This window comes from Odocoileus virginianus, chromosome X (assembly GCF_023699985.2).
Source record: "Odocoileus virginianus isolate 20LAN1187 ecotype Illinois chromosome X, Ovbor_1.2, whole genome shotgun sequence".
Classification (NCBI taxonomy): Eukaryota; Metazoa; Chordata; class Mammalia; order Artiodactyla; family Cervidae; genus Odocoileus; species Odocoileus virginianus.
Window position 1 is genome coordinate 2,144,499 of NC_069708.1, and position 288,358 is coordinate 2,432,856.

Below are 288,358 nucleotides of genomic sequence, written 5' to 3' on the forward strand. Positions count from 1 at the left end.
ATTATTTTGTCAATCTAGGAATTTTACCACTCTATTAAGAAGGAAAGGGGCTTCCCTGGTGGCTCAGATGGTAAAGCGTCTGCAATGCAGGAGACCCGGGTTCAATCCCTGGGTTGGGAAGGTCCCTTGGAGAAGGAAATGGCAGCCCACTCCAGTATTCTTGCCTGGAAAATCCCACGGACAGCGGAGCCTGGTAGGCTACCGTCCATGGGGTTGCAAAGAGATGGACACAACTGAGCGACTTCACATCACATCACATTAAGAAGGTAACAGAACTCCAGTTTTCAAAAGCGTAACAAAGACTCAGCTTTCCAGAAAGTGTCCAATTATGAATAGGGACTGTGAAACTGGAATATAGATCTTAGAGAACTGCAAATATGTGCCACTTCTCTATGTGTGTGTGTGTGTGTGTGTGTGTGTGTGTTTTTAAAGATGGAACCAAACTGTGTGTGTGTGTGTGTCTCAGCAATATATGAAAACATTTAACATCATGGTCATAGGAATACAAAGAGGAATTATTAATATATCTCCCTGTATCTTAATATTACATAACTCAACTTTAACGGATTCAGCTTTTAGAAACTTCATTAAATCCAGTCTTCAGGAGTGAAGTACGTTCTGGATTTATCTCACAAGTACAGGGCATTTACAGTTAAGAAAGTCTACCAATAGATTATTTAGATGATGCAAAGCCAGCCTCAGGAGCCTACTGAGTTTAAGATTCACAAGGGCAGGCATTTTAGACTGTCCCCTGATTTCTGGTGCCTAGTACACAGTTTTCCACGTAGTAGGTGCTAAATAAATATTTATGAACGAATGAATGGATGGAGGTCGAGGCACTTTTAGGTTCATTTTGGGTTCTCTCCGGGCTTCCTCAAGGGAAAGAGAGAATGGTCTTGACCTAAGGAGATAAGAAGCCACTCTTGCAGAAGGAAGGAGGAAGGGGTGTGGTCAGCAGAGAGGACTAGACCGAAGCTGGCAGCTACAGAGGGCGAGGGCAAGGAGACAAGGCAGGACACTCTCTCATTCAAAGCTCCAACAGTTCTTTGAATAAATCTAGGACCTCATGTGCTAACTGAACTACAAAAGCATTTTAAAACTTGAGTGATAAAAGTCAATGAAGTTCAAACAGTGTCTGGCAATGTTAAGTTTATAAGTAAAAATATGTATAAACAAAATCCAGAGAAGAAATTGTCTACCCTAAAGGATTCCTCTTGGAATTTTTTTTTTCCTTCTAAAAAGAAAAATGGGATGGTTAGTCAGCAGAGCAAGGGCATTTATAACAATGTCCTTTCTCTAACCATTGATTTGTTTTCATTAGGTAAGTAGTTCGTTTTCTAAAGCTCTTTCGCCCACTTTTGCTCTTGGCGGTAACAAAATTGGTGGTTCTGGCACTGTCATTAATTCCATAGTTGCGAAATTCCCTTAGGGAAACATAGTAACTTTAGTTTATTGAAAATACTAAGGGAAGGATAGTTTATTAGGTATTTGGATGACTGGATGTTGAGAAACATATCATTTATCACTTAAAGTATCTCTAGTGCAAGGACACTGTTAAGTGTGTGCATATAAAACATAGAACATCTGGATTAAAACAGAAAAAAAAACATTTAACAAAAGGCAATGAGATGTGCTATCTACATTCTACCATATAACTGGATACCTGGGGACACATGGCTGCATTTTTCATATTTCAATCAGCATGTTTGTCAACCTACAGAAAGAGCTTAGGTGGCTCCTGTCCTGTCACAGAAGATGAACATTTTTTCTTCTATCTTATACACTGGTAACTTTTGGGGACGATCGGGGAAATGTCCCATGTCACAACTGTATGAGATTCAATCAGGAACAGACACAAGCATGTCTAAACTGACAAATCATAAATAATAGCCCAGCCACGTTGATGACCAAACCAGACCAGTCAATACCTATGCACTTTATCATTAAATATTGACTAAAATGTCAAGTCCAAGAATTATATTTATCTTGAAATTAAGAGCTGGGAGGAATTTCGGAGATCATCTCATCTGATCCATCGATTTTGTGGAAGATGTAGTCAAAATGATTATAATAACACACACTCCCTGTTCTCAGGAAGCCATCAGTTTCATAAGAAAAGAATCCCTAAACAGAAAATTCTAAGATACTATAAAGGAGGGAAAATAGGTATAAGCATGGAATATTAGAGGATTACATGGAAATGACATTATGTCTTGCTTTGTGGACCATGTGAGGATCAAAAATAACCTCCCTGAAGAGGTGACTCTGAAGCTCAATCAATATAGAAAGAATAAGGGTTGTGCAGGTCACGGGAAGCAGGGCATTTTGGGAAGCAGAGATAGAAATCACAAAAGGAAAGAAAACCCATATATGTTTTGGGAGATACAAGCAGTCTACTTGGGTTGTCAGCACAGAGAAATGACAGAAAGATGGAGGATTCTGGGTGTCAGGACAAAAACTAAATTTTCCATCTAGAGTCTCTATGTATGTACTGAATACATGTATAGGTGTGTCTATGTATGGATGTGTGAATCAAAAGGTCAAGACATAATACTTAGCCAGACTACAAGCAATGCACTTTTTTCTTGTCCTTTGGTTCTGCATTTAGAAGTGTCAGTCAACACCCAAAACACAAAGGTCATGAGATACCATGGTGTCATGACTTACTGTTTGAAAGACAAGTGAAGGCTGAGGGGGTGATAAGCAAAGGTCAAATCACAACCAGCTGTTTAGATTAGACATGATAGACCAAGGAGTGGGGAGTCATGGAAGAGTTTTGAACTGGGAAATGAAGTATTATTATCTGGATTTAGAAAGATCATTCTAAACTGTTCAAAAGGGAAATTCTCTGGCAGTCCAGTGGACTCCACACTTCCACTGTAGGGGGGCATGGGTTCAGTCCCTATTCATGGAACTAAGATCCCACAGGCAGTGTGGTGTGGCCAAAAAAATTAAATAAAATAATAAACCATTCCAAAAAAGACTGGAAATGTTACAGGAAAGAAGGTCAATGTCAGGAATTTCTTACACAATAAACTGGAAAATTCTGAAGGAGATGGGAATACCAGACCACGTGACCTGCCTCTTGAGAAACCTGTATGCAGGTCAGGAAGCAACAGTTAGAACTGGACATGGAACAACAGACTGGTTCCAAATAGGAAATGGAGTTTGTAAAGACTGTATATTTTCACCCTGCTTATTTAACTTATATGCAGAGTACATCATGAGAAATGCTGAGCTGGAAGAAGCACAAGCTGGAGTCAAGATTGCCGGGAGAAATATCAATAACCTCAGATATGCGGATGACACCACCCTTATGGCAGAAAGTGAAGAGGAACTAAAAAGCCTCTTGATGAAAGTGAAAGAGGAGAGTGAAAAAGTTGGCTTAAAGCTCAACACTCAGAAAACTAAGATCATGGCATCTGGTCCCATCATCTCATGGGAAATAGATGGGGAGACAGCGGAAACAGTGTCAGACTTTATTTTTTGGGGCTCCAAAATCACTGCAGATGGTGATTGCAGCCATGAAATTAAAAGACGCTTACTCCTTGGAAGGAAAGTTATGACCAACCTATATAGCATATTAAAAAGCAGAGACATTACTTTGCCAACAAAGGTCTGTCTGGTCAAGGCTATGGTTTTTCCAGTGGTCATGTATGGATGTAAGAGTTGGACTGTGAAGAAAGTTGAGCACCGAAAAATTGATGCTTTTGAACTGTGGTGTTGGAGGAGACTCTTGAGAGTCCCTTGGACTGCAAGGAGATCCAACCATTCCATCTTAAAGGAGATAAGTCCTGGGTATTCATTGGAAGGACTGATGCTGAAGCTGAAACTCCAATACTTTGGCCACCTCATGTGAAGAGTTGACTCATTGGAAAAGACCCTGACGCTGGGAGGGATTGGGGGCAGGAGGAGGAGGGGACGACAGAGGATGAGATGGCTGGATGGCATCACTGACTTGATGGGCATGAGTCTGAGTAAACTCCGGGAGTTGGTAATGGACAGGGAGCTCTGACATGCTGCAATTCATGGGGTCGCAAAGAGTCGGACATGACTGAGCAACTGAACTGAACTGACTATGTATATAACAGATAACTAATAAGTACCTGTTGTATAACACTGGAAACTATTCTCAATATTTTGTAATAACCTATAAAGGAAAAGAATATGAAAAAGAATATATATATATATGCAACTTAATATATATATGTGTGTGTGTATAATATATAATTGAATTGTGCTGTACACCTGAAACTTACAGATACTGTAAATCAACTATATTTCAACTAATTTTTTTTAAATGTTAAAGGAGTTTCTTGAGGCTATTTAAGCAACTGCTAATGGTAACTGAATCAAGATAGTTGTTTTCAGGATGAAACCACAATGAGGTATCATCTCACACAGGTCAGAATGGCTGCCATCAAAAAGTCTACTAACAATAAATGCTAGAGAGGGTGTGGAGAAAAGGGAACCCTCTTACAAACTGTTGGTGGGAATGCAAACTGGTACAGCCTCTATGGAAAACAGTGTGGAGATTCCTTAAACAGCTGGGAATAGAACTGCCATACAACCCAGCAATTCCACTGCTGGGCATATACCCCAAGGAAACCAGAACTGAAAGAGACATGTGTACCCCAATGTTTACTGCAGCACGCTTTACAATAGCCAGGACATGGAAGCAACCTAGATGTCCATCAGCAGACGAAAGGATAAGGAAGTTGTGATACATATACACCATGGAATATTACTCAGTTATAAAAAAGAAGACATTTGAGTCAGTTCTAATGAGGTGGATGAAACTGGAGTCTATTATACAGAGTGAAGTAAGTCAGAAAGAGAAACACAAATACAGAAAGAGAAACAAATAATAACGCATATATATGGAATTTAGAAAGACAGTAACAACAATCCTATATGCAAGGCAGCAAAGGAGACACAGATTTAAAGAACAGACTTTCAGACTCAGTGGGAGAAGGCAAGGGTGGGATGATTTGAGAGAATAGCACTGAAACATGTATATTACCATATGTAAAATATAGGACCAGTGCAAGTTTGATACATGAAGCAGGACATTCAAAGTCAGTGCTCTGGGACAACCCAGAGGGATGCGGTGGGGAGGGAGGTGGGAGCAGGGTTCAGGATGGGGGACACATGTGCACCCATGGCTGATTCATGTCAATATATGGCAAGAACCACCACAATATTGTAAAGTAATTATCCTCCAATTAAAATAAATAAATCAATATTTTAAAAATAAAGAAATAATTATATATATATACATTAACCAAAAAAGATAGTCATTTTGAGGATGAAGAAGAGCAATTAAGAAGCTGTAATTAACATACATCATTACTGTTTGGAAGAGGGGTTAAATGAGAGAGGAAAGATAGTGGTTCAGTTCTGAGGAGTCTGTCTTAGGAAGTATGTGGACAGTAATATTGTTCACAGAGAGAGGGGAAAATTAAGAACAGGCAGAAATAACTGAGAATAATGATTCAGTTTAGGACATTCTGAATTTAGGTATCTGTTGAATACCCAAGTAGAGATATCAAGTGAGAAATTAAGTCTGATTCTGAAGAAAAATGAAAGTCATAGCTGGACAGATGTGAGAACTAGCAGCATACACAAAATAATTGAAGCCATCAATTAAAAAACCCATTTATGAACTGTAAACAGTTATAATATTTTTTCTGACCCTTAAAAACACATAAAGCACCACTGATGTGTGTGTAGTAAATTATTATCCTTGTCACATATACATCAGGAGCATGAGACTCAGTTTAAATCATGTGCACAGCTGACATTGTGCTGCCACAACTCAAGACTCAACCCATTTTGTATACCACATCTCTCAAAGCTTCTCCATCCTACCAGGATGCCCCTCGCCATCATGCCACGTGCTTTACTTGAGGTCATGAAAACAAACAAACCTCCCCTTGTTCAAATGACACCTACTTGATCTGCATTTATAAGTCATTAATCATTAGGTTGTTTGTTTTTGATGTGCATGGGTTTGAATTAATCATACTCTATAATTCATTGCACATCATCATCGTTCCTCCCTGGAAGACCCATCTCTTCTTGTATCGATTCTCCTTTATCCCCAATATACTATTTCCATCTCCTGCCATTGACTCATTTCCTAATATGAGACATATTCATTCTTTTCTCTGTATTATATTATATGCATGCATGTTCATTTGTTTTCTCTTTAACTCAGCACTATCCTTTTTAAGAGCTATTGATCACTTGGTAGGCTTATCTAGTTGGATCTAACTGCTACACATACCATTCCACATGGTACTTATCACTTCCCTCTGGGGCCTGCATCTAGTAGTCTCCAGCTTTTTTTTTTTCCAGTTTGATCAAGATATAATTGACATATAACACTGGGTAAGTTTACAGTGTACAATGCGATGATCTGATACACACACATACTGCAAAAGGATTAATTATCATGATAAGCAGCTATCTCTAACTGCCTGTTACCAAAAACAACCATGTGACAAATTTCTATTTAAATATCTTCTTGATGGACTTGTATGAAACTTCTCTGAGCTACACATCCTGGATACAGATGTAAGGACATAGGGTATGTTAACACTTCATTTTACTAAATGTTATCAGATTTTTCTTCAGAATGGCACATGAACTTTAGGAATTTTATTTAAGAAGCTCTTTTCATCCCAGGTTCCCAAAATAGTCTTCAATTTTTCTCCTACTAATTCTAAGTTTTACCTCTCATATTTAGTTATTAATCCACTTGACTATATATATTCATGATGTTTTACATAAAATAAGCTAGTTTTAATGTCATCTACAACCCAATCCAATCTATACTTTCTCCGTTGATTTTCAGTCACACTATAATCATATATTAATTTCTCATATCAACATACTCTTGTCCTCTCTGAAGCATGTCTCCCAAGCCTTAGAAAGCATCATCTACCAGGTTTATTGGGCTTCCCTGAAGGCTCAGGCAGTAAAGAATCTGCCTGCAATACAGGAGACCTGGCTTCAATCCCTGGGTCAGAAAGATCCCCTGGAGAAGGAAATGGCAACCCACTCCAGTATTCTTACCTGAAGAATCCCATGGACAGAGGAGCCTGGTGGGCTACATTCCATGGGGTCACAAAGAGTCAGACACAACTTAGCAACTGAACAATAACAAAATGGGTTTATTATTTAGTTCAATCACTTTATCTCAAGTTTTCACAATTTCACATTTTCCTGAAATGAGCCCTCTATGGAAATGGTTAAGACATCTTATTTTAAAACAAAAGTAAATGATTCAATGCAGTTGTGTCATGCCTCCATGAACCTTTGAATTTGGCAAAGGTCTCTAAAACCGGAGAGATACAAACGTGTTCCTGAAGAATAGCACAGGAAATGAATATGAGTGGACACAGAGCTCTGGGCTGTAATACCACAACTGTTTCACTGATTTAAGGGGTGATATTCAGCTAACAACTTTCTTCCTGGGTAAAATTAATACGATAACTGCCACCTCTGTACCTAAAAAGATTTTCAGATTTCACTGACTGATACTTACGGTAAAGTACCACAAGACATTTCCTGGCATAAAATCTCATGATTTCCAATGGAAGAATTAGACATTCTGAACAATTACTAAAGATGTTTGATGACTCTTTCCCCTAAAACAAATCCCAGTAAAAATAAACACCTAAAATTTTTGTACATAATGTTACTCGATGTTTTCTCTTTTCTAAAAGTCTACCTCTCTCATAAGAGGCTTTTAAAATTTTCATTTAACTAACAAGATGTCCCCGAGCTATGGATAAACTTTAAAAGCAGAGTTTTACATATTGTCCTATGAACATGTTCACTGTCCGAAAACTGTTTTGGACCAACAGGAAACATTGAACCTTCCTTACCTTCTTCTCTCACCACCAGTGGCCCCAGTAGTTGCTAGTTCTCGTGAGTTATCTCTGTTTGTAAACACTAGCTTAATAGTTGTTAATCCCCAGTACTCGAAGAAGCCTATGCAAATTTATTCCAGATGAAGGTGGCCAATAGCTACTTCTAATGCTGCTGTTCTCTGTTTGCTATCATGATGCCCACCTCAGTTCTGCATAACAATTTGAACTTTTCATTTGCCATAGGCTGCTAGAAACATCTGTTGATTTATTTCTCCCCAAATAGCTCTGGGTATCCAACCTTAGTCACCTCTGTTCCAAAAGGTCAGCCCATTTCCACTTCCACTAACTGCCATATTCTCTCCCCCAGTCAGCATCACTTCAAGACAAACTATCCCTTCCTCTGCTCTCTTTATCATAATCCTTTGAGTAACTTTCATCCAATTTTTGAATCTTTTCAAGTGATTGATAGTATTCATTTGAAGAGGAATCTCATCCCCACTTTCAGACATTTCTCAATACTCCAGTTTTAGAAAAGTGAATGCAAAAGATGACACAAGCTGATTAATTTCCCACTCCTTTTACCTCTTTGTAAACATTTATGCATTATTTTTCCTAGAGAAATTCTATCACATGACAATTAATTCAAAACCACTCTCATTTTCTCTGCTTCATATCCTTATGAGAACAGTTGAGTTAATATCTCCCCAGCCAAACTTCAAATCTATCAAAATATTTATAAGTTATTATTAATAAAATGAGTTATCTTCCAATTATTTTTTCTTGTCATCACTCCTTTGAAAACATTATTTTAAAAGGGTTTTTCATTTTTATCCTTTTCATGGTGCTTGTTTTGGTTTCCTCAAGCACAGTTATGTCTGAAAGCTACAGGACTCTAAAATGCTGAAACAGAGTAAGACAAAAAACAGCAGAGGAATGGCAAAAAAAAAAATCACATCTGCTTTCCAGCATTGTGAGCAAATTTACTGATCTTCAGAATGCATGGCTGCTAGCAGATAAGGATGAAAGGCTTGGGTCGTGTTTGTTACAAGACAGGACCCAGATTACTGTAATTAATGTCAACATCCAAATGAAAAAAAGCAGTAAGTTATTTGAGAGATCGATTCAGCATTTTAGTTGTTATGTCTCCAGTAAGAGGGGGAAAAAAAAACTAAGGAGTTATCTCTTGTGGAAAAGGAACAAATGACCTAGATGATTATAAAGGGAATGTTTAGGAAGGAGGATTATGGAAACACTGATGAAAATACTAGGAAGAAGAAGAATTGGTGAAAGAGAAGGAGAAAAGTGGAAAAGCCAGAGTGTAACAGAGGGAGGGAAGAGGAGAAGGGAAAGGGGGAGAGAGAGGTGAAGAGAAAAGCAACAATGCAGGGTTGAAAAGAGTATTCTCGGAACCGCTGGGCAAGTCACAGTCCTGCTCACCAGACAAATGTCCTGCACAAGGATCCTGTCAGAAGAATCTTAAACATCCTCAGTCATGTTCTAAACATACATCATTGACTGTATGCATGCGTGTGTGTGTGAGAGAGAGAAGACTGGGTGGATGGGGGGCAAGCTAGATGCAGCTCACAACATCTGCCATGCAATTCTACATCTCATGGATTCAATCAGAGTGGGCTATCTGAATGCTTAAGGGATTTATTTTATTACAATAATTATCAACTAGGGCTATGACCTCAAGCACAATGCTCGATCTCTCTAAATTTCAACCCCTTCACCTATAACAGGGGGATTATGATGAATCTATCCTGGAATCTTTGTGAAACTGAAATTAGCTAACATAGGTAAGTAATTGAGAACAGGGCCTGACATATAGTGTGCGCTTTATCATTGTTAGCTAGAATTAGTAGTAGAGGTAAACAGTAGTAATAGCAGCACTGAAGAAGCTGTGGATGAACTGGGGCTTAGAATTCAGTGATTTTCTTCCCAGGGAATGGAGAGAATGATAAATACAAGAAGGATCCAAGAGGAGGAATCAGGGGATAAGGATTAGGGTTTGAATTTTCTACTATACCGGTATGTGACCTTTTACTTTAATTACCCTGAGCCTGGCTTTCGTCTTTTCTGACAAGAATGTACTGGGCTGATTTATCCCTAAGTTCTTCAGATAGTGATCTTCAATGGTAGCTTTTATCTGTGATTTACGTTGTCCTGGGCTCCACAGTGTAGCAGATCCATCATGAAAGGGAGTGCTGGATGCTCCACACAGCCCGGGGCTCTGGTTTCACAGGGTGGAATGGCACTTGCTCACCCAGATCACAGGATGAGCCACTTTCATGGACTCTCCCTATGATCACTGCACAAAAGCCTTTTGAAGAGGGTCCTGCCTAGACAAGATGTGAAAAGAACTCAGATATTCCCACCGAAGGCATGGATCAAGTCTTTCCAGGAACCGCCACCTCATGCTCCCTGTCCTGCCCTCTTTGCCTACCTCTCAGGCTTCCCCGGAGTGCATCCATTATGAGAGTTTGAACACTTTTTCAAAAGAGCTAATAATTGAGTATCTTTTTCCAAGTGTCTGAGATGAGTCAGATGTGATTTAAAACTCAATTGTCAGGACTTCTCTGGTGGTCCAGAGGTTAAGAATCCACTTTCCAATGCAGAGGACACAGGTTCAATCCCTGATTGGGGCACTAAGATCCCACATGCTGTGGGGCAACTAAGCCCATGTGTCACAACTACAAAGTCCGCTTGCCACAACTAGGACCTGAAACAGCCAAATATAAATAAATATTTTAAAAAATAAGAAATAAAGTAAAATTCGATTGTCCTGGGGATTGGGGAAGCTCTTTTAAGCCACCAGGCTGTATGAACCAACCCCTTTTAACCATACATCACTATTTCTAAGGCTCTGAAGTATGTGCCATATTTTAAGAGTTTCCGTTCTGGTGTTCCAAATTACTTGTTAAAAATGAGGCAGACCAAAATGAATCCAATATCTTATCCTTGGGTTAGCTTTGACTAGATAGCTATGAGTAGATAGGTGATATTATTGTTAAAAAGCCCATTTGTAAGGTTATAAAAAAGGAAATGACTTTATTTTAAATTATACCATTGTTGTAAAACACCAGCTTGACAATAATTTTTAGTGACAACATTTATTGATGAAATCTAGCAGTAACAAAACCATGGAGAGAAAATTTAAGTGAAACTTTGAAAAAAAAAATAGAACAACTACTAAAACCCTGGAGTGGCGCTAAAGATTTGACTACCATGATCTCAGAGGCCACCCAATATCTAATTATATGAAATTTCCATACTTAGTTTTAAAGTTCATAGTTTGATCTCACTCATAAACACACACACACACACACACACACACACACACACACACACACGGGCTTCCCTGGTGGCTCAGATGGTGAAGAATCCACCTGCAATGCAGGAGACCCAGGTTTGATCCTTGGATCAGGAAGATCCCCTGGAGAAGTGAATGGCTACCTACTCCAGTATTCTTGCCCAGAGAATCCCATGGACAGAGGAACCTGGCAGGCTATGGTCCATGGTGTCACAAAGAGTTAGAAATGATTTATGTGTATATATGTATGTATGCATATGTCTGTGTGTGTGTATGCCTTATTTTAACTAGGCTTTCCAATACATATTTCCCATTGGACTTGAGAAACAAAAATTTTTAATAACAATATATAGAGCTATGACTAGAAACATATTTTATAGCCCTCATTTCCCTGAGTTATTCACAAATGAGTAACATTAGTAAGTTTTTCTTATTAACTCAAGCAACTTTTAATATTACAACCTTAAATTATATTCCCATGAACTACACAATATATTGTATTTGTTTTCTTGATATCACACATTGAAATTTAGCATGAGTTATCACTTAATTTTCCACTTTGCCTTTGTTCACTCTTTTATTCTTCTCCTCCATCAGTACTGAAACTATGAAAATTTATTTTTTTTCATTCAATAAGCATATATTGATTCCTTAGTAGTTATGTAATTTTCTGGGAACCTTTATACATCAGACATCCCAGCCTTCTCTATGTTCTTTTCTTGACTAAGTCTGGAATCTGCTTCACCATTTCTTAAGCTTAATAAAGCAGAAAAGTGTTTGATGAATTCACTGTACCCCTTCAAGATAATCAATATTAGGAAGTATATTCAACTGTCAGTAAGTAACTTTCCAGATAATAATTAGCACAATAGCTCATTCATCAATGTAAAAAAAAGGTCCAGAGGAGGAAAAAATATCTAAGCACGTGAGATTCTTCTTCTGAAACATACTTTTTTGGACACATACCAATTAGTTGGGCTTAGTTGGGGAGGGTTTGCTTGCTTTGTAACAAAACATTGATGCCATTACAAGCAAGTGGTTCATTATGTCAGTTATTGCTCAGCAAAATGACTTCACAGATGACAAAGGATTTGCTCAGACTGTTAATATCATAGTTTATTACCATCCTTTGGTGAGGGAGTTGTTACCATATTAAGAGAGTTTTTTAACTCTATTTTTCCCCCAAGAGTAGTATCAGAGTTTTGGGAAAATATTTTGTCAGACATAACCGAGTGACAGGACAACAACAACAAATTTATTTAGCAAGCCTATATTCACATTATTGACATATTGAACACAAGTCAAAAATATATACCAAATGTTTTAAATGGAATAAATCAGAAAAATATGTTTGGTCACAAGGAGAGCTGAGCAAATGCGTACAGCTAGTTCCAAGCTACTCTAAATGCACATATCAGTGACTATGGCAGAGCATCGTCTTTTTTTTTTCCCTTTGGTTTTAAGGATCACAGTTTTCCCTTTATTGAATTTAACAGCAAGAATATTAGCTTTCTCCTCTTTCCAAAGCAAGACATAAAAAGTCTCTTATAGTTTATATTCTCTCTTTTTTAGAGCACTGGAATTATGAAAAATTAAACTCTTCCTTATCAAAATTGTATGTCACCTTGTAGATCACAGGAAAAGCATAGAAAATAGAAGAAAATTCACACAATGAACTTCATTAAAAATGACTATACGACTTAGCTCACTGTCACAGAACCACTTCTTTGCTAACTTCCTTTCACTAAAACTGGGATCTAAATTTTAAAAGTAAATGAAAAGTCAATGAAAAAAGTAGAAAGAAAATAACAAAGATAAAAAAGCAAAATTCAATTAGGTTGAAAACAGATAAAATGGAAGCAATAAGCTTTTCTAAAGAAATTTACAGATCAGCCACTATTAACCTCATCTGGAAAATAATCCTTCCCTGGTGATTCAGTGGCTAAGACTCCAAGCTCCCAATTCAGGAGGCCAGGGTTCTATCCCTGGTAAGGGAACAGGATCCCACATGTAGCCATGAAGATCAAAGATCCCATAGTGCCACACCTAAGACCTGGTACAGTGAAATAAATGAATAAAGTTAGTTTTTAAAAAAAGAAAGAAAGAAAAGAAAACACAATATATACAAAATAAGAAATGGCATGGATAAAACAATAACTCAAAGACTAAATTTTAAAAATTGTGCTAGATTGCTCCCATCACCCCTCCCTACTTTCTTTGCCCTGCCCTGTGCAGAGGGAGGGCTGACTCATGAATGTTGCAAGCTTTTTTGCCCCCCCCCCCCCCCCGGTTTCCATCTGGGTTTGGTAAATGGAGAATCAGAGAATGGTAAGGAAATGACATTGGGCTATTTATTCCCCTAAGGGCCCTCCCACTAGGCTGCATTCCTCTCAAAAGCTCCCACTCATGCCAGGTGGTCCACACTAGAAAACCACCCTCTCTGGGCTCCAGTAATCAGACCTTCTCTGTACCCCATCCCTGGATCACTGAGAGTTCCTCACTGTTACAAGCCCAGAGTTCTATACTCTTCCTCTTTGATTTTCTTAAACTTTGCCCACATATTTGTACACTGCCCTTCAATTTAACTTTCTTCAAAATTGTTTGTTTAGTCACTAAGTCATGTCCGACTCCTTTGTGACCCCATGGATTGGAGCCTGGCAGGCTCCTATGTCCATGGAATTTTCCAGGCAAGAACATTGGAGTGGGTTGCCATTTCCTTCTCCTTCCTCAAAATACTCAAGTTAAACATACCATCTGTTTCTTGCCAGGATTAGAACTGATGGAAAAATCTTAACTAAGGTATTCTTTGCAAATATCGGAGAAACTTAGGTTAAACTTATAATTTTTAAGAAATATAATTTACTAAAATTAATCCTAATAGAGAAAGTTTAGGAGACCAACAAAAGTAGAAGAAATAGAGAAAGACATCAAATAACGCCCCCTCCCCAAAAGATCTGACCCAGATACAAGGGAATACAGCCAACTCAGCAAAGGCTAAAGAGATGCAATGCCACTTAATGGTTTCAGAGCACAGAAAAAGAAACATTTACAAGGTATTTTTATGAAGGGAATGAAACATTGATACCAAAACTTGAGAAAGAGGACAATAATGAAACGCATAGATCACTGTCACTTCTGACTACCAAAGCAAAATTTCTAAATAAAATATTAGCAAACAGAATTCATTAAGGCATTAAAAAATAGTATGTCATAGATAAGTAGAGTTTTCTCAAAAAGTTTAACTTATTAAAACAGCTCACTGTATTAACAGGGCTTAGTAGGAAGATTATGTGATAAACTTCACAGATGCCAAAAAGGTACTCAACAATACTCAGCATCCCATTAATGATTAAATGATTATTTTTCTAAATATGATTATACACAGGGTCCAAATCCAGTGTTTTATTTAAGAAAGAAACACTATGAGCATGAAAGCTATAAGGAATAAGGCAAAGATGTCTGCATTCCCTTTACTATTTACACTTTGAGGTATTAGAAACTTCTACAAAGCAAAGGAAACAAAGAACAGAGTATAAAGGCAGCCTACAGAATGGGAGAAAATATTTGCAAACTATGTATCTGGAAAGGGGTCAAGATCCAAACTAACAAGGAACCCATAAAACAAGTAACTCAATAAAAAAAAATGGTCAAAGGATCTGAATAGACATTTCTCATATGGCCAACAGGTACATGAAAAGATGCTCAGTATCACTAACCATCAGGAAAATGAAAATCAAAACCACAGTGAGTTATTACCACAAACCTGATTGGATCACTATTATCAAAAAGACAAATGTAAGAAGTAGAGTTAGGGATGGCAAGTGAGTAGAAAAAGAGAACCGTTGTGCACTGTCACTGAGAGGGTAAACTGGTACCAATATTATAGAAAACAGTATGGAGATTCCTCAGAAAATTAAAAACAGAGCTACAGTTGGTTCAGCAATCCCACTTCTGGGTATATATCCAAAGGAAATGAAAACAGAGTATAAAAAAGATACATGTACTCTCATGTGCAACATTATTCACAATTGTCAAGATACCGAATCTACCCAAGTGCCTGTCAACAGATGAGTGGATTAAGAAGATGTAGTTAATAGGTACAAGGGAATGCTATTCAGTCATGAAAAAGAAGAAAATCCTGCCATCCATAACAACATGGATGAACCTTAAAGACATTATGCTAAGTGAGATAAGTCATACAGAGAAAGACAAATACTCTATGATCTCACTTGTATGTTGGCTTTAAACAAGCTGAATTCATAAATACAGAGTAGAATGGTGGTTACCAGAGGGTCAGGTGAGGGGATAAAATGGATGTTGTTTAAGGATACAAACTTACAACTAGTAGACAAGTAACTCCTAGAGTTCTGATGCACAGTGTGGTGAATACAGAAAACATTGTTATAATCAAAGTTGGAAAGCGACTAGATCTTATAATAATTATTCTCACTACAAAAGAAATGATAAGTATGTGACATGATAGAGGTTTTAACTGTCAGTACAACGGCAATGATATTACATATGCTGCTGCCGCTAAGTCGCTTCAGTCATGTCTGACTCTGTGCGACACCGTAGACGGCAGCCCACCAGGCTCCTCTGTCCCGGGGATTCCCCAGGCAAGAATACTGGAGTGGGCTGCCATTTCCTTCTCCAATGTGTGCAGTCGCGTCAGTCATGTCCAACTCTGTGCAACCCTACGGACAGCAGCCCACCAGTCTCCTCCGTCCACAGGAGGCAAGATTACTGGAGTGGGTTGCCATTTCCTTCTCCTTTATTACATCAAATCACTTTTTTTAAAATTTTAAATACATTTCCAAAGGCAGGAAAGAGAGGGAAAAATACTAGGAAATTCTATCAAAGTTCGGATTTCTGAGGCTATGAATAGCAAATCTAAGGTTTAAGATAAGACCAAATAGAAGTTATCACTAGAATTGTTCATCAAATTTATCACTAAGGAGTTGAACAGACAAATCAATAAAATTTAAAATAAATTTTGGGTGAGTCTTTTTTCCTTGAAAATAAATGATTAACAGACTTGTCTGACATTTTAGAATAGATGGATGTTAGATTACTTGACCTCAAATACTGAAAGAATATAGTCACAGCATCAAAGAGATGAAATTTTTTTTATAAATTATAAGACTAGGGCCAAAAAGGGGTTACAAAACCTCACTAATATTTTTTGGAATAGTTACATAACTTTTAAAATGATCAGCAATGTCTGGGTTTATTCCCCAAAAGATTTTCAAAGCAGGATCTCAAACAGATCTTTATGCACCCATGTCCAAAGCAGCATTATTCACAAATCAAGAGATGAAAGCAACCCAATGTCCATCCTAGGATTAATAGATAAAGAAAAATGGTACAATACATCAAGAGAATGTCATTCAACCTTAAGAAGGAAATCCCATCTCATGCTACAACACGGATGAAACTTAAAGGCATTGTGCTAAGTGAAATGAAGAAATAAGTCAGTCTGAAAAAGACAAAAACTTTATGATTCGATTCCTATGAGGTATCTAAAGTAGTCAATCTCTTAGAAACAAAAAGTAGAAAGGTGGCTACCAGGGGTTGGGGGAAGGGGGAATGAGGACTTGGTGCTTCATGGGGATAGAGTTTCAGTTTTCCAAGATGAGAAAGTTCCAGAGATCTGGTGCACCATGTGAATATACTTAACACTGCTAAACTGTACCCTTCAAAATGGTGAAGATAGTATGTTATGTGGAGTTTTTTACTATAATCTTTTAAAAAGATAAGCCATGGATTTGGCTCACCGCATTTACTATAGTGATTAAAAATAAGGACTTTACGATTGATCAAAACTGGATCTGAACCCTGGCTCTATTGCATTCTAGCACTGTGACCTAGAAAACATGACCCAAGCTTTTCTTTTATGTTATTTCCGATGATACTATCTATAAAATGGACCATTTAACAGCCCAGACTTGCAAGACAGATTGTCCAGATTTCAGTTCCATCTTGACCACTTTTTGTAATTTTGTGAAATTTACTTAGCTTATAGCTTCAGTTTTCTAACATGTAAAATGTGCATAATAACATGATATTTTCTTTGTGAGGATAAAATGAGATAATGTATTAATACCATATCACAGTATGTCGGGCACATTGTATTCATTAATTAAACAAATACTTATTAAACATCCAGTATGTGCCAGGCACTATTCCAGTGCTGAGCATGAAGCAGTGATTTCCATCATGTCACAGAGCTTAAGAAAGGAATAAAGCGAGACATTAATAAAGCTGACAGTGATAGATGCTATGGGGTAAGGGCACAAGGAGGGAGCAGCTGGTGGCAAGAGAGTGGGGGCTGCTTTAAGCAGGTTGATCAAGGCAGGCAGGCCTCTCTGTAAGGTGACATTCATGCAGAGACCTGAATAAAGCACACATATTCCTGGCTGCTGTGCAAAGGGCCTGAGGCTGGAACAGTCTTGGCAAAATCCAGAAACAGGAAGGGTGGTGGGAGGGGGGCAGTGTGACAGCAGCAGGAGAGGAAGTTTAAGGAGTAACAGGGGCCAGATCCCTTAGGGTCTCAAAGCCCATGGTAAAGAAGTGGATTTTGATGCTGAGTGAGATGCAGAGCTATAGGAGGATTTTGAGCAGAGGACTAACAACTGACATATGCTTTAAAAAAATCCTTCTGGCTGCTGGGTTGAGAATAGATCATAGAAGCCACTGGTAGTGGCAGGGACTTGATTAAAAAAATAATAACAACAATAGCTGCCCTCGATGCTGTATTTTATTCTCTTATTATCATGTCTTAGCGTTACTGTACAACAGGCCTGAAATGCTCAGTAAGACCACGTTGCAAACCCCGGCTTGCACAGAAGATCACAGGCAATAAATGCAGAGTCATTGTGGACAGAAAAAACGGCCCATGCCATAAGGACATTCTTTGCACTGGGGATGGACTCTTGAGTGTTTCCCCTCCAGGCAGAAAAGGAACCTATACACAATAAACACAGGCTGCATGAAAGCACTGACCTGGCACTGTGACCTGGAATTCTGAGCTAAAAGACTTCTACCTTCAAAGGCAGAAGACAGACATGGGAGCTGATCTGCACCTTCCGAGCAGGGGGCGGGGGCGGGGGTGCTTATCTTCCCTCTTCCAACTGAAATACGAGAGGTCCAAAGATGCGCTGGTGAACGGTGGTGATCTAGTCTAGAAGTGACTTAGGAAAGCTGTTTACCTTCTCAGTTTGGCCTGAGCTCCAAATGAAAAGCACTACAGTTTTTCAGCCTTGATGAAAGCTGAAAGGCACACAACTAAACATTCTAGCTGCTTTTCCCCAATTTTTTAAAACTCAAACTTGTCAAGCAATCAACTCCTAATGAATAGCCCATGTTAGAAGAAATCTTCTAACTCAGAGTGACAGCCGGAGCCTGGCCAGAGGTCTCTGAGGCCCCATGTTATCCTCACTCTTTCTACTTGGATTCTTTTGCAACACCATCTCCTACTTTTCTTACTCGTTACATCTCCAGGCCAGCCCTGCAGACCTCCTTCCTGTTGCCCAAACACACACACACAGTGGGTTGAATGGTGGCCTCAAAAAGATGTATCCCCCATCATCTGTAAATACAGCCTGATTTGGGGGGGAAAAAAGGAAAAGACTCTTTGCAGATATAATGAAGGCAAGCATCTTGAGGTGCGATCATTCTGGATAATATGGGGAGACCCTAAATCCAATGATACATCCTTATAAATAACAGAAGAGGAGGAGACACAGATATACAGAGGGGAAGGCCAAGCCAGAGACACAGAGGAGAAAATCATGTGAAGACAAAGGATAAGATTGATGCAACCACAGGTAACAAACACCTTGAACCACCAGAAAGCTGGATGAAGCCAGGAAGGCTTCTCTTATGGAAACTTCAGTGAGCATGTGGCCTTGCTGACATCTTGCTTTCAGACTTCTGACCCCCAGACCTGTGAGAGAATATGTTTCTGTTGTTCTAAGCCACCCTGTTTGTGGTCATTTTTACAGCAGCCCTAGGAAACTAATACAACACAGAAACTTTCTTGCCTCAGAACTTTTGCACCCGCTGTTTCCTCTGCCTGGACCAATCAATCTTTTCAAATAATTATATGGCTGTCTCCATCAATTTCTTTAACTCTTGGTGCAAATGTCACCTTCTCAGCAAGTTCTCCTCTGACTACTCTGTTTAAAATTGCAACTTGGGACTTCTCTGGTGGTAGAGCAGATAGGAATCTCCCTGCCAATGCAGGAGACACAGGTTCAATCCCTGGTCCAGCAAGATTCCACACGCCCTGGAGCAACTAAGCCCACACACCGTAACTATTGAGCCCGAGTGCTGCAACTACTGAAGCCCGCGCGCCTGGAGCCTGTGCTCCTCAACAAGAGAAGCTGCTGCAGTGAGAAGCCTGTGCACACGACAGAGTACTAGTGAAATCCATGTGCAGTGATGAGGCTCCAGCACAGCCAAAAATAAAATAAAATTGCAACTTGCCAGATACTCTCTATCCCCCTTCCTAGCATTATTTTTTGAAAACTACCTCTTAATATGTTATCTAATTTGCTACTTTTTTCTTACCTGTTGTATTAGTTTCCCAGGCATGGTGTAACAAATTACCACAAACTGGGTAGCTTATAACAAGAGAAGTTTAGCATCTCATCTTGGAGGCTACAATTCCAAAAGCAAGGTGCTAAGGTACTCCCACTGAAGGTTCTAAGGGTGGATCCTTCCTTGCCTCTTCCCAGCCTCAGGGGTTGCTGGCAATTCTTGGCGTTCCCTGGCTTCTAGACTCATCACTCCAATCTCTACCTCTGTCCTCACATGGCGTTTTTCCCCTCTGGTTGGTGTCTGTATCCAAATTTCCCTCTTCGTGTAAGAACACCAGTCATTGGACTGCAGACCACCCTATTGCAGTACTACCTCATTTTAATTTGATTACATCTACTCGGAACCTATTTCCCAATAAGGTCACATGCATGGATACTGGAGGTAAGGACTACAACATATCTTCCAGGGGACACGATGCAACCCACGATTCCTGTCTTCTTCCACTAGACCATACGCTCCATTAGAGCAGGGATTCTACACTATGTAGAACCTAGAACAGTGCCAGTCATGAAATAGCCATGAAATAAATATTTGTTGAAAGAAAAATGAATGACTAGAAGCTAGTGGAACCAAGACATCTGGTAAGATACCATCAAATTCACTGGATATAGATTAAAATGTATCAAATTTTTAAAAAAGATGTGCCATGATGTGGACATCAATATTCATAAAAATATCCAGCATATTGAGTAATTCATGAAATTAAGATATTTAAAAAGCAAATGTACCACCTCCCTGAAGCATTCATAGTCCATTTGTTTCCAAGCCTCTTATTTTAGGTAGAAATCACTTTTTGTCTTGATTTCATGTCAGTAGTAAATGTTTAGTCTCTATTTCCCTCCATTTTATTTCTTCATGGCCTCACATGAAAGGAGAATGGGGGAAGACTATTACAGCACTAGTTAAGAGGATTTGATCCACTGCTAAAACATCCAGCACCTCAACAGCTGAATACCAAATTTTACATTTCAGTGTGAAGTTTCCAGGCATCAAAGAATGTTCAACCTCTGACATTTATTGAATGTTTCACAGTATTAATGTGGTTTAGAAGAAGAAGTCTTTAAAACGTAAATAATTTAAAGGCATAAGCTCAAGTTTCAGTGGATGACAGTGTGCATAGTTCATGCATTAAGTGAAGCCATTGGTGACATCACTGTTTAAAGCAGAATCACCTATAAAGGTAAAGAAACTGAAAAAACTAGATGCATGCATAACTGAATTGCTTTGCTGTAGACCTGGAACTACCACAACACTGTAAATCAACTATAATTAAGAAAAAAGTAAAAGCAGTTAAGACAGCTTCTGCGGGGCATCTGTGTCTCTAATGTCAGACACTGCGGCCGTCTCCTCAAAAAGTATAACTATTCAGTTCAGTCGCCGACTGAGCCCTGATGTTGACAACAAGAGCAGCACAGAGGGTCTCCACCCCTCCTGCCTCAACACAATTCTTTTAATGAGTGAGCTGTGATTTCTTCTATAAAACTAAACATAAGGAAGCAAAGTAATACAGTGCGTATTTTCAAATGTCATGTTTTAAATATATTTTTGCCAATATGGATGCCTGGCGTATTATTATGAAACGCTAAAATAGCCACCGAGGCTTTCTGTGTCCTATTTTACGACGCTCTTTTGCTGGCGAAGCAGCAGCAGCGCCATCTTCTGGAATAAGTGGAGTAGGACATAATTATGATTGCAAAAGTCACGAGTCCTTAGGAAAAATAGATCTCAGAGCATGCAGCAAAATGAGAAGCCGGCATAAATCTGAGTTGTTAACCATCAAGGAATAAATTAACGTGGAATCAATTTCTGACATCAATGAGCAACTGCATGCACAAGGGCAGCAAACCTCTCTATTCCGGCAGCAAGATTATGTGGGTAGCTCATGCCATTTTGGAATTGTTTTAATGTATAAGATACACACAAAAAGGAAGGAGAACTAGAGGGGAAAAATATGTACCACAAATTAACTGAATAAAAGTGAATTGTAAGATCCAGTAAATGTGTCCCAGAGATGGACAAAAATGTTTTAAATGTTCTTCCTGCCTGCCAGGTGCAATACACATGTAATAGAATAAAGCAGCAGACAAAAGAAAATTACTGCAGCAGACCATACCAAGAGTCACTAAATGATAGAGCAGAATTCTGTCTGGAATAGGTTAGTCAGGGGTGCTGGGAGATTAATGTGATGAAGAAACAAGAGATGCTTATGAGACAGTGCTACGCATGGCTCAATGGGACAAAGTCTGTGAAGCCGCCTATTGGACATGGCCACTCTGGTAGGCAGAATTCGGAGATGCTAGTGCCAGATTCCTGGCTGCTGATGTTTGCTCGCCTTCACTCAGTTACTCCAGCAAACACTAATGCAGGCACTGCTGGAAAGTAATTTTGTAATGAGTAGATCTTAAGATACAGAGAGCAGGAAATCCCCTGGCAGTCCAGTGGTTAGGACTCCACAGTTAGACCGCCGAGGGCCCAGGTTCAATCCCTGGGGAACTAGGATATGGCACAGGGAAGTCTCAAAAGAAAAAAAAAGAAGATACAGAAAGCACTGAAGTGGATCTGACATAATGACATGAGCCCTTGAAAAGCAGAGTTTTCTTTGAGTGTGGAGGAGTCAGAGATCTGAGGTGCTGTTGCTGGGCTTGAGGATGGAGGGGGTCACATGTCAAGGAATGAAAATGCGCTTAAGAACAGAGTGGCCCTGCTGACGGTCTGCATTGGGATGGGGATCTCTGCTTTCCAACTGCGTGGAACTGAATCCTCTGCCAGGGACAAGAATGCACTCGGGAGGAGGTTTTCCCTCAGAGTCTCCTGGTGACACAGCCTGGTGGACATCTAGACCTCAGCCTGTGATGCCCGAGGCTGGGAACCCTGCTGTGCTGTGCTGGGCCAAGACCACCATGAGACAATACATGAGGACTGTTTTCAAGCCACTAAGTCTCTGATAATTTATTATTTAGCAACAGAAAATTAAGAGTCAGAGAAGAACAATGTGTTAGTCACTCAGTCCTGTCCAACTCTTTGTGACCCCATGGACTAGCCTGCCAGGCTCCTCTATCCATGGGATTTCCCAGGCAAGAATATTAGAGAGGGTTACCATTTCCTTCTCCAGTGGATCTTCCTGACCCAGGTGATCGAACACGGCTCCCCTGCAGGCAGACTCTTTCCTGACTGAGCCACCAGGGGAGCCCTGGGTCACCAGAGAAGCCCTATATAAAATGACTTTCAAGAAGTGTAGTGTAGGTAAGTCCAAAATATGGCATGGACCCCACAGAAAGCAGCTTACTTCCAGCCAATCACCAAATAACACGAGACAGATTTTAAATGGCAGGAACAGTTACTGTTTGGCTGAAATTCACACTGCACTGAGCAGCCTGTAATCTGTTGGGCAACTCTATCATCTTGACCTCCTCTTCCTCCTCCCACAGGTAAGTTTTTACTTAAAACAGATCTAAGTTTCAGGTCCTTATCTCTTCCAAGGCATATTACATAAACAACCCCAGTCTTAACCATCCTCATACCTGGGCACTCTTAACTCTGCAGATGATTCACTTAAAGAGTCGGCTTCCCCACCCGGGACCTGGATTTCATTCACGTTACTTTCTTTGACTGGGAGAACAAGGCAGACATGACAGCATGCCATTTCCCAGCTTGAGTGGTGCCAAACTCTGTGGGCGTTTCTCCTGTGCACTCGTACCTTGGCATCACCTTGATTCCCAGAAGGAGGAGGCTGCTACCTGCATTGAGCCCAGTCTAGACTAGCTGCCTTGCAGCATATCATCAACTCAGAGCAAAATCAATGCAGACTTGTTGGGGAGATTACGAGGGTGCTTGTTACACAGCATGGTTGCTATCACAGCAACTCATACTTAGCTTCTCACTTCATGGTTAAGGTCTTAAAAGAGAAGTTCAGGCAGTCCCCTGGTGGTCCAGTGGCTAAGACTCTGCGTTCCCAGTGCAGGGGGCCAGGGTTCGATCCCTGATCAGGGAACTAGATCCCACATGCTGCAACTAAGACCTGGCAAGTTATGTATATATATATATATATATCAATAATCACAATGCCACAAAAGGAAGCAAAAAAATTCAGTTCCTGGACACATAAGAATAAATTGTATTACCCCTTGGTTCTCTCAGGTGCCTTGGAGAATCCCAGGGAAAGCACTGAGAGGAGAAGAGAAAGTTACTGCACCTACCACTCCAAGTTACTCTACCACTCCAAGAGTTACTATCTTGTCACATCCCCGTTTTTATTTTGAACTATCATGCTGAGCTTTATTGAGAATTACAGTGCTGGTAGGGAGGATTTGATAAAGCTTATAGAGCATTACTTTCCTTGAATTCTAGGTTTTCTTTGTCCTTTTCATTTTACTGGGCATCTATCTGAATCAAGTACTTCTGATTTTCGTATATCCATCCAAAGATTAGAGCTAAATAACTTTATTAAAGGCCAATGAACTGTAGTTCAATTTTCTCACACTCAGATATATTCTCCTACATATCTGAAGGCTTTACCATACACAAACACCCCCATGGTTTGATTTTTTTTTGTAGTACACATTTTAAGAATGTGTGCAGTTGAGCATTTATTTTTAATATGATTTTTGATACTGAAGTGGATACCCAGTCAATCTCTACACCACACAGCCTTTCAATTACAGATTGAAGGAATAGCTTGTACTTGTTCATTTGGCTTTTATGACACAGAATAGATAAACCGTGAATCTCACTGGATGGCTCAAAGACTGCTAATGGGTATTGGTCCATGTATTCCTGGTGTGGCACCTCTCCAGGTGCACCTGGATATCATCACCCAAAGCACCCTGAAAGCTGCTTTACGTAGCATTCTATCAGTTGGACATCTCTGTTAACCAGCTCTTGCTCTTTGCCAGGGTAATGATTGCAACATATCAACAAGACCGAAAAATGCCTCCACACCAGTAATATTAAATTATATCCAGTGTAGTTTTTGTGCTACACTTGTATTACTGAACTTCAGTGCTCCAAACACTGGAAGATCATGCATGGTGCATACAACAGCATTCAGTTTGCTTAATTAGAACAAGCTGGTCTTTCACCACATGGATAACAGAGTTTACTGAGGCTACATTGTCTGTCTCAAAAAAATCACTCATATTTGTTCCCAGGAAGCAAAGGTCTACTGCCCTGTGGGGAGTCTTCATAAGCCTAAGTGCAGCTCATATGCTGGATGTACATCTGGGATGTTAAGATGCTTAAAAGAACGCTTTGCTTTTCAAAGTGTGGTCTACAGGGCAGCCCTGTCAGCATCACACGAAGTCGTGAGAAAGGCAGGATCTCAGGCCTACGTCAAACCTACTGAATCAAAATCTGCATTTTATCAAACTCCCAGATGATTCCTATGAACATTCAAGTTGGAAAAGCACAACTCAGTGCTTACTGTCATTGTGTCATCACCCCAAGCAGTGAGACACACTCTAAGATTTCCAGCTGGACACTTCAGAAGAGCTGGGGAGCATATGTGAAGCTCAAATTCTCAGACTAAATGGCCTTCCCATGGCCCAGGTCTCAAAGTTATGAATGTGACATAAGATCACACATTTTAAAACCATGAAGGACCTATAGAAGAAATGTTAGGTCTTGTTACTTCTCATTGAGTGTGCCCTCACAGTTTCATTCCTGGTAGAGAGTTCAAAAAACATCATAATGATCACAAATAGTGATTAAATGTTTAGCACGTGCTGGACACTCTTCCAGTGTTTTACACAAGCCCAAGAGTCAGTGATTTCTCTTCCCATTGTATAGGAATGAGGACGAAGGCACAGATTCGAACCCAGGCAGTCTCCAGAGCCACTGTCTTTGGCCCTACCCTGTCATGCATTCTGATACGCCTACGAAATATTTGGTATATAAGGCCAAATTATGCTTGGCCGATTTTTGCTTTATCTTCAGTGTCACCTGACACACATACAGAAAACATCCATCGAAAGCCTCCACCCTAGATGTCTGGACTCAGGCCTAGGAATTCATATTGTTAAGAAGAGTTCAGGGGATTTTTATGATCACTCGGGTTGGAGAAATAGTGTTCCAAATTAGGGCTCCCTCTGCAGAAGCAGCTGTGGCTGCAAGCTGACAGCACCTCGGTACTCTTGTTAATGTCAAGGCCGTTGCTGCACACGTTCTAAGAAGCCGGCCCATGCAGCGCAGAGCCCGGCTCTCACTTGGCTCTTGCCGTGGACCTTCATTACCTGCACTGTTCTACTTGGTGACACAGGCTGGGATGAAACTTGCTTCGTCTGCCTTTCAAATGAACAGAGGCCACAAAGACAGACCTCGGCCCACTGTGTGTCTTTTCTCACACACACGCCAGCCATGGAGGGGCTCATGCTAAAGACAGTTCTCTCCCATCTCCTCTGTCATTGCTTCTGTTCTAACTCGGAAGAAAATCTAAATCTGACTGTATGTTCAGCTTTATTCCAAACATACCCCTCAGGTTTCAGGTCCCTGGACTGTGTTTCTTCCCAAGCAGCATCCCCAACTCCAAACTAACTCTACCATGTCACTCAGGATTTAAAGTCACCTTCTGAAAAATAGGGGGACTTCCTTGGCGGTCCAGGGATTTTGACTCCACGCTCCCAGTGCAGGGGGCACGTGTTCAATCCCTGGTCAGGGAACTAGGATCCTGCACCCCGCACAGTGTGCCCCCCCCAAAAAAATTTTTTAATTAAAAAATAAAATTTGTAAAAAAAAAAATAACAAGTAAATAGACAAAACATCCTGTGATTCCCTCAAGCAGGATTCTAACAAGGAAGAACTCCTAATTTGACCCAAATTTGAGAATCACATGCACATGAAACTGTATAGGGAACATGACGAGAAGGGTTAATTCTCTGGCTGGCTGGTCAGATTAGCCCTTGGCACTGATGAATGTACTCTACATCAGGTGGTCTACTGAGCCATTCACCTTCTGTTTCCTTGTTTTATCCACAACAAACCTTGACTGCATTATTCTTACCTCTGCTTTTTCAGGGGAGAAACATAACTAGTTGGTAGAGGTGATGGGTCTCGAATTCACAACCGCCATGTTCTATTGCTAATGAGGCAATGACGACTGCCACAAGCAGACTGCACTCCCATTTAAGGGGCTATTGGATCTGATTTGGTGCCCATATAAGAGCGAAGTCTGTATGAATCCACCAGGGAAGCACACCTTCTAAGTTTACAGAGGCATCATCACCTGATCCACCATTTGTACAACCTGGAGCTCCTGATCTATCTTGGAATGATGTACATGGGAGACTCCTTTTGAGGGCAATAGATTATGTACATATTAGTAGGTATAAAATAGAGAATTCATATTAAAACAACATTGTGATACAATACATTATCTTTCACCTAAATCTAAAGTTGAAATTTGAAGGTATCTAACCTACCTGATGTATCTCTCCCAAGTAAATCTCAGGTCTATAACCATAAACTAAGACCAGAAAGACAAACTCATATAAACTGAACAGGTAACAGGCTAAGACAAAATTCAAGCTAAACAGTAAATGCTTATATTATAAATCAGCTCATTTCATCATTTCATTCATAATATCTTGCCAGCTTCCTATTCTATTGACAACTATTTTCATTCCAAAAGCTATCACCATTACATCACAATTAGCTATGTATGGAATTGAATCCAGTTAGAAAGAGGGTGGCCTATAATTCAGTTATAGGCTCCTTTGTTTCTGGCCATAATCGTTGCTTTTGATAAAATACTCCTTATGGGGACTAAATGACTAACTCTTTTGTAACACATAAAGAAACACAACTTATGCCTAATTGGAAAAATATGAACTAATGCTTAAGCGTCACCTACCCCAGCCCGTGGGGCCCATGGTGCTCGGTAATGGCAGTGTTTCAGCCCCACACACAGCATGAGCTTCTTTCATTGCTCTGTTTTCCTACATTTCAACTCTACTTGCTGAGCAGAAAAGATCTCCATAAGAACACTTCATTTCCCCGGCCAAAACGAATTGATAATTATAAAGTAACTAAGTTGCCTTGTGTTGTATTTAAAGTGCTTTGAGAACTTGTGTTGCCCTAAAAACAAGCCCTTTCAATCTTGATGTGAACTTGTTTGGTTTTAATCACCCGGATTCTATTTTCCTACCTTATTCCCTGTGGTCTCTCTCCTTCTGATGACTTTCCCACTAGAGAAATAGAACACTTCCATATTTAATTACTCAATACTCATTGCAAAGAAATGTTAGGGTAATTTCACCATTGCTGAGACACAAACAGAATACCTTACAGTACAGTTTAACAGGAACCAAAGGAATTCAGCTCCTTGACTATTTTGTAGACTTTCAAATTTCCTCCAAATATATATATGTGTGTGTGTGTGTGTGTGTGTGTGTGTGTGTGTGTGCAGCAGCAGCATGTATATATATATGAACTAATGCTTAAGAGTCATCTACCCCAGGCCGTGGGGCCCATGGTGCTCAGTAATGGCAGTGCTTCAGCCATTATATAGGTCCTGTTCACTGGTGTTTCGTTTCTGATTTAAGCGGACTCATAATTCTGTCTAAAAAGCCACCTACAGACTGTCTTATTCTCATTGTGAGGATGCTTACATTTCAGCTAGAGATACAGAGATTTCAAAGACTGAATAACATAATCCTCTCATTTTATAAACCAGGAACTTGAAATCTGAGAAAGTCCAATGGCTCTGTCAAGATAACTCCACAAGCCACAACTCTTACTTTTCTTCTGTGGTCCATTCAAGTGATTAATATTCCTGTCTTAATTCCACCATCCAGTATCCCATATCAGATTTCCAAATTACATATTTAATATATTTAATGAACATGTGTAATTATTACTTTATGTGCCTGCTCAGTTATTCAGTTGTGTCCAACTCTTTCCTACCCTGTGGACTGTAGCCCACCAGGCTCCTCTGTCCATGGGATTTCCCAGGCAAGAATACTGGATGGGTTGCCATTTCCTACTCCAGGGGATCTTCCTGACCCAGGGATCAAACCTGTATCTCCTGTGTCTCCTGCATTGCAAGTGGATTCTTAACCCACTGAACCATCAAGGAATAATGGCTTTTAGCTTCTCAAGGAAGCACACACAAAATACCTGCTTGCTTCAGTAGACACATTCTCTTTAGGATAAACAACTGTGCAATGACACCCATTAATGTAGAATTTACTTTCAAAAAAGTCCTCAGAGGCAGAGTGACTTTGCAATCTGCAACATTCACCAGCTAAGCTACAACTCCAGATAGTCTGATAAACTGCTACACCATGCTTAAAAGTGTTAGAATTGGTCCTTTGCCTCCGTCAATACCTATTTTCTCAGTTCTATAGCAATTTCATAAAAATATGGGGTATACGTATGGTTTATAGGTTACATTGAGGAAAATGAAAATTATTATTTTTTCCCAAAAGTATAGCCCTTCAGAGGTTCACAATTGAAAGGCACTGTGTGCGTGGAGATGGTTGCTGAATGGGGACTGAACTATGGTTGGGTGGCAATTCAGTTCCTTGATCACAAGTTGAAAACTGCTGGCAGTTTCAACCTCTGTCAGGTGGAAGGAGTCTGGCTCCAAATACAGATAATCTAAAATTATCAAAACTTCTTCATCATTAGCCCCTCCAAACATGTCAACTATTCCATTTTCTACACACAATATTTCACTGAGGAGCTGAACAAACATTGTTTTAAGAAATGAAAGTACTTCATTTCCTCAGAAGATTATGAAATATGATAGCATACTCAAAAATTCAACAGCTACTCCCATGCATTAGGAATAGCCAAAATGATTTGTTCATTTATTTATTAACTATTCATTAAGGGTCTATTCTACGTGAGACACTGCTGTTAGTGTTGTGGAACCATTAATTGTGGTGAACTGGATACAGTGCTTGCCCTCATTTGAATCCATTTGCTTTGCAATTTGATGAAGAATTCTCCTGCCCCACTTTTGGGGAGAAGTCCCTGTTACAAAAATTGCCTCAATCAAGAAGTGATGTGTGAGAAGACCTTAATACAGGTGCTGATCTTTCCCCTTGACTGTAAATTTGGCTGACAATTAGCTTCTCCTTATTTGGAATTCCATTGTGCAACTGCCCCTACAGAGCTCATTAGGAGTCTCGCTCAAGTTTCATGCATTCTGGTTCATAACTGGAATCTTTTCTAACACTACAAGTATGCCTTATTAAGCAGAATCTTGCTGAATGAGGCAGACACCCAGTCTCTTCATCATTTTTATAAGAGAAAAAGAAGATGCAATTGAATTTCTAAAACATAGGCCTAAGCAGTCTATTAAAATGTAAAGCCAGCCTACACCATGACCATAATTTCTGAGGGTGATAGCAAGTATACTGTGAAATACCTTGAAAGTTGTCTATGTCAACATTAGACACTTAAGGGGGTTGGGAAGATCCCCTGGAGGAAGGCACGGCAACCCACTCCAGTATTCTTGCCTAGAGAATCCCATGGACAGACGAGCCTGGCAGGCTACAGTCCATGGGGTCACAAAAAGTCGGACACAACTGAGGGACTTAGCACACAGGCATGTGTCCACTAGAAAATCTAATAAAGCAATGCCTTTCATAAGCATTAGTATTGGTTTATTGTTTAATGAAAATAAGTAATTTATATGAACTTAGAGAAAGGCAAAATTAATGTGTGGCAATAAAATCTGAATAATGGTTGACAGAGGTAGACTGGAAGGGGGCATTAGGGAACTTTGAGGGGTGATTATAAATGTCTTATATCTTGATGGGGTGCTGGATAAATAAGAGCAAACATTTGTCAAAACTCATCCAATAGTTCAATAAAGACCTGTGTATTTCACTGTATATACATTTTAAAGATGAAAAGAACAGAGAACTGAATATTTGAGGGGGAACTTTAGGGAAGAATAAAACCCAATATTCAAGAAAGGTTTAAGAATAGTTTCCTGGAGAAGTAGCAGCCAGTAAGAGAGGTAAAGAGTGATCCCAAATGAGAGAAAGGAGGAACAGCAAAGGCTAGCCCAGGTGCTGAGGGAAGAACGAACACCAAGGCAAGTTTCAGGTGAGGAACGATGAGAAAGGAGGCTGAAAGTCACATAAGTGCAAAGTCATGGTGGGTTTTAATGTCCTATAGGAAATTAGACATCATCCTGAAAGAAGTCTGGAGGAAGTTTGAAAGATTTTTAACTGAGGAGTGATATAAATATTTACATGCACAATCTATAAGCAATGCAAAGAATGGATTCAAGGAATTCAGGTCAGAAGGTCTGCAGTACACTCTTTAATTGGCTATTTCCTAAGCCAGCTGAGAAACTGAGAGCCTCAACTAAATCAACAGCGACAGGCATGGAGACATGGACCCAGGGGACAGATTCAGAAGTCTTTATTAAGGGAAACATATGATGGAATTTGGTGACCCATAAAAGAGAAGGTGAGGGATCAGGAAAAGTTATGGCTACTGACTGTATTTCTGGCTTGGGCAACTGGAAAGATGACTGTGTTGAGATGGAAAATACAAAAGGAGCAGAAATGGAAGGGCAGGAAGTGGAGTTCACTCAGCTCATCAAATTTAGTGCTTGAAAGATATCCAAGTAGAGCTATCCAATGGGCTCCTGGGGACATGTGGGGTGACCATAGCTACAGATTTGCCCAGGATGCTTTTTGTTTATGGTAACTGCCTGAGAAAAAAAAAATAACAGCACTGGTTTTCAATCCCCCCAAATGTTCCAAGTTGTGTCAATAAATTCTATGGTCACCCTAGTCATTATGGCATGGAATTTTAGGCCATTTTTCAATTTAGAGATAAGACTTTATGTGTCATCTGTACATGGGAGCAGGATCAGGCAAATGGAGATTTTTAACTGAACCTGAGAAATATCAACAGCAAGAGAAAGGTGGAAGAGGAGGGCCCCTCAAAGAGGAGAATAGCTAAAAGTATCTAGAGAGCCAGAAAGAAAATTTTAAAAATAAGAGCACTCTGGAAAAGAAAAGAATGTTTGTTCAAGTAATCCTCTCCAGACAACAATAAATCCCTCAAGAGGAGGTGGGCTTTCTAGGGTCCTTGAAAGAGGACCAGGGCCGGCCATCAACCCTCATGTGTAGGAAGTACTCAGTAGATGGCTGATGATGAATTAGGGGAAAGATGCAATTTCTGTTCCTAAGTGGCAAATATTCTTACAGATGCCCAGTTTCTAAAATGTGAAATTCTTTTCAAATAAAACTTTACTTTCAGGAGCTATGATACAAATCAGCTGTCTTTTTCTGAAAAAGAGCACAGACGCATTGCAGCTCCAACAACATTATATTCTCTGTGCAAGCCTCCCTTGCTTCAAATGATATACAGGGAGATCTGTCTTTGTCCATAATTCCTTCAAATACTGCCTTCTCTTAGCTTTTACTGCTCGGTATCATCTTTGAGAGTAGCGATTTCAATTTTATAAGTATTGTCCTTCCTATTGTTTGTATGTGCCTAACAACTACAATTATTTCCCCCTATCATTCTTACATTTTTCTGTCATTTCCACTGCAGCTTGCCAAAAACAAAAACAGCAACCAAATCGTCTTTTCAGGAGATGCTCATCTCCCGGCGGTGGGGGGAGGGGGAGATCTAGAAATTAACTGTTTGCTATCCATCAGTAAATACAAAGCATGCATAAAGACTGGCGAAAAGAAAAAAAGAAATGTAGAGTGATATAGCTAACTAAATCCTTTTTCCTCACTCTCAAAAAATGAACAGCCAAAATTTACTTGACCAGGTCTATACATACAGACCTAAACACTCCCAAGAATGATAATTTACATACATCTTCTAAGATTTGGAAGCTTGTCATGATTTGAAGAAGGCAATGGCACCCCACTCCAGTACTCTTGCCTGGAAAATCCCATGGACGGAGGAGCCTGGTAGGCTGCAGTCCATGGGGTCGCAAAGAGTCGGACACGACTGAACGACTTCACTTTCACTTTTTACTTTCATGCATTGGAGGAGGAAATGGCAACCCACTCCAGTGTTCTTGCCTGGAGAATCCCAGGGACGGGGGAGCCTGGTGGGCTGCCGTCTATGGGGTCGCACAGAGTCGGACACGACTGAAGTGACTTAGCAGCAGCAGTAGCAGCATGATTCAGAATGTAGACTGGCATTTCACAATCTAAATCCTAAGTAACATTCATCTATGATCAATAGCTAAACTGTGCTGAGAGCATCCAGAAGAGGAAACATAAATAAGAAAAAAAGAAGGGGGACTTCCTTCAGGGTCCAGAGGTAAAGATTCCCCACTCCCAATGCAGGGGACACAGGTTCCACCCTGGTCTGGGAACTAGTTCTGGTATGTGGCATCGAAGATCCCAAGTGCCAGAACTAAGACCCGGTACACCTAAATAAATATTTTTTTTAGAAAAGACCCAGTACCTACCTAAATAAATATTTTTTTTTTTTAGAAAAGAAAGACCCAGTACCTACCACTAACAGGAAGCACAATGAGGATAGACTCTGTCAAATCCACGGCGTTGAAACTGTCATTCAGTCAGTTCTCAATAAATGTCAGTTTCCTTCCTTGTTAGAATAAGTAAAAATGCTTCTGACAACGAGAAGAATCTTGTTGGTTGACCAGCTCACGTGAACAAACTAGCTTGAGTCACATGATTGGAGGCATCCTGGGAAGGGGTGAGCAGTTGTGAGCCCGGGGCAATGAAGAAAAGTTACCCAAATGCACTTGTCTGGATTATTCTATGAGCAACGTCATATCCATACCTGCCTTCTGTATCTGTTAGGGCTGGCTTTAACATAGGGTGCATTCTAGAGTGCACCATGTGCTTCTGGGACATCTTTTACTAGGTTCAATACCATATTACCTACCTCTGGGCCACTTCACATCCACGTCATAGACTGAGCTTCATGACAGCCCACAGTAAACTTGTTACATGGAGGTGGTCAAAACAGAATATAAAGAAAGAAAGGGTGTCTGGACCATTTTGTAGCAAATCCAAATAAACTTTCTGGCTAACCCATTATTTAATGGGTAATAACTGATATACTTCTGGTTTTCAGCCAGTGGCCTGCTATTATGTAAAACCAGGAAAAGTTAATCTGACATCCTTCAAAATAGATCAGAAAAGAAAAACAAAGTAGGTAGAGCACCAGAGATGATGACAATAATTGTGGGACTAGATTTGGGGAAACAGGATACATAGGTAATTTAATCTATTCTTCATGTGTACTTGTAGCTTGTTTTAATATAGCTATTGATATTTACCCAGTAATTCAGACTGGTGTTTCCTTCCATTAGTGTTCATGAAATTTTACAAAAGGGAATAAGAACAGTGACAACATAAGTGTGTAATTTTTGACACTCAACTTAGTGCCCTTTCATCCATTACAAATGAATTTAGACATGATCTTTTTGCCTTAAATTCTGAAAATTGAAATTAATTCAGTGAAATTGCTTGGCTCAGCTAAACTTTCAATCTTCCAGGCAATCATCATAATCGGAATCGGCTAGAAATGGCAAAGTTTTAACTTGTAAAGCAGAGTATTATTTTGAAATGCTAATGAATGGGTTTTCTTCTGTGTAAGTTGGACATCCAAAAGGAACTTGGTGTCAGGCTAAGGAGAACACAAGAGTATGCAGCCATCATGATCAAAGGGTTTCATAGGAAGTTGAGCCCCCTACTACAGATCTAGGTTGAATAACAGGGGGCAGGGGCGGGGGCGGTGTGGGCAAAGTACATTAGAGAGAGGTGGGCAAGGATGGGAGTGTTTCACAACAAACCCGAGTCTCCTCCCCTAGGGCAAGTGCAGTTAACTGATTGTAAAAACAGTCACAATACTTCACCTCTCGCTATACTTACACTCTTTGCAATCTGCTTTTGTAACAACTCCCATCCAGAGGTGGAATTTATTCCCCAACTCTTGAAACTGGTCTGGCTTTGTGACTGACTTTTGGTGGCTCAGTGGTAAATCTGTTTGCAATGCAGGAGACTCGGGTGCGATCCCTGGATCAGGAAGATACCCTGGAGGAGGAAATGGCAACCCACTTCAGTATTCTTGCCTGGGAAATCCCATGGACAGAGGAGCCTGGCGGGCTACAGTCCACAGGGTCGCAGAGTCAGACACACTGAGCTACTAACAATTGAAATTGGCTCACTGAATGAAGGACATAGGAGCGAGTGATTCTGAGCCTGAACCTCAAGGAGTTATTCACTCTTCTATGTATTCTTGAGGAACCCTGCCACTACCACCTGAAGAAGTCCAGGCTACCCTGCGGGAGGATACAAGATCACTCCCAGGAGGGCCCAGTTAGCCCAGCGAAAGTCATCCTAGATCAAACAACTGACAAATGTGTAGGCAAGCCCTAGCCCAATGGGGCTGCAGAAACCTAAATGAATCCCTGAGACCATGAACAAGTAGCTAATGGCTTGTGAGCAACATGTTTATCATATCAGACACTGACTTCCAGGGTGGCTTATCTCATGGCAATAGCTAACTGATACAACCAAGAAAATGTAACAACTGTCTGTAAATTCTCCAAGGCCTTAGAATATCTGTAAGCAGAGGTGAAAATAGGAACATGGAAAATACTAGGGTAACTAAGTTTAAAACCTGAGTTAACCACACTTAAATCAGTCCTGGGTGTTCATTGGAAAGTCTGATGCTGAAGCTGAAACTCCAGTACTTTGGCCACCTCATGCGAAGAGTTGACTCATTGGAAAAGACCGTGATGCTGGGAAAGATTGAAGGCAGGAGGAGAAGGGGATGACAGAGGATGAGATGGCTGGATGGCATCACCAACTCGATGGGCAAGGGTTTGGGTAGACTCTGGGAGTTGGTGATGGACAGGGAGGCCTGGCGTGCTGCGATTCATGGGGTTGCAAAGAGTCAGACACAACTGAGCAACTGAACTGAACTAAACTGAAATCTGGAAGGAATTAAGTTACTTTTGATTGGAAAAATTAGTAGAAATGGGGGTTTGCAAACTAAGGTTCTGCACAAAAGAAAGTCACATACACATATGAGATGTGATTGTAAATTACAAACCGGTGACACTTCTGCTAAAATAATTTCAGTTATACTAGTCAGGCAACTTCTTCAGAGAAATCAATGTTGTTATTAATCAGCTATGCCCTTTTGGGACCACAGTACAGGGTAGACCTCAAAGTTTCTGAATCAAAATGTAATTATTTCAAGAAATCTGTTACTGTTGCTTCCAAAGCACATTGCTTAATTTTTTTTTTTTGTTTGTTTGTTTTTTTTTTTTAATTTTTATTAGTTGGAGGCTAATTACTTTACATCATTACAGTAGTTTTTGTTATACATTGAGAACCAAGCCGGGAAGGCGATTTTATCACGTCTGCTTTACACATTGCTTAATTTAAAAAGTGAGAGTGCTCTTTCTATATATAATGGATAACTTCTGGGAGGACAGTGTGAAATTCACAAGACTATAGCAAAGATCTTGCAGCTTCCAACTCCATCAACAAGGCTGTAGATGTCCTCATCCGCAACCACCATGTGACCTAGAGTAGGGGTTGAAAAATAGTCCTCTATATGTTTACTATTGCTTATACAAACAAGATTCTTGAGAGTTCCTTGAATAGCAAGGATATCAAACCAGTTAATCCTAAAGGCAATCAACCCTTAATATTCACTGGAATGACTGATGCTGAAGCTCCAATACTTTGGCCACCTAATGAGAAGAGCTGACTCATTAGAAAAGACCCTGATGCTGGGAAAGATGGAAGGCAGAAGGAGAAGGAGACGACAGAGGATGAGATGGTTGGATGGCATCACCGACTCAATGGACATGAGTTTGAGCAGACTCCAGAAGATAGAGGACAGGGAAGTCTGGCGTGCTGCAGTTCATGGGGTCGCAAAGAGTTGGACATGACTTACCAACTGAACAACAATAATAAATACAAACAATACTTAAGAATCTACTATCCTTGACCTAGAATCTTGATAAAAGGGTAAGAACTGGGAATGAAGGAGGTAAATTGGGTTTCCGATAGTATTCAATACTACATGTTAGAAGTCGATGAATTAACAAGACTAGAACCCAAATCAGGATCAATGATTTGAGACAAAACAAATGGAAGGAACAACAGTAGAGAAAATTGGGATGACTTTTCTGAATAATATTGCTTCTTTTTCCTTTGTTTCCTTAGAATAGTCAGGGCCACTGTACTTCACAACTCCAGGGGGCAATGCTCACATCCTGGTCTATGCAAACAGCAGGACTGCCAGTATGCCATGTACAGCCCAGACTGTGTGTGGCTGCCATGAATAAAGGACTGACCTTGCTGGTATGTCACTTCAGGAGAATATCTGGGTTGACTAAGGATTTATAAATGAATTATTTGTAGCTTCTATGTGCTGCTATTTTCCTCATGTTATACCACTCGAGTGTGCAACTATTAGCAATTAAAGCTGTTATTTATTAATAACTATATTATAATATATGATAATATCTCTAGCAATAGAAAGATCCATAGCTATGATAGGGGAAAGTGCCTACATTCCTGTTGCTCAAAGTGTAGCCAACCTCAGACTGGTAACAGCAGCATCACTTAGAAACTTGTTAGAAATACAGACCCTCAAGACCAATTCCAGGCCTGCTCTCCACCCAGACCTAGTGATTCGGAATCTGCATTTTCACCAAGATCCTCTAGTGGTCTGGACATACAATAAAGCTTGAGAAACACCAATCTATGTAACATCAAGCAGTATCATCTATCATACTAGTCCTTAATTTCCAAGACTGTGCACTTAGGTGGGTGGTAAATAAGCCTACACCTCCCCATTGGGTCATGAAAATTGTTTCCATCTCTAAATTACTTTGAGAATCCCATTAAGTTATGGAGGTTACCCATAGGAAAAAGGAAATAAAAACAAAATCGGCCTATAAATTCAAGGTGACTCAAGAGCACTCATCCATTGCTCATAAAGAGGTCGGATAGATGGCCCCTACATTTGAATCTCAATGGGATCGTGACTCCCAAATCTGTCTTCCAAATTCTGTCTTCCAAAATCAACAAAATGTACCACCTCTGCCTTGTTCTATAAAATCAATTTCCATGATATATATTGCTTCTAAAAAATGGATATGATCAGCTAGACATTGGCTAATCAAAATTTTCCGAGATGGACTCTGATGGCAAATCACTAATGTTTAAGGAAGAAGAAATGTCAAGAAAGGATCAAGCATCTCTAAGTACATTGACTGGATTTATGACAATTTCATTTACAGAAAATCAGGTTGTAAAATAATTCTTCTAGAAACAAAGGCAAAGCATCTTTCTTAGAAATCATCTCTTCAAAGCCAAAGAGGGATTTAGGAAAAACGTGTCCCTTCTCTTTTTTCAAAAAAACATGGTTCTTAGCTCATTTTTATTCAAGAGAGCATGGATGTCAAAATGGACAACTCAGTCAAGATATATTCTTCCCATCACATAAATCTGCAAGTCTTAACAGCTAATCAAGGTGAAACAAGTACATCTCGATCCTGCATTTTAGGGATAATCCAAGAATTTTTTTATTGGTTAAATTTATATAAAAGTGATTATGCTATAATTGACCTTTCATACCAGTGGTGCAGGTTATATCTTCAATTCTTAAAAACATTAAGATCAGAAAGGAAGCATGAACAAATTGTCAACTCATTGTCTTTATGTTATTGGGGGAGGGGAGGGCTTATATAAGGAATCTCTGAGAATTCAGTTCCCAAATCATAGTGTTTCTTAGCCCAGTGGAAAGAAAACTGTTAGGTAACATATGTGGAAACAAAGTAAATATCATAGAATTACCTTTTTTTATGGTGGTACTGAAAGGGTCTTTCTTTTTTCTTGCAATATTACCACAAAAGTCATTTCACTCATAAAAGAGTAGCACTCTAAATCTAAAAACTACAATGGTACACAGGTCATAAGGCCCTGAAAATCTACTTAAAACTATTTTTTAAAGTATTAAGTATGTAGATAAAGAGAGGGGTTTTTTTAAGTGATCTAAAGATTAAATAATAATATAAAAACTAAAGTAAAAATATCACTATGACATAAGGCAGTATTATAATGGTATTTACACTATGAGTATCGCTTCCATTGTGTCCAACTCTTTTCGACCCTATGGACTGTAGCCTGCCAGGCTCCTCTGTCCAAGGGGATACTCCAGGCAACAATAGTGGAGTGGGTTGCCATTTCCTCCTCCAGGGGAATCTTCTCAACTAGGGATCAAGACCACGTCTTTTATGTCTCTTGCACTGGCAGGCAGGTTCTTTACTATTAGTGCCATCAGCGAAGCCCTTAGCACACACACATACACTATGAATGTATCTGTATCTGTATTTTGGTTAAGCATTCAGTTCAGAAGAGTCTGTGTAATTAATCATGTCTGTGTTTATACATTCAACACTAAAATAGTAAAATCCCCTACTGAAGAATACCAATAGAGGCCTTTTAACCTTTAATACGTGGAGAGTTGAAGTACTCACAGTAAAGTAATGAAAATGACTAAAGATTTATGATAGGATTGAGGTATAACAGTTAAATGATTTGACATTATTTAAAACCAAAGAAAAGCAGGAGGTGTTTTAATCATGATCTCCAAAATATGAAGGCTTATTGCAAAAAGAGTGAGTCTCCATCTCTGGTATTGACAGAATAAAAGGAAATGATGAAAGATGAGTTAACCTCCTATTTCCTGGCAGAATGCTGTGACACATTCTGTCACAAGCTTAGAAAACACTGCTTTCAGATCGTATACTGGAATTTTTTTTAGTTACATAAAAACAAAAATTACTATCAGAGAAGAGAGGCAAGCTCCCCTACAGAGCCCCTTCCAGTCCCTCCTTACCTTGTAGTTTCATTTTTTGCCACTAAGAGGAGATAACAGTGATATCCTTCCCTCTCCAATCCTAGTATCATGCACACAAAATATCTTAGCAAACTATCCTCGTCCTCACCATAACCACCAATCCATTTTTCACCCAGTAAAATTTATTAAAGCATGGAAGAAAAAAGGAGACAAACAAGTCATTAGGGAAAAGACTAAAATATCTGTCTACAATACATAAAAGTTGAACACTGGACAAGTGATGAAAACATGGAATGGTACTGCAGTTAGATCAAACTGAATTTACATTCCAATCAGACAGTTACTAAATGAGTGACCTGTACTCAACATTACCTTTCTTCACTCAATCAACAAATATTTAGTGAGCACCTAAAATAGTATTTGGCATCGTTCAGGCCCTGTGGAAATACCAGTGAGCAAAATATAATAACTCTTGTCCTCGTGGAACTTATATTCCACTGAAGAAAGATTGTTTAGAGTCTTGTATTCCATTGCAGGAACCTTTAGTTTTATCCTGAGAATGCTTTTCACAGAAGAGTGATATGATTTAACAAATATTTTTTAGAAGATTACTCTAGGTTCTATGTTAAGAATCAACTGCACAGGGACATGAGTGAAATTGACCAGGTTACATAAAAGACTAATGCAGTAATCCAGGCAAGAGGTGGTGCTTTGGACAAGGGTGGTGGCAGTGGATGTGGTGAGAAGTGATCTGATTCTATAAATACTACAAACATACATTCAATAGGATTTCTTGATAAATTGGATTTGATGTCTGAGAGAAAAGTCAAACACAGCCCCCAAGGTTTTGTAGCTGAGTAACTGGGCAGATAGAACTGCCATTAACTGAGGTGGGAAGACTATGGGTTGAACAGGTTGTAGGGGATGAGGGTGGGTAGAGACAAGGCACTCGGTTTTGAATGAATGTTTGTGATGTCTGTAAGAACACAAGGTGGAGATGTCAAGCAAGCAATGAAATGATCATGTCTCTGAACTTCTGACTTATCACTAAAATAGGTAATAATTATGTGAGAACCAGAGCTAGCATATGGAATGAACCTTGCACATAGCAGGGAACAGAGTGAATGCTATCGATCATTACTACCCAACAAATATACACTAATGTTGGAAGGGGTGACTAAGATGAAAAAGGCAAGGGGCAGTTCACTGTGGTCATAATCATGCTGCAAACCAAACCACCATCATCTTGTGGCATAGCACAAGAAACATTTATTTGACTGACTGAACGTTGGTCTAGGTTGGGCTCACCCATGTCTGCTGCCAGCTGGAAATTCAATTGATTTAGGCTGGTGTCCACAGGGAATGTCTTTTTCATCATGGGGACTGGAATGCAAAAGTAGGAAGTCAAGAGATACCTGGAGTAACAGGAAAGTTTAGCCTTGGAGTACAGAATGAAGCAGGGCAAAGGCTAACAGAGTTTTCCCAAGAGAACACACTGGTCATTGCAAACACCCTCTTCCAAAAACACAGTCAAGAAGAATCTACACCAGACATTACCAGATGGTCAATATCAAAATACAATATCAAAATACAAGTGATATTCTTTGCAGTCGAAGATGGAGAAACTCTATATAGTCAGCAAAAACAAGACCAAGAGTTGACTGTGGCTCAGATCATGAACTCTTTATTGCAAAATTCAGACTTAAATTGAAGAAAGTAGGGAAAACCACTAGACCATTCAAGTATGACCTAAATAAAATCCCTTATGATTATACAGTGGAAGTGACAAACAGATTCAAGGGATTAGATCTGATAGAATACCTGAAGAACTATGGCAGGAGCTTTGTAACATTGTACAGGAGGCAGTGATCAAAACCATCCCCAAGAAAAAGAAATACAAAATGGCAAAATGGTTGTCTGAGGAGGCCTTACAAATAGCCGAGAAAAGAAGGGAAGCAAAAGGCAAAGGAGAAAAGAAAAGATGTACCCATTTGAATGCAGAGTTCCAAAAAATAGCAAAGAGAGTTAAGAAAGCCTTCCCAAACGAACAATGCAAAGAAATAGAGGAAAACAGTAGAATGAGAAAGACTAGAGATCTCTTCAAGAAAATTAGAGATACCAAGGGAACATTTCATGCAAAGATGGGCTCAATAAAGGACAGAAATGAACCTTTCAGAAATGAACCTAACAGAAGCAGAAGCTATTAAGAAGAGGTGCAAAGAATACACAGAAGAACTATACAAAAAAATCTTAATGACCTGGATAACCCTGATGGAGTGATCACTCACCTAGACCCAGGTATCATGGAGTACAAAATCAAGTGGGCCTTGGGAAGCATCACTATGAACAAAGCTAGTGGAGGTGATGAAAATCCAGTTGAACTATTGAAAACCCTATAAGATGATGCTGTTAAAGTGCTGCACTCAATATGCCAGCAAATTTGGAAAACTCAGCAGTGTCCACAGGACAGGAAAAGGTCAGTTTTGATTCCAGTCCCAAAGAAAGGCAATGGCAAAGAATGCTAAAACTACTGCACAATTGCACTCATTTCACATGCTAGCAAGGTCATCAGAATCCTCCAAGAACTTCCAAATGTTCAAGGTGGATTTAGAAAAGGCAGAGGAACCAGAGATCAAATTGCCAACATCCCTTGGATCTTAGATAAAGCAAGAGAATTCCTAAAAGACATCTACTTCTGATTTACCGACTACACCAAAGCCTTTGACTGTGTGGATCACAACAAATTGTGAAAAATTCTTAAAGAGTTAGGAATACCAGATCATCTTACCTACCTCCTGAGAAACCTGTATGCAGATCAAGAAGCAACAATTAGAAGCAGATATGGAACAACTTACTGCTTCCAAATTGGGAAAGGAGTATGTCAAGGCTGTATATTGTCAACCCACTTGCATGCTAAGTAGCTTCTGTTGTGCCCTACTCTTTGTGACCCCATGGACTGTAGGCTGCCAAGCTTCACTGTCCATGGGATTCTCCAGGCAAGAATACTGGAGTGGGTTGCCATTTCCTTCTCCAGATCTTCCTGACCCAGGGATGGAACCCATGTCTCTTATGTCTCTTGCATTGGCAGGTGGGTTCTTTACCACTACCATCACCTGGGAAGCCTTGCTTATTTAATTTATATGCAGAGTTCATCATGAGAAAAGCCATGCTGGATGAAGCACAAGCTGGAATCAAGATTGCCAGGAGAAATATCAATAACCTCAGATATGCAGATGACACCACCCTTATGGCAGAAAGTTAAGAGGAACTAAAGAGCCTTTTGATGAAGGTGAAAGATGAGAGTGAAAAAGCTCACTTAAAACTCAACATTCAAGAAATGAAGATCATGGCATCTGGTCTCATCACTTCATGGCAAATGGACAGAGAAACAATGGAAACAGTGACAGACTTTACTTTCTTGGGCCCCAAAACTACTGGGGATGGTGACTGCAGCCATGAAATTAACAGATGCTTGCTCCTTGGAAGAAAAGCTATGACCAACCTAGACAACATCTTAAAAAGCAGAAAGAAACATTACTTTGCTGACAAAGGTGCGCCTAATCAAAGCTATGGTTTTTCCAGTAGTCATGTATGGATGTGAGAGTTGGACCATAAAGAAGGCTGAGCACTGAAGAACTGATGCTTTTGAATTGTGGTGCTAGAGGAGATTCTTAAGAGTTCCTTAGACTGCAAGGAGATCAAACACGTCAATCCTAAAGGAAATCAACTCCGAATATTCAATGGAAGGGATGATGCTGAAGCTGAAGCTCCAACACTTTGGCCACCTGATGCAAAGAACTGACTCATTGGAAAAGCCCCTGATGCTGGGAAGACAGAAGGCATAAGGAGAAGGGGATGACAGAGGATGAGATGGTTGGATGGCATCATGTGACTCAATGGACATGAGTTTCAGCAAACTCTGAAAGATAGTGAAGGGCAGGGAAGCCTGGCATGCTGTAGTCCATGGGGTCACAAAGAGTCGGACATGACTGAGCAATTTAACAACCACAGGGAATTTTTTTTACTCTGTGTGGCTCTCATTCACCTCCTAGGCCTAGCTGTGTATCTCTTCCATAAAGAGAAGAGATGAGAATAACAAAAATACTGAATAGTTAAGAAAAGTAACTTCATTGTAACTTCCAATTGATTTCTTACCAACTAAAACTAATTCCAGTGTGAAATGGCCTTAGCAATCCACCTCTAAAGCCCACTCATCTTTTAAGAACTTCCCACACTCTTATCGCCTCCTAGTGACAAGGATTCACCCTGGAGACACATGCTCTAGGGCCATCTTGCTCAAAAACTGACTTAAATTGCACATGATATAATAGGTAATCACAGATCTTCAGAACATTTCCTTATTACTTACAATCACTCTTACCCTTAGCTTGATATCTTAAAAAATTTGGGCTGATGATATATATGAGAAAGCAGGGGGAGGACATTAAGAATTGGGTGATGTTTCTTCAATGACATTTTTATGAGCTGATGTTTTCACTGATGGAATAAATGTACCAATGAGTATAAGTTAATACTAGGGTATGAAACGTAAATGCAGTTATCTGAGATACAAAAGATTTTGTTATCTCTGTTTAGTCCCACTCATATTATGTATACATACATATAGCATATAGACTTAAATATAGTTTATGAGGATGGAATTATGGTTTAATCATTAATTAAGCAATATGTGGCAAGGCAATCGTTCTGACATTTATGAGAAAATTAAATTTCCAACATAGAAAGCATAAGACACAGTTGGGTGCGTCCAATCCCCAAGGATGTGATTATCTAATGATAAGCCATGTTTCCTGCAGCTGCGTGATTGCCGTGACCAAAAAAAAAAAAAATAGTTTATTATAAGACTGTGTTCTTTTTGTATGACAAATAGATGAAGTTTGTTGCACAGAATATCAAACAGATGTTTCAACCAAATTGTGTGTCTTCAATGGATGAATTCCCGCTATTTAAACTGGACAGCTTCTGAAAGCAGATAGTCTATATGAGGAAAATGTAAATACTTCTCGAGCAAACTGTGCATCACTATAAAATAACAAACCACTAGTAAAGGTACAGATGCAGGCAGTTTGCAGCTTTCCAGCTTCATTTGGTATGTACATATACACAAAAGGCAGTGGCAATAATACTGACTCAGGATGATCTGGGACAAGTTTTCCCAGCAGCACTAGTTCTGCTGTGGCTCCATCATCTGTGGAAGGACTTGAGAGGACTGGCAAAGAGAAAGTACATGGTTTTCTTTTTTTTACTTAGTTTAGAAAAAAAAATCTAACCTTTTTAAAAAAATACATAAAAACATGACCTCTTCATCTTATTAGTTCCACTCTATGTTAGACAATTTATAAGGCACATATATATGTACATCATTTAATCTTAATCATAATCTCAAAGAAGCATTGTTATGATGACTATTGAAGTCTAAACACGTAAACATGTTACCCATGATCACGCAGCTAGAGAGAATACAAACACTTGGATCTAAAGTTAAGGATTGGGAGACTTCAAAAGCCATGCTTCTCTTCAGTATGTCATGGTGCTGGGTATTTTCTAGTTACCTTGTCCAGATCTACTTTCCATCCTTCATCCTAATTTTGGTCCGTGGAGCCTGATCTGTGGGGACTACATCAACATGCTTCATTTACTTCCAGGTTTTACTGTGTTCAGCTGAAGGGATCCCCTGCAGGAGATCTGACCGCTACCGTCTAGAAGCTGCCTCTCTCATTCTTCCATTAATTAATTAATTTATTCTCCCATTTATACTCCCTTCTTCTGTCTCTGTCTCTCTACCCCTCACTCCACACCCCCTCCCCCCATTCCTAGGTTCCAGTAACAGCTTCCACCCCTTTCTCATTCAGGCCACAGTGGTATCACCTCCTGATATAGCTTGCCCAAATTCACTGCACTTTCTCTCCTGATTTCTACTCCTACATATAAAGTTCCCTCATTACATTATCTTCAAATTAATTAATCTCCAAGTGTTGCATCTGGTTCTGGCTGACACTCTGATATAGCCTTTTTTTTCAATTTGTTAAGTAATAGTCTATAAAAATAAATAACTAATGAGAACATACTGTATAGCTCAGGGCTTTGTGGTGACCAGAGTGGAAAGTAAATTTAAAAAGGGGGGATATATGTACATATAGCTGATATACTTTGATATACAGTAGAAACTAGCACAACATTCTGAAGCAAATATACCTCAATAAAAATTAATTAAAAAAAAAAAAAAGAAAAGGGTATTGGGCTGAGCAGGAACAGGAAGAATGATCAGCAGGTTTGCAGATGGCCTGGTGTCCTGGGAAGACAAAGAGTTTTTGAAGACTAAACCACCTTCACAGCCCAGCCCCATCTTTTATACCTGAGACATTTTTATTGTTAATTAATGGGGCCATTTTAAACAGTGAATTCACCAATTACAAACAAAAGAATAAATTAGAAAAATAAAGATGTAAAACTAAAAAGATAAATAAATATTAGTTTGATTCTATTCTTTTGACAAAGTACAATTACTGTGTTCCAGACACTGCTAGGTTCTGGGGACACTAAGATCTAAAATACAGCCCGGCTTCCAAGAAGTTCACAATCTAGGATACCAGTACTTTTGCTATTTTTAGGGGCATTGACAAAGAAAAGGTATTTACTCTACTCACAGAGTTACAGAAAGCTTCCCAAGCAGGCAATGTCTGAGCAGGACCTGAAAAGGATGACTGGGAGTTTCTGGGAGGGCATATCCGGATGTAAGATGGCCCAGGGTGCCAAAGGAATGAAGACTTGAGAAAGTCAGGGATAGGAAGGGCACTCAAGCAAGGCAGGCCTTCCAACATGCCTGGAGTCTAGAGTGCAAACAGAGTTTGGGAAGAGGTAGTCTTAGAGAGATGGCCTTGTGGTTTCTAATGTTGAAGGCCTTTCTGGAGTCTGTCCTTAGCAGTCTTCATTTAATCTTGAAATACTATAAGTCGATACATTTACAGCCTTTCATGTTAGGAAAAGTAATTCTGAAAACAAAAAAGATTATGGATTAGAAGGAGCAAGTTACGAAGATTCTTTCAGAGGAGATTGCAAACGTTGGAGGCTATAGTTATTTTGGCTTGAAATGATCATGGAAAGTGAAAAGGATGAGTAGATCAAAATTTTTCTCTTGCTGGGTTGTCCTGTATATAGAATCTATATATCATGGAGGAATCGAAGGAGGAGGAATCAAAGATGCCACCCACGTTTCTGGCTAGGTCTGGTTTAGAAACCCTAAATATCAGGGTTTCTCAATCACAGTAGTACTGACATTTGGTGCCAGAAAGCTCTGTTATGGGTGTGGGGGCACTGTCCTGTGCATTGTGGGAAGTTTAGTAAAGGAGTTCCCCTGGCCTCTACCCACTAGGTAACCAGTAGCACATCCCTCTACCCTGAGGGTGACAACCAAAAATATCTCCAGACAGTGTCAGATGCCCCCTGGCAGGCAAAGTCACTCCTGATTAAGAACCATTGTCTAATGTGGTAGCATAAGGCTAACTGACTCATGCAGCAAAACAATAAGTGCTTGTTTTGATCAATGCACATGGGAAGATTGTATGATAGAGTTGTTGGTAAAAATGAAGGGGACCTAGAGGGATCCTGGCTGTAGATTACCACTTGGAAGACATCACCAATTAGTGATCGCATCCCTTAGAGAAATTCAAGTTTCCTTGGCAGGGCATGGCTAGTCCTTTAACATATCTCAATCATGAAATTTATGAAGGCCATCAGAAGTTTCATGAAAATAAATCAATCATGTTGTTGTGGTTTAGTCACTCAGTCATGTCTGACTCCTTGTGACTGCATGAACTGTAGCCCGCCAGGCTCCTCTGTCCATAGAATTCTCCGGGCAAGAATACGGGAGTGGGTTGCCATTTCTTCCTCCAGGGGATCTTCCCAACCCAGGGATCGAAGTCATGTCTCCTGCACTGGCAGAAGGATACTTTACCACTGAGCCACCAGGGAAGCCCTAAAGCAATCATATACCCTAGCAATAGAGACTTTAAAAAAAAATACTTCTCAAGATCTGTAATCTTTGATAAACAGATTTAAGTCTAAATACTGAATCAGCTTTTGGCTTATCTGTGGAGAAAGTAACTTCTCCAATCTCTGTGTCCTCCTGTATGAACAGTCTCGACCTCCACTGCCTTCACGGTCCCCAGAACATTTCTGTTTGGAACAGATCAAGAGTTGACACCACTGAAGTCATTTGAATAGAAAGCAGCAGAGCAAGAACTAGAGCTTAACAGTATATGTTTGGTTTTTCTTTTAATTTTTTGGTCAGGTGCTTTAAAAGAAAAACCACACCATGCTTGTTTCTGTATTTTAGAAAGAATCCAATAGTGCCTTCAATGTGCATTATTATCCTGGTAATAATAGGTACTGCCACTGAGAACTTATTAGGTGCCAAAAACCCTGAGAATCATATAGACACTGTCTAATTTAATCTTCCCCTCAAACCCTGGGGGTACTATTATCATTTTTTTTCACCAACGAGGAAGGAAAGGCTTACAGAGTTAATGAACATGGCCCAGGAGACAGAGGTGATACACACCATAAACACCAGGACACCAGTCTCTCTCTCCACCATGTAACACATTCTCAGTCTCATATACAGAGAGATACATGGCAAATCAAAACGTAAGATGCAAAGCATTTGACTTAGTAAAACAAAATGACAGAACACAAACTGTCAAGCTTATCAGATATTTTATGCATGAGTATACTCAGTACTCAAAATACAAATTGTGCATCAAAAAGATGCTTGACTTCTTTCTCTGTTTCAGGTCTTATTTTATTCTGACCTGTACTTCATTTAGTTCTTCACCCAGTTGTCTTTCCTACTGGATTTTAAACTCCTTGAGAGCAGAGGCAGTGTCTTTGTAACTCTTACAACACAAAGTTGCATTGACTGATGCACAGTAAGTGCCCCACAAATCGTTTCCTGATTTTTTAATTAAAACAAAGGAATGGATTTGATTCTCACTGTCTGTGGGTGAGCTCATTTCTGCAGATTGTGGTAATACCCCATTGTACTCAACTGTGCTTCCGCCACTTGTTTCTCTTAAACAGGAAATGTTTTACTCTTACAGGCAAGGACAGTTTCCTAAATTTTAATTATTTGACCTGCTAAAATATTCCCTATAGAAAGGAAAATTATTCCTTTTCTTTTCTGTTTTTGGCTTTGCTTTTTTTTTTTTTTTTGAGCTGAGCTCTTTGTTGGGTAAACTCCTTTGGAAAGAAAAGAGGTGGGTAGATATTTCGCTTTCCCCCTCCATTTACATGTGCAGATAACCGAACAGCAAGAGGTGGAGTATGCAGGCTTTAGGGCGAACAAAAGTGGGTTCATATACCATGTGTATACTCATCCCTTAAGAGCTGTGTCATCTTGAGCCAGTTATTTAGCCATGCTAAGTCTCAGGGTACTTTTCCCTCATATTAGCAACCTCCCTAGGGCTTCCCTTGTGGCTCAGCTGGTAAAGAATCCGCCTGCAATGCGGGAGACCTGGGTTCGATCCCTGGGTTAGGAATATCCCCTGGAGGAGGGAAAGGCTACCCACTCCAGTATTCTGACCTGGAGAATTCAGTCCATGGGGTCCATATACAGTTCATGGGGTCGAGAAGAGTCGGACATGACTGAGTGACTTTCACTTCACTTCACTTAGGTTGCTATGAACATCATGAAATCAGGTGTCCAGAGCATGTCCCCTAGCCTGGCACTCTCTCACGTAAGGTCCACAGTTCTGGGGACACAGTGATGAACCAGGTGGAACACAGCTTCTGCCTTCACAGAGCTGATATCATAGCAGAGGAGGGGAAGATAGCTACAAGACACTTCTTGAACAAAAATAATGACTGACTGAGGGCAAAAAAGGAAATAAAGAAGCTCCTGAGACAGGGAATCACAGGAGAAGTGTGTGTTTTATCATGAGGAAGATCAGAAGCCATGGAAGCTACCAAAGCAGAGGTTCACTGGGACTTCCTTGGAGGTCCAGTGGCTGAGGCTCCAAGCTCCCAATGCAGGAGGCCTGAGTTGATCCCTGGTTGGGGAACTAGATACTGCATGCTGCAACTAAGACCCAGCACAACCAAATAAACAAAAATATTTAAAAAAAAATAAAACAGAGACTCATTCATATCTGATTTACATGGTTAAAAGTTCTCTGTGCCTACTGCATGGGTCATGAATTGGTGGAAAGGACAGAGGCAGGGAAGGAAAAATAAAAATACTGTAATAGTCTTGATGATATGTGATCATTGCTTTGTGAAGGCTTGTGGCAGGAATAACACCAATGAATGGATGAGACTAATACTTATTTTGGACATGGAACCCATAGGATGGAGAGAGAAATAAACGAAGACTCCTAGAATCCGGCCCGAGCAATCAGGGAGGTGGAGATGAACAGTCCTGTGAAGAGTAACGAGTAGACAAACACATGCTGATACCCTGCACGTGCTGACCCTGACCTGCTAGCCATACATCTCAGTCATAGAAACAGAAGTGGAAAATGGGCCGGCTGATCTGACCAAGAAAGCCTGAAGGTTACGACAGGACTATATATTTTCTGTAAACAAATATACAAGCACTGGCTTTTATGACTTTCTAAGGCACTAGAGCATTGAGTCCCACCTAGTTTGTTCTTCTTGGAGCATCCCCAGTTGGCAGGGATATGCCTCCTCTGGATGGAATTGATTATGAGATGGCTGAGCTGAGACAGTTTCTAGTACAAGACTCAAAAGCTAGAGTGGGAATGGCAATCAAACTCAGTCATCTTATAGTTAGGAAGAAACTGAATATGAAATTGTTTAAGTTAAGGGAAATAATTTGTGCTATTATTAACTGTCACCATAGTGTCAAGTAGACACACATGGGGCCTTAACCAACTTAACAACAGTTTTCTCTTTTTCAGAAACAATGATGTAGCCACTAAATTTTATGCCTGAAAGACTACACTGTAGATAGAAGGACATTATTTGATCCCTAGTCTCCTTTATTGGAGAAGGCAATGGCAATCCACTCTAGTACTCTTGCCTGGAAAATCCCATGGATGGAGGAGCCTGGTAGGCTGCAGTCCATGCGGTCACTAGGAGTCGGACATGACTGAGCCATTTCACTTCCCTTTTCACTTTCATGCATTGGAGAAGGAAATGGCAGCCCACTCCAGTGTTCTTGCCTGGAGAATCCCAGGGACGGGGGAGCCTGGTAGCCTGCCATCCATGGGGTCGCACAGAATCAGACACGACTGAAGTGACTTAGCAGTCTCCTTTATGGGCAGAGATGGTTCTTCAAGTATTTTAAATTCCCTAAGACTTTGGGTCCCCATGGGAGTGGGGATTGTTGCAAATTCTTTGTTGGGAAATCTGATCATCAGTGAAGGAAGTTCAGGAATCAAAAGTGAACACAGATCATCAGAACTCCAGTAAATGTGGAAATTAGTCTCACCATACATGAACAACTTCTTAGCTTGTTTCTTTTTCTTTGGCCATGCCATGTGGTTGTGGGATCTTAGTTTCCCAATAAGGCACTGAACCCAGGCCCTTGGCAGTTAAAGGGCTGAGTCCCTAACCACTGGACAGCCATGGAATTACCAGCAAATTCTTTATCTGTGCTGCTCAATACGGTGACGACTAGCCACATGTGGTCCAAAAATATCAAATGTGCTAGTGCAAATGAAAAACTGAATTCTGACATTTACTTAATTTTTATTTATTAAAGTTTAAATTTAAATAACACTTGTATTAGTGGCTACTACATTCAGCTGCTCAATTTTGGATTATTCAATTCAATGATCTTGGTTTTTTTTTGAATGTTAAGGATATGATATTTTCTTTTACCAGTCAGCTGACTTTAAATAGAATGAATCTCAGTTTCCTGCCCAGACAGAGAAGGACCTGGGCTTAAGCCTCCATTACAGGTGGGACCAAGACATAGAGCAGAGAGAGCACAGAGTCCCGTGGCCTGAAACTGTAATTTCTTCTCTATGATCCTGATCTGTAATAAATCAGCTAACTTCCCTTTTGAAATGTCTGTCTTTGGTTCCCTCTCCTCTGTCATAGCTTTCTGATATCTGCTGCCAGTAGCACTCCCTGGGAGGTGGACCTAAGCTGGCGTGGAGATAATATTGACAGACATTAAAGTATTTTCATCTCAGGTAATCCAAGTCCTGAGAGGCCCTTGGACTGCAAGGAAATCAAACCAGTCAATCCTAAAGGAAAGCAGTCCTGAATATTCATTGGAAGGACTGATGCTGAAACTCCAATACTTTGGCCACCTGATGTGAAGAATTGATTCATTAGAAAAGACCCTGATGCTGGGAAAGATTGAAGGCAGAAGGAGCAAGGGACGACAGAGGATGAGATGGTTGGATGGCATCACCAACTCAATGGACATAAGTTTGAGCAAGCTCCAGGTGTTGGTGATGGACAGGGAAGCTGGCGTGCTGCCGTCCATGGGGTCACAAACAGTCGAACATGACTGAGCGACTGAACTGAACTGAAAGATGTAATTAAGGTAAAATGAGACCATTAGGGCGGGCCCTAATTCAGTCTGACAGTTGTTCTTATAGGAAGAGGAAATTTGGCCACACAGAGACAAGATCATGTGTGGACACAGAGGGAAAAATCCACCCTGCCAGCAACTTGACCTTGGACTCCAAAGTCATGAGAAAATAAATTTCTGTGATTTAGGCCACTCATTCTCTGGAATTTTGTTACGGCAGCCTCAGCAAACTCATCAACCACCTCGCAGTCCTTGACAGATTGTGAAGCAGAAGAAAAAGCCTGGGCAACAAAAGTCTCTCATGTACACCCACCCCAGCCTCTCCTCCCAACTCAAGCTAAATTCGAGGCAATGGAGAGAAAGACAGGCTTTCAAAACATCAGGAGTTGCAGCTATCTACTCCAGATACAGGATGGAGTATGTGGGAGGCTGTAAACCATTACGAGAGCCTCAGTGATGACCTGGGCTCCACACCCTCGATGATGCGGGGTGGATGACATGAAGAGAAGAAAACTGCAGTGCAGCTTCACTGTCTTTCCATAACCTCTCTGCATAAACCAGAGGTCTCAGCAGAGATAATTCACAGTACACTCCTGCCCTAAAGCAGCGAGCCTGACAACCAGCATCCTAATCCTATGGGGATCATCTCTATCCAACAGGGAGAACTTCACGACTTAGGGTCCTTGCAGGGTGTCTCTTGTCCTTGATGCTCTAGGATGACTCAGAGTTAAGGATGACAAAGACAGAAAACAGACTGGTTCAACATCTCCAAACCAGTATCCCACCTCAAGCTATTAATAGGAAGTATCTATCAGGAGAGTTCCAGGGAATTGATAGTAGGCAAACAACATAGGCTACTTAATTAAAACTTTAAGCTTCCGTTGTTTATACTGAATGGGCAGGTATTGTTCAAAATGTCGAAGGCATTAACCAGTTCATTAAAGGGAGATGCCTGTGATTGGAACCTGGGTAGGAAAAGTTGTTCAGAGGTCAGAAACAAGTCCCAGTAAACATATAAATCCAGACACAAAAAAGGAACAGCATGGCCTACTGCATGAACCAGGTGAAGTCACACTCTACGGCATCAAAGAAACTCTGTTCCCCAACGAAAAGATGACTGAGAGCCATCCCTTGACTGCTTAAAGGAGGCAATGAGCCATTTAACTGACGCTTTCTGACCCCACAGGCCAGTCCCCTGCAGTCAATCCTTCTATACTCAGTGGCTCAAAACACATGCCCTTTTTTCCCTTCTGTGTCTGACTCCTTACACCTACTCTGCACCACAAATATTTTGACCTGGCTGTTTTCAGGTCAGAGCTGGGTTTTGCATGTGCTTGCACTGCCGCTGCTGACTGTCGCCCTGGTCTTGAGCCTCATCTAGGCCCTAAGAACCTGCTGGGCTGCACCTTGCAGGCCTGCAATGCCTGCACTTGCCCAGCTTCGAAACCAAAGAAATCGTCTGGAGTCAGCAACAGAGACATCGGTGGCTTAATGGATGGGGGAGCCTACCTGTCTGAAGCAAGGTCCTAGAGGACACCTCAGAGCTTGCAGCAGACGGCAGGCAGGACAAGACAGCAGGAAGTCTTCACTCCTGAAGTGGGGAAGGAGAGGTTAGCAGTTAGAGGGGAATTGACCTCAAGTGGGCTCACTAGTTACCAGGGAAACCAGTAGAGGGCACGCCCCTCACCGTCCCTTTGATGAGAACAATCGCCAGCTGGGAACTGGGGCAAGTACCTTCCTAGAATGTCAGTGCTTTGCAGGGTGAAGCAGGCTCTGGTGGGGCAGGGGGTGTACACAGAGCAAGACAACAGCCATTTGAGTGGCCTGACTATGCAGAGCCTCATTAAATATCAGGTAATCCTCAGGGCCACTCCCCCATTTTAGAAACATCTTCATTTTTCCATTCTTAAAATGTCTCACTTTAGCTGACTGTTGGCAAATGTGGTGTCTCAAAGTATCTAATAACCTTCCATGGTGTTATTTTATTCAAACAGAGGACAGTAAAGAATTCAAATATCTGAGCTCACTTCTAGAAGTTGTAGACAAGAGGGATAATATTTAGAAAGCCCTGTCTTGTACCTCCACAAATAAAAGGTAAGTCCAAAGAAATCTGAAGAAATTCAAAATTGGCCACACTTGGACACTGGTTTTGATTTTTAGGCTACCTCTGAGCTACAGAGGCTGGGGGAGTCTATAAATGTGGTCCACATTTTCAATTACCCTAACTATTAACAGTTGAAGCCACTTTGTCAAATTATTTCCATGGCAGCTGAATTTCACAGGAGATTAAGCATCTGGCAGGAGATTAATTAGATCAAACATCTAGTGCATGATTTTTAAATATTGCACACAACTCTGCCAGGGTAAATACAGTCAAAAAATTTATTGTATTATTCCTCCCAAGGTCACAAGGTTAAAAGTATATCAACACAAACAAGAACCTGCTGTATAGTACAAGGAACTATATAGAGTGTCTTGTACTAACCTATAATGGAAAGGAAAATATGAAAAAGAATATATACATAAAACTGAATCACTTTGTTATATACCTGAAACACTGTAAATCAACTATATTAAAAAAAAAACACAGGATAATGCAGTAGTAAGTGTGGGAAATTGGTAACTGGACAAAAAACCTAGGTGCTGATCTTTCTTTTCCTTTCTTTTTCCAGTTCCAAATATCTATCTTTAAAGGTCACAAAGTATCCTTTGTCTATTTGGAAAGAATTTTAAAGTTACAGAAGAGTTGCAAGAACAGCCCCCAGCCAGACACATCAATTGCTAACATGATTTCCCTAAAGCATTTGAGTGTAGGCGGTACACATCAGGATCCTGTACATGTGAGTGTTTCAGTGCATATTTCCTAAGGGTGAGAACATACTGATACACAACCACAACACAATGATAAAACTCGGGAAACTTAATACCTCTGTAATGTAAATATATAATACAGAATCTGTCCTCAGTTTTTGCCATATATCCTAATAACTCCCACCAGGATCATTGATATCCAGTTTATATATATCCTAGGTAAATTTTTAGAAAAACAGGCAGATACTTATATATTTTATTACTTCCCTTTTTTTAATGCAAAATGCAGCATTATCCATACTTGTTTTGCCCTTTGTTTTTATTTCACAATAGACATTGGAGACTACTTATCCATCTACAAACATATGAAATGCTTTATTTTTTTCCATATCATTTCAGTTTTAGAATAAGTGTTGCCAAAGTGAGCACTAAACAAGGTGTTTTATGAGAGGGCGATAATTGTATAGGATGGTTGCTCGCCCAACCATGGAATTTTTCAGGCAAGAGTACTGGAGTGGGTTGCCATTTCCTTCTCCAGGGAATCTTCCCCACCCAAGGATCGAACCCAGATGTCACACATTGCAAGCAGACGCTTTTACCGTCTGAGCCACCAGGGAAGCTATTGTATAGGATAGTACTAGTTAAAGTGACTTCATGAAGTAGTGGATTGATTTGGGTACCCTGGTGGCTCAGATGATAAAGAATCTGCCTGAAATGCAGGAGACCTGGGTTCAATCCCTGGGTTGGGAAGAGCCCCTAGAGAAGAAAATGGCAACCCACTCCAGTGTTCTTGCCTGGAGAATTTCGTCAACAGAGGAGCTTGGTGGACTACAGTCCATGAGGTCGAAAGAGTCAGGCACGACTGAGTAACTTTATTACCAGTCCTCAAGGAGACAAGGATATAAATTGAAAGTAAGTGTACTTACAAATTTTCCCTAGTAATTTAGCAATTCAGTTTGATGTCTATCTAATCAAATAATCTTTTTTAAAACTCAGATTGTATTTTCTACCTTTGTTATTTTATTTTTCTAGTGATTCACTTTCATTGTATTTTACAAAAATATCTGTCCATGATAAGTTTCAAATTAAAAAGACACATCTTCTGCTACTGTTTAAGAGGAACTGTGTGTTAAAAGAGAAGAAAAAGAAGTTTAAAATTACATATTCTTCCAGAAGTAATTCTAGTAGAAAGTAATGTGGAAGTGTGAAGTGTTAGTCGCTCAGTCATGCCTGACTCTTTGTGACCCCATGGACTGTAGCCCACCAGGCTCCTCTATCCTTGGGATTTTCCAGGCAAGAATATTGGAGTGGGTGGCCATTTCCTTCTCCAGAGGATCCTCCCGACCCAGGGATCGAACCTGGGTCTCACGCACTGCAGGCAGATTCTTTACCGAATGATCTATGAGGGAAGCCCAAAAGTAATGTAAGTAGTATAGTAAATCAGCCAAGGTGATAGATATTGAAAATACATACATTTAATTTAGTTCAATTTAATATACAACTGCTTACCATCTTCTATATATGGAAGATAGGATATGTCTACTGATTTTTAAGGGAAACTAGCAGTAAGCAATGGAAAGAATATCAGTAGGTCTTGAGTTCAAATCACAGCCTCACCACTCCACCAGCTCAGAATGAATGCTTACTTTCTTTGAGATTCAGTTCCTTCTTCTAGAAAATAGGGGGAAATTATCAAATGTACTTAATTGATGTAAGGATAAAAAGTCTTTATGTTCCAAATTAATATCTGTAGATATGATTTATTTGCAGATTTTTTTCACTATTATTCTTAGTGTCTTCAGAAGAAGAATCCTTCAGAAGTTTAGACTGGCCAACTAGCTCCCACTGAGTTCTAGCTGGATTCCTTCACTAACATGTACCATTGCAAAGCTCCCTTGTGAATTATCAGATTAATATTTGGTGAACACCAGCCTGAATAAGAAGGTGGTATGAGAGGACACCAAACGAAGGACTGAATCTAAATATGTATTTTTAGATCAACATGCTAAGACAGAGAGCCAAAGTATTGATGCTTTTGAACTGTGGTGTTGGAGAAGACTCTTGAGGGTTCCTTGGACTGTTAGAAGATCAAACCAGTCAATCTTAAAGGAAATCAACCCTGAATTTTCATTGGAAGGATTGATGCTGAAGCTGAAGCTCCAATACTTTGGCCACCTGATGCAAAGAGCTGACTCATTGGAAAAGACTCTGATTCTGGGAAAGATTGAAGGCAGGAGGAGAAGGGGACGACAGTAGACGAGATGGTCGATGGCATCACCATGGATATGAGTTTGAGCAAACTCCAGGAGTTGGTGATGGACAGGGAAGCCTGGCGTGCTGCAGTCCATGGAGTTGCAAAGAGTTTGACATGACTTATCGACTGAACAACAGCAAGCCAGAGATCAAGTCAATATAAGTCATATTCAGGCAAATGAGCTGATGGTATGGTTTTCTTGCTTTTCTAAATATACATTTCCAGAGCAAACTTTTTAATCAAAGTTTCTGAGGTATCTAGTGATAAACAAGAAACCATCGCAGGGGAAAAAAAGGCACCTCGGAATAAGAGTCCCTCTTGAAATTCTTATTACAGTTCTTCATCTGCCCATTTTTAATATAAATATAATGTCTTCGTTTCCTTGCCTCTTCAAAAACTGCTTTTCTGGCATCCAAACTGATTTGGAGATTGAGTTTCCATTTAAAAAGCCTAAATTGGAAGTTCGCATGGAAGCAGAGCACAAATAGAAGCTCAAACTTGAAAGCTGCCTGGGCCCCCTGTTGAACAGCTACGGAAGCGAGGGTGGCGGGCGTCTGGGCTGCGGCTCTTGCCCAGCAGCGCCTTGCTGCTCTGCCTGCTGCGGTCAGCAATTCTCTGTTGATGGCTAGTCCACAGGCAGTTTTTGTTTCTTTTAAAAGGCTAATTTAAGGATTTTATTTTTGAGAGCAATCTGGTTGCATAGTCTCTAAGACTTACTGGTGTTTCAAAGAGCAAGGGGCAAGAAATCAACATCACTGTCTTCATTCTGAAGCATGCTACTGGTCTGTGTGTTCCCCATCAAGGATACTGGGTTTCTGCTAGATGACACAAAATGTGTGTGTGTGTGTACTGGAAAGGACAAGAGTGACAGAGAAGATGAGGTAGATGAGGTGTTAATTTGAGGACCTGGAAACAAAAAAATTCCAGAAAGAAAATATTCTCCAAACAATAGCAATTTTACTGATAGGATGTTGCAATAATGGCCCACGATGTGATGTCTCTCCCTCTGTACTTTTTGGCCTCCCCCTCTCATACAATCTCTGGACTGCATCATGTGACTCGCTTTGGTCCTTGGGAGATTTGAAAGATGCTTGTGAATCAAGAATTTTCCTTTTGTTGGAAACTGCTGCCATGTGAACAAGCCTGGGCTAGTCTGCTGGGCGATGAGAGACCCATAGCACAGTTGTTCCCTACCACCCTGACTGAGGGCCAGCCCACCCTGAAAGCAGGACCACACAATGGTTGTTGTTCAGTCACTCAACCCCATAGACTGCAGCACACCAGCTTGCAGCCACACAATGGACCTGCATCTAAATGTAGATGCTTGGGGAAGCCCAGATAAGACCAAAAGAAAAAAAAAAACATTACTTACACAGAAGGACAAATGCTACATGACCCCAGTTATATGATACATCTGAAATAGTCGAATTGTATCAGCGGAGAGGAGAAGGCAGCTATGGTGGTGGGGAGGGGGGTGGAGCTGGAAGGAGGAGGTGATGCAGAGGCATTAATCAGAGCTTACACAGTTTTAGTTATACAAGACCAGTAACTCAGAGAGATATACTCTACAGCACAGAGCCTATAATTAACAACACTGTATTGAAGGACTTTCCCAGTGGTCCAGTGGTTAAGAATCTGCCAGCCAATGCAGGGGACATGGGTTTGATTCCTGGTCCAGTAAGATTCCACATGCCTTGGGGCAACTACTGATGCCCTGGCACTCTAAACCCTGTGCTCCACAACAAGAGAAGCTACGGCAAAGAAAAGCCCATGCACTACAGCTAGAGAGTAGCCCCTGCTCACCACAACTAGAGAGAAGTCTGCACACAGTAATGAAGACCCAGTGCATCCATAAACATACAAACAACATGGTATTGTATACTGAAAATTTTGCTGGGGATATATCTTACATTAAATGTACTTACCACTATAAACATATGCATAAATATATAATTTTTTAAAAAACTGAAGAGGGCAGAAGGAAAAAATATTTACCCAGCTTGGCCTGGGCCAGATTACCAATTTACAGCATCATGAGTCAAATTAATGGTTGTTGCCTTAAACCTGTAAGTTTTAGGCTGCTTTGTTACACAGCACTACCTAATACAAGTCCATTTCAGTTTTGTTTCTTAAAAGCATTAGATAAATGTAAGATGACAGTTTTTTTATGTTTCCAATGTCAGTATTACTGCCTATTGTAGAAGTGCTGCAAAGAAAAATCACTTCTATTCACTGTAGCAAGTGAAAGTTATAGCCACCTATTTTCACTTCTCTGAAGACTTTAATACCATTATCTTAAAGGGCTTCCCTGGTGGCTCAGATGGTAAAGAATCCGCCTGCAATGTGGGAGACCTGGGTTCGATCCCGGGGCTGGGAAGATCCCCTGGAGGAGGGCATGGCCACCCACTCCAGTATTCTTGCCTGGAGAATCCCCATGGACATAGGAGCCTGGCAGGCCACAGTCCATGGCATCGCAAAGAGTCGGACATGAATGAGCAACTAAGTACAGCACAGCAAAGGTTGTGAAGGGGAGCAGAATGTGTCATCCCAAAATATGCCACTTTGGCATGAGGATGATTTTGAACTAGATGATCAAAACCAAGAAGATTCAGGAAAAGCTCCTCACCTCCCCCTCATCTGCCTAAATTTACATTGGAAAAAGACCCTGTACCAGGAAGAGAGCTATTATCAGAGATTCCTTTTAACCTAAGAAACTTCCTTGTGTAACAGGGCAACCTTTGTTTTCCAAACATCTCCTCTTCCAAAAGGCTTCCTTCCGTTTGTATTCCTGGAAAAATGACAGAGAAGATTTGAGAAAGAAAAGTTAAAAAAAATCTAAGCCAAAAAAAGGTAACTTCACCCAAGTATTCTCCAGAAAAACATCTACTTCATAGACTAAGCTAAAGCCTTTGACTGTGTAGATCACAACAAACTGTGGAAAATTCTGAAAGAGATGAGAATACCTGACCACCTTACCTGCCTCCTGAGAAACCTGTATGCAGATCAAGAAGCAACAGTTAGAACTGGACATGGAAAAATGGATTGGTTCAAATTGGTAAAGGGGTATGTCAAGGTTGAATATTGTTGCCTGATTATTTAACTTATATGCAGAGTACATCATACAAAATGCCAGGCTGGATGAATCACAAGCTGGAATCAAGATTGCCAAGAGAAATATCAATAAACTCAGATATGCAGATGATACCACCCTAATGGCAGAAAGTAAAGAGGAACTAAAGAGCCTCTTGATGAAGGTGAAAAAGGAGAGTGAAAAACTGGCTTAAAACTCAACATTCAAAAAACAAAGATCATGGCATCTGGTCCCCTCACCTCATGGCAAATAGATGGGGATAAAAATGGAAACGGTGGCAGATTTTATTTTCTTTGGCTCCAAAATCACTGTAGAGGGTGACTGCATCAATGAAATTAAAAGATGTGTGCTCCTTAGAAGAAAAGCAGTGACAAACCTAGATAGCTTATTAAAAAGCAGAGACATCTTTTGTTGACAAAAGTCCGTATTGTCAAAGCTATGGTTTTTCCAGTAGTCATATATGGATGACAGACTTGGGCCATAAAGAAGGCTGAACACCAAAGAATTGATGCTTTCAAATTGTGGTGCTGGAGAAGACTCTTGAGAGTCCCTTGGATGCAAGGAGATCAAACCAGTCAATCCTAAAGGAAATCAACCCTGAATATTCATTGGCAGGACTGATGCTGAAGCTGAAGCTCCAGTATTTAGGCTACCTGATTCCAAGAGCCGATTCATTGGAAAAGACCCTAATGCTGGGAAAGATTGAGTGCAGGAGGAGGAGACAACAGATGACCAGATGGTTGAATTACATCATCAACTCAATGGACATGAATTTGATCAAACTCTGGGAGACAGTGAAGGACAAGGAAGCTGGTGTGCTGCAGTTCAAGTGGTTGCAAAGAGTTGGATACATACGACTCAGTAACTGAACAACAACAATGCCATTCATATATTTGATATTCATTTTCCTGTTGATACACGACTGCTCTTTCAGGGTTAATTTTTACTAATAGCATGATGATGAACATTTTGGTTTAAGAGTTATGAAGCACAGGTACATAAGTATATATATATATATGAGAGAAATGACTAAATCATATACCATGTATATATTCAAAGTTACTAGATGTAAAATTTTCCAAAGTGGTTGTATGCAAATTATACTTGCACCAATAAACCAGTCGTGTCCCCATTGCTCATGATCCTTGCCAATACTTAACATCACTATACATTTTATTTGTTGCCATTCTAGGAGGTGTATACTATTATCTCATTGTAGTTTTAACTTACCTATCTCTAATCATCAATGAAGTTTAGCATGTTTTCATGTGTGTAATAGCTATTTAAATTTCCTTTTTCAGAAATACCTAAGCATTTGCTCATTTTCTATCAACTGTTGACATATTATTTGATCATTCAGCAAGACCACCAAACCTGCTCTCAATGTCACAGCTGTTTCTTCCAGACTGGCAAATGCTCTCAATGCAAAAACATAACCGAAGGTCACTTTTAACTTTCTGCATTCTCCACTTTCACTCATTTGGGCCTGGTGGTTCTTCACTAACTTGTTTGCTCTCCAGTGTACTTAAGAGGTTTTTGTTGTGATTTATTTTTATTATTTTTAGTTGTCCTTAATTAGCCAGTTGGTCTGCTTTGCTATCCCATAATTCCAAAAATAATAAATGTAGGCAATCTTAATTTCACTGATTTATTTTTCATACAGGGCTTTGTTGCCTGGGATTGATGTGTACAAAGATCATTCCATGTAAAAACAAACTACATGGATTTCTACTACTGCCTACAAAAATGAGCTGCTGTAACAATTACTCTCCCATAATCAACAATGATAAAACTGAGAAAAAATATAAGAAATACCTGCTTTACAATATTAAACAACAGACAGCACAAGAATGTGATCCCTGTGAAAACGGAAATGAGATGAGCTCTATGACTGACTCAGCTCTCTGCCAGGAGGAAATTTCTGAGCTAATAAAGGGAGGGGGAACCAAACAATGTTTTTTAGTCTCAGTGAGTTGAGGAGACAAAAATGTAATTTGGAGAGGTTGAGATGGCTAGAATTTGGCGAACAAAGTACCAAACTGGGATTCCCAGGAAACCCAGTGGTGAAGAATCCTCCTGCCAATGCAGGAGATGTGGGTTCGATCCCTGGACTGGGAATATCCCCTGGAGGAGGAAATAGCAACCCACTCCATTATTCTTGCCTGCAGAATCCCATAGACAGAGGAGCCTAGCAGGCTATAGTCCATGGAGTCGCAAAGAGTCAGACTGGACTCAGTGACTAAACAACAAACCAGAAAGTGCTACACAGATAACATCTTCTAGAAATCTTTGTGTTTGTCCTCTTGACTCTTAATGTGAATACTAATCCGAGTACACACAAGACAAAATTCCCTGAGGTCAGGCAAAGAATAATTGCTACCAAAGAACAATTATGGTAGCTGACACACTAGGGGCTGAGAATTGTTCAATTACCTACAAGCCCAGGAGGAAAGATCTTGTTAAACACATGAAAGTATTTGCTATAAACCCCGAAGGATTTAGTAGTGGGGCTAAACAAATTCTAGAAAAAAGGCAACTTTTAAGACCTGTCCAAAGAAAAACTTAAAACAAGCCTTTAAAGGATCAAGCGGATATGCAAATGCCAAAACTGCCTGCCAGAACAAATCTAACACTTAACATAAAATCTTAAATGTCTGGAATTATTTAAAAAATTAGTACTTATGTTAAAAAAATTAGTACTTATGTTAAAAAAGCATAAAAATAGAACATATGACCAGGAGAAAAATAAGTCAAAATAAGCAGATCTAGAAATAATAGAGATGGTAAAACTAATAGACAAGGACTTTTAAACAGTCATTATAAGCATGCTCAAGAATTTTAAAGAGAATATGAACATAATTGAGAGGAGTAGAAGATAAAATAATGAGCAAGATGGAAATTCAGAAGATTAAAAATTCAGCATCTGAAATGAAAATTTAACTGAAAAGGATTAGCAGCAAATTAGACACTGTAGAATACAAGATGAATAAACTTAAATATCTGGCATCAGAAACTATTTAAAATGAAGCATAAAATGAAAAAGACTAAAAATAAACATAGTTTCATTGCTCTGTAGGACAATATCAAGAAGTGCCTAGCATCTGTGTAATAATAGCCATAGGAAGAATGGGGGCTTGGTAAGTCAAAAATAATATCTGAAGTAATGATGGCCAACAATTTTTCAGTTAATTAAAATTATAAACCCATATATCCAAGAAACTTAAAAAGCCCAAAGAAAAACACAAAGAAAATAACATGAAGTCACTTCATCAATTGATGGAAAGTCAAGGGACTTCCTTGGTTGTCCAGTGGTTAAAGCTTCACCTTCCAATGCAAGGGGTGCATATTGGACTCCTGGTCAGTAAGTTAAGATCCCACAGACCTTGTGACCAAAAAAAAAAAAACAAAACATAAAACAGAAACAATATTAGAACAAATTCAAAAAATATTTTAAAAATGGTCCACATAAAAAAATCTTTAAAAAAAAAGAGAGTAAAAAAATCAGCTAGAAGAACAAAGTCACAGAATTCATTGACTTCTCATCTGAAATTAGGCAAGGAAGAAGAAAATCAGATTTTTTTAAATGTGGGAAGAAAAAATATCAGTTTTGAATTCTAGATACTATGAAAATACCCTTCAAAACGTAAGGTGAAATAAGAAAGGTAGCTCAGCTGGTAAAGAATCCACCTACAATGCAGGAGACCCTGGTTCAATTCCTGGGTTGGGAAGACCCCCGGAGAAGGGATAGGCTGCCCACTCCAGTGTTCTTGGGCTTCCCTAGTGGTTCAGACAGCAAAGACTCTGCCTTCAGTGTGGGAGACCTGGGTTCAATCCCAAGGCTGGGAAGATCCCCTGGAGGACAGCATGGCAGCCCACTTCAGTATTCTTGCCTGGAGAATCCCCATGGACAGAGGTGCCTGGTGGGCTACAGCCCATGGGGTCACAAAGAGTGGGACATGACTGAGTGATTAAGCACATACATACACATAAGTAAATGTCATCAGACATATAAAACCTGAGAGAAATGATCACCAACAAACCCATACTACAGGAAAATGTTATCTCAGTTTTAAAGGCAGAAGGGAAAGAATAACAGATTAATTCTTTGATGGTTAATTTTGTATGTCAATTTGACTAGGCTTACCAGATGCTCAGATCTAGCTGGTTAAACATTTTTGGATGTGTCTGTGGGGGTGTTTCTAGAAGAAGAAGAGATGAGCATTTGAAACAGTACTAAGTAAAGATGATCACCTTCACCAGAGCACATAGGCAACATACAATCGGTTGAGGGCCTAAAAAGAATGAAGAGGTAGAGAAAGTGTGAATTCGCAATCTCTGCTAGAGCTGAGAAATCCATCTTCTGCCCTGGGACATTGGAGGTCCTGGTTCTCAGGCCTTTGGACTTGGACTGAATTAACCATAGGCTTTCCTGGGCCTCTAGCTAGCAGATGACAGATCATGGGACTTGTCAGCCACCATAACGCATGAGTCAATTCCTATAATAAATCTCCTCTTATATTTATATATCCTTGGGGTTCTATGTCTCTCAGTTCAGTTCAGGTCAGTTGCTCAGTCATGTCTGACTCTTTGTGACCCCATGAACTGCATCAGGCCAGGCCTCCCTGTCCATCATCACCTCCTGGAGTTACCCAAATTCATGTCCATTGAGTCGGTGATGCCATCCAACCATCTCATCCTCTGTTGTCCCCTTCTCCTCCTGCCCTCAATCTTTCCCAGCATCAGGGTCTTTTCAAATGAGTCAGTTCTTCATATCAGGTGGCCAAAGTATTGGAGTTTCAGCTTCAGCATCAGTCCTTCCAATGAACACCCAGGGCTGATCTCCTTTAGGATGGACTGGTTGGATCTCCTTGCAGTCCAAGGGACTCTCAAGAGTCTTCTCCAACACCACAGTTCAAAAGCATCAATTCCTCGGCACTCAACTTTCTTTATAGTCCAACTCTCACATCCATGCATGATAACCAGAAAAACCATAGTCTTGACTAGATGGACCTTTGTTGGCAAAGTAATGTCTCTGCTTTTTAATATGCTGTCTAGGTTGGTCATAACTTTCCTTCCAAGGAGTAAGCATCTTTTAATTTCATGGCTGCAATCACCATCTGCAGTGATTTTGGAGCTCCCCAAAATGAAGTCTGCCACTGTTTCCAGTGTTTCTCCATCTATTTGCCATGAAGTGACGGGACCAGATGCCATGATCTTAGTTTTCTGAATGTTAAGCTTTAAGCCAACTTTTTCACTCTCCTCTTTCACTTTCATCTAGAGGCTCTTTAGTTCTTCCTCACTTTCTGCCATAAGGGTGGTGTCATCTGTATATCTGAGGTTATTGATATTTCTCCCGGCAATCTTGATTCCAGCTTGTGCTTCCTCCAGCCCAGCATTTCTCATGATGTACTCTGCATATAAGTTAAATAAGCAGGGTGACAATATACAGCCTTGACGTACTCCTTTTCCTATTTGGAACCAGTCTGTTGTTCCATGTCCAGTTCTAACTGTTGCTTCCTGACCTGCATACAGGTTTCTCAAGAGGCAGGTCAGGTGGTCTGGTATTCCCATCTCTTTCAGAATTTTCCACATTCTCTAGAGAACCATAAGACAAACTTGGAGCTACTCAAAGGAATTAAGACTATTAGAAATGGTAAACATATGGGTAAGTATAAAACAATTTTTTTCTCAATTTTTAAAATGAAAAAAAATTCTTGAAAAACAATGAAATAAGTTAGTATTATAGAGTTTTAAACACACATAGAATAAAAAGTATGAAAGGAAGAGCACAAAAGACAGTAGGGCAAATCAAAGTGTACTACTCTAATGGTTTTATATTATTTGTGAAATGGTATATTGTTATATGAAAGTAAACTATGATAAGCTGATAAATTAACATGCAGAAAAAGTAGGAGAGGGAGAACTCCCTGGTGGTCCAGTGGTTAGGACTCCACACTTTCACTATCAAGGGCCTGGATTCAATCCCTGGTCAAGGAACTAAGATCTTGTAAGCAGAGCATTTTGCAGCCAAATTAAAAAAGCATACTGTATGCCCTAAAGCAACCACTGAGAAAATAAACCAAGGAGTTGCAGCTAAGAAACAGATAGTGGAAATAAAATGGAAAACCAAATCATACTCTACTTATCTAAAAGAAAATGTGGAAAGTTGAGGGAAAGGGACAAATTGCAGATGGGACAAATAAAAATGAACACGATGGCAGATTTAAACTAAGATGGATATGTAATTACATAAAATTAAAATGACCTGAATATTCCAATTAAAAGGCACAGACTGTCAGACTGGATAAGAAAATGAAAGGATCAACTATGTGTTTTCTTTAAGAAATGCACTTAAAACATATGGATTGACTAAAAGTAAAAGAATGGAAAGATACCATGCAAATATGATTAGGGATTTACCCAAGAGATTATTTTGAAGCTCCAATACTTTGGCCACCTGATGTGAAGAGCTGACTCATTGGAAAAGACCCTGATGCTAGGAAAGATTGAAGGCAGGAGGAAAAGGGGGTGACAGAGAATGAGATGGTTGGATGGCATCAACCAACTCAATGGACATGAGTTTGGGCAAACTCCAGGAGATGGTGAAGGACAGGGAAGCCTGGGGCGCTGTAGTCCATGGGGTCACAAAGAGTCAGACATGACTTAGCAACTAAACAACAATGAGAGATTATTTTAATGATTGATTCTAGAGAAGATTATTGGTGGTATTTATTTCCTTCCAATTAGTACAGAAACACATGATATTTTATAGGTATACGCTACCATCTTTTAAAAATGCTAGATCTCTTAATCTCTTCATAATATAAAATACTCATCTTTTTATATCTTCTGAAGAGAGACTGAACCAGTAGACAGAATTTTCTAGCACCTTTACATTAATGTCAACGACCTTGTGTTTTCTTTCTTCATTTTTCTTAAAAGCCGCCTATTTTGGTTTGACAAAACCCAAGGTTTTGGTATTCAAGGCTGACACCATAAAACAGGGGCACAAACATCTGGTGGGTGTGGGAGAGAGTCATCATTTTGTGCAGGGCAGTGGCAGTTGGAGGAGAGAAGCAAAACGACAGCTGTGAGGAGGTTCTGAGCAAGTTCCTATTTTCAGGATGTGCTGAACTCATAATTCAGGCCTAATGAATGTGTCTTTGAGATGTAACAGCCTGTTTAGAGCCCCGCTTCCGCCACTGCAGAAAAACTGAATACAGAAATGGTAATGATTTCATGTAAAATTCATAAATAAAATGCAAAGACAAGGGGACTGTTGCGCCCTGGTGCTACACAATGGATTGTCATGTGCTTTGGGGGCTGAGTCAATGGAGCTGTTTTTAAAGACTTAACAGCAGTTTATTTCAGCTGAAATATATGTAGAGCCAAAATATTTGTAAAGGCCTCTGACACCATGCTGGATAATAAACAGATATGTTCTGTTCTTCCTACAAAAGTACTAGGTTAATGTTGCCATCAATATAAGAACCTGGTTAAATCACAGAGGGCAGAGGCCAGTGATCCAAGTTCATGATGGATTGCATGGAGAGTATACTATATGTAAATCTTCATTTAGACCAGTATCTTCCACATTACAGGTTTGGTTGGACATCAAGTACATATATAGGTCAACATTCAGAAGCCCATAAATCGTTCCTTTCTATGAATGGTTTCCATAAGGAGTTTAGGAAACAATATTAGTATGCTGGGACATTGGTTGATAAGCACTAGCAAACCATGAAAAAAGAAACATAATGAAAACCTCACCAAATTCTTACTTGTCCAGTTAGCTGGCTATAGACACAGATGTGGAAATAGATGTAGATATAGATACAGATGTTGATATAGATGAAGGAAGTCCAATACTGGGAAAATTTCTCACAGATACTTTCTCTTTATTCTAGTCATTTGCACAAGTGATAAAAAAAATGAGAAAAAAAATCATGGAGGCAAAGGACATACCAATCACAGATAATGATGTGGTTCATAGAACAAGAGAAAGCTCCCCATTTGAATTTTAAATCACCGAATGCAGCAATCTTTGACCTTTCTCATTTCTTGAAAATGAGAAAGTAGACAGACTAAGGCAGTATACTGCACCTGCCTGAATACTGTCACAGGACCACTAAGTTATACAGTGTTTTCTGCACTGCAGCTGGCATCAGTATTGAGTGAAAGGTCATTTTCCAATGCAAATAGGAGAATAAACACATTTATGCAAAATACAGCATAACTTTATTCAAGGTAATGAAATCGAAATGTGTAGCTAGTTCCACACAAAAATTGTCACTTGAAACTCTTTGCATCCATACTTTGTCTAGTTTAATAAAAATTTGTATATACACAGCAAATTTAATCCTGGAGTTATGTCTTTTTTCTCCCAATTTCCAGTGAGCAAATAGGACAGTAAGTGTGGCACTGGTGAGGGGAAAGTTGGTGACCTGACAGAAAACAAACCTTGACTTAGTGTTAGAAGTGGTCCCTCCTTACAAAGTAGACATTTTCAGCCCTTACTGACAGAGACACTTGTATTTACATTGTACTGAATTATGGCCTCAAAGGAATCTCTCACTGAATCTGTCCTCCCGTCCCAGAATGCTTGAACTCTTTCCAGCCACAGACAGACTGATAAATGGCTAATAAAGGGCAGCCCTTTTAGGCCTTGCGGTCAGTAAATTTCTACCTCAGGGACAATCCTTTTAACTGAGTCTTAACAATAGATAATGAGGTCACCTTGATTATGAACTTTAAGGATTTTTAAAGCCTAAGAAACATCAGACAGCCAACATTCAAAATTTATCTATTTTACCATAGTTTCCAAATGTAGTCTCTAAATTGTATCTTTCATTAAAAGGTTCTAAGGATTTCTTGAAGAAATGGCTGAATTCAGGAGTGGAACGGGAAATGTACAAGATTAGCTTAGGATACTACTGTGTCAGCAAGCAAAAAAGCTGTTAAAAACCAATGAGTTAATATCAAGATGAAAGAGCTAGTGGTGGACTAAGATGGGATAATTAGAGCATCAAAGAGAATAATGACTTCAATAGATTTGAATACGACACATGTATACAAATCCATAAGTTCATAGTGGTACTAAAAATAATAATTAGAAGTTGCCAGGGTAGTAAATTCATCACTCTAAAACTTGATAAATTAAGAAAAGAAACATTTGTCTTGCCTTTCTGATGCTAACTATATTTCAGGGTAACCCAAGAGCTGATGAGTCAAGTCCTTCTGTATGTAAACCTTCTATCTAATAAATGCAAAATAAATTCTAAAATTTGAATATCACTATTGTGCAGTCCTTAATAAAAAAATGAATCTAGAGAAATAGCATGAACGGCCATTACAGCCGTTAGATAAGAAGACGATGGCGAACTGTAATGGTTGGAGAAAGCTGATAACACCTGAACTCACTGATCAAACAAGTTGCTTAAATTAAATAATGCCATTTGCAGCAATGTGGATGGACCTGGAGATTATCATATTGAATGAAGTAATGAGACAGAGAAATGCCATATGACATCACTTATATGTGGAATCTTAAAAACAAATGATACAAATGAACCTATTTACAAAACAGAAACAGACTCACAGACCTAGAGAATGAATTTATGGTTACCAGGGGGAAAGTGTTGGGGGGGGGGTGGTTAGTGACAGATTGGGAGTTTGGGATGGACATGTACACACTGTTATATTTAAAATAGATAACCAACAAGGACCTACTGTAAAAAAATTAGTTTGAAAAAGAAAATATTAAATTTGTTAACTCTTTTACTAGAATACTGATATTAAAAACAAAAAGATCAGTTACACATACACCAAGAAAAACTCTTATTTTTTTATGGTGGGAACACAAAATTAGAACCAGTTTGACAGTTTTTACAAAATTAAACATAGTTTTTCATGTAAGCCAGCAATTGTGTTCCTTGGTATTTACTCAAAGGAGCTGAAAATTTACACCCACACAAAAACCTGTATGTGGATATTTAGAGCAGCTTTGTTCATAACTGCTAAAATGCGGAGGCAACCAAGATGTCCTTCAGTTAGTAAATTTTTTATCAAAATTTTGGTCTAGATGTGGTACATCTAGACAATGGATATTATTCAGCACTAAAAAAGAAATGAGCTCTCAAGCCATGAAAAGATATGGAGAAACTCCAAATACATATTACTCTGTGAAGACACCAATCTGCAAAGCCTACACATAATAGGATTTCAAGTATATGACATTTAAGCAAAGGCAAAATGATGGAGACATTTTAAATGGATAAAAATCCAAGGGTTGCCAGGGGTTGGGTGGAGGGAATGAACTGGCAGAGCACAGAGGATTTTTATCTCAGTGAAACTTCTCTGTATGATACTATAATGGCAGGTAAATGTCATTATACATTTGTCCAAATCTACAGAATATACAGTACCCGGGTGAACCCTAATGTAAACTATGGACTCCGGATAATAATGATGTGTGAATGTAGGTTCATTGATTTCAACACATGTACCTTTGGTCCAGATGTTGATAATAGGGGAAGCTATGCATGCGTGGGGGCAGAGGGTACATGGGAACTCTATACCTTTTGCTCAACATTGCTGTGAACTTAAAACTGCTCTAAAGAATAAACTCAATTTTCAAAATAGCAGGAACAACTCCTCATTCCCCACACGCCTCTATGCAATGTGACTCTGCCCTGTTCCCATCTAGAGATGGAATCTATTTCCCTACCCTTGACTGTGGGCTGGCCCTGGAAAATGCTGTGATCAATAGAACCCAGCAGGAAGTGGTAGTGTGTGATTTCCAGTGCTAGAGCTTAAGAGATCTTTTATCACTCTTTTGGACTCCTGAGACAACTTTGCAATGAAAAAGCCAGGTTTAGCTTACCAGAAGGTGAGAAGCCATGTGGACAAAAGACATTGCCAAATGCCAGATATGTAAGTGATGTCATTTGGATCCCAAAGCTCAAATTTAGCTGACACCCAACTGAAAAGGCAGAAGTGAGCCCAAAGATTGAAGGCAGGAGGAGAAGGGGATGACAGAGGATGAGACGGTTGGATGGCATCACTGACTCAATGGACATGAATTTGAGCAAACTCCAGGAAAGGGTGAAGGACAAGGAAGCCTGGTGTGCTGCAATGAGGTCACAAAGAGTCAGACATGACTGACAGACTGAACAACAACAAAGTCTAAATGACATGACATAGAGCAGAGAAAAGCCACAGTGCTGAAGCCAGATGAAGTCATTCACTGGGACAATTTGTTACACAACAACCAATAACTGTAACAGAAATATAATACTGAGGTATTCAATGGAGAAATGGCAATAACTATAAATGCTGAGGTATTCAAGGGTGAAATGTCACATTATCTGAAATTTAAAATATGCCTAAAAAAGGAGGGAGTAAACGAAAAGGCAAAATATTGAAAAATGGTGAAGCAAGTTTCATTGGATTTTATCATATTATTCTCTTTTGTGTATGTTTTAAACATTCTACAATAAAATGGTTTAAAATTTACTTGTGCTTGAAAAATGATTATAATAAAATTATTTATCATATAAACAATAATAAAACACAAATTAAAAAATAATGAATTCAGTATAATCTTGTCCGAGTAGGACAAAGGAAAATAAGAACATCTTAAGTTTCCAAAAAGTTCATTTAAAATCTTTTGATCTATGCATAATTCTAGTTTCAACTGGCTTCATTAAGTCAGAGTTGTTCCATATACAAAACAACTTAATATTTTTGTAGTTTCTATACTGAAGACTAATGCTGGTTTTTTTGTAATTGAATCTACCTGTTTATGACATTTTAGGTACCTTAACAATAAAGAGGTCAAATCATAAAAAAATAAATAAATAAAATTAAAACTAAAAAAAATGAAGGAAGAAGCAACATTTTGAGCACCTTCAAAAATCTCATCTTCAAATCTCACCTTCAACTGCCTGAAGCTCAACCACAGCTTTCTAAAAACAAAAAAGGTCTTCCCTTGAATCTCCTAGGGAAGAGTATCCTCTGGCTGTTTAGTTGATCAGTCAGTTAAAGAAAGAATTTGCATGAGCAAGCATATATGAAATCTTTCTATTAAATTCGAGATATTGACATTTTCTGCAGAAAGCCAATCACATCCGAATATGGATACCTCTCAGAACTCAACATCATCAACAGAAACAGAGAAGAATGATGATGTGAGTTCATCATCACCTGCGGAGTCTGAAGTTAGAAGAGCGCCAGCAGATGAAATGGGGGATACAAAGGCATGTTACATACACATGTAACAGGAGATAGAGATGGTAGTGAACTTATCTTGAATTGTTAGATTCACTCTCATTTCAACCTGGCTATTTGGGGATTTGAAAACCAACAAGAGACAGTACAGATAAAAATATTCAAGCAACCTAGATTTATTCACAAGAACATAATTAGAACCATCAGAGAACCTTTTAAAGGCACAGGAATTTAAAAATAAAACAGTAGAAGTACAGATTAAGAATGGCCATGGATAGCTATAATTTTTCAGAACTCAAAATGTGACTGATATTTGGCAAGGTTGAGAACTCCTGTAAAATAAACAAGTTAAAAAGAAATAGAAATAATTCAATTCATAGAAAGCCAAGACTCCTAGGCAAAATTAAAACTTCAATTTAAAAAACTTAATTTAATTGAAGCATAGTTGATTTACAATGTTTTCATTTCTGTTGTACAGCAAAGTGATTCAGTTATACACACACACATATATTCTTTTTCATATTCTTTTCCATTATGGTTTATCATAGGATATTGACTGTAGTTCCCTGGGCTATATGTTGTTTATCCATCTTATACATAACAGTTTGCATCTGCTAATCCCAAACTCCCAATCCATCCATCTCCCACCCTGCCTCCCCCTGGGAAACCACAAGTCTGTTCTCTACATCTGTGAGTCTGTTTCAGTTTCATAGATAGGTTCATTTGTGTCATATTTTAGATTCCACATACATTTGTCTTTCTCTTTCTGACTGATTTTACTTAGCATGATAATCCCTAGGTCCATCCATGTTACTGAAAATGGCATTTTTTTTTCTTTTTATGGCTGAGTGATAGACCATTGAACATATATACCACATCTTTGGTGGACATTTACATTGTTTCCATATCTTGGCTATTGTGAATAGGGCTGCTATGAACATAGGGATGCATGTATCTTTTTGACTTAGAGTAAAGCTTTTAATTTTTTTAAAAGGCAGTATATTTCATATTTCAGGGAATTATCTAGTGCCCATATGTGCCAGTCCCTGAACAAGCCACATTTCAAAACTGTGTCTTTTAATGCAGAAATCACTTCAAACTAGATTAAGTTACTTGCATTTGAGAAATGAGAAAACTAAGGTTCAGTGGTAGAAAATGATCTCAGATCTCTTTGATCCACTGTCCTCATTGTTCTGAGGACACTGCACAGACTTTTGTGCTCAATTCAGAAATTACTATTTATATTAGGAAGTCTCAGTTAAAATGAAATCACATTAGCAATGTAGTTTCTCTGTTATCTGCAAGTGTCTTATTCAACTAATACCAAATTTGAGACTTATAAACTTCAAAAATGGAGAAAGAGGGTAATAGCCCAGGAAGTATCATGATGATATATGAAAGATTTGCCTTTAATCTCCTTCTATAGATAATCCAACAATTGTGTGCCTCTCATATTCTAGAGCTTTCTATTGTTCTCTGCCCAATGTTTTCCCAATGCTCACTGTATTATTTGCCCCAAGGTACACCACACATGGTCTGGATTCCATCTGACCCCCTCATCATCAAAATCTGTCTTTTGTCTATTTCCTAACCCTCTGTTTAGTAACGGGCTTAAAAATTTTAGTTAATTTCTACTCCAAAGAAGGGAGGGGGAATTACTGGGAACTATGGAAATTTTACCATCTGAGCCACCAGGGAAGCCCAAACAATATTAAAAATAAAGAACTTACACCACTTGATTTCAAGATTCATCTTACATTGTTATAATCAAATATTATTATTGATGTAAGGATAGACAAGGGGCTTCCCAGGCGGTGCTAGTGGTAAGGAACCCACCTGCAGGAGACAAAAGAGACGTGAGTATGATCCCTGGGTTAGGAAGGTCCCCTGGAGGAGGGCATGGTAACCCACTCTAGATTCTTGCCTGGAGAATCCCATGGACAGAGGAGCCCGGTGGGCTACAGTCCATAGGGTCGTAGAGTTATACATGACTGAAGCAACTTAGCATGCACATATGCATGGGACTTTTAGACAATATAACATGGTTAGTTGGAAAAATACTTTGGTTTCAAATAGGGTTAGAGATAGTACAGCTTTTCTTAAAGCAAACCAACCCTGCCTATCAGGACCCATGAGTGGATTGGAGCTAAATGAGCAGTTTTTTGCTGAGCCTATGTATTTCTATATACCAAATGAGAAAAACTCACTTTCACCAGCGCAAAAAAATGGTTTGTTGAGAAAAATTCACTTTCTGTGGGCAGGCAGTTGAGAAGGTTTATAGGCAATCATTCTGAAGAGCTAAAGGGACTCTGATCAATCCATGATACACATACTGTTTCACACATTAGGAAAGCAAGGCTCAAAGAGGCTTAAGTAAATGACCCCAGGACACACGGCTTGTAAATGTTGGAGCTACCACTTTTGCTATATGATCTGCTACAAAATTTACAGAATAGCAAACATTTCTCAACAAATGAAGATGGAAAGGAAAAACGGGAGAAAACACAGAAAGAAAGACAAAAGCAAAGAAACAAGATATGAAGTATCTCAGATCTCAAAGCATTCTTTCATTCTGTCAAGCTTAATAAAGAGGTAAACTTGAAGCAAACTCAAATTACCAGAATTTGAGTTTATTCAGGAATAGCAGAGAAATTATATTTCAGGAAATGGATGCTGTAGCAAGCTACAGCTGAATCCATTGAGGGTTTACGGTGAGCTGTGTTAACAGACAAGGAACACAAAGAGGGGGCAGTCCAGCCAGAGTGTAAGCAGTTAAGTACATTGGTTTGACGATGGAGAGAGATGGTTCTCCAACACCACAGTTCAAAAGCATTAATTCTTTGGTGCTCAGTTCTTCTTTATGATCCAACTCTCACATCCACATGTGACTACTGGAAAAATCATAGCTTCAACTATAAGGACCTTTGTCAGCAAAGTAATGTCTCTGCTTTTTAATATGCTGTCTAGCTTGGTCATAGCTTTTCTTCCAAGGAGCAAGCATCTTTTAATTTCAAGGCTGCAGTCACTATCTGCAGTGATTTTGGAGCCCAAGAAAACAAAGTCTGTCACTGTTTCCCCATCTATTTGCCATGAAGTGATGGGACGAGATGACATGATCGTCGTTTTTTGAATGTTGAGTTTTACACCAGCTTTTTCACTCTCCTCTTTCACTTTCATCAAGAGACTCTTTAGTTCCTCTTCACTTTCTGCCATAAGGGTGGTGTCGTCTGCCTATCTGAGGTTATTGATATTTCTCCCGGCAATCTTGATTCCACCTTGTGCTGCATCCAGCCTGGCATTTCACATGATGTAGTCTGCGTATAAGTTAAATGAGCAGGGTGACAATATACAGCCTTGATGTACTCCTTTCCCAGTTTGGCCAGTCCATTGCTCCCTGTCCAGTTCTAACTGTTGCTTCTTGGCCTGCATACACAACAATATCTGAGTTCTTCTGCAGGAACTAAGGCACCCACCCAGATGGGGAATGGTAAGTTCTGGCTGAGCACAGTAGTCCTGGAGCAACGCCCTATTACCTCATCATCCACCAATCAGAAGAAAGTCTCATATCCTGCAGCCTTCACCCAAAATTTTGTCTAAGAAAACTTCTGCATCCAAACTATCAGGGAGTTCAGGGATTTCAAGCACTAGTGCTCTCCTCTCTTGGTCCTGTAATAAACCTCTCTCTGTTCCCCAAACTGACATTTCGGTTTGTTTGGCCTCACTGTGCATTGGGCACACAAACTTGCATTCAGTAACAGTCAGTCTCTCAGTTAAGTTTCCTTCTTCTGAGTGCAAATGTGTGAGCTTCTCCATTTCATATCCTCTGGTTCCACTTGAGATTAAAATCCTTTCACACTAACATTCAACAAACACTTAGAGAGGATAACTCTTTGCTAATATTAGAGATTCAGACAAGAATGAAAAAAGAAAAGGAAGGAAAAACCACTATCCTTATCCTCCAATTTCTTATACTCTAGGACTGGGTTTCTTAAACTAAAATGCCTTGAAGGGCATCAGGGAGTCCTTGAACACAACAAAATTTTTGGAAAATATTATGTGTGTATTATTTTGTTCTGGGAAAATATTCTTAGCCTTTATCAGATTATCAAGGGGTATGATGATATTAGACTGTAGGGGAGGAAAAAAAATTTCTTCTACTCTTCTAGGTTCTTGGCTGAAATGCCGCATGGAATAAAAGACAGATTAGCCAGAGGAAAAAAAATATAAGTTTAATGACACGTATCCCTCCTATACATATGGGAGATATCCAGAAAAACTGGGTTATTCCTTGAAGTAGCCCAAGCCACCATCTTAAATACCTTCTCCAGCTAAAGACAAAAGAAGATATCAGAAGGTGGGGAAGGCCAGTTATGGGAGGTTTTCAGGCAAAGTTCAGTAAGCAAGGGTAAAGTTGTAATGAAGATTAATTCTCTGCCTTTTCCATTAATAAGAGTTTCTAGAGACTTAGAGCCATCTTTCTCTTCCTGGTAGAGAGAGGCAAATGCCCTCACAAATGGAGATTTCCCATATACATGTAAATATTTCTTATAAATGGGTAACTTCTCAGTTTTCAAAGTCTCTCCTATGTCTGCTATTTCTTAAAAATAATTACCTTAAAACAATCCTTATGCCAAGGAAACATTTTTGAGGTGGAAAATTCTGCTCCTCTTCAAGATTCAAAATAAATGAAGAACCACTGATTCAAATACATCTATGGACTCAGTAACAAGCTGTGTCAGGAATCTTAAATATTATTTTCCTATGTAAGTTCTTTAAAAGAACAATTTCTCAAAAACAATTGAGCAATAATTTGTTACTATTTTTACAGCATAGGAAAACTATACAAATCCTTGCAAAGACAGAAGATATAATGATCTATCAAAAACTAAATTACAATCTTATATTTTAAAAAACCCTTTCAAATAATTAAAATCATTTATACACAACAAGATTGTAAAAAAAAAAGGTCTTAAATGTCTTTTAAAACATCAAAGATGGTTTATCTTTGTGAGAGGAAGATAAAAAAAACTGTTGTGGTGAACTAAATTACCTTAAGAAAACAGTCACCCATGCTTCTTTGGATAATGATGTACTTTCTAACCCAAACAGGAACATTTTTGAAAGTGAAAAAGAAGCACTAAAAATAATCAACAGTCATAAACCAGGATATATGGTCAGCCCAAAGTTATTCAATATATTGCAAATATTAAACCTGAGTTTTTTTGTTATAGTTGAATTGGTAGGCTGCCCCTCTCCCCATTTTAACTGCTTTACTTTGTTTTCTGTTTTACTGAAGGACCCAGATTATAACAAGAAAGAGCCAATTCTGACTCCATGTTGGATCTGTTTCTTTGACTTTAACCTTTGCTTTTCATGACTTTTGTTATTATAATCATACATAATGTCCTGCCTCAGGGGATCCTGCCCCTCTGCCTGGCAGTTAAACTAAAGTGCCTTTGTTCAGCTCACAGGGAGACAATCTGACCGTGTCCACCTGTGAAAGACTGCAGAAAAGAAGAAATTAACACATGCCCTCCTATTTTGCCAGATAAATGACCTTTTTACTTTACTTCCTCACCTCCTCTCCTTCTCTGTTCTAGAAAAGAAACTGGCATCCAGATCCCAGTAAGATGGCTTTTGACGTGGTTTTTTTTTTTTTTTGGTTTGTTTTTGTTTTTGAGACATTACTCTGCCATCCTCTCTGTCTGCCAGCTTTCTGAATAAAGTTGTACTCCTTGCCTCAATACCTCATCTCTCATTTTATTTGCCTGTGCTGTGGAGACTAGAGCAAGCTTGGACTCAGTACCAAGATATACAGTCCTATAATCATATATAAACCAACCTTACATATTGGCTGATTTATATAACTTTAGCAATGAAATTTTCATGAGACTGTAATTTTAAGTTCTTACCTACAAATTTTACTTTCTCGCCAAAGAAAGCATTCATCCTATAAAATCTAGTTGCATGCAAGGATCAAGCTTCTTGGAAGATCCAGTAAGCCAGATGATGCTTAAACCTCTCTATAGCAGAAACCCACAGAGAATCACATAGTGTTTTTAACTAAACCTCTAAACTAGGAAATCTCCCGGCTCTACTATGATGCCTAGGAAAAACAAAGAAATCATTTAAACATAATATTACAATGTTTATCTTTTCTTTAATTCTTTTATTTCTTATTGCCCACGGCTTTATCACACTGTAGGAGGGCAGAATTTGCCAGTCTAAAATATCTCTTTGATATATTAATTATTTTAAGCTGGTTACTTGCTAAGAAAGAGTAGACAACGGAAAGATTCTGAAAGCTGGGCAAGAGTTACTTTTGGAAGAGAAATTTACACTTTTATGAGTGTCTTACTCATGTACCAGAAAGTGGAAGATGGTAAAATCTCTACAAATTCTTATCGTTGGAGAAGACAAATGACTTGCATTTATGTAACAACTATAGCCTTGTTTACTGTGCTTTTCCTGGGAACCTTCCATAACTGACTTTTCCCACCTTCAACGTTCTCTTTTGTCTTTAGCTGAGGATGGTATTTAAGATGAGGGCTTCAGCCCTCTGAGTAACTGAGAGTTACTCAGTTTTCCCAGATCTCTCTCATGTATACATATTATTAAACTTTTGTTTGATTCTCCTATATTAATCCATCTCTTGTCACTTTAATTCTTAGATAAGAAAAAATGTCCCAAAATCAGAGGCAGTGGTTGAAAATGTCAGTGGAAACTCATTAAGAAATAATATTATGTGTACTAACAAGGGAAAAAAACCTGAAGAACACTGATGCTGGCAGAAATAACTGCATACCCTAGAATGATTATTTTGGTGATCAAATGAATAGAAAACAAACTAAAGCCTCAGACAAACTAAAACCTTTAAGAGATCCACTCTCCAAAGTAACCTAAAGATCTTTTGTTTTGCACTGAATCCAAAATGAAATGTTTCTCAGTTTTTCTCTATGCTAGCTCAGGAAGAACCTTCCTAAATTTAAAGTGGGAGTTCTAAGGGAAAAAGTACTATCTGTTGAGTTCATGATGTAGTTAATAATAATTTCCAGAACAAGTTTAAAGTAATAAAAAGTCAATGGGATGGGTGCTGTAAAATCTGTCACATAAATGCAAAGAGAACATACCCCGCCCCCAAATAGCTTTCACATAAAATCTTGCTACCAGATTTAAAAAAATAGTTTTCAGGTTAAAAAAGAGATAGCAAGTGAGTCCTATCTCCAGCAATATCCATAAATAATTTACTGCTAGCTTGTAAACAATAGAGCGGCACAGTATGAATGCCAAAGAGGGTCTTTATATGTCATAAAGCCCCTCAGAAGTGCACTAGCTGCTGCAAGTCTGACTGTGAGCTTTGATGTGCTGGAAAAGAAACTGCTAAGCTGAGGTCATCAGTTAGTAGAAAACAATTTTCCTCATACAGAGAAGCAGACTGACTGCTGTGTGTCTGACACAGACAGACTGGAATTTAAAAACAGGCTTGCATAATGTGAGTTAGCAGGGAAAATGAATCCTGGGTGCTCCTTCTGAATGACCAGAGCTAAAGCGAAAGGCAGAGTTTCTCGCCATTCAGAGCAGGCAACTGTGGGTGCTGTCCTGCGCACTAGAAGATGTTTAGCAGCATCTCTGGTCACCACCCCTCAGAGGCTGGCAGCACCTCACCCCTCTGCCCCCTAACCAGTTGTGCCAAACAAAAATGTCGCCAGACATTGTCAAATGTCTGGTGGGTAAGAAAAATCACCCCTGGTTGAAGAACCACTGGTCTAGTGGCAGGCAGAACATTATGAAAATATGGTAAGGTTCACATGGTGGCTTTATTTTCTTTTCTAATTTGATTCTGGTATAATGAGCTTTCTTTCCTAAACCCAAAAACACTTGGAAAGTAACACTATACTGTTAACTGTCACATCCTTCCCCCTCAAGCCTCCACCCCCAATCAAAAATACAGAAATAAGTCTGTATTGTATTTCAGATCATAGAAAACATTTTAAAAATGACAGAGAAGCATCTAAATCCCCTTACAGTACTTTTTCTTTTAGTCTCTTGACAAATACTATACACAAAGCAGTGTACTGGGATGCAAAGGTGGAGAAACCTAATAAAGACCAACCCTTTATTAATATTGAATGCAGCCAACTATTCAAATCACAAAGCCCTGCCTGCTGCGAAGAATATATATTCGCAATCATAAACAATGCATAAAGGAGGTGGATGCAGGAGGGATGAAATTAAATATTCTGATTTAAAAGTATTGGCAGTAAACAAAAAGGCATAAAAATGTAATTGTACACAAATGCTTTTAGTCTGTCAGGTCTCTAAAATGTATGGGTTGAAAGTACTAGGGAGAAAGGATTTTCCTCTACCCTTCAAAGGTCCTTCTGCTGGTCTAATAATCAAATTGACACAATTAACAGGAGAAATACAAATTGATAAATTTTGTATGTACAGAAATCCCACATACATGGGAAGTTTCAATATAGAAGGGTAAAGTGACAGATGGGCTTTCCAGGTGGCTCAACAGCAAAGAATCTGTGGGCCAATGCAGGAGACACAGGTTTGATCCCTGGATTGGGAAGATATCCTGGAGGAGGAAATGGCAACCCACTCCAGTATTCTGTACTGGAGTACGTGTACATCCCATGTACAGAAGAATGTAGTGGGCTATACTCCAAGGGGTTGCGAAGTGTCAGACACAATTTAGTGACTACACAACAATGACAACAACAAAGTGAGGCATATACGCCAGCCTGAGCTAAGGAATGGGAAAGGGGCCTGGGGCTTCCAAGGGGAGGAAAGCAGGACAAGAAGAACAAGAGCAGATGTTTGATAATTAGATTTTTTTATCCCTGCTATACAGATGGGTAACTCAGATAAAATTTATCTCTGCTAATAATTCTGATCTTGGAAAAGACCCCCCAATTTAAATTCTTCTAGGTAGTTAAAGGAGGGGCAGTGGTTTCTCCTGAGCTCACAGGGTCTCCACCACCTTTAGTTCAAAATAATCCACATGCCAAAGTGGCATGTCTTGGGGAGGCTCCCTTCAAAAATATCATCATTTTAAAATGCTGGCATCTGTATCATTACCCATTCTGCAGCTTGCAATGCTTGATGTCAAAAGTTCTTCCAGAACATCTTTGAATTCAGTTTAATTCTATAACTTTGCTTAAACTCAGTTTCAACCTTCTATTCAGTCAAGGCCAGAATCTCCAAGTCAAATGAATGACAGAACTAATGTAGCTAACAAGATATTGCCTTGAATCACTTCATAAAGCTTTCAATCCAATAAGTCATTAATGTCTGAATATAAATTTATTGACTTCCATTGAGATTAATAGCAGGTCGATCATATTGACTGAATCCAAATGAGTAAACTGGATCATGTTGGTCAATAAATGTTGATCCAAATTGTAAAGAACAGCCAGGGTTGAGTGTAACGAAGCTTACAATATCCGATACAATATGTCTTTTGTTAAGGAACGTTGCCTCTGAGACTAAAAATAAAGCTTAAGGTAACAGCCTATTAATGTTCACATTCAATTACAAAGAAAATTGTGGAAAACTTGTTTAGGTACAATCAGAGAGGTGCTGATGGAGCACTTAGTGATAGTATCATTAACTTGTTCTAGAATGTTTTTTCACTCTCAAAATAATGAAACTGTGTGAGTACTGTGGACACCAACGTCTATATAATCAATTTGGTGGGCATTGCCAATGGAGAATTTAGTTAACTTCCACACTGAAAAAAAATTCACAAAGATAATAAATATTTTTCAAATACTTAAATTACACACTGAGGGCCACCCTGGTGGTCCAGTGGTTAAGAATCCGCCTGCCAATGCAGGGGACATGGGTTTGATCCCTAGTCCAGGAAGACCCCACATGCCATAGGGCAAGCAGGCCCTAGCACCACAACTACTGAAGCCCATGTGCCCTAGAACCCCTGCTCCAGAACCAGAGAAGCCAACACAACGAGAAGCCCGCTCACCAGAACTAGAGAGGAACCTCTGCTCACCACAACTACAGAAAGTCCATGTGCAGCAACAAAGACCCAGCACAGCCAAAAACAAATAAATAAATGATACAGTGAATATGACAGAGTGAACAAGTAACTAACTTATGAATGACCATAATAACTAATAGCTATTATGTATCACAAACTATAGATTTAATTCTCATAATTCTAGGAGATAAGCATATTTCTCTCCATTTTACAGATGGCAAAACTGAGGCATAGAGAGGCTACATAACCCTGCTATTTAGTGGTGGAGGTGGTCTCTGAATCCACAGAGTCTGACTTCAAAATGTACAGTCTCAATGATTATATGATCCTGCCATTTACAAGAAGGAATGAGATATCTGATTACCTGGTGGCTCAGACACTAAAGAATCTGCCTGCAATGACAGGGACCCAGGTTCGATCCCTGGGTCAAGAAGACCCCTTAGAGAAGGGAATGGCTACCCACTTCAGTATTCTTGCCTGGAGAATCCCATGGATGGAGAATCCTGGTGGGTTACAGTCTGTGGGGTCGCAAAGAGTCGGACACGAATGCGTGACTAACACTGACAGAAGGATATTTGGAGTAGAAGGATCAGGCCATGCAAAGGCTCAGGCAAAAAAGAAATTAGGCAAGCCTGAGAAATGTAGAGTGAATCATGGAGGCAGGGGGGTAAGGAGTAAAGGGGAGAATGAGATGAGAAGGGACATATTAACTTATATCTTTCTATCATTGTTGAGAATTAACTTAGTATCTCTAGCCTCTATTTCCTCTTTATTACCTTTACTTCTGCTTTGAGTTTGTTTTGAAAGTACCTGGAATTTTATTTGCAGATTTTAAACACTTTCCCTTTTGTTTATTTGGAATTATGTCTTTAACAATTAGGAAGGAAAATACTAATAGCCTGTCCATATTCCAAACCTCTTTCCTGGGGAGAAAAAGAATCTAGCCAAATCTTGTACATTGATACTATTTGCTAAGAGAATTTGGAATGTTTTCACAGGATACACCTGATCTGTCTTGGCTGCTTATAGTAAACAAACCTGGAATTTCTGACTTCATGGGGCACGGCCTATGAGTAAATTTCACAGGCAGCTGAATTATTGTCAGAGTACAAAATCAAGACTCATTGTAATCAAAACAACTCCCTTTTGATTCTCCTTTACGTAAGGGATGAGCATTAATTATTCACTGGTTTTGAATAGGTTAGTTATTTAATACATATATATATATATATATATATACACACACAAAATGTTGAATCTCCAAAATTGAAACTCAATTATTAAATTAACATGGAATGTTTAAAAATTTTATTGAATCACCAAGGACTCGCCAAAGCCTTACAAAAATAGAAGCTATGCAGGTCTCATTCACTTAGAGAAACCAGTAAAACAAGAAATGTATAAAACAAAGTCTGTCTGTTGAGAAATTTAACACTTCCAAAGAACCCTGGGGTTAATGAAAAAATCAAAACTGAAACTACTGTCTTTTTAGCTGGGAAAGTTCATAGGTCCAAACACACACTATTCTATGAAAGGCAATATTCATAATCAAAGTTCACATATTAATACACAAAAGAGTGAAAACAAAAGGCCAAATGTTAGGTTCAAGAAACAAGAAATCTGAAAGAAAAAAGATTCTCAATTAGAGAAGCAGTCAGGATTCCCTGGCAGTCCAGTGGTTAGGACTCTACTCTTTCACTGTCAAGGGCCACAAGCCCTGTGGCAAAAAAAAGAAAAAAAAAAGTTGATAATGGTAACTGAGAAGGTAGAAGATCAGTACAACAAAAAACATGTTTTGTAAAAATAAAGGAGATAAATCTTATCAAACAAAAAATTTAAATCAAGTGAATTATAGCAAATATTACTTGAAAAACCTAGCCCAGTGCCAGACAATTTTATGTTTATGCAATACCATATCGGATATAAAATTCTTACATTTTTTTCAACTACATCTGATCAGACTAAAGGAAGCAAAGTTCCTCAATTCATTTTATGACTCTAATACATCTCTGATTCTAAAGCTTTGCAAAGAAGCACATGGACATGCATACATGCACATGCACACATACAACCAGACAAACAAATATTACTATATCCAATAAAAAGTCCCAGTAAATCATCAGCAAATCAAATTAAAATATACTCTATGGAAATCAGATATTTCAAAAGAAAAATCTTCCAAAACAGTTTTATTCCAGAAATTTAAGGATTATGTAATATGAAGACCTTCTACCACAAGGAACTGCATGTGTATCCACACAAATACCAAAAGATCAATGTTAAGTGTTAATAGTTATTTTTGATAAAATAAAAACCAAAGTAGTTTTAGGTAAGCTAGGTAAAGGACATAAATTTATAATCATTTACAAAATTGTCTTTCCAGAAAACTCCAGAAAAAAAAATCTATTAAAACTAAAGAAAGAGTTGCATAAGCTGTCATTCATATTATATACATGCTAAAAAATTAGTTTCTCTGCATGCCAGCAGTAACCAGCTGGAAAACACAATGGGCAAAAATTCCATTTATACTAGCAACTGTGTGTCTGCGATGTCTAGAAATAACACACCCTCAGTTTTGCTCCGCAATCTTCTATTTACCTATTTTTCATCACCATGCATAATGCTCAGCCCCTCCTTTCTGCCCATATGAACCTGAACCTTCGTTATGCAATGTCCCAAATCAAGACCCACCTCTACCCAACATCTCCTATATCCACACATTTATTTATGCTATTGATACTTATTTTTGTTTCTGGTAACAGGAACCTTCCCCAAAGCAGCTGAGACCTCCTTGAGTTCTCCTGGTAATCTTTTGTGGTAGGACAAACTTTTTCAGTATTAACTGATATGCCTATAAACTCCACCACATAACCTCACCCCACACTGTATTCCTTTTGATCAACATGATCCCCATACCACCATGATTTGAGGCTGTTAAGACATGAAGCTACCATTACATAGGTAGCCCTACATACTTTTATAGATAAAGTGGGTTACTTACATTTATAGACAAAGCAGATGTGAGAAGAGAACAATCCTATTCTAAAATCAACAGCAGGAAAAACAGAAGAAATAATAGAAAAGATGTATATTATGCAGATCCAGGTAATCATGACATTCTGTTTGAAGATGACGTCAGATACCTAAAAATTTCGTTCTAGTTTGCCTAATTTCCTTCCATCTCTCTTTGCATATTAACCTATGTAACCCTATATAAAATTTGTGTTTTCTTAAAATCAGTTATAGATTTTCACAATCACAATGTTCCTAAAGTTGTTTCTTGTATCAGATAGATTCTAAGCAGCATTTTGATATCTTTCTTTCCAGTTATCCACAAGTAAGGTTATTATACCTACATCTCTTCAAGAAAAACAAATGTAACTCAGGAGACCCAACACTAACACCTTAAAAACTATGTAAGAAGATGACCACTTAATCTGTATATGGAATTCTGAGAGAAGGCAAGAGTAAGCAACTAAATTAAATTAAATGTGAGCAGTTGTGTTGGCCAATATTCTACTTCTGTGGATTCTGCCGACTGAAGGCAGGTGGTTTATTACAACTTGGAGAGGACTCCTGGAAAGCTAACTATTTCTCTGGGAATTTTAACTCTGAGATAAAAATTTTGGATAAAATTTTCCTATTTATTCAACACACACTGCCAGGTAAGTTGGAAGCTTCACAGCTAGCTAAACGCAGGAAGTCAAACAGCTGTTAGACTTGCTTCATTCCCCAAACTGGTTCAGTTCCAGATGAACTTGTTAGACTCCAGAAAGAACCAGGCTGTCCCAGACAACCAGCCCCATTATCATAAGACCTGCTGGAGCCAACCTAACCCCTAAGCTGCCTGCATTTCTCCAGCCATCTCCCCCAGAGAATAAGCCTGATTAAAAATTCCTAGCAAGTTGCAGAATCAGTCTTCAACATACCCATGATTATGCCCAAAGATTCAGTGACTAACATTGGCTAAGGGCTATTCCCAGATGACTCCCCAACTCCAGAAGAGGCAGAAGTGCAGGTGTGCACCACTCTCACTTTCTAGAGAAGAGCTCTGGTCTGAGGAAGTCTTTCATTATCAAGCATGGCAGAAAGATCACACAAGTGTTGAAGGCGAGGGATGGTTCCAGTAATATCACAGATTATTTTTACAGAAAAATACTGGGCTCTGAAAATCTGTACACATGCGTACATGTGCGCGCGCACATGCGTGCGCACACACACACACACACACACACACACACAGCCAGTTATTTAGTCCTTAGGTTCCTATCTGTGAACATCTGGCTGGTTCTGAAATTTTGTGTATAAAATCAATTTGCCATTTGGGTTATACATTGTGAGCTACATTTAGAAAAATGTATAACCTACACACACACACACACACACAGTCAAAAAAAAAGATTTCTTCTTTTTATCAGCTTAATTTTGTGAAAATAAACAATGCTCATAAAAGACAAATTTCTGATCCCTGGATTAATTGACGAGTCCACATTAACAAGTATAGCTTACTCTTGCCCACTGCTGAGTCTTCTGTACATGCGTTTTTCCTGCTTTTTTGCAGTGCTCACATCCAGTCCTATTTATATGTGCCAAGCAGTAGAACATATTTGGTAATAAAGTAACACAATGTGTGGCTCTACAAAAATACACATGATTTTTTCAAATAGACATATGATAAAAACTCATGAAAACCCAAATTTGGAAAAGTGAAAGAAAGTGAAGTCACTCAGTCATGTCCGATTCTTTGTGACTCCATGGACTGTAGCCCACCAGTTTCCTCCATCCACAGGATTCTCCAGGCAAGAATACTGGAGTGGGTTGCCATTTCTTTCTCCAGGGGATCTTCCCAACTGAAGGATCAAACCCAGGTCTCCATTTGAGCCACCAGGGAAGCCCAAATTTGGAAAGAAACCTATGTCTTCAACAGTCATCTCCAAAAATTAATAATTAAAAAAAAAACTCTGCTGTTTGATTCTACAGGTTAATGTTGGGAATATCTCTACTCAAGTTATGTTTCATTTGTGCCAAACATCTTACAATTTTTTTTATTACTATGATCTTGGATCTGTAATAGATCCTTTGAAATTGAACTTTAAGAGCACTGAGACACCTATGATTACTCTGGGTTCAAGGACAACAGAAAGAATACGAGGAAGGTTCATCATAAAAACTATGTCTAATGAGGAAAGAGTGGCCACAGGGCTGGAAAAAGTCAGTTTTCATTCCAACCCCAAAGAAGAGCAATGCCAAAAAAATGTTCAAACTATTTTACACTTCTACCCATTTCACATGCTAGCATGGTGATGCTCAAAATCGTTCAAGCTAGGCTTGAACAGTCTGTGAACTGAGGACTTCCAGATGTATAAGCTGTGTTTAGAAAAGGCAGAGGAACCAGTGATCAAATTGTCAACATCCGTTGGATCATAGATAAAGCAAGAGAATTCCAAAAAATCATCTGTTTCTGCTTCACTGACTAAGCTAAAGGCTTTGACTTTGTGGATCACAACCAAGTGTGGAAAATTCTGAAAGAGACTGGAATACCAGACCACCTTACCTACCTCGCACAAAACCTGTATGCAGATCAAGAAGCAACAGTTAGAACCAGACATGGAACAAAGAAGCTGAGCACTGAACAATGATGCTTTTGAACTGTGGTGCTGGAGAAGACTCCTGAGAGTCCCTAGGACAGCAAGGAGACAAAACCAGTCCATCCTAAAGGAAATCAGTCCTGAATATTCATTGGAAGGACTGATGCTGAGGTTGAAACTCCAATATTTTGGCCACCTGATGGGAAGAGCCGACTCATTGGAAAAGATCCTGATGCTTGGAAAGATTGAGTGCAGGAGAAGGAGAGGACAAAGGATGAGCTGGTTAGAGAGCATCAAGGACTGAATGGACAAGAATTGAGCAAACTAGAGGCGACAGTTAAGGACAGGGAAGCTGGTTCATGCGGTCACAAAGAGTAAGACATGACTGACCAACTAAACTGAACTGAATTCCCTGGAAAGAAACCAATTTCTGTTGCAAAAACTCACGTATCATGGAGTCGAAAAGAGTCAGACATTAACAACAGACTGTAGTTTGGCTGAAACCTCGCCTGAACTTAGCCCTGATTGACTGACTCCTAGTCTGTACGTTGCCCTGATTGGCTGAATGCTAGCCTGTACTTTGCCCCAATAGGTTGACTCCTAGCCTATACCTTGTCCTGATTGGTTGACTCCTAGCCAACAACGTTCTAATTGGCTGACTCCTAACCTGTACTTTACTCTGGTTGGTTAATTTCTAGCCGTTACTTTGTCCTGATTGGCTGGCTCCAAGCCTGTATATTGCCCTGAATGTTTGACACTTAGCATTTACCTAGTTGTGATTTGCTGATTTCAAGCCAGTAACTTGCTCTGATTGGCTGACTCATAGCCACTACGTTGCCCTGACTGGCTGACTCCTAGCTTGTACTTTACCTGATTTGCTGACTCCTAGCCAGTAACTGTGCTCCGATTGGCTGACTACAAGGCTGTACTTTGCTTTGTTTGGCTGACTCCTGAAAGTGAGTGTTAGTCACTCAGTCCTGTCTGAATCTTTGCTACCCCATGGACTATAGCTTACCAGGCTCTTCTGTCCATGGAATTCTCCCGGCAAGACTACTGGAGTGGATTGCCAATGCCCTCCCCCAGGGGATCTTCCCAACTCAGGGATCAAACTGGGGTCTCCTGCATTGTAGGTGTTTTCTTTACCAGCTGAGCTACCAGGGAAGCCCAACTCACAAACACTACTACACTGTTTGAATTATCCAGTAAGTCATAGCCTATACTTTGTCCTCATTGACAGCCAGGCTTTCCCTTTATCTGATAGGCTGACTCCTAGCCTGCACATTACCCTGATTGGAGGACTCCCAGCCTGAACTTTACACTAATTGGCTGGCCGCTAGTCTATGCATTGCCATGATTGGCTGACTCCTAGACTGTATTTTGCCCTGATAGGTTGACGCCTAGCCTGTACATTACCCTGATTGGCTGACTCCTAGCCTGAACTTTACACTAATTGGCTGGCCTCGAGTCTATGCATTGCCCAGACTGGCTGACTCCAAGACTGTACTTTGCCCTGATTTGTTGACTCCTAACCTGTACATTGCCCTTATGGGCTGACTCATAGCGTTGCCTTCCCTTATTGGAAGGTGCCAAGCCTTTACATTGACTGATTGGTTGACACATAGAAAGTACCTTGCTCTGATTTGCTGACACCTAGCGAGTACCTCAGAGAAGGCAATGGAAACCCACTCCAATATTTTTGCCTGGAAAATCCAATGGACAGAGGAGCCTGGTAGGCTGCAGTCCATGGGGTCGTGAAGAGTTGGATACAACTGAGCAACTTCACTTTCAATTTTCACTTTCATGCATTGGAGGAGGAAATGGCAACCCACTCCAGTGTTCCTTCCTGGAGACTACCAGGGATGGAGGAGCCTTGTAAGCTACAACCTATGGGGTCACACACAGTTGAACATGGCAGACGCAACGTAGCAGCAGTACCAGTAGAAGCAGGACCAGGGAGTACCTTGCTCTGATTGGCTGACTCCTAGCTAGTGCATTGCCCTGATTGGCTGACACTCAAAATTATCCTTTATCTAATAGGCTGACTCCTAGCACAGCCTGTACTTTGCATTGATTGACTAATACCTAGCCTTACATTGCCCTGAAAGGCTGGCACCTCCTCTGTATGTTACCCTGATTGGTTGATACAAATAAAGTACCTTGTTCTGATTTGCTGAATCCTAGTCTATACCTTGCTCTGATTGGCTGGCTCCTAGCCTGAACTCTGTCCTGATTGGCTGGCCGCTAGTATAGGTATTGCAATGATTGGCTGACTTCTAGCCTGTACTTTGCCCTGTATGGCTGGCTCCTAGTCTGTACATTGACCTGATTGGTTGACACAGAGAAATGACCTTGTTCTGATTTGCTGACTCCTAGCCAGTAACTTGCATGACTGGCTGACTACTAGGCTCTAATTTGCTCTGATTGGCTAACTCCCAGTCTGCGCTTATCCTGGTTGGCTAACATTCAGCCTGGACCGTTCTGTGATTTGCTAACTCATCATCAATACTATGCTCTGATTGGCTGACACTTAGCCTGTATGTTGCCCCGATTCTGACTCCTAGCCTGTACATTGCTCGTATTAGCTGACACCTAGCCAGTAACTTTTCCTGATTGGCTGACTACAAGCCTGTACCTTACTCAATTGGATGACTCCTATCCTTTAGTGCTCTGAATCCCTGACTACCAGCCTGTACTTTAGGAGAAGGCAGTGGCAACCCAGTCCAGTACTATTGCCAGGAAAATACCATGGACGGAGGAGCCTGGTAGGCTGCAGTCCGTGGGGTCGTGAAGAGTTGGACACGACTGAGCGAATTCACTTTCACTTCTCACTTTCATGCAATGGAGAAGGAAATGGCAATGCACTTCAGGGTTCTTTCCCGGAGAATCCCAGGGACGGAGGGGCCTGATAGGCTGCAGACTATGCGGTCGCACAGAGTCGGACGCAACTGACACGACGTAGCAGCAGCAGCACGAGCAGCAGCAGTAGCAACAGAAAGTACCTTGATAAGATTGGCTAACTCCTAGCCTGTACTTTGTCTTGATTGGCTGGCTCCTAGTATTTACATTGTCCTGATTGGTTGACATGCAGAAAGTACCTTGTTCTGATTTGCTGACTCCTAGCCAATACCTTGCATGACTGGCTGACTCCTAGGCTCTACTTTGCTCTGATTGGCTGACTCCCAGTCTGCACTTATCCTGATTCGCTGATACCTAGCCTGGACCATTCTCTGATTTGCTAACTCTTAATCTATACTATGCTCTGATTGGCTGACTCTTAGCCTGTATGTTGCCCCGATTCTGACTCCTAGCCTGCACATTGCTCTTATTGGCTGACACCTAGCCAGTACCTTGTCTTGATTGGCTGACTCCTAGCCTGTACCTTACTCAATTGGATGACTCCTATCCTTTAGTGCTCTGAATCGCTGACTACCAGCCTGTACTTGAGGAGAAGACAATGGCAACCCACCCCGGTTCTCTTGCCTGGAAAATCCCATGAATGGAGGATCCTGCTGGCTGCAGTCCATGGGGTCCCGAAGAGTTGGACACAACTGAGCGACTTCTTTCACTTTTCAGTTTCATGCACTGGAGATGGAAATGGCAATGCACAACAGTGTTCTTTCCTGGAGAATCCCAGGGACGGAGGAGTCTGCTAGGCTGCCGTCTAAGGGGTCGCACAGAGTCGGACACGACTTAGCAGGAGCAGTACCAGAACAGCAGCATAGCAGCAGTAACAGGAGCTAGTACCTTGCTCTGATTGGCTGACTCCTAGCCTGTACTTTGTCTTGATTGGCTGAATCCTAGCCAGTGCATTGCCCTGATTGCCTGACACCCAAACTGTACCTTTACCTTATAGGCTGACTCCTGGCCTAGCCTGTACTTTGCATTGATTGGCTAACTCCTAGCCTTACCTTGAGTAATTGGCTGACTCCTCCTATGTATGTTACCCTGATTGGTAAACACATAGAAAGTACCTTGTTCTGATTTGCTGTCTCCCTGCCTATACGTTGCTCTGATTGGCTGACCGCTAGCCAATACCTTGCACTGATTGGCTGACTCCGAGGCCACACATTGTCCTGATTGCTGGATTCTCAGCCTGTATATTGTCCTGTTGTCAGAAACCCAGACTCTAACTGTATCTGAGAGGCTGATTCCTAGGCTGCAACTTGCTCTGAGTTCCGGACTCTGAGCCAGCAACTTCACCTGATTGGCTGACTCTCGCCAGGACTTTGCCATGATTGGCTGACTCCTATCCTGTCCATTGCCCTGATTGGCTGACACCCACACTTCACCTTTATCTGATAGCCTGAGTCCCAGTCTGTACATTGCTCTGATTGGCTGGCTCCTAGCCTGAACTCTGTCCTGATTGGCTGGCCTCTAGTGTAGGTGTTGCAATGATTGGCTGACTTCTAACCTGTACTATGCCCTGTATGGCTGGCTCCTAGTCTATACATTGCCCTGATTGGTTGACAAAGAGAAATGACCTTGTTCTGATTTGCTGACTCCTCGCCAGTGCCTTGCAAGACTGGCTGACTCCTCAGCTCTACTTTGCTCTGATTGGCTGACTCCCAGTCTGCACTTGTCCTGATTGGCCGAGGCTCAGCCTGGACCATTCTCTGATTTGCTAGCTCTTAATCTATACTATGCTCTGATTGGCTGACTCTTAGCCTGTATGTTGCCCCGATTCTGACTCCTAGCCTGTACATTGATCTTATTGGCTGACAACGAGCCAGTAACTTTTCCTGATTGGCTGACTACGAGCCTGTACCTTACTCAGTTGGATGACTCCTATCCTTTAGTGCTCTGAATCGCTGACTACCAGCCTGTACTTGAGAGAAGGCAATGGCAACCCACCCCGGTTCTCTTCCCTGGAAACTCCCATGGATGGAGGAGCCTGGTAGGCTGTAGTCCATGGGGTCGGGCAGAGTTGCAAACGACTGAGTGACTTCACTTTCACTTTTCAATTTCATGCACTGGGGAAGGAAATGGCAACGCATTAGAGTGTTCTTTCCTGGAGTATCCCAGGGACGGAGGAGTCTGCTAGGCTGCCGTCTATGCGGTCGCACAGAGTCGGACGCGACTTAGCAGGAGCAGCACCAGAACAGCAGCATAGCAGCACTAACAGGAGCTAGTACCTTGCTCTGATTGGCTGACTCCTAGCCTGTACATTGTCTTGATTGCCTAATACTAGCCAGTGCATTGCCCTGATTGCCTGACACTCAAACTGTACCTTTATCTTATAGGCTGACTCCTCGCCTAGCCTATACTTTGCATTGATTGGCTAACTCCTAGCCTTAACCTGCCCTAATTGGATGGCTCCTCCTCTATATGTTACCTGATTGGTAAACACATAGAAAGTACCTTGTTCTGATTTGCTGACTCCTTGCTTCTACATTGCTCTAATTGGCTGACCGCTAGCCAATACCTTGCACTGGTTGGCTGACTCCAAGCCCACACATTGTCATGATTGCTGGATTCTCAGCCTGTACATTGTCCTCTTGGCAGAAACCCAGATTCTACCTGAACCTGAGAGGCTGATTCCTAGGCTGCAACTTGCTCTGATTTCAGGACTCTTAGCCAGCAGCTTCGCCTGATTGACTGACTCTAGCCAGGACCTGCCATGATTGGCTGACTCCTATCCTGTCCATTGCCCTGATTGGCTGACACCCACCCTGCACCTTTATCTGATGGCCTGACTCCCAGCCTGTACCTTGCCCTGTTTGGCTGGCTCCTAGTCAGTACATTGCCCTGATTGGTTGACACAGAGAAAGTACCTTGTTCTGATTTGCTGACTCCTAGTCAGGAACTTGCATGACTGGCTGACTCCTAGGCTCTGCTTTGCTGTGATTGGCTGACTCCCAGTCCACACTTTTCCTGATTGGCTGACAGTGAGCCTGGACCGTTCTGTCATTTGCTAACTCCTAGTCTCTACTCTGCTCTGATTGTCTGACTCTTAGCCTGTATGTTAACTGATTGTGACTCCTAGCCTGTACATTGCCCTTATTGGCTGACACCTATCCAGTACCTTGTCCTGATTGGCTGACTCTTAGCCTGTACCTTACTCAATTGGATGACTCCTCTCCTTTAGTTCTCTGAATCGCTGAATACCAGCCTGTAGTTTAGGAGAAGGCAATGGCAACCCACTCCGGTACTCTTGCTTGGAAAATCCCATGGACGGAGGAGCCTGGCAGGCTGCAGTCCATGGGCTCGCGCAGAGTTGGAAACGTCTGAGTGACTTCACTTTCACTTTTCGTTTCATGCACTGGAGAAGCAAATGGCAACCCACTTCAGTGTTCTTTCCTGGATAATCCCAGGGACGGAGCAGTCTGCTAGGCTGACGTCTATGGGGTCGCACAGAGTCGGTTGGGACTTAGCAGCAGCAGCAGCAGCAGTAGCAACAGCTAGTACCTTGCTCTGATTGGCTTACTCCTAGTGTACTTTGTCTTGATTGGCTGCCTCCTAGTCTTACTTTGCCCTGATTGGCTGACTCCTCTTCTGTATGTTGCCCTGATTGGTTGACACATACAAACTACCTTTTTCTGATTTGCTGACTCCTAGCCAGTACCTTGCAAGACTGGCTGACTCCTAGGCTCTACTTTGTTCTGACTGCCTGACTCCCAGTCCGCTCTTGTCCTGATTCGCTGATACCTAGCCTGGACCGTTCTGTGATTTGCTAACTCTTAATCTAGACTATGCTTGATTGGCTGACTCCCCGCCAGTACGTTGCATGACTGGCTGACTCCTGGGCTCTACTTTGCTCTGATTGGCTGACTCCCAGTTCACACTAATCCTGATTTGCTGATACCTAGCTTGGACCTTTCTGTAATTTGCTAACTCCTCGTCTATACTACGATCTGATTGTCTGACTCTTAGCCTGTAGCACACTAAACTGAATGACTCGTATCCTTTAGGGCTCTGAATCGCTGACTACCAGCCTGTATTTTAGGAATAGGCAATGGCAATCCAGTCCAGTACTATTGCCAGGAAAATCCCATGGACAGAGGAGCCTGGTAGGCTGCAGTCCATGGGGTCGTGAAGAGTTGAACACGACTGAGTGACATCACTTTCACTTTTCACTTCATGCACTGGAGAAGTAAATGGAAATGCATTATAGTTTTCTTTCCTGCAGATTCCCAGGGACGGAGGAGCCTGATAGGCTGCTGTCTCAGGGGTTGTACAGAATCTGACGTGACTGACTGGACTTAGCAGGAGCAGCAACAGCAGCAGCATCAGAAGCAGCAAGAGCTAGTACCTTTCTCTGGTTGGCTGACTCCTAACATGTACTTATTCCTGATTTGCTGAGTCCTCGCCAGTGCATTGACTGATTGGCTGACACCCAAACTGTACCTTTATCTTATAGGCTGACACCTAGACTAGCCTGTACTTGCATTGATTGGCTATCTCCTAGCCTTACCTTGCCTTGATTAGCTGGCTCCTCCTCTGTATGTTACCCTGATTGGTTGACACATACAAAGTACCTTGTTCTGATTTGCTGACTCCTTGCCTGTACGTTGCTCTGATTGGCTGACTGCTAGCCAATACCTTGCACTGATTGGCTGACTCCTAGCCCACACATTGTCTTGATTGCTGGACTGTTACCCTATACATTTTCCTGACTGCTAGAAACCAACAGTCTACCTTTATCTGAGAGGCTGATTCCTAGGCTGCAACTTGCTCTGATTTCCGGACTCTTAGCCAGCAGCTTCGCCTGACTGGCTGACTCTAGCCAGAACTTTGCCATGATTGGCTGACTCCTATATTGTCCATTGTCCTGATTGGCTGACACCCACACTGCATTTTTTTCTGATGGCCTGACTTCCAGCCTGTACCTTGCTCTGATTCGCTGGTTCCTAGAGTGAACACTGGCCTGATTGGCTGGCATCTAGTGTAGGTGTTGCGATGATTGGCTGACGTCTAGCCTGTACTTTGCCCTGTTTGGCTGGCTCCTAGTCAGTACATTGCCCTGATTGGTTGACACAGAGAAAGTACCTTGTTCTGATTTGCTGACTCCTAGTCAGGAACTTGCATGACTGGCTGACTCCTAGGCTCTACTTTACTGTGATTGGCTGAACCCCAGTCTGCACTTTTCCTGATTGGCTGACACTCAGCCTGGACCGTTCTGTCATTTGCTAACTCCTAGTCTCTACTCTGCTCTGATTGGCTGATTCTTAGCCTGTATGTTGCCCGATTGCGATGCCTAGCCTGTACATTGCCCTTATTGGCTGACACCTATCCAGTACCTTGTCCTGATTGGCTGACTCTTAGCCTGTACCTTACTCAATTGGATGACTCCTCTCCTTTAGTGCTCTGAACCTCTGAATACCAGCTTGTAGTTTAGGAGAAGGCAATGGCAACCCACTCCGGTACTCTTGCTTGGAAAATCCCATGGACGGAGGAGCCTGGTAGGCTGCAGTCCATGGGCTCACGCAGAGTTGGAATCGACTGAGTGACTTCACTTTCACTTTTCCTTTTCATGCACTGGAGAAGCTAATGGCAACCCACTTCAGTGTTCTTTCCTGGATAATCCCAGGGACGGAGCAGTGTGCTAGGCTGCCGTCTATGGGGTCGCACAGAGTCGGTTGGGACTTAGCAGCAGCAGTAGCAACAGCTAGTACCTTGCTCTGATTGGCTTACTCCTAGCCTGTACTTTGTCTTGATTGGCTGCCTCCTAGTCTTACTTTGCCCAGATTGGCTGACTCCTCCTCTGTATGTTACCCTGATTGGTTGACACATACAAACTACCTTGTTCTGATTTGCTGACTCCTTGCCTATATCTTGCTCTGTTTGGCTGACTCCTAGCCAATACCTTGCACTGATTGTCAGACTCCTAGCCCACACATTGTCTTCATTTCTGTATTCTCAGACAGTTCATTGTCCTGAGTGGCTGAAAACCTGCCCCTTCCTCTGATTTCTGGACTCCTAGTCAGCATCTTTGCTTGATTGGCTGACTCTAGCCAGGACTCTGCCATGATTGGCTGACTCCTATCCTGTCCATTGCCCTGATTGGCTGACACCACACTGCACCTTTAGCTGATAGCCTGACTCCCACCCTGTACCTTGCTCTGATTGGCTGGTTCCTAGCCTGAACACTGTCCTGATTGGCTGGCCTCTATTGGAGGTGTTGCAATGATTGGCTGGCTCCTAACCTCAACTCTGGCCTGATTGGCTGGCTCCTAGTCTGTACATTGCCCTGATTGGTTGACACAGAGAAACAACCTTGTTCTGATTTGCTGACTCCTAGCCAGGAACTTGCATGACTGGCTGACTCCTAGGCTCTACTTTGCTCTGATTGGCTGACTCCCAGTCTGCACTTGTCCTGATTGGCTGATACCGAGCTTGGACCGTTTTGTGATTTGCTAACTCCTAGTCTATACTATGATCTGATTGGCTGACTCCTAGCCTGTACCTGACTAAACTGGATGACTCGTATCTTTAGTGCTCTGAATCGCTGACTACCAGCCTGTACTTTAGAAGGCAATGGCAACCCAGTCCAGTACTATTGCCTGGAAAATCCCATGGACAGAGGAGCCTGGTAGGCTGCAGTCCATGGGGTCACAAAGAGTTGAACAGGACTGAGTGACTTCACTTTCATGCACTGGAGAAGGAAATGGCAACGCATTAGAGTGTTCTTTTTTGGAGATCCCCAGGGATGGAGGAGCCTGATAGGCTGCTGTCTATGGGGTCGAACAGAATCTGACGTGACTGACGGGACTTAGCAGGAGCAGCAACAGCAGCAACAGCAGCAGAAGCAGCAAGAGCTAGTACCTTGCTCTGGTTGGCTGACTCCTAGCGTGTCCTTATTCTTGATTGGCTGACTCCTAGCCAGTCTATTTCCTGATTGGCTGACACCCAAACTGTACCTTTATCTTACAGGCTGACTCCTAGCCTAACCTGTACTGTGCATTGATTGGCTATCTCCTAGCCTTACCTTGCCTTGATTGGCTGGCTCCTTCTCTGTTTGTTACCCTGATTGGTTGACACATAGAAAGTACCTTGTTCGGATTGGCTGACTACTTCCCTGTACGTTGCTCTAATTGGCTGACCCCTAGCCAATGCCTTGCACTTATTGGCTGACTCCTAGCCCACACATAGTCTCGATTGCTAGATTCTCACCCTTACATTGTCCTGACTGCTAGGAACCCAGAGCATACCTTTATCCGAGAGGCTGATTCCTAGGCTGCAACTTGCTCTGATTTCCGGACTCTTAGCCAGCAGCTTCGCCTGATTGGCTGACTCTAGCCAGGACTTTGCCATGATTGGCTGACACCCACCCTGCATCTTTATCTGATGGCCTGACTCCCAGCCTGTACCTTGCTCTGATTGGCTGGCTCCTAGCCTGAACTCTGGCCTGATTGGCTGGCCTCAACTGTAGGTGTTGCAATGATTGGCTGACTTCTAGTCTGTACTGTGCCTTGTTTGCCTGGCTCCTAGTCTGTACATTGCCCTGATTGGTTGACACAGAGTAAGCACCTTGATCTGATTTGCTGACTCCTACCCAGGAACTTGCATGACTGGCTGACTCCTAGGCTCTACTTTGTTGTGAATGGCTGACTCCCAGTCCACACTTGTCCTGATTCGCTGATACCTAGCCTGGACCGTTCTGTGATTTGCTAACTCTTAATGTAGACTATGCTCTGATTGGCTGACTCCTAGCCTGTATGTTGCCCCGATTCTGACTCCTAACCTGTACATTGCCTTTATTGGCTGACACCTAGCCAGTACCTTGTCCTGATTGGCTGACTACTAGCCTGTACCTTACCCAATTGGATGACTCCTATCCTTTAGTGGTCTGAATCACTGACTACCAGCCTGTACTTGAGGAGAAGGCAATGGCAACCCACCCCGGTTCTCTTGCCTGGAAACTCCCATGGATGGAGGAGGCTGGTAGGCTGCAGTCCATGGGGTCCCGAAGAGTTGGACATGACTAAATGACTTCACTTTCACTTTTCACTTTCATGCACTGGAGAAGTAAATGGAAACGCACAACAGTGTTTTTTCCTGGAGAATCCCAGGGACGGAGGAGTCTGCTAGGCTGCCGTGTATGGGGTTGCACAGAGTCGGACGTGATTTAGTAGGAGCAGCACCAGAACAGCAGCATAGCAGCAGTAACAGGAGCTAGTACCTTGCTCTGATTGGCTGACTCCTAGCCTGTACTTTGTCTTGATTGGCTGAATCCTAGCCAGTGCATTGCCCTGATTGTCTGACACCCAAACTGTACCTTTATTTTATAGGCTGACTCCTAGCCTCGCCTGTACTTTGCATTGATTGGCTAACTCCTAGCCTTACCTTGCCCTAATTGGCTGGCTCCTCCTCTGTATGTTACCGTGAATGGTAAACACATAGAAAGTACCTTGTTCTTATTAGCTGACTCCTTGCCTGTTCGTTGCTCTGATTGGCTGACCGCTAGCCAATACCTTGCACTGATTGTCTGACTCCGAGCCCACACATTGTCTTGATTGCTGGACTGTCACCCTATACATTGTCCTGACTGCTAGAAACCCAGACTCTACCTTTATCTGAGAGGCTGATTCCTAGGCTGCAACTTGCTCTGATTTCCGGACTCTTAGCCAGCAGCTTCGCCTGATTGGCTGACTCTAGCCAGGACCTGCCATGATTGGCTGACTCCTATCCTGTCCATTGCCCTGATTGGCTGACACCCACCCTGCACCTTTATCTGATGGCCTGACTCTCAGCCTGTACCTTGCTCTGATTGGCTGGCTCTTAGCCTGACCTCTGTCCTGATTGGCTGGCCTATAGTATTGGTTTTGCAATGATTGGCTGACGTCTAGCCTGTACTTTGCCCTGTTTGGCTGGCTCCTAGTCAGTACATTGCCCTGATTGGCTGACACGGAGTAAGTACCTTGTTCTGAATTGCTCTCTCCCAGCCAATATCTTGCATGACTGGCTGACTCCTAGGCTCTACTTTGCTCTGATTGACTTACTCCCAGTCCGCACTTGTCCTGATTGGCTGACATTCAACCTGGACCATTCTGTCATTTGCTAACTCCTAATCTATACTATGCTCTGATTGGCTAACTCCTAGCCTGTATGTTGCCCAGATTGTGACACCTAGCCTGTACATTGCTCTTATTGGCTGACACCTAGCCAGTACCTTGTCCTGATTGGCTTACTCTTAGCCTGTACCTTACTCATTTGGATGACTCTTATCCTTTAGTGCTCGAATCGCTGACTACCAGCCTGTACTTTAGGAAAAGGCAATGACAACCGGTATTCTTGCTTGGAAAATCCCATGGACGGAGGAGCCTGGTAGGCTGCAGTCCATGGGGTCCCGAAGAGTTGGACACCACTGTGCGACTTCACTTTCAATTATACCTTTCATGCATTAGAGAAGTAAATGGCAAGGCACTTCAGTGTTCTTTCCTGGAGAATCACAGGGATAGAGGAGCCTGATAGGCTGCCGTCTATGTCTTCGCACAGAGTCTGACGCCACTGACGCGACTTACCCGGAGCAGCCGCAGCAGCAAGACCTAGTACCTTGCTCTGATTGGCTGACTCATAGTGTGTACTTTTTCCTGATTGGCTGACTCCTAGCCAGTGCATTGCCCTGATTGGCTCACACCCAAACTGTACCTTTATCTTATAGGCTGACTCCTAGCCTCGCCTGTACTGTGCATTGATTGGCTAACTCCTAGCCTTACCTTGCCCTGATTGGCTGGCTTCTCCTCTGTATGTTACCCTGATTGGTAAACACATAGAAGGTACCTTGTTCTGATTTGCCGTCTCCCTGCCTGTACGTTGCTCTGATTGGCTGACCCCTAGCCAATAACTTGCACTGATTGTCTGATTCCCAGCCCACACATCCTCTTGATTGCTGGATTTTCACCCTGTACATTGTCCTGATTGCCAGAAACCCAGAGTCTACCTTTATCTGAGAGGCTGATTCCTAGGCTGCATCTTGCTCTGATTTCCGGACTCTGAGCCAGCAGCTTCGCCTGATTGGCTGACACTAGCCAGGAATTTGCCATGATTGGCTGACTCCTATCCTGTCCATTGCCCTGATTGGCTGACACCCACACCGCACATTTATATCATAGCCTGAGTCCCAGCCTGTACCTTGCTCGGATTGGCTGGCTCGTAGCCTGCCCTCTGTCTTGATTGGCTGGCCCCTAGTATAGTTATTGCAATGATTGGCTGACTTCTAAAGTATACTTTGCCCTCTTTCTCTGTCTCTTAGACTGTACCTTGCCTGATTGGTTGACATAGGAAAGTACCTTGTTCTGATTTGCTGACTCCTAGCCAGTACCTTGCATGACTGGAGGACTCCTAGGCTCTACTTTGCTCTGATTGGCTGACTCCCAGTCTGCACTTGTCCTGATTGCATGACACTCAGCCTGTACCATTCTGTGATTATTAACTCCTAGGCTATACTATGCTCTGATTGGCTGACTCCTAGCCTGTATGTTGCCCTGATTATTATTCCTAGCCTGTACATTGCCCTTATTGGCTGACACCTAGCCTGTACCTCGTCCTGATTGGCTCAGTCCTATCCTCTACCTTACTCAATTGAATGACTCCTAACCTTTAGTGCTCTGAATCGCTTACTACCAGCCTGTACTTCAGGAGAAGGGAATGGCAACTCATTCCGGTACTCTTGCCTGGAAAATCTCATGGACAGAGGAGCCTGTGCGACTGCAGTTCATGGTGTCGTGAAGGGTTGGACATGACTGACTGACATCACTTTCATACATTGGAGAAGGAAATGACAGTACACTCCAATGTTCTTTCCTGGAGAATCCCAGGGACGGTTGAACCTGTAGTTACCGTTTCTGGGGTCGCACCAAGTCGAACACGAATAAAGTTACTTAGCAGCAGCAGCAACAGCGTGTACTTTAGGAGAAGGGAATGGAAACCCACTCCAGTACTCTTGCCTAGAAAATTCCGTGGTCCCAGGAGCCTGGTAGGCTGCAGTCCATGGAGTCTCTAAGGGTTGGACACGACTGAGCGACTTCAGTTTCACTTTTTACTTTCATGCATTGGAGATGGGAATGGCAACCCAGTCCAGTGTTTTTGCCTGAAGAATCCCAGGGACAGGGGATCCGGGTGGGTACCATCTTTGGGGTCGCACAGAGTCAGACACGACTGAAGCAACTTAGCAGCAGTAGCAGCAGCTGCCTGTACTTGGTTAATTAGTGCCTCTTAACCTGTACTTTGCTGTGAATGGTTGATTCCCATACTGTACGTTGCCCTGATTGGCTGACTCCTAGCTTGTACATTGCTGAATTTGTTGACTCCTAGACAGTACCTTGTTCTGACTGGCTGAACCTATGCTATACTTCGCTTTGATTGACCTACTCCTAGCCTGTACTTTGTCCTGATTGGCTGACCTCTACCTTTCTCTGATTGGCTGGCTCCTTTCCTGCACCTTGCTCTGATTTGTTAACTCCTAACCTATACTTTGCTCTTATTGGGTGACTCCTAGCCTGTACGTTGCCCGGAATGACTGAATCCTACCCTGTTCCTTGCCTTGTTTGGCTGAATCCTACCCTGTACAGTGCCCTGATTGAATCCTAGCCTGCTCATTGCCCTGATTTATAGACACCTAGTAAGTACCTTGTTTTGATTCACCAACTCCTAGCCAGTATCTTGCTCTGATTGGCTGAACACTAACTGTACTTTACTCTTATTGGCTGACTTGTAGCCTGTACCTTGCTCTGATTGGCTGACTCTGAGCCTCTATTTAATTGAGGAAAAAAGGTAAAACAATTAGACCATTCAGATATGACCTAAATCAAATTTCTTATGATTATACAATGGAGGTGAGGAGTAGATTCAAGGGATTACATCTGGCAGAAAGTGCCTGAAGAACTATGGACAGAGGTTTATAACATTGTATAGGAGGCAGTGACCAAAAGCATCCTAAAGTGAAATAAATGCAGTAAGGCAAAGTAGTTTTTCCAAAAGGCTTTACAAATGCAGAGGGAAAAAAGAGAAGTGAAAGGCAAAGGAGAAAGGGAAAGATATACCCAGTTTAATGCAGAGTTCCAGAAAATAGCAAGGAGAGATAAGAAGACCTTCAATGACCAATTCAAAGAGATATAGGAAAACAATAGAATGTTAAAGACTAGAGATCTCTTCAAGAAGACTGGACATATCAAGTGAACATTTCATGCAAGGATGGCCACGATAAAGGACAGAAATGGCAAGGACCTAACAGAAGCAGAAGATATTAAGAAGAGGTGGCAAGAAAACACAGAAGAATTGTACAAAAAAAGTGTTAAGAACTGAAATAACCACAATGGTGTGGTCACTCACATATAGCCAGACATCCTGGAGTGTGAAGTCAAATAGGCCTTAGGAAGCATTACTAAAAACAAATCTAGTGGAGGTGATGAAATTCCAGCTGAGTTAATATTCTAAAAAAATGATGCTGTTAAAGTGCTGCATTCAATATGCCAACAAATTTGGAAAACTCAACAGTGGCCACAGGACTGGATAAGGTCAGTTTTTATCCCAATCCCAAAGAATGGCAGTGCCAAAGAATGGCAAGGTAGGCTTCAGCGATACATGAACAAAGACATTCCAGATATACAAGTTTAGGATTTAGAAAAGGCAGGGGAACCAAAGAATTGCCAACATCCACTAGATCATAGAAGCAAGAGAGTTCCAAAAAAAATAAATCTAGTTCTGCTTCACTGACTACACTGAAGCCTTTGACTGTGTGGATCACAAAAAAACAATGGAAAATTCTTAAAGACATGTGAATACCAGACCACTTTACCTGCCTCATGAAAAACCTGTATGCAGGTCACGAAGCAACAATCAGAACCAGACATGGAACAATGGACTTGTTCAAAATTGGGGAAGGAGTACATCAAGACTGGATATTGTCACCCTGCTTATTTAACTTATATGCAGAGTACATCATGCAAAATGTCAGGCTGGATGAAGCACAAGCTGGAATCAAGATTGCTGGGAGAAATATCAATAATCTCAGATATGCAGATGATACCACTCTAATGGCAGAAAGCAAAGAGTAACTAAAAAGCCCTTTGATGATGGTGAAAGAGGACAGGGGAAAAGCTGGCTTAAAACTCAGCATTCAATAAACTAAGATCATGACATCGGGTCCCATCACTTCATGGAAAACAGAAGGGGAAAAAGTGGAAACAGTGACAGATTTTATTTTCTTGATTTCCAAAATTATTGTGGATGGTGACTGCAGCCATGAAATTAAAAGAGACATGCTCCTTGTAAGAAAATCAATGACAAACCTAGATATCACACTAAAAAGCAGAGACATCACTTTGCCAACAAAGGTCTGTATAGTCAAAGCTATGGTTTTTCCCATAGTCATATATGGATGTGTGAGTTGGACCATAAAGAAGTCTGAGCACTGAAGAATTGATGCTTTTGAACTGTGGTGTTGGAGAACACTCTTGAGAATCCCTTGGACTGCAAGGAGATGAAACCAGTCAATCCCAAAGGAAATCAACCCTGAATATTCATTGGAAGGACTGATGCTGAAGCTGAAGCTCCAATATTTTAGCCACCTAATGCGAAGGGCTGACACATTAGAAAAGACCCTGATGCTGGGAAAGATTGAGGGCAGGAGGAGAAAGATGCAACCACGGATGAGATTGTTGGATAGCATCATCAACTCAATGAATACAAGTCTATGTAACCTCTGGGAGATAGTGAAGGACAGGGAAGCCTGGAGTGCTGCACTCCATGGGGCCGCAGAGTTGGACAGGACTGAGCTACTGAACAACAATGAGGAAAGATAGTGCAGAACCCATATTGCCCCCAGCACAGTGATAGTGGAGGCAGTGACAGGGTGCAGTGAGCAGCTGAACTCAATTTCCTCTCAAGTGGTTTCTACCCAACCTGCACATGATCCCTACTGGATTCTCCATGGACCCTCCCCAGCTCTGTGATCTCTTGGGCCCCTCCCTTGTGCTTCCCTGCATGTGTCAGCAATCCCTCACAGTGTCTGCACACACATTCCCTCATCCTCTTGCTTCTGCCTGGCCAGTTCTCCAGGTTCCTTTAACCACTATAGTAAGAACAGTGCACACATGGAAGATATACCCAAACTTCAGCTGGTTTCTTGAGCAGAGCAAAGGCGTTAACAGTTTGTGGGGGCTACCATAATGAAGTACCACATACTTAGGATCTTAAATAACAGACTTTTATTGTCTCTCAGTTTTGGAGGCTAAAAGTCCGAGATCAAAGTGACAGCAAAGTCACGCTCTCCCTAAAGGCACCGTAGACAGAACTGTTCAGGCCCCTCTCCTAGCTCCAGGAAGTACCTTGGCCCTAGGCAGCATAACTCTCATATTCCCACGGCATTCTCCCTGTGTGTGTGTCTGCTTCTGGGTCCAAATTTCCCTTTTATAAGAATATAGTCATATTGGATAAGGACCCACCCTAATAACATCAGCTTAATTTGATCATCTGCCAAGACTCTATTTCCAAAAAGGTCACATTCAATCTACTAGGGGCTAGGACTTCAATATCTTTTAAGAAATACAATTCAATCCACCCCAGCAAAGCACAGGTGTACACATTCTCAATTTGCATCCACACCTTCTTCCCCATCTCTGCTCCTCTCCTTATTCCTTGACAGTCATCATTAAGAACAATCTTTGAGAATAAGTTCAAAAGGTTTTTTGGGAACAGTGCAAGGTTATTAGTGGGACCATAAGAAAAATTTAAATTAGATCTTTGGATTACTTAATAGCAGTGCACCAATATCAACCTTCTGGTTTTCTAATCGTACTACAATGATATTAACCTTATGGGAAACTAAGCGAAGGGTATATGGGAACTTTGTACTAGATAAGCAACATTTTTATAAATCTAAAGTTATTTCAAGATAAAGATTAAATAAAAAGTCAGGTGAATCCAAATTTAGGAATTTAGTATTTATATATACTGTTCAGTTCAGTTCAGTCACTCAGTCAAGTCCGACTCTTTGTGACCCCATGGACTGCAGCACTCCAGGCTTCCCTGTCCATCACCAACTCCTGGAGCTTGCTCAAACTAATGTTCATTGAGTTGGTGATGCCATCCAACCCTCTCACCCTCTGTCATCCCCTTCTCCTTCTGCCTTCAATCTTGCCCAACATCAGAGTCTTTTCCGATGAGTCAGTTCTTTGCATCAGGCAGCCAAAGTATTGGTGTTTCAGCTTCAGCATCAGTCCTTCCAATGAATATTCAGGACTGATTTCCTTTAGGATGAACTGGTTGGATCTCCTTGCAGCCCAAGGGACTCTCGAGTCTTCTCCAACACCACAGTTCAAAAGCATCAATTCTTCAGTGCTCAGCTTTCTTTATGGTCCAACTCACTTCCATACATGACTATGCTGTACTGTTCCATGATTTAGAGGGACAAGCTAATTAATTTATTTTTTAAAAAATTCATTTATTTGGCTGTGTCAGGTTTTAGTTACAGCATATAAACTCTTATTTGTGGCATATGGGATCTAGTTCCCTGACCAGGGATTGAACTAAGAGCCCTTGTACAGGGAGCATGGAGTCTTAGCCACTGGACCACCAAGTAAGTGCTGGGACAAACTAATTTAGATGCATACATTTTGGTAGAGTATAATCATTTATTTTCAGCACCATTCTTTATGAGAAGATTGGGCTTCCCCAGTGGCTCAGTGGTAAAGAATCCACTTGCAATGCAGGAGACACAGGTTTGATCCCTGGGTTGGAAAGATCCCCTGGAGGAGGCCATTGCAGCCCACTTCAGTATTCTTTTTCGGAGAATTCCATGGATAGAGGGGTCTGGCGGGCTACAATCCACAGGGTCGCACAGAGTCAGACACAACTGAAGCAACTTAGTATGCACACATAAACATACATCTACATTCATCCAACCTTCCTTGGCTAACCAACTCCATTGCCTAGTATACTGGTAATGTTCATTTGAAATCGGTCAGGTAAGGGGCAAGTAGAATTATTAAATTGTATGGTTGTTCAAATACATTATTCTTTTCTAAATAATACTGTAAAACCTTGTTTTCCAAGGTGATGCTAGAGCTGAGAAGGAAACACAAGGGCTTAGATAACAATCAAAATCAAAATGTCTTTGGTTCCTGAGCCTCTCAAAATAATGCTATTTGGACTACTAGTTCCCAAGAGTCTCTGCTTTTTTTTTTTTTTTTTAATTATTTGACTGTGTCAGGTCTTAGTTACAGCATGTGGGATCTAGTTCCCCAACCAGGGATCGAACCTAGGCCCCCTGTTTTGGGAGCACAGAGTCTTATCCATTAGACCACCAGGGAAGTTCAAATCCATCCTTCTTGATGGTTCTCAAATAACTCGCAAATACTCCATTGTGACTGTTGGAGCTTTTTCTCTGTTATTACTCCAACCTTTTACTCCTCTGGAGTCACACAGTCAAACTTTGAATCCTTATGCTAACACAAATAACTCTAACCTGGGTAAATCATTTTCTCTCTCTGAACCTTATTTTATGTTTAATTAAATGTTCCTGGCACATAGAAAGCACTTAAAGAATAGTTGGAAGCATGAATTCTATAGTCATCATCCTGGTTTCAATCCTGAGTAGTTGTTTGTGATCCTGACACATCACTTATCCTCTAAATTTTAGTTTCCTTATCTGTAAACAGTAGATAACAATGGTACCTCTTTCACAGGGTGGGTGTGAGGATTAAGATGAAACCTTCAGGGACTTCCCTGGTGGTCCAGTGGCTAAGATTCCGTGTTCCCAATGCAGGGGACTCAGGTTCAATCCTTGGTCAGGGAGCTAGATCCCACATGCTGTGACTAAAAGTTCGCATGCAGCAACTAAATGCCACATGCCTCAATGGAGACTGAAGATCCCGCATGCCGCAACTAAGACCTGGTGGTAGTTCAGTCGCTAAGTCGTATCTGACCCTTTGTGACCCCATGGACTGCAGTCGGCCAGGCTCCTCTGTCCATGGGATTCTCCAGGCAAGAATACTAGAGTGAGTTGCCATTTCCTTCTCCAGGGGATCTTCCCGATCCAGGAATCCAACCCAGGTCTCCTGCATTGCAGGCAGATTCTTTACCAACTGAGCTACAAGGGAAGCTCTTTCCTACTAAGACCTGCCGCAGCCAAATAAATATATTAATTAGGAATAAAAAGATGAAAACTGCATGGAAAGCACTTAGCATCATGTCTGGGATTCAGCAATCCTCATATAAACATAAGCCACTATCATCACCATCATCACTTCTATTATCATTACTATTATCCATAAGCCTGTGAGAGAGCCCAATGCTGCCACCACAGGGGTTGTTGGCACTTCCATCATTGCTCCTGTACTCTTTCAGCATTCATAGGAGTGTCTGAGATGGGAGAATGGTTTCTCCTCAGCCATATTCAATGGCTTAGGCATCACTGACTCGATGGACAAGAGTTTGAGCAAGCTCCAGGAATTGGTGATAGACAGGAAAGACTGGCATGCTGCAGTCCATGGGGTCACAGAGTCAGACACGACTGACCAATTGAACTGAACTGAAAAAGTAGGCTTCTGCTGCTCATAGTTGGTCCTAGGATCAGTGGCATCAACAGCTCCTGGGATCTAGATAGCAATCCACCCCTGGTCCTACCCTCCACATGGTGAGTCAGAATCTGCATTCTAACTGGATCCTCAGGGGACTCACGCACAATAACATGGGAGGAAGGCCTACTAGCCTTGAGCTATTTTAGGGTTCTGGTTCTTTGAGAGTTACAACATCCTGTTGGGTTTCAAGACATATTCTCTAACTCTACACATTAATCCATCCACCTCAGCTTCCTTAGATGTCAGAGTGGAGTTTCCATGTTGTCTGCCTTCTTGGCCCCTATCTGCCACCCACTTCTGTTCTCCAGATCACGTCAGCTTCACTTCATCTTGATTCCAGTGTCTTGCCTAATATATCCCTACCGTGGGATGAGTTTCTAATACATAAATCAAATTTAGGCTCCCCACTTATTCACTGAGCATTTTTAATGTTTTAAGTCTGAGAACAATTCCACTGCTTAGTTTAAACAAACACACACAAAGTCCTGAAACTAATAAACTGTTCTGAAAAAATCTCATATTTTACCTTGAAAAATATTTTTAATGTACTTTCAGATATTACAATCTACTCAGTCATGCTTTATTAATACCTGCATTATTAATAGGGTAATAAATACTTTGTGTTGTTATTCCCCAAAAAAACCTTCCACAATTCGAGTCACTTAAATATCTATTAAGTCTAAATGCATTTCTACTTGTGAAATATGTTTTTTGACTATACATCTCATAGTGATTTTTCAGTGCATATGTATATAACAATGTAGCTAAATTGGAAGGTTAGATAAAATGGTGTAATATCTAAGCCATGTTTATTCAAGGGAGATACATAAAAAATATTTATTTTTGCATATATTCATCAGAGAGCCAGTAAGGCTTTTTTCCCCTACCCTTTCTACCCCTGTAAAGTATATTCATTGGAGAAAAAAGATAAAACATTAGAAGAGATCACTTATACTTGTTTTAATAAAGTAGAATAGAGACAAACCCCATTATATTTCACTAGCTGCAAAATCTTATCTTGAAAGGTTGCCTGAAGCTCAATGACAATTTCAAGGACATTCTGCTATCAAGGCCTGGAAATCCAAGCTTATGGAATTGTTAACATTATCCCATGTGTATGTATCTGCATAATAACCACACTGACCTCCCAGGTAGAGATGGAAGAGCCAAACATAATGAAAAAGATTCTTCATGTTCTATACACCAAGGCAAAACAGAGTATATTGAAATGCCAATGTCAAACCAACAACCTGAAAGAGAAAATGAATAAATAAATTTGTAGAGCAAAATGTATACCTTTTCCTCTGATGCGGGATTTCAGAGATGAATAAGCAGGGTGGGCATGATAAAGGAGGAGGGAGCACACAGCTTCGCCCCTACCCTCCTAGCCTCAGTTAAAGTAGCTGGTGGTTGACTGAGTGGGAGGAGATAGGAATGGACAAGCAAGGCTTCCATTCTCTGAGTTATTAATGTCCTCAAGGAGTAAACAGGCACACCTGTAAGTCTGAGGTGATTTCTGATTTTTTTTTTCACCTAGAATCCATAGGTAACTTATGGTAAAATCTACTTTACAAACTGAAATGTTCAGAGTCAAAGTGGTAAGAATAAAAGAAAAATGCCAGAATTCTGAAGGTCAGTTGCAATAAATTTAAAGAAGTCTTAATCAGAATGTTCATGAGATGTTCTAATCTGTTGATGTGTTCAAGCTAAGCAGAGGCTAATTCTGGGTCTGGCACCTAAAACTAGCCACTGGCTCTATTCCTCACAGGCTGGTATATGTGATGAGGGATTTCATTTTGTCTCACCCTCTTTTTCTCTACCTGAATAAATCATTTTCTGACTAAATTCTAACCATCTCTACATATTCTATCAATATTTGTGTCCACCATCTCTATATTTAGTACTTTGGCTATTCTCTTCTAACTCTTTAAATCATTCAAAATATTTTGGTAAGTAACAATTCCTAAAGTGCTTTACCACTAGATTTATTACATGTGAAAAAATATATGTATTTTAAATATGCTTCCCCTCTTTTATCTAATGAATCAGTTACTGTGGTAAAGAATCCACCTGCTAATGCAAGAGATTTAAGAGACAAGGGTGCAATCCCTGGGTTGGGAAGATCCCCTGGAGGAGGAAATGGCAACCCACTCCAGTATTCTTTCCTGGAGAATCCCATGGACAGAGGAGACTGGTGGGCTACAGTCCATGGGGTCACAAAGAAGCAGACATGACTAAGTAACTGAGAACAGCACAAAGCCAAAATTTCACCCAAGATAAGTCTATGTCTTTCAATGATACCTCTGCCAATTCAGGTTAATTCAAGAAATTTATCTTGAGATATACTATGCATCATGCTTTTTGTGAATAAAGATATAAATGATATGTCCCCACCTTGAAGATGACCATGGTCTCTAACCTTCTCTGATCACTGAAAACATAAAATTAATCACGATAGATAAGTGAGTCAAACACAATTCTAACAAAACTTTCAAGATCTTCTGAGGCCAAGAAAATTACAAGCCTAAAGGAAATTAATCAATATATACAAGAAAATTAACAGATAAAACTTTGCTCTGTTTCACATTTGGTGAGATTTTAAAGACTGGAAAAATAGCAATCAAGTGTTTTATTATCTTTGTATACCCCACAGAATCTGGTACAGAGCTGGTCACATAGTAAGTACTTGACAAAATTTCTAAAGTGAGAAGAATGATCATGGAGTTGCAGAGGGAAAGAGGACTATCTGGAAGCATTTTCTGCCAGCAAAAAACAGCATTCTCTAAACCTTACAGAAGGAAAATGGTCAGCCTGGCAGGCGGGACAAAAGGATGGCCAAACAGGCAGGCGTGTGGCCAGCCAGTGGAGAAATTTCAGGATTTTCAGACACTGAAATGTCTGAGTAGATAAAATTGTTTGACTTCCATTTTCCTGGGGGTCATTTAAGCTTATCATAAAATCTGTTTATATGACCATATAGCTCCTTTACATTATTGGCTTTTCTAGCTAAACTTTGTATTTGCTTTAAAAAAAAGTTGAAACTTAAATGGATAAGAGAAAAGCTATGAGGAGTCAACTAGGAAAAACATGGCCTCCTTTTTTCAAAAATTTTTATTGGAGTATAATTGCTTCACAATGTTGTGTTCGTTTCTGCTGTACAGCAAAGTAAATCAGCTCTCAGTTCAGTTCAGTTCAGTTCAGTCGCTCAGTCGTGTCCAACTCTTTGTGACCCCATGAATCACAGCACGCCAGGCCTCCCTGTCCATCACCAACTCCCGGAGTCCACCCAAACTCATGTCCATTGAGTCGGTGATGCCATCCAGCCATCTCATCCTCTGTCATCCCCTTCTCCTCCTGCCCCCAATCCCTCCCAGCATCAGGGTCTTCTCCATTGAGTCAACTCTTCACATGAGGTAGCCAAAGTATTGGAGTTTCAGCTTCAGCATCAGTCCTTCCAATAAACACCCAGGAATGACGTCATTTAGGATGGACTGGTTGGATCTCCTTGCAGTCCAAAGGACTCTCAAGAGTCTTCTTCAACACCACAGTTCAAAAGCATCAATTTTTCAGTGCTCAGCTTTCTTCACAGCAAGGAGAGATAAGAAAGCCTTCCTCAGTGATCAATGCAAAGAAATAGAGGAAAACAACAGAATGGGAAAGACTAAAGGTCTCTTCAAGAAAATTAGAGATATCAATGGAACATTTCATGCAAAGATGGGTTCAATAAAGGACAGAAATGGTATGGACCTAACAGAAGCAGAAGATATTAAGAAGAGGTGGCAAGAATACACAGAAGAACTGTACAAAAAAGATCTTCACGACCCAGATAATCACGATGGTGTGATCACTCACCTAGAGCCAGACATCCTGGAATGTGAAGTCAGGTGGGCCTTAGAAAGCATCACTATGAATAAAGCTAGTGGAGGTGATGGGATTCCAGTTAAGCTATTTCAAATCCTGAAAGATGATGCTGTTAAAGTGCTGCACTCAATATGCCAGCAAATTTGGAAAACTCAGCAGTGACCACAGGACTGGAAAAGGTCAGTTTTCATTCCAATCCCAAAGAAAGGCAATCCCAAAGAATGCTCAAACTACCGCACAATTGCACTCATCTCACATGCTAGTAAAGTAATGCTTAAAATTCTCCAAGCCAGGCTTCAGCAATATGTGAACTGTAAACTTCCAGATGTTCAAGCTGGTTTTAGAAAAGGAAGAGGAACCAGAGATCAAATTGCCAATATCCACTGGATCATCAAAAAAGCAAGAGTTCCAGAAAAACACCTATTTCTGCTTTATTGACTATGCCAAAGCCTTCGACTGTGTGGATCACAATAAACTGTGGAAAATTCTGAAAGAGATAGGAATACCAGACCACCTGACCCACCTCTTGAGAAATCAGCTATATATATACATATATCCCCTCTTTTTTGGATTGCCAAAAATTGTCTATCTCTGGAAGGATAAGTGAAGTCAAATAGATCTTCTTTCTACCTAGAGAAAAATGTCTCCTCTTCTACCCAACCCTGATTTAGGTGTAACTAGATTCTTCTTGGGATGAACATTTCAGATCCCAACTCACTATTAGCAAGATTCAAAGTTTATAAGAGATGCTATAAATGAATCACCAAAAAGTTAACAACTTGTCACTCCTGAGACAAAGTTCTCATGTATATGACCTGAACACTGGAGCAAAAATCTCCTTTCACTGTAGTACAAATTGGCACCAGAATGCTGAAAGGCAAAGCTACCCACACTCCTCCATACTGTTCTCAGAAGGACTTACTGGTGATGATGCTAATTCTTCCTGATTGTAAACATTGCATTTTTAATTAACTAACACTTTAAAAAATTACTCAGAATATATGAAGGCCATTCTGAGGATCTCCAGCCCTCTCTTCCTTAGCTCTCACCATTACTAATTCTCATTTGCTTAGCAGAGTTAAGTTCAGAGGAGCATTACCACTCAAGGCTGTCTTTAACTTCTGAAAAAGGTGGTATAAGCAGAGGCACTATTTCCCACAAAATGGACTTATACCATTCCTCTAGACCAGGATTCAGCCAAACCTTACACATCATCTGGTTTGGTTGGTTGGTTGGTGTTTTTTTTTTAAATAAAGCTTTATCAGAACACACAGGTGTACAGTCTATGACTGCTTTCATGTTACCATATCAGAGCTGAGTAGCTGCAAGAATACCCAGGTGGTGCTAGTGGTAAAGAACCTGCCTGCCACTGCAGGAGAAATAAGAGATGCAGATTCCATCCCTGGGTTGGGAAGATCCCCTGGAGGAGAGCAGGGCAACCCACTCCAATATTCTTGCCTGGACAATTTCAGGGACAGAGGAGCCTGGAGGGCTACAGTTCATGGGGTCACCAAGAGTTAGGCACGGCTGAAGTGACTTAGCACACAGCACATATGGACCTCAAAGGTGGAAATAATTGCCATCTGATCCTTTACAGAAAAAGTCTCCTAGCCCTGCTCTAGATATAAAAATACCCTATCACTGTTATATCTGGCAGTTACCTTAGAAAAGGTGGGTCCACCTTCATGAAAGAATATATACAAATAGCTAACAAGGAAAGATTCAGATCATTATTCAGTGGAGAAATGCCAACTAAAGCCATAGTAATATAACACTTCATACCCATTAGAATGGTTGAAATTAAGAAGACTGACGATACCAAATGTTGGCAGGGACGTGAGAGAACTGGACTCTCATATACTACTGCTGGGTATATACATTGGTACCTGACCTGCCTCCTGAGAAATCTGTATGCACGTCAAGAAGCAACAGTTAGAACTAGACATGGAACAACAGACTGGTTCCATATCTGGAAAGGAATATGTCAAGGCTGCATATTCTCACCCTGCTTATTTAACTTATATGCAGAGTACGTCATGAGAAATGCTGGACTGGATGAAACACAAGCTGGAATCAAGATTGCCAGGAGAAATATCAATAACCTCAGATATGCAGATGACACCACACTTACGGAAGAAAGTAAAGAAGAACGAAAGAGCCTCTTGATGAAAGTGAAAGAGGAGAGTGGAAAAGTTGGCTTAAAGCTCAACATTCAGAAAACTAAGATCATGGCATCTGGTCCCATCACTTCATGGCAAATAGATGGGGAAACAATGGAAACAGTGAGAGACTTTATTTTGGGGGGCTCCTAAATCACAGCAGATGGTGACTGCAGCCATGAAATTAAAAGAGGCTTGCTTCTTGGAAGAAAAGTTATGACCAACCTAGACAGCACATTAAAAAGCAGAGACATCACTTTGCCTTCAAAGGTCCCTCTAGTCAAAGCTATAGTTTTTCCAGTATGGATATAAGAGTTGGACTATAAAGAAAGCTGAGTGCCAAAGAACTGATGCTTTTGAACTATGGTATTGGAGAAGACTCTTGAGAGTCCCTTCAACAGCAAGGAGATCCAACCAGTCCATCCTCAAGGAAATCAGTCCTGAATATTCATTGGAAGGACTGATGCTGAAGCTGAAACTCCAATACTTTGGCCACCTGATGTGAAGAACTGACTCCTTGGAAAAGACTCTGATGCTGGGAAAGATTGAAGGCAGAAGGAGAAGGGGACAACAGAGGATGAGATGGTTGGATGGCATCACCGACTCAATGGACATGAGTTTGAGTAAGCTCCAGGAGTTGGTGATGGACAGGGAAGCCTGGCATGCTGCAGTCCATGGGATCGCAAAGAGTTGGACACGACTGAGCAACTGAACTGAACTGAACAACTACTTTGGAAATTAGTTGGGCATTTTTTTTAAAGTTAAACATAACTTTCAATAATTCAACTTCTAAGTATTTACCCAAGAGAAATGAAAACACATCCACAAAAATATTCGGACCTGAATGTTCATAGTAGTTTTACTCACAATAGCCAAAAACTGGAAACAATGTAAATGCCCTTCAAATGATGAATGGATAAACAAGTTGCAGTATATCCATACAATGGAATACTATTCAGCAATAAAATGGAATAAACTATTTAGGGAATTCCCTGGCAGACAAGTAGTTAAGATTCAGCACTTTCACTGCAGGGCCTGGTTCAATCCCTGGTTGGGGAAGATCCTGCAGGTCACATGGCCTCCCCCCAAAAAGGGAATGTACTATAATGTACACAGAAATACATGAAGATCTCAAAAACATAATGCTGGCCTGAAGTGAGATTTGAATGAGGAAGAGAACAAAGGAAATTTTGGGGGCAGGTGTAGAAATCTCCTGCATTTTGTGGGGATGGTTACATAAATGCCTAAATCTGTCAAAACTCATCACCATGTAAACAAAGTTGGTCTTATATTTTACATAAATTATATCATGATAAAACAATTTTTAAAAAAAATTACTGTTATATTAACTTTCATGAGCCAGATTATCTTTCTTAAATTCACCAAATTATTTTTCTTCTCTCACCCTCCTCTAACAGTTGTCCATTATTTTCCTACCTCATATTTCATAGCTACACAATATTATATATCTTCTAAATATATTACTATTTTTTAATATTCCTGTTAGATTTGTAACAGTTCCACAGCTCCTTGTGATCTGATGGTCACTTAATCATGTCTGACTCCTTGTGACCTCATGGACAGTAGCCTGACAGGCTCCATGGGATTCTCCAGGCAAGAATAGTGGAATGGGTTGCCATTCCGTTCTCCAGGGGATCTTCCCAAGCCAGGGATCAAACCAGGGTCTCTTGCATTGCAAGTAGATTCTTTACCATTTCAACCACCAGGGAAGCCCATAGCTCCTTCAGTTCAGTTCAGTCGCTTAGTCGTGTCTGACTCTTTGCAACCCCATGAATCGCAGCATGCCAGGCCTCCCTGTCCATCACCAACTCCCGGAGTTTACTCAAACCATAGCTCCTTAGAAGTCATAAAATCCAACTATTCAATCTGAGATGCTCTCCTAATGAGGAATAGGTCATGTTCATCATTTGGTTAATCTAGACTCTGCCTGACACTGGTTTCCAGCCACTGGTTCCAATTCTGCCTTTTGGAGCCATATTAAAAAAGCTGAATTACTTTTCTACCCAATAATCATTCCAACTTGTGACACATATACACAAAATTGATCATGTTTTGCTCAGTCCTTTCCATCTTCAAACTGAACATCCTAAATCATTTCTTCTGAAAAGAGACTCTAACTCTCCAATGCAAAATTTGAGTTGAGTTCTTTTGGTTTTTTGTTGTTGCTGCTATTGTTTTTCAAAATATAAATTTTATTTCTTTCTTATATGGAAGAGAACCAAAGGTCTACTTTCAGAGCTGTTACGAAGGTTCCTTGGTCATATGGAGTTTTTTGTTTGTTTTCTTGGTCTTTTATTTTTATTTTTATTTTTTTTGACAGCACAGTATGTGCAATCTTAGTTCTCCAACCAGGGATAGAACTTGCGCCTCCTACGGTAGAAGCACAGAATCTTTACTGGACTGCCAGGGAAGTCCCTCTTTTTTATGTTTTTGATTCACCATCTTGGCAGATGCCTCCAACTTGAGTTGAGTTCTTGATATGCTTGCTGTGTTAAGGTGTTAAGGTTTGAGTTCATAGTCCTTAATTATGCAACCAAGTGGGATTGTTCTGTTAGTGCAGAGGGTAAAACTGTAAATATTAGGTAATGGCTCAGCTAGTAAAGAATCCACCTGCAATTTGGGAGACCTGGGTTTGATCCCTGGATTGGGAAGATCCCCTGGAGAATGGAAAGGCTACCCACTCCAGTATTCTGGCCTGGAGAATTCCTTGGGGGTCACAAAGAGTCAGAACGACTGAGTGACTTTCACTTTCACTTTGGGGGCTTCCTGGGTAGCTCAAATGGTAAAAATTTACAGGTAAAATCATTTTTAATAGAGAAAATTTATTTTCTAACAATTAAAACTGTCCCCAAATGTAATGGCTGAGCAGAGATTAGATCATCGGTCAAAAATAGGAGACAGAAATGTGTACTTAATAGAAGTTGGACAAGGAAACTTCAAAAATATACTCTCCAGCACTCTGATTCTATACCCATCAAAGGCCCCCATGCTGATGAGACAAGAAACTGCTAAGTGTCTAAAAAGGACAAAAATTACAAGAAAACAATGTAATTGACTAGGTCTGTCTTTGGCCTGGTTTGGGCCCTTGAATAAGATTAAACAAATATAGAATTGAGTAGGATGAAGAAGCATACCACAGTCAAGAGATAAAATCATTTCTCACACATTTTCCCTAAGGCCAGAACTGTATAGTCCCATCAGACACTAGATGACATGCTTTGTTCTACCTGGGTAGTTAAACAATATTCAAACTACCATATGAAATAAAGAATGATGTCCAAGAGTGTTTTGGCCAGAATATCACTCTCAACAAGGAAAGCCACAATAAATCATGTGTCCTGGAAAACAAACACAAGCGCAAGCTATTCAAAACATCTCTCAGTCCTGCACTAAGTCACCCCAACAAAAAACAAGCAATGCAATTGGTGCATTTGCAGAGTTTACACTGTTCCCCACAGATTAAGGATGCAGAATTTCAATCTGCTTTGTAATTTCCTCCTTCCCTCATTGAAATGATCTTACCCTAGGATCTCTCTAGGTTGTGGGCTTTGCAAAAACTGCTTTTGCTTGCAATTGATCGGATTTTTCCCTTTTTTTCAAAGAAAAAAATGCATTAAAGATTTTGTTCTTTATAGTTTCCCAAACAACATGAGCTCAGCAAACAGATTTCGTTTTAAAAGTAACTTATCAACATTGACAGCGTCCTCTTAAGAACAGCTGTTGCCTCATAGACTGCAGTGTGAACATACCCCTGAATTTAGAAACAATTCTGCTTAGAAGGAATATTGCACATTTAGCACCCTCCCCTTAATTACCAAAGACATTTGCATGAAAGCCCCATCTTTGTTTGGCAACTTCACCTTATTATTTTTTCTAGGATTGAAAATTTCAGTCATGAAAGGTGTCATTCTGTAATGATGCGTTTTGCTTGCAAAAGAAGAGCCATCTCCTCATGGCCTGCCTCAGTCTAACAGCCTGTTTTTGACTTTTAGAATTGCTCTTTTCTTTCTCTTATGGAGTTGGCTGCCTGTCAAAGCAAGTTCTTTTGCAATCCTAATTGTGAGCTGCAAGGTCATATGAGTCTTGGCTCTGACAGTAGGAAATGAATTTATAAAGAAAGATACTATTCTTCATTCTTTTAATGTTCAAGATGCTGAGGAGGATTTGCATAATATGTGTTTTGCAATTTTTGTAAAATGCCATGCCATACTTTTACAACTGACATTAGTCTTAGGGTACTGGGTACATAAGCCTATGTATCATAATGTGTGAATAGAAATAGGTTGGTGAGAGAGTTAGAGGAAAGCAAAATAAAAGAAAATATTGATGCAATATAAACACTAAAATCCTCTCACTGTTCTTTCACAGTAATCGTTTATAATATAGAATGGTTTCTGTAAACTCTTTGTCTTCTATATGTGTCTCCAAAGAAATTTCTACTAATCTTCTAGAGTTCACTGTTCAGTGGAGCTAACTTAATATTCACAAATGACTGGTTCAAAGCCTCACAAATGTTATCATTTAATCTATTAATGGACTGCATGTGCACACAGAACTACACAAGCATCTTTTTTAACCTTTCATTTTATCATGAAGTACTTTGGGAGTTCAATATTGTTCAAAGTGAAATAGAAATAATTAAGGACATAATTAAGACAGGTATGAAGGCTTCTTAAGGTCTCAGTGCATTAAATGCACTGATCTCCTGCTAACAGGAACCCAATAGCTTTTTCAGGAATAGCCGTAAGTAGAGAAGTAAAATGGAAGTCAAAGAAGAGGGAGATGAAGGTAACATGAAGGAGAGGCTTCGGGTGCCTCAGACTTACTTTTCTATCTGCTTGGAGAAAACCCTGAGTCACGGTATTTCTGATGATGTACCAATATTGAGAAGGGATTCATGTGGCAGAAAAAGAGGAATATGGTTCTTCACAAGACAGTTCATTTTTGTGATCACTCACAGTTATCACGATTACTTGCAGTATTTTTTTTAAAGCAGGCAAATTGGCATAGTTTATGCAAAAACACAACTGCCCCAAAAACGGACGATATATATACAATGTAGCATCACGAAGGATTCTTCCTTTCCTCTTTTGTGCTTATCTGTACCTTTTGGAAATTATAAAAGGAATACTGAACCATTCAGGATGGGTTAGATGATGCTGCAGTAACAAAAAACCTCTCAAGTCTCTAGTTGACCATTACAGAGTTTGCACCACACTTAGCAGTCACTCAGAAACTAGGCGAATGGAAGCAACATTTGGACAAGTGCTTCTACAACTAGAGTAGCAACTGGAGGGAAGCACAAGTCTTGAGATATCTCGTAAAGTACCATTTGGAAGTGACACGTATATTCCACTCCCATTTCATAGGCTAAGCAAGTTACGTGGTCACAACGTCAAAAGAAAAAGCCATGTACAATCCTACCATCTACCCAGAGAGCCAGAATATTTGCTAAAAGGCATTAATATTTGCTAAAAAACTTATTACCCACGAATTATATTTGGTAACTATGCTTGCGTTTTTAAGAAAACACATGTATTTGTAATATTTTTATAAAATGGAGACGATATCACACACATTATCATCTGATTTTTCTTTTGGCATATCATAAACACTGGTTAAGTATTCTAATACACATTATTAAATCCTATGAATGTTGTATATTTTATTTAAACAGTTTTCTTCTCTGGAATTTTAGCACTTTCTAATTGGGTTGAAAAGAAAACCAGAAGAGTAGCGAATTGGAAGACCTGAAAGAAAATACATGTAGGAGAGGAGGGACTTAAACATAAGGCTAAAGTCTCCAAAAGGAGGTCAGGAGGGAGCAAACCAGGTCTGGAAAGAGGAAGTAGTCACATGAAAGCTTTTAATGGAGCCTTAGGTGGTAGATTCCACACATGTAGATTCAAGCTAGGAAGTTAACAGAGAAGAAACTTGAAAGGACGTCATATGGAGCTCAAACAACACTAGCAAAATGAAATGCAGACTGATTATAATTTAGGTTGAGGATACTCCACACTGGAAATACATATGAAGTTGGAGGCCAGCTACATTTACCCAGACTATGGCTAAAAGTCTTAATTTAATATCTATTCAGATCTAACCCCTAAAGTAGCAGTCAGCCAATCCGGGCAAATACAGGCTTGGAATCAACCAATTAAGGCAAAGTACAGCCTGTTGTTATTCAGTAGCTGTCATGTCCCACTCTTTGCAACCCCATGGACTGCAGCACATTAGGGTTCTCTGTTCTTGGATGAAATATTATTGAATTAGCTTATCACTTCCTGTAACATTCTCCACAGATGGGAAATTAAATTATAGTATGTTGACAAGAGATTCACAACAAACAATTTTTAAAGTTTCAGATAAACAGAAGTAGTTCCAAACATTGACAGGAAATGAAATAATTTTTATTGATTATATTTTTTCATTTGGAACACAAAGCCATTGCCCTTGTGGCTTTCTCCCAATCATTAGCCCTTCTGATTCTTTCCATTTTCCTCCTTCAGTGGACAAGAGGATTACAATTAGCATTTCAAAAGAAAAAAATGGGTAAATACTCCATAGTCAATCACCCATCTGTCTTTCTTCATATCAATCTAAGTAAAACCCCAATCTGGATGAAACTGAACATTTGCTGTCTCTAAGCCTGCACCAGGTCAGCTGGGTGCTACTGGAGAAGGTCACACAATGGAGCACACTGTACCATAACTTGAGTTGGAACCTCCACAGTTACCAGAAATCCTCTGTTTCTCAGCTTAACTCCCACTCCGAGTTTAGGCTTTTCAAACCTCTCCTCTTCAAATCTCTGATCCTCACTGCTCTTCCAGTTCTAAAAGATGGCCATGCTTAATCATTCACATAAAATGCTGAGGTTATCAACCAACCTGAATGGAGCAACCTACCATAAATGTACACCTCTACCCCTTCCTCCTGCTTCAAAAGAGAACATCAGCCATGCCACCTTCATCTGATACATCACTCCCTCCCTCATTTTCAGGAACCTCATCCCCAGAGACTGTCCTCCTCTCTACACTCATCTCTTCCTCTTAACAAGATCTTTATCATTAGGATTTCAACCTGCATCTAGATCATCCACCTGTTTCACATACATATAATTATTCACGATTAACCCAACTTGTAACAAAGAAGAACAAAAGATAATTCTGTGTTGATCTGTTTCTTTCACTATAACCTTTGCTTTGGTTCCATCTAGAGCTATAATCATACATAATGGCCTGCCTCGGGGAACTCTGTCCCTCGGCCTAAATGGTAAAGTGCCTTTAGTTGGATGGCATCACCGATTCAATGGACATGAACTTCGGCAAACTCCAGGAGATGGTGAGGGACAGGGAAGCCTGGTATGCTGCAGTCCATGGGGTCGCAAAGAGTCACACATGACTTGGCGACTGAACAACAACAAGTGTCTTTGTTCAGCTCACAGGGAGATATTCTGACCCTGGTCATTGTGAATGGCTGCAAGAAAGAAGAAATTAACACATCCCCTCTCCAAAGCTGACCAACCCAGGAGACATTTTGTAAGACTTATGGCCTTTTTTCTTTACTTCCTCACCTCCTCCATCTCTCTGCTCTATGAAAGAAGCAAGCATCCAGATTCCAATTATATGGTACTCTGGGACTCTAGTACACCATCTTCTTGGACACCCAGCTTTCTGAATAAAATAACTGTTCCTGTCCTCAACACCTCATCTCCCGATTATTTGCCAACTGCAATGAGCGACTGAGCTTGAGCTTGGTAACAATCTTTCTCCAATGAAACCTAATTTTTTAATGAGGGTATATTGTGTAATTCTGGGATCTTTAATTTTGCTAAGAACTTTTTCTAAGAACTAATGGCATTTTGGGGCTTTTGGTGGATCAGGCAGTAAAGAATCTGCCTGCAATATGGGAGACCCAGGTTTGATCCCTGGGTTGGGAAGATCTTCTGGAAAAGGAAATGGCAGCCCACTCCAGTAGTCTTGCCTGGAAAATCCCATGGGCATAGGAGCCTGGTGGGCTACAGTGCATAGGGCTGCAAAGAGTCTGACATGAGTGAGTGACTAACATACACAATGACATTTCATCCCCAGCATTTCAGCCTTTGGCATGCCTGACAACTGTATTAAAAATGGCTGGAGGTATGTAAGCTTGGAGATATTATCAGGTAACTGACCTCAAATTCTCCATATATGAAAAGAAGAGAGGGTGGTGGCATCTGACAAGAAGCAAGATCTAGCAACGTAGAGAAACATTGGGTGCAAGGTCAAGGAGAGAGAACTTTGAAAAGAGACAGAAGACTTCCCTGGGGAGCACTTTGCTGGGGGGCGCTTCCTTGAGAAAGTGAAAAAAATTGAGATGGAAAGGAGTTAACTCTGGAGAGAAGAAAGAAAAGAATGTCCCAGTCAGAGAGAATATCACATGCAAAATCCTTGGACAGAAAAAAAGTGCCGTGAGACTAGATTGCTGACATTATGGGAGAAACAGGTGGAAAGGAAGACTGGGAAGGAATGGAGAAAATATGCAACACAGGGTTTGCAGGCAAAGTTAAAAAAAAAGCAAATAACAAAATCTCCTGCCTTTATCCAAAAAGAGTTTAATTATTAAAGAGTTTTGGGCAGAGAGATAGAGAGATGACAGATCCCATTTTCAACTGAAGGGAAAATACATAGTTTCAATGTGAAGAACAAATTGGAGAGAAACAAATTGCTGTCTGGGAGGAAGAAAAGTGGATAGATTCAGAAGACACTGGGGAAGTACAGTAAGACTTGGTGAAGGATTGGCTGTGGGGTTGATACAGGCAGATATAAAATACAACTCTGGATTTCTGGCTTGCAAAACTGAAGTTAAGGAGCTAGAAAAGAAAAGCAGATTTGGAAGGAAGAATGGAATTGGGGTTTGGTTGAATATTAGGTGTTTTTAGTGTCTTTGGGTCATCAACAAACACATGTTAAGTATTCAGTTGGACAAAATAAAGCTTTGTATTTCACAGGGGGTTTCTAGGCTACAATTAAGATTTGAAAGTCATCTGTATTGAGGATAAACTTGAAGCTACAAGCTTACAATAGATCATCAAGGGAGAGTATAGAGTGAGAGGTGGAAATGACTGAGATTTAAGCATTAAATAACTCTAACATTTAAAAGCAGGAAAGAAGATGATGAACCAAATAGAGAAGTGACTGAGGAGATGTGAAGAACAGAAGTTGAGAGAAGAGATGGTTTTGAGAAACAGTTAACCTACAAGGTCAAGTAAAATGAGAACTGGAACATGTCAATTGGATTTAACAACCTGTTTTTAAGGAATGTTTTGTTCTCATAAAACTAAAAAAAAAAAGATTATAAAAGCACTAATTACATTCTGTCTCTTGAACAGAGTCTTCTCACATATTGTTTATCTTCTTTAGTTGTATTCTTTTTCTTTAGATGGTCTACTGGCATAAATTCATGAGCACACTGTTGAGGCAAAAGAATCACCATTTTCAGCACAATTCTGCTGTTGTCTCAACTAAGTTTATAAGACCAAGGCATCTTGCCAATGTTAATAGCATTTTTTTCAAACTTTCTACAATTTTAAAATACTAGTAGCAAAACTGCAATGAAGAATATATTGAAATAACTGCTTAAAATAGAGAAGATGGTGCAAACTGCTGCCTAGTAAGCCAAATCATTGTTCAATAGCTTGAAATGCTTATCAATTCATATACAAAAGTATGAATTTATTAATAATTATTGATATACAGAGAGGTGGTCAATATCTAATACATAAAATGTAGGTGGTTAAAAAGCCAAATATTTGAAAGCTGAAGTTTACTTGTATTCTATATGGGCTTCCCTGATAGCTCAGTTGGTAAAGAATCCACCTGCAATGCAAGAGACCCAGGTTCAATTCATGGGTTGGGAAGATCCACTGGAGAAGGGATAGGCAACCCACTCCAGTATGCTTGGGTTTCCCTTGTGGCTCAGCTGGTAAAGAATCTGCCTGCAATGTAGGAGACCTGAGTTCGATCCCTGGGTTGGGAAGGTACCCTGGAGAAGGGAAAGGCTACCCACTCCAGTATTCTGGCCTAGAGAATCCCATGGACAGTATAGTCCATGGGGTCCCAAAGAGTTAGACACAACTGAGCAACTTTCACTTTCACTTTGTATTCTATGCATAAAATTTAAATTCGCTGAAATGTCTTCAAAGGGGAACTTAAAGAAAAAAGGAATTCAAACATTTTCAATTCTAACTTTAATGTGAAACTAATTAGCATGCACTTTTGAAAATCACTCTCTTTTCTATACCACATCCTTTTATATTACAAACAAGAAAATAATATTCAGTGTATAAATATGGCTTGAGATACAACTTTAGTCACGTACAAAAACCATTAAGGTAGGTTTTGGATGTACTTTTCCATTTGGAAGAAATGGAAAAGACACAAATGCAGGGAAAGCATACTTTTACAATCCAAAACACAAATTTATTGATTGACATGGAAAAGTCTTATTAGTACTGAAGGAGATATTAGTACTGAAGAAGGGGAGATGCATATTTACAAAGCATATTGTAATATGCCTAGGAGGTCATAATGGTATGCTTACAATTAATGGTAACCAAAAAGGATTATTCAATTAATTATGTTGGATAACTGATCAATAGTTTGGGAAAAAATTACATTGGATCCCTATATCCCACCTTATATAAAAATAAAATTTCAGATCAATTAAACATTGTAAATAAAAAAATATAACTATGATAAATTTTTAAGATGTAAAAAGTAAAATACATATGTAAGATTTAAAAAATGAAATCATAAATAATTCTTTAAAACAGAAATAATGAACTGAGTGCTTTTATAAATACAAGTTAAAACAAGCATATGTTTGTTCATCTCATTGCCAGTTAACAAATTCGATAGTGGTTAATGTCATCAAGTTTATAGGAACAGGGGGGAATTTTCTTATATTTTAAAGTGAGTTATCCCATTCTTCTGACCATCAATTTTATAATATTTATCCAAGACCCTTAAATGTGCATACCTTTCTGGAAATACATGCTTGATAAATTTTATCAAGGAAATACTGGATAAATGCAGAAAGAAGACTGGCCAAGGATGATTATCAATAGTTTTTTATAATTGTTTAAAAAAAGAAAGAAAAAAAAGTGGGGAAGAGAATATAATTGATCAAAGGCACGGAACAGGATAAATGATGATACATAATAACATCATGAAACCATTAAAATGATCATGTAAGTCTGTCTTTATTGGCATCAAAATAAGATTATATGTGAAAGAGAAAAGGAGATTTTAAAAGAGCAAAGCTAGTCTGATCATATTTGTGAAAATATGTGCATGCTTGTGCACATGTATAAAATATAGAAATGCATAAAAATAAAGAAAAGAATCTAAGGAAACAGCGTAATTTTAACAGTTACTGTGTTGAGGTGGTCATTTTATGGATGATTTTCATGTTTTTCTTTATTTATTCTTCATTACTTGAATATTTTAAGAATGAATTTGTGGCATATCACACACACACAAAAAAGATTAAATAAAATTCCATTTTGAGACAAGCAACAAATAAGTTCTTTAGCCACTTTCCAAAAATGCATGAATAAACTATATAAAGTTTTTCTGTAAAAGATTAACCTAACTTCCATCACCAGCTGTGGATCAGAGAAATACAAAGCTCCTAGTAAACCATCCTCCACCAAGGAATCAGTATAGAAGGACTGATTTAAAACCATACCACAGAATCTAAAAAACAATCCAAACTCATAGAAAGAAATCAGATTTGTGGTTACCAGAGACAGAAGGGTGAGGGGAGGGAGAATTGGAGAAAGGTAGTCAAAAGATACTAATTTCCAGTTAGAAGATGAGTAAGTACTGGGTAACATACAACATGATGACAAATGACACTGCTATATGATATATTTGAAAGTTGCTAATATACTAAATCCTAAAAGTCGGCATCACAAGGAAAAAAATATTTTGATAACTGTGTGAGAAGATGCATGCTAACTAAACTTCTTGTGGTAATCACTTCACAATATATGTATGACAAATCATATTGTGGTATACCTTAAACTTATACAGAGCTGTATGCCAATTATATCTCAATAAAACTGAAAGCATAAATAAATAAAAGCACACCATGGGCATTCAAGTGGACTGTACTAGCTATCTACTGCTGTGTAAGCAATCACCCGAAAACAATTACTGGAAACAGCAAACATTTATTATCTCACATTTTCTTGGTGTCAGGAATTTAGGAGCATCTTAGCTGTGTGCAGAGCTCAGAGCATCCTATGATATCGTAGTCAAGGTGTCAGCCAGGGCTGCAGTCATTTCAAGGCTCAGCTTGGAAAGAATCAGCTTCAGAGCTCATTCACGTGGCTATTGGCAAGGCCTGAGCAGTTCATCTCCCAAACTGACTCACATGGGCCTTTCCCTGGGGCCATCTCATGACATGAAAGCTGGCTCCCCCAAATTGGCAGGCCAAGGGAGAGTGAGAGAAGTCCATCTCAGAAGTAGCATCTCATCTCTTCTACTGTATTCTACTCATTAAGACTGAGTTAATCAATGCAGGTGACACTCAAGGGTAGGAAAACCAGAAAGTGGGGATCTTTGAGAGCTATTTTAGGAACTGTCTTCCAACATGCACCAAAAGCAAAAGAAAAAAAGAAAAGGAAGCAAACTTAAAGTCTGTATAGCAATGTTCATAGCAGCTTTATATGGAATAGCCCCAAACTGGAAAACAATCCAAATATCAATAGGAAATGGATTAAAAATTGTGATCTACCTATATAGCAGTATATGATTCAGTGATAAAAAGAAACAAACCTTTGATTTAGTCAATATCATGAATGAATCTCATGGATATTATACCGAGCAAAAGAAGCTGGACTAGAAAGATCATACTGTATAAGTCCTTTTATATGAAATTCTAAATAGGAGTAAGCAACTGATGGTGAAAAAATTTGGAAAAGTTGTTGCTTTGTGGAGGGAACATTAACTGAAAAGACCAATGAGCAACATTTCGGGGTGGGGGATGGAAATTTCTACATCCTGATTAGGAGTATAAATTACACAGTTGCATGCATTTGTCAAAACTCAGCAAATTATGCACTTAAGATCTGCACACCTCTTTATATTTAAGTCACACTTTAGGTTGCTTCCATGTCCTGGCTATTATAAACAGTGCTGCGATGAACATTGGGGTGCACGTGTCTCTTTCGGATCTGGTTTCCTCAGTGTGTATGCCTAGAAGTGGTATTGAAGTGTAAATAAATATTAAACTCAAAAACAAAAAGAACAAAAACTGTAAGTTCGTTGAATATTGGGATGAGTTTTAAAGGAAGAGTAAATTGTCACCTCCTTTGAAGTCTTCCAAAAAGAAGTGAAAATTCCAATCTGTCTGAAGACCGTGTTGAGTGTATGTACTGGGAAACAGCTGGATGAATAGCAATTTTTCAACACAGGGAGTTAAATTTGGTTCAAGTTAAGGGCAAAGTAGAGGATCAAGGGATTTCTCCCTGCCTAGTGCCATGCTGGAAACAAGTCATTTTTGTGAAAAGAAATTTTGGCACAGGAGATGGGAGAAAAAAAGCAGAAAGAGAGAGAAGGTCACCAATTGAGTTAAGAGACTGAATTCAAAAGATGAATGATATTCACTCCAAAGTCATTAAACAAATTACAGATGGGGTCAGAGCTCCTAGTCTGATGTTCTAACTCGGTCCCATTGCTCTGGGAATTTGTTTATCTTATCTAAAAATACCACTATAACTAAAGTATTGTTTTCACTTGAAACCTACAAAGGAGATCTGGATTTTTTTTTTACATTGCTTTCCACACACTGAATCTAAACTCTTACTGATATGATTCCTTCAGGTTTCAAGAGTTTCATCCCCCAAACCAACTTTAATAAAGAAGAAAAAGATTTGTCTAAAGCTAGGGGGAAAGTTTTAATTGAAACCACTCTCCAGAGTCTGCATAGACTTGAAGTAATCAAGACCAGATTTTCTCTCCCATAAAGAAATCTGCAATGATACTGCAGCCTATCTGTTCCAGTTTGTGCTGCTTAAGCCTTGATTATGCATTTGAATAAAACCACATATTTTTGTTTTTCGAAAGCATCTTGTTTTAATTCCAATAATTTTCATTGTTTTTCCCCAGCAAAGAAGTGATATTCTGAGTATGATTCAGCCTCACTAGAAATGTTCCTAATGGAGTTACCAATGCCTTCACAGCCATAAAAATAAAACCCTCTATTAAAGGCTTCAGGGGAAGAAAACCACAATGCAATCAACATTCTCCAAAAACAGTAGCAATAATTGAATGACCAGCTTCTGCCCAAGTTTCAGTACTTTATTTCTCATGTCAGTAAATAATACAGGGCCATAAACACTGCAGACAAGCTACACACATGCACACATGCATGCATGTGCGCGCGCGCGCGCACACACACACACACACACACACACACACTTTTCTCTACATTCTGTCTGGAAAATCTGGATTTAAAAAAATACTGTTAAATTGAATCAGATAGTGTGCCTTATTGAAGGTTTCCTCACTTCCTGTGTATCAGATAGTACTTACCATATAGGACGGTTAGGAATGCAATCTGTCAAATGAAGGGGCCAGCCTGGATTGTCCCTACCGTCCCTTGCAGTTTGTACTCAATACATTTGGTCCATAAACCACCAGCAGCCTTAAAATGCCCCCAACCCAAAATAGTATCATCAACAGTTTTCCCATTCCACATAGCTTCTCCACTCTTCTTCTGCCAAGCTAGCTGCCTTTCTATTTCCTTTAAATATGCTTTTTTTGGCCATACCCTGAGGCATCTTAAAAAGATGACAATACCAGGCCACCTTACCTGCCTCCTGAGAAATCTTTATGTGGGTCAAGAAGCAATAGTTAAAATCAGACATGGAACAATGAACTGTTTCCAAATTGGGAAAGGAGTATGTCTGTATATTGTCATCCTGCTTATTTAACTTATATGCAGTGTACATCATGTGAAATGCTGGGCTGGGTGAAGCACAGCTAGAATCAAGATTGTCTAGAGAAATACCAATAACTTCAGATATGCAGATAACAACACCCTTATGGCAGAAAGCGAAGAAGAACTAAAGAGCCTCTTGATGAAGGTAAAAGAGAAGAGTGGAAAAGCTGGCTTAAAACTCAACATTCAAAAAACTAAGATCATGGCATCTAGTCCCATCATTTCATGGCAAAGAGATAGGGAAACAATGGAAACAGTGAGAGACTTTATTTTCTTGGGCTCCAAAATCACTGCAGATGGTGACTGTAGCCATGAAATTAAAAGATGCTTGCTCTGTGGAAGAAAAGCAATGACAAACCTAAACAGCATATTAAAAAGCAGAGATATTACTTTGCTGACAAAGATCTGTGTAGTCAAAGCTATGGTTTTCCATAAAAAGACACTTCCCATAAAAGACTCTTGGAAGAAAAAGTATGACCAACCTAGACAGCATATTAAAAAGCAGAGACATTACTTTGCCAACAAGGTCCATCTAGTCAAAGCTATGTTTTTTCCAATAGTCATGTATGGATGTGAGAGTTGGACTATAAAGAAAGCTGAGTGCCCAAGAACTGATGCTTTTGAACTGTGGTGTTGGAGAAGACTCTTGAGAGTCCCTTGGACTGCAAGGAGATCCAACCAGTCAATCCTAAAGGAAATCAGTCCTGAATATTCACTGGAAGGATTGATGCTGAAGCTGAAGCTCCAATAGTTTGGCCACCTGATGTGAAGAACTGACTCACTGGAAAAGATCCTGTTGCTGGGAAAGACTGAAGGCAGGAGAAGGGGATGACAGAAGACAAGATGGTTGGATGGCATCACCAACTCAATGGACACGAGTTAGAGCAAGCTCTGGGAGATGGTGAAGGACAGGGAAGCCTGGCATGTTGCAGTCCATGGGCTCGCAAAGAATCAGACACAACTGAGCAACTGAACAACAATGAGGCATGTGGGATATTAGTTCCCCCCTGCCCCCAGGAATAGAACTCATGCCCCTGCACTGGAAGACAGAGTCTTAATCACTGAACCACTGAGGACGTCCTTCCTCTAAATATTAATATCTTAGTCAAGCAAATCCAGGTGAGGTTTTATACTAAAGATCAATATATTTTACACAGAGTACAGAACTACTGGATTAAACCATGATTTTAATACAATTAACTGGCAATGAAAGGCTTATTCGTTCTGCCTTTTTACCTCTTTTCTCCCATGTGTCTCATTTTGTCTCCCAGCTTTGACAATGGACAAATACTTTTTAGAGTTCAAAGGAAAAGTCTAGTCTGAATAACATCAAAAATACCAAGTGCACCTCCACATACACACACCCAAGCATGCACACATGGAAAATTTTCACTGACCTAGAAAGAAAGAAAAATATTCTGCAAAGTCTGTCTCCTATTAATTGGACTTAGTATTATTATAGGAAAAAATAAGCATAGAGGACTTTGAATTCTCACTCACAATCAAGGGTGCCATAATGAATATTTCAACAGGCATACATTTGGAAGTTTTAATTAAAATCAGTAGTGCTATTGATATTGTAATGTCTTAGAGTAAGGCTCAGGCAAGTAATCACCCGCCTCCCAAGTGAATGGCAATACACATGCAATTAATTATAGAAGACTTTTGCTGCTGTAACCACCTTGGGATAGTCAAGATTTAGAGCAAGTGTTCACACATTTAACTACAGAAGGCAACTCTGCTGGCGATGGAATGAGTAGCTACTTAACCCAGATTCAGTGTCTCTCCTTATTAGGCCCAGTGCCTGAAAGCCTGCCATCAACTCTGCTCATCTTCTCTGGCACCACAAATAATCCTCCTGCTTCCCATGGTCAAGGCTTTTCTATTGCAGAAGTTTACCGATAGATGTTGGTAAAGCCACTTGGGGAGATCACCTTACTTTTGAAGATGTGCCCTCCCCCATCTTCCTGCCTTATGAGGATTTCAACAGAGCCAAGTATTGATTGTTACTGTCTCTTCCATGAGACATCACTCTTAAGTTCTCACTCTCAAGATCTTTTCAGGCTCCCTTGTTTCCCCATCAGAAAAAAAGAAAGAAAAAGGATTCTTGGGATAAAAGAATAGGAGAGAATTTGGGAAGCTGCCAGACCAAAGCAGAGTGCTTTGAAGTAATTTAGGGGAACTTCCCTGGTGGTCCAGTGGCTAAGACTCTGCACTCTCAATGCAAGGGGCCCCAGTTCAATCCCTGGTCAGGGAACTAAATTCCCACATGCCACAACTAAGAGTTCGCATGCCACAACTAAGACATGGCACAGTCAAATAAATAAAAAATAATAATTTTTTAAAAGTACATTCAGCTGCCAGAAGTTTCCTTCAGGATTCTTTGGATACCAGGAAACCAAACCACATTCACAAATAAAAGAGCAAGAGGGTCACAGCTGACTTAATGACTGCTTTCTAAATGATCTTAATGAAAAGTATTTATACTTCATAAAACAAAAGCCAGAACAGAATGATTCTTGCCTAAGTTTTTATGGAAAATCTATACTTCAAATGGAAAGGAAGGAAGAGAGAGAGATGGAAGGAAGAAAGGAAGAGAAAGAAAATTAAAACTTGCCCCAAGTTCTTAGGCTGTTTAGGGGGGGAAAAAAACACGAGGATTTTCTTGAGCTTTGGATAAGTCTGGTGCTAAGTTTGCTTCAATATCCACAAATGCAAGTCTAAGAGGTTCCAGCCTCTCACAGTAAGGATTTGTCTTTGTAATATCTTAAGTCCCACCACCCGGAGGATGTGACCATAGTCCCTAGGGACTTGGACAGTCCCTCTTGCTGACCTCTCTATGTTCCCCTAAAATTCACAGAAATACCTCACAATATCAAGAAAATGACAAGATTTAAGATGGTAACTACAGCGATTTTTCTGAGCAGAGTTAAGACAGTTTAGCAGTGTTGTATTCAAACCAGCCCTAATGTCATAAGCAGTCATTAGCAAGATTATAAATAGCATCTTTCCCTTTTTACAAAGCACTGCTTAGTCTGGTCTGCAAGGAAGCCAGGTAACTATGACATTGATAAAGGAAGTGAAGGTAGCTCAGTCCTGTCTTACTTTTTGCGACCCCATGGACTGTAGCCCTCTAGGTTCCTCTGTCCATGGAATTCTCCAGGCAAGAATACTGGAGTAGGTAGCCTTTCCCTTCTCCAGGGGATCTTCCCAACCCAGGGATTGAACTCTGATCTTCCGCAATGAAGGTAGATTCTCTACTGTTTGAGCCTCCAGGGAAGCCCACACAAGGAAATTGTACCACAAAACACTGAGATTTAGAAATCTAAAAATAAGCAACATGAAGTTCACACACCTAAACAGAATGTTAACTTCCCCGTGTATCTTTTACAAGGTGTCACTTTATTTCATAAAGTCCTGAGTCACAAAAAGATAGTTAGGCACAGTTAACTAATTTTTTCTTCAAAATGCATCTCCTTAGCAGATGGAAGGAATATGCTTTTAGCTTATTCTTCTAATTTTAACGCTTTCAATATGACATTTTTTAACAGTTTTAAACCATTTCCATGTTGAGAACATGAGCTGAATGTGGCATACTTCTCCTGTGTGATGTAACACTGTTTTGATGATGTTATATCAAGACACTGTAAATTATCTGGTTGGAGATTATTTAATTGTCTTAAACCAGCACTTACAATCCACAGATGAAGGTAAAAGGTTTCAGTCCATATTGAAAACAAGAAAAAGGGCCATGTCAACTGGATTCAATCCATGGTTCTGTTCTTGTCCTCGAATATCTTGGATACCAGCAACACCTCACCTTTACTGAACACTTATGAAGTTCCAGGCACTATGCTAGTCATTCTATTGACATTAAATCATTTAACAAACCAAAATGATTATTATGTGCATTATGCTCTCTTTTCAACACATTTCTCAAATGTGGAGACTGAAGGGTGTATCAGTTTCCCTAACTTATACAGCAAGTGATGAAGGAGGCCACAGTTTGAACTTCACTTTATTATGCCACACTGTCCCACATACTTCCCCCCCACACACACACTGATCAGAATTCCTATGGTGTTTTCAAAGTCAGATGCTCCCTCTAACCTCCAACTAGTGAAATATGCCAATATTGACCCCTCTTAAATTTTTCCTCCCTGGGTTCTCTTTCATTCTGTACATAGGCTTCACCTCCCTCTGCAATCCAGCCACTGCTGTCATGAGCCCACTGCATACCTTAGAAGTAGACTTTATAGTCTTTTCGTTTTACACAGTCATCTGAGAAATGAAAAGCTGCCGTAACATATGAGGTTTGTTACTATTCTTATTAAGTGTGCCTGAAGCCTGTTCTGGGTTCATGAGAACGTAGGACTAGGGGACAATGACAAGGAGTACATCTAAAGGAGCAACTGAGATGTGGAAAGCACAGCATACAAGAGGCAGGTTTAAACAAGGAAAGCTTAAGTCCACTGAAGACCTCCTGAGGGCACAAGGTGTGGGCAGAGTGTACACACCGTGACCACTGAAGCCAAAGAGTGGCAATCCAGATGAAATGCCTGAGCTCTTATCTCAATGTCCTACAGTGAAAATTTAGATTTTATGGAAAAGGACAAAGAGGAAAGAATGAGGAAGGCCCAGACTTAGAGGATGAACTCATGGTTGCCGGGGGGGAATGATGGGGGGGAAGGATAGTTAGGGAGTTTGGGATGCACATGTACATACTGCTATAAGTAAAATGGATAACCAACAAGGACATACTGTCTAGCACAGGGAACTCTGCTCAATGTTATGTGGCAGGCTGGATGGGAGGGAAGTTTGGGGGAGAATGGATACATGTATATGTATGGCTGAGTCCCTTTGCTGTCCACCTGAAACTATCACAACATTGTTTATGTGAAAGTGAAGTCGCTCAGTCATGTCTGACTGTTTGAGACCCCATGGACTGTAGCCTACCAGGCTCCTCCGACCATGGGATTCTCCAGGCAAGAATACTGGAGTGGGTTGCCATTTCCTTCTCCAGGGGATCTTCCCGACCCAGGGATCAAACCCAGGGATCAAACCCAGGTCTCCCGTGTTGGAGGCAGATGCATTATTGGCTATACCCTAGTACAAAATAAAAAGTTAAAAAAAATTATGTGTGGCCATTGTGTGCGAGGCAGTGTTCTTTATTTCACAGACAGAGGCATTATTCTCCATACTTTACAGGTGAGGAAACTGAGGTCCAGAGAGGTCTCGTAACACAAACACCACAGCTAGCTAGTTGAATAACTGGATACAAACCCCAATTTTCCTCTTCTGAAGCCTGTGCCCTTCCTTTATGGTGAGCCAGGATGACAGACAAAGATTATATGAATGGCGTGCCTGTGGCTGGAGGCAGCCAGGAATTGTGACTTAGATAGCACCGAGGAGACTGGAACAGGTGTGTCTCCACTTGTTAAGATGTCAGAGGGGGAGTGTGTACTGCAGCAAAGTGCGTGTTGTCCATTTGATCCTTTGTCACAGTTGGGGCAGTTCTACCTCATTGGTTTTAGAGGCTGATTGGATCATCTGCCTGTTCATATGAGGTTATTTCCCTTGTATTCATTTTTCACTCCCATGGTTAGAATGTTGTTTTCCTGAATACCACTTTTAATTATTAGGTGAAAGTTACACAACAGTACCCCGTAATCCTCCATGATATAGAAGGGGCTCAGGGGCCCTGTGTGCTCAAAAAAAATGTTAATTTTTTTACTCAGTATAACAGGTATATGCTCCCTTGAACTGAATAAAGCAAAAACTGATGTTTTAATTTATACAAAATAAACTTTACAAGCAACTCACAACAGTGACATGGTCACTTGGACGTATTCTCCATAAACCAGCATTTGGATAAGGAGGTTAAACCTCAGATTAGGAAAATGAGTAGTGCAGAGCCTTTGGGTTGCCTGGCAGGACATCAGAGCAAACTGGCAAGGCCACAAAAACTCAAAATTGGCCAAACTGCACTTCTGCCCAATTGTCTTCAAGGATTGAGTGTTTGGGATGGCCACTGTTGGCAAAAAACACTCAATTAAGAGATAATACCACAGTCTGGCAGCATAAAATGGCACAAGAAGATTCCCTGCTTTAAATCTTTGACCATAATCAGACCTTGTTATTAAAACTCTAGCAATGTGAAGTCCATTCAGCTCAGCAAGCCCATGAGAAAAATGAATTATTATTGTAATCCCTTACAGTTCCCTTCTAACCCTTTTACTGTTCTCTGGCTGAGTTAATATCATCCACAGCAGGCAAAAGAGACATTTCCAGAGCATAACATAGGCAGCTCTGGAGTGAAGCCATGTGGTTACACCAAGCAGCAAAGTTAGCCGTGTGCACAGAAACAGCAGACACTTTATATCAGTAAGTGTGGTGTGGTCAACCTATAAAACCAATAAATATCATCTCAGTTCACAAAGCAAACCTTTAAGTAGAATTGGTACCCCAGGAAAAAGGCAATAACTAAGATTAATCAGTGCTTTTAAGGCACATATATTTGCAGATGGTAACCGTCAATGACCATCTTAACAAGAAATACTGCCTTGGTGCATGAAGGACCATAGTACTATTTGCTATTCAGAAGCCATAGAGAACAGACTTATGGACATGGGGGTGGGGTGGGGAGAAGAGGGTGGGACAAATGGAGAGAGTAGCACGGAAACATATGCACTACCCTATGTAAAGTAGATAGCCAGTGGGAATTTGCTGTCTGACACAGGAAAAAAGAACTCAAACCAGGGCTCTGTGCCAACTGAGAGGGGTGGGATGGGGTAGGAGGGAGAAGGGAGGTTCAAGAGGGAGAAAACATATATATATACCTATGGCTGATTCATGTTGATATATGTATTCATGTTGATTCATTGTGATGGCAGAAACCAACACAATATTGTAAAGCAATTATCCTTCAATTAAAACTAAATTTTAAAAAATGAAATCAAATTCTTACAAAAGCCAAAATGCTATATTGTTGAAAAAGAAGTCAGTGATCTAGAATTTTTTGTCTATTAGATTATCAAAGACTAATTTAAGAATAATTAGCAGGAAGAATTTGGAAAGATGAATTGATTTTGAATATCCTTGGGTCACATCCTACTAAATTTATCCTCCTTTAGTAGACTGGCAATATAAATGATGGTTAGTTCAAATTAATATGTCAGGACACTCTACATTTTTAAACCCACACTGTATATTGCCAAAGTAGAACAAACACTTTGCATAGAAGCTAATACACTGTGGTTTCTTTCAGTGAATTTGTTGTGGTGGGGGTTGTTTTTTGAAAGTGATCAGAGCCTATGGATCATAACTTGAAAGGAAAAAAAGTATTTGTCATAAATAAAGAGCAGTAAGTCTTTTATCTAGAAGGTTCTTTGCTTGCTTGTTGGCCATGGGCACGTTTAGAAGTAAAAGCTTGGACTGAACTACTCTCTCCATGATAAAGAGGAAAAGGCATATGAAGATTCAAGGGAAAAGAGACAGAGGATAAGGGCAAGGGATGAATCTCAGTAAGACAGTAAAGGACCCAGAAAGACTGTTCTCAAGAAGGGCAGAAAGAAAGAAATCTTGGTGTGCAGTAGGGGCTGGAAACTTTGGAGCTAAGGCATGATGGTTTCTTTTCAAAGTAAATGCTTGTGTGTACAACATGACACGACTTCATGAGCCTCCAATCATTAAGCTATGCTTGTTGTGATTGACTTTATTGTGGAAGGCAGGGAAGGGACCCAGTTATACATCAAGGTTGGCACAAAACCAAACAATGTCAGTCCTCTCGAACATAGAGACAAAACGTACAGGCAGCATAGATGTGAAGGCTCAGGCAGGATTTCTGAACTAAGGCCAGCACTCAGCAACATCTTTGATTAAATCATCAACCTAGAGCCAACAGACTTGAGCCAAAAGCCTACCCAAGATTGCTGCAGTGTTGAGCAGACACAAGGTGCCAGAGAGGAAAGGTTTATCAAAGGTGAGTTGTGATGGTACTGGGAATACCATTCCAAAGTCAGAATCACACGGGGAATTCTAAGTGCTAGAATTCTCTGAACAAGAGGTGAAAAGTGTAAAATTGAAGGCAGATATGAGGTGAGGTGAAAACTTAAGTTCCTATTTCATTAACGACTCAATTAACTATGTCAATGCTGCTTTCATTTTAGTGTGACCAAGAAGCTCTAATGTCACAGTGACACAGCCCTCATATAGATGAGGAAAACTGAGCTTAATAAATAGAGACTACTATTTATTTGTAAATACTAGTTTTCCCCTAAATTAACTTATTATCCTGTCACATGATCATTTCTACAAGTCTGTTTTTATAAAACTACATTTTACAATACTCCAAATATGGTATTTATATTGTCTTTATAAGAAGGCAACACCTGATCTGACCTTGACAGAAAAAGACAAAATAATAAGATGGTAGAAAATTCCCACTAAAAAACATCTTAAAATAATAAGTGAAAATGATTCTTGGGAAAAAATTTTTGTTCTTGTTTAAAAAGACTGTGCTTCTTTTTTTAATTAGCACTTCATTTTAAAAACATGTCACATTTTTGCTCAATAACTCTTCCTGATAACTAAATCAAATGGGAAATTGATCTCTATAAGCATCATTTTCAGAGTCAGTATATACTCAGGATTAGAATTTCATTTGGCTTTAGACCACATGTACTTTCTTAGTGTGGTAATTCAAATTCTATTGCACATCACTTTTAATAAAAAATTAACAATAACAACAAAAAAGGTCTGAGTGTTATGAATCTTTTTATTTAGAATCTGTACTGGTTTCTTGGGTAAGGCTGCCATTAGAAGTAACCACAAACTGGGTGGTTTCAAGCTACAGAAATGTATGCTCACAGCTGTGGAGGCTACAAGTCTGAAATCAAGGTGTGGGCAGGGAGGTTCCTTCTGGAAATTCTGAGGAAGAAAGTGTGCCATGCATCTTCCTAACTTCTGGTGATTATCAGCTATCCTTGATGCTCCCTGGCTGGTAGACACAGGACTCCACTCTCTGCTTCTGTTTTCACATGGCATTATCCTCTACATCCCTGTGAATCTGTGTGTCCTCTTCTCTTCTAATAAGGATATCAGTGACCTTCAATGAGGTCCCATCCCAATCCAGTAAGACTTAATCTAAATAATTCCATCTATAAAGACCTTATTTCCAGAAGCTCCCTGGTGGCCAAGGTGTTAGAATTCTGGGCTTTCCATGCAGTGGTTTGGGTTTAATCCCTGGTTGGGAAACTGAGATTCCACAAGCCATTGTAGCACAGTTAAAAACAAACAAACAAACAAATACCTATTTCCAAATGAGGTCTTATTCTGAGGTTCAGAGTGGACATGAATTTGGGGGGCATTCATAACTTAGACTGTAAACTTTTGCAGGGTACTCTCTATATGATTCAAATTTTAGCTCTGTCAGCACCTAGCCTGTATAGAATGAACACCAAGGAAAAAATGTGAAACCAATTACAAAGGCAAATACACTAAAATGTTTCAACTAAAGCAGCTCGTCCCACAACTTTGAATACTTTATGGATATTTTCCACTATTTTAAGCATATAAATCATATATCAGTCTCTGGAAGCCCATTCCCCAAAAGTCAAGTTCTCCTGTGACTCTTAGTTATTAATAGAATAACTAAGAGCTTCAATTATTCCTCACAGCAAAATTTATTCTCCCAACAGCTCTCTCAAGTTCATCAGGACTTTAAAAGCACAACTATAACCCATTGAGAGGTCACAAGTTCACTCTTATACTACAGAAGGCAATTTACAGATTCAATGCAATCCGTATCAAGTTGCCAATGGCATTTTTCACAGAAAGAGAAGAAATTATTTTTAAATTTGTATGGAACCACAAAAGACCTCAAATAACCAAAACAATCTTAAGAAAGAACAACAGAGCTGGAGGAAATCATGACTCCCTGGCTTCAGACTATACTACAAAGCTACAGTAATCAAAACAGCATGATATCAGCACAAATACAGACACATAGATCAATATGGTCAATTAATCTATGACAAAGCAGACAAGAATATATAATGGAGAAAAGACTGTCTTCAATAAGTGGTGCTGAGAAAACTAGACATCTACATGTAAAAGAATGAAATTAGGGGTGAGTGCTTAATCTCCGGCCTTGCGGCTTAGTTTTTCTCTCAATTTGGGCTTGAGGCCTCTGTCCCAACCATGCTCCGCCAGATCATCGGTCAGGCCAAGAAGCACCCTAGCTTGATCTCCCTCTTCATATTTATTGGAGCAGGAGGGACTGGAGCAGCACTGTATGTCACACGCCTGGCATTGTTCAATCTCGATGTCAGTTGGGACAGAAAGAATAACCCAGAACCCTGGAACAAACTAGGTCCTAATGATCAGTACAAGTTCTACTCTGTGAACGTAGATTACAGCAAACTGAAGAAAGAAGGTCCAGACTTCTAAATGAAATATTTCACTTAAAGCTGCTCAGAATGAAGTTCTTCCAGAAGCCATCCGCACAATTTTCCACTTAACCAGGAAATATTTCCCCTCTAAATGCACGGAATCATGTTGGTGTATTGTATTGGGGTTTACACTGATGAATAAATAGTCTGAAACTTAAAAAGAAAAAAAAGAATGAAATTAGAACATTCTCTAATACCATATACAAAAATAAACTCAAAATGGCTTAAAAACTTAAATGTAAGACCAAATACTGTAAAATTCCTACAGGTAAACATAAGCAGAACACTCTTTAATATAAATTGCAGCAATATTTTTTTGTCCCTGTCTGAGAGTTAATGGAAATAAATGCAAGAATAAACAGATGGGACCTAATTAAACTTACAAGCTTTTGCACAGCAAAGGAAATCATAAAGAAAATGAAAAGACAACCTATGGACAGGGAGAAAACATTTGCTATGATTAATCCTGTCAAGGGATTAACTTCCAAAATATGCAAATTGTATAGCTCAATATCAATGTTAAAAAAACAATAAAAAGCTGGCAGAAGACCTAAATAGTAGATATTTCTCCAAAGAAGACATATAGATGGCCAACAGGCACATGAAAAGATGTTCAATATCACTAATTATTAGAGAAGTGCAAATCAAAACTACAATGAGGTATCACCTCATAACCAGTCAGAATGTTCATCATCAAAAAGTCTACAAATAAATCCTGAAAAGGGTGTGGAAAAGGAATCCCTCATGCAGTGTTAAGTGGGAATTTAAACTTGTGTAGCCACTATGGAGAACAGTATGGATGTTCCTTAAAAAACTAAAAATAGAGTTATCATATGACCTAGCAATCCCACTCCTGGGCATGTATCTGGAAAAGACAAAAACGCTACTTTGAAAAGATACATGCACCCCAGTGTCCATTGCAGCACTGTTTATAATAGGCAAGACATGGAAGCAATCAAACTGTCCATCTACAGATGAATGGATAAAGAAGATGTGGTACATATATATAATGGAATATTACCCAGCCATAAAAAAGAAAGAAATACTGCCATTAGCAGCAATGTGGATGGACCTAGAGATTGTCATACTAACTGAAACATCAGAGAAAGCCAAATATCATATGGCTAATCTAATATAATTATAATCTAAAAAATTATAGAAGTGAACTTATTTACAAAACAGAAATAGACTCACAGACACAGAAAACAAATGCATGATTACCAAAGGAGAAAGAGGGGGAGAGGGATAAATTAGGAATTTGGGATTAACAGATACACACTACTATATATAAAACAGATAACCAAGAAGGACCTACTGATAGCACAGGGAACTGTATTTAATATTTTGTGATAACCTAGAATGGAAAATAATCTGAAAAAGAATACACACATGTACAAACACATATTATACTAAAATAATATCACCACTAGGTACAGATACATATCAATCTAAAATACTGCTTTCTGCAGTGGGAAATGTGGTTATAATAAAAAAAACAAAGGAGGTAGTCCATAAAGCCTACCTCAGAACATAGTCTTGGCCTACCTTCCCAGTTCCCTAGGCTGTACGACCCACATGGTCAGATGTCACCAAGGACCACTGGATATAACCATTAAATTTCTCCCGTGAAGATAAATCTCTGCTCCATTGTTCTTATCATTCGTCTTCCCCTTTTTAAGCTCTCAAAGTCTTCTATCTATAAAATTTTACTTGATCGCTTTTATACTCTCTAATATTGTTTCTTACTTGCCTAAATCTAGTCTATACGCCCAAACACTCCAAACAAATAAACACCTTATTTAAACATAGAAGCTATATAGTAGGAGAAAAGAGTAGTAGATTTGACTGTCAGATAACTGATGCTCTGATACAGCTTTTACCACTAAGTGAAACACCCTAGGTCTTAATCTCCTTCAAAGCTGAAGTTTATGTTCTTAGAAAATGCATGCTGAAATATTTAGGAATGAATTTTTATTTCTCCTTCAAGTCATTTTCAAATAGTTGACTCGAAAACATAGGTAGGTAGGTAGATGGATGGATATAAAACTAATAAGGCAAAATGGAAGTTGTTGAATCTGGGATCTAGATGTATGGGATATATAGGTGTTAATTGTATTAGTCTTTCAACTTCTCTGTGTATGTGAAAATGGTAAGGAAAACTGCAAGTGAGAGAATGAAGTTGAAATAAATTTAAATTCTTCTATTTTCAAATTCCATAACTGTGTATATCTAAATTATACCTCATCAACGACCCTCCCAAACTATCTTCCATCTGGACTTCTCCATGTGTTCTAATGTCACCTCGTTATCTTACAACTGAGGTCTGACATGATAGAATGATCTTTGATTCCTCTCCCACCTCTGGCTTCATGTACACTAGTCCAAAGCCTATTGAGTCTTCCTTTCAAATGTTTTGTATGTTTCACTAACTTTGCATTCCCATTGGTAACATCTTCAGTCTGTCCGGTCTTTTTCAGCATCCTACTTCCTGATTTGATTTCCATATCAACTGTGCTAACACCAATCTTATCATGTCACTTCACTGTTCTATCAATATCTACTTCTTAAATGTTGTCTCTCACTATTCCTATATACAAGTCCCAGACACCAGACAAATAAGCTCACTCCTCATTATACCCTGCGCTTGTGCTTTTGTTCACAAAGCTCTCCTATCTGAAATCATCTTTTCCTCCTTGTAATTATTCAAGCTCTATCAGCTGGCCCTAAGTGTGTACTAAACCTATTAATGCTGCTCTCTATATAAACATCCTCTCATCCGCATTTCTAGTCTTGGCCCTTATGACACCCAAAGATTTCCTAAGAATGTAACCTCCATGAGGGCAGAAGCCTTGCCTGTCTTGGTCACTGATTTATCTCCAGCATATAATAAAGACAATATTATTTGGGCGATAAAATAATAGTGTTCCTGGAAATGTTCATTTAGTTAATTTTACATTTTGTGTTGTGGCATTTCCCAGACACACACACACACAATTGTTTCCCACAAAAAAAAAAAAGCTGAAATGTTTTTTAAATGACTTTGTATTCGGGATCTTCAGAAAAACAGAACCAAGAGGATACATAGAGATATCTGAAAGGAGATTTACTCTGAGAAATTGGCTCAGTGATTATGGAGGACAGAGCTTAGACAGCTATCTGCAAGTCAGAGTCCCAGGAAAGCATATTTCCAGTCCAAACTTGGAGGCCTGACAACCAGGAGCACTGGTGTCCAAAAGCAGGAGAATATATGCCCCAACTCAAGCAGAGAGGGTAAATTTGCCCTTCCTCCATCTTTTTGTTCTATTGGGTTGGCCAAAAAAGCTTGTTCAGGTTTTTCTCATGGGAAAACCTAAATGAGCACTTCTGGTCAACTCAATATTTAGGTCCTCAGTGGACAAGATGATGCCACTTGCACTGGTGAGGGCATCTTCTTTGCTCCTTCTGCCAATTGACATCCTAATAACTTCCAGGAAACACCCTCACAGACTCACCCAGAAATGATGTTTTACTGGCTATCTGGGCATCCCTTAGCTGAGTCATGCTGACACATAAAATTAACCGTCATAGACCTCCACGACTGACAGGAAAGCACAGGAAAGGGAAAGAATAACTGTTCGAGGTATGTGAGGTACTATAGATCCTCTCCCTTAAAAAGCAAATTCTGGGGCAACTCAGCCAAAATGTACACATATAAACACACAGTGAGTTAAAGTATTTGGGAAAAGTCCCACTGTTAGTGCCGTAAAGACAAGGTCCAGGGGGTAATATCTGTTGGTAACTATGACAGTGAACACTATGTTTCCTCACCTTGACCCTCACATCTAACTTTCATCGCCAAGAGCCTCAAGGCCAACTGTGTCAGCTCCCCCATGCCTGACTCAATCCCATTACGTGGAGGACGGGGGGGACTGAAGAATGCCTACTTGAGGACCCTGCTGATTCAAAATCAAGATGTTCTCACTGTTGACTCCACTCCTACCCTTTTCCTCACTTCCCAGAAAAATGTGTTCCTGTCTGCTCACTCCACTTTGCTTACTCTTCTTTATCTCATCTGGATTTCAGACTATAAAATGCTCAAAAGAAGTCTCTGTTTAATAGAAGAAAACCAGGATCAAGGTATGGAAAGTCAATTTAACAACCCATCTCAGTGCCTGAAAGTCCTGGCCCTGAACATCAAAACCCCAGGAGTTCCTGAACTTGAAACTTTGACTAATTAAACAATGATATTCATAAATCTGTCCTCCTCTGTCTTCTTTATCCTCTTATTAATGTGTATGCACACACATGCATATACACACGCACACGATTCTCAGACCTCATATTCTAACTGACACTCAGGCTTATATCTTTCAGCACAAAGAAACAATACCCAGACCTGCCTTCACAGTTAGTCACCTGTTATCACCATAGCTTGGTCATTTCTCTCATGGTGACCACACTCGCGTCACATTCACTTAAATTCCCTTCTTTCCATCCCCCCAACTCAAAGTGCTTTCATTACTAGAGTCTCCCTTCTACCTCTTATTGGGAGGAGAAATAAAAATCACTCTAGTAAACAGAATTTCTGCCTTGGTCCTATAAACATAATGCAAAAAATTGGCTCTAGGTTGACTTAATGTCACTTATACACAATAAATTTCTGCCTGCTCCTTTTTGTTCCAACTGCCAGGATAGCCAATTTTGCTTAGGGAAATATTTCATGTCCATCAATTTGTGTGTGGCCATTGGGCTGTCAAAAAAAATAGCATTATCCAATACATTGTTTCCTCTGGAACCTTCACTTTGAGAAACTTTAGAAATACACTTTCTCCCATGTATTATAATCTGCTCATTTCTTGGGCCTGACATTATTTACTCTCTTGCTTTCTTCAGTAAGACTCTGTTTTAACCTTCTGTGTCCTACCATTCATGGTGTTCCAGTTGGTAAACTCCATCGAGTAGATGGAGCATAAATATTAAATTCAGGATACCATATCAACCTCTTGAATTAACAAACTGAAAGGTTATTCTAGTTACATATTCATCATTGCAGCTAGATTAAGGGACTGAGGTACAGTTAAATATCTGAAAGCAACATCAACCCCAAACTGCCTATTACAAAAGCATGTGGAGGCCACAGAGAATGTGTGGGTCATGTCACACTGAAATTGGCTGGGGGAAAATGAATGGTGAATAATTCAGAATAAATGCAGTCAGAAATGTACTTAAAATGTTTCCATAAAATTTCATTTATGTCTCAATCATAGTGCCTTCTGTAAACTCCCGGGGCTCTTGAAAAATAACTCAGACCAGCATGAGATAGATACTTCAATAGCATATTATATTTTAAAACAAGAAGTTTGTGTTCACTTCATTTTCAATTCAGTTAGACAAAGAAATGGAAAATAAATTCACACAAATCTCTCAAAATTTAAAGAAAAAAATCATCAAGCTACAATTTAGTACTAATCATGACACTTTTCTGCAGTCAATAGCACTGGTGATATTTGTATTATGCTTTCAATCCAAAGCCTAAAACTTGTCATGATCATTAGAAGCTCGCTATTTCTATAGTGAGTACACTTGAAAGACAGAATTCATACATTGTTTCATGTAAAATATAATTCATGATGGGAAGATGGTTTCTGCAAACTTAGCCACTTACACTCCTACATTCCTTCCCAACTTCACAAAATATTTACCACCCATTAGTGCTCCCGATTTCTTCTTCAGTGTTTATATTAAGGCTATATTCAGTGTTTTAAAGTAGGTAATCTTTTAAAAAGGAGACCAAGAAAACTAGAGAATCATAATAAGCTGTCTAAGCTCACCCTTACATCTTATGAAACAGGAGCAGGACCAAGATACAAGAGTTTTAGAACCACTGGCTTTATCTGAGTTACGCATAGAGAAACAATTCAGGGGGTAGCAGGATCTCTGCTAAACCTTTCGAGGTGCACCTCTCCTTGAGATGACAGTGTCATGGGAATGTACAGGCTTGTTTGGAGTCCACAGGGGTCTTGGGACATGCCAAACTATTAAAGAAATATTCTTTATTTCCAAATTAAATGAGACTCATTAAGAGTAAATCTATGTTTCTTGATATTTATTGAAGTTGCTTACATTGTCTTTATATCTCCTGAGGTTGTTCATCTATGAACAAGGTCATAGGTCAAAAGGTCATAGGTTTCTCTAAGTCATGTTACAGAGAAACAACAGTCTTCTTTTCCCACATTTCATAATATATAGAGACAAGCACTATCAACAATTGTAGCTGAATTTTGTAAAACAGACATACAAAAAAAACTCTGTAAGCCTAAATAATATGCTTATTTTGCTACTTCTAGATATTTTCTTCATTTTAGATGTTGTTTACTCATAACTCCCTATGAAATCTAAGAATTTGGATCATTTGTACCCAATTTCTTCCAAGATGTAAAACTAACACATCTACAGCATAATTTTGGTTGTATCAATAATCAGTATTTCCATGACTTTGACTTGTAAATGATTTCCATAGCTGAATCATAGACCACACTGAGGTTAGTTTTCAGTTCTTACACAACATTGTTTCTCCTTGGAGTTAAGCGGATTGCTCCTTTACTTAGTTATCTACATACCAACTATCAATTTATCCCCCAAACTCTCCCTCTGTTGTATAAAATTCCTCTCAGTATGGCCAATCACTTCAGCTATTTATCAGTTTATTTGGAGACATAGCTCTAGAAGGTTCTAACTGACACAGTGCGGACCAGTCTGGCTCTTCTGCTGTCTTAGGAAAAGTCTGGTTGTTCTGTTGAGAATAAATTTTTAAGTTTCCCCTCTGGTAATGGTGCACTAGACAATTTAACAACACCCACTCCCCGCCACCTGCCCTCTACCACCACCACAACCTAGGCCCTCTGTTTTACTTCTCCTGAAAATAAAACCTCACAACTATATCAGGGTAGAAGAGGGGCTTTGGGGATTTAATTGCTTCTCAAACACAAGTGCCTTCAAACCTCCAATTTTCAACCTTGCCTTCACCCTTCACTTTCAAGGTGTCACCATTCCTTGAGACCTTTGAGAGTTCCCAGGTATAAACTTGTTTCTCAGCCTCCCCCTCCATCAAGTTAAAGGTTCCATTCAGTTCTCAGACCAACTAAGTCAGTTACCAGGCAACCCGCTTCCTAATGGTCAACATTTTGTCGTATTCATCTTTTAGGCTATTCTCTTTGTACTTGTGGTTTTATCTTATTGTTATCTCTTTACTATCATTTTACAGGGGTGTCAGGGGGACAAGAAAATAAGCGCATGTTCATTCTGTAAATACAAGTTGAAATACAGCAATTCTGCTATATTTCCAAAGAGCCAAAAAAAAGTAAGGGAGCAGATAAATATGAAGTCTCTGAACCCAGGACATCTGGTTTCAGAAATAGCTCCAGAGAGGTTATTTCACTTCTCTGTCCCTCAGTTTATTTGTAAGATATAGAAAATAACAAACCTGTCTAAGATGTGCTCTGATTATAATATGAATTATTACATGCAAATTAGCTGACTGCCACATGATAAGTGCTCAATAAATCTTAGTTATTATTAGTGATTTCACTAAATCTGTGTGCATGCTTTCATAATAGCAAGAGGGAAATGGAACATTTTTGCATGAGCTTTTGCAAAAATATTTGTTTCATATAAAAAGCAATCCACTAAAATATATCTAATATATTAATAATTTCTCTTCTAAATCTTCCTACTTATGTGCTCTTCGTTTTTTCTTCTTGTCAAGGTTTTTTGACATGGACAGCTTTTAAAGTCGTTATTGAATTTATTACAATATCGCTTTTTTTACTAGTATTATTTCTTTTAGCCCACTCCCCCCTAATTCACAATCCAGAAACAGGATTTTCCCTAAGGCTCCCTTTGCCCAAGGAACCAGTTGGGCATGAAGAAATGCTGCCCCCTTGTGGCCACTTCCCATAACAACTTTAAAACCGGTTCTGATTGTCATTCAGTTGCTACTTCAAGTCTGATTGTTTGTGACAGGATGGACTGCAGCATGCCAGGATTTCCTGTCCTTCATCATCTCCTGGAGCTTGCTCAAACTCATGTCTATCGAGTTGGTGATGCCATCCAACCATCTCATCCTCTGTCGTCCCCTTCTCCTGCCTTCAGTCTTTCCCAGCAACAGGGTCTTTTCCAATGAGTCGGCTCTGCATCAGACGACCAAAGTATTGGATCTTCAGCTTCAGCATCAGTCCTTCCAATGAATATTCAGGACTGATTTCCTTTAGGATTGACTGATTTGATCTCCTTGCAGTCCAAGGGACTCTCAGGAGTCTTCTCCAGAACCACAGTTCGAAAGCATCAATTCTTCAGCACTCAGCCTTTCTTACGGTCCAACTCTCACATTAGTATATATGACTACTGGAAAAACCATAGCTTTGACTATATGGACCTTTGTCGGCAAAGTGATGTCTTTGCTTTTGAATACACTGTCTAGGTTTGCCATAGCTTTCCTTCCAAGGAGCAAGCATCTTTTAATTTCATGGCTGCAGTCACTGCCCACAGTGATTTGAGCCCAAGAAAACTGTCTGTCATTGTTTCCATTGTTTCCCCATCTATTTGCCATGAAATTATGGGACCAGATGCCATGATCTTAGTTTTTTGAATGTTGAGTTTTAAGTCAGCTTTTTCACTCTTCTCTTTCACCTTCATCAAGAGGCTTTTTAGTTCTTCTTTGCTCTCTGCCATTAGGGTGGTATCATCTGCATTTCTGAGGTTATTGATATTTCTCCTGGTAATCTTGATTCCAGCTTGTGATGCATCCAGCCCAGCATTTTGCATGATACACTCTGCATAGAAATTAAATAAGCAGTGTGACAATATACAGCCTTGACATACTCCTTTCCCAATTTTGAACCAGTCCATTGTTCTATGTCCAATTCTAACTGTTGCTTCTTGACCAGCAAGCATACAGGTTTTCTCAAGAGGCAGGTAAGGTGATCTGGTATTACCATCTCGTGAATCATTTTTCAGTTTGTTGTGATCCATACAGTCAAAGGCTGTAGAGTAGTCAATGAAGAAGAATGATGCTGATAGGCTTTTAATATTCACAAGCCCTTAATCGGGGGTCTTCTGGAATCTGAGACTGGGCTACATGAGCTTTCCGCCGAGTTTGTTTTTGCTGTCCCGGTTTCCAGCACACTGGGCTTCTTGTCACTTCCGCTGTGCTGGGTTTCCGTCACATTCAGCTTCCACAGAGTGAGTTTTCACTGAGTTGGGCTTCTGCTGTGCTTGGTCCCCACATCGCTGGGGCCGAGCCAAGGTTGCTTCAGCCAGGTTATATCCAGGTCACAGCACCAGATATGTCAGGAGAGTGTGTAATTTCCTTGGTTCTGTCTTGCCACAACAAAGATTTGAAACTGTGGACTAGTATTACAGTTTGGTTACAGCTCAGGGTTTTATTTAGCAAACAAAGCATAGTACACCCTCGAGACATGAGGGTGGGCTGACCCCAAGGGAGAGACCTGCTTCTGTTTTATGGTGTTTGGTTTTTTGGCTGCGAGGCATGTGGGAAATTAGCCCCAGGGATCAAACACACACCCTGTGCACTGGAAGGCAAAGTCTTAACCACTGGACCGCGAGGAGAGTTCTCACTTTTTCTTCTTTTATTTGTTCCTGTTTGTTGACACCACATCCATTCTCAGTTCTCTTCTAATAACACACAAAATAAAGAATGAAGCTGTTACTCTGGCACCAGTTGGCCTCGCCTGCTAGCCTCCTAATCCCATCCACTACAGGTTTCCCATCAACTAGTACCCAATCCTTTCTTTGGGTTTTCTTTCATAGCTATGCTTGGGTCTGTATCAGAACATCAGCTATAAGTTTTTGGCCCCCATCTCCTTACAGCTTGTTTTGTACTTTTTTTTTTACTTCTTATGCATGCTTGCCATCAAAGGACATGCTTCCCTTCCTTATTAGCAGAAGTCAATAACTAGAAACCATTCACTTTATATGTTCTGAAGGAAGTGATCAATTTTATACCATATTTTGCTGATATTTGATAAAGAAAGAGGGCTATTAAGGTGGTTCCCAGCTATGAGATTTTCTCTCTAGAATTCCCTTCCTTGGCCCATGGATCTGGCTGCCCAGTTCTGGGACTGCAGCATCACTCTCTACATATCCAGTGCTTCGGAGGCAGAAAAGGGCTTCAAAACCATCCATAGCACTTGATTCATGCAAGTGTTTCAGTAAATGAATGTTTTTGCCTTTCTCCGCAGAAGTAAAACACTACACATGGATTTTATTTTCTAACTACTCAATCAAATTTCTAACTATGCATTTACGTGTTATATAAGTATGGGTGTATTTAATTATATATGTGTGTATTTTTAAATGAGTGGAAGGAAAAGTAGAACATACAACATTTATCCTTACAAATCTGTGGTTTTCTATCTATTATGTATTTGGATTGAGCTCTTGCCTTTCATCTTCCATGACTAACCCATTTAGAAACCACCCCCCATATCCCTGAATTTTGCTTACTGTTTTATTGGTGGGTTCTTACACATTCTTTTCCCAGTTGTCTGCTTGGGCTTATTTTGGCAGCTCCTAAATTGGATGCCACTGAAAATAACTTCCCTCAGAAACTTCAAGACCTCTTTTTCACAGGTCAGAAGTCGAATCCTACTTAGATCAGAGCGACTTGCTAGAGTGACAGAGCAGAGGCTTGTTGGCTGTGCCCTAAGCAAACCTTGTTTTTTTGCTTTAGAGCTAGAAAGCACCGGGGTTACTATACATTCTTTGGAGCAGATGAAAACACCATTGAGTAGGCAGTTTTTATTCATTTTCTCTATTTGTATCAGTTTATCAAAACCTATAATCTTTTGGTGGGGCAGAGGGATGTAAAAATGCAGTGTCTTAGTGCATTTATGTAAAATCATTTTGTAAACTTGAAAAATGTTACATTACTATTTATAAGTAATTATTATCTTCTCGGATATGGGGTAGTTTCTACAACCAGCTGATACTTTTACCATTAATGCCCTTTAGAGAAGGAAAAACATTCATAAGCATAAGCTTACTTGGTTTCAAGAAAGGTCAAAGATGTCTACTCATGATGCCAGTCAAAAGCTTCAAAAACCTGGGCTATTGATCATGGTTCTTTCAGTTGAATGATAAATATTAGAGAGTGACAGGACCCTCTTGGTCACTGAGTGTCCAGCATTACCAACAGTTCAGTTCAGTCGCTCAGTGGTGTCCGACTTTTGCGACCCCATGGACTGCAGCACGCCAGGTTTCCCTATCCATTACCAACTCCCGGAGCCTACTTAAACATGTCCATTGAGTCAGTAATGCCTTCCAATCATCTCATCCTCTGTCGTCCCCTTTTCCTCCTGCTTTCAATCTTTCCCAGCATCAGAGTCTTTTCCAATGAGTCAGTTCTTTGCATCAGGTGGCCAAAGTATTGGAGTTTCAGCTTCAGCATCAGTCCTTCCAATGAATATTCAGGATTGATTTCTTTTGGGATTGACTGGTTTGTCAACTACAAGTCCTTGTAGTCCAAGGGACTCTTTAGCATCTTCTCCAACACCACAGTTCAAAAGTGTCAATTCTTCAGCGCTCAGCTTTCTTTATAGTCCAGCTTATATGCAGAGTACATTGTGCAAAATGCTGGACTGGATGAAGCACAAGCTGGAATCAAGATTGCTGAGAGAAATCTTAATAACCTCAGATATGCAGATGACACCACCCTTATGGCAGAAAGCAAAGAAGAACTAAAGAGCCTTTTGATGAAAGTGAAGAGGAGAGTGAAAAAGTTGGCTTAAAATTCAACATTCAGAAAACTTAAGATCATGGCATCTGGTCCCATCACTTCATGACAAATAGATGGGGAAACAATGGAAAAAGTAACAGATTTTATTTGGGGGGGGGGCTCCAAAATCACTGCAGATGGTGACTGCAGCCATGAAATTAAAAGACGCTTGCTCCTTGGAAGAAAAGTTATGACCAACCTAGACAGCATATTAAGAAGCAGAGACATTACTTTGCCAACAAAGGTCTGTCTAATCAAGCTATGGTTCTTCCAGTAGCCATGTATGGATGTGAGAGTTAGACCATAAAGAAAGCATCACCATACTGTTTTGTATGTGAGACTGTCCCTGTACTTATTCCTTCAAACACACTTTGCAAATGTTTCATCCTCATGATATAATCAGAGTATCCCTAAATATTATTATGGGATGTGTACAAGCCATCTTTTGAAACTGATAAATCAAGTAAAGAGAACTATTAACTGCCCTGTGTTAAAATGACTTAAGGATATCACAGGGTTGTCCAACGAAGGCCCATAGGTGAAATCTAGCCTGCCTTTAAATAAAATTTTATTGGAACAGTCATGCTCATTCATTTCCATATTATCTATGGCTGCTGTTGTACCACAACAGAAAAGCTGAGTAGTTGCAATAGATACTGTACAGCCCACAAAGCCAGAAATATTTAGTATGTGGCTCCCTCAAACAAGTGTGCTTGCCCCTTGCATTCCAGAGCATCAGCATGCCTACTAAAATCCCAATCCTGTAAAGTTTTAGTAAAGAAACCTCTTTTATGGCATGGACTTTCCAGCAGGAATGAAACAGTTAATTAAGGTAACACTTAACTCTTAAAAAATTATCTTTTTTTCATTTTAGTTACCTTGAGAATACAGAGGTATTATTTGTTTGCTTCAGTTTTGTGTTTCTGATCTTAAAAAGAAAGGAGACTGAAGGCTCCACAGGGAGTAAAAGTCATCTTGAAAACAGAATATATCTTTTTTAAACAGACAGATGAGCTTTTGTAGGTTGAATCTCATGTCACTAATAGGAGAGTTTTAATAATTTATAATCTAAGTATATAAATAAAACGTCTGAGTTTTACAAAACTATACATATTGCAAGCAGATATCTGGCAAAAATTTTCTTGAAAACAGAAAGCAAAAATTTAGTAACTGTAATTTATAGCTATTGGAGACTTATCACGTGGTCTATGCTTTCTAAGTATACCAGTTTATATACCTTTGATCTAATTTCTGACTGTATATATTGATTATTGATTGCCATATGACAAGTTACCCCCAAACTCCTCATGTACATGCCTGACTGCTTCAATATCCTCATGATACAATGACTGGCTTCCCCAGAGCTAGTGATCCAGGAGAAAAGGGCAAGGCAGAAGTTAACAAGTCTTCCATGACATAGTCTTGGAAGTCACACTTGGCCATTTCTACAATATTCTCTTGGATACACACAGATCAAGCCTATTCTGTGTGGAGATGAGAATTCATGAAGAGCCATCTCAGAGTGGCCACCACACTATAATTCTTTGTTCATATATTCTGTATAGTAATTTTAAAGGGTAGTTTCATATATGTCTATATTTCCTTATTCACAATTGTAAAATCCATTAGGCCCTGGAAACAAATGTTTCCCTTATAGCTCTATTGCCAGATAAACTTTACCCAGCTTGGATTCATCTGCCAACAAAACCTGGTCTAAAGTGCTAAGAGGCTAGTCACAGCCTCTACTTATCTCATTTGGTGTGAACATTTCTACATTTGACAGCATAAATGCATTTGATTCAGGTGGTGTGATCCCAGACTCTCCCGTGGTGTTATGTAATATAAAATATCTGAGCCATATTATTTTTCTAAATTAAAAAAGTATGAAGTCCAAAAGATACTTGGCTCCAAAGGTTCAGGATGTTTAACTTAATAAAAAGGAATGATGAACTGTCCAGCTTCACTACTGAGTTTATGAGAACTCTTCTGATGCTAGAGGTCACATATAATTAGTTATAATTCTCCTGGAGAAATCAACACACAAATACAAAGAAAAGTGTCCAAGAAGAAACAAGTCATCTCCTAATTGGTAGCTGAAAAAACAATACCTCAAGAATGAGAACCAACACCCTTTCTCTCCAGTCTCTTCCCATCACCATTGTCTACAGTCCTTTCTTTCTTTCTGCAGTTTTCTTTCTCCTCTTTCACCTACACAATTTTGTTCCTCCATGTTCATCTGCCATTTTTTCATGACATTTCCAAAATAAAACAATTACTCCCCCCAAAGTGTTAACAAAACAAAACAAAAATGTATCTGTAGTGCCGATAACTACCATATGCACATATCTGACTGATTCATAGCAGAGACTGTGCCACGTTCATGGATCCACTTCTGCCTTCAGCCAGAGCAGACAATTCAGATTAAGTGATAGCTTCTCACTTAAACCACCCAAGTTGCTCTGTTTCTACACCTGAGGGCTTATCCAGTGATGGCACTTGGGCAGTCCAGTAGCACCAGGGACTTAACATCTTCAACCAAGGAGGAAACATTGGTCGATAAACATTCCAGCTTCCCCAACACCTCACAGAACCAATTCTTTTTTTCCCACTGACTCCAAGTCAGCTGCAGGTCCAGGCAACTCCTCAGGGGAGCTGCCCCCCATGATGTGACCTCCACCACACCTCCACATAACACGCACCTTCACAGTCACCAACTACACCTTCCTAAGTAGAGGTGAGTTCTGCACCAGCAAGCAGCACTTAAACGCTCCCACAAAGTGCCGGACGCCCCAACATTTTATTAGCCGAAGTGTGTCATGTGGCCACGCCTAACTTCAAGGTAACAGGAGATGAAATCCTGCCATGTTCCCCACAGGAGAAGCAAATGAGATGTTGGGGAACAGGGGTAATGCCATGTGTACGGTAAGCCTCCCTCTGCCAGTTGCTTTTTTCTCCACATGGCTCTGAGATTGCTCCATGTCTTAGTGCATGTAGGTTTAGTCCTTTCTCATTACTGTCCAGTATTGTATAACAATGACTCTATCATAATCTATTATTTTCTACCGATGGTTATTCCATTTAGGTTATTTCCAATTTTCTGTTCAAACAAACAAGCTTGCTATGAATATTTAATATGTGTAACACAAATTTCTCTAGATTGCTATTCTAATTTAAATGCCTATTTTATGAGGAAGCCATGCTGCATCATAGGGAGTGGTCAAGAAAAGACTGAACGACTCGGTGTACAGGCTTATCATGGAAAGCTCACAGATGTACAGAAATCTAAACCAACATCCCCATGCTGTCTATTCATGTTTGTGCTAAAGAAATAAAGTGATATTATTTTCAGACTGCTTTTCTTTCCTCACTGAACAGAACAAAAAGCCAAGGTTATTTACAATGCATCATTTAGCTAACAAGCACCCAAATCAGATAGTCAAGTAATTTTCTGCATCCTACTCAAACTCTATTGAAAATTATGAGAGCAATTGCATTTTAATATTACTAATAGAAGACACACCTTTGAAGCCTTCTGCAAATGCCAAGATGAGTGAAGTGTTTGACAAGACAAAGAAGATGAATCAACTACAATGCTTTCCACTTGAGAGTGAAACAACCCAGTGCTAATGCCATAAAACATTTCCCCAGAACAAAATGTGCTAGGGGAAAAATTGATGAGATGGAAGGAAGGGAAAAAAAAATTCCTCTTTCTAAAAGTCGAGGACAGGGACAAAATAATAATAAAAATTCAATTGAGTGAGACTAACTTTGTAACAACTATCAAACAGGAAGGTCAGCAACATAATTGCTTATGTATAGCTGGACCTAAAGTTAGAACTGGGAGATTTTTCATAGCAATTTCCATTCAAGGTGAGTGCAAAGCTTTATCTGAGTCATTTTTACTAAATGGCACCTCCTGCTTTGTTTTTCACTTTCTCCTTCTGTTTGTCTGAGCCATCATTCCTTACATCATTTTCAATATCACAGGTGAAGTTCCTTTGTTCAGTCACTAAGTCGTGTGCGACTCTTGTGATCCCATGGACTGTAGCCCGCCAGGCTCCTCTGTCCGTGGAATTTTCCAGGCAAGAATACTGGCGTGGGAAGTTCCTTTTATGCAGTGCTAAAAACTCATTCTTCAACATATATACAAAATGCCAGTTAATTCAAGTCACCTTAAAGAGTTCTAAAAGTGCCTCACTGAAGAAATGATTTCTTTTTCCCAATCACTGTTCATAAATGATTAGATTACCACTGAAAACCATGCAAGTGTTCACTATTTTTGTTAAGTGATCCTGGGGTGAAGTCAAAAGATGATTTGTCTAAATACAGACTTAACAGACACCTGGACACCGATACATATCACTGAAGAAAAGCCTGGCTCACAGTGTCATCTCATTACTTTCGAGCAGCAGTTTGTGATCGCCATTTAAGAAGAAAGAAAACCATAGGTAAATATTAATAAAAGAAAAAGTACAGAATTTTGGGATTATTGCTGACAGATTCCTCCCCAGCATTTGCAGGATTGGGACTTATCACATGTCTTTGTAACAACCTGGAAACCCAGGTTTGAATGGAGAATTCTAGGAGTCCTTGAGAGAGAACATGGCCCCATGGGAAGCCTAGGGCCTGCTCCCTTCTATTCTTTTTCCTCACCTCCCTCTAGTCCCCGTGGCAAATTTGTACACACATGTGTAGACACCCTAGTCTGCACCTCAGGTCTGCCCCAATCCCCCACAGTCACCCTTCAGCTACTCTCTGGGTCTGTGTGTTCGTGCTAGTTTCATCATCTCTTCTCAAGAGGATGGACTGCGGGAAGATGACCTTGAAGGCCCTCAATGCAAGTGTACACACGGGGCTCTTTAAACAAGCACACAACAGGGAGTGCAGGTCCTGATAGACATTCCCATGGGCCACGGACTCCTCTCCCCGTAGACAGGGTGCAGTGGGGGAGGACCAGAGTAGATCCTCTAGATTACAGGCCCAATTTAGGGGGTCCTCTTAGCAAGCCTGAAGCCAGTACTGACCAATGAAACTCATTTTTATTCTTTGAGGAAAATCGGCTATCAAGAAAGGACTACACATTCAAAATCATCTTTGCCAGAGCTTCATTCAGGGTGATAGTTCCAGCCTGCATGGGATAGAAAAGTTAGAACAGGTGAAAAAAGATTCATAAGAGGGGTGTTTGAAAAGACAGCGATGGATCGTGGGAAGTTTCACAGGGGATGATGGGATAAAAGAAAGCTCTTGAATCTAAAGAAAGAAACAGAATGAGGGTGGGAGGACTCTTCCTTCATATCGTGTACTTCTTTTTATAATATCTCCTCTCCTCATTAATTCATATCACTCATAACGAAGTCTTAAAAGACCTGCTGTGCGGTGACACTTAGACAATGACAAGAAGGGGACAAAGAGAATGTCAGTGTAAGAGTTCCTATCTTCAGCAATTTTGGAATCTGCTTGAGAAAAACCAGACACTTAAATGCAAAAGCAATAGAGCAGAGAGAGGTGGCTTGTGCTCAAGCACTAAAACACAGAGTGTATGAGCTCAGTAAAGGTAGGGAGCACCAGGGTGAAGTGGCTGGGGAAAGGCTGCTTCAATTCCAGGGCAGTCTTGTCAGAATTAATAAGATTTTACGGTTTCTGGAAAAGGAAAAAAAAATTCTTTGTTTCTCAAGAGCAATTTCTCAGTGTTCACTTTCTAGTTCTACTCCAAATCATTTCTATTAAAATCAAAATAAATCAGATAGGCAAAGATAGAACCAAATGTCAGAAACTCGACTGCCAACTGTGCTCCGTTTCCTCGCGTGGTAATTCAGACACATACCAAGAGATGTAATAACCACACACACCATCCATCTCCTCCAGAGGGTTGCATGCTTAAAATGAGGAATATTAATACTGACATGTACTTAACACATTATCTTTGAGTATTTCACAGTCAGGATAGAGGAGATACAAGGTAAGAATTGTTGCCATTAGATACAGTTTAAGTGTCACTTACTGCAGAACACGAAAGGTCATTTCTTCAGTTGTGTGACTCAGAAATGCATTTCTATTAGGTTCTGTATTAAACATTAAATAATCATGGAAGGAAGTTGGCACTCTAGGGTATAAAACTGAAAATTTTAGGGATCAGATTAGAGACTATGAGGGGAAAACACACCCCTCTGTTTCTCTTCTACTCTCAGTCTTCTAGTACAGCACTGCTTTATTTCTGAACACATGGGTTTTTTTCACACATCAAGCAAGTCTTCCACACCAGCTAGCTGTTCAACAGTTTAACTCAATTTTGACACTAACTACCTTAAGTGTTCATTTCTAGAAGACTACCACACACTCCCCCTTCCTTCCCCACCACTTCAGATGCCAATTTCAAGCCCAGATTGTTACCTGTACTTCCAAGCAACTAGCTGTAAATCAGAGATAGCCATGACTGAGAATTCAGTAAACTATGTACTAGCTTACTGGTTTACTACAAAGGATTTGAACAGCCAGATGAAGAGATACATAGGATGAGGTCTGGAAAAGTCTGGAGAACAGAAGATTCTCTTTGTCCCCATGGTGTTTGGAATGCACCACTCTCACAGCAAAGGGATGCATTCTTGTTCACCCACCTAGAAGCTCTCTGAACCCCATCCTTTTAGGATCTATCAAGGCTTCATTATGTAGGGATGACTGATTGGTCATTGGTCATTAATAATCAATTCAAATTTCAGACTCTCTCCCCTCCCAGGAAATCATATCAGGGGGTGAGGATGAAAGTTTTAACCCTCTAGTCAGTGGTTACACAAACACACACACACAAACACCAGCCTCCCCCACCCTTTCCCAAAGTTATCTCATTAACATAAATTCAGGTGTGGTTGAAAGGGGCTTGTTATAAGTAACAAGATACTCTTTTCTCCTTTATCATTCTGAAGCTATTTTAGGAATTGGAACTATTTGAGGACAAAAGAACAAGTGTTATAACAAAAGACTCTCCCATTGCTCTTTTGGCTTAGGAAATCACAAGCAATTTAAGAGACAGGAACAGAGATAAAGATCACATATATATTCCTCCTTATAAATCACAATATCACAGGGACCAGTGGATTCATCAAGAATAGAATCCAGGGACTCCTCTGGTGGTAATGTGGATAAGAATCCATCTGCCAATGCAGGGGACACAGGTTTGATCCCTGGTTCGGGAAGATTACACATGCTGCGGGGAAATGGAGCCCATGCATCACAACTGCTGAGTCCATGTGCTTCAACGACTGAAACCCAAGTGCCGAGAGCCTGTGCTCCTCAGCAAGAGAAGCCACCACAATGAGAAGCCCGAGCACCACAACTAGAGAGGAGCCCCTGCTCGCCGCAACTAGAGAAAGTCCCAAGTGCAGCAAAAAAGACCCAGTGTTGTAGCCACGCGTTCCGGGAAAGAAACTCACTCAGAAGGACAATGCAGGTAGTGGAGTGCAGTTTATTACGCCGGCAGGCCCAAAGCAGAGTCTCCTCTTAGCCAAGGACCCCGACCAGTTTTTGTGAAAACCTTATATACCCTAAGTGTACTTGCTCAAACCCACCTCCCCAAATTCCTTGAAACTAGTCTGGACAAGGTAAAAGAGAGATACGATCAAAGTTAACCCATGATTCATGTGTCACAAGACTAGATAAACAGTGGACATTTATCAATAGGACTGTGGTCATATCCCGATAAACATAATGGAATTTATGACTTTGTTCTGTTACGGAGATAATTAGCGTATTATTATTTTAATTAGCATATTCTTTTAGGCAACGGAGAGTCCAAGTGCAAGTCCTGAGGCTCTTTTATCCAGGGGTCTGGTTTCCCTTTGGTATGCCATTTCTATAGACACCGGGCACAAAGTTCAGAGTCCACTGGGAGGGTGACCATGCAGGTAGCCTAATGTTCGCAGCCTGGCCTAAGATGGAGTCCAGCTCTGTCTGTTTCCTCCTTCACCAGTACAAGCAAAAATAAAATAAATTAATTTTTTTTTTAAAAAAGAATAGAGTCCAGGGACTTCCCTGGTAGTCCAGTGGCTAAGACTCCGCACTCCTAATGTAGGGGGGCTGAGTTCCTTTCCTGCTCAGGGAACTAGATCCCACATGCCGCAACTAAAGATCCAGCAGGCCACAACTAAGACCTGGTACAGTTCAATAAATTAATTAAAAAATTTAAAAAAGAATAGAGTCCAGAGAGCAGGTGACACAAGTTTTGCCTTATCACAAAGTAGCACTTATGGCTAAGCAGCACCTACACCAGAGAAGTTGAAACAGCGTTCTTGGGAAAGACTCAGAGAAAGGATCATTAGCAGATGTACAGGTTCCCTGTTGCCCATCCATCCATGGGCAACCCGCAGAAATCTAACAAGGCTGGAGGTCATATTCTGAGCCTGATTACAGAAGCACCAGCCCCTGGCTAAATGTACACAAGCCAGAATTTAATAGCAATGTGACTTACCAAAATATTGCCCCCAACTGTATCCTGTCAGTTGCACATGAGGGATTGAAAGAAGCACCAGGATCTCTACTAGTTGGGTCAAGGTATTGGGATCTAAACCTCTGATTGCAGTTAAATGACAGCAAACAGCAACAGGATTCATTACATCAACCATCACAGCTGTGGAAGCAACTGTCACTCTTCTTACATGGGTAGGGATCAGGGATGGCAGGAACCTACACCAGCTTTGTGGCTGACCAGTATCATATCTATTTTCCATAGAAGTTTGCGGACTATCTCTTTTTCTGGGAGGCCAACTTACAGGGTATAAGTGTTAGATAAATGAACCCTTACCTTAAGGAAGGCTATTTAGATAAAAATCACTCTAGGTAACATGATTTTGAATTCATCTTAATAAAAACAGATGAACAATATACTGGAGTAGAGTCCAAATAGAAGGCAATTATAGTTCAGTTCAGTTGCTCAGTCATGTCCAACTCTTTGCAACCCCATGGATGCCAGGCAGCACGCCAGGCTTCCCTGTCCATCACCAACTCCCAGAGTTTGCTCAAACTCATCCTATCCATCGAGTCGATGATACCATCCAACCATCTCATCCTCTGTTGTCCCCTTCTCTTCCTGCCTTCAATCTTTCCCAGCATCAGGGTCTTTTCAAATGAGTCAGTTCTTCACATCAGATGGCCAAAGTATTGGAGCTTCAACTTCAGCATCAGTCTTTCCAATGAATATTCAGGACTGATTTCCTTTAGGAGTTGACTGGTTGGATCTCCTTGCGGTCCAAGGGACTCTCAAGAGTCTTCTCCAACATGACACTTCAAAAGGATCAATTCGTCAGCACTCAGCTTTCTTTATAGTCCAACTCTCACATCCATATGTGACTACTGGAAAAACCATAGCTTTGACTAGATGGACCTTTTGTTGGCAATTATAGTGGATTTAATCAATGATGCTAATTTTTTCAGCCTTCCCTGTAACCACACCCTTTGTCATGTGACTTGGCAGTTCTCCCTTTAATAAGTAGAGAATGTTTCCCTGCCACTCATTCCATGATTCAGCCATTTGATTGTTTTGATGTTAGGATGTTTGCAAATGTTACACAAGCAGACACTTGTTAAAGTGCCTGGGAAGTTAGCTTCGCTCTCAAACTTCTGCATTGCCAAGAGAAGGATTTTGATGAGGAAACATTTTCCCTTCTTCCCTTCTAGGTTCTTTGGTTGGTCTAATAAATTGAAATAAAACAGATTAACAAGAGAAAAACAAATTTAATTTTGTATGTATGGGAGCCCTGTAAAGCCACGAGACTCCCTGGCAGTCAGGCAACTGAGGCTTATGTATCAACCTGAGCTAAGGAGAAGTGGGTAGGGATGTAAGGGCTTCAGAGGCAAGAAAGTTCACAGGAAGATGAAAAGAGCAAGTGTTTGGTAAGCAAAAAAGTCTTTCTGATGTAAAATGTTACGTCTGGTAATAGTTCTCTCCCTGGTTCAAATCTACTATCTAAATTGCTTCAGGCAGTTAAGGTGGAAGTAAAAAGATCTACCTGAGTCTGCTGGGCACCAATTATCTTCAGTTTGAAATAATCCACATGCCAAAATGGTACATTCTGGCACAGCCTGCCCTGAACTCCCTCAAGGACATGGCCAGCTATTCTACTCATCCCAGGAAGAGGACTAGATCAGAGCCCCCAGGCAAGCTCAGTCTGAATTGGCCAGACACCAGCAGAACCACTCAGCTGACCCCAGCTTGGATCAGCCAACTTCTAATCTGAACCACAGAGTTGAAATAATAATGATTTCTATTTTAAGCACTAAATTCTAGGATGACAGCAATAACTGAGTGGTACAATGTTCAAAACTACCTTGAGGAATTGTTTTCACTTTCAGCACACTAAAAATGGTATAAGAGATGACACTGAAGGGCTAAGGGGAAATTCTTTAGCAATGGCATCAGTGCATATAAAGAAAGGTATCACAAAAGCAATTAAATCATCTGGAAAATGTCAGAAATACATAAGTATTGCTAATTAGGGGAAGTAAAAGAAGTAAAACAAAGCTCAAGAGCCTATCCATAGTCATATGTACCTTGATGCTAGTAATATGCCCAACAGAGCAGTCTTCATTTTGTCTTTACCAAATCTTTTTAAATTAACACAGTTCTTCACTTTATATTATAAAATAATATATCTTTATCTTCCATAAAGATGTGTAATCATGAAAATAGTATTAAGATGATTTATAAGCTAAAAGGAGTAGAAATAGATCAAATATGCTCATATTTCCGTATCTCCAAATTTCCATCAAATCATAACACAATTCCATCAAGTTGATGGCACTTAATATATATTAGTTGGTGAACATTTTCATAAGGTGGAAGAAACAAAATCTAATAAAAAGAATTCCACTCTGAGGCAAAATTGGTTTATTATTCAGGACACCATCAGTCTCAGAAATTAATTCAACAATTTTTAGGTCTAGTACATTCTGAGCTTCTTCCTTTGTTGATCAATGAAACTATTCTTTCTGGACAAAACCTTTATCTTACTACCTCTCTTTACACCATGGGATTAGAAGAGTCCAGGCAGATATCTAGAATCAGATCAAAATAGGTAAGATGTACCTGTGTTAGCTCTATCAGAAATGGGAATTACAAAAGAGAGAAACAGAGTTGATGGCTCTCACCAAGAAGCATATAGTTTAGTTGTATCTTTTAGTGAGATGAGTATTCAAGGAGTAGAATGGATGGGGTGGGGCAGGGATGAAGCTAGGGGGATACTGGGTCATGTAGCAGCTAAAAGAAGAAAAGGTAATTTCTAGAGTCATTAAGAAAAGCTCCATGGAGGAAACAGTACATACATAAGGCTTAAGATAGGCTAACTGGCCAGCCAGAGGAAGACATGATACAAAAACCCACAACAACAAAAACAAGAAACATAACAGAAATAAATGTTATTGAATGAAGACTAATGAAAACTCTTATACTATTAGAATACCTTTTAGACTATGAACAAATATTAATTTCAATCCAATCATGTATCTGAAAATAAATGCCCTCTGCATGATTTATAGTTTCTTATTTTAGAATCCCAAGGACTTCTTCCTATTATGAAACACTTATTGCCCCATCAATCAGAGTGAGGATTAACAATATTTTAAGGAATAAGTAACAATATTTAAGGAATAAGTAACAAGAGATACAGGACTACTGAAACCCAGCAGATGCCTGTGGGGCCCTTCTGTGTACAAATAGTTTCTGACCACTCCCTCCCCTTACTTGTTTGTAGGAAATGGGCTTCATTCAGCTTCCCAGACTTTCCCTGAGTTCCAAAAGGTCAGATTCAAATGTGGAGGATTCAGATTCAGGATGTGGAGACAAGGGAGGCACAGTCAAGAAGCAACAGTACAGCCTAAGGGTTCCTCCTCAAGCAATGAGTTCTTCTACAGTTAGTAAGGCCCTCACCCAGACATTTTGTTCTTGGGCTCCAAAATCACAGTGGACAGTGACTACAGCCATGAAATTAAAAGACGTTTGCCCTTGGAAGAAAAGCTATGACAAACCTAGACAGTGTCTTAAAAAGCAGAGATATCACTTTGCCAACAAAGGTCTGTATAGTCAAAGCTATGGTTTTCCAGTAGTCATGTATGGATGTGAGAGTTGGACTGCAAAGAAAGCTGAGCACCGAAGAATTGATACTTTTAAACTGTGGTGCTGGAAAAACTCTTGAAAATGCCTTGGACTGCAAGGAGATCCAACCAGTCAATCCTGAAGGAAATCAATCCTGAATATTCATTGGAAGGACTGATGCTGAAGCTGAAACTCCAATACTTTGGCCACCTGATGTGAAGAGCCAACTCATTAGAAAAGACACTGATGCTGGGAAAGATAGAAAGCAAGATGAGAAGGGGACGACAGAGGGAGAAGATGGTTGGATGGCATCACCGACTCAATGGACATGAGTCTGAGCAAGCTCTGGGAGATGATGAAGGACAAGAAAGCCTGGTGTGCTGCAGTCCATGGGGTCATAAAGTGTTGGACACGACTGAGCGATTAAACACCACCCAAGTAGAAAATGTTAACTCCCAGTAAAGCACAAGATTCCTAGAGCACCATCTTGTTACCTCACCACCAACCAATCAGAAGGAACTCACATCCTGTAGTCCAAATTTTGCCTATAAAAACTTCTCCCTGAAAACCATTGGGGAATTCAGGTCTTTTGAGTACAAGTCACCCATTCTCCTTGCTCGGCCTTCCAATAAACCTTTCTCAATTCAAATTCCTACACGTCCATTTGTTTGACTTCACTGTGTCTTCAACACTCTCCTAAAGTCACCTAACTTCTGTCTTCCCTTTTCCTATTCTCCTAGTACCTAGTTCTGCCATACCTCTGTTTCCAGAAAAGCAGGACTGCACACATTTGCTGCCTTTAAGAAGCAAAGCCATACAAATGAACTGAGAATACCAGCTGTTTAGGTTGGTGAAAAAGTAATTGTGGTTTCAGACTGTGAATTTTAAATCATTATAACTAGGCTCAAACACAATCTTTATTAATCAAAATAGGAACCATTACAATCAACATATTTTTGCCAAATGAAAAATAAGCTGGTTTATTCTTGTAGGGTAAAAGTCCATGCTTCGGGATTCAATGAGCTCTTGGAAAGAATTTTTCTGCCTCCTGCTAGTTGTGGAAGCATTTTTCCTGCAAAAAGTTATCAAGATGCTTCTAGAAGTAGTAGTCGGCTGCTGAGAGGACAGGTGAATATGGCAAATGAGGCAAGATTTTATAGTCCAATTTGTTCAAATTTTGAAGTATTGGTTGTGCAACATGCAGTTGGGCATTATTGTGGAGAAAAACTGGGCCCTTTCTGTTAACCAATAACAGCTAGGCACTGCAGTTTTCAGTGCATCTGATTGATTTACTGAGCATACTTCTCAGATGTAATGTTTTCACCAGGATTCAGAAAGTTGTGGTGGATGAGATTGCAGCAGAACACCAAACAGTGACCATGACCCTTTTCAGTGCAAGTTTGGCTTTGAGAAGTGCTTTGGAGCTTCTTCTTGGTCCAATCATTGAACTGGTCGGTTGTCATATATAATTTACTTTTTATCACATGTCACAATCTGATGGAGAAATGGTTCATTGTTGTTGTGTAGAATAAGAGAAGATGACACTTCAAAACGACAATTTTTTAAATTTTCAGTCAGCTCATGAGGCATCCACTTATCAAGCCTTTTCATCTTTCCAGTTTGCTTCAAATGCTGAATGACTGTAGAATGGTTGACAGTGAGTTGTTTGGCAACTTCTCGTGTAGTTTTAAGAGGATCAGCTTCCATGATGGTTCTCAGTTGTCATTGTCAACTTCGGATGACTGGCCACGATGCTCCTCATCTTCAAGGCTCTCATCTCCTTTGTAACTTCTTGAATCACCACTGCACTGTATGTCTGTTATCAGTTCCTGGGCCAAATGTGTTGCTGATGTTGCAAGTTGTCTCCACTGCTTTACAATCCATTCTGAATTCAAAAAAAAATATTGCTTGAATTTGCTTTTTGTCTAACATCATTTCCCTAGTCTAAAAAAGTATAAAATAAACAGCAAGCAGTAAGTCATAGGCAAAAAAAAAATAAAGTGAGAAATGTGCAGAGAAATGTGCATTAAAATCATGTATAACATAACCATGTTTATGTAAGAATGTATTCCAATATTAAATGGCAAGGTTCAACAATGTAAAAGCACAATTAATCCTGTACCTGATAGCAAGAATAGACCCTCATACCAATAATAGACTTCATTAGACACCAAATAACCCAAAATTCCTTTTCCACCTTTGGAAAAAAAAAGTAAAGCAAAAGCTAAACTTTTAGTTAAAAGTTGTGAGTCAATAGCTTTTCCTTTCTTACTTTCTTATCATATACAAAACATTTAAATCTTCACTATTAAGGATCCATCCCCTGAACATTTCTGCATTTTAAGCATATCATTATTAATTAGAGAAAGGCTATGGCCATGATGTAAATAAGCAGTAGGCTTTAAAGCACACTTCCCAACACCCGCTCATGGCTGCAAGGGCAGGCAAAGGCAGGTGGTATGGGCTGAACAGCATGGGGCAGGGGAATAGAACGACAGAAGAAAATCTGAGGTCCTGTTAACCAAAATGTCTCCTCTCTGTGTGACAGTCCCACACCTGACGGAGCAGAACTCCACTACACAAACTTCTGAAAACCAAAGCTTTCAAGCTAATGCTGCTTCAAGGTCCATCATTCTGCCAGAGGTGGCAACACCTTAATTTGTCACTGTCAAGCAGGCAAATTTCTTTAAGGTCTTTCTCACTGTTATTCCATTCTGCCATGTTTGGACACATGAGATTGCTAATACAACAACATGCTGGAGATCAACTTCTGGGACATCAGACAGAGCACATTACTCTGAACCGCCTGCCATGTTAACTGTCCTGGAAAGAATGATGTGACACAGGTCAGGATATTTGATAGGGCACAGGCCGTCCAAACATTTCTGTGGTCTTAGCCGTGATGCCTTCAGGAGAGAACGCTGATGAGCAGATATATATTTCTCTGACACTGAACATTGAGTTTGAAACACTAATTCATAACACGTGAACTGCTTCATCCTTCTTCCTATTAGAGGACACGAATCAATCTCTCAGTGCACAAGGAGAACTGAAGTGTGAGCCCACAGGACTTCTCTCCAGAAGCACCCAGATAGACTTCCCTCAAGGTTGGGGCAAAAGTCCCCTGTAGAAAATCCTACTAGAGGTTTCCAGGGTCCTTTCCCTGCATCTAATTCAAGGGACTCTGGATTGGTTAAGAGACAAGTGCAACCAAAATCATTAGGCTCCACCCTCTCCCCGCCTTGCATATGCGTCCCCCGTGCACTTCACCAGCTCCTGTTTTGATTTGAGAGTTTTTCACTGAAGAACAGAACCAAGACAAGATTTTTTATGTCATTTCCCAAAAGGCTCTGGGGAAAATACTACTTAACTCTGACATATGATATAGGAGTATACAGTTAAAGGTTGACAGAAGCCAATATTTACAATGTTATTTAGAAATGATAGGACACTTAGTTACAAAACCTTCAAAACCTTTATAATAACTCTCTTCCAAGGGTCCTTGCTGTGAGATCAGCTTATGGTCGGAAACTGCCTTACAACCAAGACATTCAGCACTTGGGAGATGGCAGACAAATAAGACATTCAAAACTTCCCCTGCAACCACCCAAAGAAGCCGTCTCTGTGCCAAGGGGTAGGAAAAACAACTGGCCCTTAAGGATCAGGGTCAGACAAGTGAATGTTGTCAGGTTGTCAGATTCCATAGGAACTCCACCACCAGTATGAGGACAGACATAAGTCAGATTGCATTTTTACAGGCCCCCATATTTAAGGGCTTCCCTGGTGGCCCAGACAATAAATAATCCACCTACAATGCAGGAGACCTGGGTTCGATCCCTGGGTTGGGAAGATCCCCTGGAGAAGGGAAAGGCTACCCACTCCAGTATTCTGGCCTGGAGAATGCCATGGACTGTATAGTCCATGGGATTGCAGAGAGTCAGACACGACAGAGTGACTTTCACTTTAGCTTTACAAGAAACTGCCAAAGTGAGTTGTAGCAATTTTAGTGTCTCACCAGCAATCTGTGAGAGTTCCTGTTGCTCCACATCCTTGCCAATTTTGGTGTTGGTTTTTTTTCTTAATATTTTAAAAAATATTTATTTATTTGGCTGTGTTGGGTCTTAGTTGCAGTACGTGAGCTTAGCTGCCTCATGGCGTATGGGAACTCAGTTCCCTTACCAGGGAATGAACCAGCATCCCCTGCACTGGAAAGCAGATTCTTCACCACTGGACCACCAGGGAACTCCCTGGTGTTGTTACTCTTTTTGATTTTAGTTGCTCTACTGGGTGTGTAGTCCAGGCATCAGTAGTTACTCAAGATTCCCAGGTGTTTCCAATGTGTGGCCAAGGGCATGTTTCCAATGTGTGAGAACCAGAGCATGTCTGCTGCTGCTGCTGAGTCACTTCAGTCGTGTCCGACCCTGCGTGACCCCACAGATGAGAGCCCACCAGGCTCCCCCATCCCTGGGATTCTCCAGGCAAGAACACTAGAGTGGGTTGCCATTTCCTTCTCCAGTGCATGAAAGTGAAAAGTGAAAGTGAAGTTGCTCAGTCGTGTCCGACTCAGCGACCCCATGGACTGCAGCCTACCAGGCTCCTCCATCCATGGGGTTTTCCAGGCAAGAGTACCTAGGTCTAAACAATTTCAAGTACAAATGTCCAAAGAGAAAGGGTTACTTTCTGAGCTAATAAGTTCTCCTTCACTAGAAGTAAGAAAACAGTGCATACACATCAGGAATGGTGTATAGGCAATACTTCTTAATGTCCACACAAATCCCCTGAGGCTCTTTTTCAAGTGCAGGTTCTAATTCAGTGGGTCGGGGATGGGGCCCAAGAATCTTCATTTCTAACAAGTTCCCACGTGATGTCAATGCTGCTGGTCTAGAAACCATACTTTGACAAGTAAAGGGATAGCGGCTGTTTCTATTATTAGGTAAGAGATTGGAATAAAACTGCAAGTCCCTTCCAAGCTATGATTCTAAATTCTAAAGACATTCACATCCTCCATCCTGATACTTTGCATGGGCTGCAGTCTCTGAACATTTCCATTTGGGTGCCCAGACACTCCATCAATGCCACATGTAGAAGTAAAATCATTACACTCCCAAATGGTTGCCTGTCCAAACTTCCCTGTTTATACTTAACATTAACACTAACCTTGAAACCCTGCTTCTCAGAGCTATCATTCTCCTTGTCATAGAGACACCTTTGAATACAATTTCTCCTTTCTCCTCCATAACCAGTCATTGCCAAGACTTTTCAAATCTCCTTGAATTCAGCCCACATTTACTGCACACCCACCTGTCTGTAAAAGGCACAGTAGTAGGTACTGTGGAATCCAAAGGAACAGTGTCCACCCTCTAGTGCAGGGAGGGGGAGGGTACATGCAAACAACCATGTAATACAAGAAAGAGACATGAAATACCTTTTCTATGAGGCTGGTCTAGTCTTCACTCCAACTGCTCCCGATGCAAGACACACTGTTGTGTCTACTACTGGGACAGCCCCTTGATATGAAGCAATGAGATCACATTTTTTACACCCTGATTGCCTGCCTACTTCTTCTGGGCTTTTCTCCCCAAAAGCCTGAAATATTTTCCCATCCTAATGTTAACCACTTCCAGTATAAATTCCTCCACCTCATTTTCGGGCTTCTTTATAAGCTATTACCAGCCTGCCAGTAACACAGAACTTTTTGCTGGAGAACTAATTAAATCTCAGCTATTCAGAGAGGTCCTCCCTGACCACTAATGGCCCCCAGTGATCTCTTCTTCTTCTGGAACCCTCAAGTGCCAAAAAGTAAATATAAAAAGTAATATCTTAGTCCATTCCAGCCACTACAACAAAGTTTTACAGACTGGTTAGGCTTATAAGCAACGGAAAATTATTTCTCAAAGTTTGAGACACTGGAAATCTGACATCAGGATGCCAGCTTTGTCAAGTGAGGGCTGTCTTCCTGCTCTCAGACTTCTGGTTGTGTCCCTACATGGTGGAAGTGGGCAAGGGAGCTCTCTGGAGCCTTGTTTATAAGGACATTTATCCCGTTCATGAGAGCAGAGCTTTCCAAAGGCCCCACATCCTAACACCATCACCTAGGGAGAAGATTTCAACACAAGCATTTTGGGGGACACATTCAGGCCATAGCTAGGAATTTAGTAGTTGTTTAAGGATCTCCTTGCTTTTCTTTTCTTTTTTCTTTTTAATTTTTTTCCTTCCTTGTTTTTCATAATTGTAACATACGTGTTCATTTCTTTCTTACGTAAATTAAAAGATACATGAAGATAGGGTTCTTGCCCTATTCATCCATCATATGGAACATTTTGTTAATATTTATTAGAAGAAGAGGGGAGATAGAGAAGAAAGGAAACAAATATTAATTAAAATTTTCCTATTTGTCAGACACCTTGGGGTTTGCTTCATAGAGAGCAACTCATTAGTACAGACACCCATTCCAGGAGGTATTGTTATACTCCTCTGAAACTAACTTAGGAGACTGACTCTGAAAGTATGCTCCCAGGATCAGGATCATTGACATCAACTGGGAGCATGTTGGAAATGCAGATTTGGGGGCCCCACCAAAGATCCATAAAATGAGAAACTCTGGGGTGGGGACTAACAATGTGTGTTTTAATAAGTCCTCCAAGGGGTTCTGATGCACCCTAAACTGAATCAGAGTTTGAATTCATCAGTCAAAGTCAGAGAAATGGCTAGTGACAGAGTTGGTCGGTCTCACCAAAAGCCATTCTCTTAATATTACATCATAGTGTTTCCTTGGCCAGTTAATAGGCCCTTCTGGATAACATCTGAAGTGATAAGCATGAATAGATTTTCCATTTGAAGACTCCAGAGTGAAATATTCATGAAAAAAAATGATTAAAAGAAAACTTAACTCTTCCCCCAAACGACTGTTGCTATAGAAATTATTACAAGACAAAGAAGTTCATACTGTTTCTGTTGACATAAATTTGAATTTCCAGAAGTACCCAATGACTAAGAAAATTGGAATTCAGTCTATTCTAAACCTTGTGTCTTGCAGACAGTATATACAAATTGGCATCAAAATGATATAATACCAGCATTTAAAAGTAACAAATACTAAATGAAGACTTTGTTTCCATTTTAGTCAAATATTTCACAGAGTAAATGGTAAAAACTGAGTGATTTTTTTAAAGGGTACAACAATCTCACTTGCCTTAATAATTAGATGAAAGAAAGCAATTTGTATCCACTAATCAAGTCCTACTGCCTTGCCACTCTCTTAGAGGAAAGACTCCATAGTCTCTAAGGTCTCCTCAGAAAGTTCACCAGAAAATCCAGAGCCTATGAATCATCTTTCCAACATGTGAAACCAGATAAGGGAGTCAGTGTCTTACAGTCATTTTCATACTTAAAAAAAATTATTGTTTATTTTACAGCAGTAAGATCAAGTTGATATTTTATTAGAATCTAAAAAAGACATTATGATAATACAAGAGTCCATCTTTTTTCTTTTCATGAGGACTGTTCTGTAAGTTTTTGTGTGTACACGTGAAATATGTACAATTGCATTCCATATAAGTTGCTGCTATTAAAAATCATTTTAAGATCACAGCAGTGTGTCAGTCATGCTACTTGGACCATTCACTAGGCAAGGCTTTAAATAAATAAATAAATAAAATTAAGAACTTCTCTTCATTAAAAGATACCATAAAGAAAGCAGAAAGGTAACCTACAAGTTTCATCAATCTATAAGGACTGATATCCAGAATATGTAGGAAAAGAAAACTTCCATGAATCACTAAAGCAAAACAAATGAAAAATGTGTAATTATCTTAAGGCATAGACACTGTAGAAAACAGGAAATGTAAATGACTAATAAATATAAGAAAAGATGCTCAGTTTCAATACTATTAGTAAATGTAAGTTAAAGCCACAATGAGAAGCTATTCAATACTCGTGCGTGTACATGCTAAATCGCTTCAATCGTGTCTAACTCTTTGTGACCCCATGGACTGTAGCCTGCCAGGCTCCACTGTCCATCAGATTCTCCAGTGTACATGCTAAATCGCTTCAGTCGTGTCTAACTCTTTGTGACCCCATGGACTGTAGCCTGCCAGGCTCCACTGTCCATCAGATTCTCCAGTGTACATGCTAAATCGCTTCAGTCGTGTCTAACTCTTTGCGACCCCATGGACTGTAGCCTGCCAGGCTCCACTGTCCATCAGATTCTCCAGTGTACATGCTAAATCGCTTCAGTCGTGTCTAACTCTTTGCGACCCCATGGACTGTAGCCTGCCAGGCTCCACTGTCCATCAGATTCTCCAGTGTACATGCTAAATCGCTTCAGTCGTGTCTAACTCTTTGCGACCCCATGGACTGTAGCCCGCCAGGCTCCACTGTCCATCGGATTCTCCAAGCAAGAATACTGGAGTGGGTTGCCATTTCCTTCTCCAGGGGATCTTCCCCACCCAAGGATCAAACCCACGACTCTTATGTCTCCTGCACTGGGATTGGCAGGTAGGTTCTTTACTACTAGCTCCACCTGGCTAGTACTCAGCTAGTACCTTTGCTGAGTACCCACTCAGTACTCAGCAAACCAGCAAATTAGATTTAGAAATCTAATTGCCAAGAGCTGGGAAGGAAATGGAGCAGTCAGAGTAGCTCTTGAAGAGCAGAGACCACATGGAGAAAGAAGTCTGGTCGACCCAGCACTGTTTGCCAGACTTATGAATGAAGCTATCTTGAACCATCACACTCTAGCTGAGGTGCCAGATGACTGTACCCACATGAATGGGCCCCAGACAGACAAGTAAAAGAAATGCCTAGTTGAACGTACCCTAAATTGTAGAATTTATGAGCAAATAAAATGGTAGTTGTTTTAAGTCACTATGTTTATGGTGGCTTGTTACACAAAAAACAGATAACTAATTCACTAATCATACCCTTTGAACGTCTACTCCTAGTTTTGTAACCTAGAGAAATTCATAAGAGAAACACAAATGTCCTCAGGATAGAAATACACAAAAATGTTCACAGAGGGCATTCTTAATAAAAGTCCCAAACTGGAAAAACTCAGATATTCATCAGCAGAAGAAGAGCTCAATCAGTTATGCTATATTCATAATTTAGAATACTCTACAGCTTTAGAATTAGTCTGTATCTGTACATGTATTTTATATACTTTCTTGTATTTATGAAATATTTCATAATTTTTTAAGAATGAAAATAGTCATCTTTATATTTGGTGAAATACGTGAGCAATTTAATTTCCAAGAGCAACCAATACAGCAGACACAGATGCTCAAATATCACCAATGCCTTGGAATGGCTCATAAATTAAATTTAGCAAAGATAGATGAGGCTGATTTATCAGGAAGGGAAAAGGTTCTGATTTAATAGAATTTGTCATCTAACTTGACATCAGGCCAGAGAAGGCATCTCCCAGGTTTTTGACCTCTCACACAATTCTTTACATCATTAATATACCTGGTGGCAGGGATGAGAGTCAGTTTTCCTTACAAAGCAAATGCTTAAAGGCAAAGCCAGAAGATTCAGTCTTGTCCCTTCTCTGCAGGTGAGAACAGAAGGTAAAAATGAGATGTCATGTTCCTTTGCCATTCCCAAGAATCTAAAAGGAGTTTGTCCTCTGAGAACTAAACTATGAAATCAACATATAATGGATTATAGTGTCTATCCTGAGTTATTATGGTGAATGGGATCATTGTTCCCAATTCTATACCCCTTCCTGTCTTTTCTTAGAGAGTTTACATTCATGCTTTTTTCAGTTCATCTCCTCTTTGAGAAGCGTATACTTCCCCACTCTATTGATGCTGGGCTTGGCCCTGTGACTTTAGTCACCACAGTGTGGGGGACCTCACAGTCCCAAGCTGAGGTGATAAAAATCATCACATGTTTTTGCTTGCCTTCTAGTGTTCCAGGCAGCCATGGCCCCTCCAGCCTTGGTCCCAGAAGACCTGAACCTAAATAGAAGCCTGGTGTCTATCCTGGCCCAGCCAACTTCATCCTAATCAGCCAAATCATGGCTGACCTATAGACCTAAGAACTTGAAAATAAATGCCTGATGCCATAACCACAGAGATCTTCCAGCTATTTGCTTCACAGTAAAAACTAATACAGTCATCTTAAAGAAATAATCTCTCCCAGGACAGTGCCTATCAAATGGGGGTGGTCAGCCACAGAAACAAAGAAAAGAGAAAGCCTGCAAGGCAAATGGACCTAGCCAATATGGACCTAGCCAATATCGACTCACTAATGTGGTGAACCACATGCAAGGACAGAACCTCTCTGATCTGTGTGTGCAGGCATGTATCTAACAAGCAGTTGTCACAAATATTAAACATTCATATTATGCAATCAACAATTTTTGTTTTGATTCCATGCTCACCAAATAAACCCTGTCATTTGGCTTCATGTGTAGCTTGCTTACAGGGACAGAATTTGCTAGTCATTGAAATAAGTAAACAACATTACATGTAAATAAGGATGTTTAGAGCCTTGAACAGAGCAGAACTCGGTAAGTTTTAGTTCCCTTATGTTCTTTCCAAAGCTCTAGAGCCCTCTCCCAAAGGCAGGCAGTATTTTCCATGCTCCACAGCAGGAACTAGTTCTTGCTTCAACTCAACATTTCAGGTTCTATCCTTCACCACAAGAGTCCTGTTTTGACAAAAGACAGGTCAAATGACTTTCTTGGAATCACATCTTTATTGTACGCTTTGCCTTTTAGAAAGAAGACGAAAGGAACGTGGACGTATTGTCTGTATCATATTCTAATGAGAGTCGCTGGAAATATAAATAGATCTGAAATCAAACCCACAGTTTCCCAAATGCCTGATGAGAGGCTCCTTCCTTATTTAATGAAATGATTTCATTAAGGCTGAGTCTCCAGTCTCAAAGCATGTTAACTTCAACAATCTGCATATGACCAAAACCTTTTTCTGTCATTCAAATTTAATTTTTGTCAAAATAAATGAGTTGCAAAAAGTCATGAAGATACAGTGCACATTTTCTAGTTCTAAAATATGCAACAGTGTGGGTCACAGTTTTGTAATCTTCTGGTGCTCAAGTGAAGATATATATACTGATTAATAAAGCCTCAGATTATAGTTTAAAGTCCTAGCTTGATTTTATAAATGATTTTCATTTGGCTAGTCCTCATTATAATTCAAATCTGGGAAAGGGCAAATACTTTCCTTTTATGTGTGTAGAACCTACAACCCAGGGCAGCTAAATGAATTCATCTATCAGAATTGCCATGATGTCATAGATAAAATCCAGAACTCAGACACTCTTTAACATGACTAAATAACCCCTGTGTGCTTCTGAAATTCAGCTGCTTGGGGATCAGACTGTGCAGGAACACTGGTGAGTAACAGTTATTAAAGTGAAAGTTGCTACTACATGTGCACTTTATATATCACTAAAGCTTACTGTAATCCAAAGTGGCACATCAATAAGCTCCTGGGAGTGCACAGCAGCAAACACATTGAACACATTAACCAGGAGGGAGCTCACATCAAGCAAAGAGAGACCATGAGACAGTGGCCAAAGCAGAAATGTTACGTGGAAAGGAGAGATGTGGCATTGCTCTGCTGAGGCATTATGATGAAACAGAGATTTAAGTTGCTCATGGGGACTAAGTCACTCTAGCCCCATGAAGCCCTGAGAAGCATACCGCAACTACAGAGCCCATAAGCCAAAACTACTGAGCCCACATGCTGCAACCACTGAAGCCTCCATGCCTAGAGCCTGTGCTCTGCAACGAGAGAAGCCACTGCAATGAGAAGCCCTGGCATTGCAATTAGAGCATAGCCCCCAGTCGCTGCAATGAGACAACAGCTCATGTGCAGCAATAAACACTTAGCACAGCCAAAAATTAAAAATAAAAGAAATCATCCAGTCTGTCTTCTCGCTCACCATTCAGAACCTGATCGGAGCATTTCAGATAAACTAAGAATAGTGGATGTTTTCTCCAAAGTGACATGCTTTTAAGGTTTGCTGTAAGACATGCCAAGAATACACAGAAGAACTATACAGAAAAGATCTTAGTGACCCAGAAAACCACGATGGTGCCATCACTCAACTAGAGCCAGACATCCTGGAATGCGAAGTCAAATGGGCCCTAGGAAGCATCACTACGAACGAAGCTAGTGGAGGCGATGGAACTCCAGCTAAGCTATTTCAAATCCTAAAAGATGATGCTGTGAAAGTGCTGCACTCAATATGTTAGCAAATCTGGAAAACTCAGCAGTGGCCACAGAACTGGAAAAGGTCAGCTATCATTCCAAACCCAAAGAAAGGGAATGCTGAAGAATGTTCAAACTACCACACTATTGCACTCATCTCACACGCTAGCAAAGTAATGCTGAAAATTCTCCAAGTTAGGCTTCAACAGTATGTGAGCCAAGAACTTCCAGATGTTCAAGCTGGATTTAGAAAAGGCAGAGGAACCAGAGATCAAATTGCCAACATCCGTTGGATCATAGAAAAAGCAAGAGAATTCCAGAGAAACATCTACTTCTGCTTCACTGACTAAGCTAAAGCCTTTGACTGTGTGGATCACAACAAACTGTGGAAATTCTTAAAGAGATGGGAATACCAGGCCGCCTTACCTACCTCCTGAGAAATCTGTAAGCAGATCAAGAAGCAACAGTTAGCACCAGACATGCAACAATGGACTGGCTCAAAATTGCAAAAGGAGTACATCAAGGCTGTACACTGTCACCCTGCTTATTTAACTTATATGCAGAGCACATCATGCGAAATGCCAGGTTGGATGAAGCACAAGCTGGAATCAAGATTGCCAGGAGAAATATCAATAACCTCAGATATACAGATGACACAACCCTTATGGAAGAAAGCAAAGAGGAAACAAAGAGCCTCTTGATGAAAGTGAAAGAACAGAGTGAAAAAGCTGTCTTACAACTCAACATTCAAAAAATTAATATCATGGCATCCAGTCCCATCACTTCATGGCAAATAGATGGGAAAACAATGGAAACAGTAAGAGACTTTATTTTGGGGGGCTCCAAAATCACTGCAGATGTGACTAAAAGACGCTTATTCCTTGGAAGAAAAGTTATGACCAACCTATATAGCATATTAAAAAACAGAGACATTACTTTGCCAGCAAAGGTCTGTCTTTTCAAAGCTTTGGTTTTCCTAGTAGTCATTTATGGATGTGAGAGTTGGACTATAAAGAAAGCTGAAGGTCAAAGAATTGATGCATTTGAACTGTGGTGTTGGAGAGGACTCTTGAGAGTCCCTTGGACAGCAAGGAGATCAAACCAGCCAATCCTAAAGGAAATTAGTCCTGAATATTCATTGAAAGGACTGATGCTGAAGTTGAAGTTCCAATAATTTGGCCACCTGATGTGAAGAACTGACTCATTGGAAAAGACCCTGATGCTGGGAAAGATTGAAGGCAGGAGGAGAAGGGGATGACAGAGGATGAGATGGTTGGATGGCATCACTGACTTGATGGGCATGAGTTTGAGCAAGCTCCAGGAGTTGGTGATGGACAGAAAAGCCTGGCATGCTGCAGTCCATGAGGTTGCAAAGAGTTGGACATGACTGAGCGACTGAACTAAACTGAGCTCGGCAAAGCAAACAAATAAAGTTGCTATATCTTTCAATATATAATCATCAAATGCTCAGGGAAAGTAAAGAGCACAATATAACTTTTATTCAGCACTCACTAAATACCATGGCAGGTAAGATCTCTGTTTCACAGATAAGAAAACAGAGGTTTTACACAATGAGGTACCATTACACGCCAGTCAGGATGGCTGCTATCCAAAAGTCTACAAGCAATAAATGCTGGAGAGGGTGTGGAGAAAAGGGAACCCTCTTACACTGTTGGTGGGAATGCAAACTAGTACAGCCACTATGGAAAACAGAGTGGAGATTTCATAAAAAACTGGAAAAAGAACTGCCATATGACCCAGCAATCCCACTTCTTGGCATACACACTGATCTGAAACCAGATCTGAAAGAGACACGTGCACCCCAATGTTCATCGCAGCACTGTTTATAATAGCCAGGACATGGAAGCAACCCAGATGCCCATCAGCAGACGAATGGATAAGGAAGCTGTGGTACATTTACACCATGGAATATTACTCAGCCATTAAAAAGAATTCATTTGAATCAGTTCTAATGAGACAGATGAAACTGGAGCCCATTATACAGAGTGAATTAAGCCAGAAAGATAAAGACCATTACAGTATACTAACACATATATATGGAATTTAGAAAGATGGTAACGATAACCCTATATGCAAAACAGAAAAAGAGACACACATGTATAGAACAGACTTTTGGACTCTGTGGGAGAAGGCGAGGGTGGGATGTTTAGAGAGAACAGCATCGAAACACGTATATTATCTAGGGTGAAACAGATCACCAGCCCAGGTTGGATGCATGAGACAAGTGCTCAGACCTGGTGCACTGGGAAGACCCAAAGGGATCGGGTGGAGAGGGAGGTGGGAGGGGGGATCGGGAGGGGGAATACATGTATATCCATGGCTGATTCATGTCAATGTATGACAAAAACCACTACAATATTGTAAAGTAATTAGCCTCCAACTAATAAAAAAAATAAAAATAAATAAAATAAAAAAAATTGAGATAAAAAAAAAAGAAAACAGAGGTTTTAAAGTTATATTTCTCAGGGACATATTAATCACTGGCCCAAGAAGTTTTGAATTCAAACTTGTTTGTTGTTGTTGTTTTCATTAGAATGTGCTCATTGTCAATAATTGTTTATTAATAGATGAAATTTCATTTTAGAATCTGCAAATTCACCTTTTTCTTAGATTGCTTGTTTTAAATCAATTTTAATAGTAACTAAATAGATTTGGGGAGTGGGAGAATCATTTTTTGGTGGTACTTAGTGCTACCAAGTGTCTAAGCTTGCTCTGCTCACCATATGACAGGCCAATAAATTTACAGATGAGGTGTTGAGTCAAGAAGTAATGACTATTTGGAAAGCTGGTGGACTGAGAAGATGGCAGACTAATATCTCAAAACAAACATCTTACGCAGGAGGGCAGGTGTCTGACAGTTTTTTCTAGGGCAGAATGGGAGAGGAGGTGAGGAAGTAAAGTAAAAAGGTCATTTATCTTGCAAAACAGGAGGGGATGTGCTAATTTCTTCTTTTCCGCAGCCATTCACAGGTGTGCAGGGTCAGACTGTCTCCCTGTGAGCTGAACAAAACCACTTTAGTTTAACATTCTGGCAGAGGGGCAAGGTTCCCTGAGGCAGGACATTATGTATGATTATAATAACAAAAGCAGTGAAAAGCAAAGGTTAAAATCAAAGAAACAGGTCCATCAAGGAATCAGAATTGGCTCTTCCCTGTTACATTAGCACATAAGCTAATTTCAATTACTCTTTCACTCCTTTCCAAATAAAAGCACCAGAATTTTTTTTTACATAATTTTAACACCTCAGGTGACTGCTTCCTGTTTGGAAAAGTTCACTGTTCTTCGAATGTCACCTCTGATCAAATGGAAAATTCTGGGCCACTCTCTAAGGGTCTTGGTAACAATCAATACATTTTTTCATCTATTGACTTTCTGAAATCTGTGGTATGCCTGATTGGCTTCAGTTGTAATTACAAAAGCCAGGCACTATTTGTCATTATTTTCCTATGCAGAATTTAGCTGGCTCTTTCTTTTCATCATCAGCATGTCATATAACACCCTCAAGGACAGAAAGCAACGTAGAAGTTTGAGAAACTTTCCTCTCTGTCTTCCAGGAAACCTTCAACCTTTTAGCAGTGATAGCACTGAGGTTCACAAAACTTCCTTAAAAGAAGCCAGTACAAAAAGGGTATTAGGGCTGCAATTTTTAAAGACAACATTATACCAAAGAATGCACTTCTTTAGAGTTACATGTAAATTACATCTGTCTACATCACCCACATGATGGCATATCAGCATATATCTGTTGGGGAAAGACAGTTGTCAACACCCAGCATAGTGCAGTCATCATCCTTACTAAAAGCAAACATGGGACTCATTCTCATTTTTCATATCCTAACTGCCAAGCATTTAGTCATATTTGTCCCAGTGCCTCTTGATAAACTGAAAAACAGCTAATCCAATTCTCTCCAGACTTACAGGTCACTAGCCATATCTTGAAAGAAGTGGTCTCTGAGTCAATATCACCATGGGCAATTATATTTATTATTATTTTTAAAACATTTACTTATTTGGCTGCACTGGGTCTTAGTTGTGACATGCAAGATCTTTGGTTACAGTATGTGAACCTTTTGTTGCAGCATGCAGGAACTGTCTTGATCAGGAATCAAATCCAGTCCCCCTGCATTGGGAGCATGGAGTCTTAGTCACTGGACCACCAGGGAGTCCACCATAAGCAATTTTAAAGAGAGAGGGCTGGGAATGAAAATATAGGCTAAAGGGTGATACAGGATGACACAGAGAAGAGAGAGTGCAGAAGGAAGTGATGGAGGAAAAAGTATAGAAAAGGAGAAACACAATGAAAGATATCAATGAATGATTTGATAGATGGCAGGTATATAGATAGGATGAAAGTTCCATTATTTTCCTACAATCATATCTTGAATGTATTTTGGCCCTTGGAAAGAATACCAGTTATGAAACTCTGAAGGAGACTATACATGCCTACAATCAGTTCTCCAACAAAACTCTTGCCACCTAATCAGAATAAACGAGAGCAAAATTAATGGGAATGTCCCTTCTTTTGTCCATTTGTATTGCTACCCTTATGCTCTCAAGTTGCATATTTAATGACTTAGTTTCTGTTTCAAAACCCCATGATGTTCTTTTCAACATGGTCTTACCCAGAAAAAGTTAGATATAAGAAGAAACAAAAGCCACAACATAATTTATCCAAATTTTCATTAAGGGTACTCTTACATATGTAAATACATTGACATGTAGAGGAAGGACAAACATGCAAACAACCCAATAAAACCGTAACATCCAGAAGAAGAATGTAACTTTAAAAATGAAAATAAATTGTCAGTATAATTTTCACATTTATAAGTGACACCATTCTTCTTATTTCTGAAATATCTGAAAGCTGTTCTATCCTTTTAAGAGTAAATACTGTGATTTTGTAGTCCACAAAGATTTAATATCATCATTCTCTTGGGCTTCCCTGATAGCTCAGTTGGTAAATAAACTGCCTGCAATGCAGGAGACACTGGTTCGATTCCCAGGTCAGGAAGATCTGCTGGAGAAGGGATAGGCTACCCACTCCAGTATTCTGGCCTGGAGAATTCCATGGACTGTATAGTCCATGGGGTCGCAAAGAGTCGGACGTGACTGAGCAACTTTCCCTTTCCTTTTGAGCACTTTATTAGGTTGGGAGTATTTTATATTCTATGATGAATTTTCCCAATATGCTAATTTCTTTTAAGACAAAACAGACCTGTTGCTCTTCCAGAGTTAGAAGAAGCTAGAAGACAGGTGTTTAACAGTAAGAAATAAAGCTGAATTTATTTTCTTGCCTTGCAAGGGAGAGCCAGGTCCTTTAGGCATGCATTCAGCAGGACTCTCTGAGAACTGAAAGAGTTAAACATTTAGGGAAAAGAGACTACAGGGGAGGAAAAATTATTTTTCTTCTGCTCTTCTAGGTTCTTGACTGAAATGTAACCTGTAATAAAAAATGGATTAGCAAGAGAAAAAGAAGCATAAGCTTAATAGCATGCATGAAGTGAAATGAAGTGAAGTGAAAGTCGCTAAGTTGTGTCAGACTCTTTGTGACCCCATGGACTATACAGTTCATGGAATTCTTTAGGCCAGAATACTGGGGTGGGTAACCTTTCCATTCTCCAGGGGATCTTCCCAACCCAGGAATCAAACCCAGATCTCCCGCATTGCAGATGGATTCTTTACCAGCTGAGCCACAAGGGAAGCCCAAGCATACTGCAGTGAGTAGCCTATCCCTTCAATGGATCTTCCTGACCCAGGAATTGAACCAGGGTCTCCTGCACTGCAGGTGGATTCTTTACCAATTGAGCTATCAGGGAAGCCCAATAGCACGCATACTTCCTGCATACATGGAGAGACCTAGGAAAACTGAGGAACTCTCTGAAATGGTCCAAGCCACCACCTTCAATACCATCTCCATCTAAAGACAAAAGGAGAAATTGGGGGTGGGGAGGCCAGTTATGGGAGGTGACCAGGCAAAGCACAGTAAACTAGGGTAGGGTTGTCATGCAGATTTAAGCCCATATCTTCTCCACTGATAAGGGTTTCTAGAAACTACTATCCTTCACTTCTTTGGACAGGAGGGAGATGCCCTTTCAAGTGGAGATTTCCTTTATAAACTTACATGTGTCTTATAAATGGTAGCTTCTACTTGGTTTTCAGAGTTTCTCCTGTCCACTGTCACTTGAAAATAACTGGCTCAAAATGCTTATGCCAAAAAGGCATATTTGGGGTGGCCAATTCTGCTCCCCTTCAGGAAACATACTCTGAAGAAGGCAATATTCTGGATTTAGTCCTCTAGTTGTCTTACAAGGTATGTGGTGATAGACAGCTTGAGTTGGTACTTTCAGATTTCATATCACTGAAGCAAGGACTTCTGGGATGGAGATGTCAAACTCAGTGGGACCTGGGCCATTCTATGCATTCTTGAAGTCTAGCAAGTATGTTCTTTAACACAGAATAACAATTAGATTTTTTTTAAATACATGTTTTTACTGATATTCTATTTGGATGTGGAGTTCTCCAAGCTTATTTTAATACTCCTCAGTTAAGTTCAGTCCTCAGTCACATCCAACTCTGTGATGCCATGGACTGCAGCATGCCAGGTTTTCCTGTCCATCACCAACTCCTGGAGCTTGCTTAAACTCATGTCCATTGAGTCGGTGATGCCATCCAACCATCACATCTTCTGTCGTCTCCTTCTTCTCCCGCCTTCAAACTTTCACAGCATCAGAGTCTTTTCAAATGAGTCAGTTCTTCACATCAGGTGACCAAAGTATTGGAGTTTCAGCTTTAGCATCAGTCCTTCCAATGAACACCCAGGACTGATTTCCTTTAGGATGGACTAATTGGATCTCCTTGCAGTCCAAGGGACTCTCAAAAGTCTTCTCCAACACCACAGTTCAGAAGCATCAGTTCTTCAGCACTCAGTTTTCTTTATGATCCCACTCTCTCATCTATACATGACTACTGGAAAAACAATAGCTTTGACTAGATGGATCTTTGCTGGCAAAGTAATGTCTCTGCTTTTTAATATGCTGTTTATGTTGGTCATAGCTTTTCTTCCAATGAGCAAGTATCTTTTAATTTCACACTGCAGTCACCATCTGCAGTGATTTTGGAGCCCAAGAAAATAAAGTCTCTGTTTCCATTGTTTTCCCATCTATTTGCCATGAAATATTGGGACCAGATGCCATGAACTTGGTTTTCTGAATGTTGAGTTTTAAGCCAACTTTTCCACTCTCCTCTATCACTTTCACCAAGAGGCTTTTTAGTTCTTCTTTGCTTTCTGCCATAAGGGTGGTGTCATCTGCATATCTGAGGTTATTGAAATTTCTCCCGGCAATCTAAATTCCAGCTTGTGCTTCATCCGGCCCAGCATTTTTCATGATGTACTCTGCATATAAGTTAAATAAGAAGGGTGACAATATACAGCCTTGACGTACTCCTTTTTGCGATTTGGTACCAGTCTGTTGTTCCATGTTCAGTTCTAACTGTTGCTTCTTAACATGCATACAGCTTTCTCAGGAGGTAGATAAGGTGGCCTGGTATTCCCATCTCCTTAAGAATTTTCCACAGTTTGTTGTGATCCACACAGTCAAAGACTTTGGCTTAGTCAATAAAGCAAAAGTAGATATTTTTCTGGAACTCTCTTGCTTTTATGATGATCCAACGAATGTTGGCAATTTGATCTCTGGTTCCTCTGCCTTTTCTAAAACCAGCTTGAACATCTGGAAGTTCATGATTCATATACTGTTGAAGCCTGGCTTGGAGAATTTTGAGCATTACTTTGCTAGCATGTGAGATCAGTGGAATTGTGTGGTAATTTGAGCATTCTTTGGGATTGCCTTTCTTTGGGACTGGAATGAAAACTGACCTTTTCCAGTTCTGTGGCCACTGCTGAGTGTTCCAAATTTGCAGACATAGTGAGTGCAGCACTTTCACAGCGTCATCTTTTAGGATTTGAGATAGCTCAACTGGAATTCCATCACCTCCACTAGCTTTGTTCATAGTGATGCTTCCTAAGGCCCACTTGACTTCATACTCCAGGATGTCTGGCTCTAGGTGAGTGATCAAACCATCATGGTTATCTGGGCCATGAAGATCTTTTTTGTACAGTTCTTCTGTGTATTCTTGCCACCTCTTCTTAATATCTTCGGCTTCTGTTAGGTCCACACCATTTCTGTCCTTTATTGTGCCCATCTTTCCATAAAGTATCCAAGGAGCGGCTGCTGTGCGGGCTCAGGAGGGGCGGCCGTGAGAAGATATCCATCGTCCAAGGTAAGAGAAACCCAAGTAAGATGGTAGGTGTTGCAAGAGGGCATCAGAGGGCAGAAACACTAAAACCATAATCACAGAAAACTAGCCAATCCAATCACAGGACCACAGTCATGTCTAACTCAGTGAAACTAAGCCATGCTGTGTGGGGCCACCCAAGATGGTTGAGTCATGGTGGAGAGGTCTGACAAAATGTGGTCCACTGGAGAAGGGAATGGCAAACCACTTCGGTATTCTTGCCTTGAGAACCCCATGAACAGTATGAGAAGGCAAAATGATAGGAAACTGAAAGAGGAATTCCCCAGGTCAGTAGGTGCCCAATATGCTACTGGAGATTAATGGAGAAATAACTCCAGAAAGAATGAAGGGATGGAGCCAAAGCAAAAACAATACCCAGTTGTGGATGGGACTGGTGATAGAAGCAAGGTCCAATGCTGTAAAGAGCAATATCGCATAGGAAGCTGGAGTGTTAGGTCCATGAATCAAGGCAAATTGGAAGTGGTCAAACAGGAGATGGCAAGAGTGAATGTCGACATTCTAGGAATCAGCGAACTAAAATGGACTGGAATGGGTGATTTTAACTCAGATGACCATTATATCTACTACTGTGGACAAGAATCCCTTCAAAGAAATGGAGTAGCCATCATAGTCAACAAGAGTCGGAAATGCAATCTCAAAAACGACAGAATGATCTCTGTTTGTTTCCAAGCAAACCATTCAATATCATGGTAATCCAAGCCTATGCCCCAACCAGTAATGCTGAAGAAGCTGAAGTTGAACAGTTCTATGAAGACCTACAAGACCTTCTAGAACTAACACCCAAAAAAGATGTCCTTTTCATTATAGGGGACTGGAATGCAAAAGTAGGAAGTCAAGAAACACCTGGAGTAACAGGGAAATTTGGCCTTGGAGTATGGAATGAAGCAGGGCAAAGGCTAATACAGTTCTGCCAAGAGAATGCACTGGTCACAGCAAACACTCTCTTTCATCAACAGAAGAGAAGACTCTACACATGGACATCATCAGATGGTCAACACCAAAATCAGACTGATTATATTCTTTGCAGCCAAAGATGGAGAAGCTCTATACAGTCAGCAAAAACAAGACCGGGAGCTGACTGTGGCTCAGATCATGAACTCCTTATTGTCAAATTCAGACTTAAATTGAAGAAAGTAGGGATGACCACTAGACCATTCAGGTATGACCCAAATCAAATCCCTTATGACTATACAATGGAAGTGAGAAATAGATTTAAGGGACTAGATCTGATAGACAGAGAGCCTGATGAACTATGGACAAAGGTTCGTGACATTGTACAGGAGAGAGGGATCAAGACCATCCCCATGGAAAAGAAATGCAAAAAGGCAATGTGGTTGTCTGAGGAGGCCTTACAAATAGCTGTGAAATGAAGAGAAGTGTTACAAATAGCTGTGAAATGAAGAGAAGTGAAAGGTAAAGGAGAAAAGGAAAGATATTCCCATTTGAATGCAGAGTTTCAAAGAATAGCCAGGAGAGATAAGAAAGCCTTCCTCAGCAATCAATGCAAAGAAATAGAGGAAAACAACAGAATGGGAAAGACTAGAGATCTCTTCAAAAAAATTAGGGATACCAAGGGAACATTTTATGCAAAAATGGGCTCAATAAAGGGCAGAAATGGTATGGACCTAACAGAAGCAGAAGATATTAAGAAGAGGTGGCAAGAATACACAGAAGAACTGTACAAAAAAGATCTTCACGACCCAGATAATCATGATGGTGTGATCACTCACCTAGAGCCAGACATCCTGGAGTATGAAGTCAAGTGGGCCTTAGGAAGCATCACTACAAACAAAGCTAGTGAACGTGATGGAATTCCAGTTGAGCTATTTCAAATCCTGAAAGATGACGCTGTGAAAGTGCTGCACTCAATATGCCAGCAAATTTGGAACACTCAGCAGTGGCCACAGAACTGGAAAAGGTCAGTTTTCATTCCAATCCCTAAGAAAGGCAATCCCAAAGAATGCTCAATCTACCACACAATTGCACTCATCTCACACGCTAGTAAAGTAGTGCTCAAAATTCTCCAAGCCAGGCTTCAGCAATATGTGAACCGAGAACTTCCAAATGTTCAAGCTGGTTTTAGAAAAGGCAGAGGAACCAGAGATCAAATTGCCAATATCCTCTGGGTCATTGAAAAAGCAAGAGAGTTCCAGAAAAACATCTATTTCTGCTTTATTGGCTACGCCAAAACCTTCGACTGTGTGGATCACAATAAACTGTGGAAAATTCTAAGAGATGGGAATACCAGACCACCTGACCTGCCTCTTAAGAAACCTGTAAGCAGGTCAGGAAACAACCATTAGAACTGGATGTGGAACAATAAACTGGTTCCAAATAGGAAAAGGAGTACATCAAGGCTGTATATTTTCACCCTGCTTTTTTAACTTGTATGCAGAGTACATCATGAGAAACGCTGGGCTGGAAGAAGCACAAGCTGGGATCAAGATTGCCGGGAGAGATATCAATAACCTCAGATATGCAGATGACACCACCCTTATGGCAGAAAGCGAAGAAGAACTAAAGAGCCTCTTGATGAAAGTGAAAGAGGAGAGTGAAAAGTTGGCTTAAAGCTTAACATTCAGAAAACTAAGATCATGGCATCTGGTCCCATCATCTCATGGGAAATAGATGGGGAGACAGTGGAAACAGTGTCAGACTTTATTTTGGGGGGGGCTCCAAAATCACTGCAGATGGTGACTGCAGCCATGAAATTAAAAGACACTTACTCCATGGAAGGAAAGTTATGACCAACACAGATAGCATATTAAAAAGCAGAGACATTACTTTGCCAACAAAGGTCCATCTAGTCAAGGCTATGGTTTTTCCCATGGTCATGTATGGATGTGAGAGTTGGACTGTGAAGAAAGCTGAGTGCCAAAGAATTGATGCTTTTGAACTGTGGTGTTGGAGAAGACTCTTGAGAGTCCCTTGGACTGCAAGGAGATCCAACCAGTCCATCCTAAAGGAGATCAGTCCTGGGTGTTCATTGGAAGGACTGATGCAGAAGCTGAAACTCCAATACTTTGGCCACTTCATGTGAAGAGTTGACTCTTGGAAAAGACCCTGATGCTGGGATGGATTGTGGGCAGGAGAAGAAGGGGACGACAGAGGATGAGATGGCTGGATGGCATCACCGACTCAATGGGCATGAGTTTGATTAAACTCCGGGAGTTTGTGATGGACAGGGAGGCCTGGTGTGCTGCGATTCATGGGGTTGCAGAGTCGGACACGACTGAGCAACTGAACTGAACTGAACTGAACTGATTCCCTTGGTATCTATAATTTTCTTGAAGAGATCTCTAGTCTTTCCCATTCTATTGTTTTCTTCTATTTCTTTGCACTAGTGCCAAGAAAAAAACTTTGGATACTTATTACATGAAATGTGTTAAGACATATTTCATTTAATTCATATGATAATCCAGTAAGGTGCTATTAGTTCAGCAAGATGCATATTATTCACCAAAGTGAATTTGTTAGGTTAGCACAAATGTCTACTTACGAAGGTAAATCTGCTAATATTAGCAATAGAAAACAATAACCTGGTGATTGGAGGCCCATTTACGTAGTGGTATTGGAGACTGAATGACATTTCCATTCTGTCTCACTCACTTTAATAGAACTCTATTTTAGTGGGACAGGCCCGAGTTGCATTTTCTGTAATCATTTGCTGACACTGAGCATAGGGAAGGTTTTTGCTCTAGAAAGGATTGTTTTTACTCTAAGTCTGAATTTCTACCTTGTATTATAGTTATTTATGACCTAAAATCTATCTCTTCTGTTAGGACAGTGAATTCCTTGAAGCCAGAGTCTCTTATTTTCAATTATCCTCTCACAGTATCTTTCAGCAGAGTTCTTCAACAGACATTTGTGAAATGACTAAATAAAGCATCTCCTGGTCATCCAGTGCTTACGACTCAGTGCCTTCACTGCCAGAAGCCTGAGTTTAATCTCTGGTCGGGGAACTAAGATCCCACAACCTTCACGGCACAGTCAAAAATACACTTGCAAACTATTTAACCACTCAGATAGACATTACAATCTTATTGTGAGATTAACACTGAACTTGTTTGCGTATATACGTAGGGCAAGCTCAGTTCTGCCCTTAAATGTCCTTATATCCTGGTAGAGAGACATACATACCAATAAGCAAGAAGAAAATAAGAAGCTTGCTATGATGGAGATCTTCATGTGCAACAGGAGCCTTAGTTTGAAAGAAAGTGAGGGAAAGCTAGGCAGACTGAATGGGAAAATGAGAAGAGCTGATACAGGGTCTATGCAGTCAAGGCAGAAAAGCTCAGACAATGGCAGCAGGAATAACCTGGAAGGACCAGTTAATTCGGTGAGTAACAGAATGGGATGAATAGTAAGGTACAGAATTTTATAATTAAAAGAATGCTCATCTCTGAGTCGAAAGACCTAATTAGAGCTCCATTCTGTCACTAAATTACTGGATTATCTGAGGCAAATTATTTATACCCTCTAAAACTGTGAAGTATGACTAGTAAACATGCCTAACAGTGAGTATTCATTGTCCAAGTTAGGATTTAGTGTCCTGTATTTAAAAAAGAAGAAGAAAGAAAGAAAACATGACAACAGGCCTAAAAGACTCACTTGTGCTAAAGAAATTATGTCCCCCTAAAACTGAGTTCCCCTATTGGGTTTATGATTAACCTCTCTACCCAAAACTTTATCCCCTTTCTTATTCTCTCTGACCTCAATCCTATGCTAATTGAACTCTCATCAATCAGACTCAGATGGCTTGTTCCTGCAGGGTAAAATGAGCTTAGAGACACACAAACCATGGACCACCATAAACCACGCACATCTGACTCCTGAAACCACAATTATCACAGAATCACGAGTAATCTCAGCTTCTATTTTCTTCCCCCTTAAAAACTCCAAACTCAAAAACCAAGTTGGAGTGGATCTGAGGCAGTCTCTCACTCCCTCACTTGATGCTTTGTAATAAACCCTTACTTCACAGTAAATGTCCCCTGTCAAAGCCCTTGTGCTCGGTTACACTAAGCCCCACATTATCCAACCAAAACTTAATTACGGCTTCAGCTCTCTCAGAAATGGAATCTTTAACCAGTCAGTCAGGAATCAGCACTACTTAGGTCATCAGCTTGATAGACTCCTGCCATCCCCAACAGGGAAGTAACTTTGCAATAACTCACCTGTCTTTTTTACCTGGTATGACTTTCTCATTCCTGTCCTCTTCTGCCTAAAAAAAGTCTTTCACTTTTACAGTTCCTCAGAGCTCCTTTCTAGCTGCCAAATTGGATGCTGCCTGATCCTTACCCATTTTTGCTCACATAAACTCTTAAAAATTTTTAATATAGCTCGATTTATCTGTTAACACCTGATACTGTACTCGCTGCTCATAACAGTATATATTCAGTTATATATATACATATATGTGGGTGTGTGTGTGTATATATATATATATATATATATACACACATATATGTAACTGAGTCACTTGGCTGCACACCTGAATCTTTGTAAATCAATTACACTTCAATTTTTAAAAATGCAATATCATATTATTCTAGGGGAAAATATATTGTATATGGGAAGTAGTTATTATTGTTACTGTTATGTTATCCTGATAATAATATTACACCCTTATAATGCTATACTATTCTTGATTGGCAACATCTAGTTGCTCTAAGCATTTATAATTCTTCATGTTTTGAATTTATTCCTCAGATATTATGACCCTTTTATTTCTCGACTCTAAATCTTCTAAGCCACAGCTAAGCTAGTTATTCTCTATGCATAAAGAATTATGAATTTTCTTTTATAGGAACACAGTTACCTACTACTGCCAATAAACATATTATTCAAGCATTTTGATATATAATGTGAAACTATTTTGTCTTGAATTACTTGGATACTTACCTTAAATGTTTACCTTTTTTCTTTTGGTGGTTTAGTCACTCAGTCATGTTGGACTCTTGTGACCCCATGTACTGTAGCCTGCCAGTCTCCTCTGCCCATGGGATTCTCCAGGCAAGAATAGTGGAGTGGGTTGCCATTTCCTTCTCCAGGGGATCTTCCTGACCCGAGGATTGAACCTGGGTCTCCTGCACTTCAGGCAGATTCTTTACCAACTGAACTACAAGGGAAGTCCCGTACACTCAGACGTGGATTAACTGGATAAATGACTTGACGCTATTAGTTAATATGAATTTACTACATAAGTTTTAGATCTCCAATAATGTATCAGATATTTTGGGCCAAATAATAATAATCTTAACAATAGTAACTAACATTTAGGGATAATAAGCTATGCTTAAGGTTTTAACATACATAATTTTTTTTGAGATATGACTGACATATAACATACTGCTTTTAGATGTGCAACTTAATGATTTAATATTTTCATATACTGAAAAATGATCTTCCCAGTAAGTCTAGTAAACATTTATTACCATATACAGTCACAAAATATTTTTCAAGATTTACTCTTAACAACTTTCAAATGTGCAATGCAGTATTATTAACCATAGTCACCATGCTGTACATTACATCCTAATGACTTATTTATTTTATAACCAGCAGTTTGTATATTTTGACTGCCTCAGTTACACAGATGATACCACACTAATGGCAGAAAGTAAAGATGAATTAAAATGCCTCTTGATGAGGGTGAAAGAGGAGAGTGAAAAAGCTGAATTAAAACTCAACATTCAAAAGACTAACATCATGGCATCCAGTCCCATCACTTAATGGCAAATAGATGGGGAAAATGTGGAAGCAGTGACAGATTTTCTTTCTTGGGCTCCAAAGTCACTGCAGACAGTGACTGCAGCCATGAAATTAAAAGACACTTGCTCCTTGGGAGAAAAGCTATGCCCAACCTAGACAACATATTAAAAAGCAGAGACATTACTTTGTCAACAAAGGTTTGTCTGGTCAAAGCTTTGGTTTTTCTAGTAGTCATGTATGGATGTGAGAGTTGGACTATAAAGAAAACTGGGCACCGAAGAATTGATGCTTTTGAACTATGGTGTTGGAGAAGACTCTTGAGAGTTCCCTGGACTGCAAGGAGATCCAACCAGTCCATCCTAAAGGAGATCAGTCCTGAATGGTCATTGGAAGGACTGATACTTGAAGCTGAAACCAATACTTTGACCACCTGATGCAAAGAACTGACTCATTGGAAAAGACCCTGATTCTGGGAATGATTGAAGGCAGAAGGAGAAGGGGATGACAGAGGATGAGATGGTTGGATGGCATCACTGACTTGATGGACATAAGTTTAAGTAAGCTCTGGGAGTTAGTGATGGACAGGGAAGCCTGGCGTGCTACAGTCCATGGGGTCTCAAAGAATTGGACACAACTGAGCGACTGAACTGAACTGAATTGAATTCATTTATTGCTGATGATAGCATAAATAGCTTTTGAAGAGCAGTAAAGCAACACATAAAGATGCTCAGATCTTTAAAAAGAGTAATTCTACTCCGGGGAATATTAAATGGAAGGAAAAAAGTATGTAGACAAAGATGCTAATGTTTTATCTATAGCAGCCATAAATATGGTACCACCAAACACTGCACTATTATGCAATCATTAACATAAATTAACATAAATATAATGTAGAAACATGAAAGATTTTTATGACAATATCAAAGAAAATAGAACAATGTCAAAACTATATAAAGATGAATTCACATATGAAAGTTAAGCTGCAAAAATTTTAGAGACACAGAAGTAGAGAACAAATAAATGAATACCAAGAAAGAAATGGAGTGGAGGGGAGGAACTGGGAGATTGGGATCGACACATATACACTATTGATAGTATGTATAAAATAGATAACTAGTAAGAACCTACGTGCAGTACAGGGAGCTCTACTTAAATTCACTCTGGTAACTGGAATGGGAAGGAAGTTCAAAAGGGGGGGCATGTATGTGTATGTGGATATATGTATAGTTATGGCTGACATGAAAGCGAAAGTCGCTCAGTCACGTCCGACTCTTTGCGACCCCATGGATTGTACAGTCCATGGACTTCTCCAGCTTTTATATATGGCTGATATATCTTGCTGCATAATAGAAACTAACAACACTGTAAAGCAACTATACTCCAATAAAAATTAATTAAAAATTAAAACAGATGTTTTATGGTGGGTGGTGCGCTTTCTTTTTATTTTCTACACAGGATATTAAGACATTATCTCTGAGTTTCAAACCTGTTCTGCTCTGCTGGGACAGAAGCTATGGAAATCCTACTTCGGCTAAGTCCGTTGCTGCCTGTTAGGCTCTACCACTAGGGGGTGCTGCGTGCTCAGTCGCTCAGTCGTGTCCAACTCTGATCCCATGGACTGTAGTCCTCCAGACTCCTGTCCGGATTTCCTGACAATCCTGGAATGGGTTGTTATTTCCTTCTCCAGGGGATCTTCCTGACCCAGGGATTGAATGCGAGTTTCCCCTGCACTGCAGGCAGATGCTTTACCACTGAGCCACCAGTGAAGCCCAAGGGGTGCTAGAGGAAGCTGGTAAGACTGAAACATGTAGGACGTCGCTGTTTCGTGTTCTTTCGAGCTCATCTTAGCAATGATTCTTAATCCCAGCAGCAGCTTTTAGTTCTAGTCTTTTTCTCACCCACCCAGAACCGGCCCCATCCCATCTTCTCACAGATGTCACTATCAGATGGTCCATAGCTCATCTTCATGGGTCTGAACTGAGTTCCTGAGAGGACTCCTTTAAGGTCTATGGGTTAATAATCCCAACCTCTTTCCTTTGTTTCCACAGTCCCAAGAGTATTGACAGTTGATAAACGTCCATGTCCTCATTTTGCCTTTTTTGGTTCTCTAGTACCTGTTTAACAATTCTTTTTATTAAACTGTGTCAGTTAAAACAATTGGTGGAACAGACTTGTGGACTCTGGGAGAAGGCGACGGTGGGATGTTTCAGGAGAACAGCATTGAAACATGTATATTATCTAGGGTGAAACGGATAACCAGCCCAGGTTGGGTGCATGAGACAAGTGCTCGGGCCTAGTGCACTGGGAAGACCCAGAGGGATCGGGTGGAGAGGGAGGTGGGAGGGGGGACTGGGATGGGGAGTACATGTAAATCCATGGCTGATTCATTTCAATGTATAACAAAAACTACTGTAATGATGTAAAGTAATTAGCCTCCAACTAATAAAAATTAAAAAAAAAAAAAAACAATTGGTGGTCTTTCCACTGAAACTTGATGGATAAACCTTTTTTTTTTTTTACTATTGTATTCTACTGCCTTTCAAATAAAAAACAAAAAGAAAATACAACTCTCACTAGATGTAGTCTAATGCATGAAAAATAATTCAAAGAAAAAATATTTAGCTAAAATGCTTTTATGTACTGGAGAAAAATTAAAACTCTGATTCTCAGCCTTGCCTTATGCCTAATAAGTAAGATCAGATTAATAAATAATAAATAAATTTTGATCTTCCATAGGTTGACTTTAGTATTCACATTCACTCTTAAATTAGTGCATAAACCTGATCTGGAACTCAGCTCTAACCCACAACAAAATTAATAGTTAAAAAACCATGTGATAAATGCAGTGATAGAAATAGGCCCAGGTTGCCATGGGAACAAAAGGCATCTTTTGTTTGTTCAGACCACTTTCTCTGCTTCAACAATAGTAGGAAGATTTTAGCCAGAAGGAGAAGGGGCAAAAAAAAGCATTCTAGGAGAGGGAACCCACTGGTAAAGGGCACAAAGGTGTGCAAAAGCATAGCATAGTTGAAGATCTGAGAATAGCTTATGGCAGTAGCAAGGTTGGCATGTAGCAAAGACATGGGCCTGGGTCAGCTAGTGAAAGAATCTGGACTCACTGATGGAGTTTTAAACAATATCTTGATACTTTAAGGACATTTCCTGCCTGGCATAGATTTTGGCAATCAGCACACTGAGAGGATTCTGTGGCCTGCTGTCAGCATAAGTGGGATATACCTCTGGTTAGTGCTTAAACTGCCTTTCATCTACCCATTCCTTGATTAATCTTCCCTTGCTCTATATTGATTGCTGCTTGATATCTAAATCCTTGTTTACTCTGGCCTTTATACTTTGACATCTTTATTGATTATATTTTCTTTGCCTGTAAAGCATCCTACTTCTTTCCTCTCACATCTTGCCTCCTATTTCACTGTGCTAGTCTTGTTCTAGGCATGACCGTTCCCATTTCATCTATTTAATCTGGTCCTGTTAGACTCTCTTGGGGGCTTCCCAGGTGGCTCAGATGGTAAAGAATCTGCCTGCAATGCATTCAGGTTCAATCCCTGGGGTGGGAAGATCCCCTGGAGAAAGGAATGGCTATCCACTCCAGTATTCTTGCCTGGAGAATTCAAAGGACAGAAGAGCCTGGCCAGCTACAGTCCATGGAGTCACAGAGTTGGACACAACTGAACAACTAACACTTTCACACTTTTCACATACTCTCTTGATGGTCGACCCCAACAAGCAGCCCTGATGAGTGAAATTCAGCATCCAAGACTCTCCCTGACACCTGACCTTGATTCCAGGAAACTTGTGGCAGAGGGTTATGTGTGAATGTGATACAGGATTTGAGATTAAACAGAACTGGCTCTGGCCCAAGGCTCACTAGTGTGATAAAGGCAATGCTCACCAAAAAGTCTAGTCGCAACCTCTTATTTCCAGCCTCCCTTCTAGTTAGACTGGGGTGACTAGTTCTGATCAATGAGAAACGGTTAAGAACAGTGTGTCCTGTCCATTACTTCTACCTTTGCTTTCATGGAAACCTGTTCCAGGTGGTGGAGATACAAGGTTGCAGAGCATCCATCATCTTGGTTCTCTGAGTAAGTGAATGAAGTGCGCCCCAGCTAACCCACGTGGGATATGTACCATGAGGGAGAACAAACAAACACAATAAGTACAATAAACCTTTGTTGTGTTAAGTCATTTGGATTTCAGGGTCAACTGTTACCACATAATCCTAGCTTAATAAATGGATTAATCTTGTGGCTTTGGAAAAGATACATATTTTTTTTTTTTTACTGCACCACATGACTTGCAAGATCTTAGTTTCCAGACCAGGGATCCAACTCATGTCCCCTGCAGTGGAAGTGCTGAGTCTCAAACACTGGACCACCAGTGAATTCCTGAAAATACATTGCTTCTTTAGTCTTCTTTTTAAAAAAAAAAAAATCAGAGAAATGGGAATAATACCTTGTTATGGGCTGAATGGATCCACCTCAAATTGGTATGTTGAAACCTAATCCCATTTGTGAGGGCATTTGTAAGTGGGGCCTTTGGAAGGTGATTAGTGTGCTCATAAAAGAGATCCCAAAGAAATCCCTCACCTCTTCCGCTACGTGAGGACACAGTGAAAAAAAACCGCTATCTATGAACCAGGAAGTGGGTTCACTAGAGTCCAAATCTGCTAGCACTTTTATCTTGGACATTCAACATCCAGAACTGTGAGAAATAATTTCTGTCGTACATAAGCCACCTAGTGTAGGGCATTCCATTACAGCAGCCCAAATGGACTAAGTTTCATTGGACTGGATAAAGATTAATGAGATAAGAGATAACCAACTGTTCCATTCCATATGTTTCTGTAGCATGGCTTAGTTCATATGCAGTTGGTAAACTGGGGTATAATATAGAATACAGAAGCCAGGTTGGCCCATGTACCATTCTTCCCAGGACAGTAATAGTCTGTCTACTGAATAACCAGACCTCAACACCCATTACACTACACAAGAGAAAAATGCAGAGCTAAGTCTTGGTCAAATCCTTCAACTGTCCTTTCACTTGCCTAGACCTGCATCTTCTTAGCTTATGACAATTTTATTCTTCATTCTTCCAAAATCCTTTCCTACCTCTTTGCATTTGATATCCAAAGATTCTGCTTGCTTAGGTTTCTGTTTGTCCTTGATACACATCTGGCCTTCCAGGTTCCAGCATAGGATTTATTTTAGGGTACTCCCCTGGTAGCCACAGTCTTGTGACCTGTAACTGGAGCCAGGTATCTTGATGATATTCATAACATAATATTAGATAGGAAATACAGGAGGGACAAGGTAAGGTAGAGCACAGGTGGTGTGAAGAGTTATTGGATGCAATTTTTAGTAAAGATGGTTATGTAAGTAAGAAGCTCAAGGGAAAAATGACTAGAGGTGTGAATTGGATTGGGGAGACACTGCTTTATGGGAAGTAGTTGAACCCATGGGTGAAAAAGAAGCTATTCTATGAGATAATAAATGCACAAGAGACTAAGACGTAGGGAACATCAATATTTAAGAGGCAGTGTAGAAAGTGTTAGGTTATTTGAACATGATGGAACCCAGAAAATATAACATTTAGGAAATCTGAGTTCTAAGTACTCTACCCATGTTAAAGCAAAGCAGACAACCCACTCTCTTTCTTAGATTTTAATAGTCTATAAATTTAGGCCAGCGTAAATCAGCCTATAAATAAAAAATAATGTATTATTATATATTATATAAAACAAAAAAAAATTCCAGAAGGTTCTTTATGAAAACTGATTCACAGCCAACTGAAGAAGGATTCAAAATTAGAGGCTAATAGAATGTGTACTTCCCTGGTCCTACCATCAACTGGCATCCCACTGAGGAACAGACCCACAAACCCCAAAAGATAAGCCCTCAGGCCTTCCAAGGACCTTGGGATTCTTTGACAACAAATGCCTCCAGGCCTGCATTGCCTTCAGACATCTTAAGGACAAAGCAGGTGCAAAACTTTGGTACCACTGTCTTTCATACTTGAATATTCTGGGACAAGGGGAATTTGCTAGAGTACTTGAAATTCAAATGTCCCAATATTCAAAAGTGAGTATCATGGCTATTGGGAGGGACAGGATAGCTAGTTTGATGTTAATCCATGAAAAAGTACTAGAAGTGATTAGGAAAGATGAATTATAAATACTTAGGTCATGAAGTATCAACATGACCTCATTAACAAAGCAGAACAAGCAAATCTCATTGCTTTTGACAGGAAACCAAAGTAATAACTCAGGAGATTGACATGGACATTATCTATGTAGCATTCAGAAAAACACCCCACATCAGGGTAATATCAACTGTCCTGGTTTGCTCAGGACAGAGGGTGTCTCAGACACAGGATTTTCTGTTTTTAAAACCAAGAAAGTCTCAGGCAAACCAAGGCAAGCTGGTTAGGCTACTATGATGCTCTTGTGGATAAAATACTCAACTATGACCTAGAGGAATTTCTTGTTAGGGCAATTTACAGCTACTTAAATAATTAAAGCCTATAAGTGTTGATTATTTGATCTAATTCAGTGGAGAAGGCTGTCTCTAGTGGTATGCCATAGAGCTCTTTCCTCTTTATGCTGCTGAACAGTGTCATCTATGATATGAAGTAAGAGCAGGAATTCTTATCAAAGTAATAGATGATGCAAACATGGGGGATTCTGCAAATATCCATTTATTTAAGAAATGTTTACTGAGCATCTATTATGCTCTAAGAACTTTCTTAAGTCCTAGATGCAGCAGAGAACAAGGCAGACAAGGATCCTACCCTTGTAGACAAACACAAATCTAGCAGGTGAGTGACATCAGCATCATGGTGATTTGATATGTTCCCTTTCTCTCCTCTTCAGTCTATAACTAGTAAAACATCTATACCTCAACAAAGGGGACTCTGTCCAACAGGCCAGGACACCAGAGAATGCCACACATCTGTACATCTAAAGATAGGCGAACAGGAGCACATAGAGCAGGCAGAACTGGGGGGACAGTGGAGGAAGTGCCTGTGATCGTGGACCCGCAGCCACGGCAGCTAAGCTCGTAGCCCCAGAGAACACAGTAGCACCAGAGGAGGTAGCACAGATGACAGCAGTCTCCTGGCCACAGAAGCACTCACTGCCACAGGGAAGCAGACAGTGACAAGGCCTCTGACCCTCTCTGTCCATCTGCGAGGGCCCCTGAGACTCTGCCTCCGCCCCACACTCAGCAGCGGTGCCTGAAAACCCCACAATCCTGGTTGTGGCAGAGACCCCAGCTCTCTCCCTACCCTCCTCCTGCCCTCACTGCGGAACAGCCTACAACTAAGACCCCAGACATGGCAGAGGGGCCAGTGTCCAGGTGGCAACACCGGCAATGCTAGCAGCAGCAAGGCACCAAAGACCCCAGAGGCACAAGCAGTGGCAAGAGGGAGTGGCGGACAGAAAGTGTTGGCTCTCAAATAGAACCAGAGACAGCTCAGGAAAGAGAAGTGAAAACTGGTGCTATGGGGGACTTGCCTGGCAGTCCAGTGGTTAAGACTCCGTACTTCTACTGTAGGGGGCATAGGTTCGATCCCTGGTCAGGGAACTAAGATCCCATATGCTGTGCAGCGTCACTGGGGGTGGGAGGGGTTAAGGAACTTGTGCTACTTGTACTTGAAAAGAAAAGAAAGGCTTCTAATTAACCAGTTGCATCATTATAGTCAAGTTTTTTTTTAAATATAATAAAAGCTTTACCTAAAGAAGCATGGTGTTCACTATTTCAAATGTGCCAGCAGAAAAACAGGTCATCAAGCACCATGAACATATGTAGTAGCAGAGTGTCACAAAAATAAAAAGACAATTCTCAGAAACCAAATTTAAAGTCAGGGAATAGTGCATTCTAATGAATAGAGAATTAAAAATAGCTGTCATAAAGGAGCTACAAGAAAACTCAGAAAGGTTCAGGAAGAATACTTTACCAAAGAGACTGAAACTCTAAAGAAGAACCAAACAAAAATTCTGGAGCCGAAGAACTCAATAAATGAGATGAAAATGCATTAAAAACACTAGAGCAGACCATATGGAAGACAGAAACCTAGAAATGATACAGAGAGAAGAGGAGAGAGAATTAAGGTCTAAATAGAGGAGGAGGAAGTGGCAAAGGTGAGTGAGGAGGTGAGGGAGGAGAAGAAATTCGATGAGAACTATCTGACTCTATTAGGAAGGGTAGCATTAAGATAATGGGATCTTAGAAAGAGAAGAGAGGGAGAAGGGAGCATAAAGTTTATTTAAGCGAATAATAGCTGAGAACTTCCCCAAACTAGAGAAAGAACTGGATAGGCAAGTTCATGAGGCTGAAAGGACACCTATCTACATCAATGCCAAAAGACATGCTCCAAGACATATTATACAAAAACTGTCAAAAATCGACAAGAAAAAAAATTTTAGATATCCAGGGGAACAAAAGATGCTAACCTACAAAGAAACCTTCATTAGATAATCAGTAGATTTCACAGCAGAAACTCTATAAACCAGAGAGAGTAGAATCATATTCTCAAAATATTGAAAGACTAAAAAAACATCAGCCAAGAATATTCTATGCAGCAGAGTTATCATTCAGATAGGAAGGAGAAATACGGGTTTTCCCAGACAAGCAAAAGCTAAGAGAGTTTATGAACACAAGATCCATCTCACAAGAAATGTGGAAAGGAGCTCTTCTAGCTGAAACAAAAAGGTAAAAGTATGAAAAACTTTGAGTTAGGTGATAAATAGAGTCAGAAAATTCCAAGAGTATATCAAAATAGATTATTCAAGAATTACACCATAAATGTTAAAGCAGAAAAAAAGTAAAAGTAACTACAGCTACTTCAATTTGGCAACAAACAAACAACATAAAAAGGGAAAATTTGAGACCAATTTCCTTTTGGTGTTGGGAAAACTGGACAGCTACATGCAAAAGAATGAAGACTACTTTCTCACAACATACACAAAAATCAACTGAAAATGGATTAAAGGCTTGAATGTAAGACCTAAAACCATAAAAGTTCTAGAAGAAAAACATAGGTAGTATGCTCTTTGACATTGGTCTCAGCAATATCTTTGGGGATATGTCTCCTCAGGCAAGGGAAACAAAAGCAAAACTAAACAAGTGGGACTACATCAAAGTAAAAAGCTTCTGCACAGCAAAGGAAATTGTCATAAATATGAAAAGACAACCTACCAAATGGGAGGAGATATTTGTAAATTATATATCCAATAGGAAGTTAATATCCAAAATATATGAAGAATATAACTCAACCACAAAACAGCAAAACCAATTAAAAAATGGGTAGAGGATCTAAAGAGTTTTCTAGGTATTTTTCCAAAGGAGACACACAGATGGCCAAGAGGCACATGAAAAGATGGTCAACATGACTAATAGGGAAATGCAAATCAAAACCACAATGAGATAGCATCTCATATCTGTCAGAGTGGTCATTATCAAAAAGGCAAGAAATAACTGTTGGTGAGGATGTGGAAAAAAAGGGAATTCTCATATACTCCTGGTAGGAATGTAAGTCAATACAGCCATGATGAGAGAGAACATGGAGGTTTCTTAAAAAATTAAAAATAGAACTGCCATATGATCCAGCAATTCCACTTCTGAGTATTGATTCAAAGAACATGAAAACACTAACTTGAAAAAATATATGCACCCCTATGTTCATCCCAGCATTATCTACAAGAGGTGAGATATGGAAACAATCTAAGTGCTCACTGATGGATGAATGGATCAAGAAACTGTGGCATTTATTTATTTAATGGAATACTATTCAGCCATAAAAAAAACATGAAAATTTTGCCATTTGTGATACATGGATAGGACCTAAGGGTATTCTAAGTGAAACAAGTCAGACAGGAAAAGATTAATACCCTATGATTCCACTCATGTGGAATACAAAAAACAAACAGAATACCCCCAAATAAAAGAACAAATCAAACCAAACAAAAACAAACACAGAGATACAGAGTGGTTACCAGAGGGAAAGGGGGTCAACTGCATACTGATGGATGGAAACTAAACTTTTGGTGGTGAGGCACACTATAGTGTATACAGAAGTTGAAATATATTATTGTGCACATGGAACTGATATAAAATCACTGCAGATGGTGACTGCAGCCATGAAATTAAAACATGCTTACTCCTTGGAAGGAAAGTGATGACCAACCTAGACAGCATATTAAAAAGCAGAGACATTACTTTGTCAACAAAGATCCATCTAGTCAAGGCTATGGTTTTTCCAGTAGTCATGTATGGATGTGAAAGTTGGACTATAAAGAAAGCTGAGTGCCAAAGAATTGATGCTTTTGAATTGTGGTATTGGAGAAGACTCTTGAGAGTCCCTTGGACTGCAAGGAGATCCAACCAGTCCATCTTAAAGGAGATCCGTCCTGGGTGTTCATTGGAAGGACTGATGCTGAAGCTGAAACTCCAATATTTTGGCCACCTGATGCAAAGAGCTGATTCATTGGAAAAGACCCTGATGCTGGGAAAGATTGAAGGCGGGAGAAGGGGACAACAGAGGATGAGGTGGCTGGATGGTATCACTGACTCGATGGACATGGGTTTGGGTGAACTCCGGGAGTTGGTGATGGACAAGGAGGCCTGGTGTGCTGCAGTTCATGGGGTCACAAAGAGTCGGACATGACTTAGCAACTGAACTGACTAAAAAAAAATATTTTATATATACACATGGTCATGAAGTGAAAAGATCTAGGGAAAAAAATAATCTGCTTGAGAGACTAGAGACTAATTGGAGGGAAAGTTAGTGATCAAGGAAGTGTTCTTCATGGAGATGACATCTGAATAGAGCTATGAATGCAGTGCAAAAATCATAGAAAGAACAGAAAAATAATAGTACAAAGACTCTGAAATAGGAATGAGGCTTACTCCAGATTTTAACATATTCTGTCTCAAAATAAACAGTATTTTAAAAGTGTTATTTACTAGTTTTAAACTTCCTTTCTACATCAAATAGGATATAACCAAGATCCTATGCTATCCCAGGATTAAAAATAACTGTATAATTTTAATAACAGTGCAAGAGTCTCCTGAGGAAAGAAGATAATTGTGAGCCCTGGTTGTGAATGTAGGTTGTGAGTGTAGAACAGTCTGTGTCATCTCCCTGACCTGGTGAGGGGAGGTGACAGCACAGGTTGTTGTTCAGCCTGGAACCAGAGTTGAGTAGGGAGATGACCCATTGTGGAACTAAGGGCAATCACATTTAAGCCCTGGGGCAGGGGGGAACGCAGGCTAATGAGAAAGGGTGTTTATATTGCTAAACAGAGAAGGTTGGAAAACAGTGAACACCTGAAACATCAAGATCCTGAAAGAGGTCAAAAGCAACAGAAAACTGGGATTTAGAGAAGAGGTGAGAAAGAAAAGATCCCCTTGAGCAACACGTTGCAGAGTTCTTTGGCTTTTAATACTGCCAAGTATGGGGTGGGAAAAGGGCCCTTAAAGGCTCTGAACTGTTTTCAACAACCAAAGAATCCAACCAACCAACCAATTTACAAAGCCCTACATCCCGAAAGGTACTCTTTTAGAAAGTTGCTTGGATGACAAGCCTCCTAGTAACCACGCAGAGGAGGATTTATCCCCTTCTTAATCCCCATCACCCAATCCTTGTCCTATAGGCTTTCCAAACAAAGGAGTTTCAAATCTGATTGGTCAGATTCCAGTGCATTAATTAGCCAACTATTAGCCTATGTTTGCATTAGTGATCTATGATAGGGCCTACATGAGGGCTCCTTGTTAAAATGGCTCATTATGTTGATGTCACAAACAAAGAACAAAATCACAGTGACCCTTGGGACTGACCAAATTGCGCAAATGACATTCTCTTTTCCCGCTAGTGCCTACCTTCTCTAGGCTATGAGACTACCAGATTCCAGAACTCCGGCTAAGTGACTGCGGGACTCAGCTACACGCTAAAAATTAACCGTCCCTTCAGAGAATTTTTCATTGGCAGAGAAAGACCTTGTCAGAAAGGGAGGACACTGGTTCTCCTTAAGGGCCAGTGACCCTCTCGTTTTCCCTCTAACAAATTTCCTCTTCTTGCCCCACTGTCTGGCTCACACTTTTTTCTCCGTGCTTACCATACAATCTACTGCAGCAAAACAGGCCAGCTCAAAAACTGCCACTCAGGAGTCTGACTCAGATGGATGGGATGGTCCATTATGGCTTCACTCACCTGCCTGGCAGGCGCTGCTGCCTGTCAGCTAGGTCTCGCTCTCCTCGACGTGGTCTGTCATCCACAAGGAGTTTCACCTGACCCCTTCACATGACCATTTTTGGGCTCCAAGAAGGGAGAAGAAACTACAAAGCCTCCAGAGGTCTTGGGTCCAGAGAGCACACACTGCATTTCTGCCACATTGTCTTGGTTAAAGCAAGTCAGGCTGGCCCAGAGGCAAGAGCTGGGGAAATAAACTCCACTTCTGGATGCAATGAGTGGCAAAGTCATGCTAAACAGGGTGGGACCCCTATGAACAACTTTGCAAACAATCAACTGCAGAGGGAGAGGTCACTTATCTCAATGTGGTCTTTCTTTCTACTTCCTCCACCCTAGGGGCCAAGTAAGATGATCTGATCCCAGGTTCCTTCCTCTCTCCCATACCCCTCTGGCACTCTCCTGCAGGAAACCCCTCTTACAGCCCCACTGTTGGGAGAATTGAGGGTTTCTCCTCCTCCTACAGGAGCACCAGTATAATCAAAAGAGCCCACCCATTTAGAAAGTCTGGACTCCTGAGATTTAAGGGGTAAATGATTGGTGCATGCTCCTCCACTACTTAAAGAAGCCAGTTTTGGGGGTGGAAAACATGTATCCAATGGGAAAAAAAAGATGATTTGCATAGTCTTTTTTGTTCTCTGGAGCATAGCCACCTTAGGAACCTCACAGAGGAAGGAATTGTCCAATTATGAATGAAGGCAGAATTCTAGTTTTGCCAATCTCCTTGGCTGTAATGCCATCTAATGGAAACCAGGTCTCATCCTTACTCTTCATAAATAAAAATGAGGCCTCCTTTGTGAAGACCACCCTAAGCATTTCCCCTCCCACTAAAGCCTACACCCTACCTGCTCCCTGCCTGCTCCCTTGGACCTTGTGCACATCTTACACTCCAATGTACTTGTTTCTGTTACATGACCAACTCCCCCAATAGACTGCAAGGCCCCCCAGAGGGAGCTACACTGTGATTAGCACAGGTAGGAGCTCTATAATCTCTGTGAAGTACTAACAGAATTGAATTGAATTGATTGTAGTTGTGGATAAAATTTCCAGATTTTCAGGGCTTCACTGGTGGCTCAGTGGTAAAGAATCCTCCGGCCAATACAGGAAACATGGGTTCGATCCCTGGTCTGGGGAGATCCCACCTGCTGTAGAACAAGCCTGTATGTCACAACTATTGAGCCTGTGCTCTTAGAGCCTGGAAGCCGCAACAAGAGAACGCACCACAATGAGGAGCACACACACTAGAGAAAAGCCTACTCAGCAATAAAGACACAGCACAGCCAAAAATAAATAAAATTATTTTTAAAAAATTCTAAATCTTCAAAACTACAAACAGATATGCTAGTGCAGCTTAGAGCATCTCCACAGGTGAAGGGAATTTGGGCAATATCTCTGGTGCTGCATAAACTACCCAAGAGAAGAAGACTTTCTGGGATGTTCCACAGAGACTACAATTCTCCCTCACCTTTCATTTTACTAGAACGAGTTTCTCAGGGAGTGAGAGAATATGAATGAATGAATGGGAGTGTTTGTGTATAAGAAAATGGATAAACTTTGTGATTAATAAACTCTTAAGGGATTTCCCTGGCAGTCTAGTGGTTAGGACTCTATGCTTCCATTGCAGGGGACCTGGGTTCAATCCCTGGTAGGGAACTAAGATCCCGCATGCTGTGTGGCATGGCCAAATAAATAAATAAAGCCTTAAAATAAGCCAGATGTCAATGTCCATTAGTGATTTGTCTTAGAAATGTTCCTTTCTGATATCTGGGTTATAAGAGATGTGTTATTTAACTGTGCAAAGGGTATTCCCTGAATAATTCAGATTTTAAAGGTTCATATACTTAAAATTGAAATAGAAGAATGCAGCTATTGAGAATTGCCAGGAACAGAATGGATTCATGAATATCAGTGCCAAAAACTCAAGTCTGCAATGACTAAGGCATGAGAAAAAGGGCAAGAAAAAGACAAGCTATGTCCTTAGCATAGAATTCAAACGAGTAAGGAAAATCTCTCAATTCTTACATTAGTTGCAGCTTTTCCATCATAAAAACTATCATCAAATTGGAAAGAGTCTAACAAACTTCATTTAAAGGGAACTGAAGGCCAGATAAGAAGTAAGAACAACTGTAAATGGATGTGTGTCTTCAGGCCATAAATAACTGAATGCAGTACAGGGGAGATGGCAAAGGATGAGAATGTGGAAAAACATTTATTAGGCATGTCCTTCATTCTAGGTTCTCGTCACTCTAAATGTGGTCCATGGACCAATAGCATCAATACCACCTGGAAACTTTTTAGAAACAGAATTTTTGGCCCCATCTCAGACCTGCTGTATCAGAATCTGCATTTCAACATGACTCTCAGGTGATTTTGCATGTACATTAGATTTTAAAATACTGGTTGAGAAACCATGTTGGGAGATTTATATATACCATCTCATTTAAAACTTTATAAAAACCCTATGAGGCAGATTTTAATTCCTTTTATTATAGATGAGGAAATTCAAGCTCAAATAAAATAAGTAATTTGCTTGAGTGTCAAAGTCAGTAAATAATGAGACTAGGATTCAAACCCTTGTGGAGTGTGGCATTTCCAAAGTTCATGTTACAACCAGGATTTTGTACCATAATGCTTTCCAATATTAAGGTGTAGATATAGACACGTAACACTCTCACCTTCAGTTACAGTTACTCCTGGAAAACATGAAGAAAAGTCCAAATGTGCCCATAGATGCACTTAGGATTTTCAAGAAGAAAAATGAAGATCAGTTCCTAAAATCCTACAGAATGAAAAAAGTGCAATATCCATTAAGAAAGGGCTGAGAAGAATTATAAAACATTTCTAAGTTCATTCAAAGCTTACTGATCATGTGCCCACGAGGCACAAATCTAGGTACTTGGGCTACATTAGTGAACAAAATAGGTGAAGATTCCTGTCCTCACTGAGCTCACACTCTATCGGGTTGTCGTCGGAGGGGGAAGGGCAATAGACAATGAATCAGCAAATTCAACAGTAAAGAGTTAAAGGGAGAAGTCTGTGACAGGTGGGGGCAAAGGGAACTGAAGCACTGGAGACAAGGCCGTGGGCAGTCTGCAATAGGAGATAGCATAAAAAAGGGTGGGCATCGAAAGGTGAGGTCAAGGGAAAGTGAGAGTGGAAACCTAGGAGACCCCTGGGAAAGAACATACTTTCAGGCAGACAGACACTTCGAATAAGGACCCTTGGGGGATGGTGTGTTCCAGAGACTACAAGGCAGCCAGTGTGGAAGGAGCAGGGGCCTGGCGAGGGGGACTCAGGAAGAGAAAAGGTCAGACAGGTAACAAGGGACAGATCACATAGGGCTTAGGGGCCATGGTGAGGACTTTGTATTGCATTCTGTGTAAAATGCAGAGCCACTGACAGGTTTTCAGCAGAGGAAATGACATGATCTGACTTCATTTTTTAAAAGTTAATAGAATAACTGGAAATTAGTGCCTTTTGACCCCATTATATATGTCAACTACACCTCAATAAAAAATTTTACATTAGAATTAGCTGTAATATAAAACAAATTAATTTTAAAAATTAAGTTAACTGTAGCAGCCAGCTTGAAACTATTCTGTATGGAACATTAACAGAAGCAAGAGGATATAAGTCATAGATAGAAGAGTCACATCTTATTGGGCTTCCCTGATTGCTCAGCTGGTAAAGAATCCACCTGCAATGTGGGAGACTTGGGTTCAATTCTTGGGTTGGGAAGATCCCCTGGCACAGGTTTGAGAGGTAAAAGTTTCAGATCTTTTCACTTGTTTCATCACAACAGACTTCCCTGGTGGCTCAGATGGTAAAAGTGTCTGTCTGCAATGCGGGAGTCCCGGGTTCAATCCCTGAGTCAGGAAGACTCCTCCTCCTGGAGGAGGAAATGGCAACCCACTCCAGCGTTCTTGCCTGGAAAATCCCATGGATGGAGAAGCCTGGTAGGCTACAGTCCATGGGGTCACAAAGAGTCGGACACGACTGAGCGACTTCACTTTAGCTTTAGCTCTAGCATCACAACAGAACAGATGCACTGAATGACTTGTGTTTAGGAATCACACTGTACGAATAATTTAAAGAACCATTTTTTGAGAGATTCAACTGTTTCATTACAACTTCAAAGGACCCATTGTTGATGTTGTTGTTGAGTCACTAAGTCACATCCCACTCTCTGTGACCCCATGGACTGCAGACTGCCAGGCTCCTCTGTCCATGGGATTCTCCAGGCAAAAATAACTGGAGTGGGTTGCCATGCCCTCCTCCAGGGGATCTTCCTGACCCAGAGATTGAACCCACATCTCCTGGATTGGCAGGTGGACTCTTTACTGCTGAGCCACCAGGGAAGCCTGGAAAAGGACCCATAGAAGAAGCTATAGGATGAGAGAACTCAGTTTAATATATGGTAGGACTTCGTGCAGTAAAAGTTTCCTGCCACTAAGAATCTTGTACAAGATTGGGCTTAACTGTCACAGAGGCTGCTTTATTTTTTTTGGCCATGCCGGGTGGCATGCAAGGATTTTACTTCCCTGACCAGGGGTTGAACCCCCACCCCCTGTATTGCAAGGTGAATTCTTAACCATGGACCTCCAGGGGAAGTCCCAGAGGCTGCTTTATAAAGGGAATTCAGACACGAGTTATACAAGATATCCTTTTAGTTTCCTTCCAACCTTCCAAGTGCGCCATCCTAATCCACAGCTAACTGAGTTCATTTCCAGAGTTCTAACGAGGGCAGGGACACAGGAAATTTCTCACAGAACACTGTGCAGTAGTTTCAGCTGATTATTTGAAAGCCATCTCCTGCTTAGAAAATGTACCTTCACTTCTAGTCCCATGGTAACAAGCTTCTCCCAGGACAACCATTCAAGATAAAGAGGGAGACAGTGACCCAAGATCAAAGACAGAAAGCTCACAGTCCCTGACGCCCCTTTGTGTGAGAAGTCATCATCTCTGTGCCTCTCCCCTTTGTACTTTTCTTCTCACTCCATCTTGGTTTTCCTGACAAGTATTATAATATCTTCATGGCTCAGAGGGAAAAAATCAGGCTTATGGATATATTAGATGGGCTCACAGTTGAATTAATGGGTAGTTGATTAATGGGTCCTGGCCACATAAAGTCCCCAGTGACAAGCCTATGGTTCCTAGATCTGATCAGATCTTTCACAATTGTAGAAGTACATACATAGGACATTCCAACCTTTGCTTGCTGCGAGCGACAAAACTGTTCTTCCTTGGCATATAAGTGTAAATAGGAGCCCTAACTAACAGATTCAAACCGGCCTCTGAACAAGTGAAACATATTCTCTGCTTTCCTCTGTAGCATGATAGTCATTCATCCGAGAGAGGGGCATTGGGAACCAGTGTGACAGCTGTTTCTCAGTTTCAGAATCCATGATTCTCGGGGGATATCCATTTCTCCCTGAGATCTGTCACCATCCCATTCAGGTAGTAGTTCTTAGCACTCTACATCCATAAACCAAATGATATAATTAACCCTATATATTAAGTGTGGGCTTCCCTGCTGGCTCAGCAGTAAAGAATCTGCCTGCCATGCAGGAGACATGGGTTCAATCCCTGGGTCAGGAAGATCCCCTGGAGGAGGAAATGGCAACCCACTCCAGTATTCTTGCCTGGAGAACCCATGGACAGAGGAGCCTGGTGGGCTATAGTCCATAGGGTTGCAAAGAGTTGAACATGATTGAGTGACAGTAATAAATACACAAGAGTGAATAAAAGCCAGAACAGTATTAACCTAGCAATAATTATCAACACTAAAATCCAAATATTCCAACAGTTAAGTGGGAAAAATAACTACAGGCCTTCATATCTCCAAAGCTCATTCACTGGTCCTCATCCCTTCAACCAACATCACAGGTGGGAGTGAGGGGGTGTGTTTTAAAAGAAGGGGATTCAACTCAACCAAGAGGCCTGAGAATGTGGTAGCATGTTTGTGCCTTTCTGTAAAGATGCTACCCCACTGCAGTCTGAGATTCTGTTTCAGCTTCCCATTACACTGGCAGCTTTTCTCTCCTGCTTTTTAACTTTTGCCAAATCAAGTACAGAACCATCCAGCTAAGCTCCTTCCACATTCCTAAGCACAGAAAACTGTGAGATAACAAATGTGGTGCTTTTTTTTTTTTTTTTTTTTTGGTTTGTTTGTTTGAAGCTGCTAAATTTGTGGGTAATTTGTTATATAACAAAATGTAACTATCAGATTAGGGTTTCAGATGGCCCAATTTGGTCAGGGTTGAAGGAATCACTTCAGATAATAAAAAGCATTAGGGGGACTCCCCTGGTGGTCCAGTGGCTAAAACTTTAGGCTCCCAATGCAAGGGGTTTGGGTTCAATCCCTGATCAGGGAACTAGATTCCACAGTGAAAGTGAAAGTCACTCAGTCATGAGCAGCTCCCTCACTGCAATCTATTTAAAGTCCGCCCTCCCTGGAACCAAGGGTTTGTTGCACCGCTGCCAAGGCCGGGGAGCCCCGCCGGTGGGCTGGGCCATCCATTCCACCCTTCTTCCCTCTTCGGACTCTGTCTCTCCTTGGGCGGCAGTGTACTCGGGCCCAGTCTTGCTGGTCACGCCGCTGACCCCGACCCGGTCGAGTAACTTTGAGACCCCATGGACTATACAAGCCATGGAAAACTCTAGGCCAGAATACTGGAGTGGGTAGCCTTTCCCTTCTCCAGGGGATCTTCCCAACTCAGGTCTCCCACATTGCAGGCAGATTCTTTACCAGCTGAGCCACAAGGGAAGCCCAAGAAAACTGGAATGGGTAGCCTCTCCCTTCTCCAGGGGATTTTCCTGACTCAGGAATCAAACTGGGATCTCCTGCATTGCAGGTGGATTCTTTACCAATTGAGCTACCAGGAAAGCCCAAAGTGAAAGTCAAAGTCGCTCAGTCCTGTCCGATTCTTTGCGACCCTGTGGACTGTAGCCCCCCAAGCTCCTCTGTCCATGGACTTCTCCAGGCCAGAGTACTGCAGTGGATTGCCATTCACTTCGCCAGGGGATCTTCCCAACCCAGGGATTGAACCCAGGTCTCCTGCATTGCAGGCCTATTCTTTACCAGCTGAGCCACAAGTGAAGCTCCACATGCTGAAACTAAAACTCGGCCCAGCCAAATAAAACAAACAATTAGAAAAACAGTAGGTTAACAATAAAGGCTAAAGCCTTAATTTAGGGTATCGAATGCCAGGCTAAGGGAGTTTAGACTTTATCCGAAGAGGTGGTGAGGATCCTATGAGTATTTTTGAATAAGGGAGTTATCAAAAGAGTGTGTTAAAAAGATTAGTTTAGCAGACCTGCATGGGATAGATTAGAAAAAGAAAACACGAAGGTAGGAAAGATGGATTATTTACATAAATATTCCATCTGGTCCCATGTGCCACCTAATCACATCAAAGTCATCCTGCCCTATATATGTTTTTCATAGACAGTTAACTTGTGATGTTTGGCAGGATTCATGGCCAATTCAGTTTTGGATCCTCTGAACCATTTAGCACTGCCTGGCATATAGTAAGTATTTGCTAATATGGGAATCATGGAGAAAGCCTTCCTATATTCGCTCCTCTTCCCTGCAGACAGAATAATGCCATTCCCTTCATGTCTTGTTCATATAGCTAATAGACCACTTTTAAAATCTCAGTATTCCATTACTGATTAGACTTTATTCCTCTGTCTCTCCCCTACAGTGTAAACCCTTTCAAGGCAGTCAGGACCAGCTATATAATTTGCCAGGCCAAAGTGAAATGAAAATGCAGTTTCAAAAGTATTAGAAATTTCAACACAGTGATGGGGGGTGAGGAGATACTTCTGAGCTGAGAACCCTGTGTGCACAGGTTACAACCCAAGAAACTGGCCTTGATGGCGATAATTCTGCCTTATGCATTGTTTTAACCATGACTACCATCATAAGAATGTTTGCTAAATCTTGATTCAACACATCAAGCAAACAGTCGAGGTCAGGCAGGTTAGATGGAAAAGAGAGGTTTACTTAGGAGAAGTTTAACATGAGCAGAGTCCATGTGTGGTGGATTGTTTGAGGCAAACCAGGAGGGCCACTGGCTGCCACTCCTCCCACTCCCTGCCTGGGCTGCTACCCCAGGTGTCTACACTGCAGGGCTTGCTCATACATATCCTCCTATGGAAAAACCATGGCTCTGAATATCCACTGGAAGGACTGATGCTGAAGCTCAAGCTCCAATACTTCGGCCACCTGATGAGAAGAACTGACTCATTGGAAAAGACCCTGATGCTAGGAAATAAACATTGGGGGCAGGAGGAGAAGGGGGCAACAGAGGATGAGATGGCTGGATGGCATCACTGACTCAATGGGTATGAGTTTGAGCAAACTCTGGGAGATGGTGAAGGAGAGGAAAGCCTGGCATGCTGCAGTCCATGGGGTCGCAAAGAGTCAGACATGACTTAGCAACTGAACAACAACCACCCTCCTATGGCCCCAAAGTCTGGTTTGTCCTATGTTAACTCCCACTCTTGGGGTCTCTGGCTTCGGTTTGGTTATTTCTTAGCTTTCCCTTATGTAATGACAGTGGCAGTGATTTAATACATAAGAAGCAAGCAGCAGAAGGGATTTTCTAGGCAGAAACAACATATTGACTAATAACATAAGACAGTAAGGGTTGGTACTCATAAAATCAAGAAAACAAGGCTGAGTGATTTAAAACATGCTGCAGACAAATCCTAGTTAAATTTTGGAAAAATAAGAAGGGCAGAAAAGTGCATATTGATCACTCTCTCTGAGGAATGACACAGACCTCAGAGATGCTATAACCATGAAGAACTGTCTTATCTATGAAACAGACAAGACAATTTATTGCATCCCTTCTTACCACAGGTGAGTATCCTACCCACAAAACACAAATATTTATCTTTGTATGTGAACAATGCCTTTCTGAGATACTGAGGAAAAGAAGCTACTCAAAAGAGATTAGTCCTTCTCCCATCCTCCCCCTCATTTGAGGCAAGTCGCCATCAGGGCACCCGAGATGCTGGCAGAGCTTAGCTATTGTAATGGTGACCCCCAGTGGCAGCTGTTTGCAAGTGAAAGACTGGCACCGTTTCTCTGCCAAGGATGTCAATTTTATTAAAACGCTTCCTTTAAGAAGGATATTGGCAATTTTGTGGAACTGTAATAAAAACTAATTGTGTGTTAGTGCCAAAAAAATCAATATCCTCTCCTCTGCTTTATTGTCACTAGTTAAACCCAGGAGTTTTCCTTTCAAAACAGCCTCTTTGTAAAGTAAGAAGTACAGTTTCTGCTCAGCAATGGCGAGCTGGCAATTTTCTCCAAGAAAGAGGTGAAAAGGAGGCCTAAATCAGACCTGAGTTCACTCTGAAGGGGATCAGAAGGAATCTCCTCCAGTGTGCCATACTGGCTTATGGATTATTTCGAGCTGAAGACAATCAAGGCCCAGGGACTTTCCTGGTGGTCCAACGGCTAAGAGTCTGCGCTCTCAATGCAGGGGGCCTGACTTTAATCCCTGGTCAGAGAACTAGATCCCACAGGCCACAACTTACAAGCCCACATGCCACAACAAAGAAAGAAGATCCCATGTGCCACAAGTAAGACCTGGCACAGACAGATAAATAAATAAGACAATCAAGGCCCAAAAGACTCAGCATTGCCTTTTACCTGTAGCAGAGGGCCTGGCTCAGAGAGAGAGCTATTAGCAAGAGAGAATCTGAATGACCTATCTGTATGGCAGGACAAACATCTAATTACCAATACCCACTCTTCTTATCATCCTGTGATTTACCCTCTTCCTCTTTGAAACCCCAGGTCCCAATCCCATTCCTTAAGTAAGGGTGGCATATAAGCCTCAAATGCCTGACTTACTTTTGGTCTCCTATCTTTGGGGAGCCCAAAGATGTACATAAATACATTTTTTCCCCATTAATCAGTCTTTTGTCAGTTTAATTGCTAGCCAGCCAAAGAACCTTGAAGGGTAGAAGAAAAAATTTTCCTCCCTTCCCTATGACCTATACTTCTGCAGTGGCCAGTGGGTGCTGAGAGTCAATCTTAGTGAGAATTTAACAAGCAAATGTTTATGTAAGTCTAACTGAAATTTGAAAAGATTAGTCACCGAGGGCTCTATTAGATGAAATTCACATTAGAGTACCCTTAAAAACTTTAATATGATGTATAACTATTGAAATTGGCTAAATAGATGTGCTTGGTAGACAAACTGCAGTTATCAATCTTTGCTGCATATCAGAATCATCAGGAAAGCCTTTGAGAGTCTTGAAGTCCAGGCTATAAAGCAGACTAATTACATCATAATTACTAGGGCAAGGGCACAGGCATCAGTATCTTTCTTTAAAGCTCCCTGATACCAAGCTACTCCCACACGCAGCGAAGGTTGACTGGCTGCCAGTGGGATTGCTGGGTTTTCAGCCAAATTCCTTGGACAGAGAAACCTGGCGGTCTGCAGTCCATGGAGTCACAGAGTCAAACACTACTGAATGACTGATCATGCATGCGTTACCTAACAGGTAGTTTACTGATCTTGAAAATACTGGGGACTTCCCTAGTTGCCCAATGGCTAAGACTCCGAGCTCCCAATGCAGGGGGCCTGGGTTCAATTTTTGGTCAGGGAACTAGAACCCACATGCTGCAATTAAGAGTTTTTAGCTGCAATGAGGACTGAAGATCCCCTATGCTGCACATTAAGATGCCAGCACAGCCAAACAAACAAATAAATAAAAATAAATATTTTTTAAAAGAAAATAGAAGAGTTTTTTTTACTAAGAGTCTACTACACTATCACTTGGTGAGTCTCTAAGAATTCCAATGTCCAGGCTGCACCCCTGACTGATTTGATTAGAATTTCTAGGGACTGAACTCTACCAGAACATCAGTGTTTCTTAAAGTTTCCCAGGCACAGTCAAGCACAGACAAATGCAGTCAGGGTTGAGAAATACTGCATACTCAAATACTGAGAAAGAGCAATAAAAAACCCTAACTTGGCAGCATTAAATCATTTTAAAGTATTCTTGTTGTTTAGTTGCTCAGTGGTGTCTGACTCTTTGGGACCCCATGGATTGCAGCACATCAGGTTTCCCTGTCCTTCACTATCTCCTGGAGTTTGTTCAAACTCATGGCTATTGAGTCAATGATGCCATCCAACCATCTCATACTGGAGAAGGGAATGGCAAACCACTTCAGCATTCCTGCCTTGAGAACCCCATTAACAGTATTTTTAAATATAGTAAGTAAGTAAAGTCACTTAGTCATGTCCGATTCTTTGCGACCCCATGGACTGTAGCCTACCAGGTTCCAGGCAAGAGTACTGGAGTGGGTTGCTATTTCCTTCTCCAGGGGATCTTCCCGACCCAGGGATTGAACCCGGGTCTCCAGCATTGGAGACAGACACTTCACCAGGGAAGCCCATTTTAAAGTATAGCTGGAGAGGGTGTGGAGAAAAGGGAACCCTCTTACACTGTTGGTGGGAATGCAAATTAGTACAGCCACTATGGAAAACAGTGTGGAGATTTCTTAAAAAGCTGGAAATAGAACTGCCATATGACCCAGCAATCCCACTTCTGGGCATACACACCAAGGAAACCAGATCTCAAAGAGACACGTGCACCCCAATGTTCATCGCAGCACTGTTTATAATAGCCAGGACATGGAAGCAACCCAGATATCCATCAGCAGACGAATGGATGAGGAAGCTGTGGTACATATACACCATGGAATATTACTCAGCCATTAAAAAGAATTCATTTGAATCAGTTCTAATGAGATGGATGAAACTGGAGCCCATTATACAGAGCGAAGTAAGCCAGAAAGATAAAGACCATTACAGTATACTAACATATATATATATGGAATTTAGAAAGATGGTAACGATAACCCTATATTCAAAACAGAAAAAGAGACTCAGATGTATAGAACAGACTTGTGGACTCTGGGAGAAGGCGAGGGTGGGATGTTTCAAGAGAACAGCATTGAAATATGTATATTATCTAGGGTGAAACAGATCACCAGCCCAGGTTGGGTGCATGAGACAAGTGCTCGGGCCTGGTGCACTGGGAAGACCCAGAGGGATGGGGTGGAGAGGGAGGTGGGAGGGGGGACCGGGATGGGGAATACATGTAAATCCATGGCTAATTCATTTCAATGTATGACAAAAACCACTGCAATGATGTAAAGTAATTAGCCTCCAACTAATAAAAATAAATGGAAAAAAAAATTAAAAAAAATAAAATAATATACCACACACACAAAAAAATAAAGTATAGCATTTGTCTATTGCTGACTGTTCTTTGAGGCTACAAAGAGATACTCCCTAAGGACTTAGAAATACAGAAAGACTGTCTTCCGAAAATAAACACAGAAAGGTGATAGGAGAGTTTTAAGTTAGTTAACCCTGGGGGCAGGGGCAGGGCGGGAGACAGATTCAAAAGGTGAAATAAGCAGTCTTCTCCAATGCTCTAGCCCAGTGCTTCCAACTCTGGCTACACATTAGAATCACCTAGGGAGTTTTTGAGATGTGCCAATGCCTGAGTCCCAATCCCAGGGCTTTTGATTTAATTGATTAAATTGATATATTTAAAAGCTCCCCAGGTGATTCTAATGTGCAGCCAGCATTGAGAACCACTGCCCCAGGCAAACCAGGAATATGTCAACGTGCCAAAACTGCAATGCAGACTACAGCACCAGTGCTGAGAGCCGGAAGAGGACGTGGCTATTTACAGAAAATCACAATGAAGCATAAACAAAGATGATGGATAAACATGAGATACCAACAATAGGTACACAGTCCTGTCAGAGCAAGTGTTTGCCAAGGGGACTTCAAGTATACTGATTCCTATAGTAAATAATAAAGAAGATTTGTTTCTCTATTTTAGTTGAGGGACTTTCCACGATATCATCTTTGGCAAAGAAAACTTGGGATTATGAACTGAAATGATCACAGTTGTGGACGCAGACACTGGGTATTTCTAGGGCTCGGACATAACTTTCTCATAGGCTCTTAATTAACTGGCATCCTGCAGTGCCTGTTTCCATTTTTTTGTGCATTTACCCAAAAAATATTCCTGACCAAGGTCATGGCTAAACCCAGTCAACCTTCCCTCCTAAACACTTGGCCACTTCCACGTACAAATTTCATTTATAACTGCAGGATTTTAAATAATGGTTCATGTATTATTCATTATTTTTGAAAAAATATAAATACTAAATATTCTTATTAAATAAGTCCTTAATTTTACTCCAACAAACACAAATAATTGTTATCAGAAATTAAGTTGCAGGCAACTGATAATCTCTGCCCTTAATTATTTTCTACTGTCTTTTTCATGCTTTTATGAATTTTTACAAAGTCAAAACTTCTTATTTTGTGGAGGGAGTTTCTTTCCTTTCTTCTGGTACTCTGATTTTCAGTTTTCAAAATTAAAATTTCCCACCCGCAGATCTGATAATGGAAGTCAAGCACAGCTTTCCTCTCAGGCATAAACTGGTTGTTTTGAGGGCTCTCATCAAAGCACTCAATCTTACACTCAATGTTGTCCAACTGCTAGTTGAAACAATGGATATAAATGCAGAATATTTCTTCATATTTTAGAAAAGAATACCTATAATCTTGATCACTATCCTTATAATGTTTCAAAGCAACCACTTCTTTTTAAAATTTAGGTATAGGATCTTTTTCTCTTGTTGAACAGAAATTTCTTTCTAACAGTCATTGAAAGCAGTGTCCCTGTTTCTACTGTCTTGTCTTCATTAGCAGAAAACACAGAACCCTAATGTTTCAATGATTTGAGGAGTTAATTGTATATAAGGGAGTGAAGCAATCAGATATCAGTAATGTCATTATGAAGTTTGGCTCTGAAAGGAAGGAAAGATTATAGTGACAAAAAGGGAACGAATGGTCAAGAAAGGGTTTGGGGATTTTATTGAGTTTCTAAGATAGGGCACAGGAGAGCAGACAAATATTAGAAAATGTACTTCGTAAGAGGTCAGGAGTCACTGGCATCCAGAGGATGGGTGAAAGCGTAGTTTCAGCTACAAGAAGGTATACCCTCCATTTAGACAGGTCAGAAGTTTTCATCCAACTCAGTGTGAAGCAGAAGCTGAAGAATTTTCCCTTATGAGATGCACAGCAGTAGGCAGAATTATATACAAAGCGAGTGAAGAGATGGTGGAGTAGTAAGTTTGAGCAGAGTGCTGATGTACACAGATGCTGAAATGCCAAATGGGAAAGAGTCAGGGTGGACAGCCAGCTAAGGATAGAAATTGTGAATCTGTAGCAGCACCAAGCTTAAGGGAATGAAAGCATCTCTAGGGGTGCCCAGAGGCCCAGATTTAAAGTTCCAATGGCATACAGGGACTTCCCAAGTGGTCCAGTGGTTAGGACTCTGTGCTTCCATTGTGGGGGGCATGGGTTCAATCTCTAGTCTGGGAAATAAGATCTTACATGCCTCACAGTTCAGTTCAGTCGCTCAGTCATGTCCAACTCTTTGCGACCCCATGGACTGCAGCACGCCAGGCCTCCCTGTCCATCACTAACTCCCGGACTTTACCCAAACTCATGTCCATTGAGTCAGTGATGCCATCCAACCATCTCATCCTCTGTCGTCTCCTTCTCCTCCCACCTTCAATCTTTCCCATGCCTCACAGCGCAGCCAAAAAAAAAAAGGAAAAAAAGTTTCGGTGACCATAGAGAAGGTTTTTGGGCTTTTGCTTGATTAGCGTGCTTGTTTTATCTAGGTGAATACAATGGGACAATGGTACAAGAAGATCAAGAATATTGGTGAGAGAGTGGAGGAAGTGATGGTCTATGAATCAGGAGCTCTATCACAAGAGGAATGGGAATAAACTAGAAGGGTTTGTGAATCTCAATGAGATCAAAGAAAAGGGGAGGTGGGAACATGAAAGCAGAGAACTGGAAGAACTATACAGGGTAGGATGGTAAGTTGAGGTATGCAAATTTATAAGATTTCAGAGGAGAAACAGTTCTAAGTAGGGACAGGTTATCTTCATGAGAGTAGGTAGCTGAATGGGATGGAAGTGAAGTACAGGAGATCAAGATAGGAAGAGATCTATTTATTGTGTAGTTCATCCTTATTCACACAATGAAGGCAGGGTAGAAAATAATGCTGTGAGCCAGGTATGAAATAGTCAGTGGAAGACAGCATGGGCAACAGGTCCAGGAGAGCAACAAGAAAAGCATCAAGTGAGACAGCAAGATAACACAAGCTCCAGAGGAAAAGGCACAAAAGAATGCAAAAGCCCAGCAACAAAGACCAGAATCTCCACTTAGGAAGCCAATCTCAACACCCAAGCCTTAGTGAGTAGGTAGTTGGCAAAGATAAATCCACTAGGGACAGGCAATAGCTCTGGAGGGCAAAATGGATTTGCCAAGAAAGTGCTACCAGTTGTCTAGGATGGGGGGTGAAGAGATCCCAGTACTTGTTCCCACTGCATCTTGATATCGGAGTTATAAGGAAAACCATCCAGTCCAGTACTTGATAAAACAACATCTTACTCACGTAGAGCAGAGACACCAAGGTCAGCTTCAGTAGTGGGTGCCAGTCTCCCATGGCCAGCAGATTCTTCTTGGCTTACAAGTGCCCTTCTTGTGCTGAAGAATGAAGATGCAGGAGCGGGGGTGGCTGGGGGGCCACGTGATACACAAGGCTAAACCCAACAAACAGGCACACTCCGAGTCTGAAACAGAAAGATATGCCCATACAAGGTGATAAGACCATCGAAAACTATGAGGATGCCTTATCTCCTGGTAAGGAGGTGTTCCAGCCCCAAGGTCCATTATTATGCAGCTGAGTGGAGGCCAAAAGACTGCATGTGGGAAAACTGTACGTACTTGTTATTTTCCCAGCAAGAAGAAACATTTTGTGAGGAGATAAGAGGATGCGATGAAATGGTGTTTGGAGGGCTTGGAAGGCCAAGTGGAAAGGTTTAGACTGAATAGGAGGGATGCGAGCCAAGGGAGAAGACAGCAGTGTGAAAATCACAACAGAGGAAAGGATGGAGCAGAGGAACAGAGGGTATTTTGGGGAGCGCTGTCAAGTTCCCTCCCACAGGAACTTCATGTTCTCTTCTGATGAAAAAGTGGTTTCTATACCTATGGGGAAGAGTCAGCTGCAGCCATGATCATGTTTCTGAGGCAGCTGACTTGGTCAAACTTTTAATTTTTATTCCTATTATTGACCCTTACTTTTAATATGCCTTTAATGGTAAGCCTTTTCAGATTCTTTTTGGAAGTATGGTAGAAATTTTTCTCTAAAAAAACAATAGACATTGGAGCAAAATAAAACTTTAAGTAGCTTAAGACTGGGCTTATTTTATAACATTACTGAATATTAATAATAAAAAGAACAATAACAGCTGGCATTCCCCGAGTCATGCATTGGACTAATGGCTTTACGACTATTGTCTTATGTACTTCTGACAATAGTAGGAGATCATATTTTTATTCCTAGTTTTCAGAAAAGGAAACTAAGACATAAAGAAGTTCTCTAACTTACGGTAAGCAGTGCCCAGGGCAAGATCTACTTATAGGCAATGGGAGAACTTTACAAGGACAAAAAAGAACAGAATAGTAAAATAAGTTCAAAGTGGAATGAGTAATTTCAAGAACAGAGGGGGCTGATGAATAATGATGATGAATAATGAGGATATGGGTAAGTGGCTAAGAATTGGGACCTAGCCTCAGAACACTTTGAAAAGTAATATCATGACAACAATTAAACTAACCATGAAAAGTTAGGTTTATGTGCCTCCTTCCACAGAGCTCAAAGTCCTTGAAGAAAAATCTTTTCTGGAAAGCCCACACTATAGAGCTATGCACCCTGCAGAAGTCTGTTTTGAGACTGGTGGTGTCTCCTTACTTAACAGTTAGAAATGCAAAGTGTAGAGAATTGATATTACTGCATCTGTTTAGAGGCTGCAAAAATGAGGTCATCTTATCCAACTGGATGTGCTTCCCTGATAGCTTAGTTGGTAAAGAATCCGCCTGCAATGGAGGAAACTCTTGTTCGATTCCTGGGTCAGGAAGATCCACTGGAGAAGGGATAGGCTACTACTCATTCCAGTATTCTTGGGCTTCCCTTGTAGCTCAGCTGGTAAAGAATCCGCCTGCAATGCGGGAGACCTGGGTTCAATCCCTGGGTTGGGAAGATCCCCTGGAGAAGGGAAAGGCTACCCACTCCAGTATTCTGGCCTAGAGAATTCCATGGACTGTACAGTCCATGGGGTCGCAGAGTCGGACATGACTGAGCAACTTTCACTAAGCAGACTAAGCAGAATATCCAACTGGATATCTTGGTAAAAGAGCTGTCTCAATGGACAAAGATGGCCAACCAATGGTGGCCATATTGCTGATGTAGAGGGTCTTCCCCTAATATCCTCCACAGCCATGTTTCTTTGTTTTCCCTACTTATCCCTCGGCTATTTCAAGGAAAAATTAAAATGGAGAGGAATTTTTTAAATAAAATAAGTCATATAAAATACAAACAGTAGTTGCAGCAATGTGGTCTTCTCCCTACAGTTAATGGGTATGTTCTCTATAGGCTCTGAGTTGGCAGCTTCTAAAGAAACATTAAAAGAATAGCCTTCAAAGACAGAAATATCTGGGGCTTGAATCTCAGTTGTTCAACCTTCTAGATCTTTAATCTTAGGGGAATTTTCCCTCAACTGTCTTGAGTCTTGATTTCTTCATCTATGAAATGTGAGGCAAAAAATAACTTCCAAAGTTCTTAAAAGATCCAGAGGGCCAGGAACAGAGGAGGCATCCATGCATGTGAGAGTCTCAGGTAAGATTATTTCTTCCATCTCCTAACTGGCTTTAGAATAACAATTATTGTTCACAGTTGATTCAAACTTATTTTTGTTTTTGTTTTAGATTTGATTTTGCTTGTGGCTTTGCTCACCTCCCTGTCTCAAATTTCTATTATATATTATAAATATGCATTTATCTGATTACCCTAGAAACTTTGCAAATGTAGTTTCTCTCATTCATTCAGAGCACTTTGACAGACATGTATCATCATTCCTTATACATGTGCGTGCCTAATTTGCTTCTGTCATATCAGACTCTTTGCAACCCTAAGGACTGTAGCCCACCAGGTTCCTCTGTCCATGGGATTCTCCAGGCAAGAATACTGGAGTGGGTTGCCATACCTTCCTCCAGAGGATCTTCCCGACCCAGGGATCAAACCTGCATCTCTTATGTCTCCTGAACTGGCATGTAGGTTCTGTACCACTACCACCACCACAGAAGCTCCCCTTGTACATAGTGGTATTAAATAATCATTGAAAGCTTGACAGTATTTATTTACTTTTACCCATCATTCTTTTTCTACTGGCAAATAATTAACAAGATTTCTTCCAAGGAGTAGCCTACATTTTAAAGGTCAAAAAGGCAAGACTTGTCAGCTAAGGAGCAAGGATGATATATTCTAAAATTAAACTGGTGCAATGTCTAGGCTCAGGCTGGACACTGTGGATTCTGGATCCAGAAATCTTAAGATGTTCAGTTTCAGTAAATACTGTTACTCATTCTAAGGGTCTCTATCACTCATTTTTTATGTGCCATCCAGACAGCTGAAACATGCCTGGAATATTCACTAGTATTTAGAACACTGGGCAGGGTTCTCCCTAACAATCTGAGATTCATTCATTGACACATGACAGACAATATGTTCCTGGTTTCCTAGGAGAGGCCATGTACCTCCTGAAGAGCAAAAATTCCACCAATTCTGCATCCCCCAAATTGAAAAACATTAAAGATGCTCATTTATGAAGAAATCCCTTTTAAAGTTAAATGTCTTACTTGTGTTTATTGTTGGTTTAATAAACATCAAGAACCATGACAATGTAGGATGCATTAATACATCACACCAGATCTATTCTTCCATTCCACTGACCTCTACTCCTCCATGTATAGGGGTCAGGAGGGAGGTCAGAGGTCAGAACTTCTAAGCTTCTAGAAATTTCCCCCATGCCTCTTCCTTCTTCCTAACCTCCCCATCATTCTCTATTTTCAAGATCATTAACTGTAATCCTGTTACACCCTCTACTTTGGTTTGTGTCCATTATTGACCCAGATTTCTTGGTTTATCCTCTATCCTCTAAAAATAGTTGCAAGCTTTTTTTTTGCCACAGGATCCTATAAACTCTTAAAAACAACTGAGGACCTCCAAAGAGCTATGGTTTATGTGGGTTTTATTTACTAATATTTGTTGTATTCAAAATTAAAGGGAAATTTTTAAATATTAATTCACTTACTAAGCCCATTACATGTTAACAAAAATGACATATTTTTATGAAGAAAAAACTTAGTGAAAAGAGTGTCATAATTTACACTTTTGTAAATCTCTTTAATGCCTGGTTTAATAGAAGACAGTTGGATTCTTATATATGCTCCTGTATTCAATCTTTTTTTTTAACTTTTTATTTTATATTAGGGTATAGCCAATTATGGGCTTTCTTGGTGGCTTGGATGGTAAAGAATCTGCTTGTAATGCTGGAGACCTGGGTTCAAATCCCTGGATTGGGAAGATCCCCTGGAGAAGAGAATGGCAATCCACTCCAGTATTCTTGTCTGGAGAATTCCATGGACAGAGGAGCCTGGCAGGCTACAGCCCACAGGGTCACAAAGAGTTGGAGATGACTGAGCAACTAACATAGCCTATTAATAATACTGCATTCAATCTTTTATGATATCTATATTAGTTGAAGTATACAAAGAAAATACAGCCTCACCCAGATATGTGGTTAGAAAAGGGAGGATTATTTTGAGAATCTTTTCATATAACTGTGGACATTATTCTTTAACACTATACCAAAACTATACCAAAACTCAACAGATGGTAGGTAGTTGTAATATGAAACATAAAACTATACATCTAAACTTATTTTTACTCTGTTATATTAAAATCCATTAGTCTATCTTGCACTTTGAATGGATATTTTACCCATGTATGATTCTATAATATGTATCATTCATTTGAAAAACCCTGCATCACTGAGTTATACAGATTTTTCAAATGCTGACACATTTTATGATACAATATTTAAAAATTACTCATCTAAAGAGTCTTTTAAGTGTTGGGAAACTATCACCTTAGTGGATAGAAGTTTTCTAAACATCAAAATCATACTTGAAAGTTCAAAGTTTTTCATTGGTGACAAATCTTTCAGTAATTTTCCTTGAAGTAACATGTTAAGTTCACTCATTTATGAGAAATGGCCAAATACCCAAGTCTGGATAACCATCATTTTTTCTGTCCATCTTTCTTTCAAGTAAGAACAGTCTTCAGGGTAAAAAAAGTTGTTAGTTCAGGTGGCAGCTCAACCAATAATAGCACCCGCCCTTTTTTCAAGACAACCACTGGACCTCAGTATGCAGAAAAAGTGTTTTATGTATTCTTCCCATTTAATGACAATACACTGAATAGACAAGCAATCAAAGGTTGAGACTGAATACACTGCTGTTCTGGAACTTACAATCGATCATCAGCAAAATCTACTGAATATTGTCTGTACAATAAAAGTGGTGTAAGGGCTGTACAAAGGCAGCTAGAATTGTTACAATATATTGACACAATCTTATAAGCTCTCAATAAAACTCCCTGTAAACTTCAAAAATAAGCTTTGAGGGTCTTCCTAGGGGTCCAGTGGTTAAGAATCCACCTGTTTCTAATGAGGTGGATGAACCTAGAACCTGTTACACAGAGTGAAGAAAGTCAGAAAGAGAAAAATAATATCGTATACTAATGCATATATATGGAATCTGGAAAGATGGTATTGATGAATCTATTTGCAGGGCAGCAATGGAGATGCAGACAGAGAACAGACTTGTAGACACAGGGAGGGGAGGAGAGGGTGGGACAGATGGAGAGTAGCAGGGAAACATATACACTACCACATGTAAAATAGATATCCAGTGGGAATTTGTTGTATGACTCAGGGAACTCAAACCAGGGCTCTGTGACAACCTGGGGGTGGGGGTGGGAGGTGGAAGGGAGGTTTAAGAGAGAGCGGACATATGTACACCTATGGCTGATTCATGTTGATGTATGGCAGAAACCAGCACAATATTGTAAAGCAATTATCCTTCAATTAAAAAATCAGCAAAAAAAAAAAAAAAAAAGAATCCACCTGCCAATGCAGGGGACACGGGTTCGATCCTTGGTCCAAGAAGTACCTACGGGCTGTGAGGCAATCAAGCCCACGAGCCACAGCTGCTGAAGCACACCCACTCTGGATCCTGTGCTCCACAACAAGAGAAGCCAGGCAAGGCAAGCCTGTGCACCACAACTAGAGAAAAGCCCTCATACAGCAAGGAAGACCCAGCGTAGCCAAAAAACAATAAAAAAATGTCTTTATCCTTGTACCAAATAGGAGGTCTTTGGCTGCAGGTAAAAATAAACCTTATTCAAAATGATTCAGATAATCAGGAAAAGCTGTCCTCTCCCAAACTGAGAAATCTCAAGGGAGGGCATTATTAGGGTTGGTTAATTCAGGGTCTATGGTCCTAAGATAGGTGTCACATTTCCAAAGGATTCATGACTATGCAACGGGTTCAGTGTACAATACAATGCTGCCTTTTCCTGTGTGGCAGTCACTCAGTTGTGTCTGACTCTTTGCAACCCCATGGACTGTAGCCTGCCAGGCTCCTTTGTCCATAGAATTCTCCAGGCAAGAATACTGGAGTGGGTTGCCATTCCCTTCTCCAGGGAACTTTTCCCATGAGTCTCTTTATAAGAAGGAAGAAACCTTTCCCAGAGCCCATCTAGCAGACCTCATCTCACATTTCATACCGCCTTGCACCACATGTGCACACCTATGCCAAAGAGCAGACACAAGAAATGGGATCTCCATAAACAGCTAAGATTAATCCAAAACTTTTTAAAAAAGAATGTCAATGTGTATATAACTCAGTCACTTTGTTGTCTAGCAGAGATTGGCACAACATTGTAAATCAACTATACTTCAATAAAAATATGCAAAGTGAATAATCAAAAGCTTAAATAAGAATGATTTTCTTCTGAATGTCTATGATGACTTGAACCAGCTCACAAATTGGGAGGAGGAGTAATGAGCAATGAACACAGAGGGGCCTCAGTGAAGTTTTCTGTTTGATTAAGATTGATTCTTCCTGAAAAACAAAAGTGATCGATCTTGAAGATCAATGTTGAATGTTCCAACACAGTGTATTAAATAAAGAATTTATCTAAATAAAACTGCTGATAAAAAAGACAAAAAAGCAAAAAGATTAATCCAAATTTACCCTTGAGCTTCAGACAAGGCAAACTTCCCTAAGGGATGAATACCTGAATAAAATCAGGTTTCATTCAAGAAAGGAGAAAACAGGAAGGGGACTGGGGGGTATCCGGCCCACAGTCTCTCTGCCTTTACATGTTAAAGGCTGCTGCCCATACCTTATGACTCCTGGCTTGAGGGCTTTTTACTGGACCTGGAGATATAAACCACACACAGGGCAGGTCAGAAGAGTCAGAGAATTCACAGTCCAGGAGCAGCCCTCAACCAGTGATCCACGGGAGCTGGTGGATAAATATTTGGCTTCCTGGGCACCCATCTGAGATGAGTTTGAGATGCACTATGCATTCCCCACAATTAACCAGTGGAATCATTTCTACTGGCTTCCCTGGTGGCTCAGTGGTAAAGAATCCACCTGCAATGCAGGAGACCTGGGTTCAATCCCTGGGTTGGGAAAATCCCCTGGAGAAGGAAATGGCAACCCACTCCAGTATTCTTGCCTGGGAAATCCCATGGACAGAGGAGCCTGGTGGGTTACAGTCCATGAAGTCGCAAGAGTCAGACACAACTTAGTGACTAAACCACCACCAACCAGTGGAATAAGCCACAGTGGTAAACACTTAAAATATTGCACTTTTTATTGGACGCCCTCCTGCGCCTCCCTCGTTTCTTCTCTTCCCTCAGCAGTGTTTCATGTCATCGTCTTCCTAATAGACTAATAGCAATAGCATTCTTGTCTCAGGGTCTGCTGCTGCGGGAACCCAAACCAGGAAAACAGTCCCTCCCTCAAAAAAATCCTCTATAATCAGAAACTCAGAAGCCGTTTTTCAATTCTTTGTTCTCAGAGGGTCTTTATTAGCATCCTTCTCCTATAAGAGTTCCTGCTTTCTGTCAAATGCTCAAAAATCAATAAAGAAATACTTACTCTTGTGAAGCGTGCAACCAAAATATCTGTATTAAGTACATAAAATTGATCATGTTGCCTACTATACCCAAGGCACCTTCTCAGGAACCACCTACCCCCAGTCTCTGCTCAAAGGGCAGCCATCTGTAGCCACATTTTGACCCACGAATAGCCAATCCTTTGGCTGACAGTGCCCATGTGGTATGAAAAGATAAAAGAAGATAATCCAATTTCCTCTTTTGAAACTTTAGATTAGGAAATAGGAAATACCAGTACCAAGAGAATGAGGAATTTCATAGTGTGAGGATGAGTTGGAATTATGAACAGTTTGTCAGAGCCGTAAGGCGAGAAATAGAAATTACTGTCTGATGAACCAGAAACTATGAGGACATCCAAACTGATGGGTAAAGAAACAATACATGAAGGAGAGGAAAATAGCAAGCAGACAGCAGCAGTTCCAAAAGAAGTAGGCAGACTAGAAATACTCGAGTTGTGTTAATAGGGAGCTGTGGGATGGAGGAGACACATGAAGCAGTTTCAAGAGTTGTTTCTGCACCTCTCTCTCCTCGCAATGACAATCTCCATGAGGCAGGGCACTGTTACAGCTCCTGAACTGAACATTCAGGAGATTCTGTCTCCTTATGGGCCATGTCTGTCCTGATACCAGTTCCCCGTACAGGAAGAAGCTTGAGTAAGCATCTACCAACCAATATTATAATCAAAATGCTTTTTTAAAAAAAGCTTAATCACAGAAAAAGTAGGATTGCTTTCAACATACAGTGAGATGTTTAAAACGTGGTCCATGACGTACAGCAATGTGAATATACTTAACCACTGAAATGTACATTTACAAATTGTTATGAAGGTAAGTTTATGTGATGTGCTTTTTACCACAGTACTTATATATCTCTATGAGATAATATAAAGAAAAAATGGGACTTGGTACACAGCTCTAAAAGAGTTTAAAATAAAGCATCTTGTCATGTGAAACACCCACATAATAATGGTATTTTCCAGAAAAACAGAATGTTACCCCTGAGTTAAGAGACAAAGAAAAATAACCTATTTACCTCTTCTTAACCCCACAACAAAACTGAGGATATAAAAAGATTAAAAGTAGTGAGAGGAATTTGGGGGGAAAAATTGATTTGCTGTAATGGCTTTTCCCAAACCTAGAGAAAGAAATACATTGAGACCAGCTGAAAAGTTTCACCTGTTTCTCACAGAGGTGCAGCAACAACTGGATAAGAGTCAGACTCCCCGCTAAGCACTGTTCGGGGCCAGCATCTGGCTAGTGCGCTGCTTTAAAACAGGAGTGAAAGAAAGGTTGCTTCACTGGGGGTCACATACCTTCCTGGAATAATTTGGGAGAAACATGTCTATACATGAGCGACTTAGTGTAGCTTCATCTCCCGTCTTACCCAAGAGGGTCCACTAAAGGAACAAATAGAAACTGAAAGTGCCAGCAGCTGACTAGGTGCTAAGAAAGGAGTTAGCCAGTCAGCCAAGGGTGATCAGAGATGCATTTGCCCTCTCAAAGGAACTGAAAGTGAGAGAGAGCCCCTTCAATGAGATGAACAGAGGCAAAGGTCCCCAGGGTACCTGATGAACCCAAGAAGGTGCCCCTCAAAGACTCAGCTTTAAATGCCTGCCAGATTTAGAGAGCATGGAGGCTAGATCACCAAACAGAGCAGGCAAGCAAAAAATATTCCTGTCCTTATTACCCTCTGCCTCTTCAAGCTGTCAACTTAGAGAGGTCTGGAATTTCTTGGGGGGAAGTGGGATTAACACACAAGAGAAAAAGAAAGAACAAATCAACCAGAATCCCCACCCACCCACCCACTGGCAACCAGCCTGCAGCAAGCAAAGTAGAAGAAAAGAGAAGCTGTACCTTCAAATGGAATGTAGTATTTTGACAGGAAAAATTAAGTAGTGACAAAAGGTTGTTTTATTACCTAAAAGTGGACATCAAAATCATTGGACTTCCCTTAAGTTTTCTCAAAGGCTAATGAAAGAAGCAGTCCCAGAGAATAAATTTAAAGAGACACTGGGAGACAAAAATAAAGTTGCTTTATAATTACACCCCATGAACCCTTCTTATTCAATGGAAAGGTTACAGATACTTAATTTTAGGAAACAGGCTGGATAAAAGTAAAAAGGGCTCAATCTGATCACATAAACTTTACATTTTAAAAATAACCAAGGAAAATACCACAGACTTATTTGGCTAGGGACAATATATTTTTTATTACAAGCAAAGGTACAAGAAGAATGAAAGAACATATGAGAATATATCTTGACTTGGTATCTAGATAGTTCAAGTAACTGAATAGCATTAGAACATCACATGTTATTCCTCACAGAAAATTTTGTAAATTTCTATTTTCCAAATTGCAGACCCATTATTTTGCAATATATACCATCACATTTCAAGGCCTAAGCCTATTCTCTTCTCAATACTATTTAAGTTTGGGTATCTCTTTCTAACATGTATAATGAAGCAGATATAGATTTTAAGCATAATAATAAAAATATTAAGAAGAAGTATCATTTATTGAGCATTCACTCCACATAGGCTTGGTGCTGTATGATTGCAATATATTATCTTATCTGAGCTTCAAAATGCTATTGTAGGTAGGTAGTTGCTACTGTTACTGCCATTCTTACAGATAAAGACACTGAGGCAGAGAAAAGTGAAGCACTTTGTCCAGGACCATGGAATAAATAACTGCCAGAGCCAAACCCAGGATCTTCACTGCTAGAGTGTTTCTCACTTTGCTGAGAAAGCATTCAGAACGATGAGAGGTACTTTACAGTATTGACCTGTCACCAGGCTTTGATTGTTCTTTTTAACACCTATGCCACTCGGACAGGCACAGGGGGTGTGTTTTCTCCTGACCAATAAAATCCCAGTTTCCCAGGGGCCAGCTAGTGAACTCGCTGGAAGTACTTAATCCTCTCGGCTCCCAGCTATGTCCCTTTAATAAGTCCTAAAATTATTAAAACAAATCCTCTTTACAATTCCCATCAGCAACAAAATTATTAACTGAAAATGATTTCTGTATGTTCTTGACTTCCCTTGAGATAGAACTTATCAATCTATTAAGATTACTTCTGGCCATCAAGTAGAAAAACATGCTTTCTACAATTCCTTCATTATTATTATTATTATGTTTTGCCTGTACCTCACAGCTTGTGGGATCTAAGTTCCCTGACCAGGGATCAAACCCACACTCTCAGCAATGAAATTGCAGAGTCTTAACCACTGGACCCACCAGGGAATATCCTGTAATTCCTTTTTATTAGCACTGGACCAGTTTACCAAGCACCATGACCTGCAAACAACTACACAGTTCTCCCCAGTGACAGCATGCTGGCACCACTCAGTCTGCTTAAAAAAATAAAAAAAAAAAAGAAAAAGCATCTTCCTCATTACAACCTTGAGGCTTTCCACATTGGTAGATTCTAATATTTTAAAAGTGAACCCTCATACCTGTAGAAAGTGTGTGAGGCTTGTGCTACATCTATAAATAAATAAGATATTCTTCTTCACAGCAAGGAAATAACACACCCAAACCATGTAATCATTCCTATACACATATTATCTTCAGAATAACATTGTTGCTTCCACTGAGATTTTTGTCAGAAAATCCAATTGGCTGATGTGATCGGCTGCATCCTAATGCACTAGGGTCACAGGGAGAAGCTTTCACTTCTCCCCTCCTTCCAGGCTCCAGGGTGCCCCTCCCGGAGCTCAGAGCCTGCCCCTCTGGCTGTGCTTCTCAGTCTTGTGCTTTTTTCCCTTATCATCATCCTTCCCTGCTTCTCTTCCTTTTCGTGTCCTCATTAACTTCACTGTCCTCATCAGATGACTCAGAGTGATCGCAGAGGGATGATTGGGAAATGAATTGCATTAGCAATCAGTTTACTGGAGGCTGGCTCTGCCTCCTCGTATGTGTGAATTAGGGAATTATAGAGTCAAGGGAATGGAGGTGGGGAGGGAGGGGTGGGGAAGGAGAGAGAAGGGGGGGTGGGAACATGACATCTCAGATGTTTGCAGCAGGCACTTAGAAGAGATGTTATATAATAAAATGTGTTATGTCATTCTCACTGTGATAATAGAGTTTTAGAAAATCAAAAAATATATTTTTGAATATATATTATTTATATTATATATGTATATGTGTATATATATGTGTGTGTGTATATATAAATGATGCTTTAGATGAAAGCCTGGAAGAGTTTTAGGAAGAGAAATCTGGAATTTCTCCTTGATTCTTCTACTCATAATTTTTTCCCCAAGTAATTCTGTCTCAGTTGGTACACAGTGGAGAGTGGGGAAAAAAAACACATATCTGGCCTTTATTTAATGTGGGTGTAGATTAGAAATTCAGGCTGGCTGTCCAATAGGATTGGACTACCTACCAAATGTGTTGGAGTATCTAAAACACTTTTTTAAATCTCTCAGGCACTTCTGGCTTGCCAACCGTATGTTGAACCACAAATATTTACATCAATGTGATTCAGGGAAAATAAAATGGCTTGAAACAGATATTCTTTCTCTACAGATAAAGTGGCCTAAAGAGTCTTGCACCACGTTGGTGAAAGGTGTGTGTTTCACAGACTGAACTGTGTCCTCCCAAAATTCATATGCTGAAGTCTTAATCCCCCAAACAGGACCTCAGTAACTGGATTTGAAGACAGAGTCTTTGAAGAGGTGATTATGGTAAGACTGTATGGTTAATATGACCAGTGTCCTTATAAGAAATTACAACACAGACAACCATAGAGGAACAGACCAAGTAAAGGCCCAATGAGAAATCAGTCATCTACAGACCAAGTAGAGAGGCCTCAGTAGAAATGAACCCCACCAACACCTTTATCTCCAACTTCTAGCCTCCAGAACTGTGGGATGACACAATTTTGTTGTTTAAACCACCCAGTCTGTGATACTTAGAGATGATGGTAGCCTGAATCGACTTGCATAGCATGCTACACATATCCCAACCCTCATCCAAGTTCCTCAGCTCAAAGGTCAGAGACTGGGCTTGTTTAACCATGGATATGGTAAGGATTTGAAGAAACTCTGGGCTTCCCTGGCGGTCCAGTGGTTAGTACTCCGAGCTTTCACTGCTGAGGGTGCGGTTTCAATCCCTGGTCTGGAAGCCACAAGCCACGTGGCACAGCCAAAAGAAAAATGAAGAAACTCTGAAACTGTAACAGGTCAGTGAGAACAAAGGGTAAATCGATGCAAAAATATCACATTTTACTATTCTTTACCAACTCTGATTATGGGTGGTGAGTTACAGGTTGGGATCAACAATATTATGAATATTAGAGACCAAGAAAAACAAAAAGTATAGGCTTTCTGTAATTTTGATCTGTTTTTCTAGAACACAGAACATGAATTCTGGGGTTCCTTTGGGATTTGGGGAACAAGAAGGATAGATAAAACATGGAGAAGTCCGTAGGCAAATAAACTGCCTGGTCTTACATCATGGCCTTCTTGTTCCATACTGAATAAATGCCTTCATAAAGAGCAAGTGTAGTAGGATTCCCTGGTTGTACAGTGGTTAGGACCCCAGGCTTTCACTGTCATGGGCCAGGGTTTAATCCTTGGTGGGGAACTAAGATCTTGCAAGCCGGTGGCCAAAAATAAATTTTAAAAACCATAAGGGTATTTTTAAAAAAGAGCAAATATGGTGCCTGATAAGTCACTGAAAACTGAGAGGAAGTGAGGAACAAAACTCTCATCAAAACATCTAGATTTCAGTCAAAGAAAGCATAATGCATTATTTTCCAAATCATAAGAGGATGTTTCAATATTAATAGTTAGAACTCTCCCATTTGGATACAGGTATCTTACTATATTTAAGAATCAGCTTTCTCCATTATAGCCACCTTTGTTTTTTTATTACTCTCTATAAGTAATTTTACAATTACTTATACTAATTCACATTTTATGGAATTAGCTATCCTTTCAACTTGACGATGTGTTTCATTTACAGAAGTCAAAGGCCCGGCGTGTGTGTGTGTGTGTGTGTGTGTGTGTGTGTGTGTGAGTGATTGAGCCTGTTGAACTGAAAAAGACACCCACAGGAGTTTAGACACTGTGCAAAATAAAAATGATCTATTTGGAGGAATGTGTAACTATCTCAATGAAATTTTAGAGATTTTCACTAGGGAACAAAGACAAAATAGCTATCCTAAACACTTAGTGGTTTCTTGATGTTTTTTCTTTTCACTTTTCTTCTTCTCCAAGCTGCTTATCTATTTTTAGCTCTTGGCCTCCATTGATCTTTACAGATTCTTAACCTTCTGTAACTCCACTTCATTTCTCTAGAGGCAGATTTGTCTACAGGCCTCATTTCTATGATTCTGTTGTTATTAGCCTAATAAGTATTCTCCCTCATGCTCACTGCAAAGTGGTTTTCTAACACCACAAACAAATAAATGAATCAATAAAAAAAAATGGGACTTCATTTGCAGCACACAAGATTTGTACTTAAAAATAAGCAGCAGTTTTCATTTTCTATGCTGGTAAGAAATTTGCAAATCCATCAGGTCAAAATAACCAACACATGGAAAATGCCTGTTACTTACCATCAATTTTATTTTTAAGTGACATTCGAATAGCTGGAAGAATTGTCAATCTGTACATTTTCCTTTGATTATATAGGAGACAGCCTGCCATTATACCAGAAATAGTTAATATTACAGCAGTAGGCAGCCCAGAAACATACAACTCCTTCTGCTTTCCAATTTGTATTTATTTGAAAAAGGTCTAGGCAGTGTAGTTTATGCCAAATTTTTTAAGAAGGTATTGTATGCTTAAAGCCAACTTTTATTAGAATCTTAGATTAAGATCTCAACAATCATAAGATTTCTTTATTGCTAGGAAATGTTTCTTATGTGACTTCTACAAATACATTTAGGCTTTTATTGGTATCTAATATATATATATATATGTGCTCACAACTGTTGTAGGACATGCAGGAAATACAAAGAACCCCTATGCATTTTTAACCTGGACCCAGCAGAATGGCTCTTGCAAAGAAGTGGAGCAAGAAGGGCCATCTTGCAATGAATGAGGCAGTGACCAGAGAATACACCATCAACACACACAAGTGCATCCAGGGAGTGGCCTTCAAGAAGTGTGCCCCTGGGGTACTCAAACGGATCCAGAAATCTGCCATGAGGAAGATGGAAACTCCAGATGTGTACGTTGACACCAGTCTTAGTAAAGCTGTCTGGCCCAAAGGAATAAGCAATGTCTCACACCATGTCCATGTCCTCTTGTTCAGAAAATGTAATAAGCATGAAGAGTCACATCAGCTCTATACATTGGTTAGCCATGTACCTCTCACTACTTTAAAAAATCTACAGTTAATGTGGATGAGAACTAACCAATGACTGTCAAAGTTATGAAATCTCAAACACACACACACACGATATGGTTCTCATATTAAGTTATGTACAATTTAACTGAACAGAAGATTAAGAAACAAACAACCCAAGACTAAATGCAACTACATCTGAAGGATGAGTTCTAAAGAGAGAAACTCAAGTGAGAATGGAAATAGATAATGAAAAGCTCGGAAAGGAGGTTAATGGAACCTAATCTTTGGATCCAATGACTGATGACTTTCTTTCAGAGGACATTATAATTCACATTTTCTAAAATCATCAATTGTCATTCTCAGCCATGCTTCCATTATTTATATGTCACTGGAAATAACTGAAATAAAACTAATGTATTGAGCACATACTATGTGCCAGGTGATATAAAGTCTTTTACATGGATTTTCTCATTTATTTCTCAGAATAACTCTGCAAGTTATGTTATATTGCCATCTTTTTTCATAATTTTTTTAAATTGGTACTTACACAGGATTAAGTCCCCACGATCCAGGGTAGGGGAAGGTAAAGTAAAGAGTGTACCTGGAATATTTTGTGGGGCAAGAAAGTAAGGAAGCACACAAAACCTGAAAAGAAAACGGGAACCAGATTAAATGGGCTCCTCCTGGCAAAACCGTGGACAATTTTGGCATCAAAATAGTGTCAGAAATGGTTGATAAAACAACTGAACTTTTCTATTTGCTTTGAAAAGTCATTTTTTTTTTAAACTTTTCATTTTGTGTTGGGGTACAGCCAATTAACAATGTTGTGATAGTTTTAGGTGGACAGCGAAGGGACTCAGCCATGTATATACATGTATCCATTCTTTCCCAAATGCCCCTCTCATCCAGGCTGCCATGTAACATTCAGCAGAGTTCCCTGTGCTATACATTTGGTCCTTGATAACACAACTGAACTTTTTTTTCCCATTTATTTTTTTATTAGTTGGAGGCTAATTACTTTACAATATTGTAGTGGTTTTTGCCATACATTGACATGAATCAGCCATGGATTTACATGTATTCCCCATCCCGATCCCCCCTCCCGCAACTGAACTTTTAAATAAAGAATCCATGAATCCATATTGAGAAAAGTAACAGCCCGGCAGATGAAGTGGGCAGATAGGTAGGTAGATAGCTACATAGATGGATACAGCCATACATATACACACAGAGGTCCTTCTCTATAGCAGAATGCCAAATAATAAATATAAAAATAATGACAGGTAGGTGGCGCTAGTGGTAAAGAACTCATCTGCCAATGCAGGAGACCATAAGAGATTGCAGGTTCTATTCCTGGGTCAGGAAGATCCTCTGGAAAAGGGCATGGTAACTCCAGTATTCTTGCCTAGAGAATCCCATGGACAAAGGAGCCTGGCTGGCTATGGTCCATAGAGTCACAAAGAGTCAGACAAGACTGAAATGACTTAGCAAGCACTCACGACATTTACAAAAATAATAAATTCAGATGAGAATTATTAATGGATGGAAAAAAATCATTGGATAAAAGTTTTTCGGGAAAAGGCTATTTTACATGGTATTTCTCCACTGATAGCTTGTTAATTACAAAGGAAAATGAGTACCTTTACGTTGGAGAAATCTGCTGGTAATAGCTTAGCCAAGTGATCTAAGCTAACATCACTAAAGATGAAGCAAACAGACATTAAATGCCTCCAGATGCATGCAAACTAAGCAGGATACATCACTTAGGTGGTATTTTTGACAATCATGAATGACCTGAATCAAATCATTAGAAAACTTTAATCCAAATTGGGTGACAGTCTATAAATAGCCCAGATGTTTCAAAAATAACAATGGCATGAAAACCTCCAAAATTTACCTTTTTTTTTAAATTTTTTTTATTAGTTTGAGGCTAATTACTTTACAGTATTGTAGTGGTTTTTGTCATACATTGACATGAATCAGCCATGGATATACATGTATTCCCCATCTCCATCCCCTGAAGTAAGCCAGAAAGATAAAGACCATTACAGTATACTAACACATACATATGGAATTTAGAAAGATGGTAACGATAACCCTATATGCAAAACAGAAAAAGAGACACAGGTGTATAGAACAGACTTTTGGACTCTGTGGGAGAAGCCGAGGGTGGGATGTTTCAAGACAACAGCATCGAAACATGTATATTATCTAGGGTGAAACAGATCACCAGCCCAGGTTGGATGCATGAGACAAATGCTCGGACCTGGTGCACTGGGAAGACCCAGAGGGATCGGGTGGAGAAAATCTCCAAAATTTAACAAAAAATTTGTTTAGATAAAGCTGAGGTCAAGAGATTCAATTCTAGGTCAAAAGACTAATGAGACATGAAAATTAAAGCCCCATAACATACAATATAATATCCTAGACTGGATTCTACACCAGAAGAAGAAAACTATTATAAAGGTTATTTGTAGAAGAAATTGATTATATTGAAATTGAATTTTTTATACTAGATAATCATATCAATATCAAATGTTCTGAATTTGATAGCTGATTATATTTACATAGGGAATTTTTCTTATTCTTAGAAGGTACATAATCAAGTAGGGATGAAAAACTGACTCTTAAATGGTTAATAATAAGAGATTAGAGTATGAGATAAAGCAAATACGGCAAAATATTAATTGTTGATCAATCTAGCTGAGGGATGTAAGAGTGCTCATTGTACTTCTCTTTCACCTTTTCTCTAGGTTTAGGAATTTTCAAAACAGACGGCTAACAAACACATGAAAAGATGTTCAGCATCACTCATTATCAGAGAAATGCAAATCAAAACCACAATGAGGTACCATCTCACGCTGGTCAGAATGGCTGCTATCCAAAAATCTACAAACAATAAATGCTGGAGAGGGTGTGGAGAAAAGGGAACCCTCTTACACTGTTGGTGGGAATGCAAACTAATACAGTCACTATGGAGAACAGTGTGGAGATTCCTTAAAAGCTTGGAACTAGAACTGCCATATGACCCAGCAATCCCACTGCTGGGCATACACACCGAGGAAACCAGAATTGAAAGAGACACATGCACCCCAATGTTCATCGCAGCACTGTTTATAACAGCCAGGACATGGAAGCAACCTAGATGCCCATCAGCAGATGAATGGATAAGAAAGCTGTGGTACATATACACAATGGAATATTATTCAACCATTAAAAAGAATACATTTGAATCAGTTATAATGAGGTGGATGAAACTGGAGCCTATTACACAGAGTGAAGTAGGTCAGAAAGAAAAACACCAATACAGTATACTAACGCATGTATATGGAATTTAGAAAGATGGTAATGATAACCCTATAGGCGAGACAGCAAAAGAGACACAGATGTATAGAACAGTTTATTGAACTCTGTGGGAGAAGGCGAGGGTGAGATGATCTGAGAGAATGCAATGAAACATGAATATTATCATATGTGAAACAAATCGTCAGTCCAGGTTCGATACATGAGACAGGGTGCTCAGGGCTGGTGCACTGGGATGACCCTGAGGGGTGGGATGAGGAAGGAGGTGGGAGGGGGTTCAGGATGGGGAACACATGTACACCCCATGGCTGATTCATGTCAGTGTATGGTAAAAACAACTACAATATTGTAATTAGCCTCCAATTAAAATAAATTAATTAAAAAACCTAAAAAAAAAAGAAACAAAAAAAAAAGTGGGGAGAAATAGGAGTTTAAGCAATTTGCCAAAGAGAGGCAGTGGGTGACGAGTGGTGCTAGGATGAAACCAGACAACGGGCAAAGCCAGCCAGGGCTTTTGACCACACCTCATCATCACAGCAGCCAGAGCTATCATTTCAACACACCCTTCTGCTCCCAACCTTCCTGCGGCTCCCCATCTCACATAGGGTCAAATCCAACACCGTTATTTACAATGGTTTATATGGCCCTGTTCTGTTTCTATTCAGCGTGGTCTGCAGACCTGAAAGAAGTTCAAAATGCAGACTCACACTCCAGACTCACTGAATCTGAATCCATGCTTCAACATCGCCCCAGAGGATTCCTAAGCCTATCAAAGGACACAATTGCCTTCATGACTTGGCCTCATGACTTGACCTGACTAACTGTGACTTCATCGTCTACCAGACACTCACGAGTTTTCTCTCTCTACCTCACTGCCTTTGCACTTGCTATGTCTCCTGGCCAGATACAAACTTTCAATGTGTATCTACCTGGCTCAGGTGTCCTAATTCCTTTAGGATTCTTCTCAATTATCAATGAGCTTCTCCCAATATAAAATCTCAATATTTCCCTAAAAATCTGCATTCCCCTAAAATTCCTGTTCTATCTGCTGTGCTTCTTCTCCAAAGCTCTTATCAATTTTCTGGCATACTGTGCCTTTGCCTGTTAATCTGTTGATTGTTCTTGTTCTGCTCTACCCTGTAAGTTCCAGGAAAGCTGGAGATTTTGTCTGCTTTATTCTTTCCTTTATGCCTAGTTCCTAGAATAGTACCAGCTTCATATTAGTTACATAACAAATATTCATTAAATGAATCTATGAGAAAATTATCTCTAATTCTCACACCAGTATTGTAATTGTCTACAATGAAGAGAAAAAGAGATTTGAACAAGTCAAAGAAAAAAAAAAAGACAAGTCAAAGAACTTGCCCAAGGCCACTCAGCTAGTAAGAAGTGTAACCACAGTTAGTTACATTTGGTATCTGTGTCCAAATTCTATACTGGCTGCCACTGTTGTACCACTGACAATACCCAATACCCTGAAGAAGAGCTCGCCCTACAGAGTGACTGCACTGGAGGAGGAAGATGGATCTTTACCATTGACATGGCTCCTCACAGATAGAAAGGAAGGATTGTCACTTATGAATTCATTCTTTCTTACTCTTATTTTATTCCACAAGGAGGACTATACTGCCTCATCAGAACCTCTCAGTACCCATGCATCACAGGCTAGCACAGTCTGATTCGCTTGTTGGCCAGCTAAGGTTCTCCCCTTGATCAAGGAACAGGAAGTTGAATGCCAGTGACTACCTCACACTGGCACTGTGAAGTCATTTATTGTTCCTAAATGTGTCTCAGTGGCTGTGACCTGAGCACTAGCTTTCTTTGGTCAGGACTGTGCTGTCTGAGACAGCAGCTACTTCTGTATACAAGTTCCCTTCATGTCCTTACTGTTCTATCACCCAGAAATGTATTTCATTTGATTTTAAACTCAATGACCCGAACTGTGGAAATGCATCTTGGTTAATGACTTCATTTAAAGCATCTGAGAGAAATGTGTGCATACAAATCAAGGCATTCATCCTCTCATGAGAGCCTGGTGGATCTCAAAATTCATTGAACTTCAGAGGCCCTGAAGGAACTTTAAAAAATGTATACTGGTATCTGGACCTCAGCACAGAAATTTTTATCTAAATAATTGCAGGTGCATCTGTGTCTTTTTTTCTGTTTTGCATATAGGGTTGCCATTACCATCTTTCTAAATTCCATATATATGTGTTAGTATGCTGTAATGTTCTTTATCTTTCTGGCTTACTTCACTCTGTATAATAGGATGCATGAGACAAGTGCTCGGGCCTGGTGCACTGGGAAGACTCAGAGGGATTGGGTAGAGAGGGAGGTGGGAGGGGGGATCGGGATGGGGAATACATGTTAAATCCATGGCTGATTCATGTCAATGTATGACAAAACCCACTACAATACTGTAAAGTAATTAGCCTCCAACTAATAAAAATAAACGAAAAAAAAAAGTCCAACCAAAAAAAAAATAATTGCAGGTGAGTCCCAAGCACCTGTATTTTGTAAAGACCCCAAGTAATTATAATGATTTGCTAGGTTTAAGAACCATTCTAAGACCTCAAGAAAATACACATGTGTATGGGTGTGTGTATGTGCCCGTGCATGCACACACACACACACACACACACACACAGTAGCATCTCAGTCTGTAGCAGCTTGGCCCCAATAGAGAGGAATACCGAGCAGATAATAAAATGAAGAACAAGCTACTGAACTGACCCTCAACAAACAGAGCAAACAGTGTGGACCTGACTCAATGACCAGTGAAAGTCAATGAGGTGCCAAGAGTCCATTTACACTATTGATTTAACGGCTCACTGAGCTATATTTCTTTATTTGCTTTTAGTCCTTTTATAGGATCAGGAAGGTCCCATAGAGAGGGGTCAAGCAACCTTGGATAAACCAACAACTTTGACTCACCTTCAAGGAACACTTCTTAAGAGACGCTGTAACACGTAGCTGTGTACATGGGGCCCAGTGACCCCAAGTCATCTCCTTCACTGTAGAAGAAATTGGGTTGATATCAACAATGGGCATTATTACATTACATTGCTCTTACTTCTCAATACTGAAGGAAGTTATATTTGTTTCTTCTGTTTGCAATAGTGAAGCATCATGAAAATGAAAAATTAATACCTTGGGGACTAGCGTTTTCTTCACAGAGATGCTATCTGGTGGGATAGGAAGCACTGTTCTCAGTAACATAGCAAGAGATCATTCCTGTAAGGAAAGTCTCACACTACATCTTAATGATTTAGGTATGTATTTTGATTGTGGCAAAAACAAAATCAAGTTATGAGAAGTCTATTCAATATCACAGTATGAAGAAGAAGGAGGAAGAAAGACCATAACAAGTATTTGATGTGTGACTGCTCCCCATCACTCCTGCTCATTACCACAAACCCCACTAGCCTCTGGTTGCTTAGTTCTTCCTTCCAATTCCAAGTTCATTTCCTTCCAGAAGCCACTCAGCACTGTGGTTTGTCAGCCATCTTGCCTTCCTCATGATCACTCATGATTCATTTGGACTTGGTGTGACACTGTGCCATTAGTTATCTTTTTATGGGCTTATACCTCTTCTCAGTATTTCAAATCATCTTGAAGATAAAAGTTCTATCTTATGTGAATATATTTTTCTCACAGAGACTATACACAATACACACAGCACCTAGTAGATGTTCAGTATACAGAAGTTGCTTGATTTGTTGCTAAGTTTCTTATCTAATTTGTGAAAATTAAATTTTCCCCCTAGTCATTTGAAATGTGTTTAACATTTCAAAAGTCCTAATCAGATTAGAATTTTTATTAGTGAACTTTCAATACACAAGCACACTGAGACCATTTAATATCATGAGTTTAGCCCAATATAACTTTTTAAATGTCAAATTAAATACCATTTTAGGCTTTTCTCTAATGGCATTTGACCATTCCTTGCTTACCTTGAACATAAACTGTGCTCCCACCTCAGGGCTTTTGCACATGCTTTTCAGTTCAGCTAGAACATTATGTCCTCTCAACTATTCACACCTGCCTCTTACTTGCCATTCAAGCTAAGCTTAAATATTCCCTTCAGAAAGGGCCTCTAAGACCACTCAATTTAAAACAGCCCAGGGACTTCCGTGGTAGTCTAGGGCCCAAGACTCTGCACTCCCAATGCAGGGGGCCCAGGTCTGATCCCTGGTTAGGGTACTAGATTTCACATGCCGCAACTAAGAGTCTGCCTGCCCTAACTAAAGATCCTGCACGGAAGACTGAAGGTCCAGCATGCTGCAACTAAGATCTGGAATAGTTAAAATAAATAAATAATAATAAATAATAAAAGAGCTCAAACACATGCTCTCTAACACACTACCTTACTGTTTTCTTCATTACACTTAAATATCAGTATGCTTCTTCTTTCATTACAATGAAAGAATCTCATGCATCTATTTGTTTATTACCTAGTTTCTGACATTCAGGCACATGCTCTCTGAGGGTAGGAAACTTCTCAGTAATGCTTACCCTCTATTCCCAGTGCTCATAAGGTGGTACATAGTAAATGCTTGATAAATACTTACTGCAAATACAGATTCTGAATAGACTGAAAGTTGAAGGGTAAGCACTCTTTTACTCAGAAACAGGGTAAACATTTGAGGCTTAAAATCAATTCTCATTTACATGTCTATTTCCTATGGGACTCCTAAGTTCTTAGAAGATAGAGATCTAAAACCAGTTACAAGGAGCTGATGGAGGACAGAACTTGCTTGAGAAAAGAAATGGCAACACAGGTTGTTAAGAAAAACTGGGGCCCTCCTCTCTCTTCTCATTCATGTATCAGTTGACTGCAGGTAATATCAAAATAATCATTATTTGTCAAAATGAAATCAATAAATATTTAAATCAGCCTACCTTGTCAATTATCATTTCTCTCATTTCTCCTTCTACTATCTTTGGATAATTTGCTCATGTTTGACAACTCCCTGCCAAGAAATATCAAGTTCATATATTAAAATGATCCAGAGTATAAATAACATTTATGTGTCTATGAGCAAGTGAATAACATTTACAGTGCATCACTCAACTTTAAATTTAATACCATCTCTAGCTTTAGTAACCTGGGGGTTTTTTTAAAATAAGCTTTAGTATCCTAAGGTCAAAGGATATACATATCTTAGGACCATGAAACCTCTTTTCTTCCTTCCTTATCTCTAGCAGAGCTTTTTTTTAACTTAACCACAGGATGAAATCATCAGGTTTTCTTTATATTCTCTCAAAGCAGTTGACACTTCAAGTGACTTTGATGTTCAACAGCATTTGCTCAAATATCTTTCTGACACTGATCCACAGTGTTGTAGTACCTTTCAATCCCAAAGCTTTTTACCAACAGAAAATTGTTTTCTTTACTATTATATATGTCAACAGACTTTAATTCAAATCAATTCCATTTGAACCTTCACTAAAAACATTTTCTTGGCTTTGCTACCTTAGATATGCCCTGATACATACTTTGTCACAACTAGGTGAAGAGCTAGAGTGCTGGAAGGACTCTTCGCAGGGGAGAGGCAGGGTTAGTAGCACTAACTGAAATTTAAAAGACAGGGAATATGAAAATAAAACTACAACATTTTTCTAGAGACAAGCAAAATTTCTAAAACATAGGATGCCTTTCCAAAGGAGTAATTGAAATGCAAAAAGCTGTAAAACTGGTTTTAGATGAAATAGTGAATCATCCTAGTCAGATCTTGCCACGTGCCAGCCACTTATCAAGCCTGCTACGTCCTCAAAAGTCCTATTCCTCGCATTCTTGAATGATGATGTTTCTAATGATAGTTCTATATTTGGTTAGCTGTAACCAAAAATTTTGATGAATAATCAGAGTACTATTCAGTAGGATCTGCATGGAAAAATCCGTGAAGATTCTCTCTGGTGAGTGACTAGGGCAATGATGTGCAATATCTGGTGTTTATGGCCCTGCCATTTCGGTTTTCCAAATTGTTCCTAACACAGTGTGTTAGGAACCTGAGAGATGCCAAGAAGTGGACTCAATGGTATGATGCTTGCACTCCTCATCACTGTGATCACTGCTTGTCACCTTTCCAGATGCACTCTCCAACATTTTTCATTTTTCTCTGTGCCCTGGAAAGGTGATACACATGAATCACATCAATGGCTTCACTCGTCTCCGGCCTTCTGGATGGGTTTGGTCATTAAGAAGTATCAGCAAGCAGTGAAATGGCAAGAGGTGAGGTAAGTGTTTGTTTCCTGACGGTTTTCTGTGCACAGCACGGCTCTTGTCATGTGGTCCTCTCCACATTGGTCTCTCTGCCTCTGGGTTGTGGTGACCACTCTCCTCATTCACCATCTGGGGCCTAGAGGAGAGGATGCAGTTTCTAACATTAAGGATACCGCATCACAGGTTCCTTCTATCTTCACACAGCTGTAAATTGTCCTTCATTAAACTCTTATAAAATGACCCTCCTTAAGCTTCCATGGAATTTCTTATGAGCCCTTCAAAGTTCACATGTTTGTCTTTGATGGGCTTTCCCATGTGGTAGGAAAGAAAAAGATAATACACTAAGATAGTGATAGAATCAAATTACTCAAGAAAATGACAAAATCAAGTTTGAAACTATGACATCTCCATGAAATGTTACTGGGATTAAGAGAAATGGCAAACTAAAGATGGACCCGAGGACATTTTCACCTAATGATGGAACTTCAAATGGAGTGGCGAGACAGGAGAATAATTTGAACAATGGAGAAAGAGAGTAGATCTTAAATATTTTCACCACACGAAAAAATTGCTAATTATGTAAAGCAGTGGATGTGTTAACTAACTTTACTGTGGTAATGATTTCATTCAATATATACATATATCAAATCACATTGTAATCTATAACTTACACAATATTATATATCAGCATATCTCAATAAAGTTTGGGAGGTGGGTTTCCCTAGTGGTCCAGGGGTTAAGACTCTGTGCTTCTAACTGAAGGGGGCGCAGGTTTGACCCCTGGTTGGGGAAGTTCCGTATGCCTCACAGTGTGGCCAAAAAAATAAATAAATAAAAAATAAAGCTGGAGTGGGTAAGAAAAGAAGGGGTAAAGAGTGTCTGCTGGGAGAGTGACTTTGGCAAAAGGACAAAAAGTATTACACACACACATATTTTTTACTTCTATAACACAATGTGAGAGGACAATTAACTGAATGGGTAACTGGTTCATATGATCTCAAAAATCTCCAGTGGAGAGGTAAATTTATGATCTATTAAAATACTGGCATAAACCATCCACTCTGGATCAGGCAACATATGGGTGAATTCCACCCACAGGAATCAAGGTGCCCAGTGATGATGAACAGAGCAGGGACAGCACCTGACACGGACACTCTGGCAGGGGCTTCAGTTGTGAGCTACTGGATTACCCACAGAACAGACTGAGATACAAAATAATCCTTCCTGCGGCTTACACTGTTTTTTTTTTTTTTTAAAGATAGCCTCTGATCAAAGGTTTTTCTGAACTGTCATCACATCAGACATCTCTGCAATATGAATGGACAGTTAACATCTTTTACATAATCTAGAAGCCCAGATACACCACACTTTAGGCTGGCAAGTAGCAGCATGAGCTGAAGACCCATGTGCTACTTGCCCATGGTGATCATCTTAACAAGAGCAGCACTTGGTGCTGAGACTCTCTGAGCCAACACGCCCTCAGCTTTTAGTCAATTCTAGTGCACTGTCCAGAAGCCCTGAGTTTCTGGTTTCCGATGGTGGCTAAAATTGCCATGAGGACTAACACAGGTAAGGTCCATGGCAGCACTAGATAAGCTGAATAAAAGGTCATTCAAGTGAGAAATGTTGCTTAGGAGGATGGAGATGGTGGGAAAGGCAAGGTAAAAATATCTCCTGCAGGGGCTCCTCTGGTGGTCCAGTGGTGAAGACACTGCACTTCCACTACAGGGGGCAGGGGTTTGATCCTTGGTCAGGGAACTAACATCCCACATGCCACACAGTATGGCCAAAAAATAGAATCAAATAAAAACAACTCCCTCAAATTCTTAGCAACATAAATGCATAATTTTGGTGTTCCTCCCATAAATGATTTAGCAGGGTACTAAAGGATTTAAATGTCTCAAATCTATGGGCTCCCCAATTTGCTTTAGCACCAATATTATTATATTAAGAACTATATTAAAACATAACATTGCCTTTTGTACACTGTTTCACAGTTCCTTTCACATCAACTAAGAGAATGTTTCCCATACTTTGTAAAAACTCTTCTATCATTTACTTCAGAGAAGCTTTTGAAGACAACTCAGCCATATTAAAATGTGAATCAAGTTTCTCTTGCTTGCCAAAGCAATGTCTGTTAGAAGATGCCAGTGAATCACATCAGGAAAATTTCCCCGATCTACTATAGAAACTCACAAGAGTGACCTTGATTGTGATCTTCTTTCCCCTGAAGTAACTCCAGTGCCTGCATCTGTGCATTGGAATGTTTATAATTATAAAAAATTTGTAATCTGTGGGAAAAAAATGACCCCCAAAATGAATGTGCCTCTGCCATCACACCAGTTCTCAGGAATGGGAGAAACGAATGAGTCGGAGAGACAGAAGAGATGCAAAAGAGAAGCATAAGGACAGGATTTTAAAGGCTTTTATAGCACAGGGAACTTGACTCAGTGCTCTGTGGTGACCTAAAAGGGAAGGAAATCAGAAAAAGAGAGGAAGTTTGTATATGGATAGCTGGTCCATTTTTCTGTATAGCAGAAACTAACACAACATTGTAAAGCAACTATACTCCAATAAAAAAATTTTTTTAAGATTTAACTTCTCAAAAAAAAGTTTTGATGTCCAAAAGCAAAGCTCAAAAATGACACTTATTGCAGAAGCACTGTATTTACCTAATATTAACTGGTTAACTACTAGTTATATCATCAAAGAAACATTAACCACAATTAATGATGCCCTATTTTATGTTACAACAAGTATTCACAGAATGGCTTTTATACAAAAATATCATGTGGGTCACTCTTGAAAGAAGGCAGCATCCATGGCATTTCACATCTGTTTGTGCATATTCTACTGTGGGGAATTGGAAGGTATTTTCCCTATAAAAGAATGCATTTATGGCAATTTTTCAAGCCTATGCTTAAATTACAGCTTCTTCTATTAAAGCTTCTGTAGCAGCAGCTCTTTCATTCCATAATCCTGGCCATACATTTTATTGCAGTAATAAAGTAGTAAGAACCTAATATCTTTGGAAAGGGCTTGCAGAAAGGATGAGTGCAAAATTGGCACAGGACAGAGTTTTTGACCTTTCCCCAGTGAAGTACAGACAAAGTAGGTCACAGACCATCTGATTTTTTCCCTAAATGGTCTTGATTCCAACATGTCCTTCCATGGTATGCAGAGATCACCAATATTCATGATGATTTCAGCGTAATAAGACAGAGTTCATACAATACTGGAGTCAGCTCCACAAGGTTGCTGGATGAACTCCAAGTCTCTTCAGGAGTCCTCAGCTGGATCCCACAAGGCTGCAGGTTCTGGCATACCACAGCTTGTGAAAAATGTTTTTCATCAAAGAGAACACAGCCAATGGATGGATACAGATTTTTTCAGAGACCCCAGAAACCTGTGCCTTTGAGTGAAGGACCGGACCCACATGAAAGGCAGTCAAGTACAGAGCTCCTCCTGGCTCCCCACTGCCTTGTCCAGGCCATGTTTCCATGTCCAGATGATGTTTCCATGCCTTGTTCAAATTATGCTTCCACTTGACCAAATCTATAACTACATTATCTGATTATAGTACCCTTATCTTTGTTCTTATTATATTTTAACCAACTGATTGCCAGAATATTGCTTATTTTAGAACCTAAAAAGTCTTCCTGTTGAGTAAAAGCCCTGACCTGATACTGAAGGTAGAGTCATGTTGTAGATATGAGTGGATTCCGAAACCAGATTCAAACCCTGTGTTGAAACTAAACCCTGAATAGCTGTACAATTTTAAAGAAGTCAGCTAAACTCACCAAGCTTTTGTTTCCTTATCTACATACCAACGGGCACAATAATGGGGAGTGGGGGAGGTTCAGTGACTATTATGTGGTAAATGCCCAATAAACATTTGATGATGACAATCATAACTGGAGATAGCAAAATCCACCTTAAGAAGCCATCCCCAAAACCTCAGCTAAAAGAGGGTATAGTGAAAGCAAGTTTACCCTACACCTCCTTTTGAAAACCCTCAAACAGAATAAATGGGAAAATATCCATCTACACGAACCTAGGAAAGAGCAAAGAACCCCAACTCAAAGTTTATAAACACTGTCTTTGAAAAGTCAGTGAATCATGGGCTTCAATGAAGAAGGATGCTGAAAGCCAGCACTCTTCTCCTGTTCTTGAGCACTGTGAAAAGACCCTCAAAGTTATGGGATCTTGAGAGGCTATACTGAGACTCCTATACTTGAACCAATGAAGACTGTGGATATATGTAGGCTATGAAAGAACTGGAGGTCCAGTTTTGAGTCACAAAATGTCATGGGAGGCAGGTCGATGAAGGGAGCACACAATTCCACTCTATTCTTTTCTGTCCCCAAAGTCCAAATCGAAAGAAGTAAGACCAGAAGAAAAGGAAGAACATCAGTTGGTTCTGCAGCAAACTCTTATAAACAAAGGTGAATCAATATCAAACAGTAAAATAGAGGACTTAGGATCTCAGAGGCTCCACTTTGGTCCATATTGATCTCTTACACAGCTTCCAAGCTCTCTCTCAGAGGAGATGTGCTTTCAAATCAAAGCAGGAGACACAAGTGGATACAGTGAAAAAGCACCCTTTAGAAGAATACTAAAATAATATTCTTGTTTAAGGATGTCCAAAATAGTGCATGGCATATACTTGTAATAATAAAAATACATTCATTGTCTATTTCAAATGCAACTTTAACTGGATGTCTTGCATTTTTATTTGCTAGATTTGGCAATCATACCTCACTCACAGATAATAAAGAAATACAAAGAATTCAACAGGACCTGTATACATAGACACTAAAAACACAGGGAAACTAGCACAGCAAGGAAAAGATATGAAAGATGTACTTCAGATGCACTATTCCTAAGAAATTGAAGAAAGTTCAGATAAGCATCTTTATAATCTCTAAGTAAAGGGACAAGGACTATTGGGAAAATATTTCAAAAATAAAGTAACAGGAGATGAAGTGATTTGGCAAAACTGAGGAAAGGAATTGAAGAAGAAAATAAAGCTACTCCAAAATAAAAACAATGAGAAGGAAAATATATTCTGCTAAGAAAGAGGTAACTATGTGGAAAAGAGACGTGAGAAAATAACAAAGCCCAGAAGATAAAGGCAAATGAATGAAAAGCAGAAGGAAAAAAGGTAAAAGAAATCCAATGGCCAGATGGTGATGGTGAACTCAGGTCTTAATCCCTAAGCAAAACTGTCTACATGGCAGGGACATTTCACTCCATGAAATGTCAGTGCTCAGCAATCCTAGCAGGCATTTCTTCTTTTCTCAAATGGCTCCCACATGTTGGGAGTCCAACCCTTCTGATTTTTATTAAATAAAATAACTAATCAGTATCCCTATAACAAAGAGCATTTGAGAATCAGGTTGGGATGGAAACTTTGTATCTGAAAATATCCAAAAATAAGTTACAAGATAGATCTGAAATATGACTGCCTGTAAAAACGAAAACATGATGAACACTTAGGCAGATTTGACCAACTTAAAAAAAAATCACTCTGCTGAAAAAGAAGCTTTATAACCGAGAAATGTAAAATGTAGTCAAGACACAAACTATTCTCTTTGCTGAATTTTATACATTAAAAAGAGAGAACGTTTAATCCCATCAAAATATAGAACTCTACATTGTTTTTTGTATATTTTCCTTTGCAGTGAAGATGTGAATTAAAGATTTGTGAATCCTATCGATCAATCAATAAATAACACCCTCCTAGATGTTTGCCACATTTGATGTGGGTAGTTCATATAGCCTCTTTGTCCAAACAGAACCCAGCATTGCTGTTTTCTTTCCCCACATTCAGTATAGAGACATGCCCTTAGTTTTGTTGGTTGGCAGCAACCTTATCCTGAAGGTCTTAGTGTCCTTCAATCAAAACGTTATGTGAACTGTTTTCCTGAGTCAGCTTTGATTAGGAATTAATTTGAATTTTCTAGGACCTCTATCAAGAGGATAATTCTCTCTTTTGGTGATGTTATTTTTCTCAAATGAAACATTCTAGACTTAAAGAAACAATAATATTTTCATTCACAAGCCTAGACCTTGGTATATAAACATGTAGAACTTAATTCTCAGGAATTGTGTGGCACCTACATAAAGAGAAATGTGAACTAGGGACTAACAAAGGTGGCAAACAAGCTTCGAAGAAAATAAGGGGAAAACACTGTGCTTTCTTTTCCCTTCTCCCTCTCATCATTCAATTAGCATTGCTGTTGTCTCCCAGGTACTCTGAGTAGTTGAGTGTTAGTGATGAGGTTGCTGTCAGATTTTGCAGGTGAGTTGAGATGGATTAGGTATTAAGCAACATAAAGTTCTTCGAAAAAACAGGGCATGATCTTTGTCCTTTTGGGAGAACACAGGCAGAACCTTATAATCGCTTGCTAATTACCCTGAGTAAAGTAATTTGTTTTATCTGTCTGCCATTTGGTTTCCTGCAAAGTGCGAAAAAAACTATTACGGGATTTTGCTCAAACTAATTACTACTATTTTATCATGAAGACTGTTCAAGCGTAATCCTCTTTCCTTAGCTTGCTTTCTCCTTGAATTGAAAGTCTTACGGTAAGCCAAGAAGTAGTTTAAACATCCTAGACTGTAATAGATAGTCCTGATTTTTAGCCTCCCACTATAATAATGTGCAATAATATCTCAGTACTCAAAGTCAACAGCTGCTAACAAGTGTTGTATATGGCTTTTTTTGGTAGAAGGTTATGGAATGGGTAGTAGGTCAATATCAAAAGAAATCTTCTTCTAATTTATAACAATGGAGAATTTATAAAAGTCATAGTTACACAGTGCCTTATACTTAACAAAGAGCTGTCATATACATACATAGCTGCATAGACGCCTCCAATCACCAGGTGAGGTAGTAAAGTAGATTAAATTGTTGTTCATAAAGGATTCACTCCCTACTCTTTCCCACATCATGGAAAGAGCAATTCCTCACACCTCAATTTCTCAATATCAACATGTGTTGATATTGAGCTTGTGACTTTCTTTGGTCACTGGGATAGTAACAGACACGACAAAACCAAAAGTTTGAAACATGCTTGCACAATTAGGCTTTTCCCACTGCTGTGAGAAGAAAATGTCCCAAGAAGCTGGACTTAGAAGAGTGAAGGACATATGTGTGGAGCAGACCTGGACCCAACATGGAGCCTGGAGGCAAGCCCAGCTAAGCCCAGTCTAGATCAGCTTCACCTCAGCTGACCTGTTGACAAGTAAGCCAGAATAAATGTGTACTGTTGTAAACCTTGGAAATACTGTGGCTGTCTGTTACACAATGAAAGCTGACTGATAAATCAATGCTATTATTCCTACTTTGCAAAGAATGAGAAAATAAGATTCAGAGAAGTAAAGTAATGTGCTCAGAATTTTCCAGAAATTAAGAGCTATAATTGCCTATCTGAAAAACAAAAGAAAAAAGGTCAATGACATTTATGAGGCTATATGTGATATGTGTTTGAGGACTATGAAAGATAAATTGACATGTTGCTAGATAAAAAATAACATATATAAATCCTGTTTTCCCTTTTGTCTTAGCTATTCAGGATGAGTTCTAAACATTGTGGCTCTGAGAATGGATACTGACAGTCTCAGTCACAATATTAATGAAATATATTGGCTAATAGGAACCCTGAAGTTTTATATTCTTTATCAAGCCCATTAAGACGAAATCCAGCTCTGGCAGTATTTTCTCATTTGAATGGCTGGTGTGGTTTCCTTGATTGAAATGACTGCTCTGTTGAGTTGAATGAATGGCACTGTTAAAAAGTACACTGTCAAATATTATAGCTAATTAGATGGATTTTATCATAATAGTCAACTGCACTCACACACACAAAAAGAAGAGCTATTAAAGATCTTGACAAGAAAATAAACTGAGCTCCAGAACCTCACTGTTTATCCAAAGCTCACTGCTAAGTTAAGCGCTCAAGGGAGGAAGATTTGCACAAAACCAGTGGATGATAATCCTGGGGATTAGGTACATATTTTAAGAAAAATCAGTACTAAGGTTAAATCTACTATAGACTTTCTAAGATTCTTGACCAAGCAGATTTTTAGAGGCTCTGGATTCTCCTACTGGTCAGGCTGTTAAAATTTTTTCAGGAACAACCTGAGAAAGTTTTTCTAATAAGGAAGTGGTCCAATGACAAAGAAAAAAATTGCTGATACTTGAGGCTAAACAAAAACTATGAATAAGCTTTAAGCCTTGATAGACAAAGATGTCCATATTGGGTGATGTTTGAGAAAACAATGCAGAGATTAAGAGTAAAATTGAGCACAAATAGGGCATAAACTAAATTAGTCTGAACATAAGAAGCAGAAAAAAGGACAACACTGAAGAACTTCAGTGGCTTTAGGAAGAAATGACCATGGTGCATTCAGTGGAAGCCCAGCCCAGAACTAAAGTTATTAAGTCTGTGATGACCTGGATGTGTGGGGTGGGGGTGAGGGGGTAGGTCCAAGAGGGAGAGGATATATGTACACATATGGCTGATTCACTTGGTTGTTTGGCAGCAACTAACACAACACTGTAAAGCAATTATCCTCCAATTAAAAAACAAATAAACAAAAACCAAGTCCCAGGGACTGTAAAGGAGGATGGGCCAGGAGCAGGGATACCAGCTCTATGGGGATAGGAAAGGGGGTTAGTAGATATTCAGATTATTAAATAAGTTTCTGTTCTCATAAAATTCAACTTGAGCTAGCATAAATAATAATAGCATCAATAGCTATTACCCTGCCCACTACACCAGACTGAGAGGAATTAAAAGCAGCAATCCCTGCCAAAATATATCAACTCATGAAGACATTGAGATGGCTCAGGTTGATACTGCTGCTTCCTCAAAGATTCATGGATTAGTTTTGGCAGGTGCTCGTGGGTTATTTAGCTAATTTGCAAGATTCCTTTCAACATTCCTTTGTTCATCTTGTTTCTCTTTACCCTCTGGACTTCCTGCAGGCTGACACTTTTCCAAAGGATAAACAGAGGAATGAAAACAATGTAATTTAACAAAGTTAATGATTGCTTAGACCATGTGATGACAGTAAGAGTAACATTAGCGACCATATGTTGAATATTAGTATGCTCCATGAAAACTTTTGCTTTATAGTCAAGGAAGAGCAAAATATAGCACTGCCCCTGCCCTCAAAAAGCTTACCAGAGACTCTGTGCTGTGCCTAGTCACTCATTCAAATCCAACTCTTTGCTACCCCATGCACTGTAGCCTGCCAGGCTCCTCTGTCCATGGGGATACTCCAGGCAGGAACACTGGAGTAGGTTGTCATTCCCACCTCCAGGGGATCTTCCCAACCCAGGGATCAAACCCAGGTCTCCCACACTGCAGGTAGATTCTTTTACTGTCTGAGTCACCAGGGAAGCCCTACAAGAGACTCCAATGATAATAATTAATGAATTAATACTTGTGTGTATTAATTCATGTCATCCTCATAAAAAAACTCTATGAGATGGGAGCTATTATCATCTCCATTTGATAGCTGAGGAAAGTGAAACCTATAGAGGTGTAAGTAACACACAGGGTTCATACAAGTTCACAGAGTCTGGGTTTACAACCCACACTCTTAACTTCTATGATACAATGCTCCTTGTCATATCATAAATAGGGATGAAACAAAATATAATGCCAAGAATGGAGGCATTCTTTTCAACTGAAAGACTGTAGAAAGTGTCACAGAGAAACTAGCATTTGAGATGAATAGAAAGTGAATTCAAATCAGTCCACTTGGCTACCCTTAATTAACTGATGTCAAAAAAGAAGGGTAATTAAAATTACAGTTGGACATTTTTTCAAGTATCACCCCAATATGCACCTTCAAGGCACAAAATACCCAATAATATATTAGAAGAAAGCTCTTAAAATGTTGAAAATACATGGACCAAGTTACTTCTGGCCTTTTAAAAAACTGTAGGACTTCTATCTTTCAGATCATGGTAACCACATATGTTATTCTTCTACTGTAACATACTGATCTCCCAAATGATTACATTTATAAAATACTCTGCATCATAGATTAGACCAGCAGTCAGCAATTATAGTCCATGAGCCAAATCCAGCCTGCAGCCTATTACTGTAAATAAAGCTTTATTGGAATACAGACATCCTCATCATTTACATATTGTCTATGGCTATTTTTGTACTACATTGGCAGAGTAACTCCTGGCAGAAACCTCATGATTTACAAAGCTAAAATATTTATTATGTGTCCCTTTACAGAAAAAAAATTTCTGACCCCCGGATTATAAGAGGACTTAAGAATGACTACCAATTTCATAAAAAAAAAAGTTCCTACCCATATCAAAAACTGTCCCCATGACTCTATTCAAAGGCTTCTGTAACATTTAAAGTGACTAGAACATCAATATTATCTTTTCACAAATAAAATAAAACCCAGTCAAGCCAGATTCATAGCTGCTTGTTCTTTCACAGTTTCTTTCATTTTTTCAAAACTGTTCTAACTTACTGATGCCACAAGAGTTATTTGCCATTTTCAAGTAGTAAGTACATACAAGTAGAAGGTACTCTCCTGTGAACTATAAAATTGACTTTATAGGACCATTCTCTAAAACTTTATACTCTGATGTGGACAATATGAACACAAACAGGTGCTATGATAGGTTGAACAAAAAACATCCACGAAGGACATAATATATGTTCCTTTTTCCCATATCCTCCTTGAAAACTCCTCTCACATCCCCATCTCCACCCTGTTGCTGATCTAGCCAGCATTCTTCCCGGCTCTCTTCTCTGCAAACCAAAGCTGTGGATTGAATGATGGTGTCCCCCAGAATTCATATGCTGAAGCTCTATGAGGTCATAAGGGTGAGGCCCTAATCAGATCAGACTGTTGTCCTTTATAAGGAGAAGTGCTATGTGAGAATAAAGCACACAGGCCACCATCTGCAGACCAGGAAGAGAGCCCTCACCAGGAAGCAAATCAGCCAGCACCTTGATCTTCCAGCCTCCAGAAGAGTGAAAAATAGAAATTTCTATTATTGAAGCCAGGTAGTCTGTGACAGTTTGTTACAGTAGCCTGCGCAGACTAATATCACACCAACCCTAAACATCACCTAGAGATGACATTTCAAAAGGGCATTTTAGGCCTGTCACCTTCTTCTCAAGAACACACATTTTGTTGATGTGATTGTCTGTCCCTGTGTAAATACAGTGCTGTCCGAATTATAGCCCTTAGTCAGAATTCAAAGTTTTCCATAATCGCAGGACCTCTAACTTTATCTCCAACATGAACAAAAGTTAGTGCTTTGCTCTGCTCACTATGCCTGAATATACCTTGTTCATCTCTACAACTCTACCCTGAAGTGCCAGACACATTCTCAACTTTTTTGTCCAATTTTAAAATCCCTCTTCTTCCTTATAACTTTAGTCTCCTCTGACAAGCTATATTGATTCTTCCTCTGAATTAAGCCTACTGCTTTTATTATTTGTTTTGCACTAAACATACATATATATTTTAAAAAGACCAAGTATGTTTTCACATACTTTTTCAATTCACTGGCAATAGTTAATTAAAACACAAAAGAGAAAAATAAAGTTGATTTTTGCTATAGTAACAGCAAAAAAAAAAAAAATGCCTAATCTGTCTAGAAATATCCTCAACCAAAATATATAGGATCTAGAGAAAAAAAATGAATAATGAAAAAACTCTGAGAGATGGCATATTTTTATATGAACACTGAATAAATATATACAAATATTATAATAAGTACATTTCACATATATGCCAACTGTTTCCAAATTAACTTAGAGTAATAAAACAATATCAGAATACCAATATGGTCATTTGAATCTTAATAAAAATTAGTCCAAAATTTATCAAGTATAGAAGAGAGAAATTTGGGACAAAGGTTATAGGGGAAATATTTATAAATACTAGGTATACAAGTTACAATAACCCAGTATCGTATTGGCACAAGAATAAATCACAGGATTTCCCTGGTGGTCCAGTGGTTAAGAATCCACCTGCCAATGCAGGGGACACAGGTTCAATCCCTGGTCCGGGAAGATTACACATTCCAACTTAGTTGCTCTAGTTGTTGTAGAGCAACTAAGCCCATGTGCCACAACTACTGAGGCCACACACCACAACTACTGAAGCCTGCTTGCCTAGAGCCCATGCTCTGTAACAAGAGAAAGCATGCAAAGAGAAACCTGAGCACCTCAACAAAGAGAAGTCCCTGCTAGCCACAACTAGAGAAAGCCCAGTCAGTTCAGTTACTCAGTTGTTTATGACTCTTTGCGATCCCATGAACCGCAGCACACCAGGCCTCCCTGTCCATCACCAAATGCTGGAGTCTACCCAAACCCACGTCCATTGAGTCAGTGATGCCATCCATCTCATCCTCTGTTGTCCCCTTCTCCCCCTGCCCTCAATCTTTCCCAGCATCAGGGTCTTTTCAAATGAGTCAACTCTTTGCATCAGGTGGCCAAAATATTGGAGTTTCAGCTTCAACATCAGTCCTTCCAATGAACACCCAGGACTGATCTTTAGGCTGGACTGGTTGGATCTCCTTGCAGTCCAAGGGACTCTCAAGAGTCTTCTCCAACACCACAGTTCAAAAGCATCAATTCTTTTGCGTTCAGCTTTCTTTGTAGTCCAACTCTCACTTCCATACATGACCACTGGAAAAACCATAGCCTTGACTAGATGGACCTTTGCTGACAAAGTAATGTCTCTGCTTTTTAATATGCCATCTAGGTTGGTCATAACTTTCCTTCCAAGGAGTAAGCATCTTTTAATTTCATGGCTACAGTCACCATCTGCAGTGATTTTGGAGCCCCCCAAAATAAAGTCAGCCACTATGTTTATTGTTTCCCCATCTATTTGCCATGAAGTGATGGGACCGGATGCCAAGATCTTAGTTTTCTGAATGTTGAGCTTTAAGTCAACTTCTTCACTCTCCTCTTTCACTTTCATCAGAGGCTCTTTAGTTCTTCTTCACTTTCTGCCATAAAGGTGGTGTCATCTGCATATCTGAGGTTATTGATATTTCTCCCAGCAATCTTGATTCCAGTTTGTGCTTCTTCCAGCCCAGCATTTCTCATGATGTACTCTGCATATAAGTTAAATAAGCAGGGTGACAATATACAGCCTTGATGTACTCCTTTTCCTATTTGGAACCAGTCTGTTGTTCCATGTCCAGTTCTAACTGTTGCTTCCTGACCTGCAGATAAGTTTCTCAAGAGGCAGGTCAGGAGGTCTGGTATTCCCATCGCCTTCAGAATTTCCCACAGAGAAAGCCCATGAACAGCAACAAAGACCCAGTGCAGCCAAAAATAAAGAAATAAAGAAAATAATAAATAAAATTTGTGTTAAAAAAAAGAAAAATCACATTAACATAGGATAGCTTACAAACATGCTTGTCTACAAAAGACTTTAATATCTGTTTAAACAGTCTAAGCTAATGGAAAAGATGGGAAAAATTGAATATAATTTTAAAATACTGACTACTTGGAAATAATCAATATACTCATGGTAACAATAACCCTATATGCAAAACAGAAAAAGAGACTCATAAAATTAAATTACATGTGAACTACATAGTTAACTCTAAAAACTGAAACTTTAAAAAATAGATGAATAGAAAGTAAATATATGTAGTTTGTGTGAAAAAGTCACTTTTAAAAAAATTAATTAATTTAATTGGAGGCTAATTACTTTACAATATTGTGGTGGGTTTTGCCATACATTCACATGAATCAGCCATGGGTGTACATGTGTTCCCCATCCTGAACCCCCCTCCCACCTCCCCCCCATCCCATCCCTCAGGGTCATCCCAGTGCACCAGCCCTGAGCACCCTGTCTCATGCATCAAATCTGGACTGGAGATCTGTTTCACATATGATAATATTCATGTTTCAATGCTGTTCTCTCAAATCATCCCACCCTCACCTTCTCTCACAGAGTTCAAAAGTCTGTTCTTTATATCTGTGTCTCTTTTGCCATCTCGCATATAGGGTCATTGTTACCATCTTTCTAAACCATATATATGCATTAGTATGCTGTATTGGTGTTTTTCTTTCTGACTTACTTCACTCTGTATAATAGGCTCCAGTTTCACCTACCTCATTAGAACTCATTCAAATGCATTCTTTTTAATGGCTGAGTAATATTCCATGGTGTATATGTACCACAGTTTTCTTATCCATTCGTCTGCCAATGGACATCTAGGTTGCTTCCATGTCCTAGATATTGTAAACAGTGCTACGATGAATACTGGGGTACATGTGTCTCTTTCAATTCTGGTTTCCTTGGTGTGTATGCCCAGCAGTGGGATTGCTGGGTCATATGGCAGTTCTATTTCCAGTTTTTTAAGGAATCTCCACACTGTTCTCCATAGCAGCTGTACTAGTTTACATTCCCACCAGCAGTGTAAGAGGGTTCCCTTTTCTCTGCACCCTCTCCAGCATTTATTGGTTGTAGACTTTTTGATAGCAGCCATTCTGACTGGTATGAGATGAACCTCATTGTGGTTTTGATTTGCATTTCTCTGATAATGAGTGATACTGAGCATCTTTTCATGTGTTTGTTAGCCATCTATATGTCTTCTTTGGAGAAATGTCTGTTTAGTTCTTTGGCCCATTTTTTGATTGGGTCGTTTATGAAAAAGTCACTTTTAAGCCTAAAAGCAGTGAAATAAATGCAACAACAGATTTGGTTGCACAAAAAGGAAAAGTCTCTATACTTAAAATATTAAAACCAAAGTTTAAAGGCAGGTATTAAAAACAAGTCAGTTTTAACTCCCCTGGCCACCTAGTAGTTAAGAATTCATGGTTCAACTATAGGGGGAACAGGTTTGATACATGGTCAGGAAACTAAGATCCCACACACTGCACAGTGTAACCAAAAAAAAAAAAAAAATTAAAAGCAAATGAGTGAAAACTCTGTGAAGCAACAAAATACTAGTCTTACTCTATGGGGGCTCAAACAATAGGCAGTATGGTGGTATGAAAACACACTCAAATGTTAATGGGGCTTCATTTCTGCATGTTTTTCTTTCTCTCCTCTAAGTATATTTTTAAAAATAATAATAATAACAGGACTTCCCTGGTGGCTCAGTTGGTAAAGAGTCTGCCTCCAATGCAGGAGACCTGGGTTTTATTTCTGGGTCGGGAAGATCCCCTGGAGAAGGAAATGGCAACCCACTCCAGTATTCTTGCCTGGAGAATCCCACGAACAGAGGAACCTGGCAGGCTACAAGTCCTTGGGGTCGCAAGAGTCGGACACAACTTAGCAACTAAATCAAACCAAAAGAACAAAATGACTTAAAAAAATAATTTTGAAAAACTATTAGACAAAAGAAGAAGGAAAATAAAAAAGAAAGAAAGAAAAATGGCCAAGAAAATTCTAATTAGCAGAGAAAGGTTGTTTTGGGTTAAAAATTTATAGATTTTTAAAGTAGAAGACAAGTTATCCAAGAATCAGTGTACAAATGATAGCAAAGGAATCTGCTAGAATGTTATTTAGTATCTGATTTTAGAAGGGACTACGGTCAAAAGGACAAAGCCAAAGGAAAAGATCTTGGGAAAATACTAAAAGCAAAAGCAATTTCATAAAGTATAATATACTGCTCAATCAATTATATACTCTTAGACTGAATAAAATGTTAAAATCCAATTGAAAGCTCTCTACTTCCATCTCATGGTTTATGAATAGTCACAAAATTCTACAACTGAATTACTGTGTCAGTATTCACTTTTGGATAATAGCTTGATAATGTTAATACATATAAAATTAGGATAGTTTGAAAGAGAGAAAATCATATTTTTAATATGGAACATGTATCAGCAGACAATCAGAAGCTGCAATAAGAAACTGTACCCTGCTTAAAATAATGTGTCAAAAATTAAGTGCCACTGAATTTGAGATTAGAACAGTGACATTTAATTAACCAATCTAATAATTATTTATAAATAGACTACCATGTGCCCCTGTCATAAGGAAGGGTCACAAGGAACAAAATAATTATTTCCCATCTTGAAGAGCTTTCAGCCCACTGAAGGTTACAGAAAAGTAAAAAGCGGGCAGTGATTACACAGTGTGATAAGGGCTGCTCAGGTGGAGGGATGTAGGGAGCTCAGACAGTGTAAAAGGAGCATTTATCTCCAATATGAGAAATCCAAAAATAATTTCTGAAAGAATATACTTTTATTAAGCCAAGACCAGGAAGCCAAGCCAAGTATTATTAAGTCAATACTTTTATTAAGCCAATACTAGACCATTCAGGTATGACCTAATCAAATCCCTTAAAATTATACAGTGCAAGTGACAAATAGATTCAAGGGATTAGATCTGGTAGACAGAATGCCTGAATAACTATGGATGGAGGATCGTGACATTGTACAGGAGGCTGTGATCAAAACCATCCTCAAGAAAAGGAAATGCAAAAAGGCAAAATGGTTGTCTGAAGGGGCCTTACAAATGGCTGAGAAAAGAAGAGAAGTGAAAGGCAAAGGAGAAAAGGAAAGATATATCCATCTGAATGCAGAGTTCCAAAGAATAGCAAGGAGAGATAAGAAGGCCTTCTTCAGTGATCAGTGCAAAGAAATAGAGGAAAACAATAGAATGGGAAAGACTAGAGATATCTTCAAGAAAATTAGAGATACCAAGGGAACATTTCATGCAAAGATGGGCTCAATAAAGGACATAAATGATATGGACCTAACAGAAGCAGAAGATATTAAGAAGAGGTGGCAAGAACACACAGAAGAACTAATACAAAAAAGATCTTCATGACCCAGATAACCACGATGGTGTGATCACCCACCTAGAGCAGAGATCCTGGAATATGAAGTCAAGTGGGCCTTAGGAAGCATCACTATGAACAAAGCTAGTGGGGGTGATGGAATTCCAACTGAGCTATTTCAAATCCTGAAAGATGATGCTGTGAAAGTGCTGCACTCAATATGTCAGCAAATTTGGAAAACTGAGCAGTGGCCACAGGACTGGAAAAGGTCAGTTTTCATTCCAGTCCCAAAGAAAGGCAGTGCCAAAGAATGTTCAAACTACCACACAGTTGCACTCATCTCACATGCTAGCAAAGCAATGCTCAAAATTCTCCAAGCCAAGCTTTAACAGTACATGAACCAAGAATCTCCAGATGTTCAAGCTGGATTTAGAAAAGGCAGAGGAACCAGAGATCAAACTGCCAACATCCGCTGGATCATCGAAAAAGCAAGAGAGTTCCAGAAAAACATCTATTTCTGCTTTATTGACTACGCCAAAGCCTTTGATTGTGTGGATCACAACAAACTTTGGAAAATTCTGAAAGAGATGGAAATACCAGACCACCTGACCTGCCTCCTGAGAAACCTGTATCCAGGTCAAGAAGCAACAGTTAGAACCAGACATGAAACAACAGAATTGTTCCAAATTAGGAAAGGAGTATGTCAAGGCTGTATATTGTCACCCTGTTAACTTAAATGCAGAGTACATCATACAAAATGCTGGGTTTGATGAAGCACAAGCTGGAATCAAGACTGCAGGGAGAAATATCAATAACCTCAGATATGCAGATGACACCACCCTTATGGCAGAAAGCAAAGAGGAATTAAAGAGCTTCTTGATAAAACTGAAAGAGGAGAGTGAAAAAGTTGGCTGAAAACTCAACATTCAAAAAGCAAAGATCACAGCATCCAGTCCCATCACTTCATGGCAAATATATGGGGAAACAATGGAAACAGTGAGAGACTTTATTTTCTTGGACTCCAAAATCACTGCAGATGGTGACTGAAGACTTGAAATTAAAAGACACTTGCTCCTTGGAAGAAAAGTTATGACCAACCTAGACAGCATATTAAAAAGCAGAGACATTACTTTGCTGACAAATGTCCATCTAGTCAAAGCTATGGTTTTTCCAGTAGTCATGTATGGATGGGAGAGTTGAGCCATAAAGAAAGCTTGCGCCAAAGAATTAATGCTTTTGAACTATGGTTTTGGAGAAGACTCTTGAGAGTACTTTGGACTGCAAGGATACCAAGTCAGTCAATCCTAAAGGAAACCAGTCCTGAATATTCATTGGAAGGTGTGACACTGAAGCTGAAACTCCAATACTTTGGCCACCTGATGTGAAGAACTGACACATTGGAAAAGACCCTGATGCTGGGAAAGATTGAAGGCAGGAGGAGAAGGGGACGACAGAGGATGAGATGGTTGGATGCCATCATCAACTTTATGGAGTTGAGTTTGAGCAAGCTCTGGGAGTTGGTGACGACAGGGAAGCGTACTGTGCTGCAGTCCATGAGGTCACAAAGAGTCAGACAAAACTGAGCGACTGAACTGAACTGAAGCCAAGACCTGAAAGAGGGTGAAATCTGGCCAAATTTATATGGAAAAGAAAAAAATTAAAGGCAGAGAGGACAGGTATGTGCCCAGATGCAATAGAAAGCATATGCGGTTGCTGAGCATAGAAAGTGAAGGAAAAGCAAAGAAATAGCCAGAAGGGCTGAACCAGGCTTCAGCCTGGTTGAAGGACTAGTTGAAGGACTGGTTAGACTTTTGAGTGTAACAGAAAACCATTTACACAGGAGTGAGAGAGGTGATATAATCAGGCTTCTACATTTCGCAAATCCTCTTGGCTGCTATATAGAGAAAAAAAAAATAGAGAGGGGCAGGGAGAGTCAGTGGGTTCAGCTAAGGGTTTCATACAATGAGATAAGATGGTGACCTAAGCCAGAATATGATACAGAAAGATGGTGAGACATTAACATATTTCAGAAATATTCAGGGGCCAGGTCTTTAAGACTTAGTGATTGTATGTAGGAAGAGTAAAGCCTTTGAATATCTGCAGATTCTTAGGTCGTCAAATTTATTGATAGAATTTTTCATAAAATCCCTTTCTCCCTTTGTTATCTGTAGAATCTGTAGTGGTACCACCTTTCACTCCTGATCCTGGTGATCAGTTATTTCTCTCCTTTTTTCTCGTGAGTGTGGCTAGAGGTGTATCAGTTTTACTGATCTTCTCAAAAAATTACCTTTTGATTTCATTCATTTTCTATACTTTTGTTTTCTGTCATTGATTTCTACTCAGATCTTTGCTTCTTCTGCTTATTTTGGGGTTCATTTGCTCCTTCCCCCCCCCCTATCATTCTCTGTTTTCTGTATCAGATGACTTGTTTTTAACCTTTATGCCTGGGGATTGGCGCATAATCTAGGGTTCATTTTTTGTCCACTTCTGAGTGCTCTACCCACCATCCTGTGAAGTATGAGGTTTCTTACTCTGACTGGTGGGAACAGTAACTACTCCCGCCCTCTGTGGGCGCCGAGCGTTGTCCTCTTTAAACTCCTCCAGCAACTCCTTCCACAGCTTCCAGGAATTCCCTCACAAGTCAACTGAAGAGTCAAAGGGAGCCGTCTGCAGACTCTCTGGAGTTCTCTCTCTCTGTACTGCTCTCTCCTCTCCCTTACTCTACTCTACATCCTCCAGCCTCTTGGAGGTGGGAAATGGGAAAGGCTGGAGTGACCATCTCTTAGCAAGTCCTCCATAGATATGCCCCCTTCTTCAGCATGCATGGGTATGCATCATCCCCACTGGTCTGAATTCTCCAACAAGAAAAAAGAAATATTCTGATTTTCTTCCTGAGTCAACTGCCTTTGGGGTCAGGAAGGTCCATCTTTGCAGGGAGATAAATTGAGAATCCATATCTCAGCATCACTATTGATAAGACCTGCATTAGTCTGGGGGTTAAGTGAGGTAAGATCCAAAGTCCTCTCCAAGTCTAATATTCTGTGACTTTAGGCATGATGTTAAAGGAGTTATTTTGAAATGCAGTGGGAGAAAAAAGTATGCACAAAGGACAAAAACAAAAACAAATGTAATTTCATCATATTAAAATGAATGGTTAAATGACAGAAATGAGTGAAGGAGGATGGCGACTGTTTCCTTAGCAGTCTAAGGGGAGTAAGTCATTATGTCACTGATGTACTGTAATGTTTTCACATTTAAGGAGCATCTCAGAAAAGCTAGCAACCTTGACTCTGCTTCATTCTGTGTATCCTTAGTGGGCCATAGCACAATCAACATTAATTATAGTCATTAGGGAAAAGTCTCTAAAATGCCTTCAACTTAGGGTCTCTCCCAGTGAAGGCTAGAGAACAAGATCTGATGGACATTCACAATCCTCTGCTCCAGATTCAGATTTTGTCTTAATAGGAGGGAAAAAATTATAGGGCTGCAACACGTTACCCTTTTGAAGAGTTACTGACAGGACAGTACCAATACCTACTCCCACCTACTGAAGCCTGTCTTTCTCCTTGGAGATGGATTTGCAATCCCCATGTATAAAATAGAGTGAAGGCTATTATTCTGGAGTTTCTCCAAACTGTGAGAAAATACAGGTCAATCCTTCCAGTGTGACGTTTCAAAACATCAACCCATTTCATCACTTGAGGTAAAGGAGTGGCCCAACAGGTAGGTAATTTCCAAGTTATCTTGGAAATGTGGTTTCTACAAAATCAGAAGTGAGTTTGACTGCTTTCCCCTAACATCTTTGCTTTTGCCTAGTTTAATTCACACCTGCTTCCAGCTGAGAGGTTTCAAGACATAATACAGTCATCAGTACTGCCCTTAGAGCATCCAACCAGAACCCCTGCCCTGGGTTCTTTAGAGGGACCAGCTCTGGAATTTCTCCAGCCATGATCCTCTGTGCAGTATGAGGAATCTGAAGGTCCAAGGGGACAGGTTTACTTGGAACCCATTCCCTTCCTTGACCTGGGAAAGAGAATACCTGGAATTTCCCAAGTCACTTCTCTGAATCTAGTCTCCCGAGCACTGACAGGGCAACATCACACATGCCCCTAAGCCTCAGGGCTTCATAAGATGTGGAAAGGGTCTAGATGAAATGTGCATGGACCCTCTTCCTAAGAGACAAGCAGGGGTGATGGGCAAAGCTGATGGGCAAAGACCTCAAGTTTTACTCTCTCCTTGGGTGGAGCATGCCCTCCCAGAAACCCTAGGTTAGAAGCATGCCAGCCACCGTAAGAAATGAGTCAAGCTGGTGAAGTTTGAAAGTTCAATCACATATGCACTGGTGAAGGGAAAACTGGGGGGACCATCAGCCTTTACCCTTTCATGCTACCCTTCCCTCTTCTCCGTCCTCTCTCCCCCAGGTAGGAGGCTGATGAATATGGTGCCTCCAATTTCACAAAATCAGAAAGAGGGAATAGCAGCATAGGGGATCCCAGGCCCTTCTTCCCCTCAAGTCACAGTGGCTGAAGCCTCCAACCTCAAAGGAAAATGCAATAAACTCCCAAATCGAAATCCATCATCCTCTTTTCTATCACATCTTCCCATCTCCCCTTCTTAGTCAAAAAGACATCAGACTCATTGAGCACTTTTGTGCTTAACACAGAATAATGGCTGCAGACGAGGACATGGGAGGCTGCTGGATCCCCATTCACTTTGCCATTTAACTTTGACTGCTGTACTGCTCTGGATGAACTTGCTGGTTTTTTTACTAAATGGAGGTGAGGATCTCAAAGATTAATGGTGGTACTGAGTGTAGCTACACAACAGGACCCAGATGTTCCTATACTTATTGCTTCCTCTTCTTGACTCTCTTTCCTGTAGTTACTAGAGAGAAAACACAGATATGACATTTAGGAAACCTGACACAAGCCTAAACTACTGAGATGGTATGGGGCTAAACCTTGAATAACACATTCTCTTATACTCAGATTTCTTAAGATATAATACCATAACAGAGATACTAAAAGAGGGAAAAAAGTGCCACACTACATACTGGAAAGTGAGAATAGAGAAAAAGTTGAAGACACATTGAACATGTGTAATTGTTTGATATCAAAACCAAATTTTGATGCAAAAGATACACTCTGCTATATATCAAGTTCCTTTATCACAAAGTGAATCATAGAAAATAATCCATACTGAGCACTATGCAAAGAACAAACTACATATGTGTATTATCCATTTGGGAGCTAATCTTACTGGTCAGTCATTTCTTTCACAGTATAGAAATTTAATTACTTTGGGCTTCTCTGGTGGCTCAGAGGTTAAAGTGTCTGCCTGCAGTGCAGGAGACCTGGGTTCAATCCCTGGGTCGGGAAGATCCTCTGGAGAAGGAAATGGCAACCCACTCCAGTATTCTTGCCTGGAGAATCCCATGGACGGAGGAGCCTGGTAGGCTACAGTCCATGGGTTCGCAAAGAGTCGGACACGACTGAGCAACTTCACTTTCACTTCCGTTGCTCTTAATTCATTTCCTACCTACCATAGAATTTTTGTTGGGAAATCTTAGAAGAATGTTGGCCTATTCTAGAATTGTAACCTCATCAAATTCTTGCAAAACTAAGAGATAAAAGACCAACTACCATGTAAACCTCATGGTACATTCTCAGGATGAGGAGGAGAGATGACTAGTTCTCAACAAATCTGGTTCCTTTCGTCTCCCTGTGGACCTGGCTCTCTCATAATTAGGCAAGACTGTGATTAATTCTGGCCAAGGGGCTGAGTGGAAAGGAGTGGAAGGGATGGGACCCTTTCACACTAAGGCATGGAGAAAGCCTGACATCACCCTGCTTCACCTGTACCCATCTTCAGCAAGTGTGGAGCCATGGGTACTGGAGGTGGCATCACAAGATGGTACCCACCTGGATTTCTGAGTCACTTACTGCCTTGGAAGGAACTGTCCCTGGAGCATCTCTAGAACTGCAACAGACTTTATGTGAGTAAGAATGAAGCCACGGGCAGTGGTTACTACTGTAGCATTCCCTACTCTATCATAACTAGGATAGGTATATTCTAGTGAAGATATTTAATATATTAAAGGTGATTTCATAAATGTAATCATTAGGCCAAGAAAGAGATCACTGCGTTGATTTGACAGAACATGTAATATTAACATATATATATATATAACTGAATTTTTATATTCCTAGTCCCTAAATCTTTAAGTTTATGATCAAATCTATGTAATATTTACTTTGTCTGAAACTTAATTTGAGGGCCTACTAGCTACAATTACCCTGAGGAATTTCTGGCATCAGACATCAAATCACTGAATCACTGAATCATGAAGATGGGGAAAAAAGAGGAAAAACCAAAGACAATCTTATTTTTCCTAGCCCAGGCCCACAAATAATCCTTACCTCTTCTCACTCTCACACAAACACACACACACACACACACACACACACACACACGGAGGCACAGAAACAGATACTTAATCCATTCTATGCCTGAGCTCTGCTAAGTATCGAGAATAGCTAATAAGACATGATTGCTACCCTGCAGGAGGAAGTAAGGGGGGAAAAATCACATAAATAATTATGGTAGAGTGTAATAAGATTCACGATCCAGGCTATGTTGGGAATTCAGTGGAAGGAGAAACCAATTCTACCCAGGGGAAGGTGACAATGTCATCAGAGAAAAGGTGACACAAGGGACTTTCCTGGTGGTCCAGTGGTTAAGACTCTGCCTCCCAATGCAGGGGTGTGGATTTCATCCCTGGTCAGCGAGGTGAGATTCCCACATGCCTTGTGGCCAAAAAACCAGAACATAAGACAGAAGCAGTATTATAACAAATTCAATAAATACTTTAAAAATGGTCCAATCAAAAACATCTTAAAAAATAAAAGGTGGCACAAAGTGAAGCATGAGGCAAAATGAATTTCCTAGGCGGACGACAGGTAGGAAGGTATTCCACAGGAAAGCACAGCACACGCCAACAATCCAGTTACAACAGCGTTCACCAAGTATTGAGAGTCTTGCTGGAATATACTGTGCTTGCAGGATGAACGTCAGCTGTGAGTTGAGAAGAGCTGGGCAAAACAGCATTGCAAAACACATTTTAAGTCAAGTTCATAAACTGATCTATTGGCTGCATAAAATAAGCCACTTCAAAACTTAGCAATTTAAAATAATAGTTCACTAATACCTCTCCTGCTTCTTGATGGTTACTGGGCTTACTCTGGGCTTCTTTTGGTCTAGGCTTTGTAGGCAAATGTTGGCTGGGGATGCAATCTATCTGAAACATCAGTTGGGCTGGAAGTTCAACAGAGCTCACTCTAGTGGTTGGTAATGGATGCTGAGAGTGCAGATGGAGTCGTCCACTGGAGCACCACACTTGGCCTCTCCATAAGGCTTGGACTTGTCATAGGTCGCAGCTGGTTTCAAGAGAAAGTGTCCTGAGAGTGGTCCAAGAAACAGGAAGTACCCACAGCCAATCTCTTAACTCCTGGTCCCGAAAACTGCAATAGCATTACTTTAATCATATATTTTTTTTTAGTCAAAACAGTCACAGAGTCCATCTATATTAAATAGGAATTAACAAAGATTCCATTTCTTAAGGGGAAGAGAAAGAAAACATAACTACCTTTAATCTGTCACACGGTGTAGTAGCTTGCACTGAAGCCAATGAATGGAAAGCTAACAGATACTTTTAAACAGGAGATGGATGGGACAGCGTTATGTTTTAATCTGATGGTAAAGATATATCGGATTGTGGAGGTGACAAGAGTAGAATGTGAAAGCTCAACTAAAAAGAAATGAGTCCACATAACTAAGATTAAGGGTTTGAAATCCTGATAGCCTCTAAAAGGCTGCAGGGCAGGGAAGGGGAAAAGAATCAAGAAAACTGTAGGAGGCATAAATGACAGGATGGGGTGGCTAGTTTGACAAAGGGATAAAAGAGCGAAAGAGAGGAGACAAAAATCAGTCCCAGGCATCTATGTTCATATCTAAGTTACAGTATATGAAAAAAAGAATAAAAATTTCCAGCATAGGAAAAAGAAAACTTCAGAAAAAGAAAGAAGAATGGAGAGGGGCACAAAGAAGATGAATCATGAATACAATTTTTAAAGCTATACATACATTTCTTCTAATGGACAAAAAACAAGTTTGTTTTTCAGGGAACAAACATTAGATAAGCCATCTTTCTAGCTCTCAGAGTTCTCTTCCTCATCTTTCCTCTATTCAAAAAAGTAAATGTTCACTGTGAAAAGAAGAAATACTTTTCCTTCCCCTTTGAAATTTTATCTACAGAGTATTACTTGGCAAATTTTTCAAGAGTCTGGCAGAAATGAAATTTAATATGCCTGCCTATATTGTAAGGAATACACCATTTTGGACACTTCTAAGTTTGTCGTTCAAGATTCAAATCATTCACATTCTACAAAGCAGTTTTCCACCACCTTCCGTTTTTCAGAATCATATTTTACGATCTAATTAGTTTACATTTTGATCTCCTAGAAGTTACTGGCTTTAGCCATTTCAAGGGAGCCCCTACTTGAATTCCCTGGCAGCACTGAACTGAGATTAATAGTGTCCATAAACATCTACTCAGAGGACCCAGTAATCTGCACTGTGCATTTAAAATGGAATGTTAGCTACAGATGCTCCCTCACTGAGCACAAAAACAGCATCAGTGCTCCTACTGCTAAGCATTACCGCTGCCCAAGAAAGACTAATGGGAGATGGGAACCAAGCCCAGGCCTCACTGCAAGCACACACTGAGGAGACTCTCAGTGATCCAATGTCTCACAGAACTGATCTACTGGCTCTGGGATTATACCCACACTATGCGATAGAAAATGGTTTTAAAAATGTTTTCATAGGATCTTTATTTTTTAAATTAATTTTATTATCACACAGTATCCTCAGACTTCACCTGCGTCTGGAAAATCCCACTAACGTTAGACAAGCAGATTGCTCTGGATCTCACCACGCCTCTAAGATTTCTAGCCCCATATAGGTATAGAATAGCTGCTGAATCCATTCCTTCCTACAAAATTCATCACATTCCAGGTACGATTCCTAAATTCTTTACCTGTGTTACTTCACATAATCCTCTCAACTGTATGAGGTAAGTACTATCATTTCGTTCTTCAAAATGAATTCAGACATGAGATTATGCAACTTGTTGCATGTCCCACAACTAAATGAGGCAGAACAAGGATTTGAGACCTAATCAGTTCAATTGCTCAGTCATGTCTGACTCTTGGCGACCCCATGGACTGCAGCACGCCAGGCTTCCCTGTCCATCACCAACTCCTGGAGCTTGATCAAACTCACATCTATCGAGTTGGTGATGCCATCCAACCATCTCATCCACTGTTGTCCCCTTCTCCTCCTGCCTTCAATCTTTCCCAGAGTCAGGGTCTTTTCAAATGAGTCAGTTCTTCACATCAGGTGGCCAAAGTATTGGAGTTTCAGCTTCAGCATCATTCCTTCCAATGAATATTCAGGACTCATTTCCTTTAGGACTAACTGGTTGGATCTCCTTGCAGTCCAAGGGGCTCTCAAGAGTCTTCTCCAACACCACAGTTCAAAAATATCAATTCTTCTGGGCTCAGCCTTCTTTATGGTCCAACTCTCACATCCATATATGACCACTGGAAGAGAGAGACCTTTGTTGGCAAAGTAATGTCTCGACTTTTTAATATGCTGTCTAGGTTGGTCATAGCTTTTCTTCCAAGGAGCAAGTGTCCTTTAATTTCAAGTCTTCCATCACCATCTGCAGTGATTTTGGAGCCTAAGAGCTCAAAGATAAATTTTATGCATATTCCTTGAGGAGGAACCAGAACCATGCCCCAGGGCTGCACTATTCTTCTTTTTTTTTTGCACTATTTTTTTCTTGACTGCTCCTCCTTTATTTCTACATTCTCTCCCTTTCCTGATTAGCAACTGTTTGAATCTGCCCTTTGGAACTCAGGGAAAGTCCAGGAGGCTGAAGTCTTTTTCCTACAAACAAGAAATGATGGACACAGAAAGGCTTTTGTGCCCAGGAGGGCCCCACAGGGTCCCACTAGGTTTCACAATCAGACCAGAAAGCAAGCTTTAAACTGTAGGTTAGAGAGTCATCAATACAGAGATGATTGCTTCAAGCTGTGGGAGATGATGAGCTGTGCAAGAGAAAAAAACAGAAGAGAAGAGCAAAAGACCAGGACTGTGAAGAGAACAAAGATCTACATTTAACAACCAAACGTGACACTTTCAGTCATTCACCAAATACAGGTATTGTTAAATATAAAAGATTATCCCCTGTATAATTTCCCAACATTGTAAATTCATTCTCAATTTATATGCTCTTTTTAAAATCTTTATTAATGCCTAACAGGTACAAAGCATGTCAGGTAGTAGAAACAGAAAAGTACCTGGTTCTTGTGCTTGAGTGTTTCTAATTTATTGGGGAAGGGCATGAATGTGAAAAGAATTGTGACACTGAATGACAACTTGGGGAAGAATGAGGATGAAGTAGGTCTAAGAAGTAACCAAGCTCAAAGTTACATGTTAAAATAGAGAAGTTACATATAGAATGCATATGGGATACTTTAAAATCTCATTTTATTGCTCTATAGTAGCTATAGAGAGTATTCTCAAGCCTGCGGGATGGAAATGATAGCTCTTAAATCTTACTCATCTATTTTCCACCATTGAATAATGCAAGCATTAAGTATTCCAAAGGGGTACCATGGTAAAATCAATACACTTGGCTTTGACTTATGATTACTCCACTCTCTACAACATGCTCTGAGTAATTTTTTGCAATGCTACTCCACTAGACAAAATCAGCTATCCATTGTGCAACTTATACATGGAGAAAAGTAAATTTATCAGTAACACCTCCTAGACAAATTTCTTCTCATCAGAAAATTTCTTCTCATCTATCAGATGTCCTTTTCATCATAGGGGACTAGAATGCAAAAGTAGGAAGTCAAGAGATACCTGGAGTAACAGGCAAATTTGGCCTTAGAGTACAAAATGAAGCAGGGCAAAGGCTAACAGAGTTTTGCAAGAGAACGCACTGGTCATAGCAAACACCCTCTTGCACCAACACAAGATAAGACTCTACACAAGGAAGTCACCAGATGGTCAATACCGAAATCAGATTCATTATATTCTTTGCAGTCAAAGATGGAGAAGCTCTACATGGTCAGCAAAAAAAAAAAAAAAAAATACCAGGAGCTAACTGTGGCTCAGATCATGAACTCCTTATTGCCAAATTCAGACTTAAATTGAAGAGAGTAGGGAAAACTACTAGACCATTCAGGTATGACCTAAATCAAATCCCTTATGATTATACAGTGGAAGTGACAAATAGATTCAAGGGATTCGATCTGATAGAGTCCCTAAAGAAGTATGGATGGAGGTTTGTGACATTGTACAGGAGGCAGTGATCAAGACCATCCCCAAGAAAAAGAAATGCAAAAAGGCAAAATGGTTGTCTGAGGAGGCCTTACAAATGGCTGAGAAAAGAAGAGAAGTGAAAGGCAAAGGAGAAAAGGAAAGATATACCCATTTGAATGCAGAGTTCCAAAGAATAGCAAGGAGAGATAAGAAAGCTTTCCTCAGTGATCAGTGTAAAGAAATAGAGGAAAATAATAGAATGGGAAAGACTAGAGATCTTTCAAGAAAATTAGAGATACAAGGGAACATTTCATGTATAGATGGGCACAACCAAGGACAGAAATGGTACAGACCTAACAGAAGCAGAAGATATTAAGAAGAGGTGGCAAGAATACACAGAAGAACTATACAAAAAAGATCTTCATGACCCAGATAACCATGGTGGTATGATCACTCATGTAGAGCCAGATATCCTGGAATGTGAAGTCAAGTGGGCCTTAAGAAGCATCACTATGAACAAAGCTAGTGGAGGCAAAGGAATTCCAGTTGAGCTATTTCAAATCCTAAAAGATTATGCTATGAAAGTGCTGCACTCAATAGGCCAGCAAATTGGGAAACTCAGCAGTGGCCACAGGACTGGAAAAGGTCAGTTTTCATTCCAATCCCAAAGAAAGGCAATGCCAAAAAATGTACAATCTACCACACAGTTGCACTCATTTCACATGCTAGCAAAGTAATGCTCAAAATTCTCCAAGCCAGGATTCAACAATATGTGAACCATGACCTTCCAGATGTTAAAGCTAGATTGAGAAAAGGCAGAGGAACAGAGATGAAATTGTGAATATCTGCCGGATCATCGAAAAAGCAAGAGAGTTCCAGAAAAACATTTACTTCTGATTTATTGACTATGCCAAAGCCTTTGACTGTGTGGATCACAACAAACTGTGGAAAGTTCTGAAAGAGATGAAAATACCAGACCACCTGACCTGCCTCTTGAGAAATCTGTATGCACTTCAAGAAACAACCGTTAGAACTGGACATGGAACAACAGACTTGTTCCAAATCGGGAAAGGAATACGTCAAGGCTGTAAATTGTCACCCTGCTTATTTAACTGATATGCAGAGGACATCATGAGAAATGCCAGGCTGTAATCAAGATTGCCAGCAGAAATATCAATAACCTCACATACAAAGATGACACCACCCTTATGGCAGAAAGCAAGGAAGAACTAAAGAGCCTCTTGATAAAAGTGAAAGAGGAGAGCAAAAAGTTGGCTTAAAAATAAACATTCAGAAAACTAAGATCATGGCATCCAGTCCCATCGCTTCATGGCAAATAGATGAGGAAACAATGGAAACAGTGAGAGACTATTTCCTTGGGCTCCAAAATCACTGCAGATGGTGATGGAAGACTTGAAATTAAAAGACACTTGCTCCTTGGAAGAAAAGCTATGACCAACCTAGACAGCATATTAAAAAGTCGAGACATTACTTTGCCAACAAAGGTCTCTCTCTTCCAGTGGTCATATATGGATGTGAGAGTTGGACCATAAAGAAGGCTGAGCCCAGAAGAATTGATATTTTTGAACTGTGGTGTTGGAGAAGACTCTTGAGAGCCCCTTGGACTGCAAGGAGATCCAACCAGTTAGTCCTAAAGGAAATGAGTCCTGAATATTCATTGGAAGGAATGATGCTGAAGCTGAAACTCCAATACTTTGGCCACCTGATGTGAAGAACTGACTCATCTGAAAAGACCCTGACTCTGGGAAAGATTGAAGGCAGGAGGAGAAGGGGACAACAGTGGATGAGATGGTTGGATGGCATCACCAACTCGATAGATGTGAGTTTGATCAAGCTCCAGGAGTTGGTGATGGACAGGGAAGCCTGGCGTGCTGCAGTCCATGGGGTCGCCAAGAGTCAGACATGACTGAGTGACTGAACTGAACTGATCGAAAAGTCAGGGCCTGAAGGCATCAAAGTTCACCCCAACTGTGTTCTTTTCCTGCAAGGTAATAGCAAACTTCAACACAATCAGGGAGGTATTTTTTTCCCTCTAACTGGCTATTAATCACCTCATTTTACAATGTAAATAGCAAAAACGGCTTACAGTAACTCTGAGGCCATGGAATTCTCCTGGAGTCTCCATATTTCTACTGGCTAAACTCTAACAACACCCAAGGGTAAGGAAGAATTGTGCTAAGACAAAATCCACACTGCAAAAGTAAAAAAAAACAAAACTGTTTTTAAACAAATCCCCTGATCCAAAAAAATTCTGACAGAACAGTTAAGAAAAATCTCAGCTTCTGAAGAGATCAACCTTGGGGGAAGTTTTCACAGATGATATAAGTTAGCAGTCACCGTGATTGAAAAGGGACATTATACTTTAAAATGTAACGCTGTTAGGACAGATGTGTTAGGAAATGAAAAAAAAGGACTATACTGCATAGATCTAGAAAACTAAAATAGAAATAAAAATGCCTACTTAGCCATATTTTCCTAAGAGTTAGTCTATTTATCCCCTTTCAGTTAAGCAGGGAAAGAAGGTTTGAGTTGAAGATGTCCTTCCTGTCAGCAGGTTAAAAAGTGATCAACTGTCAGAGGAACTCTCATAAGCTGATGGGGTTTTATTCCACTCAAATATTTACTGCTCCTTGAAGGTCCCTTCTCCCCATTGCCTTTCTTAGAAATGAAAAACATGCACCAAGCTACACAAGTTTTATCATACACATAAAAATCCAGATTTTACTCCCAGCCAGTGTTTTGTAGGGTCACAAGACCCTGTCTTAACATTAGTAGAATTTTAGAATTAAGAAGGTACTGAAAGAGTATTTGTATAACAACAAGCTTCTTGCACTTATTTTCAATTCACCAGCTATCTAACAAATGAGAGTTACCTATGGAATCCAGGTACAAGAAAGCTTGGTTTTACAATTCCTTTAAGACTAAACATTTTCTTCCTCAGAGCATGTTAGAGTTGACCAGGTTTTTGTTAGGGTAGGGACTGGGTTTGGGGTGATCATCAAGGAAGGTGCTTTCCCTGGGTTTAGATAACTGCTGCTTCATAATCAAGACTAGTGCCATGAAGTAACAGATACCTAAAAAGAAGACTATTTAAAAATCAGAATTTTAAGGAAAGAGAACACATATTTGAAATTCTGCAAAACCTGGAGAAAGGAGCAGTTGAAGACAGCATATCAGTAATTAGACAAGGCTTTCATTTGTCTATGGAACATTTACAGCACAAAATCATATAAATTCTAGCCCACATAACCAACATGACTGAGTCCCTAAACCATCCAGCTGGATTTGGGAGTAATTTGGCTGCCCTAGAAGCCATATCATGGATCACAAGCATTGATTTGGTGAATCTGATGCTTTGCAAGTATTTCATTTGTTCATGTGAATTTCCCTAGAAGCTCTATAATTGACAAAAAGTGTAACTGACTCATAGGAGGCATGCACTCTTCAGCCAAAGATACACAAGTACTAAGTTTCAGGCCAGACATTTTCACTGTGCTTACCAACCCTCCTTGCAGTCCACCAATATCTCACCTTTCAAAACCCATCAGCAGGAAATTTATCATCATTTTCTTGACACTATTAATTAAACAGATTACAGTGATTTATACCTGCAACTACTTTGGGTAGATTATTTTTATAATTTTCTATCATGCTATCCACAGGACTTCTAAAACAACAGCCACCATAAGGAGCACTATGTAAATATGTAAGTGGCCACCAACTTTGGACGCTTCCATAATAATGAAGTTTTCATTGCAAATGCAGACTTTTTCTAATCAAAAGTATAAATAAATCCTGCCATAGTCACCTTCAAGCCTTCCACGCTTTAAGTTTACACTGGCCCTGTTCCATTATGTCCAATTTTAGATATTAAATATTTAATACTAAGATTTCTTCTATTTGCATGAGCAGAAAATGTGTTTCCTGGCTCCTAGAACCCAAACTATTAACCTTATTAAATAACTAAGCAATTTGTTCTCTTCAAATACTGACATAACATGAACTGACAGCTTAACCGTTCCACCTTAAAGACTATCTTATTTTTTAATTTGCCTGGACTCCATGCTTTTCAGGTTTACCTCACTGAGTAGACATGAGTCAACAACTGCTGTTCAGAGCAATTGAGCATTTCTGAGTGTTTGCTGTGGAGACAGAGGGTTTACTTGGAAGTTAACCTAAAACCGTATTTAGTGAATGAAAGAAATCTTTTATTCAAAAACTAAACTACACTTTAAAAGTCCATAATTATCATTACACATTTTTAAAGTCTTAGACTCCAGAAGCCACAAGGTTGATAACTGTCACTTTATTGCCTCAGAAACAAGATATCTTGAAGCAAATAGGAAAACAACATTCAATAATCCAAGACATCAAATTTAATTTGGCACATCTTAAGGGTCAAACATCCAGCAAGACAACATTGATTACACTCTCTCAGCGAAGATCAGTCGAAGAGATGTCAGCAGAGTTACCACAAGAGAGAACAATCCAATTCTAAAATGCCAACAAACAGAATTCTGTGAGATCTGGGGTTTCACATTGCAATGGATAGATCCTGGATATACTGATTTTTATCTTACACAAATTTGAGGGAAATCTCTGTGATTATTTTTGCCTTACATTTGGGAAAATTAATAATTACTCACTTACATGAGTAATCAAAAAAGATGACCCACTTTGGGTTTGGTGTTGGTTAGCTTTACTGGGCCAAAGGAAGACAATCAACAGAGTCAAGCAGCTGAATAAATATCAGGTATCATTTAAGAGGCTTCAGAAAGACACTTCAGAAAGACTACAAACATCTTACTTGCCATCTTGCCTCATGTCTGAGTTTCCATCAACATTAAATCATTTTTTGTCCTGTCTCCAGGTATCTCCTTAAAAATGCAAATATTCTTGGAATGGAGGGTATACTCAGGGCTGCACTTGCTGTTTTTGAATTAGAAGGGTTCTCTGTTGGGCCAATGCTACTTCACTGGAGCAAGGCTGTGGTTCTGGGTGCCATTTCAGCCCTCACCAGTCCCCAGAGCCTGCAGCATTCATGTACAATAATACTAGATTGCTTGTGTGTGTGTGCTTAGTCACTCAATCATGTCTGACTCTTGTGACCTCATGGACTGTAGCTCTCCAGGCTCCTCTGTCCATAGGGATTCTCTAGGCAAGAACACTGGAGTGGGTTGCCATGCTCTCCTCCAGGGGATCTTCCCAACCCAGGGATTGAACCCAGGTCTCCCACATTGCAGGCAGATTCTTTATCGTCTGAGACACCAGGGAAGCCCAAGAATACTGGAGAGGGTAGCCTATCCCTTCTCCAGGGGATCTTCCTGGCTCAGGAATTGAACCAGTGTCTCCTGCATTGCAGGCAGATTCTTTACCAGCTGAACTACCAGGGAAACCCAGTAGGTTGCTTGCTGATGGTCAATAAACTGTGCTCTTATTTACTGGAGAGCTTTCACTATCACTGTTGGTGCTTTTGAAATGCAATCTCCTACTTACCTTAGGCAAACATCCTCTTGAGAGACCCCAATATGAAATTTCACCAGTATCATATTAGCAATTCTGAGAAAAGGCAGGTTTCAGGCTGCACTTGCCTGGCACCTCAAGGACAATTGATCCAGTGAAACCTCTTATCCCTGACACCCTCGATGGCTGTGATAAAAGGAGACCCTAATGTTATTTAGTTATTTAGTTTCACTCCTCACCATCTCCTCCTTCCCAACCAACTCTTTCTCCACCTGAAAATCTTCCAAAACCTTTATTTCTGGAGCTGTGATTCAATGGTGTACTGAAGCTGGCTCCTCTGGGCCTGCTAGGCAAGTTGGGCACATCTTCTCCCAAGTTTATATATTCAGTTATGTTATCCTGGTAGCCTGAAATCAGTCCAAAGCACAGTATTTATACTGTAAAAATCAGCAAACAGTACAAATCACAACCATTTAAAAATGATGAGCCAATTTTTTAAACATTTGCCAGCACACCATTATTATATTTAAGAGAAAAAAACCTCACACTCTCGCAAAATTAGTTTCTTCCTTTCATTCTTATTTTTAAAATCAGCTAAAATCTGCCTCTCCCAAGATATCACCATTTATCATGAAACCCTCTCAAGTTGAAGTAGGTCATTTTACCATCTTCCTGTTACAGAATTCCTCCAGGAAACGCTTTAAAGCATTGTACTGAAGGAATACTTTCTCTTTACACTATTATATCATCCATCTGTAATCATGTGCTTCATTGTATTAAATTTTCTTATGTATCTGCCTCCTTAATTTCCTGAAAGTTACTTAAAGACAGGACCCATGTTATACTCATCTTTGTATATCCAGAAGATTCTTCTTGTTTCCTCAGTTCAGTTCAGTCACTCAGTCATGTCCGACTCTGCAACCCCATGGACAGCAGCACACCAGGCCTCCCTGTCCATCACCAACTCCCGGAGTTTACCCAAACCCATGTCCATTGAATTGGTGATCCCATCCAACCATCTCATCCTCTGTCGTCCCCTTCTCCTCTTGCCCTCAGTCTTTCCCAGCATCAGGGTCTTTTCCAATGAGTCAGTTCTTCACATCAGGTGGCCAAAGTACTGGAGTTTCAGCTTCAGCATCAGTCCTTCCAATGAATACTCAGGACTGATTTCCTTTAGGATTGACTGATTTGATCTTCCTGCAGTCCAAGGGACTCTCAAGAGTCTTCTCCAACACCACAGTTCCAAAGCATCAATTCTTCAGCACTCAGCTTTCTTTATAGTCCAACTCTCACATCCATACATAACTACCAGAAAAACCATAGCTTTGACTAGATGGACCTTGGTTGGCAAAGTAATATCTCTGCTTTTTAATATGTTGTCTAGGTTTTGCTGTCTTGCTTCCTATTGCTGTCTTGCTTCCTGTTGCTATTTAAAAACCACTGCTCTGCTCATTCTCCTATAGAAACATTTCCATTTTCAAGACTGTATCCCCTGGTTCTACTTCCCTCTGCATCTCCTCCTTCTAGTCATATGTGCATCTTGAGCAGCTCCCTCATACTCAATGAGAACTTACTGCCCTCCTTTCAAAACTAACTTTGCTCTCATGCTGACAGCTTCCAACATCCTTTAGGATGTCTCATACAACTTAGATCACAAGGATCCACAATTTTTTCAACTCCATTCTCCCTCAGATACTATCTCCTAACACCATGCCCCAGACCTTCATTGCTTTGGGAAATTTTCTACTTAGAATATACTATGGGGAAGGAAGAATAATTTTCCCTCTGCCCTTCCAGGTTCTTGGCTGAGACCCCTTGGAATAAAAAACAGAGTAATAGCAGACAAACAAAAGTTTTATAACATGCATACCTCTTGTATAAATGGGAGATATTCAGGAAAATGAAATAATTCTCTGAAATGATCCAAGCCGCCACCTTAAATACCATCTCCAGCTAAAGACAAAAGAAGATGCGGGGGTTGAGTATCAGTTATGGGAAGCCATCAGGAAAAGCATAGAATCAACATGGCTGTTAAGCAGATTAAACTCATTGCTGTCTCCATTGGTAAAAGTGTCTAGAGATTTAGAGTCATCCTTCTCTCCCACCATAGAGAGAGAGAGAAACTTTTGAAAATGGTGATTTTCCTTATAAATGTAAATATCACTTAGAAAACGGTAACTTCTGGTGGGTCTTGTGAGCTTTTCCTGTGTCTGAAGTTTCTTGATCATCAGTTCAAAATAGTCTACACTGAAGAGACATATTTTATGGTAGCAAATTCTGCTCCCTTTCAATGCCAAACTCCATGTTCCCACCGAATGAAACAACATCTTACACATACTGTTTAATTTAGCCAGGGTACCTACAATATTTTCTTCATTCTTCCTTTTTCTCTCAGAATATCACTCTTTCAGTTCAAGAAATTTCCCTATAAAACTTAAATTCCATGAAGAGTCATTTCAGTCAAACTCATTTAATCTGTTATCCCTCATGATATTGACCCTGATTTCTCACCACCACCCATGAGTACTAGCAGCCACCTTCTCTCCTCCTATAGCTAGTCTACTGAGCCTGCAGAGAGCAAGAAAAAGAACACTGTACAGAGAGCTTCCATAACAGAGTCATGGTCTCCAACTGCAGGTGACCTCCAAGTGCCTCTCAGCAATCCTATAAATACCTAATCTGCTCTTGCTTCATTAAAAATTTGTATTGTGGTAAAGTATACATGATATTTATCATTTCAACCACTCGTGTCTTACTTTGATTTTTTACAAAAGCTCTTCTGAACATTTAGTACTCTGCTAGAAATCCCTACCCTTTCAGGGGACAGATTTCTCCCAAATCACAGCTATAAATAAGGTTCTTATGTAAGGCCACCACTAAAATGCACAGAGTCCAGAGGAAGGGTACACATGGAGGCCCTAAGATAGAGCCTATACATCCTTTTTCTTCTCTAGCTGGCTCTTTCCTATACCATGGGGAACAACAAACCTATGGACAACCCAACCGGCATGGTAATGCTCCATTCACATGCCCCAAACAGATGCCTCTTGGCCATTCCTCAGACCCAAAGATATCAATACCAGTATCACAGTCCTCCCTCAGGAAGACAGACTTTGGGAATAAAACTGTGCAGACCCTGAAAGTGGGCGGAGGTATTTGAGAAGAAAATTCCAAAGTGTCAAGTACCTAGAATATGGTTGAAAATGGGAATCTCAGACTCTGGTGAGCATATCTCATTAGCTGCTTGGACTTCTCACCTCACAAAGAGGGTATGGTTGTGTGTGCTTAGTCACCTAGTTGTGTCCGACCCTTTGTGACCCCATGGACTGTAGCCGACAAGGCTCCTCTGTCCATGGGGATTCTCCAGGCAAGAACACTGGAGTGGGTTGCCATGCCCTCCTCCAGGGGATCTTCCTAACCCAGGGATCGAACCCATGTCTCCCACATTACAGGCAGATTCTTTACCATAGGAGCCACCAGGGAAGCCCAAAGAGAGTATAGGGGAGTGGTACTTGCCACCCCAGAATGTGTCTCTTGGGCCTGAGTTTTATTCTAGGCTGGATGTTTTTAAGAAAAGAATGGCTCAGGAAGAGCTTTTACCTCCTCCCCCTTAACTGCCTGGGCTTCCCAGGTGGCACTAGTGGTAAAAGAACCCGTCTGCCAAAACAGGAGACATAACAGACACCATGGGTTTGATCCCCTGGAGGAGTCTAAAAGAATTTAGATACAGGGCCCAACCTAGGAACTATCGCCAGAAGTAACTACAAAGAATAAGAGCTAAGTGTAGATGAAGGGGGAAACTTGGAAAGGCCTGTTTGATCAAAGTCCTCTCTGTATCCCATTGTCTCTGCATAGCATGGCAAAATTTGCTTAATGACATCCGTTCTCCCCATCTTGCTACAAATTGTTCTCCTCCCCTGTGAAGTCTCAAGCCCATAACCCCCTTTCCTTCTCTCAGATGGCATATTAGCCTCAACTGCTTAATTTGTCTTTGGGTCTTGTGTTGCATATGTTTCACATGGTGCCCATGTGTGCTCAGTCCCTCGGTTGTGTCCAGCTCTTTGCAACCCTATGGACTGTAGCCTGCCTGGCTCCTCTGTTCATGGAATTTTCCAGGCAAGAATACTGGAGTGGGTATTATATGTGGGGTCCCCATATACAATGGGGCCCTTATATGTACATAATCAAATTTGCTTCTCTCATATTAATCTGTTTCATGTCAACTTAATTCTTAGATCAACCAATAAGGATATAACCATAAAAAGACCAGAACAGGCCACTTTAAGCACAGGGCCCAAGGCAAGGTTTCTAGCTGCCTGGGTTCTCCTTATTTCTTTATACTGCACCATATATACCCTATGCTTCAATCATACCAAAATTTTTGCTATTTCCAAATGCTTCATGGTCTTAAAACTTTTGACCATTCCATTCTCCCTTTTCATGGTCTTAAAACTTTTGACCATTCCATTCTCCCTCTCTGTAACTTCTTTCCACATTAGGTAGTCTGTCAAGCTAACACCTCTCAGATCCAGTTTACTCAGCATTTCCTTTGGGAAAACTTAGTTACATGTTCCCTGTGCTCCTTAGCTCAGAATGGCGTAGAAGCCTCAATTGCCCAGCTGGCCCTTGGTTCTCACGTTCTTATGGGGCCCCCAGACATATGTAATTAAACTTGTTTTTCTCCTGTTAATCTGGTGTCACTTTGATTATTAGATCAGACAAAGAACCAACAAGGGTAGAGGAAAAAATTTTACTCCTCAACATTTCATTAACTGAATGAAACTTTTTCTTCATTATGTAATGACCACTGGGAATATACACTCAAAGTGGTAAACAATAAACATTGGTTGAATAATTGATGGATTATTTCTTATTTCTGATATTTCATCAGTATTTTATATTAAAATATGACTATTCTTTCTTAAAATTTACTAAGAGATTATTCTATTCAGTCTTTTTTTATAATAAATTTCAATTACAAAACAAAGACTACATTCTTCTCTATTCGATAGGATTCCTATATCAATCAGGAAAAAAAGTCAGATGAGAGTGCAAATTAGAATTCTGGGTCCCCTCAAATGCAGATTTGGGTGCAGTTAGTTTAGGAAGTGATCCCAAAAATCACTGTGAGAGAGTAAAAAACAGCAGAAGGAGGAAAGATAATAAAAGGTGTGCTAATAAATGGTTTCTGCTATGGGTATCTGTACCAAGAGTGTCTGCTATATTACCTCTTGTGCTCTCTCAGAGGGAAACAAGAAAAGCTGTTTAGCTTTTGAGGAGAAATTAACTTTACAAAAAAAAAAAAAAAAGCTCAAAGATGCTCTGGTCTCATTCTTCTAACCTTCAGATTCACCTACTTCAGAAATTTCTGGTTCCTCTACTGCATAACCAGGTCTTTGAAGCTCTCCATGTGACTCCCTGTTTTATACAGGCACACTTCATCATTTACATCAATGAAGAAAAATTAGGCAATGAGACCTTCTAATCTGCTATGCCAAATGGAGGGTATACAGTTAAATAATATAAATTTCAGATTCTCTACCCTAAAGTTAAGTGTATGGTAAACCTTAGATATTGTAAAAGTTAAGACCAAATGTTTAATTTTCAAATGTGTGCTTAGTCACTCAGTCATGTCCGACTCTTTGCAACCCAATGGACTGCAACAAAGGCCAGGCTCCTCTGTTCTTGAGGATTCACCAGGCAAGAATACTGGAGTGGGTTGCCATGCCCTCCTCCAAAGGATCTTCCTAATCCAGGGATCAAACCCAGGTCTCCCACATTGCAGGCGGATTCTTTACCATCTGAGCCACCAGGGAAGCCCACAGTACTGGAGTGGGTAGCCTATCCCTTTTCCAGGGTACCTTCCCCACCCAGGAATCAAACCAGGGTCTCTTGCATTGCAGGCGAATTCTTTACCAACTGAGCTACCAGGGAAGCCCAGTTCTCAAATACTATTTTAGAACAACATTCCCCTCGCCCATAAAGTATGCATGCAGTGAATAGAAAACAAAATTACACTGGAAAGGAAGTACTAACCTCACTGGCTAGATGAGTGCTCAAAACTCAATTCCAGGCTGTAGCAAAATTCAAGTTTTTCAATTCCATGGACATGTGTGAGGAGAGCTGAAATTTGTAAATGTTAAAATTGCTAATGCCAAGTGTCTCCATTAGCTTTTCCTGTATAACAAATCACTCCCAATTCACAAAATATAACAATAGGCATTCATTTCTTGCTCATACATCTGTGAGATCAGCTGTGAATGCTAATGATCTAGATTGAACTCAGGCTTAATTCTAAGCTGCACGTTGGGTTCAAGTCTGTTTCACATTAGTAGCATCTTCCTTGGACCAGAAGAGAGCTAGCCAGGAGCATGCAGATTTCACAGCAGAGGCACAGCACAATAGGGCAAGCACAACTGCACTGGTATATTTCAAGCTTTTATGCACATTACATTCACCAGCATCCCATTGGCCAAAGCAAATCTGCATGACCAGGTCAATATCAATGGGATAGAGTGGTATGCAATCTCCCCATGAAAACAGAAAGGAAAAGGATGATTGTTTGCTGAATAATAATCTAATTTACCACACAAAGTCAAGTGGTCTCATGTTCAATTTTTCCTAGGAATAGAAACATCAAAGTACGGCTGCTAATAATGTACCAAAATCAGATTGTATTCAACAGTTACAAGTTCAAGGTAGAGTTTTTCCTACTTTGGTCCATGAATATTTTGTAAACAACATTTAAAGCATCTCCACATTTCTATGTTTTATAAACAGTTCAACAAATTAGATGTCAAAGAATCCTAAGGGCGGAAGCTTCCTGATAAGAGGAATATCATAAAGAAATGATGGTATATTTAGAAACCAGAATGACATTTCCATCCTTTATTTGTTTACCACTTGAACTTTAGCAACTATATGGCAATGCATTAAAAGTCTCCTTAGTCATTTTCTTGGTGATTTTTCAGCCTCCTGAAAAATTATAGACCCAACAATAGTTCAAGGACTTCATAATTCACCAAAATTGTCTAAACTTCTGGAAAACCTCTTTTTTCTGCAATGCTCAGGACTTACAGCCTATGAAGCTAAAGCTGGCCTGCTTTCAGCTTGAGGTCTTTTTCAATCTGGGGAATTTATGAATAAATCCATTTGGCTATAGAATCTGTTCATGGTAAAGAGATAAAAAGTGATTCTCATTTTTGAGATACCAACAATAACAGCAGTACTAGCAGCAACAGCTATTCCAATTACAGCTCTGATCAGTAGCTATAAAAGTACCACTTTATACAGAAGCTTCATGAAAGTACCCTAGCCTGGCAGCATGATTCAAGGAGCTGTTTTTCTCCTCCTGATGTGTACTCTTACATTTGGAGGGATTTTTTATGTTTTTCTTTTCCCAGATGCTCTTTAGGTTTCTGGTCAGTGATATTTTATCATAGATAGGGGGAAAAAACAATACTTAATTAGGTTTTTAAAAGGTCTGACTTTAGCTCTAACCATAGTGATTTTATCACAGCATGGGCAGAGAGAGGAGAGAAGCCAACACAAAGTAGTGAAAAGGAAGTCTCAGCAGGCAAGAAGGCGAAGTTTTTCAGTGAGAAAATTAAGTTGGACAGGATACACACAAAGCACCCTCTAGCAAGCAATCAATAATGTAAAACTTGGTATTTAGAGGTCATCTTTTATTCTAAGAATGCAAGGAACTTTCCAGGCCTGGAGAAATCACTCAGAACAATATCCACATGTGTTAAGAAGCAAATACTGATGGGTCCAACTTGCAAAGGAGAAAACAAGAAGGTGGGGCTATCTGGTCACATTGAAATATTGTCAACCAGGGTCTGTAAAGCTAGATCTAGCCATATATACAACAAGATATATGAAACTGATAAAACCAGGTCATCCTATAATGTCAGAGAATGACAAATGAAGGAAATGAGAGCACATTAACTAGCAATGGGCTTATACCCAATGGCTATGGTTTGGATTAACAGAAAGCACACATAACACAATATTTTCCCAAGGGTGTTGGTTTGATATTTGTGGATATGAAAATCCAATGTAAAAAAAAAAAGACCTCATTTTTGGTACTATTTCTGATAGGAAACCCCCAATGCACACATGCGCATTCCAATGCACAAACATACATACACACACACACAGTTACCTAAGTGTATTACCTTTAGAATAAAAAAAATCCTTTTTTTTGGCCATGCTACACTGCTTGTGGGATTTTAGTTTTTTCACCAGGGATTGAACCTGGGCCCTAGAAGTGAAAGCACCAAGTCCTAACCACTGGACCACCAGGAAATCCCCATAGAATAAAATATTTAAACATTCAAAATTACAAAGTCTAAAAAGAAATTAAACATCAACAAAAAATGTAGACAAAAAATATACAAGCAAGGATCCTTGCAAAAATATTGAAATAAACTTATTATCTACTGTAAGATATTAGCTTTAGTTATTGCAATATTTAGACTTCTTTGATAAGTTCTATGATAAATGAAAACAAACTTGATAATTGATTTAAAAACATAAAATACATCTAATATTGCTATTTCCCATTCTGGTCTTATTAGAACTTTAGATATAAGTTAACAACTATGAGAGTAGAAAAATACTTTCCCCTCTACCCTTCTAGGTCTTCTGGCAGAACCCCCTCCCCGACCCAGAATAAAAGATTAACAGGAGACAATAAAGTGGATACCTCCTGTATACAAGGAAGGTATCCAGGAAAATATAATAATTCGCTCAAATGGCCCGAGCCACCCCTTAAATACCCATCTCCAGCTAGAGAGGAAACATGGTTGGGGAAGGAGAGCAAATTATGGGAGGCCACTCAGAAAAGCACAGTAAACTAGGATAATAAGGTTTTTATGCAGATTTAAGTCTCTGTCAGATCCATCGACAAAAATTTCTAGAGATTTAGAGTCATCCTTGTCTTCCTGGTATAGACAGGGAGAAATTCATATAAATAGGAGATTTTCTTTGTCAGCTGCTTCGTTTGCTATTATCTTCTCCCATTCCAAAGGCCATCTTTTTACCTTGCTTATAGTTTCCTTCATTGTACAAAAACTTTTAAGTTTAATTAGGTCCCATTTGCTTATTTTTGCTTTTATTTCCATTACTCTGGGAGGTGGGTCATAGAGGATCCTGCTGTGATTTATGTCAGAGAGTATTTTTCCTATGTTTTCCTCTAGGAGTTTCATAGTTTCTAGTCTTACATTTAGATCTTTAATCCATTTTGAGTTTATTTTTGTGTATGGTGTTAGAAAGTGTTCTAGTTTCATTCTTTCACAGGTGTTTGACCAGTTTTCCCAGCACCACTTGTTAAAGAGATAGTCTTTTCTCCATTGTATATTCTTGCCTCCTTTGTCAAAGATAAGGTGTCCATAGGTGTGTGGATTTATCTCTGGGCTTTCTGTTTTGTCCCACTGATTTATATTTCTGTTTTTGTGTCAGTACCATACTGTCTTGATGATTGTACCTTTGTAGTATATTCTGAAGTCAGGCAGGTGGATTCCTCCAGTTGCATTCTTCTTTCTCAAGACTGCTTTGGCTATTCGAGGCTTTTTGTATTTCCATACAATTGTGAAATTATTTGTTCTAGTTCTGTAAAAAATACTGTTGGTAGCTTGATAGGGATTGCATTGAATCTGCAAGCAGCTCATGTAGCTCAATATCAGAAAATTAAACGGCCCAATCAAAAAAATGGGCCAAAGAACTAAACAGACATTTCTCCAAAGAAGACATACAGATGGCTAACAAACACATGAAAAGATGCTCAACCTCACTTATTATCAGAGAAATGCAAGTCAAAGCCACAATGAGGTATCATCTCACGCTGGTCAGAATGGCCATCATCACAAAGTCTACAAACAATAAATGCTGGAGAGGGTGTGGAGAAAAGGGAACCCTCTTACACTGTTGGAAGGAATGCAAACTAGTACAGCCACTATGGAGAACAGTGTTGAGATCCCTTTAAAAACTAGAAATAGAACTGCTGTATGATCCAGAAATCCCACTGCTGGGCATACACACTGAGGAAACCAGAATTGAAACAGACACATGCACCCCAATGTTCATTGCAGCAATGTTTACAATAGCTAGGACATGGAAGCAACCTAGATGTCCATCAGCAGTTGAATGGATTAAGAAAGTTGTGGTACATATACACAATAGAATATTACTCAACTATTAAAAAGAACACATTTGAGTCAGTTCTAACGAGGTGGATGAAACTGGAGCCTATTATACAGAGTGAAGTAAGTCAGAAAGAAAAACACCAATACAGTATATTAATGCATATATATGGAATTTAGAAAGATAGTAATGATGACCCTATACACGAGACAGCAAAAGAGACACAGATATAAAGAACAGACTTTTGAACTCTGTGGGAGAAAGCAAGGGTGGGATGAGTTGAGAGAATAGCATTGAAACATGTATATTACCATATGTGAAATAGATGATCAGTTCAAGTTTGATGCATAAAACAGGGCACTCAAAGTCAGTGCACTGGGACAACCCAGAGGGATGGGATGGGAAGAGAGGTGGGAGGGGGTTTCAGGTTGGGGGACACATGTACACCCATGGCTGATTCATGTCAATGTATGCCAAAAACCACAATATTGTAAAGTAATTAGCCTCCAATTAAAATAAAATAATCTAAAAAAATAGATTTTCCTTGTGAATGTCTCTGACAAAAGACAACTTCTACTGGGTTTTCAAAGCTTTTCCTACCTGCAGTTTCTTTAAAAAATAAGGACATACACACCAGAGGAGATACTTTAGGGTGACAAATTCTACTCACCTTCACATCTAAACAAGTAAATGTCCACTAATCATTCTCCTCCAAAAGCAATAAAACCTCATCTCATCATGAATCATAGTAAATATATAAACTATTTTAGAAATAATTCCCTTGTATCATTTAAAAGCAAATGGCTCCTTACCTTTAGAATATGCAAATTCCGCCATTATTGCTAATGATACAGATTTGAGCAACTGATCCCACAAAAGAATGTTTTGAAGACCACTATTTCATGTATTGATTAAATTTCTTCAGAATTTTTTTATTTCAAAGAGCTAAAGTTATTTACAAACACTCCCCACTGATTAGCATTTTGTTGCTTAAAATTGAGAACTCAAAAATTATCAGATTTGTTTTTTAGGGTTAAATTGTGAAATCCCTATAACTTTTCCAACACAGTGACTTACCCTTTTGCTAGC

General features: G+C 40.1%; 1 protein-coding gene, 1 long non-coding RNA gene and 1 pseudogene across 2 annotated transcripts; 2 read left to right on the top strand and 1 right to left on the bottom strand.

Annotated features, from left to right (window-relative positions):
- Window positions 1-53,623: 53,623 nt before the first annotated feature.
- LOC139033150 (uncharacterized) lies at window positions 53,624-219,052 on the bottom strand. Its single transcript, XR_011485761.1, has 3 exons — window positions 218,963-219,052; window positions 206,107-206,210; window positions 53,624-53,702 (listed from the first exon to the last, which is right to left on the bottom strand). It is a non-coding gene; the product is annotated as an uncharacterized lncRNA (long non-coding RNA).
- On the top strand, window positions 139,838-140,260 carry LOC110131268 (cytochrome c oxidase subunit NDUFA4 pseudogene; annotated as a pseudogene).
- Window positions 219,053-233,661: 14,609 nt separating the features above from the next.
- Window positions 233,662-234,033, top strand: LOC110131266 (large ribosomal subunit protein eL31-like). The gene has a single exon (XM_070461785.1). It carries the CDS (start codon window positions 233,662-233,664, stop codon window positions 234,031-234,033), a length of 372 nt encoding a protein of 123 aa, XP_070317886.1.
- Window positions 234,034-288,358: the final 54,325 nt, after the last annotated feature.

Excerpts from the sequence above, each read along its gene's own strand:
- LOC110131266 (XM_070461785.1), top strand. The coding sequence starts at position 233,662 with ATGGCTCTTGCAAAGAAGTGGAGCAAGAAGGGCCATCTTGCAATGAAT.